The sequence below is a fragment of the Brienomyrus brachyistius genome, chromosome 9 (genome assembly GCF_023856365.1).
Source record: "Brienomyrus brachyistius isolate T26 chromosome 9, BBRACH_0.4, whole genome shotgun sequence".
Taxonomy (NCBI): domain Eukaryota; kingdom Metazoa; phylum Chordata; class Actinopteri; order Osteoglossiformes; family Mormyridae; genus Brienomyrus; species Brienomyrus brachyistius.
In genome coordinates this window covers 29,366,954-29,605,655 of record NC_064541.1, presented here as the reverse complement: position 1 = coordinate 29,605,655, position 238,702 = coordinate 29,366,954, and the positions used below count along the sequence as shown (strand labels likewise).

The following is a 238,702-nucleotide window of genomic DNA, read 5'->3' as shown; positions in this document are numbered from 1 at the left end:
TTATCTGATAATCCCCTGGGTTAAACATGAATTGTAGGACTGGGACACGCCCTGGAGACGTGGTGTTTACTGCAAAAAAAAACAATCTTTTGTCTCCGTAATCCACGCGCTGCATTTGCTATCGTTCAGGTGTTAAAATGTTTTAATACATTTTTAAAATGGCTATAATGTTTGAAGGGCGACAAGACGGAGCTCTGGAGGATTCTCTAATTTAAAGTTCTATTATAAAATTATTTCCTCCACTAGATGGTACCATAGTACCGTACGGATGCCAGTGGTGTGATCGATGAAAAACCGTAGTCTGCATTTGTGTCTACCGGTGAGATCCAACCACAGAACCAAACTGCCAAAACTATAATAATACGTTTTACATAAAATGACTTTGGCCCCGTCAACAGGATCCAACAATTGTGTAATTACTGTCTATTTTAAACGTCCTCTCATAAATTACTCAGAAATTGATAACGTTTGTCCCGTGCTTTGTAGCACTGGAATTGTAGTTTAGGCTTATATATAGACTACAAAACACTACAAAACAAGTAATAGCATCTTGATGTGTATGTTCTCATGCTAAATCTTCTGCTCTGCTATTTGCATTCCGAAATAAGTTGTAATACACAGAAATCGCAATTGGATATGCTGGTTATGGAACATGCATGGATAATCAACTACAAATTGGACTTGTGTAGCAAGGGGAAACACGTTGGAAACCGGTTTCACTTACGGAACTCCAAAATCTGAGTTTGAGAAAGATGGTTTGCAGTCATTGGCACAACCTGTCCCTGGAATTAGGCCCGTTATTTGACCAGCTAAGCCCTAAAAATGCGGCAGATTTTACCCTGCTGATGAAGGCAAATCGCTGGCATATCGGAATACAGTTATCTTCGTGTTTATGTCGCAGTAAAGCAGACAGCGGTGCAGCTTTATGCTTAGATCCGTCATCTTCCGACAGTTGAAGGTTTCACACGCATCTCACTGTCACCTCCATCGATTTAAAATGCATTAAACTGATTTCATTGCCTCTTTTATCGTGTTAATACACCGCTAAGATAGGACTCCCTGCCGTGCGCCAGAAAAATTGAAGTCGTGTCAGATTAGTTAAACAGATCTGTCCTAACGGATTACCGTACATGTCAACACAGTTGCATTGAATTGGCTTTTCACACTAGTGAAATTTCTTTATATAGACCAATGTATAACAAAAATTCCCCCAAACCCTGTACTGGATAAGCGATTGAAAGTCTAACGGCTTCCAATAGTTTTTCCCATAAGATTGTTTTCCTGTACACTGCACTGCCGAGTGCTGAAAGGTATGAAAGCGCTGGAATTTTTGTATGACTTGGCTGGGGATCGAACCCACAACCCTTCCTGTCCCCGAACCTACCATGAAGGTATCAGGCTTCAGCCACAACATATAAAACGCGGCAGTTGAGATGCCATTTAGTTTTGCCGATCGTTCTTTTGAATTACAGCTGCACAAACAGCAGCAAACCCAGGGCTAAACAACCGGGCGCCTGCCGCTCTGGCTTTGTTATTTCTCCTTAACACCGGAGGCTCAGTTCTTAGTTCATCCCGACCGCCTGATCCCTAGAGTCAGTTATTGGATTAATCATTTCGCAAATCGACCCAAATCCGCACTGTTTTTCGGTTCCTGGGGTAGATAGTGTTTCAGAGAGCGCTGCATCGCGTGTAAACTAGCTTTGATTATCTCCTAGTTGTGCTCGCTTTTGTCAATGTACGCCCCCATCTTGCAAAGTGTCTTGACTTTTTATAATTTGCATATTCATACATTTCATACTTCCTCAGCTTTAATGAATACATGGAAGTATTCAACCATAGCACAGGAGCCTCCAAGGCAGAAGCGAATTCTCCACCTGTCTATTTACGGTTTAGATAAAATGTTATGTTCGTTCTCCTATTATTTGATGTACATGCCACAGTCATTTAAATATTTTAAATCCTAATCATAATATGAAATGGTTCCATGAAACTGGCATTTACTGACTTTGAATCACATTTTGCAATACAAACATTATAATTCATATTCTATTCTCTATTACATAAGTGAAATATCCGTCCTGTGTGCGCGCGTGTGTACATCTGTAACACGGAGACGCGCGCAATAAAATGTGACGTAATTAAAGTCTTAGTGGCTTTCCCCTTTAAGGACCTGGGTCTGCAAGCATAAATTTACGTTTGAGATGGTGGGGGGCCTAATGATTTCGGAGCTTGTTCAAGGCGCTCACGCGGAGTACTGAATTAAAAAATATATATCCAGACATACAAATGAGATTTTTTTTTCTTTCCATGCAGAAAACCCAAAATAAGTGAATCTGTCTCACAGATAAATAATATCACGATGAAATAGCAAGACTCAAATATCTATTATCATTTTAATGTAATCAGAAAATATATTTTAATGACATTTATTAAAGTGTTTACGCCATTTTCCAAAACATTAATTTTATCTAACAACCAGCACTAACATTAAAGGCCCCTTCTGTGAGAAAGCAAATAAAATATTTGTCCAGCTGTAAAGGCATAATGAAATACTACAGTAAAATACAAAATAACATCAACATTTGCAATAATGTAGAATTCAAAACCAGCTCCTGTTTTCATGGTGTTGCCTTCCGAACCGCACGTTTCTTGTTTCTTGGACTGGAACACATTTTTCCCTTCTCCATTCCCTCCATAATTATGAGGGAAGGTAACCCCCGAGTTCAGCGACACGTGCTGTCTAACACAGCCGGGGGGGAGGAGGGGTATCGCGCCTCCCGTACTGCGCAGAGGGTGTGCGGGGGCGCGCGTCAGGAAAGCGCTCCGGGCGCGAGCCGCACGTTCCCCGTCCGCTGATTATCGATGGTCGTCGCGCGAGGAACCGTAGATCTCAGAGCGCGAGGCAGTTTCTAACGCTCGCGGCGCTTTAACGTCACCGTTACCCGCGTGCTCTGCTCGAGAGCAAAAAGAACAAAGCTCTTTGTGATATATATCTATGAGAATATACATCTAAGATATAAATCTATTTCATTTTTGCTTCTTGTAGGTCAGGAATGAGGACGTTATCGGAGGTGGTGCTTTTTATGGCTGTAAAAAGAAGACCTTCCCGTAAAATACATGTTTTTATCTAGATGTTGCCTATTGTGTTTTAAAATGGAACTTTCGTTGAAAAAAACACAGGCAAGGTAAATAACTATGTTGATACACGGAAGGTGATCAAATCTCCGCAAGAGATATTTTTAGTCCTGTTCAGTTTAAATAATACCAGAGGGTGTGTACAGACCGGCCGGTGTTGTGGACTAGCATACAGATCAGGTCAGAAAAGATATTTAACAACTTAATGCAGGTTTAAGGTCCAGTATATCATGTTCACGGAAAGATTCCATTTATACTGCTGGATCCACTCTGAAGTGGTGCAGGTGCGGATTACAGGAACCACATCCTCACTGTACCTTATCGCAAGTTAACCTTTTTGAGTAGCCCGCTGGTTATGATAAATTGCGCTAGTGATAACAGTAATCTGCCCTTGAAAATGTCGTTTCCATGATGGAAGAGGGATCTTATGCCTTATGAAACACCTCTAATTATGCTCTGAGAGTTGTCAGCCACATTTGTTTTGCAAGGCAAGCTGGAATTCAGAACGTAACTATGAACAGCGTGGGAATGTAGTGAGCAGATTAGCTGGGTGTTGATGGATCTAATGTATGTTTATTAACTGTAAAAGGGCACACGACCTTTAAATAAATAAGCAAATGTGGCGAGCTTCTGAATGACACGTGTGCATATAAACAGCCAAAGTAAATTTCAGACTAAAAAATAGATTCTGCCTCTACAGTAAATGCACACAGATTGGACATGGCAGTTTTTTCTTGGTTGTTCTGGGTGTCTTAATACCGAAATGATTTGTGTTTTTACCCAAATGCAAATTTCAAGAATCACATGAAGATGCATAAGGTTTTATTAAGTTTTAAAGAAGATTCCAGAAGTTGAAACCATAATCTTGCCTTTGATCTCTGAATGGTTTACACTGAATTACTTGTAATTCAGACAGGTATGTTATCGCTGATTATCACACCCGACATCACTTTTACAGCAATACACTGGAGCCCACATCTACTGCCTATCATGGAGCTGTACAAACATTCCTTTGGAAGAATTTCCTGCTGTTTTGTGCAATTATGTATGCAATGTATTTAATTAGATACCCTGGTCCCTGAATGTGAGATATTTTTTTAGCATTATGGTCTATAAAGCAAACTTCTGAAAAGGCAGATTCAGTATCTTCAAAGCATCCAAGGTCATCAGAATCTTCTGAGCATATATATATTCAAACATCGATGTTTCTTCTACACATATTCAGAATCAAAAACAGTTTAGTCAATGTCCTATGATATTCAGCCAGAATCATAAGATAAAAGTGAATCATGTAAACACAACAAATACTGAGGGTCCACAAACACAGTGGTTACCATAATTAATCACAGTAGAAGTGATTTGCCAGTAATTATGTTAAGGACCTCCACCATGGACCTAATGCACAATTAGTGTTTTAAGGTGACATTGAGATTTACCTATTTATTTTGTCTGCATCTTTATCATGTCTTCTCTCCTTAACACATGTTGACCTGCATGGACTGAGCTCTGTCGGGAACACACCTCTGTCCTTCAGATATCTCTGGTATCATCTGAGAAGGTTGCAGCCGTAGAACATTGTGCTGTTTGCAACGGGACTGCAAAGCTCTAAAAAAATGCATTTTTGTTTGAGCAAAAACGAGTCCCCTGGTTTGTCACTATAATACCACCAGCACCCCTTATTTGGAACAGCAGTGTGGCCCCTGAAAAACTGGAGCTTCCAGAAGCTTCTAGGCAAGTGCAGGCAAGTGGAATATGAAGATCCACTGATGGCGTCTCTTTCTTTCTTTCTTTCTTTCCTTCTTTCTTTCTTTCTTTCTTTCTTTCTTTCTTTTTCTTTCTTTCTTTTTCTGCCTCATTCACCAAAAGGAGATTACATGGAGCTTCAAAAATAATATACATATGAAATTCAGTTTTCACACAGATTCAATTAAATCTAATTGAGGCACAATGTAATTCATACTAGAGAAGGCTCATAGCTGACATTTAATAAAACGTTGATTTTATTCTGTTTTTATTTTAACACATGGAAATGTCTTTACCTTAATAGCCAAATGATTAATTATCTTGGTAGTTGACAACAGATCATATAAACATTAACAGACATAGGGTTCATTTGTTATTTGCTTTGTAATACCTGGTTTAAAATTAATTATTTAAATGCACACTATTCATAACTTTGAGTAAATGCCTTTAATTAGAAATACCTTCCATTAGCATATATGCAGACTTTTTTTCGGGGTGTTCAATAACAACACATCTGTATTCTGGTCATTCCATGATCACTATCATTTCCATGTGCAGAGAGCAAATCGATCATTTCTTGGAGACCCTAGGCAAGATGCCTATCTGAAGGTTTGAGTAGGGAGTTGTTTGATGACTAGCCTCATGAAAAGATAAGCAGGTCAGATAGACCACACGGCGCAGGAAATCATTGTGTAGTGAAGCTAGCTGAAGTAAACAACAAGCACAGGTGAATTAAGACATGCCACAAAAGGAATCCCATAATTCTTCGCGCCTGACTTTGTGTGGTTGCAAAGACATATGCCAGGACATGTTAACAAAGGAATTAAGTGTGAAATAAGAGTACAACATATTGAAAAGCACAATTACAATTTATGTGTCTATATATTCTATCCAGTTCTATCCTTGTAATCGGAAACTATAGCAATAAAATGCGGATATGTACAATTACATTAAGATAGGGCTAATGCATGACAAACAGTGCATTATACATTTTAGACACAGCTGTGGAACACCTGAAACAGAACAGAGACCACTTCACATGTAGATAAAATGTTTGTACCTAAACACATAATTTTTATGTTTACAAGCCAAAAGCGCATTGATTAGTATATATTAGTACTTTCTCCCACTAATTAAAAATTTTGCTTAGATTCCATTTATTTTAAATTATGTTCTGTGTCCTGAATTTTAAGTTCTGTTAGTTAGAATTAAAGATTATAATCGTGCATTGATTTACTACGGTGATTCTCCAGGCTGGCACTGCGTGTGTAGGAAATTAATCAACACCCTTATGACCAATCCGATTTGCGAATTCAACAGCGTCCTGGTATAAAACAAACGAGCTGTTCTGAAGCATTCGTTATATGACACTGGTTACATAACCTGCACAGATTTTGCGCCTGTGAATCCCAGCTCCCCCATGTCGGAGCAGCCCAGGTGGAACCTAATGCTACATAACCTTGCCGTTTTTCATCTCGAGCCAATCCTGTTCGGCGGATTCAATGAGACCTAGAAAATCCGGAGGGTGAGGTGGTTTCAAACACTCCTCCTATGCGGTACTGCGGAATGAACATCTGCTACAATGCGACCATCCGATTCCATCTACCCAGATGTCACCCCATTCCCGCCCACCCCCATCTCGACCACGCAGGTTTCTGCACTACCCGGACATTACAGCACCCGTCAGCAAGCTCCCTGGCAGTGCCAGTCCTCGTTCTGCTTTTCTGGGACGATTCCGAGAGTCAGCTATCTGTCAGAAAGGCGACTGGTGTGAAGAGACCCCTGATCTCAGGGGCCAGGAGCAGAAGGCAGGCGTGCGAATCGCCCCCGAGAGCCACAACTCGCACGGCAATAGCTCGAACTTTCCAATATCGCATGAGGTTAAGATAATCCCTCCCTCTGCATGTGATCCTAGAGGGATTCTTTATCACCTTGTTTCCATTTAAAAGCGAATAATTGGATTTTTGTTGATGGCACACTTTTAACATTATAAATTAAAATTCACAGGGCAGGTAAATGCCACATGGGAGCATGAACAGAATAAATGATGGTGTTTATTTTGACCCTGTCCTGTACTACATTTACATTTCGTGTTTGTGAATTCCCATTTAATTAGAAGTTCATGCCTGAAAAAGCTGCTTTAGGACGAGTCCTTGGTTTGAGACGTGGGGGTTTTGAAGCTTTGTGCACATAGTGCATGACGGTTTCTCCGCTTCACGTCTCGCATGGGTTTCCTCTGGATTCCGAGACGTTAGTCTGACTGGGTGTCCCAGTCGCCCGTTGTGTGTCCTGTAGTAGATATGCACCCAGTCCCTAGAGTCCCCTCTCCTCATACCCTCTACTGACTGGGACAGTAATGCTCCAAGGTGGGTACCTAAAAGATGGATACATGGTATTTACCTGGTTTCTACTACATATGGCTCTGTTTCCTTTACCTGTCTTGGTGAGATCTCAGTGGCGGTTGCTGGTCTGACGGAGTTCCCATCAGACTAGTGGCAAAGCAGTGGCCATGTGACCTGTGAGGTGTGTCTCTTAATCATGGAGGGGTCTGGGGTTTGTTTAGAACCTTCACCCTTCTATCTCCATGGTAGGCACCACTATGTTTCATACTTTGTGATTTCTTATTTATTTTGCTGGGAAAAGACAGTGATTTACTGCAGCAGTTGTATGCTTTTCCCTACAAAAAGGAGCTGCTGCACCTTCAGCATCACTTGGGTCAGGTGGTGCTGTTAAACTGGCATGCAGACTGTTCCCTGGCCCATACCAGACAGCAAGGGCTCTACTAAGCTATTCGCATGACTGGACGCCCAACCCATTCCTCGCTGTCAACGAGCTTAGCTAGTATCCTGTTAAAGGTTTAAATCTTCACAATGAGCTGCATTAAGGTGCTGATTGTGGAAATCGCCCTCGAGCTCATTAAAAACATTAAAGTAACATTGTAGGAACATTTTGCCCGGTTCTCTAGCAAAGCCCCCCCCGCCACTGATTAGGGGCTTATTAAGCATCTGCTCCATGCCCTGAGAAGCTCCTCTTGCTCTGGTGTTCATCTATCTTTGGGACTATTTAATGCTGCAAAACTGAATGATTCAGCACCTCATCTATTATGTGGCTGGCTGGGCTGCTGGGTGTTAGTGGCTAATCCCGTTCACCCCACCCCCACCCACCCGTTCCCTCTCTTCCGCCCATTCTGGCCCCCAAACACTCCCAATCATCTAATTCACAACCACTCGGTCCAGACAAGGTAACGAATGAGGGCCATTAAGCTCGCCGATTAGCCGAGCTGCTTGCCGGAGACAGTCCCTTTTGTGTGGCGAAAGGGGGGGGGGGCGGCTGTCTTGCGGAGGCACGCTCTCACCAGACGCACACAGGGCTGTGATCCCTGCCTACCGTGTCACTGCTTTTTCTCCCGGGTTCGGTGAGGGCCCTCGTGCCATGACCCACATGCTGAGCGGCCCCCACAGTCTGAGGAACACTGGGGGGGGGGGGGGTGGGGGGGCGCTCCTGTCTGCACGGCCGCCGTTTAATCCCCTGGGTCATCGTCTGCAGCTTCCCCTCAGCCAGCCTTTGCTAATCAAGGCCAATCGGACATGGATGGATTTTATTACCGCCAGGATTTTATAAGTGCAACTAGCCCTTTAAATGCAGGGCAGGTGTTGCTCCTCCAGCCTGGGGAGGGGCTGTGGAGGTGAGCGTGCCCTCTCAGTCCTGTGAAGTGACAACAGGTGCAGGCCGTGCTGGCAGAGCATGGAGGCTGGAGAAGGACCCCCCCGTCCCCCGATCACGCAGAGCAGCCTGCATGCCCACCCCTCTGCAGCTCCACAGACAGAATGAGGACAGCGGTTCATCACCCTGCCTCTCAATGCCCCCCCACCCCCATTTCATGTATAAAAAGCAGGATGTCGAATGAACATTTCATTTTCCCACCAGTACAATGCATCTCCATCTTCTGCTTTCTAAATCCATGTTAATTCAAATGCATATATTAATATGTTTAAATTTGTGTGTATGTATATAAAACAATGGCTACTGAAAGGCAAAACAACATGAAAGTGCTTCCTGAAAAGAAAATCACCCTATTTTATTTTGTCTGCTTCACACAGTTAACAGCTATAAACAGTTCACTGGTTCCTGAACCTGACCCTGAATCAGTTTTTAAAACATTGTTCCCAGAATGCACTACGTTTGTTTTTGTAAGGAAAACCGAAAAAAGCCCCATGCACAGACTGCTGCTGCTCAGGGTGCCAGCTGCCAGCCCGGTATAAGCACCCCCCCCCCCTCCCCCCCCAGGACGGGAAGGTGAGCAGTGGATGCGGGCCTTTTTAAACAGTGCCTGACATCAAAGGACAGCATGCAGTAGGTCTGGGGGATTTAAATGTGAAAATTGCTCTTCACGCTCAGTCTGTTTATGCTCTGCTCTGCTTGTTGGGTTTCGCGAAGGCGTGTTTTACCGATGGACACGTGACAGATCTGTCGGCTGCCACTGTGTCTGTTTTTTTTGTCTGTCTGCAGTCTAGACCCAGATCTGAGGGAAGCTAGTTTACTTCCGTAGTGAAATTTTACCCAGTGCTGGTTATGACTTTCAGTTTCTTCGCTTCGTTGCAGTAGGCGATCTGCTCGGTCCCCCGGAGATTAGCATGGCAGCAGTCCCACTGCCCCTCTGCAGCCTCCCTGATGTAGTCCCATGAACGTGGCACATTCCATCACACATTCCAGTCACCACACAAACAAAAATGTTCTTTAATCCATTTAACTGAAATAGCTGTTCTGTGAGTTACTGTATGCCCGGAACAATGCAGAACTCAAATATGTATGCTTAATGCAATGTTATTTATATCCTTATAATATTTATGCTAAGATATATGAGCAGACCCGGCTGTACAGGGATGCGTAAATGTGCACTGCACCCTGACATTAATAATGTGTCCCCCAGGTGGAAGCCAATCAGTCCATGATTGCCACATGGTTGTGGGGACCATGGCCCCATCACTAATGTTAGATGCACCCCTAGTGATTGTGTTCTGCACCTGACGCTATTTCTGTGCTATTAATATGCTTCGTTTTACTGGATTTGTCTGCAGTAAGGAAATATGCAGGTCCTCACAGCCCGAAGAGATGTAAGCTTTGCATCCCATGATATTAGTGCTCTGCAGAGCTGCGTGCTCGACCTGCCCTCGAAGAGGTCCGGCTGAATCAAATGATAAAGTGAAAAAGGAATGGAAGTGATAGTGGGGTACACAGTGCTATTGTTGGGGGGGGGGGGGAGTTATCTACTGCCCCCGCTTCAGCTGTGCTGCAGCAATGAGAGCCCCGCGCCTTTGTGAGCGACGATAAGGACCTTTAATTTGCCTTGCCCGCTCAGCTCTGATAATGCCTTGCCTCTGCATTCAGCAGTGCTGAGCTTTTGTGTGCGAGAAGATCTCACCCTGACCAGCAGAGGCTTTGCTGGCCATTACCTACAGCGGGGGTCACTGGCTCGAGGTATTAGACTTAAAGCGGATTCTCATTATGCCCCCCCCCTCCCCCCCCAAAGCATGAGATGATCCCACAGCGGCTGCTGTTATCCAAAGGCCTCCAGGATGTAATTCCGAGCTTTAACTGCACCGGATACATTTGCTCCCCTTCGTTGCTGAAAAAGGCTCTTACACCCTAAAAGAAAAGCAAAAACAAAAGTCTTATTTGATTCAGAGGGAAAAGAGTGTCATATGCTGGGGACATCCTGCAGGGGGCGTGACAGAGCAGGGTGGCAACAAAATGAGTGTCAGCATTTACCTACATCTGTTTGTCAATCGTTTAAAAATTATGTAGTTAGTTAGCAGGGCACTGTGAGGGACTCAGTGTGTAATTCTGTGGTTAGGTGAACGGGGGACTCCAAATTTCCCACAATCCCATGCAGGTTGTCCCATGCCCTGAGCTTCTGGGCTCCCCTTGACTGGATAAGTGGTTATGGAAGATAGGTGGATACCTAAGTTATCTATGTTTAGCCGGGACATGGCCAAACCTTGTGCAATGGAGTGGCCAGACTAGACCCAGTGATTTTACTGGGGTGGCAATGGGGTAATATTTTGCCAACCATGTCCTTCTCAATATGCTATGGCGACCGGGAGTGCGAGTACTTGTACTTTCTGATGATCGTGAGCATGATCCATTAATCATCTGCCAATGAAACTGCAGGCACACCACTGATTGGCAGGTTGACCAGCCCTGGTTCACAGAATAAAAATGCTCCATATTTCATTTTTATGATCACATATATATTGGGGGGGGGGGCATGAACAGCCCTGGACACCCCTTTGATCCATCCACTGATGTTTACCATCTAAATTCAAAGCACACACATATAACCCCATATAACACTGGTGAATGGCCGCAGCCCCCATTGGCACCATTAAACCAGATGCCACAGAAACTGGTTTTGTTGTTCCGTCGTATCCCCGCAAAGGCCATTATGAGACAAGGTAACGCCAGTGCGGCTTGAGAAACTAATGTATTTATACCAAATGAAATTGCATAGATTTCCCTCATTTAATATCAGTGTCTAACTGTACATATGTTTAGCAGATGTTTTTTTCCCCAAGCAAATGAGGGTGGGGTGACCTCACCTGAGGGTTCACCAGTGACATCACACTATGGGGTTTGAAACAATGACCTTCTGATCACACCTGCAGAATCACATACCACTACCAGTATCCACCCATGGTGGTTCAGCCAGGCAGTATAACCTTGTTTTAGTTTGCTAATGCATCATTAGAAGAAAGACGGTCAAATACACAGGAAGCCTCTTTTAGCTCTGGAATGCACAGCATAAGACCCTCTGAAGAGATTAACAAATCAATCCAAAGCAACATAGTAATAAAAAAAACATACTTTGTATTCCGCTACATTTGTAATTACACTTAACAACAAAAAGTTATTATATAATGTATTTCATGCATTATATCTCAGACTGATTATGAAATATGCTGGTTAGAAAACCATATATTTAATAAAGATTACCATTAAAGTCATTCGAAATGGAGCTTTATTGAAAATTAATAACTTGTGCAGGCTTCTGGTGGGAAATAGATTGATGGAGGCCGGAGAGAAGGGTGACAATACAACATTATCCCTGACTCTGCTGAAAAGGTAGAAGTGAAGTGTGAGAGTTTTGTTTTTTGGGAATAAAATATGGGCGGAAGGTGGGAAGGGGATAGGGAAGGTGGGGGCAGGGGTGAGGGGGAGAAAAAGAAGAAGGGATTTTAGTCAGTCAGCGGAGTGGGGGAAGGGGGGGGCCAAACCTGCTCTGTCTGCATGGTCGGGCAGTTGGGATTATCAGATGACGGTCTGGTTTCTTTAATTAATTCTGAATAGCTTTCCCTCTTCGACGGGAAGAGGAGAGTGCTGTGTGTGTGTGTGTGTGTGTGTGTGTGGATTAGGTTTATATTACATTTTGGGCACCATTTTTCAGGTCCCCACAAAGATCTGTGAAATCAATCAAAAAACTAAAAATCTTGTATTTTGTTTGGTTACTTATGGTTAAGGTTAGGGCCAGGTAGGGGTTAAGGTTGTCATGTTGGCATTAGAGTTTTCCCCATAGATATGAATGGAGAGTCCCCACAAAGATATAATTACAAACTGGTGTGTGTGTGTACGCATTAAAAAAATTAAGAGGGATTCTGCCTATAGTCAACTCCAAATAGCACAACCTCCATGAGGTTCACGATCTAATAGGAACGGCGTTTGTGGTGAGCCGTCACACTGGTCCTGGTGCTGTTCCTGCTGGCATAGAGCCACTTAATCTCCTCCTACGGACTCCTAAGAGAGAAATGGCTAATCATTCTGCTGGGAGAACCACACGCCATGAAAGCAAGCCAGTCCATTTCTGCTCTGTTCCGAGAGACGGAAAGGTCTCTCATGCTCAGCATGTGCCTGTTCACGCCTGCGTTTCCATACTGCCATTCTTACAACCTAAGACTGGTCCCGATGAAGCATTACACAATGACCTCCATAGCAGGGTTCCAGCGCCTCATTGCCAAAGAGTTATATCCTGTTGGGTGGGATCTTTTTGGACTACAGAGGTGGGTAATTCAGTTCCAGAGAGTAAATGTCCAGACCAAGATTTTGTTTCAACCAATCAGTTGAGTACTCTGTGACTGTGAGTTTTCATACAAGGAAAGTATTATAACGTTCATTCATCCTATGAAGAAATAGAAACTGTAAGCTTTATTAAAGGATTCTTATGACATAATACCATCACACTTTTTACAGAGATATTTTATTGAACATTAAATTATAAGATGCATTCGAATGTGTGACCACACCTGAACTTCATATGGCTGAATCTGTTTTCATTAAGTGATTCTGTAGTTAGGGTTCCGATGATTAAGAGCATATCCCTGGAAGCAATAACACAGAGGTAACACGATCGGGAAAAAAAATCCATGCACGTATTCGTGACAATGAAAGAGAGAATTTGATTGGTGCAAAAACACCTTGAGAAATTATTTGGCCGTAAAAATTATCTTTCAGTTGTAAAAGGCATTGGTGGTAGCAGGCTTTACTCCCCGAGGCAGTGTTTGGGTGGTGGGGTAGTTACAGGGGACACTAGTTTCTCTTCCTATACGGAATTGAGGGAGAGATCCTGATTGGCTGGTGCCATGTCAGTAGTCGAGTAAGTTTCTTACTTTAAAGATAATACAGACTACCATGGTGCGCAGGTGGGTTTGTGGGGGATTAAGATAAAAAATTCCCATGGAATCCTCATTGTCCACAGCAGCACAGTAAGTCGGTGGGTGCTGGCTGGCGCACTTGATGATGTGGGAGGTCCCTGTACTGTCCTTTGCGTGCCGTCCAGTGTCACCCCGTGTCAATCTGACTCCTGTACCCTCTGTTCTTTTCTCGTCAGACTCGCACACGAGAACGCAAACCTGAGCGCGCCTGTGGCGGCGTGACCGGCTGAGGCTGGCCGCTGTCCTCGGCACGCTCTCTCTACGCAGACGAGCCCCCAGACGGCGACGGGCCGCGACCACAATTCGCATTCGGGGCACTGCGAGCTCCCCTCTGCTGTCCAGCCCTCCTGGCGTGCGCAGGTGGTCGTGTGGTTCATCGAGAGCTGGGGAGGCTGGCAATTGCTCTTTGTTGATGAAGCAGTGAGATCCGGGGGGGGGGGGGGGGAGGTGTTGTATTATCTGGCAGCAATTACTTTGTGGGGAGAATTGTCCCACCCCGATCCCATCTTTTTTTTCCCCAAAAACGCTTATTTCACAGGGTTTAACGAAATACTTTCACTCCGTTTATTGCACTGCAATTCACATCAAGCCATTGGACTTTCCTGTGTGTTTGAGCAGACGTATGAGCGCCAAAACCCACCTGCTCGCTCACTGACTCACCATCCTTAATCAATGCCATGGCTTAGCCAAGAGAAACTTTTTGTCCCCAGGTTTGGAGAATGATGGCATGAAAAAATGGCCCGCCCCCCTCAAGCAGTGACATCATGGTCATGTGACAGGGGCTGTCCCTGCTGTGCCTGACAGTTCAAGCCTGTTTTTTTTTTTCCTGTTTCCTACTGATGAGCTGCAGCCAGTGAGCACTAATCAGATGTGACATTGTCACGTGGCTTGTCATGATTCATGGTGGCACTTAAGACCCCAGACCTGTGGGTTTTCACAGCAAGCTCCCTGCGCCCCTTTCCCCATGGATTACAATCGCTCGCGACGTGGCGTTTCTGCTGCCTTGGGGGAGGAGGCACGCAGGAAGCACAGGTGGGGGGTCTATTCTGGTGGCCACAAACCATGGGACGCACAGCACCAATTCAGCGTGGGGTCCATGGTTATTTGAAGGTGAATGGGAATCCCCTTTATGCTCTGGCCAGGGGTCAGAGACCTCAGGGTTACGCCAATAGGCTCCACTTGGCAATGGTTACACTGCAATTGGGGTATCTGACACTCCGAAGCTGTTTCTGTATTCTGTTTCAGTGTGGAGCAGGGGAGGGTGGTGAGCTGTGGGCGGGGGGGGGGTGTAGGGGCTGCAGCGACAGGGAGCAGCTCAGCAGCTGCCAGGGATGACTGTCAGAGCGGCGAACAGCCCGGCTCAAGGGGAGTGAGTGATGGGCGGGATGTGGCAGGCTGATGCCGTGTTTACATAAGTCTGCATGTGGCATCGCTAACTTCCATGCCTGCAGCCCCCTCCCCAAACACACATGACATCAATATTCTCCGACCCACCACTATTGTGTCAGCACCCGCTCCATCACATCATGTGTTCCTTTCTTATCTCCACCTCTGTCCCTCAGACTCCCATGTCCAGAGCTCTCCTGTCCCCCAGACTCCCATGTCCAGAGCTCTCCTGTCCTCCTGGCTTCCTAGTCCCCCCCCCCCCCCGGTCCCCTGTCCCCCCCCCCCTCCCCCCCCCGGTCTACTGGTATGTATGTCAGCAAGTCACATCCAGCAACATTTCATTTTATGTCTGGTCTCCTTTGTGGTTTTCATGATATTTTCTAGAATTAGGAAAAAACTTCTGAGTCTTAGACATTAACATCTAACGTGTTCACTCACACGCCCAAAAATGATGGACATAGCCACACATGGGGGGGGGGGGGGGGGGGGGTAGAAAAAGCCAGCAAGTTTTAGCTGAAAAGTTTAGGAAGTGCGAGATATCAGGAGAATTCCTGCCACGACGGGTCCTTCAAGGTAATCGGCAGAGGGCAAAACTCCTCGAGGCTTCATTTGTTATTATAACAAGTTCATCGGCTGAGTTTTCTCTCAAGGTCGGCCTTCATTATTTTTTCAGTCATAACAACAAAGGGGATGATTACAGATCCGGGCTTTGACTGTACGGCCCAGACAGATAAGCTCCATGGCCACCCCACTCTGATATTAGCATTAGCGCTATCAACTGATACGGGTGATTAAGAAACACTAAAATATGGGGCAGAATTGTTCAAATCCCTGGAAACTAGGTGCTCTTGTATCTCTGCGTGCCAAATTATACACTCTTTGATTGTTGACTAGTTGTCTTCAGGCTTGCATCAAGTTTTAAAATCAAGCCCATTCTGTGTGAGTATGGAGTTTGCAAATTCCCCCATGCTTGCGTATGTGTATGTGTGCGTGTGTGTTAAAGGTCCACACATTGACTGGTGTTCAGGGTGAAGTGTGCCTTAATTACTACGATACCTTGGAAAGACACAGTCCTACCCTGACCTCAATCGAACATAAAGTTATTGATAATTGATGGGTGGATGGAGTAAATATGTACAGACGTAATGAAGGTAAAGGGTTGCAAAGAAAAAACCTAAGGCTCCCCCAGTGCAAATCTCACATGCTCACTATCCTACAGCAGAAGTATTCTGTTAAACATATTGTTAAAATCTCTTCCAGGTTCTAAGAAAAAGTATCCCAATGTGCATTTCACATGGCATCTTCTAAATTAATTGCATGCTTTAAATAATTCCTGACTAAACTGGTGTGAAAAAGTACTAAATAATGTGGTGAGTGAGTCCTCTATGAGTATGGGGGGCATTCCTGCATGTGACTGATGGAAACCTCTATGGCTGCTCTGAAGTTCACCGATGAACAAGCAGCTGGAAAGGGTTCGGGGACGATGTCCAGGGTGTGCTGTTAATCTGCACGTCCGGCTCTGGGAGTGGATGGGTACAGTACGGGTTGATGTTTCGGGCATGTGATAGTTTGGTGGCAGTGGGAGGATTGTGAAGAGTTCAGTGTTGAGTAGGGGCTCTGTACATATCAGGTTCAGTGTCTGCAGTGACTCTGCAGACACTGTCTGTGGTGTTGGGTCCCGCAAATGATAGTGTTCTGGCTGTGGAAAGGTTGGGAAATGGTGTTGTTCTGGGTGCGGAAATGAGATTAGAACATTGTGTACAGGGTGTGGTCCTGCATGCTGACAGACATATTTACACACAGGGTTTAAATACAGATGGAGCCCTGCGGAGTCCAGCCCTGCCCCCTTATGTCCAAATTGCACCTCGTCGGAGGGCACCTCCACCTTTTTGTTCGTTAGCCATTTTTCCGCAATATCCCAAAATTCAGTAAATGATTCAAAGTGGGTGATTTAGCAAAAGGTCAGTGCGTTAAAATCAAGTCTTTTTCATCAGCTTTAATGGCAATTTTCATTAGCTTGTTTGATCAGAGATTCTTTTCTGGAGTAGAAATTTTTACACAATGCCTTGATTTTTTTTGTTCCATGTTTTTTGTCTTTTGACTCATTTAGTTTACCGTACTGCTGCCAAAACTTCACTTTAGTTAGTCACTGCTTGGGGGAAGACGTGGGCAAGAAGCAATCCGTGAATAACTTACTATTTTAATGTCTGAATATGTGAGTAAGCAAAAATATTACTTGTAGTGATAAGCCATCTTGGTGCATTTACGTTGCAAAAATTCAAGTACTGTTTAACCACGTGACATGTACAATACTTATATCAAAGTAGCTTTGTCAAATTTTTTTTTGTTTATTTTGTATTGCTTTAAAGTGGTAACACAACATGTCGACAAATGAGCATACTGCATCTTTAAATTTGTGATCATAAATGCATATAACTGACAAACTAAGATAAAGAGCGGTTTATTCACCACCACCCCCACCCCGTAATTGACGGGGCTACCCCTCCTCTCTGATTCTAATTTAACCCCTGCTTACACACCTATTTATATTGCTGACATGATGGATGCTGTTTTCCTGCACGTTATTGTCTTCCTAGATCGCTCCTAATTCCGACAAACAACGGGTGTTGCAGAATGAGGATTTAGTCTATTTTTTTCTGCTGACGTGTTGCTGTTCTTCATAAAGGGAAAGGTGACGTAGATATCCTGGGAAATATTATTGGGTCACAATTAAGGATATGCAGATTAATACTGAATGCTTCATTTTGAGAATCAAGTCTAACGTTAAAATATCGATTTAAATTTTTTTACCCTGGTCATTTAATTGTTTGCGTTATTATAGGAAGCAGGACGCGAACTCCTTCCAGACAGGTAGAGAGGAGAGAGGGGAAGACTTTCAGGGGATTCGACACTAGTGACTAGGAAAACGTAATAGTCAGTTTGACGGAATGTACCCTCCCCCTCCCCCCCACCATCCGGTCAGCATATTTAATCGTCAGCAACTGCCCCCCACCGGTTTTAACCGTCAGGGTTTTACCAGCAATGAATATTGGGACCGGTATCTGCCAGACCAATCTTGGTATTGGATCGAATCGGGACGGTAAGAAAATCAGTGGTATCTTCCATTCTAGTAAAAATGTTGCTTTACCCTCTCTCTCGACTTCCAGCAACCCATGTGTTCAAATTGACCAAATTTCTTTTATCGTCTTTGTCTTAAAGTCCCAGGCAAAATTTCAGCTCCTACTTCTGTTGTCAGATTTCCTTACACAAAATCACTAATCACATTTGCAATAAAAACACAGTAATATTTAATAAGTTGTTTATCTGTCAGCACTTGACCAATTTATGTATCTAGAGCAGAGAACCTTTATATGTGAAATATTAATAAAACCGCCGCCTGGAACAAAAACAACTGACGCTGGAACGTCGGTTTACGGTTTTGTTCGAAATTACCACGAGGGGGCGCCCCACACCTGCTTTTAATCTGCTCTGTACGCAGGACTGGGGGGGAATATAAGGCTGGGAAAAAAATGCCCCTGTCGAAGTGTTTATCCTGACGTCAGTGTGCAGGGATCGCAGCGCTCCAGTCTCACTCTCGGAGTCGTTCAGCAGCCTTTTAGCAGGATTTCGGGGATCGATGGGCTGGAGTTCGCCACTTGCGCACTAGTTTCGCCGGAGTGACTGTTATGATTTCTGCTCATAATCCCAACTGGACTAAAACAATGAACACCTGTGTTTTTCTCGTGATCCTGGCCGCGCAGATCTACGCCGATGGCATGGAAGGGCCAACAGGTAAAGCCAGTGTTTTCTGGCGGAGTAACAATGCGCATCTAACTCGCAAAGTTATCTGTTTAAGTTTAGGTACATATGAGAGCTGTTTTTAATCGGTGATCAATTTCGTGTCCCGGGGGAGTGTCTTTTGCCTTTACTACTGAGAACTTTTGTAATTTATTTTCTTTTCGGGATCTTATAAATCTGTTATTGAGCTTTCTCCTTTTCTCATTAGGATCGTTAAACTGGTAGTTTCTGTACGTTACTCTGCATTTTTGGAAATTAGACGGCACCCTGATCATGTGTAGTTATTTGTTGGTACATTAAATAGCATTTTGCTGCGTCGTTGTTAAATATGCATGGAGAGGTTGTGCAATTGGGTTTGAGCGAGAGAAAAATAACGACGGGAATAAATGTTCGATGGACTGATGGGAAACCGACCCGACTCGCCGTTCCCATTTTCACCATAGGCAGTCTTTATAGTAGACATGGTTAAAATCACGAACATAAGATGTTTTCTTGTTTAGTGCTCACCTGAACTGCAGGCGATCCAGATCCATGCACTCCACAAGCACAGCGTATTCGCCTTTCTTTGGACATTTCTGAACTGTTATTCAGTGATATAATTTCGTAAAGTTACGCATTTATGCTAGGTGATATTGTGCCTTTGGCCTGTTAAAATATTTCCGTGTTTTTTTTTATAAGGAAGTCAGACTGGCTATTTTGACAGTGGACGTTGTGTATATTATTTATGTTACTTTTGGCTGTGCGTATATTTGAGGTGACGGTATTTCTCACTGTGTCTCACAGCCGTAAGTTTTTGATGCACTTGTTAGTCTATTAAATGCTCATTCGCCCTCGCTGTTCTCTGCTGGCATGTAAAGCAGGTGAATGCCGTGATGGCAGTTGTGAGCAGAGCGTCCGCGTAGCTCGGCTGCATGCTTGGGGGACGGGATCGTTGTGGGCTGTTTGATTTCCCTTCCAACGTGATCATATTGACCCTGTGAAGCAGACGGGACCTAGACACTGGCCGTGATCACTTGAGCGAAATTTCTTCAGGGAACATTTGGAAAAGTTTTTCTGCTCCGATGGACAAGAAAATCGTAGCTTCTAATTTGTTACGGGTATTTTTGAATAATTTTATAATGGATCTATAATAATAGGCTGGTAATAATAATAATAATAATAATAGTAATAATAATAATAATAATAACTAAATGTTGCATTTAGACAAATTTATATTAATGTCCACTTTTGTGCGTCTTTGTGGGTTCTGTTTAAACAACATGACTTGTCATTCGTTCAGATATTACGGCGACGTGTGCTTTGGTATACGTGGTGAAACTCTATAGTAATGCATAATCTGGGCACGCAAAGTAACATCCGTCAGTATTTGAAAATTGCTTTGGAGATTTAAGCGACCCACTGTGTTCCACCTTGCCATTGGTGAATATATATATATATATATATATATATATATATATATATATATATATATATACACACACACACACACACACACACACACACATACATACACGTGTGTGTGTATAGAAGAGAATGATGCAATGATGCAGCACCATCAAGGATATTAATGATCATTTTCGATAACTGAAAAACACGGGTTACATCTAATTATAACGTGACTTTAGTGGTATACTGAGGATCTGAACTATTCCAATATACTACTAGAGGCAATATATTATTTGAGTTCATTATGTAAACTGACCCATTGTGACTCTTCTAAGATTATATTCACACAATATGATCCAACACTCCGCATGCTTTTTGTTTAATTCATCGGTACAGCGTGTCGCTATTCTAAGCGAACTTCGCGACTCATTCATTTTTCTGCTCCAGTTTCTTTGGCAGCGTGACTATTTCCAAACGCGATCGCCGACTTTAAATATGAGCCGTATAATTTGCGAACCGTGTCTTGTTATTTATGAGCGACGTTACGGGCTGATGGTGTGAGATCACCGCTGTGTGGAAGGTAGCGGACCTGGAGCGCCGCAGCCGTCGGCGGTAAATGCGTGTGCCAGAGCTACTGTAATCTTCACAGGCTCGACTTGACAAAACCTGTTTTCGGCCCTATCTAGAAGTTACCGATTTTAAGTTAACGAAATAGGTTGCATTTAGTGGCCTGTAAGCCTGTTAACCTGTTGCTGTAACTGCTTAATTTGATCGCGTCCATTCTGCGTTTGTTTTTACACGGATGTTATTCCTGACTTTTTGATCGACTGATTTTGTTATTTTTCACCGAAGCCGTTTCCGCTTTATGACTACAGCCTCCTGACTGGTTGGTATTAGTTTGTTCGAGCCACGCTGTAGGACATGTTTTGAATTACGCCTTGGAAAATAAAGCAGGCTGCCCCGGTCTCTGTGATTTCATAGCGCCACATTACATCCGAATCTCTCCGCCGGCGGCTTTGCTGTTTTCCCACGGAAAAGAGATTATCTGCCCAGACCGCACCCCACCAGAAGCCATCTTCAGAAACAGTGTTTTAATGAAACCGTTTTCTCTATCTCCAAGGAAGGCGCTAAAAAAAACGCCACATCTGTTCGTTTTGGACGTGCTACCCGAATCCCTTTATAGTTGTTTCGCAATTTCAGCTGTTATGCTCAGCTGTAAACTTCAAATCCCGGCCTTTCATTACATTAGATGCGCTTAAAGGTTATAATGCCTCGCCAGCGACTTGAAAGATGCATCTGCATCGATACAAAATGTCTTTTTTTGTATTTAGTCCTTTAGAAAATATCAATAAACGTGTAAAAACGAACCGTGTGGGAGGTGTACTGCATAGTTTATATTACCAGTGTTATTATGTTTACTGAAGGTACTCGGAGTACGAGTGAAAAACGCCGCCGTCTGTTCTGGGCGAACGTGTACCATAAAATTGTGAGCTGAAATGCTTTACTTAATAAAACCGAACATTATAAAAAGCGGCTGTGAAACAGATTGTAACTTATTTAGTGAGTCAAGTAATGAATTCGCCTAGAACCAGAGCCATGTCTTGGTGCTTTTTTAATCCATGGCATACCTGCAATTCCTGGCATAATTCTCCCTGGAGAAAGGACATTTTTAACCTTTGATAGAAAAACCGCACAGTTATTCATAAGAAATAATGGTATGCGCGCAGCTGCCCGACGCGGGAACGCGGGCTTATAGAGCGAGGCAGAAATAGAACGGGCACACCACACGCGAGCGCTGCCTCGAGATCGCCAGGCGCGCGAGGAGCGGGAAAACTCCCCCGGAGTTCATCTGCTGGAGAGTACGGCGCGTGGCGCGCCTTGCCAGCCGTACACACGCGCTCAAGCTTGCACCCTCATAGCCCGCCTGTAATGCATATATTTTACTTGGCAGCGCAAGCACATCTCGGCTAATATAGATTTCTTAGATAAGAGTGTTGACGCACAGGAAAAACATGTTTAACTCATTCACAAGTCAGTATAGCTAAGGAGTGCACTGAATAAGAATGGAGTTACGGTGTCCTGTAATGAAATGACATAGAAATTCTTTATGGTTTATGGACTGCATTAGCAAAAACATATTTTGAACTCTTTTAGTAAATTACAGCTTTTATTAACATGTATGGGCTTTATATATTTTAACAGCAGAGATACTTCATTTGCTTCCTGTAGGGTGAAGAACTGAAATTCAGAGTCCTCTTGTGTCTGTATAACAAATTCTGCAGGCCGCGGACAGGTGTGTGCTGAAGTCTCGTGTTCATGAATAGGGATGCAGAGACTACGTCAGTGAGCCCTTCTCTGTCAAGTAGTAAAACAGAGCAGAGATGAAGCTGAATCATACAATTTGAAGAATTATTAATCCTTATGAAGATAATTAAAGATTAATTGGAACGGCACAGCTGAAGAAAATTGCCTGATTATCCCGACTGGGTTGCCACTTCATGTAGCATTGGTACGCTAAGTGACACTGAATATGGGTATTTTATCGTTAATAATAAACGTTAGTGAGCGCTTTTCAAAAATATTATTATGGGAATTATTCATAATAGATTTGTGGAGTCCCACTGTATCCGTGTGTGAGTTAGCAGGCCTAGCTGTCCTGGCCCAAGCTGAAGTGAAAGCACCTTTGCTACTGATGTGTTTGAACATGTCTGCGGGGGAGGCTGGGACCTTATAGCTGTTCGCGTTTCATTGATGGACTTTCAACGGCCCGTTTCATCGCTGCCATCACGCCCACGCTCTTTTTCCAGGAGTTTAACCTCATCGCTGTCATTAGATGTCTTGGCCAGCTGCCCCCCCAACCTATCTGATAGCACCAGACATGGAACGTGGTCGAAGGGGCCAAGGGGTGCAGGGCTAGTGATGGAATCTGCGGACAGCCAAACACCAGTCTGTTCTCCGCAACAGATGTGTAGTGGTTATGGTGGGATCGAAGGGTCATTGGCAGGGACTCTGCATCCTGGGTAGATGCACAGCGACTCTCATTTAAATTTTCTCTGAGCCTTTGCCTCACCTATAGCCTCGTCATCCCTAACAAGGCGGCTGCCTCCTCTATATTGCCTAGCATATCTGTCACCTGGCAGAGAGGCACCCAGCAATGCCAGGTGTCGTCTATGAAGGGGTGAGGACGTTTTATTTTGTCACTTCCCTTCCACGTGTTTTGGGTCAGTCTCCGCTGCGTGACGGGACCTCATGAAGGGGCACAGGGTTTAGAGGTCAAGGGGTGAAGTGGGATCAGCAGCAGGAGAGGAAATGCTCCTGGCTTTGATGAGCGAGGGAAAGTCTGAGCTGAAAGGGTGCGGATCGAGCTGGGTCTGTGTTTTCACTCAGTGCTGTTTTGTTTTGTTGTGTCAGATCTTTGTGGCTGTTAAGGTTTGGTCTCCAGGGTACGAGATCACATGGGGTAGGCAGCAGGTGAAAAGGGCAAAGTGGTGTTGTGTGTCACAGGAGATGTTTTCTTTGTAAACACCCCAGGCTGTTTGCCTTCTCATGGGGGGAGGGGCATGAAAACAGTGGAGTGCCCTCGGTTGATTTCCTTGTATCCTACCAGTTAGGTAAAAGCCCCCACTTGTCCCAGTACTCCTCTCATCTCTTTTACTTTTGGTGGAGTTGAAAGGAAGGCCTGGTCCTGCTTGTGCAGATGAAAAGGGGGAGATGAAGAAAAGGGAGGGTTTTTTTGGTGAAAGATCAATATTATGACAGTGGATTGTCAGGGAAGGGTGGGGGGGCCTTTGAGCATGGCAGTTCCGTGGTTGGAGGGGGCGTTACTTCTCCCTGGGGAGGGGTGACAGAGATCTCTGACTCATGAGCCAAGATCGGGCTCTGCCCCATCCCCCCACCCTCTCTTCTCCCCCCACCCTGTCAGATGTGTGTTTCTGGGTGTGTGGGGAGCTGTGGCTCACCAGCGCCCCCTGTTTGCAGACCATGGTAAATCAGGGTTATTGAAGTGCTTTGTTATGATCGCCATCCGCTGCCAGCTGTACCCCGCTCTGCCAGAAGCCGCTGAATCATTGTGGGCCTGTACCCGGTGTGTTGCCTTTTGCTCTCCTCTTTACTGCTTTCATTTCAGCTGATTGTGAATTTTGGCTGAAAGGACTCAGTTTTGGAATTTACTAGGTATGGAAATATTTAGGATACATAGAATTAAAAAAAAATTTCTTAGCCTAAAGCTGTACCACTTCAGATTTAATTTACTTCAGAAATTCAGTTTTATTTAATTATCTGCGTGGGAAGTGTATCTGTAGGCAGAGGGAACCGGCTTCTTTCGCAAGGTCATCCATTCCAGTAGGAGGCGCTGTGAGGAGAGGTGGCTGGCAGCTTGCCAGCTGGAGCTGTTACTTTGGAGTATCCGCTGGAGTCTAGCTGCGGCCTGCTCGCGAACTCTGAGTGTGCTGTTGCATCAGAACAGTTCAATCGTAATGGGGGGGGGGGGGGGGTCACCTGTGCGGTCGTGCCAGGCATCCTGTGCCCTTTTCCCTGGTTTGGTTTGTTTGGTGCCTAGCAGTTTGCTTCGGGAGATTGGCCAACACCCTGCTGGGTCAGAGAGGCAGATTGAAGGGTGAGAAAGGGGCCGGGGCGATGATTTAATGTCACCAGCAGGAGCTTTTATTGTTGTTCAGGTGAGTTTAACAACAATAAGAGCAGCAGACATACACCCTGAAGGAGCGGACGCATTAAATGCGCCTTGCACAGACCAGCATGGAAACTCGGGTTTCATATTGCATGAAAGAAAAAATAATGCAAGCGTCTTCCTGCCAAAAACTGTAATTTCAGTGATTTAACTCATCCTTTGATCATGTTTGTTATGAACGGTCCTGGTTAGCTATCATGTTTTTTAACGTTCCAGTACCTCCAGTGCTCTCAGGAATCTCGGAACGTCCTCGTACTCTCGGATGCCACAATCTGTACCTGACCTCGTGATCACCCTTGTGCTGCTTTTCATTCTGATGAGGCTTGCGTCTTCCTCGCCGAAAGTGTTCACATTCACCTTCGCACGTGTAAGGGAGCTGCTCCACAGAGCCTCCAGCTGGTGTGGATGACCTTGCAATGAGGGCTCTTTTCTTAAGTGTTCTTTCCTTCTGGGTCAGTCTACCTAGTTATCCAATCAAATGTCTTCAAATCCACCCCCCTCTAAAAGATCCACATTGTGTCTCCATCCCCCTTTCAAAAAACAAACATTGTGTCTGACTAAGAGTTCATTGTATCTGTGATGCAAATATGCAGTGGACTCTCTGAACGTGAAATAACACCTTTTTTTGTTGGTACCAAAACCTTGGCAGACTTCACTTTCGAGCTGCTAATGCGGGGCGTCTTGCTGGACATTTGGTTACAGCTGAAATGGCGTCTTTGTGTGAAACGTTAATCTGAATGAAGACCCCCAACCGAATATAATAAAAATTCAGTGGGTTGTTTTTGAACTTGGGGTGTGAAGTACCTTAAGTTACGGCTGGGAGTTAGGACTTGCGCCTAGCATTTCGGCTGAGGACATTTGTCAACTCTTAGCACATCATAAAAAGGTAATTGGGGTGGGGGGGGGGGGGGTTGTACATTAAATAGCTTACACTAGACCAGAGTCTTTTAATATGTTTCGGTAATGCTCAGTGGTTGAGTTTGATTAGTTGTACAAAAGAGGTTCTGAAACTTCTCTCTTGAACCTGTGAATGTAGTGAGTGGCTCTGAGGGTTAGAATGGAAGGTCGTTGGTTCAAATCCTGTGGCTGGCAGAGTGACATCACTGCTGGGCCCTTGAGCCCTTAACCCCAATTGTTACAGTGACTGACTGCCCCGGCTTTCTCAGAAATTCATGTTACTTTGGACAAAAGCAACTACTAAATAAATTAATTTAAAATGTTGTGCGTAGAGGGTGTTTTTGTGTCAGTCTGGCCTTGGACATGTCCCAGTTCCTGTAGATATGCTCACTCATGTTTGTGACTGAGTTCAGAATTCACAGCATGGGGGGTGTGTGCAGGTGTGTGTGCGCGTATCTGTGTGTGCGCCTGTTTTCCTCTGCTCCTTTGCTTAGCCCCTGGTCATATCTGTTAGTGAAGGTGACCTCACATGGGAGGTTGTGAAAAGCAGGGGGTGTTTAGGGACCTTCAGGAAGAGGCAAATAGATCATTTGCAGCACATTTGCAAGTGCATTGCTGAACACACAAGACGTATGTCCCTGTGAGGATGGTATAACCCTGTGAGGTTAGTATATCCCTGTGATTATGGTATGTCCCTGTGAGGATGGTATATGCCTGTGATTATGGTATCTCCCTGTGAGGGTGTTGTATCCCTGTTAGGATGGTATATTACTGTGAAGTTGGTAGATCACTGTGAAGATGGTGTATCCTTGTTAGGGTGGTACATTACTGTGAGGTTGGTATATCTCTGTGAAGATGGTGTATCCCTGTTAGGATGGTATATTACTGTGAAGTTGCTATATCCTTGTGAGGATGGTGTATCCCTGTAAGGTTGGTATATTCCTGTGAGGGTGGTGTATACCTGTATGGTTGGTGTCTACCTGTGAGGATAGTGTATCCCTGTAAGGTTGGTGTCTCCCTGTGAGGATGGTGTATCCCTGTAAGGTTGGTATATTCCTGTGAGGGTGGTGTATACCTGTGAGGTTGGTGTCTCCCTGTGAGGATGGTGTATCCCTGTGAGGTTTCTCAGCTGACGATTACTGATCACAGGTGGTTTAACATCCATTTTAAACGTGGAGTATGAAACACACAGCTGGTGTGTCATTAACACAGCTATGGACATACTGACCCTCCCTGATGCTCAGCTGCAGTTTACAGATGCATTCTCTCACCTTTGTGACTGATTGTCTTCTAAGGTCCCTCGGTGAGCCCTACCCAGCTCTGGTCTTTATGTTGATGGTTCCATAATTTCCTCTGACTCCTGTCTTCGGTGAGACATGCACTTCGGAAATCGCTGGGGGGGGGGCTAGTGAGAAATCCGGAGGAGGCGGAGCAGGTGCCTTAGGGACACCGTTATGGTGGTATGGTTTTTATTGCACTGTGCACAGGGGGCTCGTGACAATAAGCCCGGGTGACGGGACAAGCTTGCAAGATACCTGTCCGGGAGGGTGGGTCCTGTATGCCATATATGAGCATTTACATACTCTCTGTCTCCCCCTGCTGGAGAACACAATCACTACTATTCTCAGATGATTACTGCCATGCAAGAGTCTGGAATTTCAGTGTGACATAAATTTTGACATGACCTAGTTTTATGTAATCAAGTTTGTGATCTATGATTTATACACGTATCACTGTTTTCCCCACAATTTATTTTTTAAAATGAAATGTAATTTGAGAATCCCTCTGGAAAATCGACTCTGAAGTTGTGCCCTCTGGAATATTTCCAGTGCGCCGGAGCGCAGACCCTCTGACCGCCTCATTATTAGCTCATTGGAAACAAAGTATTATGACCCTGCCGGAGGTCAGCTGGGGGTCGTCATCATTATCTCACTGCCTTCCAGACGTTTCTCAGCCATGGACGTTATGATGGGCGCTTCAAGCATCCTTGTCTGACTGAATGCACTTCCTCATCAGCGGCGACATCCCCCCATCCTTCAGCAGGCCGCGAATGCAGTCTGTCTGATTAAGGTCACTTTCTCTTGACCCCACCCTCTAGATAACTGAACGAGTTGTCTTCGCATGACGTGCCACGTGGGCGTGGCATAGAGTTCGCCGCCCTGCGGTCCAGCCGCGGCCCTCGTGTCTTCTTAGCAAATAAGCACGGAAAACAGAAATCCTTCAGGCATGGTTAAGGCGTTCATTCACCTTCATTAGATCTCCACGCGCAGCTGACAGTCTGGAGGTGTTCCGAGTGGCTTTTCAAGTCGCCCGCTTTGCTGAGTTAATTACAGCTTCCAGTTTTTTTCCCCGTTTGATTAATTGGGGCTGTCGAGAGGTGCTCTGAAGCCCGCGGGGGTTGGGCTCCCTCACCCACATCCTGTTTCCTACCCCTGAAGGCAAAGTTGTCTCCTGCTCTCTGCTCCTCCTCCTCCTCCTCCTCCTCCTCAGTGTGTTGGAGATGGTGGCTGTTTTTGTGCTCCTCCCTTTCCTGTTTTAGCTCCTCCTCTTCTTGTCCTCCCTTTTTTGAGATTCCTTTGTTACTCGTGTGTCCTTTTCTCCCCTTCACCCCTTTCTTGCCCGTTTTCCCTCTCCTGCGATCTCTCACTTTCCTCACCTCTTCCCATTCACATTCCCTGAAACTGAACCGGGCGCCATATGCTTTTAGGATGGGGGGCTTAATCAGGTAACACCCACAGTTGTGACAGAATAGAGCATCTCTCTTGAATAGACGCTCCTCTCCTGGACACTGCAGCCTTAAGATCCTGTCCCCCTGGGCACCGTCTCCAGTCGTTGAGAGTGGAAGCAGTGTTTTTTGACAACCGTCACTTAGAGGTTTATTGAGCGTGGTCAGTCTGGAAATACGATTTGTGGTACGGAAGCTCAGCTTTTTTCATTGCCAGAGTCCTGGAAATTTTGTGAAATGTCAATGCTATTAATATTGGCTTCATTAATATTAAATTAGTAATATGAAGATAAATAAATATGCATGATTTGGCCTGGAAAGCTGTTATTCACAGCGACGCAGATGGTTGCAATGAATCTGTTCAGATGGCCAGAGAGAAACTGCAATTGTTTTGGAGGGGGTTGGCCTGGGGGAGCTGCTGATTACAGTTTCAAGAGCCATCAGAAGTACATCATCAATGGACGCCCCCCCCCCCCCCACAAATCTATACCCTTTTCTTACTCCTTCTGGGACTGTTCAATGTTATCTTCCCCTCTTAAGAAACACCTCCTCCTAGTTTACCCGTTCTGGCAGTTTGATTGCAAGTAACATGGGGGCCCCGCAGTGGCATTTCTGTAGCTAAAGATGAGGCTGGGTGCTGTCTCTGGATGAGCGGCTCTCATTGGTCACTCAATCTGTCAGTTCAAGGTGAGGCTGGGTGCTGTCTCTGTATGAGCGGCTCTCATTGGTCACTCACTCTGTCAGTTCAAGGTGAGGCTGGGTGCTGTCTCTGTATGAGTGGCTCTCATTGGTCACTCAATCTGTCGGTTCAAGGTGAGGCTGGGTGCTGTCTCTGTATGAGTGGCTCTCATTGGTCACTCAATCTGTCGGTTTAAGGTGAGGCTGGGTGCTGTCTCTGTATGAGCGGCTCTCATTGGTCACTCACTGTGTCAGTTCAAGGTGAGGCTGGCTGCTGTCTCTGTATGAGCAGCTCTCATTGGCCGCTCATTCATTCAGTGTTAAACCCACTTTGCGACTCATACAGGAACTCATCCATCCTTAAGTCTGTGTGCATAACTGATCATATTTCTTTCATATTTCAAATTAATCTGTTCATCTTGGAAATATGTCATGTACAAATTCAAAGCACAAAAAAATCTCATTTTGAATATCATCAGATATCATTTTGGATGGAAATAATCCACAATGCCTGCATCATTCACCATTCCTTTAGAGCAGAAGATATATACGTAGGAAGCTCAAGTAGTGAAATGACGCAATACGAGCTTCGATGGCAGTTGTGATGGACTTTGTCACCCTGAAGTGCAGAGTCCTGTTTCTTCTGGGACGCTTCTAGACTGAACGTCAAGCCAAATTCTTTTTAAGTCAAAGTACCTTTGAACAGCTGGCCCAGTCACTTAAAAAAAGAGTCACACTAGCAGAAGGACAGGTTACCAGTTTCTTTGTTCGTATTTGTTTTCTCTTTTGTTGTATTCGAAAAAGGTGATACTGGGTCATTGTGCGGTTAGAAAGGCATCTTGCCTACTGAATCTTTTTTGTCTGATACAGCCTGTACAAGACAATGCAGTTAGCTGCATTGTTCCTGATAAAAGGTGATCTCCCTTAGAAGGACGTAGCGTTGTGTTAAAAGCTGACTGAGCTGGATGGGGAGAGCGAGACTTCAGAGAGAGACATAGCTGAACTGAGAATTCCCCTAAGGAAGCTCTCTGTCTGCGTTGGGCTGTTAACTGGACCTTGTGTCTCTGCAGGGCGGGGTTTACTCTCGATGGGATGGAATTGTCATGGAGCAAAAGTCTTGGTTGGAAGGGGGCGGGGTTAGGGTGTTATTGGGGCGGGGTTAGGGTGGCATTGGGGCGGGGTTAGTGGTGGTGTTAGGTGGAATGAAAGACTTGCTGTCTCTCAGAGGGGGGAGCTATTGGTGCCTGTCACTGTCACCATGACGGCGCAGCCCCACGCGGTGGTGCTCTGGAATGGTGATCAGAATGTTGATCCCTGCTGCTGTGTTGCTGGTTCGAGGCCCACCCTCGGTTGAATAGTCACGTGTCTGTGGACCCATGAGCAAAGCCCTTATCCCCCAGCTCCAGAGGGGCTGTATGCTGGCTGACCCTGTGCTCTCACCCCCCCAAGCTTGGCATTTTAGGCAAGCATTCCAAAATACCTGTGCTTGTGCAAATGCAAAGGATCACATCATGATGACTTAAAGCGATTTCCTTTGAAGGATGCGGCCACCTTTAAACCGCGGCTCGGCTCAGACTGGGAGACACCAGCAGCAGGATCGGTGTCTGTAGTCGCTGCCCTGCCTGGTCAGGCTCCCATGTCCTTCCAACTGCCACCACCTGGTGACCCTCACTTGCTTTAATTTGCTTAATTTGTATTTACTTAATTGGTGGTCTGTAACATTTCATGGTCCCCCCCCCCCAACAGAACTGGAGCCTAAGGTTTGGATCCTTGGGGACGCACTAGCAGACACACATTGACACACTTGCGCGTGCACACGCACTCGCTCGCACACGCACACACACGCACTCGCTCGTGCACACACACGCGCACTCGCTCGCAGACACACAGCCGGAAACACGCCGGGCAGAAGAAGGTAATTAATCAACCCGTTGGTTCGGTAAATGAGCTGAGGTAGAACAGAAAAGCTCACCGATGCCCCGGGCCGTTTGGGAAAGAGCAGCGGGTGGGGGGGGGGTCTTTAAGAATTGCGGTCCCCAGCTTCCTGCAGTAAGAGGATTAGAGAGGAAGCCCCAACATTTTGGCCCAAAGCTCATAGAATCCCTCCCCCTCCAGTGATTATTCATGGCGTGTCCTTGTGCAGGTCAGGTCAGGTCTCTCTGCCCGTGGGATACATTGTCTGAAAGCAAGAATCACTGGTACAGTGACCTGGGTGCCAGAGGGATGCCCATCCCTGTTTAGGGCCGTATAAGTATGGGCAATAACGACGTGGTTAGTGTGCGGGCCCTACAGCGTGGGTGGGAAAAGCAGACCATACAAAGTCGGCCATCTTCCTGCTGGCGCCAGTGCTGTACAGTGTCACAAAGGAAGAAATTTGCTCATTTGTCTATTCAAACCAAAGTATACTTTTGAACACACACCTGTTGTCATGGGGGGGCGGATGGTGGCTGCTCGCTCTGTCACTGGTGCCGGGCCCATTAAGCATTGGGGATTAGTTCCGGTGCAGTGCATTTTCCAGAGGACTCAGACAGGCGTGGGGTCGTGGGCACTGGCGCAGTGTGGAATCGGAGCCTGCATTTGCTTTTCTCATTATTCTGGCAGTGCAGGGGGAGAGAGAAAGGGACCGAGCCCCCCATTCCCATTGTTACAGCAGCAAGCTCCCAGCGCGGAGACACCGGGGCAATTAGCGGCCCTCCAGGGGCCCCAAGGAGCCGCTCGGAACGGAGATGAGCTCTGTGTGGGATGTGGGGGGCAAGGGAGAGGCATCTGGGGGTGGGGGTCTCCCCTGGAGAGAGAAGCGTCCTGTAATCAGGAGCCAGATTTAAGGGCAGGTAATGACAAGGTGTCTGTGCTGCAGGTGAATCTCCGGTCTGTCCTCCTTTGTAATTATCTCCTCTTCGATGAAGAGCGTGGCCCCAGGGGACTGCATGCGTTGGCGAGTGCACACACACGCACCCACACAGACACAGACACAGACACACAGAGCTGTCTCACTGCTGCAGTGTGAGGGCATGGCATTACGTCAGAGTAACCGCTCCACTCACCTTCATATTTCATACACACGAAAATCGGTAGGTGTCAATACCGTAAAGAAGGGTTTTTACCAGCCAGTGTCACATGTCTGCAGACACCCCTCATGTTACATTTCAAGATTCTCGCTAGTAGCTTTTGATAAATTGAGGCTCCGTCGTGTGAAAAATCTTCGCTACTGCATTTATTTTTAAATTTAAGAAAAAAATGGGATGAAAATAAATGGCTAAAAAATGTTCCGGTGCTCTGCTCCAGTGTGTACCCTCGCTAAAAAAGCACTGCAAGAAAGACTTGTGTTATTAATTTCTCATTTCAGGGAGGGCAGCGCTGGTTAGCATGTTAGTATCTCCTACAGCACACATACGTACCTTCAGATTCATATGTACCTTCCTGTGCCTGGTGACGGACTTGCATCCCAACCCTAAAGGTGAAGTTTGTTCAGGGGTATCGTCTAACCGACGACTTAACAGGCGATTTAACAGGCAATTTAACAGACAATTTAATAGGCGATTTAGCATGTTCAGTAAGCTGCCCCAACGTTCAAAGGGCACGCCAGTGTCAAAGTGCCGCGATCAGTGTTTTGGCGAAGGTGATCAGTGTTTTGGCGAAGGTGATCAGTGTTTTTGCGAAGGTGATCAGTGTTTTCGCAAAGGTGATCAGTGTTTTCGCAAAGGTGATCAGTGTTTTGGCGAAGGTGATCAGTGTTTTTGGTGAAGGTGATCAGTATTTTGGCGAAGGTGATCAGTGTTTTGGCGAAGGTGATCAGTGTTTTGGCGAAGGTGATCAGTGTTTTTGTGAAGGTGATCAGTATTTTGGCGAAGGTGATCAGTGTTTTCGCGAAGATGATCAGTGTTTTTGCGAAGGTGATCAGTGTTTTTGCGACTCGCGGTGCTGGCAGACAGGTTTCTGGTGCTGGTGTCGCCGTGTGTGGATGGGGATGGGGGAAGGCGCAGTCAAGGCTGGGCAGCCAATCGTCACGCAGCGGTTTCTAAGGCTGCGCGTGACTCAGGGATCAGCTGCTGGTGCCGAGCTGGAGGATCTGGCTTCTGTTAAAACGGTGATCAGCTATCAGCAGTTGCCAGGGAAACGCTGATGCTGGTTTTGGAGGCGATGGTCAAGGATCTGCGTGCAGGACGTTTGCTCACCGGGAAAAAGCTCTCTGAGGCTTTATGGGGCCCTAAAGTTTCTGTGTGGAGATTGTATTTGTTTTTCCAGCCTTTGGTGAATGCTGGTGGTCTCATTTTGAAATTCCATATTTTACCGAAAACTAGAGAATGCAGCTCTGGCTCTGCAGCCGGTGCCAAGTGGCAGCTGACTGCAGCTCTTGTGCTTAGATGGGAGATCTGCTGGCAGTCACTGAGCGCTGACGTCAGAGGTGTTAGCGTCCCCTCATCCCAGAAAGGGATTTACAGCCGTCAGTACGCTAATTGAGAGAGGGACTCGCTTCAACTGGGCACACTGGGCAGCCAGTATAAATGTCTCCCAGGCAGTGCTGGGCGATGTGGCCAAGCTCGTTGTCCCTTTAAAATGGCGACTCCAGCCCAGGGTGAGGTGCTCATCCTTAGAGTTCGGTTTGTGGGCCGTGGCGGTGCCGCAGGAGCCGCTCGAGCAGAGGCGGAGCGTTTGTGGAGCGTTCTGGAAACATTGTGACGATGTTTGCTCATTGCGGAACTCTTGGTGCAAACCTGCGCTCTCCCAAGGTTAAATAAGTGGAACTCTTCTCAGCCATAGCTGCTTATACTTTGTAATTACCTGTAATACCTGCCTAGTTAATTATTGCCCTTCAGGATGAAAGTCCCGTCTTCAGACAAAGGTGAAAAGACGAAAGGGCGTTTTGCTGAGACACGTGGCTTTCGCTGACAAAAGTTGCCGACTCGCTAGATCAGCTCCAAGTCAGCAGCAATCCACAAGTTGGGCCCCCCCCCTTGCCCCCCATCCACAGCCTCACCTGCAGTATTCCTTTAAAGAAGGAAGAATTCTAAATACTTGCTTTGGGGGTGCTGTCCTAGGAGGCCTGTGAATGTGGCATCTGTGTATGTGTGTGTGTGTGTCAGTCTGTTTGTGTGTGTGTGTGTGTGTATGTGTGTGTCTCCTCTTCATGAAGATGGTCTGATGTTCACTTCCTCTCTTTCCACAGCAGGCCACTTACCTCCCTTCCTTTCTCAGCCTCATACCATATCCTTCACTCTCCTCTTCACTGCCTTGTTAACTATGTGCATTTCTCTCTCTCTCTCTCTCTCTCTCTCTCTCTCTCACACACACACACACACACACTCTTTCGGTCTCTCTCACCTTCTGCACACTGATTTCATCCCTGACTTTCAGGTCGAGGAGCCTTTGTGTGACTTTGAAACCATCTTTAGCAAGAACAGAGCAGAACTCATCAACGCTGAAGCTGAGGACTGACTCTGGTCCATAGGGCTCCAGTAACTGAGATGTGTGTGTGTGTGTGTGTGTGTGTGTGTGTGTCTTTCTCCCTGTCAGATAAGGGAAGTAAGGACACACAATTATACATGGCTGTGATCTCATGGGTGTGCAAATGTGTGTGCGTGTGTCTTTACTCTAACAGCCGCTGGGGAGGGAAATTTGTGTATTTGAATATGACAGTTTGCCTGTCCATGACGGAGCACTGAGTGTGTATGTGTGTGCGTGTGCGTGTGTGTATGGGTGTGTGTACTGGGGGGCTTTGGCTGTGGGAATGGCTGATTGTGTGCTGGAGGGACTCCAGCGAACAGTCATGTCCTACAACCCTGTACTGACCAGGGAATCTGTCTTAAATGTAAACCTTATGTCGGTCTGGTTTTCATATACAATGCTTAAATCATAGCGGCAGTCTGTCCTGCCTGCGTTTTAGTGACGATAAACAGTGTTTGAGGCACTCTGTGTCCTGTTTACCCCATGAAACGTCCTTAATTGTGAGCCGGTCCACTTTGTTGATCGGCCATGATGAAAACCTTGTTTTTCATTCCAGTGACGAGTGATGCCTTGGGCGTTTGTCTGGACTGTTAGTACTGGGTCACCTCCTGGCTATTCACCGCATCGCTCACTGCGGTAGTCGGGCCCTTCCTGATAGGAGCAGTTGCTGCTGGGGGCCGAGCGCCACACGAGCGGATGAGGTCACAAGCTTTGTTTTTCACCCTGTTCCCTGGCAGTTGTGGTCGCCTGTCATGTATGGTGTGTTTAGTTAATTGATATGAATGACACGCATTCTGTGACGAGGACGTTAGCAGCCATGCGGGACATCTGCCTACAAACTGGGTCACAGACAGAGAAAATACTGGTGGAGATGGGGAGGGCTATCTGAATGGGGGGGTGTGTAAACAATACTGCCCCTCCCCCCAATGTCCTTGTTCATCCCCCCCTCCCCCCCCCAGCCTCATGCCGGTGCGCACCCTGCTGTGACACCCGCTGACGGCCACATGTTTGTTTGGCAGGCAGAGAGAAGTCGATAATGCATTTGGTCCCGGGATGCAGATACAAACCAGACCCCTGAAAACCTCCCCACCCAAAATGAGGCTTGAGCACTACCTCACCCCCCTCCCATCCAGTCCGACGCTCCTTGTGGAGCGTCACCCTAATCTGTTATGGCACGGGTCTGGTTTGCCAAAGGAGACGGAAGTCAGAAACCGTTGGGTGACATGCCGTAAAACCGTGCTCCCTGGCTGTGGTTTGCCGCGCTGTAAGTGAACCGAGCCAGAGGTTATTCAGCTGGTCAGGTAATGCACGTGTTACATAAATCATTATAAATGAGCTTGGGGGCCCGGTTCTCTTGTTCCTCCTGTTCTCCCTCTCTCATTACCTTGGGGGATAACCCCTCGTTTACGTCAGTCACTACAAACGGAGCGAGTCTGAAATATACCCCTGCCTCGGATTTCACTGGCACGACCCCACTGCCTCTTAATTGCCTCTCCTTCGTTGGCCTACAGGAGATGGTTGTGTTCCTACTTACCCAATTTACCACGCCAATTACCCTGGCAACAGCCCCCGGGAGTGCCCCTCCTGTTGCGCCGAGTGCATTAATGTGCAGGGGGTGGGGCTAAGCTTGCGCGCTGGTCCTGGGGGCTGCGATGCTCATCAATCAGGCTGCAGTGAACAAGGCTTCTCAATGCTACCTCTGAGGCTATCCCTGCCTTACTGCCGTTTAGCTAATGCCATGATAATTACTTTAATCATTTTGGAACTGAGAGAAAAGTGTGTGTGTATGATGTGCATTTACGATGCATCTGTCCTCTGTCTCTCCCTTTCCCAAACTCACAGACCCGCTCTGCTCCAGCCTCACAGCGGTACAGCATGCAGTTGCAACACAGGGGGTTTCTGCCAGCCGGGAAGATGAGCTGGGTGCTGATTGGCTGCCAGAAGCAGCCAATTAAATTACAGAGTTAGGATCAGCAAGCTTGTAGCCCTTCCTTTATCCCTGTACGCCTCTCGCTTTTTCTCTCCTTCCTATGTATTTTAAATGAACCGTGTGACCGTTGCCCCTTGTGGAGTCTGCCGTCAGTTTTGCCCCCTATGGAGGGCATTTACAAAGCCGATTAAGAGTCGGACATTTTAATCATGGGTCATGTCAGCAGGCCCGCTGGAGCCCTAGCCAGAGAAAGCGGCAGCAGTCGGCTGCTTGATTTGCGGTGCTGGGCCAATCAGAGCAGAGTTTTGCCGCGCTCTGGTCCTCTGCTCTCACTGCAGGGAGACTTTTCCTTTTTCCACTAATTCCCAGCTAAAAATTCCTTGCTTGACCCACAGTATACCCAGCTCGCTCTGCTCCCTTACATACCTCTCTAGTTCTCACACGAAATGCTTCGTGTTTATGGGGAACCTGCTTATCTTAGACCTGAGATCTATTTTGGTAGGTTGACATTGGGGGGGGGGGTTGTTTCCTGTAGCTATACCTAGAGTTACCGATGTTCCTCCTCCTTGTGTCGTACTAAACGGAGATTAGGAAGAGGGCTGCCGTGGAATCGGGGGGCTTTTGGGGGTGGGGGGGGGGGGGGGAGTGGCGCCGGCGCCAGCATGAAACCTGCCAAGTGAGACGACAGTGTCGCTTCTAATTGGATAATAAAATGTAGAAACAAATAGGTCACTTGCTGTCTGCCAGGCGCCCTGTGTGAATTACAAACTCGTCAGATGTGACTGACGCGTGCCGAGTGCGCAGTTGGATTTAGCTGCACTGGTACGCAGCCAAAAGGCTGATGCAAGGAATTAGCATGTTGGATGTCCATCAGGAGTAGGAAGCTGGTGCATCGATGTGATGGAATGCGTCACCGGGGGTCTCTTATCCCTGGGCTAGAGCTCCAGCAGGAAGTTCAGAGGTTGGATGGGTTTAAGGAGAACCTGGGAAGCTAACCAGCAGTTGGAGGGTGCAGCTCACATCTACACGCCCTTGCTATTGAGAGCTCAGGCCTCATTCGATCGGATGCATTGTGGTCGAATGCATGGTCCCAGTTCCTCAAATCATCGAATCAGGAGCTAGAGCCATTCCCACTCTGAACACGCGGTGCTGTTGCACGCATATCGTCACCTCCTTCATTTTTTGGAGGTGACCTCTCACTGCCGCCTAATCAGTGCTGATTGGTGGCTTCCATGTGGCCGGATAGGCAAATTCCGGATGCTGTACCATTGGCATAAATCATCCTCTTAAACGGCACATTAAGTATTAATCATTTTCAGCCGTGCCGCTGTCATCCGCCACACGGGGCGCCGGTGCACAAAGTTTGATTAATGGGAGAGGAACTCCAAGGGGCCACGCGGTGCCCTCTTGCCCTAGTTGTTGGGGAGGGGGGCAGCTCCATCAGGGGTTGTAACACTGACCCCTGTGAGGTAGCCAGATGGATCGTTTAGTAGCATGAATAATTAGCTCCGCTCGCCAGGCTCTCCGTTCTTGCCTCGTCCTCCAGATTACAAGGTTCTTCACGAAGCACCATTGTCCATGGCTCCAGTGAAATCCTCACTGCTGCTGGATCTGCCACTGGCTCCATCCTCGATGGCTGTCATCAACTCTTGCCGCTGGCGACAGGTGTTTGCCTATGCGGAAATCACACTGCTGGTCCGGTGCAGGCGCTTGGCTCGCTTTACTACCGCGGATGATCTCCGTCTCCCTGGGTGATGCCATAATCGTTTGAGATTTGCTGTCTCTTACTGCTTATTGATGAGTCAGATTTTAATAGCCTGCCATTGATCTGCCTTCTGTCTCATGAATGCAAGTGCTGCTAAGGTCTCAGCATATCTGTGCGTACGTGAGCCTTTCCTGGGCCAGCTGTGACCATCTGCGCGTTGCTACTCCCGAAGCGCACTTAAGCTCCTTCCTTTACGAGAGGCTGGTCCTTAAGGGTACATCTCTGAGGAAGGTCCCTTCTTTATAAGGAGCTCAAAGGTGGGCCAGACATGGAGCATTGATCATGACAGCCGGAAAGGGAAAACAGCATCTTTACTTAGGATAACGAGCACCTAAGGACTACCATTTGAGGGAATGAACGTGTGTGAATCCCACCCCTGCCCCCACGCCCCTACTTCAGACGGAGACCTGATTCTGGACGGCGGGAGTCCTGTCCCGGCATCTCTGTGAAGTCTGTCTTTATGGAGGCCTGCAATGCCCCAGCCGCCTCGTGGGAGCACCTCTCTCTTTGAGAGAGTTCCGTCTTTCCCCAGCTGAGGTGCGATCACCAGCCAGGACAGGGGCTCATGCATTAATGGATTTCCGTCTCGTGCTTCCTTGTGAACCCAGCAGTGTGAGATTTAAATTAGCCTCCTGTCAGGTTTTCATTGATGCACCTGAGCTTCACTTTCCCTGGTCGCTTACCAGGCTTTGTGCTGCTCTTGGTGGGTGGGCAGAGTTGGTAATGGATGGAGGTGGAGGAGTTCATGGGGTGGGGGGCACCACCACACAAGGACTGTGTCCTCCTTTCTTTCCTTTTTCTTCCTTAAAGTGTCTTTTTCAAGCCCGGATCTTTAACTTAAGGGAGGAGCCTTTTGCAAAACTTACCTCTTCATTGGCACCAGACTGCAGGCGCAAATTCAAAATAACTTTGATTAGATTGTGAGCTTTCTGTTCTGCATCGGACTCCGTGTTTGGTGCAGGGTGACCTCAGTTTGAGTTCATTCACCTCATAGGTGAGATGTGAAGGTTTGCGAACTTCATTACCCATCACCATCTGTTGCTTGGTGGGGCCAAGATTAGAGCAAAAAAGACATTCTTTAGGGTGAAAGGTTGGGGTAAAGTGACACCTCCTCAGCCCATACGAATCTCCTGTAAGATGACGCGTTGTACCTATGGGGGCTGAGAGCTCCCCTTGAACCAACGCAATAAAACAGGCGCCGCTAATTGACTCTACTGTTTTACTCTTTTCCTCAGGGAGGTGGGGGCGTCCCGCATGGGGCTTCATTTGGGAAGGGGTGTGGTTCTTTAAGCGATTCCAGAACCATTGTCAGTTTAGGGATTCCCCAAGGGATATAGCTGGACCGATGCCTCCCCTCTCAGGGTAGGATGGGGGGGGTTGGCCAGTGCGTCCCTCTCATAAGGTGCCTTTCAGCCACTCTAAAATCATGGTGCCAGTGTTTAAGGGGAAAAAATACTTCCAGGCTTGGACCAGATGCCGCCATTTACTCCACTGCACCTTTCATCTCCACAGCGAGTGGTCAATCAGACCGCCCCCCTCACCCTGACCAGACATCCAATCAGCTTTTTCATCCATCGCCGCTTTTATGACCCTTTTTGCCCTGGTTCTGTGACTGAGCCTTAGAGGCCCTAGGATTGGCTGCTGGGTCCTTCTCCTAATTGTGCCACGTCTTTGTGCGACTTCTGTCAGGCAGTATAGCTTTAGTATGACTGTAAATATGAAGAATACATTCATGTGACAGTGTCTGTGTGTCTGAGGCAGCCCTCGCTATGGTTGTACGTGATTGGTTAAAAGCGGGTGGTGGGAGGGGCAAAGGAATTTGACTAGCACATTCATTCTTGTCATCTGTATCTTATTACCGCTGTTGTTACCGCTGCGTTGTTTGTTTCATGGCCCCCAGACCCTTGCCCACTCCCCGCTGCTTGATCCCGTTCCCCGCCGGGACCCTTTCCAAAGACTCAGTGCTCATGTCGCTTTCTTGTGTTTTTCTCTAGTGTCTTTCCCTTCTCTCCCTCCCCTCAGATGACCCCCATCCTCAGATCCCACCTCCTCCTTTATACCCAAATACCCATATAAACTTTCTGCCCCCACCATCCCCCATTTCCCCTCAGGACTCACAGACCTTCTGTATCATTCATCTTTTTTTCCCATCCTGAACACGGACAGATGGTGGACATGGATGCATGAACTGTGAAACTCCATCTTGGACAGTGTGTGTTTCTGAAGGATCTGCTCTGCTTTATCTAGTTAATGTCTGTTTATGGGCGTTTATGAACGAACCCATTAGACTCTGGGCTTCTGGCTACCTGTAAGCACAGTCAGCTTTCAGAATCATGTGACATGGGGCTGGGGGCGGGGTCTTTACTTGGGGCGTGATTGAATAGTCTGGGTGAATCGGGTTATTATGCTAGGGCGTTGCCTAGGTTACCAGGACAGAGCACAGTAATTTACGCGTTTTAACAACAAAAACATGGTCCGTCTCCCCGAAAGAGGCCACACCCCCTCCCCCATGCGGCAGACGTGTACAGACATCGGTTTGCCCATGTGCAGTCGCCGCACCGCTGCCCATTTCTGCCACGTGCAGATCGGCGCATTAATTATCCCTGCACTCGTTTCACGGCCTTGTGAGGAAGAAGCCATAATTAGCCCTGCATCTCATCGTTTTATTTCAGAACAGCGCCTCACACTGGTTCATTCTGCTCCCCCCCAATGTTTCTGAAGGATTCCGTATGTTCTGTTGGTGTCTGTGCTGGTTCACTTCTGCAGTTCGGCGAATCGGTGTGATGGCATGCCGTCCTGTGCGGGGCGTCCTCTGCCTGCTGGGTCAGTGTGACCCCGAACTGCGCGAGTGGCCCGAGAAGGTGTACGGCATTCGGCGTGTGGCCTAAAGTGACACTACTGCTATAAGCTGTTACTGAAGAACATCTCAGGTTAAGTGTGTAAGTCAGAGGGGAGACTGCAGCCCTCCGCTGTGGGTTCAGCGGCGAGATCGCATGGCTGCTCTCGAGACGCTCTGAAGTGCTCTCCGCGAGACTCCGAACAGGCGGCGTGGCCCCCGCTTTTACTTTGTTGTACCTTATCGAACTACGTAAATACAGTTTTTGTCTCTTATTTGGAGGCGGAATAAGTTAGTTAACCACCTCCCATGGTGACGAGCTCTGTGTGGGAGACAGGGCCATAGAGATAAGTGCTTGTGACAGGTCTCATTGTCTTATCCGCCACTCCCCCATCCCACTTTGAGCGTCGCTCGGTGTGTGTGTGTGTGTGTGTGTGGGGGGGGGGGGTGTTGCCACCGACGGTTTGTCATGGGAATGGGATGTTCTCCATCTTACCGTTCTGACGAGAAAGCCACGAAGCAGCATGATCGTTCGGGCTCCTTGCTGCTGTTTGAGGAAGCGTTTTGCCCGTAAGCGTGATTTTTTTTGGGAGGCGGGTGTGGGGGTAGGAAGGGGTGAGCATGTCAGACTCGCTTCCTGACGCGCACATGCCCAGACGTGCCCTGCTGGGCCCCCCTGTTGCAGACCGTCTACGCTGGAATGACAGCCGGCAGCCGGGACACCTGGTACCCATGGAGGAGGCGATGAAAAAGCTCGCGTCCGCTGTCTGATGTTTGTTTACCCCTGATATGTTTGCCCCTCCCCAGACGAGGCTGCACTCCCTCTTATCTTCTCTGGAAGATGACTCGTCTTAGGGCTGCCCTCTGTTGTTTGTCACCCCCCACCTCCCCCTATCATCCCCTCATCCGGGGCGGCACGTCCGACATGGTGCTGGAACGTGCCCCGGCAGGTAGCCTCCCGACTACTACTCCCTCTGGTGTCGAGTTCCCGCATGGGCGGGAATGACATCACCCCCTTACACCATGCTCTCGTTCTACTAAGCCTTCTGTTTTCTGAGGCCTTCCCAAGGAAGCCGAACATGTGGTTCTGCTCCTGGCTGCTCATTGGTGCAGTAAAGAGGGTGAGACCACAAGGGGCCAGTCGGACGGCCTCTGACATGCGCCGTTTGCCTGAAGGTCGAATGGCTTCAGTGTTGTGCCCGAAATCTGCATTGTTCAGAGGCACTCGGGTTGACTTTCCTCATGCCATCATATCTTAAGCCAAGAACCCTCAGACTATAAAATTATCTCTTACGATTATCTATGTACATATCTAGTATCTATCTATGAGTTTAAATGAGCTCTGTATAATTATACCCAGAGTAAGAGTTGATATATGTAAGATAATTTCAACCAGTAATTAAACTTGTGTAATTTAAAGATAAAATCAGTTTCATTTTTTTCTGCGTTACGGGTAATAAAATAGTGAAAAATATTAAAAATGGTGAATTACTGTGGAAAAGTATGAGAAAATAATAATCCAGTTAATTCACTGCCAGTGATGTCATCTCATGGGGACAGTGGTTGGACATGATGTTTCAGTTTTCTTCCCGTAGCTGAGACTGTCCAGGCCAGTCTGCGCAGACGGCACATCACGCTCGTAGCCAGTCTGCGCAGACGGCACATCACGCTCGTAGCCAGTCATCATGCTGAGCCGCCTTTATCCGAAGATGTGATTTACAAAACAGAGTGTGAAGTTTTAAAATTATATATATAGTGTATATTTAACTTAGGTGCTATTTATATTGAGCTGCATCACTTTGTAGTTGGGCCAGTTATGTGTGAAAATTCCTTATTTAACTTGTGTGTTTTTGCAGTGAAATTGAAATTGTGTAGGTGATGCATGTGTGATGGCAAGGCAACATTAAAATAAACCATTTAATTGCTTTCATAATTGTATGCAGGCTTCAGCTCTGGGAAATTAACCTTTCAGTTTTGGGGAATAACCTCTAAGAAAGGTTCAAGAAGAAGAAAATGTTTTTCTCCTGTGCTGGAAGGATTTGCACACAGGAACCTGCTGAGCCTGACAAGAGCATTTTGGGGAAGGCTGGCTGGATGCTTTGTGAGGTTACTCTGGTTCTGGAGCAAGGGGGGGGGGCTCGCTGGGGGCTGTAAGGGGTGTGGCCTCGCTGCGGGCTGTAAGGGGGAGGGCCTCACTGGGGGCTGTAAGGGTGGAACCTTGCTGAGGGCTGTAAGGGGGAGGGCCTCACTGGGGGCTGTAAGGGGTGTGGCCTCGCTGAGGGCTGTAAGGGGGAGGGCCTCACTGGGGGCTGTAAGGGGTGTGGCCTCGCTGAGGGCTGTAAGGGGGAGGGCCTCACTGGGGGCTGTAAGGGGTGTGGCCTCGCTGAGGGCTGTAAGGGGTGTGGCCTCGCTGGGGGCTGTAAGGGGTGTGGCCTCGCTGCGGGCTGTAAGGGGGAGGGCCTCACTGGGGGCTGTAAGGGGTGTGGCCTCGCTGAGGGCTGTAAGGGGGAGGGCCTCACTGGGGGCTGTAAGGGTGGAACCTTGCTGAGGGCTGTAAGGGGGAGGGCCTCACTGGGGGCTGTAAGGGGCGGGGTTTGCTCAGGGCTGGAAGGGAGGGGCCTCACAGGAGGCTGTAAGGAGCGGGGCCTCCTGTGGATGGCACAGGGGGGCTGGAGGGGGAGGGCTTGCTCGATGTCAGACCAGGGATGTCGATTCTCCTCATTGACCTGCCAACAACAATTTGACAATCGAAGGAGCTTCTGTTCTGCCTGGCTCCTGGCGTCTTGGTGAGGAAGCATTTCTTTGTTTGTTGGGAGGGGCCATGGTGAGATCCAGCACCTGAAACCACCCCTGGTCCTGGGGAGGTGTGTGGTAGCCCTCTGTGTGCCACCCCTGAACCACCCCAGACTTAGGACGGGGGCATTATTAAGGGCGTACATCACCAGGCCCACTGGTGATACATAGAGCATATATAGTCACCGCAGCCCACATACTTTCAGGCTATTTTTGTTTTGGAACAATTACGCAGTCCTGAGCAAACCTCACACGGAAACACTTTCATTTCCTGTGTTTACTTCTGACAGAATTTATTATTATTTTTTTTTGGTGTTTCTGCTTCAGAAACACTTCTTTTTAACACCCCCCGGGGGCAGCTTTACAGAAGAGTGACGTGGGGGGCGGGGTTTAGCGGCAACACGTTTGCAGGATCCATTCGACTGACACTACAAAACTCCAATCTGTCAGTTGTGTTTAACTGTATGGTACAGATGTGACGCCTTGTAGTTGGAGGAGTCACCAGACACTCGGTGATGCGGATGCTGTCATCGGACGCTGTTGGGGGCTGACTGCTCTCTGCCTCCCACCCTGTACCCTGCTGGGGCTACGGAAACGTGCTGCTGATTCAAGTGATAACTTCTAATTACCGAGAAGTCCCGGAAATAACGGTTCAGACGTATGCTGCTCCTCTGAAGTGTCTGCTTGTGTGCATGTTTTCCTGAACGTGTGTCTCTGTGAATAAACTATTGTTATGTTTTACCAATAGCAATTGGTTTACATTTTGACTCTTTGGTCCAAAATGACAGATGAGGACAGGGCCGCACTTTACGTGTGCTCTCTGGAATTTGAACTCACAATCTTTGTGCTGTTAGAGCGATTCACTGCTTGTTGAATATGGCTGATACTGATACATTCCATCCACTGCTGTAGGTGCTCCACCCTGACGCACATTGCCTCGTTTGTGTGACTGGCTTGCTGCCTTATGTGCCTGGGGTTGGTGGGGCGGGGGGGGGGGGGGGGGGGGGACTTGAAAGCTGCCAGGAGCCGAGCTTGTTAAAAAGTCTATTATTGACGTCTTAATTAGAATGATTTCGTATGGGGAAGACATTTCGGCAAGTAATCAATGCGCGTGCTGTGTCTCACGGACAGATGTACAGATTTTCCACAGCCTCCATTAGTCGGCAACAGACGTTTCTCATACGCCAACATGGCTACCCCCACTGCTCAGGCCTTGCATAATTTTTTTTGTGTCATCATTTTGGGTTGACGCACACCCGCATGAGCCCTTGTCTCCTCAGAAGGTTTGCAGTAGTTTCTTGCACAGGATTGGCTCTGGCTGGAACCTGACCGGTCCTCCTGCTCTAGGCTCTGCCCCCTGCTGCCTGCCCGTCCGTCCGTGTGGCACTGTGACGCGCACACAAGCACGCCGCTCGCTCTCCTCTCCCCCACCCCTCCTGCGGCACTCGCATGCTCGGCCTGCTAACTCTGGGCCTGCCGTTGCATGTCAGAGCTGCAGCTCACCCGCAGACGTCAGTTGGAGGATGGCGGGTTGCGACGGATGCGAGCTTAATGGCCCGGCGCCCCCATGTGGGTGCAGGTCGGTACCCTCCCCACTCCAGTGGAGCCCATTCCCTCACACCTACTTCTGAGTACGACAGAATTAGCAATTCCGAGTTCCCTTCTGACGCCAGCGCAGTCGCTTCTCACCCACAAGTGAGTGCCATTGAGGGAGCTCTCCCTCAGGAGTATTTATGCTAAGAGGGACGGCACAAGTGAGGGGAAGCTGTGCAAAGTGGCCCTTTTGCCCCCAATTAAAGCAGCGGACGGCATGCTCGTTGAGCACCTGTCATCTCTAAAGACTCGTTTTGGTGGGAAGGCCCGCCCCCCCCCCCTTCTTTGTCGCCCTGATGATTGGATGGGGGATTGGAGGGGCCTTGTCTTGTCCTTTCCTTTGTCAGACAATTGGACCTGGGGGGGAGGGGGGCTGAGTAATTGAGACTGCAGGGGTCACAGTAGAGTAGGTGAAAATGACACAACAGGTCCGGTCTCTACACAGAGAGAACAAAAAAACGTGGGTGTAACGAGATTGGGGAGTGAGGCAGACAGCCCTCTAATGAACAGGAACAAGTAAAGCCGTTTTCTTGCAAATATAATAAAAATGTAAAAAGAAATAACATTTTATTTTCTACCTGTAAATTTTTGGATTTTGAGTACTGTCACAGCCATAATTCTCATGCTGTTTACAACCAGTCAGGGACACTATTCTGGAATCTTTAGAATTTATTTAAAATCTTTAGTAAAGCCTTAATTTGTATGCATAATAATGAATATCGATACATGTGGTATCACCCTATATCCCGTTTTGTAAATATACACTATACTGCCAAACGTACTGTGAGACCCCTCTAAATCATTGAATTCAGGTGTTCCAATCACTTCCATAGCCACAGGTATATAAAATCAAGCACCTAGCCACGCAGACTGCTTCTGCAAACATTTGGGAAAGAATGGGTCACTCTCAGGAGCTCAGTGAATTCAAGCGTGGTACCATGACAGGATGCCACCTGTGCAATAAGTCCATTTGTGAAATTTGCCTGCTACTAAATATTCCACAGTGAACTGGTAGTGGTATTATAACAAAGTGGAAGCGATTGGCAACAACAGCAACTCAGCCACGAAGTGGTAGGTCACGTAAAATCACAGAGCGGGGACAACGCATGCTGAGGCACACAGTGTGCAGAAGTCGCCAACTGTCTGCAGAGTCAAAAGCTACAGACCTCCATACTTCGTGTGGTCTTCAGATTAGCTCAAGAACTGTGCGTAGAGAACTTCATGGAATGGGTTTCCATGGCCGAGCAGCTGCATCCAAGCCTTACATCACCAAGTGCAATGCAGTGGTGTCGAGCACGCCATCACTGGACTGTAGAGCAGGTGTTCTCTGGAGTGATGAATCATGCTTCTCTGTCTGGCAAATCGATGGACAAGTCTGGGTTTGCCAGTTGCCAGGAGAACGGCACTTGCCTGACTGCATTGCACTAAGTGTAAAGTTTGGTGGATTATGGTGTGGGGTTGATTTTCAGGAGTTTGGCTTGGCTTCTTAGTTCCAGTGAAAGGAACCATTAATGCTGCAGCATTCAAAGCCATTTTGGACAATTTCATGCTCCCAGCTTTGTGGGAACAGTTTGGGGATGGTCCCTTCCTGTTCCAACATGACTGTGCACCAGTGCACAAAGCAAGGTCCATAAGGACATGGATGAGCGAGTCTGGACTGGAGGAACTTGACTGGCCTGCACAGAGCCTTGACCTCAACCCCATCAAAAACTTTTGGGATGATTTAGAGCGGAGCCAGGTCTTCTCGTCCAACATCAGTGCCTGACCTGACAAATGCTCTCCTGGAAGAATGGTCAAAAATGCCCATAAACACACCCTTAAACCTTGTGGAGAGTAAGATAACTCCATATTACAGCCTATGTATTAATAACGGGATGTCATTAAAGTGCATGTGTGTGTAAAAACAGGTGTCTCAATACTGTTGGCAATATAGTTTATTGTTAGGAATGTCAATTTTGTGGTCCTTACTGAGGCCTGCTAGTGGGCCATTCCTTTCACTCCCTTTGAAGATGGGATACCAGGCGAGGTTGGGGAGTACCCTAGATGGGATACCTGTCCCTGTAAGAGTCAGAGTCTGGGGAGTACTCTAGATGGGATAACTGTCCGTGTCAGGGCGAGAGGCTGGGGAGTACCCTAGATGGGATACCTGTCCCTGTAAGAGTCAGAGTCTGGGGAGTACCCTAGATGGGATAACTGTCCGTGTCAGGGCGAGAGGCTGGGGAGTACCCTAGATGGGATACCTGTCCCTGTAAGAGTCAGTCTGGGAGTACCCTAGATGGGATACCTGTCCCTGTAAGAGTCAGAGTCTGGGGAGTACCCTAGATGGGATAACTGTCCCTGTCAGGGCGAGAGGCTGGGGAGTACCCTAGATGGGATACCTGTCCCTGTCAGGGCGAGAAGCTGGGGAGTACCCTAGATGGGATAACTGTCCCTGTAAGAGTCAGAGGCTGGGGAGTACCCTAGATGGGATTCCTGTCCCTGTCAGGGTGAGAGGCTAGGGAGTACCCTAGATGGGATACCTGTCCCTGTAAGAGTCAGAGTCTGGGGAGTACCCTAGATGGGATAACTGTCCCTGTCAGGGCGAGAGGCTGGGGAGTACCCTAGATGGGATACCTGTCCCTGTCAGGGCGAGAAGCTGGGGAGTACCCTAGATGGGATAACTGTCCGTGTCAGGGCGAGAGGCTGGGGAGTACCCTAGATGGGATACCTGTCCCTGTAAGAGTCAGAGGCTGGGGAGTACCCTAGATGGGATACCTGTCCCTGTCAGGGCGAGAGGCTGGGGAGTACCCTAAATGAGATACCTGTTCCTGTAATAGTCAGATGTTGAGGAGTACCCTAGATGGGATACCTGTCCCTGTCAGGGCGAGACGCTGGGCAGTACCCTAAATGGGATACCTGTCCCTGTAATAGTCAGAGGTTGGGGAGTACCCTAGATGGGATACCTGTCCCTGTCAGGGCGAGACGCTGGGGAGTACCCTAGATGGGATACCTGTCCCTGACAGGATATACACGATGGATAATGCTGTGATTCCGCTACTTCTTCTACTCCTAGATGTATATGTGTATTTCAGTGGTTTTATCACAGTCTGTAATACTTTGAAGTCTAACCAAGCTGTTCCCACATTCTGTAACTGTAAAATGCTTTAGCTAAAATCCATATTGTCATGAGAAAAACTTTAGCATTAAAGTCTTAATGTGAGTAAGACCCTCCCCCATCTGCTGCACAGAGGCAGCGAAGCAGGCCTGCCTCTCGCTGAACACGTTTGACATGCTGCTGTCCGGGGGGCTTTGGGGTTTTATCTTCACGTTGCTGCCCCCCCCCCCCCCACCCCACCGTGTGGAGGAAGCTTCTCGGATCCCTGTGCTGTATTAATCAAAAGCAGAGAAGCATGCCTCCAGTTATTTTTTTAATAAAAGTTTTATTTTTTTTCCGAGGGAAGAGAGAGTGATATATTCAGCACAAACTGTGAACTAATATCAGCGTGACTTTCATCTCATAATGTCGGGGTGTTGTAACGTCTGCAAAAGTTGGGAGGGTGCGATGTGCACCCCACACCAGCCGCACACACACATACACACGTCGAGTAGACCAGTCCTTATGGGGCCCGCTAATTCACTTCTATGGGAAAAATGCTAATGCTGACTATGACAACCTTAGTAGCAGGCACCCTGCCCTAATCATAACCATAAGTAAGTACATGAGTACATGAGTTTTTGCATTTTTAGCTTTTTCATGGCAGTCACTGATTTTTTATAAAATAGAGTTTTCCCTTATGGGGACCAGGAAATCGGTCCCCATAAGGGAAAAAAAACTGATATTTATCACATTATGGGGACATTGTGTCCCCATAAGGATAGGTATACCTGCTCTCTCTCTCTCACACACACACACACACACACACACACACACACATACATACTCATGTATGATGTTCTTATTAGCATAAGGCAGGGGTGAGGATGCACAGACAGAGCGTTGGATAGAGAGAGAGAAAGGGAGTGAGGGAGGAATTGGTTAATGTCCTTGTTCTCAGAGCAGGTAAGCAGAAACATTGTAGGAGAGCTAGCTCCTCCCAGGTGATCTTTGCTGGGGGGGCTCAGACTGGACTGGCATATTCTAGTATCTCCCAGTTGTTCACCAGGGAGGAAGTCTTTACATATCAGAGGACTTGCTCTTGTAATTTCAGTGTGAGACTTATTGTCGAATGGATCGATTGTCTTTATGTTCATCTTTCTTTGTGCAGCAGATTGGTATTACAGCTTTGATGCTGAACACTAGGGAAAAACACTGTATTTTGTAATTGCACAGTAGGCCCTGAAGCTGACGGTGAGGACCGCTGCATTGTCTGGAGATTCTTCCTTCCACATTTCGTGTCAGTGATGCCCTCCGGCTAAGCCGGTGACATTGGACTACAGCTGCCCGTTAAAACGGGGGTCACCTTCATCACCTAATGCTTACACTGTCAGTCACCTAGAGAGTGAGTAGTGGCATTTATAAAGATGGCTCCATGGCCCTTCGGAGGGTAGTTAGGGGGACACTGTGGGCCACTGTCTCTCATACCACAGAGGCCAGTCTGGAATGGCACACAGCGCCCCTGTGGATTATTGCCTCTAGTTCTATGGATTCTCTTCTACTCTTTTTGATATGTACAGATGTTTTTTTTATGACATCAACAGGGAGGCCCTCCTTCAGATAGAGGGCGCTGTGTCTCCAGGTAGGGGTTTCTCTCGCTACCATTAAGTCTTGGTTTTCCGCTTCCTGTGTGGTTACTATAGGAACTCAGTGGGACACCATCACAAGCTTGTTAGCTGGTTGCTGCAGCCGATGACGTCTCTCTAACCAAAGCACAATGACTTAGGCCTGCATACCAAAAGGTGAACCTGGACTAGGAACCAGAATCAGCCATGACTGTACATTGATGTGAAATATGGTTTGATGCCATCTTAATGCAGTCATTCCTGTTTTTTGAACTGCTATCTAATTTTGCCCTTGAAATCTCATATTTCGGTTGGTTTGTTATTTTATTGATTATTTTTATCGCACGGCAATGTTTCTGTATCATTCTTCAAATCCAGGGAGGCGAAGAAGACCAACAGAGTCACTTAATACTTTGCAGGGATGAAACTGTCCATCGCAGGGTAATGTCTGTAAGTTGGTAATATCTTCATTAGAAATGCAAAATGCTTGTAAGGTCTGAAGGTCAATCATCTGGTAAGAACTAAAAGGTAGGGTGGAGTACTTTAGATCTTGATTTTGGTTTTTTGTGTATTCAGATGGTCTCACTGATTCTGAATTGGTGGTCAGCAAAGTCCACCTGAAGGAAACACTTCTCATATAATTCATTGTAGCCCGGCTGATATATTTATGCTTTATTATTCATTTATAAGCCTGGCCTGGCAGAGCCACACCCCCCAGTGCCCATGCTAATAATCTGATTGGTCAACCTGCCAGCTTGGTTACACTCCCACTTATCGATTGGTCACTTGACTAGTGTTCAACTTTGCTTCTTTTCCTATCACCTAGCCAGAAGCAGCCAGGGATAAAAACATTTTAAAAACTGTTCTTAGCAAATTAGCTTAATTGTAGGGAATATCTCTGGCTTGAGAGCCTTCCCCTGTCACTCACTGTCACCCTGATCATGACAGCCCCCCAAGGCTGACAGGTGACGCCCCCACCCAAAGGCCGTCCTGCTGCCTGTCTGCCGCACGGCCCCAGAATCTGGCAGCCACCAAGAAGCGCTGTGCCCGGTAGTTGCCTGCTGCTTTGGGGAATGTCCCTCTAATAGGAGGCGTATGGACCGGCTGGGTGGCCACCTGCTCATTTTGGCTCCTGTCTCCATGCCGGACGCTAACCTTCACGTCGCGGTGGGAATACCGGCTCTGTCACGCCGCGACCCCCCAACCCTGCCTCACGCCGACTCGCTCATTGCTCCTCTCATTCCCTTTGAAAATACCCCATTTCAGACAGGAAGTGCTCTTCTCCACTCCCAGGCAGACGTCTTACGGTGCATTGTGGGCCGCGGTGAGGCGAACCAAAGGTTCCTTGCTCCAGGCAGCTCTTATCCCAAGGTGGCCTGTGAGCCGGAATGCAGAGGAGAGGAAAAGCAGACATACCACGTCTCTGCCGGACCGCAGCTCGGGCGCCTGGCCTGCTTCCCGCCTAACAGTCTGGAACGTTCCGGAGAAAGCTTCCCACCCACATTATTCTTCTACTCCATCATCACATACTTAGTCTCGCTGTCTTCCTGCTGCATCCTGATCGTCCCCAAACGGTGGGAATCCCCTGCTCTCGGTGTCGCCTGTGTCCATTTCGTTATGAAATTGGCAGCCATCGTACTTGAAACATGAGCCCCCTCAGCCATACCCGGGCTCATTTTGACGGACACAGCGCTTTTTGTCATTTCAGAAAAGGTTGTGGGGGGGGCGTATGGCGTCGGCTGAGCTGGCTGGAGACGGGGGGGGGGGTCATTATGAAATGTAAAGGAAAGCGACATGGCGGAAGAGAGAGACTGAGCATTGGTAGTGGAGGAGAGAGATGGAGAGGGGGATGAAATTAGGAGGAGAGAATGGGGTTGAGACTGTGGGGGAGTGGGATAAGAGGAGGAACTAGTAAAGATGGGGAGGTCTGAGCAGTGAGATCTGAGGGGGGGGAGTCTTGCATTCCTGGCTACACACCTGCCTGCCCTCCTCAGCCTGTTGTTTTGGGGCTCTGGGTCCCACACCAGCTGCCCCCCCCCCCCCCCCCCCCCCCCCCGCATACACACACACTTAACTGTGCTGGAGCAGCCTGGCAATAATAAGTGTGAAACGTCCACATGTGGGGCTGTCATAACCAAATCTAGGGAAGGACACTGTATAAAAGGGTGCATGAGAGAGCCTGCGGGTGGGGGGGCGGGGGGGGTTTGGCCTGTCCTGGTTCAGGTCTCACAGATAAGGAACCATTTGAATCCTGGCACTCGGTGCTGATGCTAGGATATTGATGGGCTGCAGGCTCAGGCCAGACAGCTGCTGGAAGCGTCCGGAAGGTTTGGACTGTGTATGTGAGTCCTCGTGCCAATGTTTGTGTATGTAAAGATGGCCAGAAAGATGTTAGAGGCTAGTTGTGCATTTCTGCATTACCATCCCTGATCCCCAGCCCATCCTGCCCCCCCTTATCCTGGCCACCCTGATCTCACCCATCCAGATCCTGGCCTTTTTGATCCCACCCACCCGGATCCAAGCCACTCTGATTCCACCCACCTGGATCCCGGCTACCTGGATCCCGGCCACAAGCCACTCTGATTCCACCCACCTGGATCCCGGCTACCTGGATCCCGGCCACAAGCCACTCTGATCCCACCCATCCAGATCCTGGCCTTTTTGATCCCACCCACCCGGATCCAAGCCACTCTGATCCCACCCACCCGGATCCAAGCCACTCTGATCCCACCCACCCGGATCCCGGCTACCTGGATCCCGGCCACAAGCCACTCTGATCCCACCCACCTGGATCCCGGCCACAAGCCACTCTGATCCCACCCACCTGGATCCCGGCCACTTTGATCCCACCCACCTGGATCCCGGCTACTCTGATCCCATCCACCTGGATCCCGGCTACTCTGATCCCATCCACCTGGATCCCGGCCACTCTGATCCCACCGACCTGGATCCCGGCTACTCTGATCCCATCCACCTGGATCCCGGCCACTCTGATCCCACCCACCTGGATCCCGGCTACTCTGATCCCACCGACCTGGATCCCGGCTACTCTGATCCCATCCACCTGGATCCCGGCCACTCTGATCCCACCCACCTGGATCCCGGCCACTCTGATCCCACCCACCTGGATCCCGGCTACTCTGATCCCATCCACCTGGATCCCGGCCACTCTGATCCCACCGACCTGGATCCCGGCTACTCTGATCCCATCCACCTGGATCCCGGCTACTCTGATCCCATCCACCTGGATCCCGGCCATTCTGATCCCATCCACCTGGATCCCGGCCACCAACCTCATAGCCGCCTGTTGAACGTAGGGTGGGGTGCTGCAGGTGAAATTTATCAGAATGACGAAACATTGATTTTTATTCTGTGGTAAACGAAACATTGATCTGCAGGCCAGATTTAATAATGACATAAAAACTTGTCGCAGGCCGTATAGATCTCACGGGCAGGTACTGTGACACCTCTTCTAAGCAAAGTTGCCACCCATTCTGTATTTAACAAGATCGCCCGTATCGTAAAATAAAATGCTGCGTCCTGTTTTGAACTGATGTGGAACACGGTTTTCGGGCCACTTGATCGGCCACCCTCCCTCTCCTCTCATTTCCTTCCACGTCCCTCCCCACGTTGCGCCGCCCAGTTCTGCTCCACGCCGGCTCACCCCAATAAGAGACACTTTGTTTACGAATCGCTTCGCCGCTGCCAAATTCCCACGCCGCGGTGTTCCATGTGCCGTCTCTTCAGACACATTCTCACACTCCAGAAAACTGGAAAAGATGCTCATCTGCGGGTTTTCAGGGAAAGGCTCTGCAGAACGGCCTGCCACTCAGTTGATGCCTCACTCTTCCACCCTAGCTTGGAAGCACTGATAAGAGCCATCAGGGAGTGGAATACTGCTGAATGTTGATGGATTAATTTATCACTGAGCTAAAGCTCACAGGCAGGTTAAAGTTCTTCATCCTTCAGTTCTATGTTAGATTATAAACGCTGCTCATTGGCATAAAATGTAACATTAATATAAGCTAAATGCCAAAATTTGACCCTTATTAACTTGTTACACAACAGACATCCCTGTATGCAATGTCATTTCTGAGAGCCTAACATGGGTAATAGCTCTCAAAAGTAATATACAAATAATGCTGTGTGATCCTTCAGGAACCATAGGTGTTTGACTGTCTGTCAGTCATTTACTCAGGCCAATCAATAAAAAACACAACTCACCACCTGAAGGTCCCGGCAGCTGGAAATGTATAAATTTATTAATCCCCTCGCTTCTCAGCTGCTGGTGGAGTCCTTATTTTTTTCTGTGATGCATCATTGACGAGTGGAAAGAAGGTTAGATCTGAGTGTGCCATTGTGTCTTAGTTCTGTGTGTCTGGGTGGTAAACATGATTATCCTCCCATTGATACGTCTCAGCCAGGACCTTCACCCCATTCAGGTGTCCTCATTCGATTGTTCCGTTGGCAATTTGTTTTGCCGTTGAAACGCACTAAAAAGAATCTGGGGAGCATGAAAGAGCCCCTCTGGACAGCTTGTGCAGGGACAGGGATAGTGCTCGGGGAGAGTTGATAAGCAGGAAGAATTTAGTTACAGCGTCAAACGGTCCCAGCGGACTTGGCCAGGGGTCCGGAGGAATGGTTATTCTTGGTCACGGCCGGGCCATTTGGGAAAGTCAGCCACGTGTGTGTTTTGTGTAGGTGGCCTGAAGCAATGGCTTCCTTCATTGGAATGGGCCGCTCCTCTCTGGGCCTGCATTGTGCACTACCCACGGGCTGCTGACAGGCAATGAATAGGGCTGCTTCTCTGTGCGGGAGGCTGGCTTTTGGCGGGACGCTGCCTGACCGTGCTGTGATTTATGCCCCGCACCCCCCGGCCGTGCACTCTGGCTCAGTTCCGCTCTGTGGGGTCTGCCCTACCTGCACCGGGCCGTGAGCGAAGGCCAGCGGGCTCCGGCCGTGCGAACCGCCCGCCGCCCCCAGGAGTGGTGGGAGGCGGAGCTGTGCCACCTGCCATGGGCCACCTGCGGCGAGCGGGGGCAGCAGGTGGCGAGGCTGGGGCGGGCAGCCAGCCGGGCGCAGTGCCAAGCGGCATTTAGTCACTGGCTCCTTCATCCATGCACTTGGTATTCCGTGCCGCTCGGCGCTCTGGTTCCTGCCCGCATGAACACTGCCGGCCTCGGGATCCTCCCTGCGTCGCCTCCGGTGCAGGAGGATGGCACTTCAGACCCTTAGTTAGCATCAGTTCTATCCAGTTTATTTTTATATATAGCACCTTTCACAACAGAGTCGCCCAAAGGCACTTTACCTGGGGTGTGTTGTAATACATTATGTATTGTAAATATGAGCATGGCATTAGCTGTCAGTCATAAAATGCAGCAGTAGACTTACTCACAGCCACACACTATGGGAAATTTAGGAAGACCATAGTTGCTTATTATATTCATGAAGAATCATGCAGTAGTGACAGTGTTATCGGCACCCCCCCTGTGCCTCTCATTATCTCTGAATCATAATTGGGTAATGATGCAGGTTGGCTTCCTGTTAGCTGCAGCACAACTAACTGGCTGGGACACGCTTACATCTCCAGCTAGGTCTCAGCCAATTTCACAGACAGTGTGTTTCTGCATGATTCATTACTCATCACTGTTTTGCCCCCTAAATCTGGTATTTCTGCGCACATTAATATATTTTAAAGTTTTCAAATCTTTAGCGTTTTCAATTTCTTTGCTGCAACATTTTTCAGATCTGTGCAGTCAGAATGTTCCGGGTTTATGACCACTTCTCAGTGCTCTGGGACCAAATCGAAGCTGCAGCTTTGAATTTTAAAGTATGCGTTTCTAGTAAATGTTAAAGTAACGTCCATATCATGGTGGCATGTATATCATACAAGGCTCTGGCATAACATGGTAGCATATGTAGCTTACAGAGGGGTAGCATAAAAATGTAGCAAATGTAGCATGCATAGCTGTAGCTTAGCATAATGTGTGTCACAGGGAGCCAAAAACTGTCTTTTATTAATTCTGGCTCATACACACTTTGGCTGCTGGAACCAGAGGATGGCAGCTAGTAGGGGGGCTGCTGAATGTTTGCTAGAGTTGTAATTTTCTGACACAAAACAGTTCAGATAGCCGGCAACGGCTGCGGGCGGATGGTGAATCGAGGTGCGCCCAGCGGGGCCCTTTCCTTTGCCCCACGTGTCCTTCATGGTTTGTAGCACTGCTTTTGTTTTTGGTTTCACGTTCCCTCTGGGGGGGTGACGTGCGGCACTGCCGGAGGGGGCCACTGGGGCCTTTGGAGGTGTGAGGCCTGCAAACGAAAGCGCCACATTCTTCGGCACAGAGCATGCGTGGAACGCAGGGGCGGAAACCCCGTAACTGTAAGTCTGTCCCTGTCTCCGCCCACTAAGGGGCGGTGCCAGAAGCAGGGGCTTGTGGTCCGTGGACAACACTGGCTGGTGTTTTCCCTCATTTTTATCGTTGATCTTGTTCATCGTAGCGTCTTTTTTTTTTATCTCACTCATTGCTCTTTTACAATGTAATTGCTCAAATTATCTTAGGAAGCCGACTTGATTTCTCTCTTTTAGTGTAATTCATCCTTCCTGCGGCAGTGGTATTTTAATGAAGCAGGCGTCTTATACCGTGTGATGGTAATCTCAGCATGTAAGTTCAGAAGACCAGTCATGCACCAGTTTGCTTTCCGCTGGTTATTACAGCAGCATTCTACTTGCCGTCCAGCCAACTTCTGCGCTGAGTTGAGTGGGGGCTCAGTTGAAAACACCCACCCAGGCCCATGGCAATCCAGAACCTCTTGCCTACTGTCCTCCCAGTAATTGAGACAGAGTGAGTTTTATGTGTGTGTGTGTGTGTGTGTGGGGGGGGGGGGGGGTTACTGATGGCCAGGGTGCTGATTCCTAACCATTTATAGTATTGATGGGTTACCGAGACACACAACCTCCCCCCCCCCACCCCCGTTATCATTAATACACAGCCCTGTCAGGTTCTGATGCATGGTACGAGTCTGTAGGAAATGCAAATCAGCACACCAGTGTCACCAAAGAAAGATGCTATCATGCTCCCGAGCATCCAAATGCATCCAAATCCAAAATCTATGCACCGCATTGGCTCTCTCTCTCTCTCTCTCTCTCTCTCTCTCTCTCAGGGGACAGAGAACAGCAGAACAGGTGGACAAGGCAGTGCTTATGTTAGTGAGCTGGTTTATTTAGCCTAGCAGAGCCAGCTAGCTGCTAGCGAGGCTACAGCCAAGCAGATGGCTGAACGAGCCCCATAAATCAGCACGCCAAGCCTGCGTCTTCATGGCGTCTCCCACATGCCCCGGTGCCACTTTCTCTTGTTAATTTCTCAGTGTGGGCCTGCTGCTTTGGCCTACCTCTCCTGTAAGGTGGGGAGCCCCCTTTAAGCAGGGGCTGCTGGCTTCTTGGGGTTTATTCTCCAGCGGGGACTCGCATCAGAGGGGCTGCGAGAGAGGAGCTTCACCCGCATCCCTTTCCAGCAGTGGCTTCCCGCTCCCCTATCCTTATCCTTATCCTCCCACCGACTTAATCCTCTAAATAGCCCAGGCTCTGCAGCTCTCTCTCTCTCTCTCTCTCTCTTTCTCCCTCCCTCACTCGCTTTCTCCATTCCCGCTTATTTCGGAGCGGCGAAATGGACGGCGAAGGCTGCTGGAGCGCAGTCTCTGTTAAACTGCGCAAGATGCAGTGCGGCATGTGGGCGGGCATGCAGCTGAAGACAGCCTCCCACCCCCCGGGGGCCGAGACCCCAGACGTCACGCCCCAGTCACTCCAGGTGCTCATTCACTAATGGCACTGACCAGAACCAGCAAACGGCATGTTTGTCTTTGGACATGTGTGTTGTTGGACCTTGTACATAGTAACCCGTGATGAGTCAGTGAAACATAAGGGGACTGGGTCAGCATCATTCAGTAATTAGGTTTCGTAAAAGTTGATATTTTTCTGTTTTTTTATTGCATAGTTTTCAAGGTACTTTGTAGGGCTGGGTCGTGGTAATGTTTGTAAATGGAGCTGAGTTTTTTAATGACAGTTCAACCATCAAAGAAAATGAATGTTTTTCGGTTTGATTCCCATCCCTGTCTTTTGTCTGTATGGGATTTCACCAGCTCCTTCCTCCCAAAAACCCCTTCCTCCTCTTTCCTGCTTTCCTCCCAAGAACCTGCAGCTGGTCTCTAAATTTCCCATCATGAATGATTGTGTATGAGTCTGTGATGGGCTGGCATCCCGTCCAGGGTGTCTCCAGCCTTGTGCCCTGTGATGGACTGACATGCCGTCCAGTGTGTCCCCTGCCTTGTGCCCTGTTATGGACCGGCATCCCATCCAGGGTGTCCCCCGCCTTGTGCCCTGTTATGGACCGGCATCCCGTCCAGGGTGTCCCCCGCCTCATTTCCCATTCTTTGAGAGACAGGCTTCAGGTGTATCGTAACTTTGCTTTGGATTAAGGTGGTCATGGAAGATGGATGATGGATGGATGAAATCTGACCTCACCTGGTGGTTATCATCTGACAAAAGCCCTCAACTTGACATGCTAACAGGGTGTTAGCATGTCAGGAGTGAGCCCCACAGTGTCACAGGAAGATTAATTGGCAATTTCATTCACTTTGAATAAAAGACCAACCTCCTAAGCAATTTAATTAATGCAGCTGCCCATTATGTGATGGGTTCATCGCATCTCTAAACAGAAGCTATTGCATGCTACCTGTCTAGCTGCTCATTAAGTCTTTGCATACATGCATCCGTTAGAGCTCTGAGGAAGCTCAACTGATGCTTAATTAGCCTGTCGCTCGGGTAAAAGTTGAAAGCAAGTCTGAGTAATTGAAGAACAAAGCCGGAGATTAATATTTCATCAGGGAATTCTGTGTACCGATCAATAAGATGTGGCGTTCACCTGATGTGTGTTATTGTCCTGCATTAATTGTGTATGCAGTATAGCTAAACATGAGCCTGTAAAGAGCTTGTGTGTAAATGCAGTGTAGTTAAGTGTGTAAAAAGCGTGTATATACAGTAAAGTGTGTAAAGAGTGAGTGTCTATTTATATTATAGCTAAGTGTGTATAGAGTGTTTTTCTCACAAAGGCGTCTCCCCAGGTTGCTAACATCCAATTAGCCAGCAAGGCGGGAAGGGGGGGGGCACCACAGAGGGGCAAGAGGGGAGGTCAGGGTGGTGGTGGTGGTGGGGGGGGGTGTAAATTGCAGGGCTTATTTTGAGGAGTCCAGCCAGGCAGGGTGGCCATTGCCGTGATGGGAAGCAGACATCAAAGTGGGACACACTTTAAAGGTCCCCAGCAAGCCATCAGCAACCCGGAGGTGTGAAACAAACTGTTACGCTCCTGCCTTTAATGTCAGGACTCAGTCATCTGGGAGTGTTTGCCAGTTTGAGGTTTATTTCTTTCCCTGGTTTTTAATATGCCAAGCACTCTGTTGGCTTCAAGACGTTATTTTGGTTGCTGTGAAGTTAAACCAAAAAATTTGTCTCTCTCTATGATCTGGTCTTTTTTTTAAGAGAACTATTCCACATATATGGTTTGATGGCCCTACAGTGTCAGGGCTTTTGGCCAGGATGACTCGCTTTTATTTGGTTTGGAAGAAACTTCTGACATGCTGGGGGAAAAAATGCAGCCCAGGACCAGCCATGTACATATAACATTTCAGTCAGTCTAGTGAAGTGTGCCTGCAGATAGCGGCTCTGCTGATAGCAGAACCAGGCGATAATCGCCCCCCCCCCCGGGCTGAAGACGAAGCAGCAGTCAGTGGAATCCTCCAGGATGCCCCCCCCTCCCCACTCTCAGAGGTCGCAGTGCCCCCTTCTCCCACGGATGTCTGCCTCGTGTATTAGGAAAATTTCCAACTTAAACCGCAGGGAATGAAATACGGGCTGCTTGGATGCTGGTGGGGGGTGTTCTTTGAAGGAAAAACAGACTGTGATGGCCCAGACGGAGCGTCCCACCCTGGAGAGGGAGTAAGAGGCCCCTCGCAGAAGGAACTGCAGTAGCAGTGCGATTAGGGGAATACTTTTTGAGCAGGATTATTAAAATGCAAAACAAATGGGCCCAACACATTCAGCAGCCAAAATGAAGGAGCCTCGCATTGGTTTTAACCCCGGCAGACGGCGTGGCTCTGTGTTTAATGGCTGGCTTCTGTGCTGCTGCATTAGAACGTAATTACCTGGGGGAGAGAGGTCTGGGAGTGCACCAGCAGGGGGTAGTCTGAGCGAAATGGGGGGGGGGGGGGGGGAGGTATGGCCAGAACAGCGTCGACATGATTCACTGCAAACGTCTAGTGGCTCCCTGGAAGTGTTACATTGTCTGCAGCCAGGCACTGGCTGATCCTTCAGTACCTTTGTGCCTTTGCGAAACATCAGCCATGAGAGTTTGCTGCTGTAGCTGGATGTGATGCAGTGATGGGCTCTACATCCATTCCTGGGTGTGATGCAGTGATGGGGTCTCCATCAATTTCTGGATATGATGCAGTGATGGAATCTCCATCCATTTATGGGTGTGATGCAGTGATGGCGTCTCCATCAATTCCTGTGTATGATGCAGTGATGGAATCTCCATCCATTTATGGGTGTGATGCAGTGATGGCATCTCCATCCATTTATGGGTGTGATGCAGTGATAGCGTCTCCATCAGTTCCTGGGTTTGATGCAGTGATGGAATCTCCATCCATTTATGGGTATGATGCAGTGATGGAATCTCCATCCATTTATGGGTTTGATGCAGTGATGGAATCTCCATCCATTTATGGGTATGATGCAGTGATGGCATCTTCATACATTTATGGGTGTGATGCAGTGATGGCATCTCCATCCATTTCTCTGCTTACTAGAAGCAGATTCCCAAAGCAGGAATATCACCCACTCTCCTAGGGTATGTGGTACTGCCTTCTACACCGGTTCTGCTGGCAGATTTTCTGTATCAGCTTTACTGGTAAATACTTCTGTATTGTTTCTGCTGCCGAACAGTTTGCTCACTGTCTGTCAGGAAATGTAACTTCAGGAGATGTTGGTTGTTGGATAGTAAGAAATTGAAAAACAAGAGAAACTGAGTGGAGTTGGGCATAAAAAAAAGCTAATATCAGGTGAATCAGGAGGTTCTGTCAATAAAATTGGTTCACTGAAAGCCTGGACCTCCCTCACTCATTGTAGAGCAGCTTTAGCTTGCAGCTTGGTTGTGGCTACAGATACGAACAGCACAATAACAGACGTGGACACAGGTGACTTAAGTCACAATGGCTTTCCAGTCCCCCTAAACCACGTCTTATCACACCACTCTGTTTACCATCAGAATTTTCTCATCTCTAAATCCATTAAAACCTTCCCTGTTAATTTGACCCAATGCCACCCAGTGGAATTTACCTTTCAACGTCAGCTTTTTAAATTCAAAGTATTGGTACAATCAGACCGGGCTGACACTGCTGGCCTCTGTAAACCATGTGTGTGTGTGTATGTATGTGTGTGTGAGTAAGAGTGAGTTTACCTTAACTTATGGGGACACACAAAGTCCCCACAACGTAATGGATACCCATTTTTTTCCCTTATGGCGACCAGTTTCAATTTAATAAAAATTTGTGACTGCAATGAAAAAACAAAAAATGCAAAAACTCTTGTATTTTGCTTGGTTACTTATGGTTATGGTTAGGGCTGGGTGGGGGTCAAGGTTGTCATAGTTAGCATGTTTCTCATAGAAATGAATGAGTCTCCGTAAAGATATGTTTACCCGACATGTGTGTGTCTGTATGTGTGTGTGTATGTGTGCCTGTGTGTGTGTGTGTGTGTGTGTGTGTGTGTGTGTGTGTTGAGTTTGCAGGCCTGGAGGATGCAGAAACAGAATGGCCTGCTGCCTCGGTCACTGTGACCGCTGCCTGAAGGTCAGTGCTGTAGTTAGTGCATCGCCCTGCTCCCGGTCGCTGCCAGTGGCCTGGGTGCCTTTCAGATAACGGCGCTCGTAATTCCCCCTTCTGCCAGCTAACGGGCAACGGCCAAAAACCCAACAATGGCAATAAACTGCTTATTAAACAGTATTCGTGAAAATCAGCTTTGGACCTGCTGGGTCTGACAGGATCTCGTATAACGTACTGCTTATTACGGCTATAAACGATGTGACCTCTGAGAGGACTGCCGACGTGCCGTAAAATGCCGGGGGGTGCATGTTTGTTCGGGGTTTTTGGAGTGTTCAGTATGTTTTCTCTGGTGTTAGAATGTGAATTTGGTTTTCGTTTGTGGTTGTATGGACAGTTTCTTTTTAGTTTGCATTTAATGTGTTTGTATTCAGATATTTGAGTGTGTTAGTGATGCACCTGTAGAAAATGAAAGATTAATCTGCGGGCCAGATGTACTTAGAGATCTCGTCTACGTGGGAAATGAGCTGACAAAGTCCCTCGTCTTCCACTACAGAACATGGCTGATCCTACAAGGCAATCATCTCCTTATTTCAGTAGTTGTGTCTTTGGCTCTGGTGCTGATAACTTTGAATATTGATAGTGTAGATATGACGACATGGGCAGCCGCACAGGGCAACGTCTTGCCTGGGGTGGCATGTGGCCCCTGCACAAAAAGAATTTGGTTGTGACGTTTGCGCGAATTGTGTTCTGGTGACCTCATTTGTAAGTCACCGTGTGGGTCAGTGAACCCTGTTGGACTGGGCACCCTGATTCCTGCTTGTACAGTACTAATGCAATTAGTAAAATCAATAAAAAATGTATAATTTTTCATTTGTTTAGTTCCAAATTTTTTCGTAAAACTGACTGCAGAATGATTTTTTTTCCTCTTGGCTGGGGAGGCAGAAAGGGTGGCGGTGGGGGGGGGGGGGGTTGCTGAAGACAGGATTTGCACAGGGTGCCATCCAAGCTAGAACCACCAATATCTGTGGTGGATGCCGATGCCACCGCATTGTGGTTCCCGGGTGACGCTCTTCCTCCCCCCTCAGCGGCTGGCTGCACCTTTGAGGAGGACTCGGACCCAGGCCTCTGTGAGTACAGCCAGGGCGAGGAGGACGACTTCGACTGGCAGCTCATCCGGACCTACAGCTTGCCGTACGCCACCTCTGATCTGCTGAGCGGTGAGTGTGCCCCCCCACCCCTTTAATCTACATGCCCTGCTGTTTAAGCCCATGAATATCCGACGCAGCGCGTGGCGCTGCTGGCAGAGGGCGCTCCTGAGCTCCCGCTGAGAACAGCACGGTCACGCCTTGATGAAACGTCAGGGTGAATTTGACAATGCTGCCGAGGTCTTATGGGTAGTGTGCAGGGTTCCGGAAGAGCGACTTCTCCGCCATTATCCTGATGTCGACCCTTTGCCAAAAGTGTTTATGAAGTTCTGCTCTCGTGTCTGTTCAGCGCGTAGACAGTAGCTGTGACTGCATGCATCTGTGCCTCTGCGTTCCCAGGTGGACGGGTGGAGGCTGGAATGTGGTTCATGTGAGGTTTAAAGGTCAAGACTGCAGGGTGGGGGGATTGGTGGGGGGGACGGGGGGGGGGGGGGGGGTCTGTCTTCTTGTCAGCAGCCCGTCCAGCCAGGTGGCACGTCAGGAGAGGGCCAGCTTCTACAGCCCACCCTGGGAGTGAGTTCCCTCCCCCTACTTTTGGGTGTAATTAAAATCCGCCCTCACCTTGGGTGCCATGTCGTCCGCTCTCGAGGGCAATCAGACATGATAGAGGGGCGGGGAAATGACAGGGGTGGGGGGGGCAGGATGATGTGTGGCCGGCCTTGAAGAACGTCTTTGAAGTTTTACTTGTTTGCAACGCCACTAATAAGCTCCCACAGACACGGCTACGGCGGCTAGATACTGCATAGTGAAACAAAGGCAGTAGGTCAGTCTCCCCCGATACTTGTGCCTGAGTCAGAAAGCAGAAAGCCAGCGACCCCCGTTAGCCACAGCGTGACGTCAGCTGTGTTTGAACTCTGAGCTACAGGGGGTCGAGATTTTGCCTCAACTGCAGGACTGTCTGAATAGTAAGCTTTGCGACCTTAGATATAGCTCCCATTGTACCCATATCTACAAGTGTACACTTAGATGCAGGTTATAGTATGCTGGTCTCGGTGTATTCTTGGTTACTTAAATGTAAAATTAGCTACAGGTCTCTCTGTACATTATCACAGGGCTACAGGTCCTGGTTTATCCTCAGCTCCTGGTCTCAGTGTGTTACGGTCTACAAGACCCAATGTACCCTTAGCTACAGGTCCTGGTTTATCTTTAGCTCCCGGTCTCAGTGTGTTACGGTCTACAAGACCCAATGTACCCTTAGCTACAGGTCCTGGTTTATCCTCAGCTCCCGGTCTCAGTGTGTTACGGTCTACAAGACCCAATGTACCCTTAGCTACAGGTCCTGGTTTATCTTTAGCTCCCGGTCTCAGTGTGTTACGGTCTACAAGACCCAATGTACCCTTAGCTACAGGTCCTGGTTTATCTTTAGCTCCCGGTCTCAGTGTGTTACGGTCTACAAGACCCAATGTACCCTTAGCTACAGGTCCTGTTTTTACCCAGGTGTCAGGCTCAGTGTATTAAGGGCTACAGGGTCTGGTTGAACCATTAACCATTATCCGTTATCACATGCCCGGTGAGAATGGCCCCGGCTCCGGATTAGTGGGTTTTCCCAGATAACGTTATTAGTCAGCACGCTCAGGCTTTTTCTTACATCTCTGCGAACATGTGGCTGGGGGAGAGAGGTAGAGAGAATCAGGCGGGGGGGACGATAAGCCGTAATGAAGCCGAAGGCCTGGCAGCATGTGTCCGGGGTCTTTCCCGGGCAGCCAGCGGTGCTCCCTGATCCGCGTGAGCCGGATGCGTAAGCGACCAGGCTGCAGCGTGTGGGCAGCGTTTGAGACGGCTGCTTCAAACCCGGCAGAGCGAATCCAGCCCCAGCGGCTGACAGGAGAGCTCGCGCCCACCTCCCCACCCAACAAACGGATCGCCTGCCGCCACTTCGCCAGTTTCACGGTTGACTGCGGCATCACGCTCCGCTTGCCAACGGGCAGCCAATTAGAGGGCAGGACGTCAGCGTTGCTGGTTTTGTCTCCCTGTCAGATGTATGACATCATTTCGCCTACAGGCTGTCAAATAGCATTTGTTGTGATGGAGCAGCCCCCCCCCCATACACACACAAACTCACAAGCACACCCACTCCGGCGAATGACTTCACCGCATACAGTGCACTTTACTTCCCGTAAATCTGGGCAGAATTTCGGCCTGTTTACACCTGTTAAGGCCGGCAGGAGAGCAAGCAGAGGTAAGAAGTGCAGTTGCGTTTTTTTTGCCGAACCCCTTTTGATAGCTGTCTTCTTGACACCAAATCCACCACTAAACTAGTGAAGTTTTTAACATCCCGGTCCCAAGTGCCCCTTAAACACACCACTTCTTAAAAATACTTTTATATACCAGACGGTGTTCACTGTGACGTCACGCTTTGATGGGGGAGAAAAATTGCTTTTCCATAAATATCTCTTGTCAGTATCTGTTGTCAGGACATAAGGTGGCATGGTGGCTAAGGGCATGAACCTGTAGTGAATGCTGCCATTTCCAGGATACAGTATGGGCTGAAAATGGTTGGATTAAAACGTGTAGCTACCTCAATAGGTTCCTGCGTGTCACTTAAAATAGGCACATCAGATATGTAACCATGTGAAAGGTAACAGCTGGCCCCTCGGGAGTGCAAAATTGCATTTGCCTGCTCTTCCCCTGTGCTCAGCAGATTATCTTGCCACATACTCCAGGCGCCTGTCAGCCGGGGGACATCGGCTCTGACAGACAGTGCCGACACACCGCCGCTCTCAGCGCCGTGAATAGGAGGCGCCGTTCCGGAGAACCTACATCTCTGTGTATGGATACATGGGGCACCGCGGCTCAGCGGATAGCGAGGGAGCATCACACCCCTGTAGCTGCCTGTATCACCCCTGGCTCTCCGTGTGGAGTTTGTATGTTCTCGGGCAGCTTTGCATTTACATTTACGCTTACTGATTTAGCAGTTGCTTTTGCGGAAAGCAATGTGCAAGTGCGGTAGATAATACATCACAAGCCGACAGCTGTCATGGAGCCAGCTTAGGTATATATAACAGTGATCAGTAACAGTAGCTAGAGTGTTACTTTGTGAAACACTGCAAGAGCCCAACAGAACAGCTGTTCAAATCAAAAGCGCCATACGGACTAGGTGCCGATGAGACAAGTACGAAATGCAGGAGCGTGCGGTTCTTTGCCTGAGAGGCCGCAGACCAAGGGTGGCAGGCAAAGGCAGAGCAGGGCAGCGGTCTGATGACTTATTTGAGGTTTTCCCAGAAAATATCAACTCTGGGGAGTTTATTGAAGGTTGAGAGGGACTCTGCCGACTGGATTCGGACACATACACCTTTGAGGAAATACGGCAGGTTATTTCCTTGTGGCAGGGTTGCGGTCCTTAGGCCAGAGACTGGCACTTCCCATTTTCCCGCAATGACCGGTTCTGTGTGTGAGTGGGAGCCTTGTGATGTGTCCTGCCTCATCCCCTGTGCCACCTGATGCAGGATAATCAATTACGAAAGTTGGATGAACATAATATTGACATAAATCAATGCATAAAAAAGTCTATCATGTAATGAGAGGACAGCACATGCTCCCTGACTGATAGTTTGATTTAAAATCTCGCTATCATTACCTTTGCTGTTCATAAAAACAAAAACCGTGCATCTTATAAACGAGTTACTTTCAGAGAAGTAAATGAATGTTGTTACACTTCTGCACCTTCCTTACCGTGATTACAGGCAGTGCCGACTTTGGAATGTCGACATGTATATGTGGGGTGGCACTAAGGCGATAATGGGAGGATGGAATGATAGCGGTACCATTTACAGGCATGGGAGTTCTGTATTGGCACTGAACATCACCCCCCCCCATTTACACACATCCCACGGGTGTTTTGTTTTCTCATCCCCAGTATCTGATGGAAGCCAGCAAGGTATATTGTGGGAGTCTGTTCAAAGATAATGACTGAAAGTCTGGGGAAGAATTTTTGTGCAGGTTCCTTCCTGCAGGTTAGACATCTCTAAATTGGCTACAGGTTGTCATTCTGTGCCCTGCGATGGACCGGCATCCCGTCCAGGGTGTCCCCTGCCCTGTTCCCTGTGATGGACCGGCATCCCGTCCAGTGTTTCCCTTGTCTCATACCCTATGACTCTTCTGGGATAAGCGGTTATGTAAGATGGATGGATATTTATGGATGTGATCTGTGATCTTTTTGCCGGCTGTTGTCAGAGGATGGAGTTATGTTCACGGTTAGCTGACAGCCCTCCCCAGGCGGGGGCCCCCCTTTCCTCGGGGCTTGGCGATTCCGAGAGGAATGCTACGTAGGAGATCTCTTCTTGCGGGGAGGCTGGTGAACAAAACGCCATTGTGTGACCAGGCATTCGCTGACGACTTCTAGGAGTAATCAGCTGTTGTTTTCACAGAGCGCGATGTCCATCCCGGACGCTTCCGAGGCGACAATGGCGTCTTTGAGCTGAGAGTGCTGACTTTGCCGCTCGCTTCCGCGGAGACGCCGACCCGGACTCCCCCTTCCACTGCGAGCTTCGCGGCTTCGTCGTGGCAGCAGGGAAACAGCCAGGATGCGCTACAAAGCTTCTAAGCTTCTTCTGAGGTTTTAAATGAGCTTTCTTTCAACTTTAAAGGCATTCTTTTGAGGAAAGGTGTCATAGCATGGCGCGCCTGACACAGCTGCCGCTGGTGATAACGTGAGATGGCTGCTTGCTGGCAAATGAAAGGCGTGTGGATTACGGCGCCCCCTGGGGCCCCCTGAGACATGCGACACCGCCGATCGCTACCAGGATGCGTGAGACACAGTGGGAGTCTCGAGGACCCCGCCACTGCCGCCCAGGGTACCAGGCACGGCATTGATCACGGGGGGAGCGCTATACGCGTTTCAGCGGCACAGCCGAGGTTTTTGAAAGCCGCTTCCTCACACCGGCGCAATAAACAACCGCACTCCTTCTCAAACGGTGCGGCAGATGGGGGGGGAATCCCTACTCTGCGATAAGTGGCTCTATCTGCAGACGCTAATGTGTCACGTCAGTAATTTGCGGCCAGCCGCAGTCGAGTGTCTTAAATTAACGCGAGTGTCTTGCACTCGGCACTGCTTGCGATAGTCAGGGACGTGCAGGACGGGTCCTGGGGGGCCGTGGGAGGGGCACACATCCAGAACAGCAGGAATAGATCGGAAAATGACTCCAAGACTTTGGTTAAAGAAAACAGGTCACCGGGGCAATGCGGGCGGTCCAAGGGCACGCCCAATCGGCCTCATCTCCTCGCTATGATAACGCCGTCGTCTGCTCCGGAGGTGTAGCGAGGCTGGACAAGCCTGAATGCCGGGAGTTTGGTGAATATGCAGGACCCTGTGTGTAAAAGGGTCTGTGTCCTGGGACGGAAGTGGGACAGCCAAGCAGGTGTGCAGCAGCCCAAACCGGAATGTGAAATGTGGTCCGCAAATGCGGACGGATTGCCTGCAGGATATGCAGCCTGCATGAACGATGTAACGGGAATATCACCTACACCTTAGAGTCCTGATGGATAATGAAAATGTTTTATACTGTACGGACTGTCTGAGGTGCTCTGCTCATTGCGTTAGACGCTAGTTAAGCCGCGTTAGCTTAGACCAAAGGAGACAGGAGACTGGCGTGGTTATGGTTTAATGAGAAAAGAATCTAAAATAAAAATATAAATACAGATTTAAGGTATATATTAAGGTGTATGTATTATGTATGTGTTTATATATAGATATATGTATGTATACATATGTAGATATATGGGTATTGATCTCCTTTCGGAGATCAATATACACTCCTATACACTGTATAAGTATAATAGCTATAAGAGAGAATGCATAGGTATATAGTTGTTCATGAACTTCCAAAAGGTGCTCATCATCACCTTGCTTGTCATGAATATTTAGAACTGTAATGTAATTAATTTTGGACACATTAACATTCTCACGCACCTATTAAAAGGGTCCTGTGAAGGCAGCTTATAAAAAGCCTGAATCTCATCAGAAGTCTTATAATCTCAAAACTTATAATCAGTGAACTTCCCTCTTTTACTCGCAGCAGTGACAATGAAATGCTCATTATAATTTAAAGTGTAAATCACCACGTCACGGAAGTGACAGTGTGATGTGAATTACACTTTTTGTATTCGTCAGTTAAATAAAATTTCAATGCCGGTCAGGGTAAGATCCCTCCCCAGTCATGAGTTCGCTGGACGGCATGTTACTGTGTTTTATTTAAGTAAAAAGCACAATCGCGCACACAGTGGCTGTTGCTCTCGTTTGTGCTGCTTCTAACTTAGGAATTGCGTTCTCTTCTTCTCACCCAGTTCCATATCATGTCATTTTGATCTTTTATTCCAGAGAAGAATAATATCTGGGCTTTAATTAGGAGTCCAGTGGGTTGGAAATCTCATAAATGCATTCCGGTTTGAAAGAATAGCATGATTTGTATCCAAGGACAAGACAGCCATTGAGATCACCGTGGTAACGCTGCAGCTATTGCGCCCTTATGCCTTCCACGGCGTGCTTTCCCACAATCCATTTCCTTTTCATCTTCGCTTCTGAAACATGAGCTTGAAATCTCGCCCGTGAGTTTCTGGCTTGGCCTGCATTGGCCCCCATTGGCCCCATTGGCCGGTGACAATAGCATGCCGGCCCGTGGTAAAGTCAGCCAGCCTGTTGGGGGCAGTGATCTCGGAAGCTGCATAAGCGAACGTGTCAGGTGGCCCTTCAGGTGAACGGGGACGCTTTTGGAGTAAATGATGAGCACCGAGCACCGGTGGCGGAGGAGGGGCAGGGGGGGGGGGCACCCAGGGTCATATGTCACACCTCCATGACCCCACCAGGCACCTGCATCAGGCACCTGTCTTAGCAGGCATTAAATGGGGACAGAGCGTGCCAACACTAACCCCCCCGTTCTGTTGTGAATGGCTCTGTCCGCGGTACCACTGTGCTAATGCCCCCCCCCCCCCCCCCCCCCCCCGCCCAAGTGACTCTGTAATTAATGTCATTGGGCTCCTTCTGTGAGTCCGGAAGCACGTTAACAAGGTGACCGAAGTGTGAAAAGCACTCCTCTGTACTGGGCTAAGGTCCTCAGAGATGCTGAGTACCCAGGACCAGAAGCTGGGGGGTCTTAACCCCTCCCCCATGGCTAAACTCCCTTTTCACAGAGATGGAGAGACTTCCTGTTAGCAAATTAATCCCCCTCCTTGGAACCCAAGGAGAAGACGAAAGTGTGACTTTCTAGGACGTTGTCAGCTAATGTGGGTCACCCAGGTGGGGTGGAGAGAGAGGGGGGGGGGGGGGGGCTCCCACCTGAGGGAGATAGTAAGCTGCAGAAGGGCATGGAGGAGCTGAGCCACGTTCTCCTGCATGCTCCTCGGACAGCCCTGCTGCCCGGGGGGAGGGGGAGGGGTGGGACACACTCACTGAGCTGAACATCCCCAGGGGGGTGTTCAGTGATTGGGGTTTGTGTAAGGTATCAAAGACCCCCCAGAACTCTTCCCAGGTGAGATCAGGGCCAAAAATAACCTTCAAATTTACAGGGGAATGTGACTTAGTGTGTGTAAATATTTATGAGTCTGTAGGAGTCACTTATTTAATAATAATAATTATTATTTAAATGGATTAGCAGTGATTGTCTATGGAGTACAACGATGAACTACTCTGGGGCTGAGGGCTGGGGGGGCGAGGCTGAGGCATGCCGTGAGAGACTGGGGGTGTGGTCGGGGAGAAGGACTGGGGGTGTGGCCAGAGGACAGGGTGAGGGATTGGGGGTGTGGCCAGAGGACAGGGTGAGGGACTGGGGGTGTGATTGGTGAGACGGTATGGAGGTGTGGCCAGAGGACAGGGTGAGGGACTGGGGGTGTGATTGGTGAGACGGTATGGAGGTGTGGCCAGAGGACAGGGTGAGGGACTGGGTGTGTGATTGGTGAGACGGTATGGAGGTGTGGCCAGAGGACAGGGTGAGGGACTGGGGGTGTGATTGGTGAGACGGTATGGAGGTGTGGCCAGAGGACAGGGTGAGGGACTGGGTGTGTGATTGGTGAGACGGTATGGAGGTGTGGCCAGATGACAGGGTGAGGGACTGGGTGTGTGATTGGTGAGACGGTATGGAGGTGTGGCCAGAGGACAGGGTGAGGGACTGGGTGTGTGATTGGTGAGACGGTATGGAGGTGTGGCCAGATGACAGGGTGAGGGACTGGGTGTGTGATTGGTGAGACGGTATGGAGGTGTGGCCAGATGACAGGGTGAGGGACTGGGTGTGTGATTGGTGAGACGGTATGGAGGTGTGGCCAGATGACAGGGTGAGGGACTGGGTGTGTGATTGGTGAGACGGTATGGAGGTGTGGCCAGAGGACAGGGTGAGGGACTGGGTGTGTGATTGGTGAGACGGTATGGAGGTGTGGCCAGAGGACAGGGTGAGGGACTGGGTGTGTGATTGGTGAGACGGTATGGAGGTGTGGCCAGAGGACAGGGTGAGGGACTGGGGGTGTGATTGCAGGGTTTTTTGACAGCTTCAGTCAGCCCCCCCCCCCCCCCCCCCCCATGTCTGTCATGGTCCCCCGGCCCACACGCACGACAGAATATGGCAGTGGGGGGGAAGATGGGACAGACAATCGAAACATGAGCAGTGTGCTTGTGTGCCTTGTCCACGTTCCTATTCAGATCATCGCTGTCTGGACGCTGCAGAAACTCCGGCGTGAGGAAGGTATTGGCTGATGCCCTCTAATTTGTTTTGAAACTACGCCTCATTATTTTAAGCTAAGTCCCTCTTGGGGACCCTTTAAATCGATTGATTTTCATTTTCTGCTGGGTACGTGCCGTACATTATTCATTTGTATTGCAGATATCCATATTTTCGGCAAGTAGTGCTCTTTATCTTCCCCGCGGAAAGCCCTTTATTCTGGTCCTTCAGTTTGAGTATAGTGGCCTCTCCATCCATCCATCCATCCATCCATCCATCCATCCATCATGGCCCAAATTCCAAGTACAGGGTTTCCTTGGCTGTAGAGTATGATGGCTGAATCCCTCTTACAATTATCTGTTTACACACACACACACACACACACACACACACATACACTCCCTTTTTGCAGGCAGACTGGCCACCTGTGGTCTATGTCCTTCAGCCTTGGGTCATAAGGACTTATTTCTCTGGGAGCATCACCTCCAGGTTTGTGTTCCTGAGCTTCCAGAGCTGGGAAATGTGAGGACGCACGACGGAGGAGGCAGAAATGGAAACGCCGCCTATCCGCTGTTAGCCACAGCTGGCCAGCGGGTGGCGTCGTCTCCCGCCTCACCACAGCGGCAGAGCTCTCCCTGAATTTATTTAACAGCGAGATTGTCACGATCGTTCATTTATTTCCCAGCCGTTAAAATAATATTGGATTAAGATACAGGATATAATTGAGTTGGCATTCAGATGGGACATCATTCACAGGCTGTGCAGTGTTCCAGAAGGGTCTAGGGGATATGCGGGCGGGGGGCGTGCCGCCTTGCTCAGGTGCAATCTGTTCCTGTCCCCATTACCATAATAACCTGTGTCGCACGCGCTTGACTGTCGCGGTAATTGATATGTCGGTGCTGAGGCTGGGACGAGCCGTTTGCATATAATCGCCGTGACCGATGTGATGCTAAAACTTGGCATAAAACCAGACAGACGTTTCAGTCATATCCGGTAAACAGCGAGCTGCGTTCGGTTGCCACAGTGATGGCAATGACACCCCTGTCCCCAGAGGACTGGTTGGTTTATTCCATCACGGCTGGCAGTCTGTCCTTCGATGGGTGATGGGGACAATGGCCATTGAGAGCTTTTAAAGGAACCTAAAAGTGATGGGGCTCGAACCTAAAAGTGATGGGGCTCGAACCTACTCGGTTCTCCTCTGATCCCTTCAATGCTGTCAGAGCTCTGAAAAGGTCACCTGCTCCCAACTGGCCTGGGGGTTAACTGGCAGGCTGGGAATGGGGTGATTCTGTGCTCACAGGAGCAGTGAGGGTGTCATCGGCGTGCGTGGAGCCCAGCTCTTTGGGGGGGAAGCAGGCATCAGGAGACTGCAAAAACCCCGCCCTCGGCTGCTGCATCTGACCACGGGGCCACGGGCAGCTGGTAATGAGCCAAGCCTCCCTGTCACACCTTATTATTCTCCATTAATACTTACAGCGAGCCTGTTTCTGTTAAAATGAGATTTTATGATGGTCTGCAGGGAATGGATGTGTGCTGTGGGAGCTTAACAGCACTGGAGTTTAAAAAAGGACCAGAGATACGGGGAGAAATAAAATGAGGAGACCGTGAACTCGCTGGTGATGGTGCACTGCTGCGCGTCTCCTGCCGAGGCCAGCTGATGGCATTACGTTGTATACAGCGCCTGGGGAGGCTGGATTACGGTGTGGATAGTGGTAAGGGTGGTGTAGGATGGAGGTGAGGAGCACGATAAGGAGGATGGAGAGGATGGCGGTGAGGAGGGTAGTGAGGATGGAGGTGGTGAGGATGATGAGGGTGGTGGTGAGGATGGAGGTGAGGAGGATGATGAGGGTGGTGGTGAGGATGGAGGTGAGGAGGATGAGGATGTAGGTGAGGGTGGTGAAGATGGAGGTGAGGGTGGTGGCGAGCAGGGTGGTGAGGATGGAGGTGAGGGTGGTGAGGATGGAGGTGAGGGTGGTGGTGAGTAGGTTGGTGAGGAGGGCAATCAGGAGGCTGGTTAGGATGGCAGTGAGGAGGGTGATGACAATGGAGGTGAGGAGGGTGATAAGAATGGAGGTGAGGAGGGTGACGAGGATGGAGATGAGGAGGGTGTGGATGGAGGTGAGGGTGGTGGTAGGCAGGGTGGTGAGGAGGGTGAAGATGGAGGTGAGGAGAGTGGTGAGGGATCGTGAGGATGGCGCATTTATGTGAAAAGGGGGAAGAGTGGACGGAAATAGTGTGAAAGAGAAGAGACTGACAGAATATGTTTAAATATAAATATGCAAAGTGAATATATTGATAATAATCCAGACAAATAATCGTATGACCCTGACCATGAACAAATGGGGAGAAGATGGACAGACAATGATGTGATTATAAATAATATTATTATGCATCATGAGAGAGCTTCAATACGTCGTACATGGAGGTGCAGTCACTGGCCCTGATTCTGTGTGTGAGTGGGTCAGGGTGGGGGGGAATTGGATGTCATGCGGGTGACATGCATGTTCTCCCTATGTTTGTTTCCTCAGGGTTACCCAACCTCCAGAGAAATGCAGTTAGATGAACAGGGTGTGTCCAGCGTGTCCCTATGATTCATGTGCCTCACACTCATTTTTATCAGGGCATCATATAGCATGCATTTACACGTTATCCATCCATCCATCCATCCATCCGTCCGTCCATCCATACCTGCTTGTTCTATGCTGGGTTGCGGGGGGGGGGGGGGGTCTGGAGCTTATCCTGGGAGCTATGGGCAGAACAACCCAAGATGGGGAGCCAACCCATCACAGAGCACACATCAATCACACACACATTCACACCTCCGGACAGTTTGGTACCTTCTATTTACCTTAGTATGTTTTTGGACAGTGGGGGGAAACCAGAGAATTTTGAGGCCAGGGCAGAGCCTCGAACTCTGAGGCAACAGTGCCTCCCCCGCTGCGTGTTACACATCACACATGTTACCACCGATGTTACGGTGTATGCTCTTGCTTTAGCTAATTTAGAGGAATTTAATTTAATTGCACAGCACCTGGCCAAAAGCACGCTGTATTTTTAGGCCGGCTGTCACCTCTGCTGACTCGCCCGCTACCCGCTCACTTGCTCTCGGCCCCTCCCGCCGTTTGGGGTGCCAGCTGGGAGAGGAAGGAACAGAAGGGGGGGAGGAGGAGGAAAAGTTTGTGTGCAGCAAGAATCACAGCATGATGCGGAGATGCTGCTCACAGGCCGGTAATGAGGCTGATCTTGCGTGACCTGAAGATCAGTCAGAGAGCCTCCCGCGTCCGTCTGACTGCATTCTGAGGGGCAAATCAAAGTTAACTTTTTTTTTTTTTTAGATAGCCAGCGGCGATGGAAGGTAGATCAAAACCCAAATCACCTGGAGTGAATCTTCTGAGGAAGGTGTTTGATAACGTGGATAAAGGGGTGGGGTCAGCGAGCCCGTGGACACAGGGAGAGTGCATGGTGTGAGAGGCTCCCTACCACACCACCCAGGAAGATGCAGAGGTGTATTTGTCGGGGGGGTTTGGTTCGGATGTAGCCATAGGGTGTAGGATGTATGCTGGCAGGAACAGCCGGGGTGTGGAGTTGTGAAGCCCAGGCTGTGTTTGATTCACCTCTCCTGTGATCCCTGTATCTGTGTTGATCAATATAAGCACTTAACGCCGCACTGCTGACACCCTGGAACAGCGAGTCCGTCTCTGCGGTTCCCGCCCAGCCCACCCGCTCGCCGGATACCTTGGGGAGGTACATTTAATCCCATCCTCAGACTTGTGCGACCTTGGCGGTGGAGGTACAGCTGCACTTGCTCCGGCTCAAACCGTCGTATCCTTCTCGCCATTCCCGACGTTCCTGTTCTCCGGGGAGCGAGATGTGCCCCCACCCCCATCCCTCTCGCAGAGCTGTTAAGCTACACAGCACTTTGCCTTACTGCGTCTTTGTGGCCACGTGTGTTTATATGCATTTGATGCCCCCCCCCCTTCTCCCCACAGACCCCCCAGGATGCTTGTTACCTCGCTGGAGGCTCTTCCCCCCCCATAATTTAACCGGCCGCAGAGATAGTGATAGACGTAGCTCCCAGAGAATTCCAGCCCCTATTATAGATCATCAAACCTGCTGTGGAATCACAGGAACTTGGCCGGTTTTGTCCCAGTGTGTCCTGCTCCTGGGCCTGTTTTATTTGGGTATGAGTCCCTACTGGGGCGTAAATATTGGGAATGAGCGTCCGGGGGCTCTGGCTTATTTTAGTTGCGTTCTTTGCTTTTTGCAACATGTTTTCTCTTCAGCTTCAGTCCTCCTGAGCCTCCCCCCCCCCCCCCCCCCCACTCCCAGTCGAAGCTCAGTACTGATACAGGCATACCTGGCAGGGTGTGCTTTCGGGCAGTGGGCCACTGTGTCGATGGCGCCAAGGCGGTGGCCCCCGGTCTGCGCGCCCCCACCTCATCACTCATGCCAGTGTTTCACTCAGTACGTTTACATGCACAGCTAAGTCGAGCTATAGCCATATAACTATAACCATAGCTGCACTGTGTCATTTAATCAGACTGCTGTCCTTGTCCCAGTATACATGCATGAGAGGGGAGTCAATTTATCAACTGAAGTATGTTTGTCTCTGGCACTATAAATGGCGATGTGGCTCCTTTCGGCTTGTTAGTACTGAGCTTTTTCTGCTTGATCTATTAAAAAAATTATGAAATTAATAATAGTTGGTGTGTGGACAAATGAACTGACATAAGCGTTAATTGTGATCTGGTCGGAAGAACAGACACAAGAAGATCTGGATAGTATAACAAGAAATAACGTATTTTGTATAATATACTATGACAGAACGGAATTGGAAAATTTTCAAATATTGCAGTGTGATTTTGTTATAAGAAATATTAGGGTATTTGTGAAACAAAAAAGGAGTTCATCATAAGTTTCTCACGAACTCGTCTAGGAGCGATTTAAACAGCAAGGATGAAAGTGATTTTGATTGTCTTTGAGAAAGCATACAGCGCTCATGCAGAAGTAGAGGTAAACTTTGAACTGATTTTTACGATTCATCCGGATTTTTTGTGTCGTGTGAAATGACGTCACGTGCCGCGGCTTGAATGGTGCATTCGATTATTTCTCTCCAAGTTGGAACGTCACGAAACGTCACAAAAAAAGTTTCCGTCGGAAACACGGCCCTTTCATGACGTTGATGTCAGACAGAATGGCGCGTTCGTTTTTCTCTCGGAACTCGGAAATTCCGAGTTGAATGACATCATGTCCGACAATCTCCCGTTCCAGCTACCACATCTCGGAACAAACGTGGCTGCCTCCATGAACACGCTGCTGTGTGTTGTTGCTTTATATTTTAGCAGATTTGGCATAAGACCAGACAGACCAGAGATAATTTTTTTCCGAGAGACAAACAAACATGAAACACAAACTAGTCAAACGACATTAAAAGCTTTATAAAATATTTTAGTACATTCATGGCGATGTTCTTTTTTCAAGAGGCAAAAAAATTGCAATTACATTTACAATTATTAATGCATTTAACAAAATAAACATTTTTAAAGATTTATAAGATAGAATTACTGTTGAGTGTGTAAGCCATCATGTTGAAATTACGTCAGAGGGGCAACTAGGACAAGAAAATTCTGGCGTGTTTCCGACAGGAAGTGACGTTTTTCGTGACGTTTCGGGACGTTTTCATCCGAGTTCCGACTTGGAGAGAAATAATCGAATGCACCAGAATTTTCTTGTCCAGGGCATGGCTGCATTTCACAAAGAAGGGCGACCATTGTGCAGCGTGCAACCAATGCGAAGCCGTCGTCACCTCTAAGGGTGGTAACACTAGTAATATGCTTAAGCATTTCAGCTGTCAACACAGCATCACATGTAAAGATTGCCATGTTTTTGCCACTCCGTTTGCAAGTTCCGTCGTCTCCATAGTTGCGGGTAACTTTAACTACGGTGCCTTAACCTACAGGCACGTTTTCTGAAACAAACGAATTATGTACGTTTGTTTCATCCATTTTAGAAGATGACATGTAGGGTGGCAACGATACCTCCTCTGAGGCAGCAATCGCGTCATGCCCGGAAAAATGAAACACCGCACTGACGCCTGCTTTCCAGGCAGCGAAGTGTAATGAGGGGAGGGTGAACGAGTGCCAGCGGACTGTGACAAAGTTCGTGGTGAAAAGTTTGCATCCTCTCACCACAGCAGATCAAAAAGCTCTTCTGTAGGTACTGGTAGTGAAATGCTTTCATTAGTTTAGTATGTCAGTACATTGTAAAGCAGATGTGTAATATTAAACTAGGGTTTTGTCCACTTTAGGAGCATTAGTAATGATGGCCTGGTTTTGTGGTAATGTGCCTTTGTGCTTGTTACTACACTGTTATAACTAATGTTTTTAATTTACTGTTTATCTTTCATATCACACTACAGCTAATAAAATAGCTGCTTTTGGTGCTGAAGCTGCACAGGACGACTTAAAATGTAGCTAATCAGGTCTAATTACCTGTCCACAAAATTATAGTCAGTGATAAATTAATATTCGATTATTTTACAGTGATTAGGAATTGATAAGGGAATCGATACAGAACCGGATCGATAAGAAGAATCGATGATGGCACCGACATCAATAATTTCTTAATGACTCCCATCCCTGGTCAGCACCAGTACCAGTTTTTACGGCAGCGGAAAACCAATACCTTGAAGTACCATACTTTTGGTACCTTCTTGAAGTACCAAAAGTACGGTACCTGGTGTGGTGGAAAAGCATTGTGAAGCATGCAGTTTGAGTCCGATTGAATGTATATATGCTGGACTAAACCAAATCCCAATCGAATTATCTGGGTGTCTTAGTCTGACTCTGAGAAATTTGATTTAATTTTATTTCAGTCGGACTAACATGTTTACATGTTTTAGTTGGACTAACACAATAATTTGATTTTCTTAGTGTGCATGTAAACATAGTGCCTGATGGAGTGTGAAATTACCACTCCCCCTCCACTTATTCCTGTTGATTAGTGCCCCCACCTCTTCCCAGCCCCCCTACAAGATTCCCTTTGGTTTTTTTGTTTAAAGGAAAACCAATCACACTGATCTCACCACACTGAGATCATGGGGCTGGGATGCATTTTCAGAAAATGTTTTTTACCACTGGGCTCTGAACCACCGTTGGAGTACTGTCAGGTGTCGCTGGAAGGATTTGTCGATATAGATTGCGGCGCCCGTCTCCGTGATCCGGGCAAAGGCGGCCCGGCAGAGTGGGGCCCGTGTCTGTGATCCGGGCGAAGGCGGCCCGGCAGAGTGGCGCCCGTGTCTGTGATCCGGGCGAAGGCGGCCCGACAGAGTGGCGCCCGTGTCTGTGATCCGGGCGAAGGCGGCCCGGCAGAGTGGGGCCCGTGTCTGTGATCCGGGCGAAGGCGGCCCGGCAGAATGGCGCCCGTGTCTGTGATCCGGGCGAAGGCGGCCAGGCAGAGTGGCGCCCGTGTCTGTGATCCGGGCGAAGGCGGCCCGGCAGAGTGGCGCCCGTGTCTGTGATCCGGGCGACGGCGACCCGACAGAGTGGCGCCCGTGTCCGTGATCCGGGCGACGGCGGCCCGGCAGAGTGGCGCCCGTGTCCGTGATCCGGGCGAAGGCGGCCCGGCAGAGTGGGGCCCGTGTCCGTGATCCGGGCGACGGCGACCCGACAGAGTGGCGCCCGTGTCCGTGATCCGGGCGACGGCGACCCGGCAGAGTGGGGCCCGTGTCCGTGATCCGGGCGACGGCGGCCCGGCAGAGTGGCGCCCGTGTCCGTGATCCGGGCGACGGCGACCCGACAGAGTGGCGCCCGTGTCCGTGATCCGGGCGACGGCGGCCCGACAGAGTGGCGCCCGTGTCTGTGATCCAGGTGATGGTGGCACAGCGCTTCAAAGGGCCATCAGTAGGGTGTAAAAATATATATACAACATGTGGAAGGCAGTGCTACCTGGATAGCGAGGGAACGGTGTCTACTCTGGTCAAACATGGATCTCACGTGGATCTAGTGTTGATCTCATGAGTATCCCACAGGGCATGTCTCACTCAGATTTTGCATGGATCTTGTGCAGATCTGACGCAGATCTCGCAGGATTCTCACCCAGATCTTACAGGAATCTCACCAGTCCTAAGGCTTTCCTAATGCTACCGCCCTCCTTCCTCACCTCCTGCCCCAGCCTTCCGGTGTGCAGCCGCTGTCCTTTTGCAGTGCACTGCTCCTGTGGGTGGGGAGAGCCAGGCACAGGAGGAATTCGTATGCTTGAAGAAAGCGCCCTCATCAGGTGGTAAAGGATCAACATATGGGGGCAAACTTGATGTTCTGAATAAGAAGTAGTTTAGGATTAAATATTATCGTGGTTAAATGTAGATCTCGCCTCAAATCAGATTGATTTCTGACTTCAGATAATTTTTGGTGTTTATTTTATGTATGGAATTCTGTGAATTACACTAAACATATGAGATACTTTGTATAGCCCTTTGGCGGCTCTGTGGGTTCACATCTCAGGGCTTAAGCCTTTGATCCTGCTGGTTTTTTTTTTTTTTTGCGGGGGGGGGGGGTCACCCGTTTTCCTCCTGTTCCACAAAAACACACAGGTGGCTGAATTGGTGCCTCAGAATCCAGACCCTCAGTCATCCAGTACTGCATCAGTGACATGAAATGCTTTGATAGATTGATCGTTGTCCTGGAAAAAAGTGACATTCAGGTCCATTCCTGAGCTGTGAGGAAGAGACGTTGCCTGTCTCTTCGCGTCTGTCACGGAGAAGCATCAGGCTCTCTGCCTTTGACCAACGGCCTTTGGGGTGCAGACTGACGCATCTTTTAGAAAAAAGGCACATGAACAGACCTGATGCGTGGCAAGTTTATATATTTCAGTCATCTCAGTCTTAAATGTTCCCTTTCTACTTGTTAAAATCTTTTTGCAAATAATGTACCACCCAGCTGTTATCCTTCCATAACTGTGGAAGGGGCACAGTGGGGCCCTGACTGACAGCCAGGGGCGACGGACAGGCTGTAGGTGTCGGAACAGAAGCTGTGTCGCGATGCCGCTCTTCACAAGACCCGTGGAGCCCCCTGTCTGGGCAACAAGGGGCCCACCATTCAGGCATCCCTCTCTGGAAGACCCACGGGGCCCCCAGCCTGACAGACGAGGGGCCCACCACTCAGGCATCCCTCTGTGGAAGACCCACGGGGCCCCCAGCCTGACAGACGAGGGGCCCACCACTCAGGCATCCCTCTGTGGAAGACCCACGGGGCCCCCAGCCTGACAGACGAGGGGCCCACCACTCAGGCATACTTCTCTGCTAGACCCTCGGAGCCCCCAGCTTGACGGATGAGGGATCCATCACTCAGGCATCCCTCTGTGGAAGACCCACGGGGCCCCCAGCCTGACGGACGAGGGATCCATCACTCAGGCATCCCTCTGTGGAAGACCCACGGGGCCCCCAGCCTGACGGATGAGGGGCCCACCACTTAGGCATCCCTCTCTGGAAGACCCACAGGGCCCCCAGCCTGATAGACGAGGGGCCCACCACTTACGCCTCTCTCTCCGCCTGCCCTCGCTTTCCCAGCACTAAACAAAGGGTTGCCATGAGAAGGCTCGCAGCTCAGCGATTAGCACTCGACTGCAACTGAAAGTGCGTGTGTGTGTGTGTGTGTGTGTGTGTGTGTGTGTGTGTGACTGCGCCGGAGAAGGCCTTCTAAAGAAATAATGAAGAAATAAATATCTATGCATCTGTCATTACATGCAGCGTCACTGAGCCTTTTTCCTAAGGATGCCATTATATGCTCACTGGCTACTTCATACCTGTTCAGTTACTTGTTGAAGCAAATATCTAATCAGCCAATCATATGTCAGCAGCTCAATATATAAAATTATGTGCATACAGGTCACAAGCTTCAGTTAATGTTCACAACGAACACCAGAATGGGGAGAGAAAGGGGACTTAAGTGACTTTCAGTGTGGCATGATTGTTGGTGCCAGATGGGCTGGTATGAGTATTTCAGAAACTGCTGATCTACTGGGATTTTCACGCACAACCATCTCTCCAGGGTTTACAGAAAATGGGCTGAAAAAGAAAAAAACATCCACTGAGTTCAAAATGCCTTACTAATGGCACGGTCAGAGAAGAACACCCAGCTTCACGCTGATAGAAAGGCAATAGGAACTGCACATCCTCTGCTATGCTCCAGGCTTCTTCTTTTACTTCTGGGTTAAAGTTTGGGGGGGGGGGGATCCTATGGAACATGCACAGAGTTCCTAGGCCAGTTTGAGTCCGTTCGAACGTCTCCATGCAGGAGTAATGCTCCATTCGATAATCTCGGCGAAGTCGAAAATTCCGAGGTTCGTCACATCCGACCAGTCTCCTGTTCAAGCTACACATCCTGGGACAAACATGGCTGCCTCCACGGACACGCTTTTGCTGTTGGTCTCCGAACACAAAAAGCTCATGGAAAGTCAAATTAAAAGGTTTATAAACTAGTTTCAAAACGATATTCTTTTTTTTCGACAGGCAAACAAATCACAAACAAACAGAATTCACTAACAAGTCTGGTAAAAATATGGATATTGCATGCTAGGATACTGTTTATACTCATGATAGGGTATTTTCTAAATAGACCACGTGCAATTACATTTCTAACTATTACGCTATTGACTGTGTAAGCCGCCATGTTGAAATGGCGACATGGGAGTCTCCTACAACAACATTCTGTTCAATATCGTCATGGGCGTGTTTCCGACAGGAAGTGACATTTTCAAGGACAGTGAGTTGCTTCATCCAGGCAGAGGAAGAGCTAGAGGTTTTAGGTCTAGCTGGACCTGCCAATCATGCATGTACCACCCAGCCCTCATCTTTCCTTTGGTTCTCCACACACACTTACGTATCATGTGCCTCTGGTTCTCCACACACACTTACGTATCATGTGCCTCTTGTTCTCCACACACCCTTACGTAGCATGTGCCTCTGGTTCTCCACACACCCTTACGTATCATGTGCCTCTGGTTCTCCACATACACTTACGTATCATGTGCCTCTGGTTCTCCACACACCCTTACGTATCATGTGCCTCTGGTTCTCCACATACACTTACGTATCATGTGCCTCTTGTTCTCCACACACCCTTACGTAGCATGTGCCTCTTGTTCTCCACACACACTTACGTATCATGTGCCTCTGGTTCTCCACACACACTTACGTATCATGTTCCTCTGGTTCTCCACACACACTTACGTATCATGTGCCTCTGGTTCTCCACACACCCTTACGTATCATGTGCCTCTTGTTCTCCACACACCCTTACGTATCATGTGCCTCTGGTTCTCCACACGCACTGCCGTATCATGTGCCTCTAGTTCTCCACACACCCTTACGTAGCTGTGCATGGAATTCACGCTACACTGACGCAAGATGCAGTATCACTAGAAATCTGTAGTATAGCCACCTTTTGTTGCAGTACCATGTGTTTATATACAGTACAGTACAGTATTAAAGTAGCATCTGATTTTTTTTTGAATGAGCGACTAGAAGAATATTTTCAGAGGCAAGAGAAAAAAGTTCCATGTACCAAGTACAGTGTACAGAATGCAATGAAATTCTTACTTGAATGTCTCTCCATGAACAAAAGAGTTTCAGATTTCAGTACAAAAAAATACTACATAGTGCTGGTTTGAGGTGCAATATTAGTATCGACATTGCAAGTCATGCACATGCTATTCTTACATCATGGAATGAGAGGGCCGGGGGGGGGGGGGTTATATAACATTTATATTCTGTCATAAGAAACAAAACTTTGCAGGCTTTGCGATTTAAATGTTTTTATCCTTTCCAGATTACCTAGATTATGTTAAGAAAATGAGATGGAAGAGAGCACTGATCACTGTGTGACTGTCTGTCGGCCTGGTGCATTAGCATGAAACCCGGAGCAAATTCTGTTTGTCCACATTCTGCAGACAAGTGCACTACTGCGACCAGCAGGGGGAGTGACCCTAAAGTGGGATCAGGGGTTGCTGAATAGAACGGGCGGGGGGGGCTTCCTGCTAAAGCCGACACTCCTGGGGGGGCCGAAGGCCGCTCTCTGCAGGCTCTGGAGATGTTTCAGGTGCCCACATCTTCGACCCGCCCCTCGCCCCTGTTTTGCTCCGCCAGGCCATTCAGTGCCTCCTTTGACTTCATAAGCATATAATCTTTCATACAAGGCAAAGACTCTTTTGCCCGTTTGGAAATTCCATGCCTGCTATTAGCAGGATTTATCTCGTGCTGATATGAATAAATCGAAAGACTACTGAGAGGCTTATTCAGATCTTTGTCACCTTTTTTGTGTCTCTTTGTCCTGATCTAAACTGGATCCAAGCGTACTTTTCCCTGGTGACTTTTGAAAATCCGTGTGGGTATTAAGTCAGGCCCCAGGGGTCGAGCCGCTGAAGTGTTTGCCTGCTGCCGTGGCGTCTCCGTTCCGTAGCTTTGGGAGACTCGCACGCCGAGCCTTTAATTCCGCCGCTTGCTGGCCCGGTTCCTTGCCGAGCTCCCTTCAGCGTGCTGTGTTCTCTTTGAAGCATGCCTCTGAAGCTGAGCACAGCAGGTGGGGCGGGGCTCAGCCTTTGCTGTGCAGCCCCAGTGTGGTTCCACGCAAGTCGAGCTCGGCTCCGAGCGACGTGCCGCTATAGTAGGCAGCCCCGTGCTCTAGCTCCTCCCTCCCGCCTCACCAGCTCCATTCCCGCTCTCTCCGTGCCATTCTCCAGTTTCCCGTGTTGGCCTCCTCTGTGTACTTATTTGCCGTGACGGCCTGTCATCCCTTCCAGGGTGTCTCCCGCATCGTGCTCTTCCTGGGATCAGGTCCAGCCTCCTTAATACCCAAACACTTAGGTTTAATTGCTTCCCTGCAGCACCGTAACACAGACAGCAGACATCAGTGTAAACACACCAGACCTGGAGTCACCCGTTCAGTATCTGCTCACAGGATTTCTGAGAGCTTTGCTCTCCATTTACTGGCCTTTGCCTACTCTGCACGGTCCTCTAAACCAGTGTTTCTCAGCCCGGTTCTCTGGGACCCCCACATAGTCCACGTTTTTGCTCCCTCTCAGCTCGCAGCCAAACAGGAGGATTGAATACCTGGTACAAGTGTCCTGGGAGCTGAGAAGAAGGAAAAATATGGTGTCCCCACGGACGGGTTGAGAATCACTGCTCTAAACCTTTTTATGCTCTGCGTATTTGTGATTTGTAATTCACTATATAATTTAAGAATGATCCATTTTGTTTTCTTTGGTAATTGTAACTAAAGTAGAACTTCGTAGAACTCTCATCAGGGGTGTTGTTCAATCCAGGGTGTCCCCTGGTGCTTACCCTCTGTTCTCTGTCATCAGATATATCATGGAAGGTGCGTGGATCAACTATAAAGGAGCAGACGTTTGAAATAGTGCAAGTTTTTTCATGTTACTGGGTTTGTTATCCACTGGTAAGCCTCTGCTGTACGTCCACATGTTCGCTCCGGGGTGAGGATTTCGCTTCTCCCTGTTAATGGCGGATGCTGAACATGGAGTTTTTTTTTCAAACCACGTTTGAAAATTCACTGGCATGTGAGAGTCGAGCGAGTTGCAGGGCCCTGCCCCCCCCCGCCCGCTGGGCCTCCCCGCCCGGCCTCCCCCACCCCTCATTGTCGGCTGACAGCCGTCGCTTCTTCTTAAATGCGGAGATGTGGCGGGGGGGGGGGGGGGGGCAAAGGCAGAGGTGCTAGAGAGATTGGCTCTGCTGAACTGAAATGCCTTTCTTTCTGTTACCTGCCCTTCGTCTCGCCACGGCAACAAGCACTGTGGCCAGGATCGCCCGATCGGCAGTGTGGGTGCAGTTAAAGAGATGCCCGGGTTACATCGGGATACATGGGCAGGACAGAGCGAGACATCATGGGGGGCGCGGGGGGGTTTCTCCACATCCCACTGAGTGCTCGCGTGTCGGGGTGGGGGTGGTCAGAGAATATCAGAGTAAACAGATCGTGTAGCTCTGACAAAAGCGGTGATGTGGTTAGGGTGAGCAGTGCGGTGCTTAGGGGCTGCTTACCGTGGGCGTGCTCCCGTGGTCACATGATCATGCTGACGAGGCTGCACGCAGATGTATAATTAATCAGCGAAAAACAGAGCAAACTCTGTGAACCAAGTCTAGCCGGGGGGCAGACAGGGGTTTAGCATGCTGCTAACAGTTCTGAATGAGGCTTTGCAGGGGTTTAGCATGCTGCTAGCGGTGCTGAATGAGGCTTTGCAATGGTTTACCATGCTGCTAGCGGTGCTGAGTTAGACTTTGCAGGGGTTTAGCATGCTGCTAGCGGTGCTGAATGTGGCTTTGCAATGGTTTACCATGCTGCTAGCGGTGCTGAATAAGGCTTTGCAGGGGTTTACCATGCTGCTAGCGGTGCTGAATGAGACTTTGCAGGGGTTTACCATGCTGCTAGCGGTGCTGAATGAGACTTTGCAGGGGTTTAGCATGCTGCTAGCGGTGCGGAATGAGACTTTGCAGAGGTTTAGCATGCATGCTCCTAGTGGTGATAAATGAGTCTTTGCAGTGGTTTAGCATGCTACTGGCAGTGCTGAATGAGACAGTGGTGTATGCAGTGTGTGGATGCGGAGACTCTCCCTCCCTAGATTCTCGTCATTGGTTATAGATGCCGGGCCGTTTCGCCATCCCAGCACATCCGCCTTCATAGGGCCAGCTTGGCATGCTCTGCCTCAGGGTGCATTAACTAGAGGTTCACCTGTAGAGGTTACCCATGTGTCCCTGTTGCCGGAGAACCGCCACAGAACCAAGGCTGCAGTAGGATCACTTTCGGAACCTTGGGGGCACTGTCATGTGGCATCTGGGGGTTGCTGCAGCATCCTCCTCCTCTGCAGTGCTCCTTGGGGGGGTGGGGGAGTGGTGGCTGTCAGCTGACCAGTCTCACAGCAGATGCTCGATTCAGACAGTACTAACCGGACATATGGGCCCCCTGTGTCTCATGGTTCTGCTTCACTGGCAGCTCTGTGAGATATTCATAGGGGTCTGGAAGGCTGAGGAGGGGCTCCGACTTCACTGCCACCCAAGGCGGCTCTCCCTGCCCTGGATGGTCGCCATCGCTTCCAGCAGCACCGTCATCTACCCTCTGTTTCTCGGCAGATATCCCTGGGCTCGCGCCGCAGAAAAGCCAAAATCCCAAACCTTGCTCAGCAAGCTCACAGTTATTTCCCCTTCATTCCAGAGCCATGTTCTGCTGAAGGTTAAGCTTTAGGTGGGCCCAAGGCCTGGAGGATCTGAAGAGGGCGGAGGGGGTTAAGGGTCTAAAATACCTGAAGAATCTAAGGTCTGAGTAACTTGAACCTCCTGCTGGAACACACAGGACAACCATTTCACATTTAACTGTGTTACCTGAATCTTTTATAAAACGAAGAGCAAAAAGCCATGTTGGTATACAACCAAAAAAAAAAACAAATATACAAAAACCTCGTAGAAGCAGCTACAAAGAACTTTTCTTGCCATGTCCTTTGAGCACCAGTGCAGGACTGGAGTCCTCGGAGATGACGAAGGTGGAGGTGACGGTGATTTCATTCTGGAGGATGCCGTTCCAATTAGGCCGGAACCTCCCAAGAGAGGGATTAGCCTGCCCACCCATGTGCTGAACAATTACTAGATATAATTTTTTGCATCCTCTTACATTAAAGTTTCACAGACTAGTACAGTAACTAAACTATCTAGCAGGGATAATATCCCCCTTTTAATCACGTCTGTAAATGGGGGACTGGTTTGTGTCTTTCGATGCCTCTGTTCATTTGTAATTGTTCTTGATTGAATGACTTTTTACTGTGATTCATTAGCGTTGATTTTAAGTTCCATTGACGTCTGCCTAAAGCTCTACAATTAAATTCCTGCAACACCGAGTGAGAATGGTGACCCCAGGGATTACTAATGTCTTAAAAATGTTCGCTGTGGCAATTATGTCTAAAATAAATGTTTGAGGACAAATGAAGATTGGATGTTGGTTTTTTTGCCGTTCTTGGTCCCTCCAATCTGCTCTCACTATCCGGAAGGCTCAGCTTCCATTGGGCTAATATAATCAGTCTTGGATATTGGATTTGTTTTTAAAATTCTGCATCCCAAACCTCTCCCTGAGCCTTCTGCAGCCATTGAGGTGAACTGTCTTCTCCAAAGTAGCCAGGCTCAGTGGGAAGGTGGCTATGATTGGTGGCCTGATACACATGTGGGACAGCATTGCTGACTCCATCCAATCGGTCACCTGGCTCATTTTCCACATTTGCATATGGTAGGTGAATCATTATTAATGTGCTGTTGGAGTCACACATTTAAATAAGCCTTTTAGGCTTCTTTACTTGTTAGTTTTCCGCGGGTCTTACATTCATCAGTTTTGTCAGCCGGTTCCTGGCTGCACGACATAAATCAAATTAAATCGTGTTTGGTACAGCACAGTTTTACAACCGCACTGTCAGTAGGTGCCATAAAAGCCGTTTTCCAAGGGGGTTATGAAAGGAGCCGTTAAACGCGCTTCCTGACGCACTGCAGGCTGATGTAGCCGCCTTCCGGTGACGTATCTGCCAGAAGCTGCATGGCTCATGCCGGCGTCTACGTACTGCGATGGGAAAAACCGGGTCCAAGAAATGCCAGGGGGTTCCGGAAAAGGTGAACAAGAACGGTGCTGCTTTCTGCAAACGTTTCACCTACTTAGTCCTGCTGTGGGCTGCAGTATCATAGGAGTTATTTTGTTCAAGCTGATAGGCAAGTTTTAAAAAAAGGCCATATCATGCTCCACAATCCCTCCCCCGGTTCGTGTCCCTGTGCCTCATCTGATTATTCTCCCAGAATCCCCCTGGCAGTCTCAGCTGCAGACTGCTCTGTGGGTTTACCCCGCTGTGAGGCTATGGAATGGATCTCAGTTTCTCCTTAAATCCTAAAAATAGAGTATTCAAGTAATCATACAAATGGCCGACGGCACTCGCAGGTGCCCCAGATCTGACAGATATCCTCTAGGGTGAAGGTGAGCTGTTGGCTTTGGTCTGCTGCTGTGCATTTCGGTAGCGTGTAGAGGGAGGTGGCCAGCGGGAGCATAAAAGCCCCACCTCCCTGATGGGAAGTGAGAGGAAGGGGAGCTTATTTTGGCTCCACACTTGCAGATTGCTCATAACTCGCCTAGCTACCCCCCTGGGGGCCTGAGGGCGACTGGAGGTTACCCTCAGAGTTTGCCTGAAGAAAAACGAGCCCATAGAGGAGCAAGACGAAAGGGGTCCCCTCGTCGCAGAGGGGGAGTCCCCGCCCTTTGCTGGCCAGCAGCAAGAAAGGACCCTCAAGGCAGCAGATTCCCCTTCTCATCTCTGATGCTCCATACATTTACGTGTGCCCCCCCCCCCCCCACCCCGATCTGGATGCTGAGAGGAGGGAGAGGCTGACGGCTAACCTGGGGCTCAGCAGCACAGCTGCACCTGGTCTCCTGATCAGTGCAGATCCACAGCTACGTGCATGAAGGCCATGGCTTCCCTGACTCAGCAGTACGACGCATCCTCCTCATATCATATCTTCATATCAATAGGGGCTGCAGTTCGGGTTCAGTAAGATACGCAAATTGTAGGACATGCTGTAGCCTCGCAGCTCCAGGACCTGAAACTTCCTTACTTTTGGGGAGACTTCTTCAGGTGCCCATTTGGATAACCTCAGTTTTATAAAAATCTGTGAATGCAGTCAAAAAAATAAAAATGCCAAAAGTCTTGTATTTTGGTTGGTTCCTTATGGTTAAGGTTAGGGCTGGGTGTCGTGATTGGAATTAGGGTTTTTCCCATAGAAATAAATGGACGGTCCCCATTTAGATAGGAAGAAACTTGGTGTGTGTGTGTGTGTGTTTGTGTGTGTGTGTCTTTGTGTGCCCTGCAAGTGGCATCCTCTCGTATCGTATTTCCGCAATTGGCTCCTGGCTGACCTCAGTCCAGTACTGGATAAGCTGGATGGATGGATAGATATTTTGCACAAGAATGGAAAACAAAGCAGCTTGATTGTAAATAAATTATGGGCAGTGTTTCTTTGTCCTCAGTGAGCAACATGTTATTATGGGCAAAATGTATCAAATACACACTGTCCCGAAGAATAATCACGTCCATAAGTGACTATCATGTGAAGGCAGGCATTGTTACTATTCATGAATAAAAATTAGTCCAGTGAGCTGGGTAGGCGCTGGGGTGTACACTGTAACAAATGACTGTGAAGAATTGTACCCGCAGTCAGCCTGTCCCACTTTCCGGCTCCCCCTTCCAGAAGGAAGTTGTCCCCACAGGCCACAAGCCTGCCGAGTGCTCTTTTAAGCCAGTGAGTACATAGTGCCCCTAGCAGGTATTTTGCAGTATCACAATTATAACGATTGAGTTTTTATTGCTTTAAGGAACCCCCCCACCCAGCATACACTTCCATCTACAGCTGGGGGGTGGGGGGCAAACCAAACTTCTGCCTCTGTCTTCTCAGAGAGGAGAAAGGAATGGTGAAGCTTGATAGAGGTTGGGGTAAATCGTGGTCCTGGGTGGGGGGAGCGGGTAATGAAAGCAGGAAGGGTAGCAAGGACTGGAGGATCGTGTGACATTTTGGAGAACACGATGTAAGCATTGTTATTGGCGGTGTTGTGACCCCTGTATGGAGAAAAGGATGGAGAGCCTGTGAGTGCTGTGCCTGTGACTAAAGACCAGGCCTGGATGAAGCAGCAGGGGTGTGTAATGGGGGGGGGGGGGGTGCCCTGTCGGGCCTCGCTGTGCCCCAGCAGCCTGGTGCTGCCGTATCTGACGTGGCCATATCTGCCGGACTTGGCGCTGCTCCGATACCAGCCAATTCACACCGTTCCTGTCGGACTTGCAGCCCCACATTCGCTCGGCGCCCAGCCCTTTGATCTGTCGTTAGAGTGGCTTTTAGCCCTGTGCTGCCCGTCAAGCTGAGCCCTCGACTCGCCGTGTGAAAGCCCCAGCCAGGCGGAGACTTTGAAAGAGTCGCCTTGAAGGTGGCGGAGATCTCCCAGCGAGGATCCCGGCCTCTGCGTGTGTGCAGGTGGGAGTGGGGGGCTGTTGAAATTTAAGATCTAATCCCTGGCCCGTGTAAAACTGACCTTGCCGAATGAGAAATGTTATAGAGCATTCTTATTATTCGTCATTTCAGCAGAAAATATGATCTTTTTATTCTTGAAGAAGGATAGCAGTATATTTCTTATGAGTGGGAGTGCCCCCCCCCCTTCCAGGAGATACATTTGAGGAGCTACAGATAAAATGGGAGGGAGAACAAGAGGCCCCCCCCCGGCTGACGTGAACAGCCTGTGATTCCACTCGAACCGAAGGCAGCTCTGCATGTCTAGTGGACCTTTGGAGAGAAACCTCAGCGGCACGAGGAAGGAGACGCATCAAAGCCGTGTGACGTGGGAGGCAGATAATGGGCTTCTTGTCGTCCTGTTAAAAGAGACAATGAAATAAATGAAACAGTTTATCTCTGGCTTGTGTGGTGATTCTTCTGCTATTTGGAAATAGTCCCTCCGATATCAAAAAGACTCACCCAAAGATGTTAAATAAAACAGAGGCATCACAGATGAAGGTGTTTGTGACCCCTCTTGTCTTTACCTGTTTGCCTCTTTCGCGGTGCATCAGTGATAGCATCTCCCAGGTCCAGGACGCAGGCTCCGGTCTTAGCGTGCTTTGTGTGACTTATTAAATCCACGTTTGGTCCTAATCTCATTGTGCATGGCATTGTGTCCTTGGAGCCAGGGTCGTGGTTGGGGAAGGGGGTGGTTGGATGTGGCATTATCAGATTTTTGGAGATCATTGGCAATATTTCTGGACTAGAATGTTTCAGTACAGACGTGTTTTTTGTTATGGGGACCGTGAATGAATGCAGGAGTAGCGGAACAGAGCGAAGCAGGAGATCATGCAGGAAATCATGCAGGAGATCGTAATTACAAATATCTCATTAACATGGATCTGTCAATGCATCCCTCACCGCCCCATCTTCTTGTCACCCAGGCACCTGCTCAGGGCGTGTGACCCCCCCCCCCTCCCCCCCCGCCAGCCAGGCCTATCTGTCACCAGGCTTGATGTTCTGTCAGGTCTTGCAGAGGCTGTCTGGATGCATGCTGGTGGTAATTCCATCACCAGCGCTGGCGGAGCCCACCCCCGGATCCCGCGGTTAAACACTCCCAGAACGCCTCCCCCCCCCAACCCCCACCCCCACCATGAGAGAGCGTGCTGCTTTCTGCAGGCTTATTGCCTGATATCCGCGTGTGGCATCACCCACGCTGTAATTCAGCACCAATTTACCTCGATGGGAGGCAGTTTAGTTGAGAAGAGCAAGGTCAGTGTCATTACGCTGGGAATGGACCAGGAACTTCAGTTTTCACACGTGACGCTGGGTTCCCTCCAGGCCAGGTTATGCAATAAAACAACAAGAAGTAAAGACCTACTTTATGGATATGATGCACGTTTTTTTGCATTGACAGTTGAATATTTATAGAAGTGGCTAAATTTAGCATGTTTTGTTGCTTTTCGTTTTTGTTCCGCCGCTGTACATATGGCGATCCGCCATATGGGCAATGTTGATTTGCGAGTAGCAAGCGAGGCCAGCAACTGCGTCAGAATTTGTCTATGGAGTATGGAAACACAGACAGTGGAAAAAACTGAATTTATTTTGAAGATCAGCAGATTCAGGGACCAGCCAAAGCTTATTTTTATGTCTTTTCAAGTGAAATTCATGATGAATTTCAAAGCGGGCGAAGTGCTGTCTGTCCGCTGTAACGTCTTCTGACGAACTGCTCTGATCTGGTGGCTGTAGAGCCTCTCGGTTCTTCTGGGCCACTTAAAAATATTGTGTTCACAACTATCAGCGGTCAAGTTGTGCTTCTCCCGGCTATTAAATAGAAGACAGCAGTCATTACGATGAGTTTTGTTGCAGAAAAACACATAATCCTTTCTTCCCTGAAGGTAATCGTGAGCAGACTGCAGAAGCTTTATCCACTGATGACTAATGTGTGTTTCTCACATCGCTATACATGGTATGAAAAGTTCGCTCACCCCACCTCCACCACCATCTCTCTCTGTGTGCAAAAAATATGCTGTGCGCAGGACTGTAAGCTACCCCTCCACCCCCCCAAAACAGACGGCCCGTCGGTGGAGTACGGGCCCAGTGCCACCAGTGAGATCTTCCTCGTTCCCTGCCCCCGCCCACCACATCCCAAAATATCCCACTCCCACCAAGGGCTGTCCAACACCTCTCCACTGGGAGACAGGGAAAGAGGAGGTTGCTTTTCTTCCTTTCCTCTGCCCCTGGTGATATTTACCATGTGAGATGGGGGTGGAATGCCCTGGCACCTCCCATCACTGGGCACATGCCCGTCTTGAGCCCTTTTAGCATGTGGAGCTTCTGCCATGTCAGCTGATCTCCTTCTCAGCAAATCGTGGAGACAAAGCAGACAACAGATAAAGAGCATCACAGCGTTCAGCTAGAGGGTGGCCTCCGCACTTTGGGACTGATGGAGACAATCCCAGGTCTGATCCTCCTGTCGATATCTTATGGACGTCACTCAGCGCAGCATCCACAGGTACCCCACAGTAAGGGTTGGATGACGAGGTCAAACAGCAGGTTACTAACGTCAATGCTGACTGGGGCCGTCAACGAAATATCCATTGTAATAACAAGCAAAGATACATAAATCCATCTATCCCACAATGCAGCCATATTCTCACTGGTCAGGGTTGCAGGGGCCCCATGGTCTATTTCAGGCAGACTAGGACATAAAAATGGGTTACATCCAGGACTGCATACCCATCCATCATACGTAACTGTTTATCCTGTACAGGGTGGCTGGAAGCCATTACCAGGAAGCTCACAGCAAGAGGCAGGGGAACACCTCGTTTCGGATATCGGTGCACCACAGAGCTCCCTAAATCATACACTCTGGGAAGTGTAGCGACAGCGGGTCACCAGTTATGACTGTCATAGGAAGCCCTTGTATACATACGGAGAACATGCAGAGGTTAAGGGCACCATGAGACCGGAGCACTTAATGTTTCGGGGTATAAGTTCAGATCCCAGCTCTCAGCTTGTCTGGGCCACTCTGCTCACTGGGGGTGTCTGGGGGTGTCTGGGGGTGTGTCCGGTGCAGGGCTGATTGCCGAAGGCTTTCAATCAGCCATCGATTTATTCAAAGAATGCTTTCCCAGAAATCTGACCGTGAAGTATTTCTCAGTCGTACGGGATTTTATTTTGTGGGGCCGTGCTGGAGCATTAAGGAATGAGCACCCTCCGTTTCACCCAACGTTTTATTAATGCTTAAAGCAGGAGATGTAAGGTGGAGCAAATGACAGGAATGTATAAAGAGAGCTTTCGGGCATTCAAGGAAACATAGCAGCACGGAGACCATCTCTGCTTGCAGATTGGCATGATTTGTGATGCAGAAAGAGGAGTGAAATGTTTTTGTGCTAAACTGAGGTGATGATGTAGCCATTTTCGATGGAGCAGTTGAAGTGAATATTATGGAAACCCAGGCTGTTCTAGGGAACATTGGGGACAGGGTGCTTTTAGAAGAGGGGAAGGAGAGGTGAGATTGGGGGCGGGACAATCTAGTGCTATGTGTGGGGTCTGAACACAGAGCGGGTCATGCTGACACCCTTCTGGAGGGGGGGCCTGGGTGCCATCACTGACGAGATGCTGGTGTCTAATTCGAGCCGAAGCAAGTTGTTGTTTTAAGGACTTGCGCAATGTCTGCTGTGTGTTACCAAATATGGAATCCACATGTTATGTAATGTGTTTTGCTGTTTGAGGGAGGGTCAGCGTTGCATTTCCAGCCAACGCTGACCATACTCTGATTGGCCGATAAAACCATGATGTCATTGTGTGCAGGCTCCATTTAATCTGAAGTCTGAGCAGGACCCTTTCACAGGAATGCTTTCACTGAGAATTAGATGTGTTGTGTTCATTACAGGTTAGTGTGGTGACTCACTGGCGAGTGGGTTGTTATGTGTGCGCGTGTGAGTTTGCATGTAATCTCTGTGTGGGTTTCCGTCGAGTATTCCAGTTTATAGTCACAGTCCAAAGATGTGAGTTTGATGTCTCAAAATTGTGTTAGTCTGTGATCTGTGTTTGACTGACATCTCATCCTGAGCACTTGTCTTCTCCACTTTGTCCCCTGTGGTGGACTAGCATCTCGTCCAGGGTGTCCCCTGCCTTGTCCCCTGTGATGGACTGGCATCCCGTCCAGGGTGTCCCCTGCCTTGTCCCCTGTGATGGACTGGCATCCCGTCCAGGGTGTCCCCTGCCTTGTCCCCTGTGATGGACTGACATCCCATCCAGGGTGTCCCCCTGGTTATGGATGAGGGAAAGATGGTTATTACAAATGGCATCACAGTAGTAATAGATGTAATAAATAGAAGTAACTGCACCAGCAGTGTCTAACTGATATAAGGGGATCACATCCTGGAATTAGGCCGAATGAGAATTGACCCTAGAGTTGGGTGAGCGGTCGTTTATATCCGGATGTGGACTGGATATGCAGCATTTTAATTGCTGTTTGCCAGATCAAAGCCAGCCTTTTGTTCTGGAAGCACAGCTCTAGTGAGGCCTGTTCTCTGTGTTTCTCAGGTTGCCTGTCATTGCCCCCTGTTCTCTGGCCTCCTGGACTAATCCCTTCTGCTCTAACTTTCCTCCTAACTCTGTTAAAGTCCAAAACTGCATTTAATATATTTAGCAGGCTCTTCTATCCAAATTGAAATGCTTTATTTTTGAGAAAGTAAGGTCCCTAGAGCAATTGCTCTAGGGCCTTGCTCAAGGGCCCAGTGGTTTAAATCCTGATCCTGGGATTTGATCCGGCGATCTTCTGATCGCAGGCACTAACCTTCAGAGCTGCAGACCACTAGTGAGATCTCCAGCCAGATCCCCTGCACCTCTACTTTCTGCATGCTCTGACAGAAAATTAAGCTTATTGCGCCATGTTTGGTGGCCTGAGGATGTCACATCACCAGATCTCCCTCCTCCCCTCCAACACAGACTGGTCCTGAGGCGGTGCTTCTCAGTCTCACTGTCCTGGGCCCTGAAGGTCAGGGGGCCATCTGGGGGCCTTGGCAGGTGGCTCGAGTCTAGCGTTCCTCAAGGCTGACGCCTCGGCCTGATTGCCATGTCAGCATGATTAATGCCAGGAAGCCGGCCGGCTCCGTCACACGTTACCTATCGTCCCCGTCTTCTTTAACCTGCCCCAGTGTCCTCACTGCCCTTGCCTGTCACACACCCCAGTGGCATCATAAACAAAAACAGCAGGGGCGGCCCTCTGTGTGCTCCCAGAGGAGGGCTCTGGAGGGCTGTCTAATGAGAGTTCCTGGAGGTTTGGTGGCAGAACGAACCTTTTAGGAGATGGAGGAGATGGGCAGCTGGGCGCTTGTGCGTAGCACGGATTCAGCTGCTCATTTTGTGGAGGTTTAGCTCGGATCCCTGAGGAATGTCCTGTGAGAAGAATCCGCTGCGTAGAGCAGCCGGCGGTTTTTCTGCAGCGGAGCAGCCGTGAGCGACGGACCCCGTTACCGCCTGTCAGCTGCTTAATGCCTCTTCCCGCTCTTCGCCTTTGGGCTGCAGCAGGCAGCTTTTCACAGAACTGGGTGCCATTTCTGAGAGACAGTAAAACCACGCCGGTTAACAAAACGAGAAAATGATTTTCTTTCTGGAGATTACCAGTGCAGGCTGGTACAGCCCGGGGCTTTGTGATAGCAGCTAATTGTTAATTATTACCAGAAGCTGTGCATAGCTTGCAACTTAAATGCATGGAAATAGTACAGTTTTTTGCTGTTCCTATTTCAGTGGCTGCAGCTGTTGTATGTACCCCTTTAAAAGTGCTCTGATGCCTTTTCTCTTCCTCCCCCCTCAGGTTCCTACATGATCGTGAACTGCTCCCAGCATGCCGCGGGGCAGCGGGCGCACCTCCTGCTGCAGACGCTCAGTGAGAATGACACTCACTGCGTCCAGTTCAGCTACTTCCTGTACAGCCGCGATGGGCACAGCCCAGGGGCGCTGAGGGCGTACGTGCGGGTCAACGGCGGGCCTCTGGGCAGCCCCGTCTGGAATGCATCTGGCTCACATGGGCGCCAGTGGCACCAGGTGGAGATGGCTGTCAGCACCTTCTGGCCCAACGAGTACCAGGTGAGGCTGCCACTGGACACCCCGCCTGAAGAAGGCTCCCATGCGCGACACAGTACCCCTGTGAGGTGCAGCTGAAAGGGACAAGGCCAGTCACAGGATATGACATCACTTGGCTACATGGAGGCGTCTTCCTGTCTGGTGGTTCAGGGACTTGCCCTGTGGCCTCACACCTCCAGGTTTATAGGTTTGAATCCCGACGAGTGTTCTTGCCTCTCTGTTTGTATGAGTTTTCTCACAAACTCTCGTGACCTCACAAAGCACAAAAACATGGTTTCTCTGAGTGCGCTAAAATGTGATGGACTGGCATCTCATCCACCGTGTCGCCTGTTGTATGCTTCTTTAGATGGGTTCCAGGCTCACCACCACCCTCTACTGGATAGACATGGTCAGTCCTCACTTCATGAAGCCCTTAGTTATGGTCATCCTAGACGCTATCTCCAGTGCTTGTGGTGGTCACTGAGTTCTATGCTGGTACAGAAGCTCTGTAGATGGTGCAGTGAAGCTTGTACCACTGTGTGAGGATCCCCCTCCCCACCAGGCATGGTGAGTGCCTGCAAAGGTGCTGCATCAGTGGAGCATATCATGGGGGCCTCCCATCGAGTGACGAGGCTGGTCGGTGTTAATTACGCCCTTGTGATCTGTTTAATTACCTTCGATTCTCTTGCGGATCTGGGACAGGTTAACGTCAACGGGGTGGGACCCAGTGAGACCTCGGAGAGAGTTGCGTTACCCGAACTATTCTGTTCCCCGTGGATTTTTGCCCTACCACATGGAACAGTCTGTGAGCTTCTCACAAAAGGCCCGTATGGATCGATCGCTGCCTGATTCCCTCAACTTTGTGAGCCTGTCTGTGTGCCAGCAAGGAAGGGCCGTCCTGCCCTGTCCATAAATTCAATTTTTCAGTGCTGTGCATTGAGTGGAACTGTCACAGCACAATTAAGCTGAGTGGAGGAGTGGTTTATCGAAAATCTCCCCGGCTTAATTAACTGCCACATAGCAGCAAGAGATGTGACCTTCATATGTAAACGATGGAGGCCCGGAATTGGGAACCTGCAACATTGCGGCGTTTGTGTCCCGCACAGTGGCACTATGATGCTTTGAGGTTACATGCATCCAAACATTATTGATCGGCATGTAATACAGATCTCTCTCCCTCTCTCTCTGTCCTCTGTCTCTCTCTCCCTCCCTCTCTCTCTCCCTCTCTCTCTGTCCTCTGTCTCTCTCTCCCTCCCTCTCTCCCTCCCTCTCTCTCTCTTTCTATCTCTCTCTGTCTTTCTCCCTCTCTCTCTCCCTCTCTTTCTTTCTCTTTGTCTCCCCATCCCTCTCTCTCTCCTTCTCTTTCTCTCTGCCTCTCTATCTCTTTCTCTTTCTCTCTCTCTCTCTCTCTCTCTCTCTCTCGCAGACGCATCCACTATCAGAGCTGCAAACCTGAAAATTGATTAGTGGGAGGTGTGGTGGGGTACGATGGGGGGGTGTCCTTGTTAACACGCCCTTCTTTTGCCCTCATTCTCTTTGCCTAAAACTGTTAATGAAGAAAAAAACAGCTGTAATGGAATGGGGGGGGGGGGGGGGGGGGGGGGGGCTGGGAGGGGACGGGCACTGCAATCAGGCAGCGGCAGTTCTGTCCAGTACGCCACTGGCATCACGGAGCCTGGGCTTCTGTAGTCTTCCCCACTTCAATAAATCAGAATCTGAGTAATGAGATTAGAGCGCTCTGGATCGATGCGGCCCGCCTCCGTGTGCCCTCTGCCTCCACCCCCCCGAAGCAGCCCTCCCCCCGAAGCCGCGGCCCAGATCAGATTCCTCGTTGCCGCCCTGTTCTGGTGCGACTCACGCGGTTACCGTGATTTACTCTGCCAGTTGCCTCGCGGTGACATCAGAGCCGTCATGGCGTGAGAGAGGTGATCTGTAAACACCAGGGACGGGGTTACAGTGCGGGCGACGGTACATGCAGCACACACACCAAACTGCATATTTTGGAGGGAAGTTGGGTGATGAAGTGTTTACAGCGTCCAAGCATCTCTGCCAGTGTCTCTCCTGCTCCTTGCGAGGTTCCTGTATATGAAATTGCAGTGTTTCTGATGTTCTGATGTACTGGTGTGACCTCTCCATGATTTGGAGAGACAGGCGTATCCCATCGAGTCCCACGGACTCACTGGACATGGTTTCAGCTATTATGTTATTTACATGACTTGATGCTGCATATGCCCCCCCAATAAAAACATGAATTCAGTAAATATATTGTTAGGGCCTAATGAGAGGGGAGGGCGCCTGCGATCTATGACTGGCCCAATGCAGATAGTGCTGGTTCTTGCTCCCCACCTTACCAAATTGCCAGTCTTTTATTTCCATGCAGGCCAAAGGTGGACTCAGTGTACTGGTCGCCCCCCGGGGGACAGCTGTCCAATGGGGTGGAGAGGAGGGAGGACCCAGTATTAGCTGCCCCTGAGAATGCCTGCTCCCTCTTCCTTGTCATCTCTTGTCCTACTCATCAGCCTTCTGTCTTTCCCCAGTGTGAGGAAGCAGGCTCACCTCTCCTTCCTCCTGGTCCCGGTCCAGCACCGTCCTCACACCATGTTTATGGTGGATGGTGTCATGGGGGGGGGGGGCACGGTTTTGAGTATAAAGAGCGTGTAGGGGCGAGCCCCCTCCCTGAATAGCCCGCCATCTTGCTAACCCCATCACCTTCCCCAAGCGGAGCATGCTCTGCCCACGTCCCTTTCCCTGACTCCAGCATAGTGAATGTAACGGGGCCTGCGTCTGTTACCTCGACCCCGGGACAGTGAGTGTAACGGAGCCCATGTCCATTTCCCTGGCATGGTGAGTGTAATGGGGCCCGCGTCTGTTACCCCGAGCCCGGGACCTGTAGTAGCAGTCCGACTCAGGATGCCCTGGGAGAGCAGACTTTTTGGTCTGTCTTTCTTTTTTCAGGGCACTGACTACAGGATCAGTAAGCGTAAAAGCAGGTCCTTTGATTATGATAAATAATCTATAAGTAGAAACAAACGGAGATAAAATGATGATTGTAAAAGCTGCGGGCTCTGTAGCCACGTGTAGTGACAGTGGACCAGAAGTGGGTTAGCAGAAGACCTCTGAAGAAGCCCTCTCCTCCCCGTTCTCAGTGCAGAGATTCTTAAGGTGCCCCCTTGCCCCCAAACACACACAGTCCTCATTAGCCTCCTTAATTACTTATCCGGCACTGGATTGGGCTCATTTCCCATTAGAGTGTGTCAACAGTAGGAAGCAGGATTTCCTGCAGCACTTGCGGGGGGGCTCCAGAGGGGCTGCAGACTCAGATACCGTGTCACATGGTGCTTCCCCGTCACACAGGTCAGGGGCTGCCCTTCATCCCACACAGCGTCTCCCAGTCTGTGCTGTTCCTCGCTGCACGTGAGCAGGCCGCATGCTCTACGACAGGGAAATCAGGGAAATGAATGGTTAACTGCCAGACAAAACTCGGTCGGTTTAAGGCCTTGCTGGAAATGAATCTTTTCTAGCTTCGGATCATGAATGGCTTATAATGCCAATCACCTCCCATGTCGTATGAACACTGTGGTGAGAGATGAGGTAAACTTGAGAGTTCCTGAGATAACTTAATGAGCTTGGGGACAACGTGTGTAATTATACACAAATTATTTATGTATTACTTTCTTAGTGTTTTATACCTTATGGTTTGTTCCCTGCGGCCTCCAGCTGAATGCTCATCATCTTTTATTTACCGTTGGATGTTAACGCCGGACGCTAATTGCATGTTTCTTGTACGTCAGGAAACACCAAGTAGCTGCTTCCGTGCGGAGATGGCTGCTCCCCACCTCGTCCTCGTCACCGTGACACCCAAGCTCATAGCTTTCTCACTCACGTGTGGGAAGAACGGGGAGGGAAGGGGGGGGGGGGGGAGAGAATTAAAATGGAAGACAAAGATCACCTTGAACCTCTGATATTTTATTTGAAACCTCTCCTGTCTGCCATGTTTTCCAGCCGTTATTGGTGTAGGTGTCGGCTTTGGGGAGGGGGGCAGGGGGGCTTGTTATCAAATATTAAAGATGTTATCCAGGCCGCCAGGCCTGACAGCGAGCGGCAGGCCTGACACTCTTTCTCTCTCTCTCTCTCTCTCTCTCTCTCTCTCTCTTTCGCTCCATCTCCCTTTTCCTTATGTTTCCATTTCCTCACTTAAGCTAACAGGAAAGAAAATCAGCACCTCCCTGTGGGGTGTTTTCGGCGTGTGCCAGCACAGGGTTAGATAAAGATGCAGCGACTGCGTCTCCAGCCCCACGCAGCACCTCCCGCTCTGCCTGCTCCCTGGCTCCCCCTAGCAGCCAGTGTGCGTTTCACTTATAGCTCTGGAGATTAATGAAGAGGGCTCGAGTACACAGCAGTTGGTGGTCAGGAAGGAGTTGCTTGGAGCACTCCCTTCAGATGCGGCCTGTGACGATAGCATGCTACCGCATGGCTGCGAGTCGTTTGGTGCATAAGCTGCGCCTGTGCATTAAAGTGTGGTCAGGTCTCAGCTTGGGTAATGAAGAGCTTTGCTGGACAGAGGGGGTTCCTGTTCTTGTTTTGTGGGTAGCTGCAGTGAGCAACAAGGCAATATGAACTTGGGCAAAACAGACCCCAGAGGCGGGGGTACTGGTGCTGTGTGGGGGAGTCTTCGTACAGCCACATGGAGGAATGCTGCATTCGTCCAAACAGCTCTGTAGAAAATCAGGGTGGAGATGAGACCTGCATTTCAGTGACTCTCGCTGGCTCTCCTGCCAGTGGGTGACTCGCTGTCCTACCCCATTCCACCATGAGCAGATATGTCCTTCCCCGCAATTCCTGCTGGACTCTGTTTTCCGACAGATGTCAGAAACCTGGGAGTGTTTAAAGCCTCATTATCTAGCTCTGATGCCGTATAAGAGAGAACATGTACCTCTGGCCTGAGAACAGCGCAGCTTTGCCAAGGTGTGGTTCTCATCCGAGAAGGTGGGGGGGGCTTTTTAAAATGTCTGCCAGTAAAGGTTTGGACTTGCTACGTAAATGACACCCCTGTGGAAATTTTCTTTGGGACATCGATCTTCTTCAAAACCCTGAAGATGTGGGTGTTTTCAGCCAGTTTCAGTTACACCCTGCAGTCATAATGGCCAAGATGTTAAAAAAAATAAAACACAAAATGAACAGCAGTATCCACAGTCGTGGTCCAGTTCAGTCAGGACAAATGATTTGCTTATCTTTCCTGATGTGACCTGTGAGCAGCTGTGTTGGTTGTCTTTGTTGTATCGCCATGTACTTCAGGTCCCCGTGGAAAAATAGACCGCCGGTTTGTTTGGGTTTCCTCTTTACTGCCTCGGTTGAATCGCTTTCCGGAAATGGCATATGAGGACAGGAGTGTGTTGGGCAGTGGGGTTAGAGGGGGTAGAAGTGAGCTGGGTGGAGGCAAGTGCAGATGTTATCGCGGGCATGCAGATCACGCACCCGACTGGCGTGTGCAGTGAGCTGTGTTTGCCGGGCAGCGCAGACGGAGCCAGCAGGGCTGGGAGGGCAATTTTCAGTTCATGTAACAGGGAGAAAGAAAGAGTACGGCCCCTGAGTTTAATCCCCCCGACTCGGGTTCTGCGCTGTGCTGGTTACCGGGAACCGGAACCATCGGAGATTAGGATTTTGGAAGGAGCCTGCGGGCTGCAGGGTTGGGGGGAAGGGGGTGTTAGTTCACGCCTTGTGCAAACAAACCCCAAGCTGTAGCTCAGCTCACTGCTGACACGTCTGGCCAGCCGAGCCTGGTGCTTCTTGGCTTATCCCATGATGGGCCCCTCGCTGCTCTGGGTCTGGTGGACCCCAGGTCAGCACCATGCCACATGCCACAGACGGTCAGCTGACTTCTCTGATCTACCTGGGATGGAGGGGGGGGGTGTCTAATCCTTCCATCCCCGCCTGATCCAGGGAAGCTGTTACTTTATGCCTGTCGAAGGCAGTGCCCCATAAACATCTGCCAAAACAGAGGAAAACAACAAGGTCTGGATGTTTCCGTTTACGTAGGGAGGAGAATCTATTACGACACTGACAGCCATTATAATGTAATAATGCCTCTCATCACTGCTCTTGTGTTTTGCTTGCTGACTGATTAAAGTGAGTATGATTCCAAGTCAGTATTTGCTAAATTTCAGTTTCTTTTCTGGCGAGAAACTGCAGCGATCGAGCCGTCTTCCAGACCGCCTATCCAGAGCAGGGTTGTGGTAGGCCTGGAGCCTGTCCCAGGAAGCAGGCCGCACCAAACAAATCAATGCATTATGGGTAATTTAACTGTGGGAAGAGCCGGGACTGCCCAAAGGAATCCTCCACACACAAAGGCAGAAGAAGCCATCTCCAAACAGCCAGCCGGGTATAAAATCGAACCACAACCACAGTAATAAAAAAGACATGGCATTTATTTCACATGTGCTTTTGTCTAGAGTGACTTACAGGTGAGGAAATTGTGAGATCTGACAGTCTCCCGGGGGTGGCTGGGGCTAAGGGCTACATTCAAGTGCCTTTCGGTAAAATGGTTCCTCGGTCAGCCACGGGATTTGACCTAATGACCTTTAAAAAATGGGCACAGATTCCGAACCCACTGAGCTGCACACCAGCGCCATTCCACCAAAAAAAAGACACAAGAATGCTATTGAAAAAGAGAATCTGCGTGGGTCTTTCTGCATACCTGCCCCCCCGTCAGCTGTTATTCTCTTATTGTGACTGGAGCAGGCCTGATAACAGGCGGCAGGCAGATGGGGGTAGCTTCTCCCATCGTGTTGGATTGCAGGGTAGTGTCCTGCTTTGGTGGCCAGGGACGCGTCCACGCGCACTGGGGACAGCAGGAATACCTGCAGTAAAAGGCCTGAACAACAGAGGGACTGACGTGGCCCTCACATCCCAGCTGTACTGATGAGGCCATTATCCCTGTAGAACCCCAGGGGGGGTGAAAAATGGTTATCTAGCAGAAGCTGGTGCGAAGTTTCCCAGACCGAAAGGTGGAGTCTTTTGTTGGCTGTCAGTTCCCCCCCCCCCCCGCCCCCCGCCCCTCCACAGCTGAACAATGGGAGCTCCTGATTCATCCGCCCATCCCAACCAGTTCCAGTCCCTGCCAGTGACAGTGTCACCGCTTAGACTGCCCATTGTTGTCGTGGGAACACTGCGTGTCAGCCGGCATCTGTCATTGGGGCAGAGTCGGCCTTTGCTGCACGGGAGCGCTTTCCCCTGTGGGGGGTAATGTTGTTATGTTGTGTGATTGCTTTGTGGATGTTGTTACCGCTTATAAGAATTAAATGCCCCCCGGGGCAGGTACAGTCACCCACCCCGGCCTCACAGCAGCCCTGATTGAATAAGTGCCTGTTGAAAATGGATAGATGGGCTTTATTCTGCAGGAAAAGGTCCTTTTCCTACCTAAGCTATTTATACAGCCGGGTAACAGTTGGGTTAAGTAACCTCTGTGCCAAGGCACTGCAGCGTTTTCCTACCTAAGATGGAAACCGCTCTAGCTCTCTCGTCCCGTTTCATGGACATTCCTTGCCAGGGTCTTAGGGCTGAAGGCCCACAGAGACCATAATCCTCGGCAGAGGAGCCCAATCGGGTTGCCTTTTCACGACGCCAGAGCTGCGGTCTGTTGATGGAGAGCGATATTCCCACTGGCTGGATCTCTCACCTCCACCCAGAGGTGGACATTTCAGGTAGAGAAAGTAAAGATCCAGACCATGATTTTGTTTCAACCGACCAATTGAGTATGAAGAGTCACAGTCACAACTGGTCGGTTGAAACAAAATCTTGGTCTGGATTTTTACTTTCTGGACCTGAATTATCCATCTCTACTTAACACAGCTTGGTTTAAGGTATGGTTCTTTACCCTGAAATAAAGCATTCTTAGTCCCTGCTCCTGAAGGTGAGGTACTGAAGGGTGTAAGGGAGCACTCCAAAGGACGGGGGGGGGGGCTGGGGGGTGGGGCAGACGTGCGCACATGCAGCTGAGCTATGTGCAGCCTGGGGAGAGTGAGGCAGCAGCGCCCCCTGCTGAGGCTGGGAAAGTCACCTACAGGAAAATGACCTGCCTGGTCGGTGCTGTGCCTTCAAAACTGTAAGTCAGGCTCATTGTCTGATGGACTCGGATACTTGCCACAAGGGATTATTTCTAACCTGCCTGGTAACTCCAGCTGAATCCACTTCCTTGTTTTTCACAGGTGCTGTTTGAGGCAACGGTCTCCAAGGAGCGACAGGGCTATATCGGCATGGATGACATCCTGCTCCTGAACTACCCCTGCTGTACGTACCCTTTAACCTTCACTGTCCAAAACAACATGTAGTGCTAAAGGGTCAAGCTCAGTGCTGATTGGCTGAAGGCTTAAACGCCGCCCCCTCACTCCAGACTTCTCGCTTTCTGGACTGTTGCAGCTGTTGGGGCGAAGCGCACAGCAGTGCCCTGTAGCTGTGTTCTGGGGCCACTGGACCTTCACGATCTTCTTTACCTCGCCAGGCCCCTACTTACAGTACTAGTTGCCATGGAGCCAATTATCTGCCATTAACTGCGAGGCAAAGCTGGCAAAAGTCATGGCAAAACTGCCTCTTAACTCAGCAGCATTCCATCAGGGAAGACAGGCTGCCTCCAGAGTGGCTGTCCTCTTGGGGAGCAGCTGCTGTACCCATGACAGATTCAGAGTTTCAGCTGTATGTGTGTCTTGGTGTGTGTGTGAAAGTGTCATGGGGGTGTGTCAGGAATGCATGCTGGCCTGTCATTGGTCATGGTATCAGATGGCACAAACCAGGACGAGTGTAACAGCTGCGTAGTATTGATCACATGATCCCGGACAAGAAGGGACTAATTACACCGCAGTCAATGACTCATCTACCTTAATGAGATCATTTGCCTCGCTGTCGAGCTCTGGCCCCGGATGCTCCCCAGACTCTTACCCAAAACGACTTCACGCACACGCAGACAGCTGCTTATTCTCCATAAGTCAGGACCTCCAATCAGATCGTCCGCCTTGCTGATGAGGCGTATTCATGTTAGTATTCTGAGGTGCTGATGTCGAGATGCTATCCTCTGTCATTCTGTGTTTGAAGAGATCACACACCCCCCCCCCCCTTCCCGATCGCGTGTCTCCCAAGGCTGCCCCTCGGACGATCCATCAGCGGGAATCTTTTTCTTTTCCAAACTTGTAATTGAAACAGTGGGGAGCTGTAGAAATGACATAACTGCGAGGCTATAAGGATATTACCAAGAATTACTGAGAATGGCGATGAGCAAACAAGCCGTTGATTCACCCGGAAAAATAGCTGATTTGCAAAAGCGGTTTAGGTTTAGGGGTTAATTTGATGCTGTGAGAAATGTTTGTCTATTTAAAGATATACAAATTGAATGAACTGACAGACTGGGAAGGCGTCATAGAAACCGGAGATTTATTTAGCAGGAGTTAATTTAGAGCAGAGTCTGTTTGTGTGAATCATTTTTGCAAAACATATCTGTTTACTTTAATAAATGAAGTAGACCAAGTCCTTTCATATATTAACACTCTCTGATGATACGTCTGATTTAAACAGGTTTATTGGGCTGTGCCACTACCAATGGGGTATGCAGTCATTTGCAAGGCCCCTCCCATGTGTCACCCAGGAACCCTGTCATCAGCTGTCATCAGTCCCGACACCACAGATGGTCCAGCTGGAACTTCAGAACCATATTGTGCCTATTAAATAATAACATCATTATAAAGCTCAGACCACTGTCAGGATCTGTCTCTGCCAGTCCCGTCATGTTCTCATTTGGCCAGCAGATGTCGCTGGCCATCCCATCTGTTCCTATGGTTTTCAAGCCGACTTTGTCAAGTATTCACACCTGTTTCCCCTTTGTGGTTCACGTTTGATTCCTAGTGTTTAGTTGTAATGACCCGCAGCTGTCCCTTGTCACACCCTTGCTATCAGTGTATATATGTGCCTGCCCTTGCCCTGTTCCTTTGTTGGTCGAAGTAGATATTAGTGCTCTGCCTTTGTTCCCACTTCTTGGCAAATTGTACCGCTCTTCTCAGTCACTGTTTGTCCTGCCTTTTCCCGTGTTTAGTTCAGTCCTGTTCCCTTTTAAGTTGGACTCCCTGCCTCCTATTCTGACCCCTCACAGTCATTGTAGTCATCAACTAGTGTGCCTTTCAGTCTTTAAATGAAGTCCTCTTTGGTTATTCTCAGGCTAATTTGGATTGTCACTCCTCTTGTCTCCAGTCTTGACAAACACACCCCTTAGACTGATAGTTTTAGCAGTTTACGAATAGTCTGTCCCACAAAAAAAAGTATGAAAAAAACGGTCTGCAGCTCTGGGTCCCAGCAAGATTCCCAAGCAGCCTTGACCTTTCTCTTGTTTCCTCCCGAGCTCCTAATCTCTCTACCAAACTAGCATTGCAATCAAATGAAATATTTATTGTCGTACAAGTGCCTTGGGATAAAGTTTGACATATTTAAATGATACTTTATTCTGCGAAAAAGGGATCCCATTTATCGTCAACATTACTATGTATGCGTGGGGGTGTATATTTGTTCATTTTATTTGGTTATTCCATATTGAAGTACGGCCACAGCTAAGTACCTCAGTGTTGAGAGGCCATTACTCCTGTGGCTTTGCACATGGAAGGGAACTGATTTTTTGCTTCACATAGCAAGAAATCACCGGTTTTGAAAACAGGCCCCTTCCCATGTGACTCCCATCTTACAATACAGGAAGTCCCACCCTTCATGTCTGTCAATCTCCAGTCATGATTGGTACATCAGAACTCATCCTGATTGGCTAGCACATAGATGGCCAGCATGATGTACTCGCCTAAAATGCACTGCTTAGTCTACGGAAATATCTTCTTTTGAGCTGGTTCTGCTGTTGCCACTATCTGGGCAGAAAGCAAAAATATTATTAGGAAGGGACAGCTGTCACAAGCATGTGACAAAGGGATTAGTTGCTGGACCAGAGGGTAATTGAGCATAATCCTTTTCAGGGCAAGGATTGGACCTTCAAACATTAAGGAGGAATCCAGAGAAAATGTCAACAAAACTGCAGGAAAAGACAGACATCAGTTTTCTGGTGCGGGGTACTGGAGGACAGATGAATAAGACCACACCATTTCTCACACACAGACCCTGAAAAAATGGTCCCCACAATGTTAAAATAACAGGATTTTATCAGATTGTGGGGACACAGTGTAATATATACATAACCCACACACACCGAATAAGAGGCAAGTAACCGAATTACTGAAAGCATGATAATTGTATTCATCTGGCTCTCTATTCCAAAGCACTTTCACTTGAAATATTTATGACAATAAATGACAATAAATACAAGCATCAGAGCGTCAGCATAACATTTCAGATGCAGACAAGTCAACACGATTTGACCTAAATGGATCAATTGTTGACTTCACCCACTGCTACCCCAACATTCATCCAAGTGAAACTGCAGAAAAGTTGCGGCATTCAGGAATTATGAGTGGCGTCCATGGCAACACTCTCTGACAGAGCTGCTTTATAAGGGCGGAAAATGGAGAGAAACAGCTGGTTTTCAAAGGGCCTGTCGGGGAGCGGCCCTTCCGCATTTCTATTCCCAGTGGCCCCGCAGATGACTGCACAATGCATAAAACATCCCACACTGTGCCAATTTCACACCTGTGTTGATTCGGAGTGGATCGAGGTTCCGTCCTGTGTGCGCTGCCCCCTTAAAAGCCAGTCAAACAGACTTCATTAAAGTGAAAGTCGAGTGCCTCTCACCGTTGCAGGCCTGTCTGACTATATTTCAGCGCCTCGTTTGTATATTTGTTCTGGCCGCAGCACTAAAAAGTAAGAGTTCATCTGGATCGTTGAAAGTGAGCTGTGAACATTGCTGCTTAAAAAGGCTGAAGTCTGGAGCTTCCTGAGGATGCGAGGCTGCGCTTCCTGTCGCAGGTCGCTCTGTGGAGCCCCAATTAGGCCTTATGAGGCGATTCTGTAGTCGCACTGTACATAGCTCAGTGCAGTTCGTTTTTTTACCGTAACCTATCGCTGTTACAGTTACATTATGAAAAGTGAAATTTATCTTTCCATTTCACTGTTATTCATCTTCACTTACATGGTAGTGTACGCGCATTAAGTCCCGCATTATTTACGCTGAATTTGAGGCAATTATTAATGAACGTCGTGCCATTCCTTGTGGAAAAACGACCTCGCTGTCACTCTTCTGCAGTCTGTCTCTCTCACAAACACATCCTAACTTTCTGGAAAGAAACACAACGCGCATAAAATAGCAAATAAAAGATCTTCTCCTTAAGAGCCATACAAGTAAATATAGGAGATTTACTGAATCTCTGCTTGGTTATAAATGGGAGTTTCTGCCAGCACTATTTATGAAGTAAATGATTCTGACTTCTTGGTAAATGAGTAACTTAATTTATGGCGTTTTCCAAATAAAGGCCAGCTCTGGCTCCGTACTCATTCTTACGATGTACCAGCAAACACAGTAGGGTGAGAATTGAGACTGACACAACCGCTATGTACCGTTATCAGCCTTGCTATTTGGTAGTATGCTGTTAACTAAGCAAGCTAGGTGCAGAATGCACAATTAAACAAGATAACCTTTATGAAACTTAATTGACAGGAGGCGATTAAATTCCATTTTACATAGCCTTTTATTGATTAGCTGGTTATGATACAAGGTCTTCGCTGAGTTAAGTTCACATAAAACGCCGTACCGTGATTCTCCGCTCACCAATCCCTGTTTGTCTCTTTACTTGCGGGTCTGGAAGTGAGCGTCTGCCTACCAGAATGGGAGTTGAGAATAAACTCTTTTAACGGAGAATATGGGTTCTAGGAAGAAAATAAAAAACTTTAAATTATTCAATGAGATGTATTAATGTGCCAGGAATTATGTGTGATATTATTGAGGGTAACGATCCCCCCCATTCCCCCCAAATCTATGCCTATGGCAAAGCATGGCTATAATGTCATTTGCAAACTGCCACAATATTGCAGAGACATCTCCCCCGATTACTGACTCAACATTCCGCCGATGTCTGTGCGGTGTATTTCAACGGCAACATGATGTTAATGAGATCTATACGTGATGTTTAACTTATGCTTATTTTTCCAGATTAGGCTATATAACCCACAATAAGGTTATACTATATGTATTTATATATTATAGGGTGGATTTATTCTGTTTACTTTGAATGTAGGCATACTGTCTAAAACCATTAACCAAACAAAAAGTTAAAAGTTATCTATTTATTATTTAAAATGCTGACAGCATAACATGAGAAGTCAAGCAACAATAGGGCTAACAGTTATGCTGAAACAATTAAAGCAAAATTATTGGGAAAAAATATGCTTACCAAAAGACACGAAGCATGTGTAATAATTTAGATATTGTTAATGATCATTTACGCGATCATTTAATGACATTCCAATCTTTAAACCAGCGTCCTGGCAACATATGTGTGCTGACTGTGTATGTATGCAATAACAAGACAATTGAAGTAATGTAAAAGTTGCCTTAGCTAGTAACTAATTACTTTTATATGCAGAAATTAGTGAATTTCTTTTGAGTTAAGTAACTAGTAACTAATTACTAATTTTCAGTAACTTGTACAATGCTGGTGTCATGTGACAGTGATGCCCCTGTACCCACAGACAAGGCACCCCATTTCTCGCGCCTGGGGGACGTGGAGGTCAACGCCGGGCAGAACGCCACCTTCCAGTGCGTGGCGTCGGGACGGGCCTCGGAGTCGGAGAAGTTCCTGCTGGAGGTAGGTGGGGTCCCGGAGGGTGGCGGCTGGGGCATTGTGGGATTGGCGGGGAGTGCGGTGACATTGACTGACAGCTTCTCTAATTTACGGTGTTGGGGTGTTACCTCTTTATCTCTACACGCTTTGTAAGACGGCCATACTAAGGCATCAGCACTTTGAACGATGCTTGTTACTGCACATCAGTCTTTGGCGATTAAAAAGAGAAGCACTTCACCGTTTTCGGCTTTCTGACGTTAATAAGCTATTTCGTATGTAAGATGATGTGCTGTGTTGTTTGAATCTCAGCAGTTGTTTCAGATGTCCCAGTGGTTGAATTGCTCTGGAAATTAAACCGCTAAGAACTTGGCAGATTTCAATTCCCTGGATTTTGATCATCAGGTTTTTACTGGCGAGTTTTCATGGGGCGTTTTTCATGGGACGCGCATCTAAACACCTGCTTCCCACAGCAAAATGGCCGCTGCGATGCCTGCAGGTTCCCTCTCTTTGATTAGCCAATTGGGTGGGAGGAGTAGCCTCTGCCTAGGGGGCACCATCCCGCTTCTTGCAGCACCCGCAGCATGTCCCTAGCAGCTGCATGTGATTTATACTGAGGATGTACCACCCCCCCGCCAAGCCAGGCGGGAATTAAATCAAACAAATGGTCACGTCACCTTTCAGAGGCAAGCATGCAGCCAGGCTGTCCGAGGCCCTTGGCACCTCTGACCCTGGGAGCTTCTCCCCTGTGAGACAGGACTCCTGTATAATGTTATGCTCTTACTTACTTGTCCTGAGAGTTCATTGTAGCCATATCTTGTTTTATTCAGCTTTATTGTATGCGTTGGTCATATGGGGCTGCACCAGCCTTCATCCAAACATATTATTTGCCCCAACAGGCTGTTGCAAAAAAATTATTGAAAATAGAAAGACATCCATTTTGTCTCCTGCTATACAAATCTCTTATGCTGGCGTGGGAAAGAGGAAGCGGTAAAGGGAAAAGGGGAAGATTGGCCTGATACCCCCTTTTTACCTTTTCTCTTTCCCCTTTTGCCTTATCCCCTTCTCCGTTTCCTCTTTTCCATTTTCCCTCTTTTCCATTTCTCTTTCCCCTTTTCTTTTCTTCTTTTTCCTTTCCCCTTTCCCTCCTTCCACTTTCCCCTTTCCTTCTGTACCCTTTCCTTTTTTGCTTTCCCCTGTCCCTTTTTCCTTTTCCCTTTCCTCTTTTCCCCTTTTCCTTTCCCCTTTCTCCCTTCCCTATTCCCTTTCTCGTTTCCTATTCCCCCCTTTCCCCTGTCCCTTTTTCCTTTTCCCTTTCCTCTTTTCCCCTTTCTCCCTTCCCTATTCCCTTTCTCGTTTCCTATTCCCCCCTTTCCCCTGTCCCTTTTTCCTTTTCCCTTTCCTCTTTTCCCCTTTTCATTTCCCATTTCCCCCAAGTAAACATAAAAATGGCATCTAAATTAATACAAAACGACAAAATAATAAAGGGTATGTGTTTCTCTGTAATGGGGGGTGGGTGCCAGGCCCCCATGCACCAACATTTGGTCACTGACATCACGGCTATCTGTGGTGCCATGGTTCTAATTAGTGTGACAATTGAAAGAAATTAATCTGAAAAAATGTTGCCGAGTGACGATACTGAGATAAAATTTTAACAAACCAAGATACAGTATTCAAATTAATCAGTGAGATTATCATCAAGCCCAATTATGCTGTGATATAATTGTAATAATTATGCCATAATAAAATAGCACCCGGAAATTACTGAGATATGGAATATATTTACAGCCCATATATGTATTAGAATATGTGTCACTGTGTACTGTTACAATGCATAGTTTATATCTTATTTTTGATGAGAAGATCGGATCCATGTTCAGAGTTGCCCGTCTTCGATGGTTAAGGACAGTCCATAATCACAGTAGATCCAGAAATTCAGGGTCAGAACCAGGAGAACCTGAGAGACAGGAATCCAAGAGCAGAGATGATAGGGTACAAACAAGGTTCTGAACGGTACGGTGAAGAGAAACAGGCCCAGCAGTTGGCACATAAGGAGAACCAGAGCTGAATTGGTGATGGTGACGATCACGCAGCATCTCACCGAAGTTCAGAGGAGGGGTGACTAATTGGGAATAAGTGCTTGGGTGAGTTGAGGTGAGCGTAGTGGAGGTCCTGTGTGGGATTCCACATACATCTCCCCATAGCTGCTAATATGTGAAGGCTGAGTAAGGTGTGTTTTACTCTGTGTCCGGGTCAAAGCAAAGTGTGTAACTGCATAAATGGTGTCATCTGACTTGGAAGCATTTTTCCTGATGGAGCTATGACTGAGATCTTTCTGGAAAATGTCCCTGTGCCCCCCCCACAGCCTCCTGTGAGGCTTGTTGCGATTGTGGATGCATGTGACTCGGTTCCACACTCTGGCTGCGATGCTGTTTCTGTCGCGGATGTGTGAAGCACGCCAAGGTGGAGAAACATCTCACGGACCTCGCCGCCGGCCCACCTGCAGTGTGACACGGAGGCGGCGTGTAGTTACCGTGTTACTACCTCTCCGTTTGTCTTTTCCCCTCCTCTTCCCTCACCTCCTGCTGTTCTCCTACTCCTTTACCTCCTCCGAAGAGCCTTAGAGCCTGCGGTTCAGAATGACTCCCTCTGCTTGTGAAGACCCGGTATCGCCCAGCAGAGTTCAAACTCCGCAGTGGCAAGACGTCCACTGGGAATAGGGCTGCTTACGACAGGGACAGTGGGGACACGTGTGGACAGGGACAGTGGGGACACAGTCTATGTTGACAGCTTTTCCAGCCTGGGGGCCTCTGCTCAGCCAGCACTGGGGGGTTGATCCCTTTTCCCTAATGGCCACTTGACCGATTAGCTTATTTTTGTCACACCCACCCCCGCAGCGGCATAATGGAGACCTGACTCCTGCTTCTTCGGTGAAACACCTGAGCCACCGGCGTTTCGTGGCCTCCTTCCAGCTGGACGCCGTGCGGCACGCGGATCAGGACCTGTACCGCTGCGTCACGCAGGCCGCCCGCGGGGCCGGCGTCTCCAACTTCGCGGAGCTCATTGTCAAAGGTGAGGCTGGTGCCGCCGACTCCTCAGGGGAAGAGGAACCTCCTTCACGAGTGCTGGTCACCAGCCCCAGACATCGCGCGCGGCTGGGAGGGCGGCGGCCGCTCACAGCACACACACCCAGAGCGATGACAGTTTTTACTTATTACATACCTACATCCCACAAAAAGCCAGGGATGGCATGCAAACTCTACAAACCCCAGCCCTGGAGGTGTGAGGATATAGTGCTACCCACAGAGCCATTGTATTGCCTAATTAAGACATATGACGCCTAATTAGGGATCATAGGCTACTGACTGCTGAGCAGTGCGGAAGTGTGATTTGGTCTAATGACTCATCGTTCACTCTTTTCCCAGTTAGCTTAAGGCTACGTGCATGGCTGCAGTGTATGAGGGAGCTCTACTTGCCGGCATCTATCAGTTTCCCGCAAAACATCCTCAGGATGGCAGGGGCTCCGCTTGACTTCGTTCTTATGGGATGCGGACTGGGGAGACAACGCAGACAGGGTGTGGCCACCGTCACTGAACTCATCCAGCGTTCATACGTGTGTAGAAGTGTAGGGTTTATCTGTCCATTTTCCAACCACTTATGCTGCATAGGGTCATGGCTGGACCTGGAAACTGTCCCAGGCAGCATATGGCACAAGGCAGGGGGCACCGTGAAGGGGATCCCAGTCCATCACATGACATTCTCACAAACTATGGGCCAGGTAGTGGCTGACCAGAACGGGGATTATCAGACTGCCGTCGGCCTTTAACGAGCTAAATCCATGAATAGAGTATAGAGTTGGTACGGAGTTGTACATTTGTTGAAAAAGCAAAGCTAGTTAGCAAAGTGTAAAATAGACAAATCAGTCTGTGGGAATTGCCCGAGGTATATGCCAGTGTTACTGGCTAGATTTCGGGCAGAATGTCATATTCTCCTAAGGAACCCTGATAACTGTAGGCTTCCTGAGAGAGACTCTGGGTCAATGTGACTCTGGTTGGACAAGTACTTTTTGCAAATGGGTGGATGGATGATTGATTAATTTCAATGATTTTGATAATTGAGCTTTGATGGTAAAAGAGCATAACTCGGTGGATTCGGCGAGCCTCAGACCCTTCCCCAGGAGAAAGGAGCTCGGGATCTATACTTTAGTTTACTCAGTCTACATTCATTTGGATAGGAACAGGTTTTGTGCGATAATCCCAGGACAATATCGAAATAAACTAATCATGCGGAGATGTTCCCCATCTGTCTCCTGGGATAATCACACCATTCTAGTCGAGGTCTGCAACATGTTTAATTCCATGGCAACGGAGCTAATCCCCAGCTTCAAAAAACATGTCGGTGGCACATTCCCCAGCCTGTAGGGGGGCCGGGGGCTGTCAATCACAAGAGGGTAGGAAACCCGAAGCTGCCAGAACAGAATCCAAAAACCTCAGAGAGCTTCGTGATCGGTATCCATGGCGACCACACTGGGAAACATCACTTTGTGGATTGCGTTAAGTTTCACCACTGCCTGATGAGAGTGAGGCGAGTCAGCGGCCAGGTGGGAGCTGGACAGACCCTACTTACAATGTCACGTTTAATCTCACATGGCCCCCCTATCGAAAGGCGCTAACATTTCCATAATACTCCTTTAGGCTGTGCTAAAGTAATCTCCTGAGATAGCAGGACTAGGATTCACTGTGTCCTCGGCTACAGGTCTGCATGTGCTAAGCAGCACAGTCACTGTCTTAGCTTGTCCGTGTTAGCTGTGTTTCCCCTTCCAAACACATTACTGATAACTTGCAGAGGCACAATGAGCCACCAGCAGCGCCTCCGCCAACCCTGTTAGCCACAGGGCCATATCCCTCGGGGACATGCTGTCTATGGCCTGTTACCAAACTTTCCACTTTACCTTTTTACTTTTTCCTCTTCCCCTTTTCCCTTTTCTCTCACCCTTTTCTCTTTCCCATTTTCCTTTCCTCTTTATCCTATTCCCTTTCCACCTTTCATTTCCCCCTTTTCCCTTTCCTCTTCCCCCTTTCTCTTTCCCTTTTCCCTTTCCTCTTTATCCTATTCCCTTTCCACCTTTCATTTCCCCCTTTTCCCTTTCCTCTTTATCCTATTCCCTTTCCACCTTTCATTTACCCCTTTCCTCTTCCCCCTTTCCATTTTTCCTTTCCCCTTTTCCTTCCACCTTTTCCCTGCATTCCTTCTCCCTTTTTGTCCTCTTCAGCTTCCCTTATTAAAGTGAGACTAATTGGCTCTTTAACTGGCATGAGTTTATTTCACAAAGTGCCATTCTCCCCCCGGACTGTCGATCAGGCCTTCACCTTTTCCTTGTTAGGTGACTCGAAGGTGTACCCTTTTCTCCCATACCCATAACCCCCGGCACCCGACGCCCTGCCCCAGTCAGGTTTATTCCCCCCCCCCCCAGACAGAGTTTGTTTGCTCTTTGCCTTTGTTCACATCAGCACGCTGTCATGTCTCCCCCATCCCGCTCCACTACCGCAGCCCCACAGTGACCCTAATAATATCAGCCGTTCGCGCCCCCCCCACCTACAGTACCACGTTCTGTAGTTCTGTGTGCCAGCAGTCGTTGCAGATGCCACTGGGAGACAGACCTGAGCTCCATGATTAAGGTGAAGGTCACCCCCCTTCTGGGGGGGGTGGGGGGGGGGGGACGGTGAGGCATGTCTGGCAGCAAACAAAGGACACAGCAAACAAGCAGCCTTCAGATGAAAGTCACTGCTCCCCCCAAGACAGATGGTGCCCCCCCCCATAGATACATTCTCACAATACCTTTAAAAGTGAGGAATTGCCACAGATCCGAATACTTTAAAGAGTTTCTTATCTGTCTTGATTTAATTAAATTGTGTTATCTAGCTAATAGTATTAATACATCTCTTGAATCAGAGCAAGATAGCAAGAAAAAATAGTGAAAAGTTTGTTCTTAACTCTTTGGCCTTAGTAAGTATAATTTGTGGTTTCGTGTTCTTTTTTTGTTTGTTTTCTTGTGAAGCATCGATTTTGAGCTGTATCAAGATTATAAAGCTCTTGGTGTGTTTGCCTAATTATACAGTACATGTTTACAGAAGCTGCTGTGGTGAGTTTCTTAGTGATAGGTGTTAATCAAGGGTGATTTCTGTGACCCTGAATGTTTGAGGTCAAGGAAAATCTCCAGAGTTCTTAAGATAAACAAAATCATAAAAATCATCCTGAGGTTTGGCCTGTTAGGATTTCAAGGATACAGAAAAAGGTTAACGGGTCATTTTGGGTGATCTTTGCTAGCACAAACATTCACAGTGCATTGTTGTGGGTACTTACCTTGATTACCCTGTATTTTGCAGTATAATATAGGCAGACCCCGGATTAAGAACATCTGACTTAAGGGCAGCTTGAGTTTAAGGACAGACTACCATAAAACCTGTTATATAAAAAAAATCTAAGTTTTATAGTTAAATACAATGGTTTGTAATAAGAAACGAATGCACTACTTTGTGATGCTTGTAAAAACATTGTACGGTTCTATGGCTTAAGGCACAGTTCAGTATCGTAAATAGCTACTGTTTTATTATTACATTATTATTACTAACTTGAAGACAGACTTAGGGAGTGGATCTCGTTCATAACATGGATACCCCCTGTACTGACTCAGTGCCCCTCTTCCCCCCCCCCCCCCCGAAGTACCCCCCCTCCCCCATCGCACCACCCCAGCTGCTGAGAGCCGGCTCCACCTACCTGATCATCCAGCTGAACACCAACTCAATCCTGGGCGATGGGCCCATCATCCGGCGGGAGATCGAGTACCGCGCCAGCCAGTCGCCCTGGTCCGAGGTGCATGGCGTCAACATGGTCACCTACAAGCTGTGGCACCTGGACCCGGACACAGAGTACCACATCAGTGTGCTGCTGACCCGGCCTGGCGACGGGGGCACCGGGCCCCCAGGGCCCCCCCTCATCAGCCGGACCAAGTGCGCAGGTAAGACCCTGAATTCTGTCTCCCCGTTGACAGGTCTAGGTGCTTATTGAGGGATAATGAGTAGCACTAAGGCCTAGAGTCTCCAAGGTTTTGGGTTTGGCTGTATGACACTCGCCTTGTGTTTCTGTGGGTATTTCCCTCCAGTCTAAACATGTGCAGATGGAAGTGGTGTCTCTAAGATTGCTGTGTACCCTGAGATGGACTGACATTACATCCAGGGTGTCCCCTGCCTTGTGTTCTGTGAAAGACTGGCATCGTGTCCCGGATGTCCCCTGCCTTGTGTTCTGTGATAGACTGGCATCGTGTCCCGGATGTCCCCTGCCTTGTGTTCTGTGATAGACTGGCATCGTGTCCCGGATGTCCCCTGCCTTGTGTTCTGTGATAGACTGGCATCGTGTCCCGGATGTCCCCTGCCTTGTGTTCTGTGATAGACTGGCATCGTGTCCCGGATGTCCCCTGCCTTGTGTTCTGTGATAGACTGGCATCGTGTCCCGGATGTCCCCTGCCTTGTGTTCTGTGATAGACTGGCATCGTGTCCCGGATGTCCCCTGCCTTGTGTTCTGTGATAGACTGGCATCGTGTCCCGGATGTCCCCTGCCTTGTGTTCTGTGATAGACTGGCATCGTGTCCCGGATGTCCCCTGCCTTGTGCCTTGTGATGTTTTATGTCAGATAGTATTTTATAAACGTGTTTTGACCCTATAGTAGCTTTTAATTATAACGTAAGAAGGATCTAGCGTTGTCGAAAGTGAGGTGCTAATTACTGAATTCTTTTACACCTGGTGTAGGGTTTTGGAGTTTTTTTACGAGCTTGGTAAAGCTCTTTTGCATGACAAATGTGTGCTGATAACAGCCATTCTCTCTGCACGCCACGGAATTGTGAATGCCCTTTTGACCATAGTGTCATGGCACTACAGTGATGCCAGCTGATGGCATGGAGCTGCGCGCTTGGAGACAGCCCCTGCCCGCCCCCCAGGCCCCCTTTGCTGGAGTCTAGGTTGTTTTTTCCGCTGCATGAAATCCTATTTCAGAAGCGACAAAGATTTGTGCAAAAAACACAACAACAAAAAAGGATTTCAGAAATCGGCAGAAAGATGCGTCTGTACATGAGCCCTGTGAATCGTTAAATTCTTCTCAGAATCCCTTTTTCCCATCTTAACGACAACCTCTTGGTTTAAAAGTGTGTGGCGTGCAGCATGCACCAAGCTAGGAGCCACAAGTCAGAGACTTGTGTTTCCGATGCCCAGCGAATAAAGGTTTTACTGGAAGTAAGCGAGGGAACGGATCCCTATGACAGGAGAATGGGAGATTGAAGGGGGGCTGTGAGGGTTTGCTGAGCTGGGGCAGGGGAATGGACAACACAAAGGACAACTTTAGGGTTTTGGGGGGGGGGGGGGGAGCTGGTCGTGACAACAACAGACTGGGACACAAGGATCCATTTCCTTCATTACAATCGCAACTGCTGGCTTGGATTCAGAGAGAGAGAGAGAGAGAGCCTGTGAGGCAGCTTGTTATTGTCGACTTGCTCTCTGTCTGCTGCATCAGGCAGGTGAGTTTCTGACTAGACAGGGGATAAAAATCACTCAGAATCTGGAAATTCGCAGTGGGGGTCTTGTGAGCATCTCATGTGACCCCGGTAGGCAGAGGTATCTGACTGTTCTGTATCCATAGCGACCGTCCTGCCTTCCTAATGTACCCAGAACATCACCCCACCCACCTCCAAAAGCCTCAGATTGCCTGTCTGCTGGTCTTTCTGCCTGCCGCAGCCGTGTAGCAGTCCGAGGGGGTACCCTCGCTGAGATGGGGGGTTGGGGCATTCAGATTGAAACACTAGTCTTCAGCACCTCTGATAGCAGCACAAGCACAGGAAATCGTAGCTTCTTGGAGGATGATCTGGGTAAATATCAGAGTCGGTTTGGCTGAAAGCTTCAGCATCATTGTTTGCTGGATGGAGATGTGATTTAGATGTAGTACAAGAGAATAACATGATAGGGGAATTAAGCCTGTTATCTGTCACACACCTGTGCAGCTGTGATGTGCCACAGCTCTCGGGGTGAGATGTGAGTTTGCAGTCGCCGAGTGCATTTCCGGCCCATACTGCCAGCTATCCCACACGACGGGTCTGTCGCTGTTGAATTTCCCAAAAGTCTGGGCATGGCAACTCTCTGAAAGGGGAGCTCAGCATTGCTTTCAGAGTGATCGATCAGGCCAGAGAGGGCCTCGTCAAGTTCGAAGCCTCTGTATCGACTGACCTGTCCAGGAGGGGGTCCCTGTCTACTGGCAGTCCACCATGGTCATGGCTGCCGTGGATAGAGGAGGAAGATGCAGTGGTGCTTGAGTTTAGGGGACGGAGGCCTGACTGGTAGTAACTTTTTGGCTGGTGAACTGTGTTTCCAGGAGGTTTGTAACCTTTACTTTCATGCCTGCAAGTGATTAGAATAAGACAGCAGTCATGCAGGGCACCCTACCCACCAGGGGATTGAGACGCTGCAGACTGAAGTTGGTTCCACTTCCTGAAAGTTTGCACAAACAAGTAATTCTTCGACATGTTGTGTTTTGGCTCCTGTAACCCCCCCCCCCCCCCCTTCCCCCTCCCCCGATCTTCTAAACTGCCAGGACTGGACATAAAATGAACCCGTCAGATTGTGGACAGGGATCAGGTGTTGCATCCTGAATTGTTCCAGTCCAATTCTCTTCTGCACACTTGGGGAAAATTATAGATCTCTTTTGATAAATGTACCGGTCAGGCAACAAAGCGATGCCACTCTGTGGGGCTCATGAAACCAGCGCGGATAAATAACTTCTCACTCTGCAGACGGCCTTTATTGTAAGTGAATTTGCAGGTAGGGAGCAGTAGGTGCGGTTGTGAGTCACTGTCTTCACGCCTCAGGTCCATCTTCCAATGTCCTTTGGACTCTTGGACTTTCGATTATTCCAGTAGTCAACCCCGCCATGGAGATATCCCCCCCCCCCGGTATTACCAACCGCGTTTGTGGGTGAGGGGCATTAAGTATTTGCTGACTCCATTTAGTCAGTGTCTCTCAAAAAAGCAATCACAGCTTGTCCATATTATAAGGACATACAGACGAAGACCCCTCCCATTGGAAGTGCTGAATGGACACTGCTTTGTCCCCGCCTCCACCTCGGGTGATTGGCCGTCGCGTGAGCAGTACAGGAATCCACGGCTAAAGTGCTAATGGGTTGCAGGCCATTACTAAGAGTGCATGAGTGATCTATCTGTCTCAAATCAATCGATACATTTCTGACGGGCTAACATGTAATGATATTAAAAAGCCTCATTTTCTTCACATTATCGACTATGCATAAGAGGCTAGTTGAGTTGGATCGAAGTGATTTTCTTTTGCCCTATCACTGCAGGAAGATAACGTTGGGTGAATGGAGCGGCGTGAGTCAGAGCGATTGCCAGTGGTGATTTTCAGGTAGCTTTGCCATAGACATGGGATGTGCTTCGAGAATCATTAGGATTGAGGTGGGAAAGACAGCTGGTAAAATATTTAAGCTTTATTAAACTTTTATTCAAACATGAGGGCAGAGACAGAGTGAGGGATGGTGGAAGGAGAAAAAAAATCTATTTTAGTGCAAATGTGGGGCTTTAATTACAGTCAGCACCGCCCTCCCCACCCTCCGGACAGGAAGGATGATTTGACATAAGCAGAGCTTGTGGGGAGTAGGATCTGAGGGTGTTCGAATGTCCTCTTCCCTACTCCTGCGTTGAGGTGCTGAGCAGTTGGACAGCGGCGGAGAGCAGAGAGCGATGAGGGCCCGGTGGGGGCCAGGTGGAGCCCCGACAGGCACTGGGACGTGAGTTTCGTGGCGTGCGGCTGACAGGCGGCCAGTGCGCCCGCGAGGCGACGTTTCAATTATCGACGGCCAGTGCTACTTTGAGCGAGTCGCCGTGGAGACCAGCTGGCGGGCTGGGAATTGAGTCTCACCGCGACTTGACCGGAGCCAGTGCTGTGGAGACGAAATACCTCACAGAGGTGGCACCTTCGCCCATAGGGGTTCATTTTCACTGCATTTTACGGCACACTTCATCCTGTCTGTGTGAGTAACGTACTGTGGAATTTCGGATCGTGTTCCAGACGGGGGAAACATCTCCCCCCTCGTCATTGTCACCCAGGAAAGAGGCATGGCTGGAGATGGATGTCGAAACGACGGAGGCGTTTAGACGCCATGCCCAGATGCTTCCGTCTGCAGGCGTTTCCATTCAGCAGGACTCAGGAGCATTGCAATACAGGGTGCTTCTGTTTGGACACAGTGCTGCTCCTGACGGCATCTCATACGGCCCTGGTTTCCGGCCTCATCAATCATGTGGTGTGCCACTATGGGGGGGAGGCAGCAAGGGACAGGCACACACACACATGGCCTGGCATGGATGGTGGGGGCACAGAGGGGTGAATGACAGAGATAACAGCCAGCTTGGAAAAGATGAAACCAACTGCTCCCCTCCCCCCCCCAAAGCACTCTCCACAAAAAGGACACAGAACTGCTGTTCATTCGTAGTGCTGCTCTGACATTTGGAGTGCGCTCTCTGATGGGTTTGTGCTCACGTCCTGTCTTAGATCAGGACCTCCATTAAGGCGCGATCTGCAGGGCTCTGCATGTATTTTTAGCCCTCTCCATCTCATCCTGCATGCGTGCCCTTTTTCCATGTCCACTCGAGGCCGCTCCTCTTTATTTCTCAGTTCCCGTGCGGCGTTTCATCACGAATCTCCCCGAGCACAGCCTCGCGGCAATGGAGAGCTCCGCTCTTTATCACGACCAAAGTGACGGCACGCAGACAAAGAAAAGAAGAAGATGGAAGTTGCGGAAGCCTTTGGTATTGATTGCTTGGCGGCCTATCTGCTTTTCCTGCTGATGTGTTGTACGTTTGCCGCAGAGGGAGTGATAACAGAACACATGGGGGAGAGGCGCCGTTTAAGGGAAGTGTTCGGGACGGGATTCCACCGTGTGAGTGAGCGTGTTTGCCCGAGGCTGTCTTAGTGCAGGATTTTCAGGGTCCCTAAACCAAATGCATCTCTCTGTGGCTGCTTTTTTATGCTTGGAGCTTGGTGGTGCCACTGAGAAAAGGACTGTTGCTCCTTGATCTGCTCTGCTTCCTTTGTCCGAGTGAGACGCCCTCTGAGTGTAACAGCTGGATGAATTTAGCCGCCAGGTCTTGACCTTGCGCTGCAATCGGAGCCGCTCAGGCTCCATGGATCCACTGTCACTCTGTACAGGCTGGGGACATTAATCAGAAACTCCTAATAAAAGAACAAAGTGATACAGTACATTATGGATGAATATAGTTTGACAAAAGTGCATTGATTGCTTTAATAATGGACCATAACAAATCTCTCTATTGGTAACATGTTGTCTCCTTGAAGATCTCCTTGAAGAACCTCACAGCAAACCATGGTGACACCGGGTGACATTCTTTAACGCTTGCCAGCCAGTGACCCGAAATAATAGATTAGGTCTAAAAATAGGCGGCCTGTCAGTGACCCTGTGATGGTAATAATGATCAAAGCCAAACCCCCTTGAAATAGAATGTTTTCATCTGGAATTGACCCTAGGAGCTAGACGAGTGGGCGACTCGGTTAGCTCTCTGACACCATGACGGAGAAGCTGCACCCGTAGTCTGTCCAATTAATTACTGTAATTGGCATCATTTCTTGCTTCTAGGGCAGTTGAATGTGACACCAGCCTGACTGGACTAAATGCCCTGGCCTCATGCGACCCATTCAGCTCTGCCTGCAGGTCTCTTTATCACCCCCTAGTGGTTGTTTTGTTCAAGGTCATGCACTATATCACATATGTTCCCCTAGCGATTTGTTTGCTGAGCTGGGTGGGAGTTGAAGCGCATGCCGGCTGTCGTTTCTGTTACTGCCATCTTGCTGCCTCTGAAGCTCGCTAAGAGCTCACGCTAACCGCCAACTGACATCCACTGCTGGAGGGCCTGACCACCCTCCTAACCTGCCAAATTCCTGCTCCCTAAATCCCCCTTTCCACGAGAACTGTCAGTGTATATGTGGGCCTGGAAATTGTGGCATGAATCTCATATTTGCATCGTGAGAACATCGTCGCATCGGAGGAAATATGAGCGACAGAGCTGTAATCTCCCTCTCCGTCTCCCCCTCTTCCTCACTCTTTTCTCCTCCCTCTCACCCTCTCTTTCTCCCTTCACCCTCCCCCTCTTTCAGAGCCGATGCGCCCCTTGCGGAGCCTGACCGCCACCGAGATACAGGCCCGTCAGCTGTCGCTGCAATGGGAGACACTAGCCTACAATCTAACCCGCTGCCACACCTACTCGGTGTCCCTGTGCTACCGCTACTCGATGGCGGCGGGGAGCGGCGGGGGTGGCGGGGGCCACAACGCCACAGTGCGCGAATGCCTCGCTGTGGAGCACAACGTGTCGCGCTTCACGCTGCGTGACCTGCCGCCGTACCGCGCCGTGCACGTGCGCCTCACGCTCTCCAATCCTGAGGGGAAGAAGGAGGGTCGCGAGGTCACCTTCCAGACCGAGGAGGACAGTGAGTAACATGCCGGTGTCCCGCCCCCTGACATATCACCCGCCCCTTAGAGGAAGCCCAGCCCCTTGATAAACGATAAATCCTTTATTTACCATTTGCACAAGTATGAGTACAGGTACATTGGAATGCTTCTCTTTGCCTACCCCATCTTGCTCTAAATAGCTTGGTCACAGTGTAGGGACAGCCAATGTACAGCAGCCCAGGAGCAGGGGGCTCACGGACATGTGACTGTTCACCCGAGGCTGGGACTCTAACTCTTCCGATTACAAACACAGAGACTTATGCCACTGAGTCACTCTCTTTAAAAAGTTCAACTATCAATAACCATGTTTGGGATAGACCGCAGGCTACGAAACTGCCACTGAGCAAAGCTCGTTCCCGGACCCCCGTCATCTTCATGCGACCGTGTTCCATAACAGTCATTTAAATGCACGCATGAGGCATATTTAGGCTGGATTTTCATCTGGCACCTGCTGGCTTGAATACTCTACCCAAGCGGTAATGACTTAGAGAGACAGGGACCTGCACGGTGTGCAGGGTGCTTAAGCTGAAGCACCTGCGTTAATGTCAAGCCAGAGGAATGGCTTATGAGTCGTTAACTGATAACGCCACGTAATTTCTGCAGCTGACAGCGTCGGCTACGAAACGACACAACGTGCGAGGCTTTTATCGTCCGGGACTCCCCGAGAAGACAAAGATTTTCTAAAATCACTGTTTTTTTTTTAAGCCCGGAGATAGTTTAGCTGTTGGGGTCCACAGCGTGACCCCGATCGTGACAGAGTAAATACTAATACTGCGGTATCCCGTACATGCAAGCTCAGCACAGCCCCCGGTGAGAGCGCTACGAGGCTTCATCCAAGCCGTAGCTGGGGCACCTCCAGAGGGTCCGCGGCATCAGCGGAACTGGCTGACGACTGCAGAATTAGTCATGCCGCTATCGGGAAACGGCGGAAGCAGAGGCAGAAGAAGGAGTGTGGAAAATGCTTGTTTTTCCAAAATGCTTGTATTCACATTAATCGTCAAATACGAACCGCAGACGTGGGATAATTGATTCCCAGATGGTCTTGCCCGTGGCCCTATCATGGAAATATAAACAAACGTGTCGACTTTAAAAAAGAAGAGGAGAAGCCAGGGATGTTCACTGCTACCCACCGATCAGCAGCTCTCCCTCAGCTGCCATCGCGAAAACCTTAAGAGAGGTAAACGAATGGCTGCTGTCTCTGTGGAGGAACAGGAATAGAAGCCCCCGTGGTGAGGAGAGACTGGTTCTCTGTGCGTTTAGCTGGGCTTGACAGCTCCTCACACTCTACACTAGTTTTAATGGACCCAGCCCTTGGCTGCTACAGTAGCTCTTTGGTGGTTTATCAGCTCTTCTGGACTGTAACCCTCTGGTGATTTTATCAAGATGGTTGAGCTCAGGTTGAGTCAAGCTAGCAGCAGATCACCACAGATCTCCCCAACCGTGCTGACCCTTCCTGAGCATGCTTGCAGTGACTTGGGATTTCATGGCACCTGGGAACTCCATCACCTGATCTCCCCCCAGCCCCGCTGTCCTCATAACATGCCCCCTCCCCACCTCATGCTGGAAGGCATCCATCACCCTCGTCTCCACACCTCCATTGCCTTGACAGATAATACCCCTGGGAAGATTAATGCCCCCCTAAGCCTCTGGTTTCACGTTGCACAGCCCTACGCAGGCCCCCTTACTGATGAAAGGCCAGCCAGGTGCGAGGAAAATGATAAACTGCGTCTCTGGTCATTTCACAAAAAGAATAAAATGGCCAGGATGTGCTAATCAAATCTCATTCATGTCTTTCCCGTGAAAACAATAAGATAGAGGCAAAACGTCACCTTTAATGGAGCACTAGAACGATTAGGCCCTGACTTTTCTATGTCTTTTTTAACACAGTAGGTCTTCACAATCCTTTATTCCTAAGTCACACTTAATTTTGGAATAAAGGTTAAGTTCCCACTTCTGTAGCTAGATCTCTAGCTCCAGGTGCCTGGTGTTGAAAGAACATCAAATCAGAGACACACGGGGGGCTGGAACTGTGACCCCGCCGCTCCTGGGGGGGTCCCTCTCCTGCTGTCTCGAATGACCTGCTCCGACTTCCAGCCAAATGGGCCCCTCCCTCCAAGATGAGTCTGCGCTTAACAACCAAAGCACTGAGGAGAAGCGACACTCTCTCACCCTGCCTCTTTTTCCCCTTAACCTCAGTAAACCTCAGTAGTTTCTCACTCTTTGGCCCCATCTGCGCACTCTTCTCTGTAAACACACGGGTGGGCACCCCCCCACGAGGGTCATATGCTGTCAGCCCCTCCCTCATGGCAAGCCTCTGCCCTCACCTGTCTGTTTTTCTCCTCTGTCACAGTTCCTGGCGGCATTGCCCCAGAGTCGCTGACCTTCACCCCCCTGGAAGACATGATTTTCCTGAAGTGGGAGGAGCCTGTGGAGCCTAATGGACTCATCACCCAATACGAAGTGAGTCCCCAGGGCAGAAACGCTCAGTAACTCACTCACAGGCTCTGGCTGTCACCTGAACACATTACTGTGTGCCATAAAGCTAGAACAAACAGGTCGGTCTGCTTGGCATCTCAGGCTGCCTAAAGATCACGTTCGATCGCTCACTTCTCAGCCAAGAAGCTAACTGCCCCCCAGGGGACAGGGTAATTTTAAAAGTGTGTTTCCCACATTGCATAGGTGCGCGAGGTCGGGAGGGTGGGGGTGGGGGGTGTGATGAGAATCATTTGAGCTCTCTGTGGTGATGTGCCTTGAGGGGTCCAATCAGGGTTGCCAAATCTCACACATCTGGCGTGACGTGTTTTCAGACTCTCACGCTCATGCGAAAAGTCTTACGGCAAATCTATATTATTCCATTACGAATCTATAGATAGTTACATCGCAAGCATTGGGGTAGTTTTCAAAACCTACAGACTGATTACAAGGTGAAACTACGTACATGTAAATGCATGTGCAGATTTGTCTCCAGTTGAACATCTCACGCCAGCCAGCTACCTAAAGTTGGGAGCACTGTGCACCACGCTGCCCCCCACCCTCCGCTCTCCTTAGAGGACCTTGGGTCTCCCTCGGCACCCACCTCTCCGGCAGTGGGATGCCATTAAGTGGGATCTGTGGATTGACATGTAAAGTGGCAACTGAGCCGGATTCTCTCAGTGTAACTTGCTGATCTCCCCCCGAGTGGAGAGGGAGGAGCTTCACGTAGGCACTGAGAAATCCTTTCATTTCTGCTAGATTAAAGCATTGACTGCTTCGCGATGATCGACCGCGAGTCTTTGGTCCCTTGTGCTTCTTCTGGTTGCCATTATCTATCAGCTCTTTTTTTTTTTAGCTCCTTTGTAGAAGCAATTTAACGGATTCTGTGAAGAGACGAATCTTCATGTTATCGCAAACATCCAGGCCTCATGCTCTCGACTTAATGCATAGGTGTGCGGTCGGCCTCAGCTGCAGGCTTCAAGCTCCCCTGGAGTCCCCTCCCACCCCTGCCTCTTCAGCAAACGTTAAAGGGGGATTTCCCATAATACACCGGGAGTGGCCTGCTGCAAGTCTGGAGTGACAAACAATTTTGATGTAAAAACCGTAACGTTTAAACGTATTCTTAGATAAGATAATCTATCAATTAGTCATTTAAAATACAGACATTACATTGTGCATCGTAAACAAAAATCAAAGTGAATTAAGGTAATTTTTCTTGTAGCTGATTGTTAGAAGCTGATTGTTAGACTTACTAGAATGCTGGGATTATCACTCTGAGAAATCAGTGAATTCTGGCCAGAATGATGTTTACACTCAAGAAATGGAGATTTCCACGAGCAGCGACGCTTTCCCTAGGCTGTTGTCTAAGCGTTTGGCTGTAAGAGATGCAAACTAACAGTGACTCGAAACGAAATACAGGCAATTACAACTGTATCAAAGCAAAAAGAGCAGCAGTCGTCATGCCTGAAAATGGCATGTCACTCTGACAAGACTGAGCACCAGCCTCCCAGCTCCATAAAACCTAATGATCTTCCTTCAAAAGATCTGGTGATTGTGAACACAATGTCTGAACTTGACCCCGGTTAGATTTTCAGGTTGTGTATTCTAATGGTTCGGCTTCTAATAAATTATTAAAGGGAAGATAAATTGGACCACAGTAATTAGCAAAGCATTAGTGAAGGAATTGTCAAAGGCTGTTACATACAGTCCTACTGGAAACGGCGATTTAGTCTGTCTGATTACGCTATTCTCAGGCGTCGGTTGCTGTAAGCACTCACAGTTCAGAGTCTGTGCACACCTCACAGCTCCTCATGAATTTATCAAAGAAGAGCTTCTGTATATCTTAGATACTTCAAAAAGGCGCCGGATTACACTTCCTGCTACGGTATAATGATTATATTCAAGTCACGTGGGACGAGAGTTTACAGAATCATTTAATGGGTGTATTTGGATAATATCTGCCTGTGGTTCATGTTTGCATCCAAGGGTTAGCAAGTCATCTGGAAGCTTCTCACACCCTGGCAGTAAACCAGATCCTCTAACTAATGATATTTCCTGAAATGGGGCCAGATGTCAAGGAATTAGTTGAATCTCTTTTGGGCAGGACTGCCCCAAATAACCTACAATTGTGCCCAAAGGGAATAGATGAAACAAGCTGTGCAAAAAAATGAATATACAATTATGGCAGCTCCAGACTATTTGTGAGTGTCATTCAGTCCATTACATTATATGAAAGCAAGACCTATTACAGTAAAAAAAAAAAACAAATAAATTAACTGGATCACGTATCCAGCAAGATTCTTCTGAAGTCTTCCATGAATAAAAGCTTCAAATAAGGAAGTCAAAGCAGGATTATGCAAATAACCTCAGTGATAATGAATATCTGAAGAAAAAGTACTAAAGACTGTAGACTACAAAAGCAATTCAGGTCAAATTCCTGAGGAACATTGTAATTAATGGCATTGAGGAGGTGGTGGATAGAGCTTTGGAAAGAATTTGCTCTCTCAGAGTCATCTGGTACCGAGGCTGAGAGATCCACAAATAGAGGCGATCGCCACTAACCAGCCGCAGACACACATACGGTAAATATCTTTGTGAGTCACACCAAAACTTCCAGGAACATTAAGGTAAGCAGAGGGAGGAGGAAAGAAAAACACTCAAGACTGTATTGCAAGGGAGCCCTGAAGAGGATGAAACTTTGTGAAAGTTTTCTTCGGAATCAGAATGTGGAATCAGCGCTGAGGAGAATTCTGGTCATATTCAGGTGTTTGTGGAACCACCTTGACCAGAGAGAGAGAGAGAGAGAGAGAGAGAGAGTAGATACCTGCCACCGTGCTGTGAGTGAGACAGCCACCCCACACACACAAAAATAAACAGTTGGGTCATTCTTGTATTCATTTTGTGACACCTGCTGTACGTAATGGTGCATGGTCGTTGTCGTGAAAGTGTACTCTGTGTTTTAATTTGGCTGTGTGGGGAGGACTTCCAGGGTTGAGAGATGGTTTCCTGCCTCTGACTCTCTTTGTGTGGAATATTTTTCAGGGTGGACTTATGTCTCTAGGGCAGTGTTTCCCATTCCGGTCCTGGGAGAACCACGATCAGTCCATGTTTGTGCTCCATCTGAGCTGCCAGACGGCCCAAAAATGTGGACTGTCTGTGGGTCCCCGAGGACAGGATTGGGATCACTGCTCTAGACGCCTGTAGTATGTGAGCACATACAGTGCCATTGGTGGCCATTGTGGCCAGCTTGTCCACCACCTTCTGCTTTGTACTTCCTGCATAGACACTGGGCTTCACATTCACCATTGGATAAGCAGTATGGAAAACAGAGGGATTGATATTTCTTGTGTTTGCCTGTGTTTCCATCTAAATTTTCTTTTTTATTGAGCAGATGGATACAGATCTGCACATTATCTTTCGTCAGCTGGGGTGGCTAGCAGTAAATTCACAGCCGTAGAAACAGTGTTATTGAGCTTAGTGTGTCTGTGATTGCTAGCGACTGACTGTCAGGGTCGCTCTCTTCGCTGTGCAGATCAGCTATCAGAGCATCGAGTCATCAGACCCCGGGATCAACGTGCCTGGCCCACGGCGGACCGTGTCCAAGCTGCGCAACGAGACCTACCACATGTTCTCCAACCTGCACCCGGGCACCACCTACCTGATCTCCGTGCGTGCCCGCACCTCCAAAGGCTTTGGCCAGACTGCCCTCACTGAGATTACCACCAACATCTCCGGTGAGCGTGACTCCGTGGCCTTACCCAGGGGGGGGGCTGTGGGCGCTGGGGGTGGTGGCGGCACTTGTGGCAGTCATGCGGAAGAGGTGGGAAAACGTTCAGTCAGGCAGATGCACAAAAACAAGGAGGCAGCGAGACTAATGAAGCTAGAACACATTGCTGATCACCCAGAGCAGAACGCAGGGTGTGTGAGGAACACTGTTCTCCTGCCTTATCTGCCAGCATCTCTGAAAAGTAACCCTTCTATGTGAAGGGAACCTATGTGAGTCTTCTGTTTCCACTGACATGAGTATATTTAGGGAACCAGGCACAGGAACTTCTGATAGCGGATTTTTCATTAAATAAACCCTGTTCGTGTCTCAGTACCAGGAGTGCACTGAATTGGACGAGGGCTCCTTAATTACGGACCTGGGGATTCAGGCTGCGGGATGTTGAACAGAATTTCCAAGAGTGACGGTTCTCTGCCGGAACACAAAGCGTTTTCCAGCTTCTAACAGAGTGACGTTACTGGGACATGAAGGTCTGACTGATGGATATCTCGGGCTTTTACCCTTTTTTACGGCCGGTGGGTGTGCGACACGTGCTTGATCGGTGTGTAATGCCGCCAAGACAGGCCTGGAATGACAAAACGGGAAAACCTGGTCCAGTTATGAGTCACGCCGTCTCCTTCCTAAACCGTGCGAGACGTGCCGGCCGTGTAAATCCGTCCCGATGTAAGTTTGCCTTTGCAGCGAAGCCGCGATACGCGAGTTGCTTAGTTAAACCGTGAAGGTGAGTATGAAGTGTCCTTAATTTAATGATAAATGGCTTTGACATTAGAGAAGGCAATTACTGTCCAAATATGCTTTAAAGGGACATTATATGGACAAAAATAAAATGTGAAAATCTTAAGCTGAAAATGGAAGCCCCGAGGTGGACTTTAGTCCGGAATAGCAGTGCGATTCTGCAGGGTGTACCACTAAATATCTTTTTTACCTGTATTCCTTCGCTTCAATGGAATAAGCCACCCCAGAAGTCTAATCTTGCAGGAGTTTCCATCTTCCCAACAGTTTATTCTTTCAGGACTGAACCAAGACTGCACGGTTAACAAGGCAGATCTGTAATTGGAGGGTGACTGCTTTTGCGGCTGGTCTGTTTTTCTGTGACGTTTCGGTCAGTTTCTCCCCAGCGCATCCGTGTTCATCTTCCCGCACAACCGATCACCAGTGTCCTCGATTGTAATCCTTCCTCCACCGGCCTCCATTCTACGTGCCCCTCCCCCAATAATCACTTTTCACCACCCTCAGGCCTGCAGTAAACGAAAAGTCATTTCCAAAAAGCCCGTAGGTTTTTTTTCCCCCCTGAATGTTTGATCATACCTCAAGCATCCCTGAGTCATTACAGCCCTTGGTGTAAGACGTGCCTCATAGCGGAAAGCTCTTTAATCCTGGCTGTTGCTGAGGCAATGCTGCCCTGTTACCGGCAGTCCGCCTCTGCTGTGCATGAAAGTCCATTTCCGGCCAGCATTCTGCCAGACCCCCCCCTCTACCCTCCCACGGCGCTCCCACCCCCCCCCCCCCCCCCCCCCCACCAGTGACTGACAGGGCCGGGTTGCTCGAAGCGATGCCCTCAGTTTCAGCTCCCGCTGTTCGACCGCAGAACCGTCATAAATCCAGAATCCGGGTTGCCATGGCGCTTCCCGCAGAGGCTGCGCAGTTCATTAGACGGTTATGCTTTTTTTCAGCTGCGGGCACCTGATCCTGACAGCTACAGGGTGCCCAGCGTACGCAGGGACCTGGTAAACACCTGGCAGCTTCCGGTGCCGCCTGGGCTGCTGTCACCGTGTGCCCACCGATCTCCGGGGTGCGGGCAGCGCTGTCACCCCCGAGCTGGGCGACAGTCAGTCGGGCCACAGGAAAGGGGGCCAGCAGGCGCAGGGAGGCCGCAGAGTATTAACGCTGGGGAGTAGACCGAGTGTACGCATCTTCTGTTTCGGTGTCTCCTGCAAGAATCGTTGAACAGGGATCCTGACAGGCATCTCCTGGATCATGGTCAGAGAACGTGAAGCGGGACAAAGGCTCGCTCGCCCCCCTTATTCCATGTCACTGCTCTTCCCTTGGTGGCACCAATGCTGCCGTGGTATACAGAGGTTGCTAGCTTAGGCGCTGGAGGCTGCAGGAACTGACTGGCGGCACGGTTGAGTGCGTTGATCATCTCTCATTTCTGCTGTCCTGTCAGCTGAATTCCGAAGCCTTGGATTAACGTCTTAATTATTGATTCCTTTGGATTGGCTTCCTCTCACTAATTGTCTACCGATATTAAACAGTAATCAGGGTAGCTCTGCCTTATTGCTCTGTGTTGCTCACTGGTGATCTGCGTGACTCGCCCCACAATCCCTTTACAGTGGACCAGTCGCACCCGCTCGCTTTTAATTGCATTCTGGGCCAGTACCTGCAGGAAGCCTGAAGGAATAAAGAACGTCGGGATATTAAAGGGAAGTGCGCAGTTATTTAAAGGGGATGTCTAGCATGCGATTTTTATGTGGCAGTGGAGGGCATATGAGAGCGTCTGCCTGTCCCTGCAGCTCCGGCCTTTGATTACGGGGACATGCCCTCCCCTCTGAGCGAAACGGAGAATACCATCACCGTGCTGCTACGCCCCGCCCAGGCCAGGGGAGCCCCCGTCAGGTGAGGCCAGCAGGTTGTTCGAATCCCAGTTTCTTTCCTGATAAAGTCATTTTACTGAGCCTTACTATCACTTTCCTTGTGGTAACATTATTATCAACTTTGTCACATTTTATTAGTGAAAAAACATCTCTCAGAACATGAAGATAACTGCCAGTATTTCATGTAGACCTTGATAAGGAAACTCCATAATGAATAACTGCTGGTGTGTGATTACAGACATTTCTGGAATTAATGCCTCTGAAAAGTCACATCTCAAGGTTGTGAAATAGGAAAAAAACAACTTGGCTGACATTCAAACTTCAGTCAAGATACTGATTTAATTTCTCTGTTTCTTGTGCTTGGATCAAGGTATGTTGCTGCCTGTGTCTGACGCGATTCCCCCTAGTGGTGCACTGTGGATAGTGCGCCTGGCTCAGAAGTCAAACCTGCAGGTGCAAGTGTCCATCCTCCACTTCTCTGTGCATCTGCTCCATCCACAGCACGTACCAGGTGGTGGTGGAGGAGGACAGCACCCGGAAGGTGAAGCGGGAGCTGGGGCCACAAGATTGCTTCCCGATAGCCACGTCCCACAGCGAGGCGCAGGCCAAGGGGGCTCCGCATTACTACACGGCTGAGCTAGCGCCCAGCAGCCTCCCCGAGGCCACGCCCTTCACCGTGGGGGACAACCACACCTACAATGGCTACTGGAACACTCCCCTCGACCCAAGAAAGACCTACCTGATCTACTTCCAGGCCATGAGCAATTTCAGAGGAGTAAGTAGCTGCTGGTAGGAAAGTGTGAGGCTGAACATAGATCAGCAAGAGCAGTTTGTGATTTGTATAAAATGGCTTGACACAAAACACTGCGAAATGTCAGCTAATACACATCAGCCACTTCAGGATAAAGAAAAACAGAATAATTTTGACTTCCAGTTAATAAAACCCAACAAATATTTGAAACACAGTAAATTATCATCCATCCGTCCATTCTCCATTTCCATACCTGCTTATACTACACAGGGATCAAATTGTAATAAATATTTAATATGGAAAGCAAATTATAATAAAGCCCAGTGCTGCGTTCCTGCACCTGCATTTTGACGTTGCAGGGCACACATCAGAGTTCAGGAAATAATTACCACAGATCATTTTAAAGCGATGCGGTTTCAGAAAGCGTGGTGCGCATTCCAGGCTTTTGTTTAATCTGCTGTGGACAGAGGGGCGTCTTTCATGCTGTTGACCTCCAAGAGCTCCTTCGAGAGAATGGCCGCCGTTAAAGGAGTGCCGGTCGCCGGCGTGCTCCACTATGTGGGCAGCACTGTGTACTGGAGCCGTAGCCAGGACTAGATAATTGGTTGTGTTGATAACAGGATGGAGGCGTAGGGCGAAGAGAAGCGGGAGCGTCATGTGCCTTTCCGAGAGAGTTCTCAGCTGCAGAGTGTGTACTGGTGGGTGGCTGGAGTGTTACTGTTCGACCTCAGATGCATTTGCTGAGAGGCCTTGCCTTCTAGTACCTATAGGCAGCTGCTGGAAGCTTTGGACCAATCGGGAGAGTGCGGCGAGGCAAGAGCTCCTCCCCCCTCTGCCAATCCCACAGATGCAGGGGCGTGGCAGGGCAGCTGTACAAACAGCAGAGTTAACACAGCGGCTAGCTGGCATCCCAGTGACCCCCGTAATCGCCTCCGGAGCAGCTGGTGGGCACGAAGCACACGTACTGAGGGAACTTGATTTGGCACTGGTGCAGCAGGCCGCATAAATCAACAGTACACAAATGCCTGGTGGCGTGGGGGGGTATAGCTGCTGAAGATCTGTGGAATATATAGTTTGAGTCAAGGCTCTGCACTCTGAAAAGGCTGCGGGGGCCAGGTGTTCACTGTCACTGGAAACACAGGAGAGATCGCTTCTCGAAAACAGGCGGGAAAACTCGGCTGTTAAAGGCCTGGTCGAGTGGCACGTCATCTTGGTCCTGGAACATGTTCGATCCTCCTGGGGGCTTCAACCGAATGAGCCTTTCTGTCTCACGGCATCAGGCTGCTTGCAGAGCCCGGTCATTCTGCTTGGATCTGGGGTCAGAAGTGAAGCGGAAAGTGCATTTAATGCGACGCTGCATATTTCATTTTGTGCATGAGGCTGACTTTCTCTCCACGCGGCTTTAGCTGATATGTTGCCCGCTCACTAACGCGCTATGATACTGTTGAGGCTTGGAGCTCCTGTTGGCTGCTTGTTGGCTCCTTGGTGGCATTTGAGACAAAGCTGCATTACTGGTTTGCTTCATCCCTAGCGCCCGATTGTCATTGACCTCAGTAACTCAGCCGCTTGGCCCTGGGATGTCTATGAGGGTATCTCCGCTCCTGTGGTACATAGTCCAAAGTGGTTGTCACCTCAGCAGCCAAAAACACATTTTTTAACACCATGCTGCTTCGCAAGAGGCATCTAGTGAAAACTGGACACTCTAGATGCCCAGTTGTGTTGACTTTAGCTATATGCTCTATAGCTCACTGTGTAGCTACATGACCATTTATAACTTTAAGCTTCCAGCTTCCAGCTGCAAACTCTCGCTTGTTGATGATGAAACAAGGAGCTGTTAACCAGTGTGGATGCAAAATGCTTTTTGAGTAATTAGTCCCCGATTTTTGTGTTTTTGTTTTGTTTCGCTAAGATTTACCAGGTTCACCTCATCTGGAAGGAAAGCAGTCAGTATTGTTTCTGTTGTCAGCGTAGACGTACCGCACTACACACAGAGTTCCTTCTCTCTCGGTTTCTGTGGCTCTCTCTCACTGTCTCTCTCTTTTTTTTTTTTTTACATAAAAAGCACATAAATACGACTGGGGAATCATGCATGCATTCAGATTCTCTGACAGTGTGTTCTTGAAAAACCAGACTCAGTGTCGCAGTCCGTAAAGTAGCTGCAGACGTCTGTCCACATGCTGCCGTTTCTGGGCAGAGGGTGGGGTTTGCCGTCCTGGTGCCCTACTCCACTGGAGGCCCCCCCCCGGCTTGGAGCTGGAGGCCAGTTAATTAACTCCACTTCCTGCCACTTCTGGGCCTTGGTGCCCGAGTCGCGGACAGCAGCGGTGATCTGTCATGATTCGGCTCCCGTGCTGACTTGTCGTATACTGCGAGTGCCTCTCTAGCTGGGCGTTTCATTTATTTATTTATTTATTTATTTATTTACCCTTTTCAGCTGCTCACACGGGGAGTTTGTAATTCATCCGCTAAACACAGAGTAGCTGACAGGCCTTGCATACGAGGGCTCGCATGCGTAGGCTGGTGGGTTGGATTCACGGATGCAAGTCAGTGTCTCCGTTATTTGCTCTTTTGAAGCGCTACAAAAGCTGATCATTAGGCCCCTCCCCTTTTATTTGTCTCTTTGTGCTCACTGGGTAAGTCAGGGGTGATTGACATCTATCAGATCCAATGACAAAGTCAGCATTCTCATTTATGTACATATTAGTAACCCCATAAGTCTTTCTTCAGGTGGGATGGTGAACCGGGCCACATGAGATGGAGGACGGCAGGAAGCAATGGGGGATTTTATTGGGGCCGGGTAGTGATGGATTTTACTTAACTGTGGGGGACGTTAAAGCAGAAGGCAGCCGCTTGGATGTCGGCAGGCGGCGTCAGAGCGTGGAAGAGCTGCAGCGGGGTATGGGGACAAGTTTAGGGCGTGTCTGCAGGTCGTGGGATGAGCGGAAATAAAAATCCCATGGAATTACAATTAAAAACCAGATGAAATGAGCTGCTGCTGCCTGACTTTGACGCATATAAAGTCAAACACAGCAGGACTATATAGATGTAATGCTGGTCAGGTGGTTCGCCTGGGCTTCTGGGAAAATCACGAGCTTTTCGGTAGCCGAAGAAAAAGTCTCCCAGGCAAAGCTGGCTTGCCACTTAGAAATAAGGCAAATTGCTGCATTTTCAAAAATGTGCTTTTCTCGTCTGGGGGTAGCAGATATGTGCATGTCACAGAATTAGTGTGTCTGAAAGGGCTGAAGGGTATTCCTGCGAGGGGGATGCATAAAAGCTTCCGCCTCAGTCTCTCTCTTTGTATGAGAACGTGCCGACAGTGATTGGTGTGAAGCTGCGTCTCTGTGTTGTGGCCTGTGCCTCTCGAACACCATTAAATCACACCTGACTGCTGTTTTTCTTCCCTCTTTCAGGAAACGAGGATAAACTGCGTCCGCATCGCCCGCAAAGGTAACTCGGCGCCTCCGTTACGTAATATGTTTGTGTCAATGCCATGTTTTTTGAGCTGCCTACACCCCCCAAAGCACTCTGGGCCACGTTGAGCCGCCCTCGTTGAAAAGACATATAGAGGCACTGCCGGCTCTCGCCAAATTGATGCCCGGTTCCCTGACAGAAGATCAGCCCCCCCCCAGTGTAATTGGGTAAATAAGTCCTGGTGCAATCAGTCAAAACCCCCATGTGTATGATGAGTGTTCTAGCACAAAATAGCTTCTGTACGTCAACCAGGTCTAAATGAACTACTCCCTCTGCAAGCACAGTTAATGGCTGTGGAATCTCCCAGATGAAAGGTTCTGTTTAAATGTAATCCATTATCATCATTATTGTTATTATTCTTATTGTACCTGAACTGCCAAGCGGCCATCTTAATTACTGGGGTTGACTTCAGGGCTGCGGAGCCCCAGGCCCCCCGGGGCCAGAGGTCACACTGAGTCATGGTTGACTCAGCTTTTACGTTTTTTCGCCTTCGGATGTGAGTCACACATTTCCTGGACACTGCGAGGGGGCACTCAGGCTGTGTCTGACCTGGGGGAGCATTGAGGTATTCCCTTTGGTCACTGACGCTGAGATGGGGAGCACCTTGGGGGATGGGAGGGGGGCACTTTTATCATGTTCTGCCTTTGGATGTGGTAGACGGATGAAGTAAGGTAATGGAGTTGTGAAAAGAGCGTCTTGGGGGAGTAGAGGGAACAGAATGCCCCCCCCCCCACCCAGCACCAACAAAAACCAGCTGAGGCGACACCTGCGGCCCCCCCATCTGAGGCAGGGCCTCCTCCTTTTTTTCCTCACTGCTGCACAGAAGTTTCACGGAAACATGAAAAAGGACTCGTAAACTGAATTTAAGTCTGGGTGACATCAAAGGGCCCGGTCATGCCGCCCTGTGACGTGGCAGGGGGGGAAGCTCCTTTGTGTGATATGGCCCCCCCTCCACACCCCCATATTAGTCATGGCCCTAAATAGAGGCCCTCATGGGAGCTGCCATGCAAGCGGTGGAGGTGTCGCATGGTGGATATTTCCCCCAAGGCAATATGGGTAAGGAGCAGGGTTTGTGTGCTGGATGGAAAAATGTTCATATTACACTGCAGTGCCCCTTACTGACCCTCTTCCCTGGGACTCTGCTTAATTAGTGCCAAACCTGTAGATGGAGATCGTCATCCGCTCTTTGCCCTGTCAGTCAGACTGAATTGAAGGATTCCTGCTCTGTAATTTTCTTCACAAAACGACGGGTTCCAGCAGTCCTGCAGGGTGCTTTAATCGACCCGAGCACTTGCCGTAATTGTGCCGCACGTGTAGCTTTTGAACTCCTTTTTGGTCGTTTCCTTTCATGGGCTGCGTTGGCCGTCGAGGGTTAATGTGGCTCTAATGAGTACCGCGGCAAGAACCTGATTGTTGGTGGCAGATGGAGGCTTGTTTTCGTTTTTCTGAAGTGACATATTAATTAAGAATCTCCTGGCAGCACCACAATAAGAGCGGAATCCCATTCACTTTCTGAAGGCCAGTTTAGTTATTGGGCAGTCAGCAGGTGGACAGATTCGTTAGGAAGATAATTTGAAGTTTGTGTCAGACATAATCGAAATTCAGAAGATTAGCGTGACATCAGAGGTGTAATGAAAAAGAGATCGGGAAAGTAGCTCACCTGAATGGGTATAGGCAGCGTATAACAGCCAAAATCAACATCCATCCACTTTCCTTGACTGCCTATCAAGTACAGGGTTATGACGAGCCTGGAATCTCTCCCAGGAAGCCCAGGGAATGAGGCACGGGCCACCCTACATGTTGTATATTTACAAACAAACTATTCGGTGAAAGCATTTCCCATGAGGATGGTCAGTGGCACATGTGTTTCGGCCATGAAAGACAGGGTAACACCTTCGAAGAAAGGTCCACACATCACAAAGAGGGATCTTTAGAATGGAGTGTTTTCTGTCTATTTGGATCCCCTGCAGAGGAACATTTATGACAATAATGAAAAAGCAGTATATTAGATGAAATGAGGCTGTTCTAGTGATTGGTTGAGTCCAGTAAATTGCCCTCCAGTATCCTGCTTGTGTTGACAGTCTGGGTCAACGGTTTGGATAGTTTCTAGTTTGCCCAGGATAAATTGTTAGGATGCCACCAAATCCCAGCATGGCAAGTGGTTGTGCTGATTGATAAAGCCCCCCCCCGCCCGCAGACTGCCAACGGGACATATTTGTCAGCCAGCAGTTGGAGAAACATAAGAACAAAGTTACCTGTGTTCCAGGACCCTCCGCCTTTTGCCATATGATGCACTGGGACAGACTCCAGGCCGCCCCCCTTCCCAAATCTGACCAGGATAAGTGGGTGGATTTTTAAAATACATTACGCTCCCACAGCCTTAACAACACGTTTTGTGATAATATGCCGCATTACAGAAACTGTGCTCAGAGTCTGCGCTGGCTCATGTCAAACCCAGGTGGCGCTCTGGGACGGCAGTAGCGCCCGACTCTCACTGCAGCCTTTCTGCTGTTTTGAGTTTACTAATGTGCAGATCAGGCCCACAGTCTAACAGGACGTGACCTCATCAGGTCAAATGTGGTCACATGGGGCAGCAACGGCAAATGGGAGCAGAGCACTTTGGGAGAATTACCCTTTGAAGCCGTAATACTGAGCTGATCTGCTACAGGCAGCTGATCCTGGCCCGTCTGGGGCGTCCTGGGGGCCGTGCGTACCCCTTGGCTCGCTTGTTTTTGGGACTGACGTTGAAAAAAGCCACTCCTTTGCCGACTACTCTAGGACACAGCTGGACCTCGGGGAAGCAGACCACCGCCATCGTGTAGAATAAGCAGATATGCCATCCTGTTTGCCACTATGACACATTGACGTGGTTATTTTAATTCTGCGGCCATTTTTGGCTGTTGACCATTACAGCAGTAGCTGCTCAATCACCAGGCACTGTAGCCAGCTGAGAATCACTCAGAATTCCCGCCGGGATTAAGAGACGTGAAGTATAACATCACACTCTCTCTTTCTTCTTAGAAATGTTCTCACCTTTTTGTCAGAGTTTTAAATAGAATTTCACTCAGAAGGCATCCATGACCCAACTAATTCTTTAATGTTTTACTCTGTTTTGAGGTTAATTTAAAATACATGCAAATTGGATTACTTTTCCACTCATTTTAAGTAGCTGTAATTTTTAAACATAAGTGTTTATGCATTTCTAGAACTGCGAAGTCTCGTTGCTAAAACAGCGGGTCAGATCAGTTACGCTTCTGTGAGCCCCAATGAACTGCTCATGAAACTTTGAAATTAAATTGTTAGGAGGCAAAAAGAGAGAAAAAAATGACATAGAGTGACTGTCAGACATTCCTAAGGGCACAATTAAGCCACAACCCAGACAGTAACCAAGACTGGCTCACCCAACTTAGCTGCCCAGAAGTGAAGGTCGGTTGCCAGTAAAGTCGCAAGAGACTCACCACCCAGACCGAGTGGCATCGTTATCGGCCGAAAAAGGTTCAACAATGATGTCTTGAAATGGGATCAGCCGTCCCTTCAACCCAACATCGATCTTTTTGGAGACTTGTGAGATGAAGGATATTCCTTGCAAATGTCAACATTAAGTCATGCCTGGAGTATGCCAAAAGTCTTGTGACAGACCCCCAGGCCTTTGGGAGTAATGTTCTGTGGTATATCCATCCATCCATCCATCCATTTTCCAAACCGCTTATCCTACAGGGTCGCAAGGGCTCCGGAGCCTATCCTGGAAGCAATGGGCACGAGGCAGGGAACAACCCAGAATGGGGGACCAGCCCATCACAGGGCACACTCACACACCATTCACTCTCACACGCACACCTACAGGCAATTTAGCAACTCCAACTAGCCTCGGCATGTTTTTGGACTGTGGGGGGAAACCGGAGTACCCAGAGGAAACCCCACGACGACATGGGGAGAACATGCAAACTCCACACACATGTGACCCAGAGGTGTGAGGCAACAGTGCTAACCACTGCACCACCATACCGGTATACTGAGCCTGAATTTAAATGCCATATTTGGTGCAAGTAAAAAACACCCCCGGTACCGAGGTAAAGACCATGTGTGATGTCAAGCATGGGGGTGGCAGCATTATGCTTTAGAGTGGATTTTTATTGAACTCATTTGCAACACCGACAGGATGGATGGATGAAAATACAGGGGAGTCCTGGACAAGGACGTGCTTTAGTTAGTGGGAGATCAGCATTGAGCAAAAACACAGAATTAACAGTACAGAGGAACAGCTTTGAAGGCCGGAGTTCTGTAACGGCTCAGCCGAAGGCCGGAGTTCTGTAACGGCTCAGCCGAAGGCCGGAGTTCTGTAACGGCTCAGCCGAAAGCCGGACTCCGGGTCGGGATGAGAAACTTGCTGTTCACCATCTCTAACAGAACGGAAGCCAATTTGCTTGAAGAAATGAGCAGAAATTCCAAATTCTTAATGTGCAAAGTTCATACACTCTTACCCACAGCACTGTAATTGCTGCCAAAGGCTTATCTCTAAAATGTTAACTTGGGGGGGAGTGGGGGCTGATTACATTTGAATGTAAAAATATTTTTTGAAACGTGAACGTGCTGGATTTGCTTTAATGAACAGGGGCAAAAATGTAATTTCCTTGCATTCAGAGTTTAAGGTGTGACTAACAAAACGTGATGAAAGTCAAGGGCTTTGCAAAGGCACTGTGTGTGTGTGTGTGTGTGTGTGGATTAGGTTTATATTACATTGTGGGGACCATTTTTTCATTTTTCAGGTCCCCACAAAGATCTGTGAATGCAATCAAAAAACTAAAAATATCAAAAGTCTCGTATTTTGTTTGGTTACTTATGGTTAACATTAGGGCTGCGTAGGGGTTACGGGCGTCATGTTGGGATTAGAATTTTCCCCAGAGAAATGAGTGGACAGTCCCCACAAAGATATAATTACTAAGCTGTGTGTGTATGTATGCGTGGGTAGGTGCACCTTGGGAAAAATGTAATTACATATTGGTTGTCAAGGGGTACAAGGCGTGCATCATTTTATGCCGAGAACGGCTGAAATGAAGCGTGCAGTGAAGCAGGGCAGTGTGAATAGAGTCTCTACCGTTTTTGCCAGATGGGTAATCAAGAAAGGAGCTGCCTGCTGCAGGGAACGTGAACTCAACTGAAATCATGAACTCATGACCTTAAGCAGCGTGATGATCTGCCCATTCATTGGTTCCTTCTGGTAGATAATGTACCCTGTCCCCAAACCCACATATCCACATCACATCCGTCTCCAGCCTTTGCTTCTGAAACAGGCCCATCATAATTCTGTTGTTTCAGATGTCCTCTAACCCCAAGACTGCTTCTCTGCTTCCATTTTCTTTTGCAGTAGTGCAGCTAGAAATAAAAAGCTTCAAACAATGAGGCTGCGCATCTACCCTCCCTCCTTTTTCCAGTACTGGCAATGTCAGGGTGATTTCGAGTGACACATATCACTTTGGAAGGACCCCCCCCCCCCACACACACACACACCACATTCCCCTGTCGTTGTCTTTCTCTTTTGTGTGGAAGAGGCAGAGATTGATGTGATCTCTCCTCAGATTTTGTCACCACAGCTGGGAGTTATTGTGGTGACGTGCTTTCCTAAGCCGCCATCGCCTGTGTTTTGATGACAATGACAAACTTTCCAATGCCGCCATCGCCTGTGTTGTGATTAGAATGACGAGATTTCTGATGCCACCGTCACCTGTGCTGTGATGAGAATGACAAGCTTTCTGTTTGCGCCATTGCCTGTGCTGTAATGAGAATGACAAGCTTTCCAATGTCGAGCTTTCCAATATCGCCATCGCCTGTGCTGTGATAAGAATGACAAGCTTTCTGATGCCGTCGTCACATGTCCTGTGATGAGAATGTCGAGCTTTCCAATACCATCATCGCCTGTGCTGTGATGAGAATGACAAGCTTTCTGATGCTGTCATCGCCTAGGCTGTGATGACAATGACGAACTTTCCAATACCACCATCGCCTGTGCTCTGATGAGAATGACGAACTTTCCACTGCGTTTCCTGCTTTCTGCACCCATTTGCCCCCGATCTCCTGTCTGTCCGTCTGTCTGTCTTTTTCCCTTTTTGTTATCCCGGCTCTCCTCATTTCTCCTGCATTTCCTTTACATCACGCAGCAGCTTGTAAGGACCACAAAAAGGCCCTGGAGGTGTCCCAGCACTCGGAGGAGATGGGACTGATCCTGGGGGTGTGTGCTGGTGGGCTGGTGGTCCTCATCTTGCTCCTGGGGGCCATCATTATCATCATCAAGAAGGGGTAAGTTAGGGAGCTTCTTACCACTTTTCCGTGTTTGCAAAGCAGTCTGTCCAGTGGGAAAGTTTGCTCCTGTTTAAGTAAACATCAGATATCCCAAGCGTCATGAAGGCCCTCTTATCAGTCCTAAACAATCAGCCATATTCACCCAAATACATATTTGCATGGAGTATTTGACGCATAAAAGTTTGATTTGTATGTCCTGCTACACTATTCAAGAATGGTGTCAGTCTTTGGCCTTATTGGATGATATTAGTAGACTGTAGTGTTCCTTTAGCCAATTTTCAGGCAATTGTTTTGTTTTTAATCATATAGAAACTGATATAGCTGTAAACGTAGTTCTTTTACAGGGGTTCTTGGTAGAAATGTTTTAATTATGGTGAAATACCTTTTTTGGGATTTTTTTGTAGAACACAATGGCACCGATTTGAACTCTGCTAGAGGGCCAAAGTAGAGTGTAATCCGAAAATCTTATCTGAGTGTGAAATATTTAATTAAGAGGGATGCAATTCAATTACTCCCTTAATTACATGTGGGTAGCAATGGTGTTGACTGTAGATTAGCCGGTAATTGGGGAGGAAAAGGTGGGCTTTCCGAAATGATTAGCTTCTCTGTCCTCTGGGCTCCACAAGCTCTTGATTGCAAGAGGATGGGGGGTGTGTGGATTGGTTACCCCCATATTAAAATCTGTGGGTTATCTGTCCTGTCGGTTTAATCCACGCAAGTCCCATTGGGCTTTTCATCCTCTTTGGAGTTTCTCAGAGGTCAGCGGATATGGAGGAAACCGTAACAGCCTTAAAGAGGGGTGAAGTCCTGGCTCATGGGAGTTTTACTTACACGGACATTTCTGAGGGCAGAAGGGAAAATGATTGTAGAGAGATAGCCAATCAGATTATAGAGGAGGTGGATCCAAGCAACCAGAGGAAGCTGGACCAACCAATCAGATGTCTTGGTGCCATATCCTGCGTAAATAAAACTACCACAAGCATCATAATGTAGTAGGAGCTCATTCTGTGGATAGTGAATTACTGACACCGGCGTTTTCTGACTTTAACAGTGTGTTTACTGAAGAACATAAAAGTTGAAGCCCAGTTTGCGCGGTTTGACATTAGGAGTGATTGCAGGATGCTTACTGAGGACAGAAGCAGCTTTAGAAGCCTCATTCTGACACAGTTGCATGTATTCGGTCCTGCGTCCCAGCTTAACATAGATACCGAATGACATTTTAATTACAAAGCAGATGGCCTCTGCCGGGACACTCGCGGAGACGTGCACCTTGTTCACACGTTACGCTGCGACTCCTGCACGTGACTGGATTCAATTACAGACGTGGTTTGCTTTCCTGAGTGTAAAAAAAAAACAGGACCAGTCTCAATCCGTAATTATCTGCCTAATATCATGCATTTCTGTTGCAATGGAGGCAAGATGTGAACCATTAACTGTTAAACTGTATTTTAACTCTGATTCCACTCAATGGCCTGGTCAATCGGTGCACCTCCCGGCTAATGCAAACAGCCTGCTCTCACAAACAGTGAATTGTACGGCTGCACCTGAATATATTCAGTAGGAAATCATTAGTGTAAGTGTTACAGTGGCTAAGATGCTTGGTTTAAGTGGTGTTGATCGTGGTGAGATGATTGGTGCCGAATGGCAGTTCCAGCATCTCAAAGCCTCTCCTAGGATTTTCACCCGCTAGAGTTTCAAGAATGGTGCGATGAAGGAGAACATCCATCCAATGGCATCTCTTTGGTTAAAGACAACCCGTTACTGGGAGAGGTCAGAGGAGAATGGACAGATTCGTCACAGTTAACAGGAAGGGCTCAAGTAGAAACATGACATCTCAGTACAGCAGTGTTCTTCAGATCGGCTTTTCCGAATACAGAAATCAGTGAGTCGTGAAGCGGTTCTGAAAGCCATAGTGGCTCAGTGTACCTTATAAAGTGACCGCAGAGTATATTTTCAGCTTAAACTACAATGAAATCTGAGCTGCACAGTAATCAACACAAAACAGGTGAGCAAGTTACAGGTGAGCATGCTTTTTAGATCTAGCATTAGAAGTTTAAAGTGCTCGGGGTATAAGCTCGATTAGGCTGCTAAGCTACCATGACATTGACTGCCAACTGGATAATTGCTAAATTTACCCTGGCGGAATGCCACATGGTGTTCTGATTAAAGAGTAACAAGCTAACAAGTTTAATTAGGCTGCTTAGACCACTTTCTGGCCACTCACTGGCCGTGCCTCTGTCTGCTGGGATGTCGAGAGCATGGCTGATTGTGAGGTTGCATCTGCTGGTAAGCCGGTGGTCTGTCCTCATGAGCAGATACAAGGGCCGAGGTTAGACATCCATTCACTCTCAGACTAATGACATGTTCCAGGGCCCTGGTTCATGTCTGGGCCCCTGAATCATTTAGGGTTTCCACCCCAATGATGGAATCCCCGCCACAACCCAAGAAGCCCTATGTACCTTCTTCCTTTTCTTATTCCTGTTGTTCTATCTCTTTCTCCTCGTCCTCATGCTCCTCAGAAGGGACTACTATACCTACTCTTACTACCCGTAAGTGACAGCCCCCCCCCCACCTCTCCTTCACCCCATATGCCTCGTGCTTGTCGTGGTTGTTTTTCCGAGCTTGTTAGCAGTTGCATTCATTCTTCAATCTTTCCCTTCTATCAGTCCCTCTTTCTCCTCCATTCTACTCTTATCCCTTCCTCTCTTCCTTATATTACTCACTTCTTCTCTTGGTCTCTCCTACGCGCTTCCGCCCGCATTCTCCAAACGGCAACTTTAGGAGGAAGCCCGTGAACATCAACAAGACGCCCATCACCTACAGGCAGGAGAAGACGCACATGATGGGCTCCATGGAAAGGAGCTTCACCGACCAAAGCACGCTGCAGGAGGATGAGAGGATGGCACTCTCCTTCATGGACGCCCACAATTGCAGCACCCGCAGTAAGCAGGCGATGCCTCCTCTGTGATTACACCCCCGGCCAAGTCCTGCCCCCAGCTTATCCTGCTGTATCTTACATTTGCAGGACATGCATAGTTAATAAAAGAACATCTTTCGAGAAAATACCTCAGACCATGAAGCACTAAGAGTAAACCTGTGAAATATTATGCACATTGCATTTATTTCCACAGTAGTTGAACTCATTCGGAAGCTTCTCATGGTTCCATATGGCACATCTCTGGTGTCTTTGGAGCATAAAAAGATCTCTCTTCATTTGTCTCCTTCCCCAGGTGATCCACGTAGTTCAGTAAACGAATCCAGCAGCTTGCTTGGAGGGTCTCCACGGAGACCATGTGGACGCAAAGGCTCCCCCTACCACACGGGGCAGCTGCACCCGGCCGTGCGCGTGGCCGACCTGCTCCAGCACATCAACCAGATGAAAACTGCAGAGGGGTATGGGTTCAAGCAGGAGTATGAGGTGAGGGCGCTATGGGAACAGGGAAAGGCTGCCCCCATGCTAGAAATCTTCCCCCATATTGGTCAAAACTTCATCAGGTTATCACCCAGTCTGTGGACAGAAAGACCATTAGAGAGGAAAAACGAACTGTCCTGAATAGGCATGTCTCATATAGATTTATGTAAACGAACAACAATATCTTCTTGTCAGTGGAGGTCAGCTTTGGTGGACAAGAGCAGAGAAATAGATGCAAGGTTGTTTAGGATTGGATAGGAGAGAAGTAGTTTATCCATACCAGCAGCCTGCGGCCAGATGATTGATCCTCTATGATGATGTTTGCACAGCATGAAAGGAGATTTTACTTTGAGTTCCGGCTCTAAATAAAGCTACAGCGGCTTCCTGGTTGAGCAGTTGGTCCAGAGCTTGTCCTCTGGAAGAGTGACTCATCTTCATGGGGCTCAGGTAATCTGCTTGGCCTAGCGGAAGATATCAAAGGTGCCGCTTTTTCCCAGGCAGTGACCTGGAGTGACTGGGAGTCTGTTTACCGCCCGCTCCGGCCTCACCACAAACCTGAGCCGCCTCGACTTTGAGTCTTCTACAGCCGCAGCTCGTTTTATAGGAGACATCATCCGGGTTATTTTTTTGGCATTTTTATAGTAGCAGGGCCTAGAGTTTAGGTGTTTGTTACCAGACTTAGATTCTGAGGAGGCAAGCATGACAGAAAAAGACACTGTGAGAAAATACATGAAGAGCCAGAGGCTGCAGAAGGACGTGGCTGAATACCAAGAAGAGTAGCACACGTACCTCTTGTCCTTCTTTGGAGAGGACGTACCAGTGATGAACAGAAGATTCATGCCGACCATAATTATATTACTCATGCTACACCTGCAATTATCTACATTGCTAATGCAACCTTGAAGCCCAACTAAGGTTTTGATTTTGATGCGTGATTTATCTCTTAGCCATGAAAGGTATAATTGTCTACATAACCTCTCTATGCCACAGACTACATTGTTTTTAAAAGAGGAGCAGGGCGAGGGGAGCCAGAAATTCTTCTAGATTGTGACCTCTGAGAGATGCTGGACATCTCAACAAAGTTGTAATAGCAACCATGAAGATCTTTGAGATTAGATAGCTTGCGTGCTTCAAAGACAGGACACAGTTGTTCTAGATTTTTTTTTTTAAGGAGCATTTATTTATTGTCACGTCCGCAACTAATGTCGGGTTACCATGGCAACCTCTTGTTTTAGTCGACTCTCAGCCCTCAGACATTTCTCCTTTGTGGAATACTTATCTTTGAAAAATTGGCTTACATTGGACTTCTTCTTCTGTCAGCTATGTTTTTTTTTAAGAAGCAGGACTTCTATCCCCAATTTTTTCGCTAGTAGATGGTTCTCCCCCCCGGAATTCAGCTGCACTTGTACACTCATTAAGCTGTTCCCATTGGGAAAAACGAACGGCTCACAAAATCAATATACAGGTCTCTGTATTCATTTCTCTCCTTCTCTATTGCTCTCCCTTATATTTTCCAAGATTGTCCCTTGCCTGTAGGAATGAACAAGACAGAAATAGCAGGGGCGTCCAGCATCGAGCTTTATAACTGCTTCCCGGTGGATCACGGGGGTGCCCATTGATCCGGATGCTGGATTGTGGGTATGACCTCCGTGCAGGTCGGCTCTCCATTCCACAGACATGTTGTCGGAGCCTAAAGCAGCAGAACTCAAGGGCATGATGCAAACATTTGTAATCTCCCATGGAAGGGCCTTAAGGCCTTGTTTTACCAGATTTGAATAAAACACTCATAGTGAATTTTAGCAGAGCAAGGATTTTAAGTGGGGGAAAAGGAATCTGAATAGAAAGGACAGGAAGTGGCTCCTTTGAAGATGGGTATATAAAATACAATTATCCTCTCACCCTGAAAAACAGAGTGGGAGGGAGAACATTCTGTTCTTTCCTTATACATCTTATATCAATGGACGTGACGCAGCTAAAAACTCGCTGAAAAGCCAAGCGGCACTGAATCAGAAGTCTGTGATGTTTTTAGGCACAGTGCCAGAGACGTCCCCCTTCCTTCACCATCCAAAACACATTACTTTCCTATTTTTCAGAGTTTCTTTACCTTTTGGTAACACTTAAAGCAGTCATCATAATGCCTTATAGATACCTTCGTAATGCATTATAATGCATTCATAAAGTATTATTAACGTGACTATTACTATTTATAAAAATGAATAACACATTATAGCCATGTTTATTATGCATTATGAAGGATCTATGAAGCCCTCATCTATAATGTACTACTGTTTAGATACCTTCATAATGCATTATGTATTGTATGTATCATTCAGCGGGTTTAATAAGAATGTTTTATCTGCTTATTATCCATATACTTACTTTACACGCAGCCCTGCATTTGTGTGCTGCCAGACAAACTGGTACTTTTATAAATTAGCGAGCTGGCTTGCAGTGTAGCTAATTACAGAGGCGAATCGGATCAGTTGTCGCCACAGCAGACTTTCCACGGTCTGGACGGGAATTACGTTGCGCTAAAAGCCGCAAGCCGCTAATGGCCGCCTTCTGCTATAGTGCCACAGCGGCTTGTGCCAGGAGAAGCCTGACATCATTTATATCTGCCTCGGGCTAGCAGCTTAGCATCGAGGCTTTAGCATTTAGGATGAAGGTTAAACGTGAACGGACCCTGCATGCTAACATCCCTCTGTCTGTCATCTTTTTTGCACCTGACATTGCTATCGGTTTGATGCCGCTGTTCATTAGCCCTTTGGACACGCATGCTGAGGGGCTTCAGTGATTCTGCAGCAGTGTCTCAGCTAGCAGTTACCACCCTTGTCAGAAGTGTTGTTTGTGATCACGCTCCCTTCGCTCCTGCCATCCTGTTTGCATACCTTCACTCAGAGACACCGATTTCCATTCGCACTCTGGCCTTGAATTATCCGCCCATGGAATTCCTGCCCCCTGGAGTCTTAGCTCCTCATTCCAGTGCCAGTGGTCGGTAATCCAGCTGTCCTCCTGACAGGCCCGCACTGCTGTAATACGGCAGACTCAACAGCCATTTGTGGCTGGCTGGTGCTTCCAGGCCACTGCATCATGGCTTGGGGGGGGGGGGGGGTGCCAGAGAGTGGGAAAGCCCATGTGACCGATACCCTGGGGAGTAGAGGGGGCTGATGTACTGTAGTAAGAGGTGGGAGCACTCAGGACCTCCAGTATGGAAAACAATGTGCATTACCAGTACACATAATAATATGTACCAGTACAAACGTTATTTGCTTTGTGTTAATGAAAATGTAGACAAATTATGAAAATATTTTGTTATGTCAGGAGATAGAGAATGTAACATTCACTTTCTGTTACAGATCAAATGAATAAGAGTATGGGAGACATTTTGTTGTATATGGATGTAACATTTGCTCTGTTACATTAAAATAGAGTAGTATATTTTGCGTTATGCCGAGAGAGAGAGTGATCTACCATTGAGTTTACAGGTAAATTAAGATTATGGGATTCTAGAAAATATTTCATATTGCGGAGGTAAGAGAGTGATGTGACATTCAGGTTTTATTGCAGAGTAACTGAGTGCTGTTACAATGCCACGGCCATTTTGCAATATGCTGCAGAGTGCAGTGTTACGTAACATCCCTTTGTGTTTCAGCAGTGATATTGATGCAGGGTATCTGTAAAGAGCCGTTAGTGCCTGGAAGTTTCTGGAAAGCCAATCTGCATGTCATTGTCAGCAAGCGGCATATAACAGATGTTGATATAATAAAACCCAGCCCTCCGTGAGGAGGATCCATCATGGGGGGGATGCAGGCGGCCCTGGCCGGTGTGGGCAGTCTCCTCTCGTGGGCCCTGGCCGGCGGTCCGAGGATTCTTGGGACCCTCTGGGACCTTCTAGGTGAATTAGGGGGGTTGGATTTGGGCCGGGTCGCTGCGGTGGACAGCAATCCGTCCTGCCGTGGGGTGGGCTCCCAGTTGCCGGGGCCCTTCGGCCCTGGATCCGCTTGCCTCGGTGGGGGGGTCGTGGGCGGGACGGGGGGGCTTGCTACCCATCCCCCCTCTGTGGGCCTCCTTGTACGGGAGTTGGCACCCCCTTAGTCCCTCGGGACTTGTGGACCCTCATGCCGTGGGGGCGGCGCGGGGGCCTCGCCTGCCTGCCTTCGCCTCGGGGGGGGGGGGGGGGGGGGGCACTGTCACGCCCCCTGACGGCATCAAGAGGTTGAGCGATCACTATCATTATTATGACTTTTTAAAGTAACTTATAGATATAGGAATTGAAATATACACGTATACTGTATGTGTATGATCACATGAGTGTATGTTACATATACAATATCTATTTGAAACATTATTACTATTATTATTATTGTTGTTATTATTGTTATAATTTTTTATTGTTGTCATCATTAGCCTGCTATTGCTGTTTTGTTGTTTGATGTCCTTGTAATGAATGTCATGTGTGTTATGGTTGTCTGTACTCTGTATTCCCCTACACTTTGTTTTCTCCATCCCACCTTTATTATTATAATTTTTTTTCTCTCCCCATGGTCATTAATGCCTGTTATTGTTATAATTGTTGTTTCTGTGTCCCCCCCCTTTTTTAGTATTATTATTATTATTTATTTTATTTATCTATTTATTCATTTTCTTGTATAATCACGGTAGTAGGGTGGGTGAGTTGGGAGAGGCCACCTAGGAATTGAATATCTTTACACTGTAACTTAAATTTAAAATAAAGTTGTCCTCTGAAGGAGGGGGGGGCAGGAAAAAATAATAATAATACAAGAATAAAACCCAGAAATCTGAAAAATGATGCATTCAGTTGATTGGTAGATTCACTGTTTGCACCATGAAATGCCAACTTGGCCTAACGGGAATGAATGAAAACCACCTGTCTTAGTTTAACGTACGGTGACGATATGGCTTGTATAATAGTTACTGGGCTGCTAATTGAGTGATGAAAAATTAGCCTTTGCATCTTACCTTTGGTTGAATTAATGCTGTCAATCAGCAGCTGAATCTACCCAATGGGAACCCACAGTTCACGATAGTCCCACCCATGGTCTGAATTACAGGGGAGCTAATGGGGACTTGACTCTGCTTAAAAGGACACGAGCTCCCCTGAAAGCCCCCCCTGAGACATTTAGGGTGAGCTCTATAAAAATGTCCACTTTTGTTCTATAGGTTTATTTTCAGTACTTTAAGATTCCTGGGGGAAAAAAAACAACATTATAAATATGTCAATGCTGTGTGTTTATTCGCTCATTACGTTCCATTTTCCGAACATCTGTCTCCACTAATTAACACAATTCTGTCTTGTATGAAATGTTACTGATGGTATTAACTGGCTGCAGTAGTAATAGTAGAATGTTTTTTTGCAGTAACCCTTTTATTGACCGAGCTGCTGCACTTTTATATGTATTGCCTTGCATGAAACATGGGACGTCGTGGTGCAGACAGGAAAATAGGGCTTCCCTGACAGCCACTGTGTAATTATAACCCTGGTCCCACCCTCTGCAGTTTTCAAAGTCTCGTTTAAGTGCTGCTATGTAGGCAGAGTGCACGTCACCTACCTGTCCGCTGTGTTTGCTAATGTACAGTAGCTATAAACCTGGCTATTTCTGAGTGGGAGAGCGCAGCAGCTGCTCTGGTCCGGACACACAAGCAATGTGACGCGGGCCTGGGGGGGACCGAATAGGGTTTTTTATTGGGGTTTTTACTTAAAAGAGGGAGAGGAATGAAAGCAAAAGTAAGCGTTGTGGGTCCCGGACAGGAAACAAGACAGATGTGGGGTCTTGGGAAGGAAGACAGCCAACATGATTCAGCAAGGTCTAAGCTTGCGATATCTTGCGTTTTGTTTGTACCTTTGGTGTATGACTCTGCTAGTCAGGACTGTGTGCCTGAGATTGGAAGGTTGCCAGTTCATATCCCATGCATTGGGCCCATAAGCAAGGACCTTAACTCCGCATGCTCTGACTCGGCTTTCTCTATTGTATGTCACTTTAAATAAATGCGTCTGCTAAATGAGTGTAAGTGAAAATAAATAAACAGAATAAAGCATGTATGTGACACATTTCGTCCATAATGTAGCTGCAAATGTTAAAGAGAGAATTTCAGATCGAATAGATAAAGCCAAATGTGCCGTAATATAGAAGCTGCCAGTCTGTGTGGGTATAGATGGTCTGTGCGGGCAGGCAAGAAGGTGCTAGATCCAAGATTGGCTGTGGCACACATCCGAGACAAGTGCCACACATTGTCTTCCGGGAGGAGAGACTGTGATGACACGAGGGTTAGAAGGTGGGAAGGTGCATCATGTGACAGAAGGAGGGGGGCAATGCCTGTGGTGATGTAATGGCTAGGAGCTGGGATGGGTGGTGAGCTGTTCCATAAATGGTTGTTTTTTTTTATCCTCAAAGGTACAATTTGGTCCAAATTTTTTTCTGACAGTGTGACTCTACAGATGACCTGACCACTGAAGTACTGTTGAATCGAGTTTGGACTTTCTCAAACATTTCTCAAGGAACTTTTCTTGTTGCCCTTGATTCTCAGAGTTTCTTTGAAGGATGGGATGTCACTAAGAAGAAGGACAAGACCAAGGGAAGACATGACAGCCTCATGGGTTGTAAGTGAGCACTTTAAACACAGGGGACTAACGTAGTTCACATTTATAAGACTATAGTTCTTTGTTGGATGTTTTCATAACCTACCCTCAAGAGTCAACTGCATTCATGCAGTCAGTCAATATTCCTGCTACATAATTACATCCCCAATCCACATTATTGGTATTAAACAAACCTAAGGAGCAGCTAAGATGGTATAGTGTATAGGAGATGGTATATACAGACGCTCCTCTACTTAGGAATGAGATACGTTCCAAACGGCCGTTCGTAACTTGAAATGTTCGTAAGTCGTTATTGAACATCATTTTAAGGGTATATGCAAGTACTGAACTAAGAACTAGGATGCTGGGAATACGCACGATACGCTGCTGCACGGTGGGAGTAGCGGCCAGAAGTCGTACAAGGCGGAATTGGTGCGCAGAAAGAAAAAAAAATATGTTGCGGACAGGAAACGGGAGCCCAAGGAACATTTATAGTCCTCTTCGTTCGTATGTCTGAAAGTTAGTAAGTTGAACGTCCGTAAGTAGAGGAGTGTCTGTACTTGTGTGTCTGTGCCACACATCGAATGTCCCCTTGGTTCCCTTCAGACGACCGCCATCGAGTCAAGCTCCATCCACTGCTGGGGGATTCCAACTCTGACTACATCAACGCCAACTACATTGACGTGAGTCCTGCCCTTTTTTTTGTCTCCGTCAGGTAATCCCTGTGGTTAGCTGCATTGATCCCCATGGCTGTAACACCATGTTTCCTGGATCCGTCTGCAGAAGTGGACATTTCAGGTCCAAAAAATAAGAAAAAAGATATTTTTTTCTACCAATCAGTTGAGTACTCTGTGACTGTGACTCTTGATACTCAACTGGTTGGTTGAAACAAAATCTTGGTCTGGATTTCGCTTTCTGCAACTGAATTGTCCACTGCTGCATATCTGTTCCAGATTTAAACCTGCTCCCCCCAGCATAGCCAGATGTGGCCACAGGTGTAGCCCTTGTGAGCTACAGTGATGCCCCTTTTTCTCAATCCCATTTTGTGATAATGCAGGGGTGGGTTGAAAAGTGTATTTAATCTATGTGAAAAGCAAGCATCAACCCCACTAGACGTTTCGAAGGACTGCTTGTCTAAGCTTAGCCGTAGATCACTATTGTCCAGATGTGGGTGGAGAGGTGAGCTGACACAGGAAGTGGTTTGATGTTACATCATGGGCTTGGCCAATGGGCTCTCCTTAGATCGAGTACCTTATTGAGGGACCAAACTGGCAGGGTGCCAGGTGTTTGTCCCAGAAAGTGTGAAGTGAACAACAATAGCTGACAGGATTTGCAAAGTGAAGTGGCATTTAGTGTTGGTGTTACAATAAGGTCTTTACAGTATATTGCATCAGTAAATGTAGTTAAATCTAGTTTAACATATGTACTGCATGTAACTCTGGGTGGGTGAAGACCCTTCAGTGATTATAACAGTTGGCTACCTAGCCACCTGCTTCGCTCTAAAGGGGCCAGCTGGCTCCTCCCCCTCCCAAAAAGGAAGCTTTAAAAATAACATCTGTGAATCTCTCTCTGGAGAAACATCCAGATCCGCCTAAAATCAGGAAAAAAAAAAGATCAACGTAAGATCCTGTGACTCATGGGGCCTGTTGGCGAACGATTCTGTGATCCCTCCTTGTCATAGAGCAGCCATGCACCCACTGGATCTGAATGCTGATGGGCTCATTTGCTCTACACTTAGGGTGGGACTGTCTGTACACTCCACCAGTGAGCCCTGCTCCCTGTATAAGGAGCTTATCTGTATTAATATGCATTTGCCTAGCCGACGTCTTCATGCAAAGTTGACTAACAGCTTTTCAACGTATGAACACAGTTGCTCATTCTGCAGAAACAATTTAAATATCTCACTCAAGGGTACAACAGCTGTTCCGCCCTGGGGTTTTCGACTGGTGGTCAGAATCAAAGCTTTTTAACCCACATTTTTGGAGACACCAGATTGCTAAAAAACCATGCAGCGGGGCTGAGATGTGGGGAAAGCCCTCTTGGGGTCTATTAACATTCATTAGCATTCAGTGTCACTTCAGTTTGTATTTTGTGAATATTTGTTGCTAATAGGATTGAATCAGCTGTGAGGAAATGCTTCAAAACTAACTGCGCTGGAGTCTTTGTAGAGTGGGGGGGGGGGTGACCATGTTCTACATCAGTGCTTCCACGTAACACCACCGAAAGGTGGTCTTTTTGACATGAGAACCAACATCGTTACCCAGGGCTCCCATTACTTTAGCGTTAGCACCAGCAGACTTCATCCAGGGCACACTGCTAGCTTAACTGGGGATACTTGTGAGAGGTTCTCCCTCATAGAATGGGGCAGGAATTGAAAAAAACAAAACCTTGTCAGGATGGTTGGACACATGATGACCTGTTTGGTTTCCCTTCCCATTTTCTGGGACGCTGGGCAGTCAGTCAGATAGCCAGTCCCCCTTAACAACCAGAGATTAACCAAGGGTTTCTTAAACATTGTGTTAATGTAAAGTTAGTCAGTTCTTAATCACCAAAGAGCAGATCACTCAGCTGTGTCTCTGAAGAGGAGGCTTTGATCGCCATCAAATACAAACACGCATTTCCATTACATTCATCCGTGCGGAAGATGTTTTCATGCAGAACAACTTGGCATGGCCATTAAGGCGAAGGAGCTCACGGTCTTGACATCAAAAGATGCCGTACATAAGTGGTTTATCACAGATACCAAAGTATGCTGGAGAGAGCCGCACTCTTGCTTTGAGATGCACTTCTAAGGATGTCTTTGGGCCTCTTGCTGTCCCTTCCCTGTTGTGGAGCTTTGCTGCACTAACATTGTTTATCTGTGCAGGTTGCCCATGGCACGCCTGTGACCTCTGACTCCTCGATTCCTCTTTGGTGCTCTTGTTAATTAGCCTCTGTCTCTTCTCTCCTCCTCCCACCCTGTCCCTCCCTTCTCGGCTTATTGGACCCTGTAGATTCGGATAAACAGGGAAGTAAGTACTTCGTTGCTGTATCTTCTGTCTGCTACCTTCCCGTTCTCCTATCTGAGCTGCCCGCGTCCCTCCAACGCCTGGAGCTGATCCTGTGGGTCCTGGGGGAGGTTGTGTTTTGTTGGCAGTGCAACCACAGTTAGGGCTGGCACAAAGTGAGCTCTTGGTTTTGCCAGGGAACTATGTGAGATGAGAGCAATTGGATTCCAAGAATTCCTGGAATTTTCTGATGTGGTCACCTGGAATCTCCAGATCTTCAGTTCTTTTCTGTAATTTAATGTGCCTTGTGATGATATAACTTCACAATTACAGTTTGAGTGATGGCCATAAACTGTTCCTGAGTTATTTTGGGTTACTGCACCATCCCTGGTGGCCAAGTCATGTGACGTCCTCCTAAGGCTTACTTTGTGCCAGCTGTCTAACTGTCAAGGAGCCCTGTAGAATGGAGGTCGAGTGACAATTCTAGAGCAACACAGTTGAACACTAGTAGTTCTAGAAGACACAAGATGATCTCAGTTGGTGAACCTGCTGTTTTGTCGATCTACTTTAGGTAAATTGTTTGCAAGTGCAGGAGGTTGTGCACCATAGACCATGTCTGCTTCTTAGGTCACCATTTAGATCCATCCCTGCTTCTTCTCCAGTTTTCTCCATTTAGAGTGTTAGTCAGCTTCACAGCGTGGTTGTCCTTGCGATGAGTCAGAGCCATGGTCATGTTCAGCCCTGTGTAGCTATAGGAGCAAGGCGGGGCGGGGCTAAAACACGCCAAGCAGCTGCCATTCATTTCCATTCCACTCATCCATGGGGGCGAGGGGGGGGGGGGGCTCTGTGTGATGGATGAGAGATGTTAACCTGAGGACGAGCGTAAATGACTCTGAGATCAATTTCTCCTCCTTCGGTTTTCACTGTGAATGTGGTTGTGTTGGGATGGTTTGTGTCAGAGGATCATAAGGTGGTGAGAAGATAACCCTGTTCCCCCTTTATACTGACCTAAGAACCGAAAAACTTAACAAGTCCAAAGTGATATCCATCCATCCATCCATCCATCTTTCAACTGCTTGTTTGGTCAAAGTCACAGGGGAAAAAAATATTTTAAAATGGCAAAAAAAAAAGTTACAGGCAGCTTTTGTCAGCTTTAGTATGCAGGTTCACGCACCTGTGGGCAGAAAATTTAATTATTTGAAAAGCACAGTAATTACACCCGTCCTTCTGTAAAGAACCGCTTCCTGTCATCAAAGCCGGTCCGCTCTTTCAAGAAGGACCTTTCATGGCTAGTGCGCTTGAAGTGGTGTCGTGTGGACGCCTCGGTACGAGGTACGAGGGACCCTGGCGGCTTTTTCAAGCCTGTACCCCGACCGCCGGATATCAGGGCTGCTCTCCTGCTTCGCTCAAGTAGCACGTTTTGGCCAGTTTTCCTGATTTTACTCATTAATTTAGTCAAGGAAAGGAAGCCGTTGATGCTGGGTATTGTATCTGTGGGGACAATTATCCATGAAGCCTTTTCCAGAAACCACTAATCCAGCCTGGGTCATGGGGTGGATCGTCGGGGCCTTATATTTATCCTCAATGCTGAAAGATGTCCTACCGTAAGGACGGTGCGTCCCCATACCTTATTGTCATTAACTTCAGCCCAGTTAATCAGTGTGTTTCGTAACATTTTAACAGGTTTATCCACATTAGTGATTCCCGACATTAGTGGTGAAAATTTGCATTCTGGGATTTTCCTGTTACGTGGATGGCAGGCAGTGGTTCGTTTTCCTGTTTTCTGGCCTCCGCCTCCCTTCCCATGGGAAGCCAGAGGAGGTTTCACAGGTCTGGGGGTAGCATTCAGTGCGTCTCTGGCTTAGTGCTGAAATCGCGTAGCTGGCCAGACACAACAGGCTCGCATTCAAAGGCCGCAATCAGCGGATATTCAGCGGAAGACATATGTTGGTGAAGACTGCTAATGAATGGCTGGGAAATGTAATGCATAACATCTTATCATGGTGCTGAGAAGAACTGTTCCATTTCATTGCACTGCACATGGAAGGAGCGTGTCTGGAGGTGCTTGAGCAGTGATATGGTGGGTCAGGGTGGTGGGGCAGGTGGGGGGCAACCTGAAGGATCCTGGTACTGAAACTGTCCCTTTTCCTTCCAGGGTTACCATCGATCCAACCACTTCATCGCCACTCAGGGTGAGTGTTTAAGGCTCCTCTTGAAGACCGTGTGTGTGTCTTAGTGCCTGAGATGTTTGTCTGCCTGGAAGTGTGAGCGTGCGAACCTGTGAGCACGCTTGTGGAGGTCTGTATATGCATGTGTTCTTCAGCAGCTTGGAATGTGTCTGTGAGTCTGTGACAGTGTAGCTACGTATGTGTGGCTGCGTTTAGGAGCTTATGAATGTGTGTCAGACATCAGCGTACTAGGAACTGTGAGGTGTTGTGGGAAGGTGCCTGTGTATATGTGTGTGTATGTGTGCGTGGATGTCTGGGTTTTTATCAGTGTGTGTCTGTAATTATGCCTGATTGCCTATAGGAGTTAGTGTGTGTGTGTGTGTATGTGTATCTGAGTGTAGATTATGTTTACATTACATTGTGGGGACCAAATGTAATAAAAACCTGTTATTTTGATGTTGTGCGAACCATTTTTCCACAAAGTTCTGTGAATGCAATCAAAAAGACTAAAAATGTCGTTTGGTTGCTTATGGTTAGGGCTGAGTAGGGGTTAAGGTCATCATGTTGGGATTAGAGTTTTCCCCATAGAAAGGAATGGAGATTCCCCACAAAGCTATAATTACAAACCAGCGTCTGTGTGTGTGTCTGTCTGTGCGTGTGTGTGTCTGTCTGTGCGTGTGTGCGTGCCTGTAATGATTCCAGATTGTGTTTAGGTGTATGTATGTATGTTTGTATGTTTGTTCATTCCATCCTTTTTGGTGAGGGACCCGCCCTGCCTGCTCTTGGCTTCAAACCCCTCCCACTCCCATCCCGTTTGTACTCCATGTAATTCCCCTGCTGCTGCTCCTCTGTCTTCCCCCTGTTTCCACATCTATCCAGCCTAAAATGCACATACACACACACTCTCACTCACACACACACACTCACACACTCTCTCTCTAACAGAAACACACACACACTCTCTCTCTCTCACAGACACACACACACAGACACTCTCTCTCAGACACACACACTCTCTCACAGACACACACACACTCTCTCTCTCGCTCTCTCTCACTCACACACACACACACACTCTCACAGACACACACACTCTCTCTCACAGACACACACTCCCTCTGTCACACACACACACACACTCTCTCTCTCTCACACACACATACACACTCACACACAAACACACAGTATCTCTCTCACACACAAACACACACTCTGTCTCTCTCACACACACACACACACGTGACAACAGACAAACTCTTATTCCTCCTTCCTTTGAGGCTGGTGGGTCTCAGTAGTTAATTATCGGATAAACAAATGCAGCCCTTCCTTAATGAAACAGTGCAGCAATGCGCAGGCGCTGGCGGCCGCAGCCACAGAAGCCAATGCAAATCAGGGTCCTTAAATTAATGCGACGAAGTGCCAGACACAAGACTAATTGGACTTTGGGATGGGGGGGGGGGGGGACTGCATTGGGAGGAGGAGTCCCATCATGACACAAGTCCCATGGCGCGGCCATGGAGACCCTACGGACCCCAGCCAGTGTGAAAGAAAACAGAAGGAGGTCCAGAATGACTCCCCAGAGTCAGTGCTTACCCCCTCCCCAGAGTCAGTGCTTACCCCCCTCCCAGAGTCAGAGCTTACCCCCCTCCCCAGAGTCAGTGCTTACCCCCCTCCCAGAGTCAGTGCTTACCCCTCTCCCCAGAGTCAGTGCTTACCCCCCCAGAGTCAATGCTTACCCCCCTCCCCAGAGTCAGTGCTTACCCCCCTCCCAGAGTCAGTGCTTACTCCCCTCCCCAGAGTCAGTGCTTACCCCCTCCCCAGAGTCAGTGCTTACTCCCCTCCCCAGAGTCAGTGCTTACCCCCTCCCCAGAGTCAGTGCTTACCCCCCTCTCAGAGTCAGTGCTTACCCCCTTCCCCAGAGTCAGTGCTTACCCCCCTCCCCAGAGTCAGTGCTTACCCCCCTCCCAGAATCAGTCCTTCCCCCCGTAGCCCATCTCCCGAAGTGCTCAGAGGCCAAAGGAAAGCCACAAAAGTTCTGCTTTTGAATCTTCACGCAGTTGTAACAAAGACTCAGAAAAGACCTGACAGCTTAAAACAGATCGTCCCTGCTCACTGTAATGGGAGCGAGCAGATGGCCGCAGTCTTTGCCTCTGCGTAATTGTACTACGGACGCTTTGTATTCCTGGTCTGAGACTTGTTTTCTTGCCCCTCATTATGAGTATCGGCCCGGCGCCGTTATTGATCACCCAGCTAATGAATAGCATTAGCATCGTATCAGCCCAGCAGTTTAGCGAGTTAGCGTGGGCGTCCTGAGGGCGGCACTTGACAGCGGTGGGTGACAACGGCCCAGAAGTACAGAGGCAAAAGTTTATGAACTGCATGTTACTTGCAGTATGGGGTGGTGACTAAGCAGCCGCATACCTCAGGGACGTGGGTTTTATTCCTACACCCAGGTCTGTGTGCTGCTTGTTTGTTCTCTCTGGGTTTCAGTCCTGAATATGCAGGTAAGTCAGTGTAGACTAGCACTCCATCTAGTTTATTTCCTGGCACAGGTTCTGCCTGGATTACAGTGATTCATTTAGCAGACACGTGTATCCAGAGTGCATACAGTTGGTAAAGCAGGGTCAGCCTGTCTCTCCAGCTGCTGGGGTTAAGGACCATTGGTGAAATCACCTTACTAACTCTGGGATTTGGAGCCAGACGCCAGGATCACATGCAGAGCATCTTAACCCATGGAGCCACACGCCAGCTCGCTGACCAGTGGTGTCATTCTCAGCCCTGTTTAAACCATGTGGTGTTTGCAGTGATGACATCATGGTCTGTGTGGGTCTTCTCACCACCCCCCCGTCCCCCTACTTCAGGGCCCAAGCAGGACACGGTCTATGACTTCTGGCGGATGGTGTGGCAGGAGAACTGCTTCAGCATCGTCATGATCACCAAGCTGGTGGAGGTGGGCCGGGTAGGTGGTGTCCGCCAGAACCCTCCCGGGATCCCACGGCTGTGGGATTTGCAGCCTCGAACCCTCATCACTGCTACTTGGTGCTGAATTGCTGATTTTCTGCTGTCATGCGATGCGTCCTCGTATATAACTGGACGTCTGGACGGTCATTTCAGCCACGGGGGAACAAATTGGTTCCCTTTGTCTTGCTCAGAGATCAAGTTTGTGTCAGACATACTTTTATATGGAATTAAACTGACAGTGCTGTAAGTATGGAATTTGATTTTGGTGTCTTCCAAGTCTGAATAAGTATGGAAAGAAAGTATAGAAATATTGGTCTACTATGGAACAAATAGCCTTACCATGAAGTCTAAAAAAATCTAAATATCTAAATATACTTATTAATGCTTTTGATAAAAATCACCGATTTGTGAGCTGGCTGTCAGCACCAGAATATGCACAGGGTGTACACTGGAGCAACGTTCCTATGCAAAGAAGGGGGCGGTGTATCTATGGGATGTACGCTTGATTAATCCCCAGCAAGAAATATCAGTGCGGGCTACTTTGCAATTTACTGCGCTCACAATGGGGAAATGCACATTTTCACCTGCTTGGCTTGTCGCTCCCAAATATTATAACCGGTTGGCTCAACATGGGTGAAAAAATGTTTATAAGGTTCAATAGGCGTTAACTTTTTGCTGTAATTGTCTGACTTTAGTGGGAGAAGATGTGCAAACTTTTAATTAGCCATTTTGCAGGAAATTGGTTTTGAAGCCGTCGCTTTTGTAGGCCCTGCTTAGGTCTGGTAAACACTGGCAGGGCTGTCAGATAAGTTTCAGCCTGGCAGAGACAGACAGAGGAGCGTTTATTGTAAGATGCACTGGGGATTAAACCACGCTGCCTGGAATGCCTGCTAGCGTTTTATTAAATGTGCCCATTGCTTTCAGCAACTGCCATAAATGTTTAAATAGGAAAACAGGGCGCAGCTGCGGAAGGCAGCCAGAGAAGAGTCATTTTAGTCCAGGTGTTGAAAACGCTAGTTTCCGATTCCCTGGGTGCCTTATGCAGCGATGAGAGCTGCCTGTTCTTTTAGCAAGCAGTTCACACCTGGAACAGCAGGTGAGGTCTGTTCCTGCCCAGATAATTGGAGCAATTAAATAATCAATTATGAGATCAGGTCCTGTGCAGTTCATGCGGCTCCATCGCTGGCACCGGGTGACACTCATTGTAACTGCAAATGTAATTGTGAGTGTAATTGCTGATATAACTGTAGGCATGTGTCATTGTGGCAGGTGAAATGCTGTAAGTACTGGCCGGACGACAGCGACATGTATGGCGACATCAAGATCACACTGCTGAAGACGGAGACGCTGGCGGAGTACACCGTCCGCACCTTCGCCCTAGAACGGGTGAGCTGCCACTCAAACGCACCTTCTGACAGCGTGTTAGCGGGCCTGGGCTGCCCAGTCCTCCCGAGGGCCCTGGTTCTCTCTGTAGAACGTACCTGAGATGTTTAGGTGGTGTTTTCTGGGAGACTTCCTGGCCCACGGTGCCAGCTGTGACCAATTTGCGAATCTTTCAGGCTGTTTTGCGTACATCATGTTCATAAGCAGCAAGAGTCTTTGTGATGAAGGGAGATCAGCATTGGGGAAGTTACTCAAAAAAGTAAGACATTAAAGACAGAGGTGGAAAATTCAGGTCCAGGGAGTACAGTGCAGGGTTTTGTTTTAACCTGGTCTGGATTTGTACTCTCTGGCCCTGAATTTTCCACCTCTGTCCGTGATGGATTACTGATGTGGGACAATTTCCCTTCATTTTTGTACCACAAAGGCATGTTACCCACTGCACCAGCAGTCTTCCACAGGTTTGTAGTCAAGTTCATTAAGATTCCTCTATAATCCCCAGTACCCCCCCACCCCACCCTTGGCTGCAGTAGCCCCTGCCCCCTCCCCACTGAACCCCAGATCATTCTGGTACTAAATGAGGATTCGCATTCTAAGAAAAGCTCTTAGGCTCGATTGAAGCTAAAGACCCAAATTGTGGCTAAACCCGGAATGCTTCATACTCTCCCAGAGAGCAGTAAAGGGAACCTGGTTTCTCCTAACAGGACTGACTCCGGACTGATAATGAGTGAAGAGAGTAAGACAAATTGCAGATTCATGATGGTTATTGCGACTATGGCAGTATTGACTCTAGGTAATGAATATGGTCACACAGGAAATGATTGACTCCAGATTGTAATGGATGTGCTGTATATGACTGAACTCACTCCAGACTGAAAATGAATGAAGAGAGTAGGGCGAACTACAGATTCATAATGGATATTATGACTATAGCAGTATTGACTCCAGATAATGAATATGGTCAATGGGAAATAATTGACTCCAAATTGATAATGCATGTGGTATATTTGGTAGGACTGACTCCAGGTCTATCCATCCAAACCACTTGTCCTATTCAGGGTTGACGGAGGTTGAGAGCCTATCCCTGGGGCTACGGGTGCAAGGCAGGGAACAACCTATCACAGGGCACGTACGCTCACTATTTACACACACATTCACACCTACGGGCAATTTGGTAACTCCGATTAACCTCAGCATGTTTTTATACTGTGGGGGGGGGAAACCCCACGACGACACAAGGACAACATACCAACTCCACACATATGGAACCCTGGTCCTAGAGGTGTGAGGCTCCAGTGCTAACCACTGCACCACCATGCTGCCCCATATATATATATATATATATATATATATATATATAGGATATGTTACATATATATAATGGGTGTAGTATATAAAACATGTCTCTGTAGAGAGACTCTAGATTCATAATGAATGTGGTATATATAACAGAGATAACTCCAGACTGGTGATGAATAAAGTGAACAGAAAAGGACTGAGATCAGTAGTGATATGTTTTTGGAAAAGACCTGACTCCAGCTTGCCTTTGCAGAGGGGTTACTCAGCGAAGCACGAGGTTCGCCAATTCCACTTCACCTCATGGCCGGAGCACGGCGTCCCCTACCACGCCACCGGCCTGCTCGCATTCATCCGCCGCGTCAAGAGCTCCACACCACCTGACGCTGGGCCCATCGTGGTGCACTGCAGGTATGCCCCTCCCACTCCAACATCACTTCCTGCTGCCAAAGGCTGTCCATACATCACTTCCTGCTTGTTAGAGCCCAACAGACATCAGTTTTGCTTAATCCCACTTCGCCAGGCAAGGACTTGAGCAAAGCAGGGGGGAGCAAATTCTTGCACAAACGACGCATAAAGTCTGAATTGTATTAATGTAACATATGTATAACTTTCTGGATAAATCATATGGGCAGAATGCATGACTCACAGTCACAAGAATAAAAATGTGTTATTAGCACTCAAAGCAGCTGATCACAAGATAACAACAAAAGATACAAACATCCTAATTTTTCTCAGTGGGAGCTTATGTTACTTTAACGATCTTTTATTTTATTTTATCTGATGTTTGATTTGATGTTTTTCTCCCATGCATGTTTAGACTTTACACGTCAGTACAACTTTTAACATATTTATTATTTGTAAAGACACAATGAGAATGGAGACATTTGTGAACTGAGCTAGAAAACTATTTAAGAATTAATGTTCGGTTAACACCATGTTCTTTGCTCCCACTGGGTGGCGCTGTGCTCTCACCTGTCTTCCAGCATGGGGGCAGGCCGCACGGGCTGTTACATTGTTCTGGATGTGATGCTGGACATGGCGGAGTGCGAGGGCGTGGTTGACATCTACAACTGTGTCAAGACACTCTGCTCCCGGCGCATCAACATGATCCAGACAGAGGTAAGGCAGGGTGAGGCGAGGCAGGGCCATGTCAGGTGGGCCGAGCTATCCGGTCGGCGTCTTCCGGATCAAGCCCCAGGTAGCCTCCTCTGCTGAGCTACAGGCCGGCTAGCCGTGACCTCCTTGAGCTCCTTGAGCCACTGGTCCCTCCCTCATACTACGACCTGCTTGCTTTTTATGTAGATTCGCGAAGATGATGCGGGATGCAAATCCGGCTCCGTGTGGAGACATGTTGCAGTTTGGCCCTAACTTATACAGCGTCCTGCCGCTTACATATTTATACCTCATTATGCAAATCCACCATTTGTTTATCCATGCATTATGCTAGGAATTACTTACGGGAAATAACTTTAATTAAATCTATATAGTGTGCGTTTATTTATATACAATGGCTTTGCTGAGTGCGCTTCAGACGTGTGCACAGATAATGAGCTGATGTTTAATTCCGATCACGGCAGAGTAGGGAAGCATGTTGGCCACTGCCCCCCATCCGCTTCTCAGTGTCTTGCCTGCGACTCCCTCCATGCACTTTCGTATTCATTTTCAAATGACTTTAATGGATTACCGCTCTTAGTCTTATGCTGACACAACAAGCAGTTTAACTTAAAAGGAACACATAGGCAAAAATGGCCGAAAATGTAAAATTAATACAAAACTGTGTGGATGCAAAACAACTGTCAGAATAATTGTTGCGTATTAATGGAGGTTAACGAGGGTACATGTGCACACACACACAGACACACACACACACACATGCACACGGGCACATAAAAGATGGACAATATATACAGTGTTTACGTTTTTTGCGTTGCAGCTTTAATTAGTATCTGTGGAAGTAGCCTGAGTTTTTTTTCTCTTCCGAATGTGTTTTTTAGTTTTCCTGGGTGCTGCACCCTTAAGGTGCTGGGCTGCGTTTTACACTGGTTCTGTGTCCGTGTTGCTGCTCCCAGCGTCTCCCCCCGCGGGGCACCCATGCCGTCCGTGACGGGAGCGTCCCCACAGCCCACATCGCTAACGCAGCCAACTGCGCTGCTGACTCTTCTGCTTTTCTGATTCGCCCTTTATGATGAAGAGGTTTGCTTTTGTTTTTTTATCTTTCACGATAACTGGATTTAGGCTCGATTTCCTTGCCGTCCCTCGTCTCGTAGGAGCAGTACGTCTTCATCCACGACGCCATCTTGGAGGCCTGCCTCTGTGGCGAGACGGCCATCCCTGTCAGCGACTTCGCACTGACCTACAAGGAGATGCTGAGAGTGGACTCCCAGAGCAACTCCTCCCAGCTCCGCGAGGAATTCCAGGTGGGAGCAGCGGTGCCGGTCCATGCAGGGGCCCCTTGTGTGTGTGGGGGGCCCCAATGTGTGTGGCGATCCCTTGTGTGTGTGTGTGTGTGTGATTGTGCGCGTGTGTGTGTGGCTACCCCTTGTGTGTGTGTGTGTCGTGGCCCCTTGTGTGTGTGTGGGGGGTCTCCTGTGTATGTGGGGGCCCCTTGTGTGTGTGTGGGGGCTCCTGTGTGTGTGTGTGTGGGGGGGCTTGCTGCAATTTTGCCGTGCAGCTTTAAAAATGCAAGAATGTAACTGACCTACATGGGTGACTGCGATCCTGAAGGAGGGGGGTGGGAATTTGTGATTAACGCATGTGGGGAAGGAGTGAAATAAGGCAGGGATGGAAATGGAAAGATAAAAGGAGAAATGCTGAATAAGGCATTACAGAAAGAAAAGAAACTAAAAAGAGAATAAGAGAAGGAGACAATCCGTAAAAACGAGAAGCGACCCAAGGGCAGGGCGTCTGAAGGCAAACTCACCTCTGCTGACTGTCTGACCGGAGCAGACGGCTGCAATGTGGGTGTCTGTGTCTGTATGTGCCTGCAAATGTCCCCACAATGTGATAAAAGCCTGTTATTTTGACATTGTGGGGACATTTTTTTGGTCCCCACAGGGGGAAATTAATTTTTTAAAAATCAGACTGCAATTAAAAAAACTAAAAATGTGTGATTGGCACTCAAAACACAAAAGTCAAGTATTTTGTTTGGTCACTTATGGTTAAGGTTAGAGTTAGAGTCGTTAGAGGTTTAGGTTGCTGTTGTTGGGATTAGGGTTTTGTGCATAGAAATGTGTGTGGTCCCCACAAAGATATGAATACAGGTCTGTGTGTGTGTGTGTGAGAGAGAGAGAGAGATTAGTTTGGTTGCACTTCCACTTACATTATTGGATCGAGGCCCCAACATTTCTCAGGCAGGAAGGGAAGAGAACCGCTATTCAGCTGATTAGCTCTTGATTAACGTGTGGGTTGGGGTACAGCTGTCTGTGCGTGCGTGTGGGCGAATTGGTGTGTCACACGGCCTCCTCCCACAATTCACAGTATGACCGTCCGCTCTTCTGGAAGCATACGGGTTGGGGGTGGCCGTCAGTTCGGGGAGCCACCAAACCTGCTCCCCGGATCCGTCTCCAAGGCACTGCGGCCTTCATGCCCTGCGATTTATTACTTAGGCCGCGAAGCCTCACGTCCCTTTTTCATATTACACACCCAGTGCTGTTTTCCTGTTTCTTTCGGGTTGAGACGTTCTGTTGATCCTTTGATCCACCGTTATGTGAACATTTCAGCCCAATAAAAGCATCGCGTTCCACTTATGCTGTGTATAAAGCACCTCCCCCTTTGCGAATGCCGTACGGGGGAATCCGCCCCTCCCAACACCGTGATCTCTGTGGAACATTAATAGTCCAAATATCCTTTAATATAGTGTAGACTAATTGGCGGAAAATCAAAATATCCATCCCAGAGAAAAGGTGACTGGCTCTCATTTGAATTGCATTTGGATCAGTGTATAACCTGCTTATTCATAATGCAGCGATATGACCTGATTTTGTTATTTTTGTGCATTAAATTTGTCCGTGATTCATGGCTGGAATTAGAAGCTGCTCAGAACTGCCCCCACCTGTCAGTCCGTGTGGGTCTGTGTGGGGGTTGGAGCCGCAGGATCCTCCCCCCCCCCCCCCCCCCCCATGGCATCCTCACTCCCGTATCTCCCTGCTTTCGCCTTGTTTTTCTGCGTCGTCTTTGTCTTTCCGCTGCTGGTTCTCCACATTTCTCTTCCTCGTATTGTATTTCTCTCTCTGCTCTCCTCTACTTTCCACCTGTTATATTTGGTCTCTTCCTCTCCTTTGTTTTCACTTCATCCCTATTCGTTTGTTTTTTCTTTGTTCTCGTCAAATAAAATCCCCTCTTTCCTCTCCAGTGCTTTCTCTCCTCTCTCCTCTCCTTCTCTCTCAGGGCTTCCTGTCATACACTCTGCTCCTCCTGGTCCTTCTCTCCTTCCTCTCTTCCTCTCCTGTCGCCTCCTATGCCCTTCCTTCTTCCCTCTGCCCGTGACCCTCTGAAATCTCATCGCTCATTTTGTCTTGACTCTCCCACTCACTGCCCCCCCCCACCCCACCCCCCCACATGGCAGACGCTGAACTCGGTGACGCCTCACCTGGACGTGGAGGAGTGCAGCATCGCGTTGTTGCCACGTAACCGCGAGAAGAACCGCAGCATGGATGTGTTGCCACCGGACCGCGCCCTGCCCTTCCTCGTCACCACTGAGGGCGAGAGTAACAACTACATCAACGCCGTGCTCATGGACAGCTTTCACCAGCCTGCTGCCTTCATCGTCACACCGCACCCGCTGCCCGGCACCACCGCTGACTTCTGGAGGCTGGTCGTCGATTACGGCTGCAGCTCTGTGGTCATGATCAACCAGCTGAACCAGTCCAACTCAGCCTGGGTCAGTGTTTTGGTAAAATGACATCTTCAAAACATCCTATAATATGTGTGGGCCCTGTGATGGACTGACATCCCGTCCAGGGTGTCCCCCGCCTTGTGCCCTGTGATGGACTGGCATCCCGTCCAGGGTGTCACCCGCCTTGTGCCCTGTGATGGACTGGCATCCCGTCCAGGGTGTCCCCCGCCTTGTGCCCTGTGATGGACTGGCATCCCGTCCAGGGTGTCCCCTGCCTTGTGCCCTGTGATCGGCTGGCATCCCGTCCAGGGTGTCCCCTGCCTTGTGCCCTGTGATCGGCTGGCATCCCGTCCAGGGTGTCCCCTGCCTTGTGCCCTGTGATCGGCTGGCATCCCATCCAGGGTGTCCCCTGCACCCTTTTGCTGGATAAACAGTTATAGAAATGCATGGATGTATATAAAAGTTCAACTTTCTCTCAGCCCAGCCAGGCCCCTGTCTGCAGTATCCGCTTGTAGCCCTTTCTACCACCTGCCACCTGTTTGGTTATTTTCTGTGTTTTTGTGCCGATGCTATACATGCAGGCTGCCTTTCGCTCCGCCCACCCAGTCTGTACCACCCCTGCTTCACAGATCCTCTGTTTTTGCTCCGCCTCTCTCCGTTCTGCAGCCTGTGCTGTGATGTTTTATTTCCCCGAGTCCCTGCTCCTGCCCTCGTTCAGCCTCTCGTCCTCCGGCTTCCCTCCTTCCGCGGCCTTCCTCCCTCTGACTATCCTGGGTAGACAGAAGCGGAGCTGCTTCAATGGCATGAGCTCGCCGTCCTGCTCGGCCCTTTTGTTGCCGCGGTCACACAGACGCAGACAGCGGCCCGCTGCGTATCCATATTCCCATTACAGTACAGGCAAATCAGCCCATCAAACATCTGCAAACACTAATCAGTGTACTTCCCTCGCGCTCCTGCTGAGTACATTTCCTCCATCTGCTGTCTGTTTCTGCCCCCTCCTTCATTTCCTTTTGAGTGGGATTGCCGTCGTTCCCTCTCCGCAGCCTGTCTGCATGTGTATTAATATTTATTTCTTCCCGTGGTCCTGTCGCCATGTTAATAACAGCACATCGGTGGATGCGCAAGTCGTGCGCCATTACTCCCCCCGCCGCCCTGTCTCTGGCCCCCATCTCCGCCTCGCTCCCTTCCTTTTAGCGCCCTTGCTGCCTGTTAATACTCCCACCACGTGCTCGAGTTCCTTAAGGTTAGCGCGGGTCTGCCGATAGCCGTGAGCCACGAGCCTGTGTCTCTGCACTGCTTATTCGTCTGGGTATTGCAGTGCTGGACGATGATCGCCTTCAACGCGCTCGAGTGTAAATGGGTCCATTTTAATGGGGGTTTTGGGGGCCCGGTCTAGCCCGGCATGGCGCGGTTTCTTGCTCCATAGCACTGTAGCCTTGTCAGATGTTTGGGGTTCGAGTCTTGCTTCAGCTTGATTTTGGTTTCCCTCTTCAGCTCGTTTGGTGACTCTATGGGCCACCATGGTGGTGCAGTGGTTAGTGCAGTGAGTGCAGTGGTTAGCACTCACCTCTGGGACTTGGGTTGGAGTCTCCATGTGTGTGGACTTTGCATGTTCTCCCCGTGTCCTTGTGGAGTTTCCTCCAGGTACTCTGGTTTCCCCCCACGGTTCAAAAACATTCGGGTTCATTGGCATTACCAAGTTCCCCATGCATGTCAATGGCATGTTAGTGGATTTGCTTTGCACCCACTAGGATAAGCAATTACAGAAGACTGATAGATAGGTGACTCTCTATCCCACCTAGTGTTTGTCTTTTGGTGGATCCAGGTCCGACGCCCCGCTCCCCAAAATGGAAAAGAAATTAAAACAGGCCACTAGGTGTTTTTATTAATTGGATCTTGGCCAGATATTTGTCGTTCCTATGTGGCCTCACCCTGTTTTATTTCTGTCCTATATTGCTGATTCCGACCCCCAGCCATGTGTCCAGTACTGGCCCGAGCCCGGTGCACAGCAGTACGGACCCATGCAGGTGGAGTTCCTGTCCAGGTCTGCTGATGAAGACGTCGTCACGCGCCTCTTCCGGGTCCAGAATGTCACACGGGTACGGATCAGCATCCTTTGTTTGGACTTTCAGATCTTGAAATTATTGAATGACCTTGCATTAAAAAAAACTAACATCAGAATTCAATAATAAATCTGTGGTTTACCGTCTACAGCCCCTCTAACTAAGTTGTCTGCACGCTTAGTAAAGCACGCTGCTCTAAGTAGCCCAGGTTACACAGAGCCTTAAGCCACACAAGTGTCTTTAAAGCTTGTATTTAAAGATGCTATGAATGCTTCCCACCCACAGCCAACACACACATGCACACACAGAAACCCAGAAAAGTAATTCAGAACTTTCCACTGATGCTTGGGGAGTATCTGAGCCCTCTGTACGTCATGATGATCATCCCTTTGTTCGAGCTCGACATTTTCCTGATTTTTGTGCCACCCCCAGAACACTGAACTCACAAAACACCTTCAGGACAAAACGGAACAAATGCTTTCTGATATCATGAGTATAAAAAAATACATTAGCTTACTCACAGTGACTCCATGGCTTCTTTCATGGCTTTTTGTTTTTATTTTTTAATATTATAGCGCGTGGTTTTTTGCCTCTAGTGTTTTTACCGGGCCTTTCAGCTTAATGGATGCCATATCCTCCGTGCGATTTTCCTCTCCTGACGCTTTCAAGAATGTTTCCCTGCTCAGTGTATTTGTAAAACGTCATACGGTTTTAATGGTGCCCACCGTGTGTGGGGTGTCTGGCGGAACCCAAATGATGAGGAGGATTTTGTGTCTAGCGTGTGCGTGTGTGTGTTTACCACATGATTGGATATCAGTTTGTGGAAAACAACAGTCCTTTTTATGTGTGTCTGTGTCTTGAGGCAGTATGTGTCTTAGAAGAGGTGTGTGCTTCTCTCTACGTTTGTCCCCCGTGTGTGTCTCCGCTGTTTTGATTGCCACTTTGTCACGGTAGCATCCGCATGCCTGTGTGTGTGCGTGTGTGTGTGCGTGTGTGTGTGTGTCTCAGTCCTCCATCCCGATGCTGACAGCCCCTGCACAGGAGGGCACCGTCTTAAAGCCACCTCCAGTTATGACACCTGTCAGGATTTGCTCCACGCCGCCTCACCCTGGGAGCCCTTCCAAAAATACCAGGCAGCGGGAACGCAGTGTAGGTCGGTGCATTAAAGCGCGTTAAATCAGCAGGACAAACGCTGGAGCGCGCGAGACAGAAATGCGGGACGGAGACACAGGGGCTCACTCCTGGAGCTGCTGGCAGCCGGAGCGGGCAGCTGGAGAAACAGCTGGCGATTTCGCCTTCAGCTCCCTCCCCTGGTGCTGCCTGAGTCACTAACACCCCCCCCCCCCACACACACACACACATAGCCCCTCACCTCCTCAGGTGCTCAATACACAGCTGTAGCTGGCTATGGAAAGGCTGGCCGGATCAGAACCCCTGAGCTCGCTGTTGCAGGTGTTAATCCTGACTGGGGGTTTACCTAGCTCAGGCCTGCCTGCGACGCATGTAGTTGTGCTTGCAGTTGGGCTCCCGCGTAAGGTCTGACCCCCTTTCCCACCCCCTCCCCCAGCTCCAGGAGGGTCAGCTGCTGGTGCGGCAGTTCCAGTTCCTGCGATGGTCGGCGTACCGCGACGTTCCTGACTCCAAGAAGGCCTTTCTGGAGCTGCTGGGCCACGTGGCCGAGTGGCAACGGGAGAGCGGGGAGGGCCGCACCGTCGTGCACTGCCTGTGAGTCTGCACCCCCTGCAGTCACCGCCGCACACACATAGACAAACCCCCGCAAGCGCAGTGTCACATCATGACAGCAGGCATTGCCATCTTAACTGCTGTCCTATTGGCTACCGCTACGTTCCCATGAACCCTGCTCCCCAGCACTGCCTCACTGCCATAACCGAGGCTGCAGTGGACGGCTCCTGCAGGACCGCAGGACCAGTGACCCCCCCTCACCGCTGCTGTAGCCGCTCACGATCAATGGCTTTCATTTGTCAAGGCGGTTTTCCCGGGCTCTGACCTTTGACGTTGCTCGGCCAGAAGAAATCAGTCTCCAGATCTTTTCCTGCTGACAGCTCTTAGACTTGCCCCTCCCATCGCTTGTTCCGCGCTCCTTAATGACGAATCTGCCCAGTGCTCTCTGCACCCGCCAGTGTCTTCTTTGAGGCTGACATGCCTGCGGGCACCCACACCATCTACAGGGTGTAGACACTGTCACTGTGCACAGTGATGTAGAGATGAAATTCCATCCAGTCACTGGGACACATTTACAGATTTTTATATACTTTATGTACATGTATTATTGTGTATTAATATGAAGCCATAACATAAATCCATGAATGATATGCACCCACACAACCCACACAGCCATGGGGAAGACATGCAACTTTCACAAGCACAGAGGGCCTCAACCTAATACCCTGGAGGTGTATTGTACGGCTATGCCCACTGAAGCACTGTGCTGCCCACAATCATATAAATCTTTTGCCCCCCATCCTGGGTTGTTCCCTGCCTCGTGCCCATTGCTTCCGGGATAGGCTCCGAACCGCCCGCGACCCAGTAGGATAAGCGGTTTGGAAAATGGATTGATGGATGGATAATGCAGCCTTGGTAAGGTCTTGCATTGAGGTATATTGACCTGTCTGTGACAGCAATGGCGGTGGCCGCAGTGGAACTTTCTGCGCCTGCACCATGATCCTGGAGATGATCGAGTCCCAGAACATGGTGGACGTCTTCTATGCCGTAAAGACACTGCGGAACTCGAAGCCCAACATGGTGGAGTCCCTGGTGAGTAGGTCTCGATGTCCTATTGCTGGGGTCATTTCATGGATACAGTTCCTTGTTGGAGTTACAACCTCAATGCACGCATCTGTAAATTACAGAAGCAATCTTGATGAATGCCATCCTACAATTTAAATCATGGTTCTGAATAGTTTTTTATGTCATGTAATTCTAGCCACTGTATACTGTTAAAGCATCCCTCAAATGATAATAATTGAATGAATGAATTATGTAATTAACTATGTAATTATGTCACCCAGTTTTTCCCAACCTGGTCCTTGGGCACCCCCCCAACAGTCCATATTTTTGCTTCCTTCCAGCTCCTTGCCAGACAGTCCGTGTTTTTGCTCCCTCCCAGCTCTTGGTAGAGAGCAAGAACTTAGAGGACCGGATTGGGAAGCAGTGATGTAACCGATTCATTCTTGCATTTGTCTTTCCTCAGGACCAGTACAGGTTCTGCTATGACCTGGCACTGGAGTACCTGGACTGCACGGAGGTGAGATAGCAGCACAGTGTGACTCCACCTCCTCGCCCCGGACTGGAACCTCCAGCTCAGCCACCATCTCTGTGTGGTCGCCACAAGCTCGTTTCCCTTATATGCGTCCTCTTCACTTTGGATTAACAGGCCTTACCTGGAATTGATGGTGTGGAGAACAGAGCAATGTCAAAGATGGGGGAAGAATCTTGCCTTTAACCTTAATGTGTGATTGCTGATTTGTTTTCTGGTCTGTTTTTGCTTAAGGGATGTGGGGGGGGGGGGTCTCAGGCTGTTCTGTGTTGAGCATCCGTGCCAAGTTCTAAGCAACAGAATGAGCGAATCCCTCTGTTTGAGACGACCGCTCGCTTCCTGTGACTCTCTGGGCGGTTCCCGGGTCATGTGAGCCACATGCCAGCTGTGCTAAGCCCGGGGTTCACTGTGGTTCGATCTCCTTGGACCATCTGGCCGTGTTATGCTGCTAAGGACGCATAAAGCCGGCGGCTGCAGTGAGGATCGTCCCGCGTACCATCGATGTTATGAATTACGGCGGGGGAAAAAAAACACCTTTTCAGCGGAGTTCTCGACATTCCAAGTGCTTGTGTCGTGTTTTTTGGATTTCCTTTCTTCGTGACGTTCGTGGAGTAGACTCACTGGTTTTTCCATCTGGGATCAGCACGGACTGGACTCTAAGCGACTCTTAAAAAATTGGGGGGGGCGGAGGGGGGGGCAGAGGGGTTTCTATCTAATGGTGCCAACCCCAAAATGTGAGAAGGGCCACAGAGAATTCTCCTGCTATTTTTATGTTAGGCTTTGCCCTGTATATGTGTATATAGCTATCTGAGTTTGTAGATGTTCTCGTCTGCAAAGTCCTATCTCCTATGTGTGTGTGTGTAAAGCGGGGACTAATATTACCAGTGTGCCGGCATGCCAGTGTTCTTCAGTGTAAAAGTGCAGTGTCTGACGATATGTCCCTGGGTTCCGAAAAGGGGCCTGTGGCCTTCGGGATGAATGCAATGCAAAGGGCTCTCTGCTGAGGTCTGTTGCAGCTCTGAGTGTGCATACATCTGCAGCTCTGAGTGTGCATACATCTGCAGCTCTGAGTATGCATACATCTGCAGCTCTGAGTGTGCATACATCTGCAGCTCTGAGTGTGCATACATCTGCAGCTCTGAGTATGCATACATCTGCAGCTCTGAGTGTGCATACATCTGCAGCTCTGAGTGTGCATACATCTGCAGCTCTGAGTGTGCATACATCTGCAGCTCTGAGTGTGCATACATCTGCAGCTCTGAGTGTGCATACATCTGCAGCTCTGAGTATGCATACATCTGCAGCTCTGAGTATGCATACATCTGCAGCTCTGAGTGTGCATACATCTGCAGCTCTGAGTATGCATACATCTGCAGCTCTGAGTGTGCATACAGCTGCAGCTCTGAGTGTGCATACATCTGCAGCTCTGAGTGTGCATACATCTGCAGCTCTGAGTATGCATACATCTGCAGCTCTGAGTGTGCATACAGCTGCAGCTCTGAGTATGCATACATCTGCAGCTCTGAGTGTGCATACATCTGCAGCTCTGAGTATGCATACATCTGCAGCTCTGAGTATGCATACATCTGCAGCTCTGAGTGTGCATACAGCTGCAGCTCTGAGTATGCATACATCTGCAGCTCTGAGTATGCATACATCTGCAGCTCTGAGTGTGCATACATCTGCAGCTCTGAGTATGCATACATCTGCAGCTCTGAGTGTGCGTACAGCTGCAGTTCTGTATATACATGCAGTTGCAGTTCTGAGTGTACATACATCTGCGACTCTGAATGAGCATACATCTTCAATTCTGAGTATGCATACATCTTTAGTTCTGAGTATGCATACATCTTTAGTTCTGAGTATGCATACATCTTTAGTTCTGAGTGTGCTTACATCTTTAGTTCTGAGTATGCTTACATCTTTAGTTCTGAGTATGCTTACATCTTTAGTTCTGAGTATGCATACATCTGCGGCTCTGAATGTGCATACACCTGCGGCTCTGAGTATGTATACTGTGCCCCCACCAGCCGCAGATGTCTCTTTGTACCCACACTCCTCTAGTGTGTTGGTTTTATTGTTTTTTTTTTCCTTGACATAATGTCCAGTACATGTAATTATTGAACCCCCCCCCCCCCCCCCCAATCCCCAAAGTTGATTCCCCTCGCATCCTCATAACACCCCACCCCCAAATATTTTTCTGAAGTAAATGGCGATGTGTAAGAAAGCACAGGTGGCCAGTCATGGAAATGGGGGGGGGGGGGGGGGCACCCTGCCCAAAACCCACCATCTCTCCACTCCATTCTGATCCTCCTTCCCCTGACAAAAATGACCATCGCTTGATTCCACCTGCTTCATCTTTGACTCCAGTTCAGCCCTGATATCTTTGAGGAAGAGTCCATGTCAGTCACATGAGGGTGTAAACCGGTTCCATGAAGGACAGCCACGACGTGTGCGAGGCGGCCGGACGCGTGGCTGTCCCAGCGGGTGGGGGGAGCTCTCCCGGGGTGGCAGCCACGGCCAGCACTGATAGCCGGTATAAAAACCAGCACCCCATTCGTTCAGGCACATTGGCGGAGTGTGGATCAGGTCGTGGTCAAAAGATAAAGCAAGGACACATCAGTAAGTTCTAGCCTGTGGGTGATCATGGCTTTATATGAAAATGTGAGATAGCTGATGATGTAAAAGTCATTTGGGCTTACGTGAAAGGTCACATCACATGGTAAACTGTTCTTTGGACCCTTCTTTAGAACCCTAGGGTGTCACCCAGAAGTGCCTGGACTCTGACGTTGAAGGTAAAGTGTATTTGTACATATAGGTGTATATTTGTGTAATATTTTTGTGAATAGAATACTACCTAACGGCCAGTGTTAAGACTTTATGATACACAACCGGAGAATGTGCCATGGGCTTTCCATCCAGTAGGATCATTTGCACATCTGCAGCCAGCTGTGGGCGACTCTTGACAAGCCATTCCAAAGCCCACGCAGATCCAGACCTCCCCCCAAACTCACCCTGCAACAGAGAAACACCCAAAATGTCCTGCCTTTCACTAATCAGCCTTTTAATCACTCCAAAGATTTCGTTCCACATTTTCATTCACTTCTGGGTGTTATTGATAATCCGTAACGCGCGTGTTTCAAAGCAACTGGATCTCCGTGGACACCGATGTACTTTATCATTCCAAAGTCTCGCTGTGATCGTAGAGATCTGCGCAGGATCATCTCTTTCTCATATGGGTTTCTCTGTTATACTAAACCAATGGAACAAGACTACTGTGTAACAAAGTATTTGTGAGGCTGGGTGTTATGCATCGTTAACTTAAAGACCTAGCAGGTACTGAGGTGCAGGTGTAACAATATGTGTATTTTTGGGTGGGTGGGACTGAAGCGGGTTTGTTCTTAAAACTAAGAAGCAACAATAAATAATTTAAAATGTTCCAGAAAGGCGTTTGTACCATTTGTATCATCTGTGTTTTGGGACCAAATAAAACTAGACCAGTGGTGGAAAAGTATGGGTGGGAGTATCCGTCACAAGTTATTGTTTAAGCAGGCTGGGGCTGCTTATCGTGTAGTGTTGGCAGTGTGAGACCTTCTTAAAGTAAGTGGTAACTCTGCTGCGGAGGCTTCCAGAGAAAACATGGTGTGAGGACATCACAAGGTCCTGTCCCTGGCGAGGGTAAGATCAAAGCACACTTTTTGAAACACCTGGATGTTTGTATAATAATGAATATCATGGAGTCACGTGTTGGGTTCTGACCAATCGGGTAACTGGAAAGGCATAGCCACAATAACCATGTGATGACATGTGCGATACCCTCTCTCCAGTTCTTCAGCCCCCTGCCCCTCTAAAGCTGCTCAGAGGCAGGTGTACATGCAGGAAGATGTTTGTGATACTAGCTGGGTAGAGACCTGTCTCCAGTAGACCTGAACATACAGTTTTGTGCATCAGCGAGCAGCTGGAACAAGGGTGGAGGGAAGAGTAATTCATGTGAAACAGGTTCCAGGGAGAGTCGGGGTCCTTCGCGGTCCTGGTGTCGTCTGCTAGTGCCGTGGCCTGTGCCGCTGGGGGCTCCACGGAGGAGAATTCCTGCTGGAGCTCCTCACCCCTTCGTAATGTTCTTGTAAAACAGCCCCGCTCTTGCCACTGATTTACACAGCGATCCCACACCACGTTAATAATTCAAAGCCGCCGTGATGTGATCCTGTGATTACAAAGAGAGACTGGCCTCATAAATTATGAAGCAAGATGTGCCTCGGTCTGAGGTCCGGTGGACCGCAGCCTCCGTGATTCTCCCTCTGGACCCACTAAAGTCGTTCTGGTAAGGCTCAGGAAAGCACTGCGCTGCCGCACTCCGATTGACCGCAACAGGCCTGTTATACATATGCTAAGATACTCAGTAATGTAACTATAGACATGCTGTAACTGCAGAGGGAGAATTCATTTCTGAGTCAATAGATTCCAAGCATTCGACTTATTAGAAGTTACACTAATTGAAAGCCTGGCTTGAAATAACCCCGCAGCCCTCTGTCTCTTTGTGAAGACAGTGAGAACAGAGCCGACACAAAGCCACTTCAATTAGCGATTTACTGAGGCGTTCTACCAAACGTCATCAGTGTGTATGCCTATACGGGAGCTGCGTCGCTCTCGTACCATGTAGATACATTTACTGCTTGCTCGTCCCATTGTGTTCCAGTGTCTCCTCTTTCCGCTTTGCTCTATGCAGGGGAAGACAATGAGTTTCCATTACATTTATTTATTCAGTAGGTACTTTTGTTCGAAATGATGTACAAGTGAAGGAGACAATTTCGCACGCTAATTAGTTTCCCACATTAATTAAGTGGAATGTTCCGTTTAGATTGCCCGAACCGCTTTCAGTTTTTAAAAACCCTGAATGGTCATTAAAGGTGGTATGAACTCCTGTTGTCTTGTGTATGTACAGCTCGTGCCTGCACCATATATATCTTTAGACACATCTTACGGATAGGATGATTCCAATTTTGTTAGAAACTTAGATAAACTTCCTGATATGGGCCAAATTAGAAGTTCATTGCTTATTTTATATATACTTTTTAATTTGGAGGTGTAATGAGGATCTTATCATTTAATTACCAGCTATAGCAGGAGAAGCTTTATTTTTTGATATCTGATTGCATAATTTCTTTTTTGCTGCAGCAATCGTTTCTTTGTCACCCAACATCTTATTAATGTCTCAGTGTCCATGTCCGCCCCAGACTGGTCTGGCAGGAAAGAGCCTGACTCATAGCCTCCGCCAGCTTGTCCGTACCCCCTGCTGCCTCTCGGCAAGAGCCGATATACTTAGATCGCCGGCTGCCTTCTCTCTCTATCTCTCTCTCTGTCGTCATCTTTCTGCAGCTTCAGTCCCCACTCTTCATTATTTACCAAACATTATTAGCGAAACAACACAGGCGAATACAATGTGCAAACAGAAGGGTGCTGTTCGTCTCTCCGTTGCACCGAATGTCCACCCAACCATCTAAGCACAGCTGTTTGTTTACCGGTATGATCCAGCCAAAGATAAAAACAAACAAACTGCCAAAGAAGAGAATGTCCACGGCCTCCACTGATTGGTTGGGCTGTCCCACCGTCTGCACATGTCTGGTCGCAGAAACTGGGAGATGTGGCTTCTGATGTTGGGTATTCTCTGTGGATATTTCCCATTGTCCATTGTGAGACACATGTGCTGTATCTCCACATTCAAGGGTAAATGCTACCCATTGTTTGTCAGACAAAACTGGCCTTTGTTTGGCATACAATGCTAGATGTTTGGGGAGCAACTCGGAGCGTGCCAGTTGCTCAGAATAAGGGAGATGCAGACATCCATCATGCAGGCCGGGAAACATGATTTCTATCCTGTTTGAACAGAGATTCAAACCATTCCTCAGGACATCCAAAAGCAGGGTTTACATTCAAGTGTTTTTCAGTGGCAAAAATCTACCCAACTCGTGAGCTCAAAGGATAACGAGCTTTGATGTGAGGGTCGGACTCAGTTCAGCATATTATTGGTTTCCCTGGCATAACATTCCGGTTCACAAACCGAGCGTATCCATCACTCCTGTCGGAACAGAAAGTGAGCCGTTTAGAGATATAGTACAGTGAAATTCAAAACGAAGTAATCTATGCTGGCATTTCACAGTGAGAGAAATTCATTTGTATCCCTAATTTTGTTCAGCAGATTTGCACTTGTTTATTTAATTTTCAGTTGGGTGACAAGACCTTACATGCAGACCAATGGCTAAAGAAGACAAGGAAAGCTGGACTGAAGCCCAGTCTGCAAATAGAGGCGGATTTGCATACCAATGAAACACTAGGTCTTTGGAGATGAAGGACCCCCCCGCCCGCGGCCTTTCTTACCCCCACCCCCTCCCCCTGGCATTCTTGCATTCCATTTCTTTACCATTATATAAAGAGATGTGCTTGCTAATTAACTAATTAAATCCCTAATTATTCTTTTTTTAACAAAGACCGCTCAGGGAGAGCATGCACTGCCGAATGGTCCCCTGGAGAATTGGCTGCCAAAATGGGCTATTTTGGTGTCTGTGTTTCGGAGGTGCTTCAGAGCCCGAGCGTGCAGTGGAGCGCGGATGTCAGTCACACTTCCTGCCTTGTGCAGACAGCAGGTCCGAGTCGAAGCCGCAGGATGACACTGCGTCTGCCACTCACTGCGTGCGTGTTCATAGTGCATAGGGAATGAGCAAGACCGGATGTGGATGTGATTTATTAGCCTTTATGTGCACAGCCATTCATTAGTGACTGCATGTGTGTGATCTAGGTGTGGATGCAATACACCGATGGCTGCACATTTCAGTGTAACGATGTAACACATTAGTAACACCATGCATGCATCAGTCTGTGTTAGTGACCATATATATATATATATATACTGTATATATCCATGTATGTTAGTGACTGTATATATCAGTGTGAGTTAATGACCATGTGTATATCAGTGTGTGTGTGCGTTAGTGACAGTGTGTATATGTCAGTGTGAATGTGTTAGTGACCATGTGTATATCAATGCTCATGTGTTAGTGACAGTGTGTATATGTCATATGTAACAGTGCATATATCAGTGCGAATGGGTTTGTGACAGTGTGTATATGTCAGGATGATTATGTTAGTGACCATGTGTATATCAATGCGTATGTGTTAGTGGCAATGTGCATATATCAGTGTGAATGTGTTAGTGACAGCATGTATAAGTTAGTGTGTCTTAGAAACAGTGTGTATATCTCAGTGTGAGTATGTTAATGACAGCATGCAAATATCAGTGAGAAAGTGTTAGTAACAGCATGTATAAGTTAGTGTGTCTTAGTAACAGTGTGTATATCTCAGTGTGAGTATGTTAATGACAGCATGCAAATATCAGCGAGAATGTGTTACAGCATGTATAAATTAGTGTCTTAGAAACAGCATGTATATCTCTGTGAGTATGTTAATGCATATTAATGTTGGAGGCTTCCCAGTCTTCCCAGTCACTGGAACACCATGGGCCAATCCCCCTCACCCACGTGCCCTCTGGTCTAGAGGTGTGTTTCTTGGGTGTTCTCCACCTTTACCTTACGCGCACGTAACAGTGAGTATGTTAGTGACAGCGTGTATATATCATCATGAATGTGTTAGTGACAGCGTGTATATCTCAGTGTGAATGTGTTAGTGACAGCGTGTATATATCATCGTGAATGTGTTAGTGACAGCGTATATATCTCAGTGTGAATGTGTTAGTGACAGCGTGTGCATATCTCATCGTGAATGTGTTAGTGACAGCGTGTATATCTCAGTGTGAATGTGTTAGTGACAGCGTGTATATATCAGTGTGAATGTGTTAGTGACAGCGTGTATATATCAGTGTGAATGTGTTAGTTACAGCGTGTATATCTCAGTGTGAATGTGTTAGTGACAGGGTGTATATATCAGTGTGAATGTGTTAGTGACAGCGTGTATATATCAGTGTGAATGTGTTAGTGACGGCGTGCATATATCAGTGTGAATGTGTTAGTGACAGTGTGTATATATCAGTGTGAATGTGTTAGTGACTGTGTGTATATCTCAGTGTGAATGTGTTAGTGACAGTGTGTATATCTCATTGTGAATGTGTTAGTGACAGCGTGTATATATCAGTGTGAATGTGTTAGTGACAGCGTGTATATATCAGTGTGAATGTGTTAGTGACAGTGTGTATATATCAGTGTGAATGTGTTACTGACAGCGTGTATATCTCAGTGTGAAGGTGTTAGTGACAGCATGTATATATCACTGTGAATGTGTTAGTGACAGCGTGTATATATCAGTGTGAATGTGTTAGTGACAGTGTGTATATATCAGTGTGAATGTGTTAGTGACTGTGTGTATATCTCAGTGTGAATGTGTTAGTGACAGTGTGTATATCTCATTGTGAATGTGTTAGTGACAGCGTGTATATATCAGCGTGAATGTTAGTGACAGCGTGTATATCTCAGTGTGAATGTGTTAGTGACAGTGTGTATATCTCAGTGTGAATGTGTTAGTGACAGCATGTATAAATTATACATACAATTGCAACATACAATTTATAAAGCATGGACAGACAGCCCAGGAGGTATTGTGGTTAAGGTCCTTGCTAAGGGGCCCAGTGGTGACATCATACTGCTGCCCATAGGATCTAAACCAAGAACCTTCCAATCACAGGATGCTAAGCCTCTGAGCCACACATCACATGCAGTTTGTTTGTGGCACTGGGTGGATGCTATAAAATGAATATACTTTATGCATATTAAGGAATGTTTGTATTTAATAATAGTGTGATTGTGAACAGCATTATCGTTAATGTCTGTTAACCTGACGGGCCAATGGCAGTCCAAGCAACATCTGCTATCTTGTTTGCCTTTTTCCTCTAGTCCTCAAAGCCCCCACCCTTAGAAAGCCAGGGAACAGTTGGAGGCTTCCCAGTCGCTGGAACACCACGGGCCAATCCCCCTCACCCACGTGCCCTCTGGTCTGGAGGTGTGTTTCTTGGGTGTTCTCCACCTTTATCTTACTCAGCGCAGCCATGCAGGTTGAGCTGCGATGTTTCCCCAGGTAGGCGGTGATGCCTCCCAGTACAGACAGACAGCCAGGAGCAGACACTGTCCTGCTCCTTATCGCCCTCCCCCACTGCCCCGTCGGGGCAAAGGGAGACCCGCACAGCCAGCACCGGCCCCAGTATCCATGCAAACACTCACATTCACGCCTGTTATCTACTGGGTCCAGCCCTTAATTGACTCTGCCTCGGCCTGGTTCGTGTGCAGATCCGCTGGCCCGGTTCGCCTGTTGCACATGGACGAGCAGAATTTAATGCCTCTGTCATAAAACCCCAATTTGCATAACAGAGGCAGAGACGGGCTTACAAACTGGCACAATTGCTGGGTGCTGCCATCCAAACAAATTAAGGGCTTTTGATAAGCAGGGACGTTTTAAACCAGTTCTCTGCTTCCTGTTTGGACTGCCGCACTAACATCTGCTGGACAATAAACTGCTCCGGTGCGTCAACCACAAAATCATTCCCATACTGGTATAGATTGAATCAAGTTTTATTGTCGTTCGAGTTATATTCTTTTAAATGAGAAAATAAAACATAGCATTCAGAAAACAATTCTCCCTGAACATTTGTCAGTTTTATTGCATGAATTTCCTTGTTTGCCAGGGTGAGTGTGAGACAGATACCTCCTAACTATTGTACATTATAATAATTCTTGATATTAAATTAATGGCTTCAGTGAATCAATGCTTGTCATTGTTCTGCTACTGTACATACATCACTTTGAGGGCAAAATAAAGACGACATATAGTCAGTTAGCCCAGGAGCCGTGAAATAAGGCAGGGGATCCCCCTGAGGACTCCTGTGATTTTTGACGAGTTCGATATACTTAATACATGCCCCCTCACACGCTGCTTTAATTCCCACGCTGCCACAGAAGCTTGTATCACCAACCTCAGAAGATGTTCCTGTTTTGCGTATCGACTCATTCTCTCAGCAATTTGGCTGCACAGACGTTCCTGCCATAACGTGGCAGATGTCTCGCCATAAAAGCTCACACTAGGCAAAATCGTGCAGTGAAAATAACAAGACTTCTGGTGAAAAGGGGGCTTTGGGGTAGACCACTGAAACCCTAACCACACTATTGACCATTACCTTCAAAACACTTTGTACAAGATTTAGCTTTTCTTTGAGTATTAAAGCTTTTCTTCTTTTCATATATCTATTTACACCTCATATTTTACCGACACTCCTTCCAGTAGCGACTGTTCACTCATATATACATAAATCGAAGAGACTGAAACTGAAGAGAACAAAAATTATTAGGGTGTATAAAAAAAAATATCTCTCTTTCTCAGATGCTACAACATGATTTGCAAACAGAGACATAAAAGATATAATTAAGTCTCTGATTGTATATGATTTAGAACATACATGAACAAGTACTGTAACAGCATACACTTTTTTATTATTCTGCACTGTAAGAGCTATCTTAGACTCCAGGTTACTGAAGTTAATGAAGTTGAATAAGATCGTATTTCAGTAATATGCAGTAAAAGTGATGTGACGGCTGTATCGATTTGGGACAGCTTAGGGTTTTTAGCAGATTTCCTTCTAAATTTGAGCTGGATTGGGGTTTTTGAATCGATACAGCTGTAATACAGACACTTTCCGAGTGAGTTTTTTGTTACGCATTTCCAAAACAACCAATGTGAGTGAAATGATCTGAGTATTAAGTGTCTTCCTCCTCAGACCCATGTTGTGCTAAGCTACGCAAAACTAGCACGTCGCGGATGGAATCGCATATAAGCCAATAAGAGATCTGTGTTGTGCTGACATCTTTCTCCTTTTTAGCAACTGCTAAATATATGCCGTACATGTGTCAGCATTCCTGGGTGGCACTGACGTCGAAGTGGTACACTGCTAGTGGCAAATAAGAGCCGACGTTGGTAGGGACTGGATGCTTAATTCGCTCTTCTGGAGGACAAAAATGTTTGTGAAAATGAATTACTGACTTGGGAACTCTCCTGTGATCTGATTTACACTGATCTCTGTGGATTGGTGCCAAGTGTTTACCAAGTGGCACTATGAAATACAATTGCCCATTGCGCAGACAGACAAAAACCATAAAGACTGGAATACACTGTAACTGTTTCTCATAAGTGCAATCATACTTCTCAGGGGATAATCACGTCAACGATGATACATCTGTACGCCAAATTCAAAAGACTTTCATGAAAGTCATTTCTGCACGTTAAGAAAAGCCGTAAAACTAACACATTTTGATAAATGATATTTAAAGTAGATGTAATTATGTAAATATTCCTAGTCGCCATAACTATCCCAAGACAGCCTTCTGACAGACTAAAGCCTGCCAAATAAATCCTGTTTCACCTTAGTGTATTTTCTCGGCGTGGAGGAAAATTACTGCGGAATGTCAACACCATTGTTATATGTAAATTATTTGTTCGGCTACAGACAAATATAGTAGGTTGCAGTCTATTTTCACAGCTGTGGACTTGGGTGCTGCAACCAGAGGTTGATTCTGTTCAGATGCTGTGGGCTCATGGCTAAACTGCAGTAAAGTTTGCATAAACATGTCTGTTGTGTTTGGCACTTTAGTTCCTGCGGCCCGAATGTTAATCAATTTAGAGATCAGCACTGCTTATGCATCCAATGTGGGATTATGCTATTGTTGGTAGAGACTAAATAACATTATGGCCATTGTATCAATTATATGATGTGGACAGAAGGTTCTTGAAGCAACAATTGTAAAGGACTTTCACTGATAGGAGGACCTGAACCCTAGTGATCGTCCTACTTCAGAGCCTCTGTGCTCTGCGTATCCTGAGTGACCCCCCCCCCTGAGTGTGATGTCACAGTGGAAGCTACAGCAATGCTCCTGTGGGGGGAGATGGAGGAAGGCCCCTGGAGGACATGATGGGAGCACCTTGCCCGTCCCCTGTCCTTCCTCTATCGCAAACTGCCTCTGTCTCTCACAGAGAAGGACGAACCCCCTGTTCTCTATGGGACCCAACCAGCCTCTCCGACTTCTGTCCATGGACGGTGGGTGGTCTTTTTGTTTGTGGGACTCCTGATCTAAATGCCATGTGGCGAGTCGGGTCAGGAGGGGCTTTGCAGCCTGACACCTGAGCTTTAGAGCTTGTCCTTCTTGTCTCTATGCTGGTGCCTTCAGCCAGGAGATCATTTCCTGCACTCTGATACATTCGGCAAGCAGTCAGCATGAAAGTGATACAGTCTTTTATTGTTTCTCAGTCTGAGCCGACTGAGGCTGACAAAGACCAAACTACGAAATCCTTAATATGACCAGACTGTTATTTATGGAAATAAGGAGTGAGGTCAGTACCCCACAGTATCCAAAAATCATCTTGGGGCGGGACCTTCACCTTTGCTGGCTGCTTGCATTAAATCATCAAATCAACCAATCATATTTGGTTGGCCTGGCATCACTGGCATCAGGGACTCCGCTTGCGTGGTATTGAAAGGCCTGGTGTGGGGATGGTGACCCAGCCTGATGAGGGGCCACTGGCATCAGGGATTCCGCCTGCGTGGTATTGAAAGGCCTGGTGTGGGGCTGGTGACCCAGCCTGATGAGGGGCCACTGGCATCAGGGACTCCGCTTGCGTGGTATTGAAAGGCCTGGTGCGGGGCTGGGGACATGAAAATGAACTCTTTAATATTTGATTTTACAGGTTATGCTAAACGGTTGTCTGTAACGGGAAACCCCTCTGTAAATGCCTTCAGAGATCATCAGACTGTAATAATTCATGTGTATTTTCTTGTACCTCCTCCCTGCCTTTCACTGCCCCCTCTTTCTACAGAGTGAAACCGGGAGAGGAAGGTCAGCTCTGAAAAAGGCAACAAATGCAGCTAATGAGTAGAAAATAACAAGTTTGATCTCTCACTCTTCCCACCTCACAGCCCCTGTGATCTCCTCCCTCTGTCACTGTCTCGTTCCGGTTGAACCTCTTTGTTTCTCGCATCATTCATGCTAGTTAAAGCCGCCTCACGTGGTGAGTAGCTGCATGTCACAATGCTAACACTTACCATTGTATGTCTCTGCCAACAAGGTCTTTCGTCCTGTCGACAAGACGTAAAAAATGAAGTCGGTAATTATTTGTTTCTGTACATGCCTATGCATGCCTGGATGCATTTAAGAAGGATGGAAAAATGACACATGCTGATGAGGCTTTATCAGAAATATTCATTAAATTCATCTGAATTTAACTGGGAACAGTTTCAAATGTCATTTTAATTAGATTTATGCGAGAGAAAAAAAACGGATCCTCTTGGCGAATTTCCAGAAGATTCCGGAGAGAGAGGCCGAATGTAGCACATTCAGACATGAAGAACACCTCGTCAACATTCAGAGGAAGGACGCTCTGATCCAGTGGGTCTTCTTATGTACCCTCAGAGGACTCGGCCCAACTGCTGTTCCAGTTATCTCTCATGTAACGTAAATTAACACCGCCGCAAAAAACCAATGGGGTGAGCGGTTTAACACATTCAAAGTTGTTTCCTTGTTCTCTGTGTGCAGGGAAAAGAAATTTGCGACACATCTGAAGACATGAATCGGTATCAAAAGACTACATCTGGAAGACACTAAGCATCCAATTACTGAGAGGAAAAAAATAACTAGTCTGCGAAGAAAGGGGGAAATCACTCCATCTATCTATTTTGAAACAGGAGCTTGTTTGATGCACCCACAACCATGTTCATAAGAGAAGGTAATCTTCTCTTTGCTCTGGCTCAGAATTCTCTAGTGATTCACAGCACAAAGACCTAGTTTTATTCATCACAGGGACCGTTCCAAAATCCTAGAGTTCGATGAGTTGTAGAGATATGTCACAGGAGGACTCCATTCTTTTCCTGTAATTATATCCTTTGTCTGAGCTTTCCGAGGAAGAAGATAAAAAGAAATTGAAGGAAAGATTTATAATCAGGAATGTGTTATTCAGTCTTTCATCTGTCACCATGGAACCATGCATTTTGCTTTCAAAGAGAGGCGGCCATATTAGTTTTCCGCTCCATTTTGATGTACTCCCCGCCAGCTGGTGCACTGTTTGCCTGATTAGCCTGCCCAAACACTGCTCTAACTTACCGTTAATTCACTGCTGTTCCGGGAACTTAATCTCTCTCTCTTTATGGTTCTCTTATGTAAGTTAGAACAGCAAATCTGGTTCCCCGTGCCTTCTGAGACACCAAGCTGATGATGCATTGTCTGCCTCTTCTGCGGCAGCGTAGAGTTTTGCACCAGCTGAATCAGTAAATCATTATCCAGTGTTACAGTGCCAGAGCATCAAGGGTGTGGGGAAGATGTGATATATGACTGTATTCTTAGTCTGTGACCGTGGAAACCACACTGACTTCTGGATATTCCTCAGTCAGTTACCTGCAGCCATTGTGGACAGACAATCTGTGTTTTTCAAAGCACAGTGATGAATTTGGTATTTTGGGAAAATGTCCCAAAAAACGGTAAACAGACTATGAACAGCGGAGACGCTACCTCTGAAGCATAAAATTTAAGGCTTGAGTTACTAACTTTAGTTGCCTCTGGCTGGTAAGTATGGGCTTATTCCTTTATATAGCCCTATTATGTCTTATTTTATGGAAATAATGGGGTAGTACTACAATCTCAAACTGCTACAGGTAAATATCCATCAGTGTAATGAAACAGTATCTACCAAAGATCTTTGTAACTAAATTTGAGCTCCGTTAAATCTGTGCTTATGCTTGAATTTTAACTACAGAGGAAGAACCAATGTTTAACTTTTTGTTTAAGATGCCCAATGGATGTTGTATCTACAGGTGAGCTGACCCAGTGACCTTCTGCCTATGTGCAATGTTGAAAATGCCGCAAATGAACCGATCAGTTGGACAGTTGGTGTGGTCATGATATTGACTTCCTTATTCCTGGAACGAAAAGCCAATCCTCAATAAACTCACTCTAATCGAATCAAATCTCTGACCTTCAAGTGAAGAGGGATCCAGCAGTAAGCGTCTCCATGGAAGCAGAGATGCATCACCTACAAAGTCCTCTGGAGCGGCTTCGGGGGGAAATGAGTTGATCACATACCGTACGCACGTCGCTCTTCATTCCAGCAGTCACTCAGGTTCAATGCAGCGAGCAAAGCCTCACAAGAAAGGCATTTAAGAATTAATCAATGGTGTAAATATATGAATCAATATTTAATTTGATGTTTCACAAGTGGCCACTTGAGTGGCTCTCAAGCTCATACTGAGTTGTCTTCAGGAATATTCTCCTACCTTAGTCTGATATTTCCGATGTTGTATCTATGCCATGGTTGAAAATTGCTTACCATGCTTATATGAAAACCAGTGTAAAACTCACTCAGTGCTGAGCAGCTAAGTCTCCCCCCCCCAACCCCAACCCCAATCTGCAACATGTGTGAGATCAAAATGCATCTTTGCAGCTGAACATCTGCTCTGCCAAACCTCATTAATGGTGTGTGATCGGTCAGGCTCCCACGTGACACATTTACCGAAAACCCGGAAGATGACAGCACACACTCAGAGAGACACACACAAACACACACTCAGTTCACAGGACATCAGGACCCTGACAAATTGTGTTTGCAAAAGCGTGAGCCGTTTATCAACTGCTTCATGCAGAGAAGGGCTGTTAATCAAGGTTTATAAGTAAACGTTGCTCACAGGTAACAATACCTTGAAACTATTCACATTACACACTGGGCACGAATCTGACAGTCACAGCTTTTCCATGAGAAGAGGGCACAGAAGGTCAGTAATATAAGTCTCCGAGCATCAATATGTCTTAATCACAGATGTTTCATTTTATGTATTTTGTGACATACAGGTCAGTGCAAAGAGTAAGTATATTAGCCAATGAAAAGCACTCACACAGGTTTGTTATTAGGAAATGGAAGATTTATATGAGGTACAATACATGCCTGATTAATATAACACAAGCAGAGATGAAATACAGATAATAGAATATAATTCATACATTTACATATTTAAAGGACCGACTAACCAATAAATACAGGAAAAGAAAGAATGAGTCTGGAAAGGGTGGTGTGTAATTTAGGAAAGCGTGCCATTGGTGCATATGTCTGTGACATCATAAATTCATCATACATTTTCCATAATCACTGGATACAGCATCACAGTGAGCCTGGAGTAAATCCTGAGAAAGACAGGAAACCAAGCACGAGAGACGCAGGTGAAAAACACTCGGGGTACCAGCACACACAGGGCTGGGAATCAAACCCACAGCCATACACCCTGTTTCCACCAACACGGGGCCAGAACCGGTGCCCGGCTTTTTCCCAATGTGGAACCGGCATGAGGCTTCACTAATGGCTGAGCCACCACATCACCACAGGGGAGGTAAACAGGCTGTTAAAACTGGCTATCAGATGCCATCGCAGCTCAGACAGTGGGCTCAATTTTAGAGGGTGTTGGCTTCTTTGCATTTATGTTTGTTGTTGTGAAGCAGGTAGTAGGAGCTCACGGGATGAGCGGATTCTGCTGCTCAGGTTATGTAACATCACAATTTGGGTGATTTAGGGAAAGAATTTATTTATTTTTAAATAAGATGAAAGGTTTTAGTATTTGAATAGAATGATATGACAAGCTCCAATTTTCTGTGCATAATTCTAAGGCACTCTTTTTTTGCAATATATCTTGGAAGAGTGATGGCAGAGGACGGCAGAAGCTGCTGTAATTATGCAGCTGCTTTTTCTGGAAACGAGCTAGTGGGGGGGTGGTGGTGGGGGGGGGGGGGCTGCACACTGCCGCCTTATTCTAGGCTGACTAACGGCTTCTGCTTTGTTGTCGTCCTTATGTGCACACGCTTGGAATTTCCTTCTGCGTCTGTGGCCAGAGACAGCAGCGTTCTCCTTCAGCTGCGATGCTCCAAGGAGAAGACAGATGTATTGATAAACCTGAAGGGTTTCGCCTGGGTTTGGCACACTTTTCATTAGCAGGAGTGAACGGGGCCGCCGCCCTGCTGACCGTCCTCATGAGCAGATGCAGATTTTTAGCTGGATCAGCTGTCACTTCTGCTGCATGCTGGTTGGACGTGTGACTGCGAATCACGCCAAGCGCTGACCGTCCGAACGGCATCTGTTTAATAGGCATCACACAGCATTACAGGCAGACGCTACGGTTGTAATTGCCAGAGAAATTATGGCTCTATTCAACATCGGCTATGTCACTATCCTATTAAAGAGGACCGAGGAACAATTATGGAGGAAGAGAGTGACGTTTACCTCCTTTAGTGCCTTTTACTGTAAATTAAATTAGTGAATTAAATTAATGTTCCAGCCATAGGAGCCATATCTCCTAGACGACTGCCTTAGCACCGGCGATGAAAGCTGATGGAACCATGAAGACGGGGCGGATCAACCTGCCATCCGCGGGGCCCAGATGGGCCGTCAAACTGAAGCTAGCCTGAAAATAAAATTCGGTAGATCACTGCTGTGATCAGTGGCGCCCCCATCTGTACGCCAAATATGCACACTGCATACCCTAGCAGTACCACGAGACAGGCAGCGCTTCTTAAATGCAACTTTGAGCTTGTTTTTCTGTAAAATCGCTGCAGGACAATGGCAAACTCGACCCTTGGGTATCTTAGACCCCACAAAAACCATAAAACCCTTTCGACTTTATTCTCCAATTATTTCGGGTTTAAATCACTAAATATTTCTATAGTAAGCCATAAGCAAAATATTTTACTCTCAAAATCCATCTGCCAATTATTTTATTTTTATCAATGCCTTGAAAGACAATCATAGAACTAAAAGTAGAAAGTGTGTTTATAATTCATCCCTCTAATATTAATAAAGACAAAATGATGCACAACTTGCTTTATATACCTGCATTTTGTTTTAACTGACCAGCCTGCATATTGCACATTTTGTTTGACTGTGGACCCATCAGCTCATGCAACACAGGAGTGCGTACCATGAGCAAGAATTTTACGGGTGCCCCAGGCTGTGACTGTGCAGCGGAAGAGGCAGGGCTAGGAGGAGCAAAGGCAGGGCAATGGCAGGGTTAGGCAAGGTGTAGACGAGGTGGGGCGAGGCAGGGTATAGATGAGGCAAGGCAAGGTGAAGCAAAGGCAGGGCAACGGCAGAGCGAGGTGGGGTTCTGGCTAGGCAGAGGCAGGAAAAAGGCTGGGCGAGGCGGAGCATAGGCAGGGCAATGGCAGGGCGAGGTGGGGTTATGGCGAGGCAGAGGCGGGACAAAGGCAGGGCGAGGCGGGGCACAGGCAGGGCAACGGCAGGGCGAGGCGGGGTTATGGCGAGGCAGAGGCGGGAAAAAGGCAGGACGAGGCAGGGCGAGGCGGAGCACAGGCAGGGCAACAGCAGGGCGAGGCGGGGTTATGGCGAGGCAGAGGCGGGACAAAGGCAGGGTGAGGCGGGGTTATGGCGAGGCAGAGGCGGGTAAAAGGCAGGACGAGGCAGGGCGAGGCGGAGCACAGGCAGGGCAACGGCAGGGCGAGGCGGGGTTATGGCGAGGCAGAGGCGGGACAAAGGCAGGACGAGGCAGGGTGAGGCGGAGCACAGGCAGGGCAACAGCAGGGCGAGGCGGGGTTCTGGCGAGACAGAGGCAGGAAAAAGGCAGGACGAGGCTGGGCGAGGCGGAGCACAGGCAGGGCAACGGCAGGGCAAGGCGGGGTTATGGCGAGGCAGAGGCGGGACAAAGGCAGGACGAGGCAGGGCGAGGCGGAGACAGGCAGGGCAATGGCAGGGCAAGGCGTGGTTCTGGCGAGGCAGAGGCGGGACAAAGGCAGGGCGAGGCGGAGCACAGGCAGGGCAACGGCAGGGCGAGGCGGGGTTCTGGCGAGACAGAGGCAGGAAAAAGGCAGGATGAGGCTGGGCGAGGCGGAGCACAGGCAGGGCAACGGCAGGGCGAGGCGGGGTTCTGGCAAGGCAGAGGCAGGAAAAAGGCAAGACGAGGCAGGGCGAGGCGGAGCACAGGCAGGGCAACGGCAGGGCGAGGCGGGGTTCTGGTGAGACAGAGGCAGGAAAAAGGCAGGACGAGGCTGGGCGAGGCGGAGCACAAGCAGGGCAACGGCAGGGCGAGGCGGGGTTATGGCGAGGCAGAGGCAGGAAAAAGGCAAGACGAGGCAGGGCGAGGCGGAGCACAGGCAGGGCAACGGCAGGGTGAGGCGGGGTTCTGGTGAGACAGAGGCAGGAAAAAGGCAGGACGAGGCTGGGCGAGGCGGAGCACAGGCAGGGCAACGGCAGGGCGAGGCGGGGTTATGGCGAGGCAGAGGCGGGACAAAGGCAGGATGAGGCAGGGCTTTTATCCTGTCCAGTCTTCATGGACCATTGAATACAGAATATCCCCACGTTCCCATTCCTACCTACAGCTACCCAGCATTCAGTTTCTGATGGTTCATGGGCAGCACATTCAAAGGTGACACCCCCGGTAACAGCACGTGCTCACAGTCACCCGTGACATCGGCCTGTTCTGGTACCCCACATGTGCATGATCCCACTCTAATAAGAAACCTCCTCCTCTTTAGTACCTCCAGTACCCACCCCCTCCACCACCCCCTACCCCCCGCCAAGGCCTTTCCTAATTATCACCTCAGCTTGACTTTGCCGACACTGACAGGAAGTGGGCCCCTGCCTTACCAGGCATTTGGGAGTGCAACAGGACTGCGAGGACGGCGGAAGCGGTAAAAACCTCGGACATTGTAGAAAACAACGGTTGGCGATTATCTCCCACATTTCAGTCTGGGTTACTTTTTATGGCTAGGCCACAGCACTTTATTGCTGTTTATCAGAGGTGCTAAAGTGTCTCTCAGAAATGGTCTATTGCCTGCACCTCCCCTCTGTTCACAGGGCAGGGAATCTAATTCCGATTCTGCCCACAGTAAATCTGTTTCTGTCAGCCCTGCTGCTCAGAGCTCTCAAAAACCCTCCCATCATTTCCACACGTTTCATCCTGAGCTAAGGCAGCTATAATGTGACTCACTGAATTCACCGCACTTCATAAATTCGGCTGTTGCGCCTCCTCTGTCTCACTCGCATCACGCTGAGCCTCAGAGTGGGAACACGACACCCCGAGAAACGACCTAGCTAGCACCCCAGTCTTTGGTGCTTGATCACCATGGGCGGAACATCTTTGACACCTGACAGGTGACCACTCAAATCTATCCCTGGGATGGCGTAAAAGCCGAACGTCAGCATGACCACTGCTAGTCTGGCCTTCGTTGGTCAGTGGAGCTCCTGCATGTCGAAGCTAAGCCAGGTGAAGACCATGCAAGCCCTCCATGCTACTGTGTAATTTAGGCCTTTATAGTATTAAATGAACAGGAGCAGGTTTGCAGGAGTTCCAGAACACTGTTGGGCCAATCAGAAGGCCTGATTCAATCATTTTGGCCATTTGTGTTCTTGATCACCTAGAACATCATAATCTGGGACTTTTGTTCAGTGCCACCTGCTTGTTCCTTTGGACCTTCTTATTCTTGTACCAATTTTGGCTCCCTCCTCCCACACTCCGACAGAATCACAGGGCTCATAATGAGGTTGGGCTTCGAGATACAGGTAGCTTTGTGGCCGAAGGTCAGCGGTAGAGGTTTCCCACCCGACCCCCATTAACCCCTCGCAATGTCCCGGGTGGCAGCAGACATGGCAGTGGCCTCTCATTTTGTGCTGCAGACCTGTACTGCACCTCATCCCACAAGGAATTGGTAAGTGGAGGATCTGACCTGAGAGGAATCCCATCAGTCTGAACACTATACAGTGTGGAAAAAAAAGCCAGAATAAGAATATAGACTTTTCCCTTGTTAGCTGTTTCATATCCCATAAATTGCTGTTCAAAGAGAAAAATGTACAGTACAGTCAACCTCTTGGTTCTAACAGTAAACCGCTATTGTTGCGTCCATTCACAGAACCGCTTATCACGGGGAGTCTATCTAGGGCGTGAGAACCAGCAGATCCTGCAGAAATCACTGGCCTGGATGTGTGAGTGCTGTCCACAGACCCACCCTGCTGACCACATAAAATATAATACACGAAGACATATTTTAAATATTTCTACTAATTAGGTGACCCAGCTCCCCGTACTGGTTAATGTTCTCTCTCCCACAAGCCTTTTTTTACTGAATAATGCTGTGCCCTTGACTGACCCCAGACTCCGAACAGGATAAGATGCAAGGATTTCTTGAGTGAGGCTTAAACAATCATGTTCAGTGGTGGCGTTACATCATGTTGCTGCTGGCCTGCTAATAGGGAGTAAGGCGCCAGCAGGAACTCCTGAGCAGGAATGTCTGCCGCGGTCTCTCTCTCTCTCTCTCTCTCTCTCTCTCTCTCTCTCTCTCAGCCTTCCTTCACTCTGACTACTCTCATACTCACATAACTCTGCACATTGACTGTAAGGATGCCGGTGTGTTCGCTGTGGAGGAATTATACTCCAGGCCATTCATTTGTAGAAGAGAGGGAAACGGGACACTTTGGGGGACATCAATGGGGGATGACCCCCCCCCCCCCCATTTTCATTGGGTCTCGGTGATGTCAGTCACAGAACGTGGATCGCACTATTCACAGATTCACGTATGTGATGCAGCTATAATATTATAGTAGGCATCAGAACTGCATGAATACACAAGAACATTAGGCATAATGATTGAATAATTTAAGAAAATGTTATGTTTTCTATTATGTGCTCTTTAAAAACAATAAAATTGCGAGACAGCTTTCATTTTCCCTCCCTGGATGCTCCCCACCCCCCAAAATACTGCTCCCCATCTGTGCCGCCCCCCCACACCCCTCCTCTGAAGGTAATGGAGCCGCCACTGGACACTCGTTGCTGTTCAGTGTAGCCTGGAATCTGTTCCCTGCGAAAAAAGGCTAAATGCATCGGCTTTTTAAATAATAAACCGTTACGCAGAAAGCCACATACAATGGCTAATAGGCTAATGAGCCTGACCTCAGATGGGAAGTGACTGAAACACAGGTGCAGCCACCAATTAGCCACCCACATGCTCAAACAATTAGCTATTAACCAATTAAACTGAGAATAATGTAATTGATATTAAGATACGGTTCATGCATGAATTGCAATTGAATAATGAATTTTAGGGCTTCTACCAGCAAGCTGCATGCCAAACAATTTAATGAAACCCAGCTGGTACCACTGCACTTGTTAAGTTTGCTGTTGATACAACAAGTGATTTTTCACAGCAGTTATTTGTGCTTGTTGAGTTTTTTTCTCTCTCTTTATGTTGTGTGCAATTTAACATATACAGGATGCTCTAAGCCTGTATCTTTGCGGGGCTGCTTCTCACATCAGTATTGTGGTTCAAAGCAATTAGCCTCATAAATCCATGCTGTAGTGTCTGAAATCTGTGGTGATATGTCTCCAGTGTGGGTCCACAACTTAATCTTTGTGTCCTAGAGAATCAAAATGTTATATTAGGTATAGCAACAGATAAGCAGTGCCTATGAATGTCTTAAACTTAACATATGTTGTTTCCTGAATTGTTTCCCATAACACAATAATGGGCAGGTTTTATTTTTCTTGTCATTGCGGCTTAGATTGAACCATTTCTTCATTTGAATTGTATATATGTTGTGCCACAATGACTTCCATTAAAATGTTAGTAAAGTTGATTAAGTTGGTTGTGGATAAGAGATATAATTTTAAGCCACCTATTCATAATATTTACCATCCTTAGAAAGACTGGGTTATTTGAGGGTACAAAGTGTAATGTTATAGTTTACCACTGAGTTCATTTTTATTGCAGGTGCTTTCAGATATAGTGTAAGAGATTCAGTAATAAGTTGTATTACTGTCGCAACAATATATCAAATTGGAATACAGTATCCTTAATATGGAAAAATGGAAGCAGGTTTTCACTAGTATTTTAGTGTTTAACCTGAAAATCTTATATTTCTGACAAAGAGGTGGAATGGATTAATTATTAATCTGCTGAAGTGCTAGTATCCTCATCAGGATTCTGACAGGTTTAGGTGAACATCTCCACCATATCCACCAGAACTGTATGATAAAACTAACAAAAAATAATTACACGATTTTGGTGCAATTACAATAATTAAGTGCATTGTTCTAAATCCAGACGATAGCAATCAAAGTGAGTGAAGTGGAAATGTGCAGAATGGGGGAATAAAATGGGCTGCAGAGGAAGAGAAACTGCTGGGTGAAGACAGGGGGGGCAACTGGAGAACAACATAACAAGGGTAAACTTAGAGTGCTGGGGAGACGATGGGTACATTTCCTGAGGATTATCATGCTGAACCATTCAGCGGCTTGGCAGAGGTATTTCATAGGCTTTCAGTTTTAAGAGAATACAAGAGCTATCAGACTAACTAACATTGCTGGGTTACTTACAACAGTAAAGGAAAACCTATCTTACAACATTACAGGGATGTAGGTGTAGTCATGTGAGTATTTTCTTGAAAACTCCACAATCAGAGGACCAATGAGAGAATGCAAATGGCACATGTACAGAACATTACAGAACTGTACAGAACCAGGGAGAGCATGCAGACTCCACATGTACAGAACCAGGGAGAGCATGCAAGTTCAACTTGTACAGAACCAGGGAGAGCATGTAAACTCCACATGTACAGAACCAGGGAGAGCATGAAAACTCCACATGTACAGAACCAGGGAGAGCATGCAAACTCCACATGTACAGAACCAGGGAGAGTATGCAAACTGCCCATGTACAGAACCAGTGATAGCACACACCTTCACGTGTACAGAACCAGTGAGAGCACACACCTTCACATGTACAGAACCAGTGAGAGCACACATCTTCACATGTACAGAACCAGTGAGAGCACACACCTTCACATGTACAGAACCAGTGAGAGCACACATTTACATGTACAGAACCAGTGAGAGCACACACCTTCACGTGTACAGAACCAGTGAGAGCACACATTTACGTGTACAGAACCAGTGAGAGCACACACCTTCACGTGTACAGAACCAGTGAGAGCACACACCTTCACGTGTACAGAACCAGTGAGAGCACACACCTTCACGTGTACAGAACCAGTGAGAGCACACATTTACGTGTACAGAACCAGTGAGAGCACACACCTTCACGTGTACAGAACCAGTGAGAGCACACACCTTCACGTGTACAGAACCAGTGAGAGCACACACCTTCACGTGTACAGAACCAGTGAGAGCACACACCTTCACGTGTACAGAACCAGTGAGAGCACACACCTTCACGTGTACAGAACCAGTGAGAGCACACACCTTTACGTGTACAGAACCAGTGAGAGCACACACCTTCACGTGTACAGAACCAGTGAGAGCACACACCTTCACGTGTACAGAACCCGAGACATCAGGCAAACTCCACCTGTACAGCTCACATCCCTGAAGGCGTGAGGCCACGGTGCTGCCCCCTGAGCCTCTGCAGTAGTTCAGCTTGTGGAAAGGGCAGTAAATCCACTCAAACCAGTACTGATACTGAAGGGCCCTGAAGTATTTTGCCCCAAATGCAATAAAGCAGGAAGGATCATCAGTAGCCATGGAAATAAAGATCACATGGAAAGTTTCTTTTTTTAAATACAAGCATTTTCACATGTTAATTTCGTTAGCTATTGTATGTCTGCCAACAGAGCATATTATTGTAATAGACCATGGTGATGTGTTTTTAAACACAGAAATTCGATAGGAATAATGTTAACATTGCATACAGTAACATAAACATAACATCAAAGGAGGAATATCGGTAAAATAAATAAAAATTAAGTTTAACTGTACTGAACCATACCTCCATAATAACTGTAAGTGCTAAACTTTTCCAATTAGTCCTGACTTCAGTCTGCATTTGGCTCTAATTGGTGCTACACAGAGATCTATAACGACAGACCGTTGGATCCACATCATTACCTCATCAAACCAACTCTACACTCCATACTGACATCAAAAGCACGTCTGGTGCTGATATGACTAATGCCATCAGACTGAGATTTTATGATTACTTTATGACTGTTTCAGGTGAATAGACACTGCAGACCAGACCGCAGTGCTGTCCAGGAATATCAAAGCTACATTTGCGAATATTGCAAATGCTTTTTTTAAGCGAAGCCAATCGATGAATATAATTTTATAGACGGAAAAGCTGAGACATAGGAGAGAAAAACAAAAATAGTGGATACTGGAGTGCTGCTCGCTGATGACCTATTATGACGCTGCATTGAGTGACGCACTTTGATGGGGGTGAATAAGAAAATAACTGGAACAATGGTCTTTTTCATAAAAGAATCAATTGCACCTTTTGTGTTTATACACATTGTGAAATAACATTGAACTGCGTGTGCCTAGATTGTGCCGAATTGTTGAATTGAGAGCCGACTCAGCAATGGTTGAGATGATTGAAATCTACCAGCTGGACAATTTTAATGTAGACAAACACCTTGGCAACGTAAAGAATGCATGACTGTATCATTTCTGTGGTGCCAGAAAGTGGTGCTCAGCATGATGTATAGGAATTATGTCAAGGAAATTGATCGCGACGATGTTACCTAACTGCAACTCACAGTGATGGGACTAGTGTAAATATTGCCTTGCTGATGGGCAAAGCAGCAATTTGCCTACTGTGCCATATGAACATTCCTAAATTGGAATCGATAGCAGAAGTCCTATAGAACAAAGTGCGAGTGGATATTCAGATTTAGCTCACTCTTCCAGCACACTGCATCTGAAGTGTATATCGAAGTCATCAAAGAACTCCCACATTTTCAGGCTAAACAGAGTCCCCGCCATCAGAGCACTGCCAAAGCCTACACACCACAGATACCTCAGAAGCAGGATCAACTAGACATCTCAACGCGTGGTCTGAAGGCAGACATTTTCTTCAGCTGCGAGGTGCAGATTAATGCACTCGAATTCCTTGAGAGACAGCAGCGAAAACTTTCCGGTTTCATCACTCTCTGCTGATGACCCCGAAGTGAGAAGGGACTTCATTGTTAGCCGTGCGGCCGTAAAGCGAGAGGAGAGTTCCACAAGCTAGCTGCAGAAATCCGAGAGTTTTAAAAAGACAAATACCCTGGATTCTGATATTAATAAGACTTCGAAGAGTACGAAAGTTCAGACTATAGCCTGTGGGTTTGACCCTGTCTGCAACAATTCTGAAAATTTACTAGAAAATAGATGCACTATTTTAAAGCAATGCTAGGATATGTTCCAGGTAGATAAGACAATTTCATGGTTCTGTCAAATAACATGCATACGTACTGTACAAGAGATGTGGCAAAACTGGTTGACAACCATTAAAATCTCAGGTGCGTCATTTCCGTTTTGTCCTTGTTTAACAGTAGCCTCACCACATACACACAAATAACTCAGTCTGAAGTAAAGCCAACATGGAAATATTTAACAAAAAGGAAGCAATTAAGGGAGGCTTCTGGCTTTTAATACGATTACTATTCCTACATACACATGAAAACATGAAAATTGAATAAGTTTGAATTTGTTTTTCTGTTCTGGGTAGGTGAGAGGACCCCAAAAGGAAACAAATTGCATTTGACTGCTTTAAAGTAACCCTTTGTTAATAAGCATATTGTCAATGTAAACCAATGGACTAATGTGGACCTATAAATTGCTTAATTAATGGTCAGGTGACTAACACCCCCCCACAGGCTTGCTATGGTATGTGCTGACTTCGATAGGTCAGTGGGAAAAATATAAAAAGCCTTAGTTAGTGTTTTGTAAGAGAATGGAGATTACTGTACAGGTCTAAGGAAAGCTTTTTGGTTTCTTTTGGCATGCATAGTCTTCATATTATCTGTATCTTCTGAATTTGGATGTTTTTGAAATTTTCTCCCCTCTGCCACGTAGACTAAATAAATCACTGTATGTGTTAATGCTGTCTGCCGTAATCTTTTTAATACCACTGCCTACCTCTAGTGACACACACCCACCCACATCTCCCACACGTAAATTTGGGGGCGTGACAAGGGGAAATGACTCAGACTTTTTCCGGTGTGTCTGTGAGGAGAACTTTGTGGCACAGGGGTGGGAAGAAGGAATGGGGGGAGAGGAAAGTGAGAAATGAAAGCTGTAGCAGGAGAGAGAGGAAAACAGAGCAGGATGCTGGTCTTTGGAAGGGCTTCGGCAGGTTCGTGATCAGCTGTCAGGTCTGGGGGGCGTGGCCTGGGGATGGGGGCATGGCCTGGGGGTGGGGGCGTGGCCTGGGGATGGGGGCATGGCCTGGGGGTGGGGGCGTGGCCTGGGGATGGGGGCATGGCCTGGGGGTGGGGGCGTGGCCTGGGGATGGGGGCATGGCCTGGGGGTGGGGGCGTGGCCTGGGGATGGGGGCATGGCCTGGGGGTAGGGGCGTGGCCTGGGGATGGGGGCATGGCCTGGGGGTGGGGGCGTGGCCTGGGGATGGGGGCATGGCCTGGGGGTGGGGGCGTGGCCTGGGGATGGGGTGTGGTCTGGAGCTGAGGGAAAAATAAAAACCCAATATTATATCCATCCATCCATCCATTTTCCAAACCGCTTATCCTATTGGGTCGCGGGGGGTCCGGAGCCTATCCCGGAAGCAATGGGCACGAGGCAGGGAACAACCCAGGATGGGGGGCCAGCCCATCGCAGGGCACACTCATACACCATTCACGCACACATTCACACCTACGGGCAATTTAGCAAGTCCAATCAGCCTCAGCATGTTTTTGGACTGTGGGGGGAAACCGGAGTACCCGGAGGAAACCCCACGACGACATGGGGAGAACATGCAAACTCCGCACACGTGTAACCCAGGCGGAGACTCGAACCCGGGTCCCAGAGGTGTGAGGCAACAGTGCTAACCACTGCACCACCATGCCACCCCCCAATATTATATATAATACTTTATTATCCAGATAGATTTGGCTTGTTGGTTGCTCACTTTGTTAAACACACCAAATAATAAATATAAAAGTTATATACAGGAACATAAGACAAGTAGTTTGAGAATATACAGTATATATAAACTAAAGTATTGGGACACCTGGCCATTACACCTACAGGAAGTTTTTATGACATCCCATCCAAATCCATAGGCAGCAATATTGAGCTGGTCCCCCCTTAGCAGCTATAACAGCTGTTGCTCTTCTGGGGAGGCTTTCCACAAGATTTTGGAGTGTGTATGTAGGAATTATTCCCCATTTATGCAGATGAACATTTGTGGGGTCAGGCACTGATATTGGACGTGAAGGCCTGGCTCACAATCTCCATTCTAGGTCATCTCAATGGTGTTAGATGGGGTTGAGGTCAGGGCTCTGTGCGGGCCAGTCAAGTTCTTCCACAGAAAACTCACCCAACCATGTCTTTATGGACATTTTTTTGTGCATTGAGGCACAGTCATGCTAGAACAGAAGAGGGCTTTCCCCAAGGTGTTCCACACAGTTGGAAGTATAGATTTGTCCAAAATGTCTTGGTAAGCTGAAGCATTAAGAGTTCAGCTTCACTAACAAGCTTATGCCAACCCCGGAAAAGCAGCCCCATACCATGATCCCTCCTCCATCAAACTTCACAGCTGGCACAATGCAGTCAGGCAGGTAACGTTCTCCTGGCATGTGCCAAACCCAGACTCATTCCTCAGACTGCCAGATAGAGAAGCGAGATTCGTCACTCCACAGAACACGTTTCCACTGCTCCAGAGTCCAGTGGCGGCGTGCTTTACACCACTCCATCTGACGCTTGGCATTGCTCTTGGTGGTGTGAGACTTGCATGCAGCTGCTCGGCTATGGAAGCCCATTCCATGAAGCTCCCAGCATACAGTTTTGTGCTGGGATTAATGCCAGAGGAAGTCTGGAACTCGGTAGTCACTGAGTCATCAGAGTATTGGCAACCTTTATGCACTATGCACCTGGCAATCCCACTCTGTTACTATATGTGATCTGCCACTTAGTGGCTGAGTTTCTGTTGTTCTAAAACACTTCCACTTTGCAATAATACACTGTCGTTGACTGTGGAATATGTAGCAGGGAAGAAATTTCATGAACTGACTTATTATAAAGGTGGCATCCTATGACAGCATCCATCCATTTTCTGAAACCGCTTATCCTATTCAGGGTCACAGGGGGCCTGGAGCCTATCCTGGAGGCTACGGGTGCAAGGCAGGAAATAACCCAGGAAGGGGTGCCAACCCATCAAAAGCAAACTCACACATGCACAAGTCTGGGCAGTTTGACAAGTCCAATGAACCTCAGCATGTTTTTGGACTGTGGGGAGGGGGGGGGAACCGGAACACCTGGAGGAAACCCCACGGTGATGCAGGAAGAACATGCAAACTCCACACAGGGAACTCAAACTGAGTTTGTTCCACCGGTGTGAAGCGACAGTACTAACCACCCCCCTGTGACAGTTCCACGCTTGAGTTGACTGACCTCTTCAGACCCATTCTTTCACAAATGTTTCTAAACCTGACTGCATGGCTAGGTGCTTGATTTTATATACCTGTTGCATTGGGTCTGAATGAAACACCCGAATTCAATGATTAAGAGGTGTGTCCCAATACGTCTAGTATAGGTACCTATATATAGTATAGGTAGATGTAGCAATGATCTAAAACCTAAATAAAAAGGTTTAAAAGGTGACTTACACTGCAAATATATTTTCATCACAACCATTTCAACAGATACTCCAGCTCACTAATGCAAATAACCTGCTCCTACAAAAACCAAATCGTGGGACTACAGCTACATACATGCAGCATGTAGGCAGTATCCACAGGTTCAGTTACAGTTAGATCACCCCTTACAATGGCTAAGATACATCAGCTAAGTGATTTTAAATGCGGTGGGAATTATTTGTGCCTGGCATGGCGGTTATAACAACTCAGAAAGAGCCACCATCCTGGAATTTTCATGCACTACAGTGTCTAGAGGTTGCAGTGCATAGTGGAATAAATAAAAACAGCCTTTCGGGGGCATTTTGGCGGCTGAAAACGCCTCGTTATTCAGAGAGGTCAAAGGGGAATAGCCAGACTCGTTGAAGCTAACAGGAAGGCCACGAGAGCAGAGATAACAGCTGAGTACGGCAACGGTGTGCAGAAAGGCTTCTCTGAATGCCAAACTCATCTGAAATAGGTTCTGTAGCCAAAACTGGGGATCATGCCTGGGGTACCTAACAAAATCACCACTAAATGTGTACTACCAGTGCGGGGTCTTCATTAAAAACAGTTAAAATAAAAGAGCACAGTACAATTTATTGTTTCACTCAGTTTCACTTTCTAGGTGCACATCTGTGAATAATACATACATATTTTTATTGCAAACAGCAGCTTGGTTCTCCTTTGTTTCTATTGAATGAAGGGCTTCTTCCTTGCTTCATGGGATTTCAGTCCTGCTTCTGGGAGCCTGATACCAACTGTCCTAGCAGTGCACTTCACACCTGCAGATAATGTTCCCCATCCCTTTTGAAGGTCACTGGAAATCATCCTCCAGTTTATGAGGCACTGTGACATATGGTGACATCATCTCTGCCATTGGAGAGTCACTTTTGCCTTCTGGCTGGTCTCTGGTTGTTCCCAGTGTCTCCTGCTTTACCTTTTTTTCTTGTGCACTGCTGTCTTCGAAATATTGAGCCTGGAAGCTACTTGCTGTATAGCCTTCTGTCAGCAGAATCAGGATTAAACCAGAATTTTAAAATGCAGATTTAAAAAGAAAAAAAAAACACAAAGTGATTTCTTAATTTTTTCCAGAGCTGTACATTTCAAAGATTAATGTCTAGGCCCCAGAAATTGGATGGACTTGATAGGAGACACTGTAGAGGATGAAGCTATTATAGTACATAATATAGTAAGTAATAGGGTCTAGGTGAAGTGAATGCAGTGAAGGGTTTGCCCTGGATGTGCAGGTGCCCCAGCCTGCCTGAGCCCTGCACAGCTTATGCTAGTATGAAACAAATCAACAGACAAACTAATGTTAAGCATAGAAAATGAAATTATAAAGTCAGAGAGAATGAACTTAAGCTTTGTGAGAAGGTGACTGTAAATACAGTAGGAATGGATGATGACACGATGCACCTTTACAGGCTGCTTGAATACATTACATTGGGTTAGTCATAGCAAGATTAGGCAAAGCTTCATTAGAAGGGCTGCACCGTGGACAGTCAGTAATTAATGGGCTCCAGGGCTTTGGTAGAAGAAACAATACCAGATAATACAGATTACGCAGGCGTGGAAGGAGAACTGCGGGTAAATTGCAGTGAATCACAGAACTATGTGAGGTTTATAAGGAGCTGAATCACAGCAAAGCACGGAACTGTGTGAGGTTTATTCATCCAGCCATTTTCCAAACCGCTTATCCTATTGGGTCGAGGGGGGTCCGGAGTCTATCCCGGAAGCAATGGGCAGGAGGCAGGGAACAACCCAGGATGGGGGGCCAGCCCATAGCAGGGCACACTCACACACCAGTCACTCACACAAGCACACCTATGGGCAATTTAGCAAGTCCAATTAGCCTCAGCATGTTTTTGGAATGTGGGGGGAAACCCCACAACGATATGGGGAGAACATGCAAACTCCACACACATGTGACCCAGGCGGAGAGTCGAACCTGGGACCCAGAGATGTAAGGTAACAGTGCTAACCACTGCACCACCATGCCGTCCCCTGTGTGAGGTTTATGAGGAGCTAAATGACAGTAAATCACAGAACTGTGTGAGGTTTATGAGGAACTAAATGACAGTAAATCAGAACTGTGTGGGGTTTATAAGGAGCTAAATGAAAGTTAGTCACAGAACTGTGTGAGGTTTATAAGGAGCTGAATGACAGTAAATCACAGTACTGTGTGAAGTTTATAAGGAGCTAAATTACAGTAAATCACAGTACTGTGTGAGGTTTATAAGGAGCTGAATGACAGTAAATCACAGTACTGTGTGAAGTTTATAAGGAGCTAAATTACAGTAAATCACAGTACTGTGTGAGGTTTATAAGGAGCTGAATGACAGTAAATCACAGTACTGTGTAAAGTTTATAAGGAGCTGAATGACAGTAAATCACAGTACTGTGTGAGGTTTATAAGGAGCTAAATTACAGCACGGAACTTTTGACAGCTGAGACATCTGTGAGTGGCTTTAACATTTTCTCTTGTGAACTCAGCTTTGGAATGAGGTGCAAAGATCTCTTGATGATTAAGCATTCCGACAACACTGTGTGAAGTAGCGGTTACTTGGTAAATGGGAATATAATGACCAATTGCACCTGACAGCTCAGACAACAACCTACTACCACTAAAAGCACAATCAGCTACAGAAGCTGAAAATCATACTATAGACATTTTTTTTTCAAATCAATAAAAACACCATTAAAATAAGGTGTAGGCAGAAACAATATCAGGTTTAAATGCATCTAAAACTACTTATGTGCTGTACAACTATATTTCCAGCGTAAGAGAAATGACTGTCTTTTTTCCAAATAAAGATAATAAAGACTGACATTGACCTGGCCTTTAAAAATCTCTGTTTTGATCCAGCCCCCTCCCTCTCCAAGAGGATGGAGACGAGAATGACTGTCCCAGATCCATTCTTGCCTCCCCCTAACAGATTTCTGCATTGAATTTCAGTGCTGAGCTCCCATAATCCTCTGGGATTTTCCTGGTTATCCTGAGATTACACATGAAAGAGTGAGGGGCCGTCCTGTTTGCCAGTTGTTGGATGCAGACAGTGTGTCTCTGAGGGCCTCTGAGAGCTTCCCTTTGTCTGCCTGTGTGTCTCTGTGTGTGGCGAAGGCCTATATGATCATACGAGTGTAAAAGTCTTCTTCTTTAAACTTCCATTCTTTGGTTTTGGTGATAACTCAGTGTAATTTTCGAAATGTTTGAATATCAGAAGTGAAACTCTTCTAGGATGTACTTTGAAATGCGTGAAATGTTCTGTATTGCTTTTGGAGCACGTTACCTGCGTATTATCGTCAGCCATCAGTGGTGTCATTCTTAATGGACCTGACAGCATCCTTCAGACATGCGGCAGTCCGAGGGTGCCCCTGAAGCCTCTTGTCTTGATGATTCACAGCAGGTGAAGACTGTAGCAATGCAGGGAGTCAAGTCCATCAGCTGCGAATTAGGTCACGCTGTCATCTTTCCATTGTAACCAGAGTTCCATATTTAACATGAATTAGAGGCTGTTGTCAAACGTACTCATTCTCAAGATCAAAGTCACCAACAGATGGAAATCCCTTAACAAGACTAATTATACTTTATGCCTTTGGGACACTGAGAAACCCTGCCCATATGAGAGGATCTCCCCAGAATGCTCTAGAATGGCGAAGTGGCTGGATGTTATGGTTTAAAGTTTAATTACTGAATTAACATTTTTTTTCAAAGACAAATTACCAGGTTTATCCATTTATATAGCTGCACTGCTAACAGTCCAGGTTAAATGAGCCATTAATTTCAGCAGCTCTCCTGGGACTTAAACCAGCATTGCTCCCACTATGAAGGCTATTAGTTTTTCTATGAGGAGTCACACTGCAATTCGAACATATGGAAATGTGCTGGATGCATTTGTTGGTGTAATACGTAGTTGTTTTTCTTTCGTTTACAAAGTAGATGTCACACAAATTTGGGGTTGCATTGTAGCCTCCCCCCTCCAGGGTTGGGGCTACATATCTCAGCTCTGATGCATGTGGAGTTTTCATGTTCTCAGCTTTCATTCAGGTACTCCAGTTTCCTTTTGTGATAACGGTAACCATCTTTACTTGGTATTGGATAATACACTACAATACATACTAGTGTGGTGAGTTTGATCCACTGATGACCAACTCACTGACTCTGTCACCTAGTTTTCTGAATCTCCTGTATATTGAGATTGTTGAATTGGGCCAATGTGTGAATCTGACCAGGTGAAAGTAGCATGATCAATAAATGCTACTAATCATGTCCTCTCCAGATCATATTGCCATTCAATGGCCTGAAAGACAGCGAAATCTCTTTTCCTCAAGCAGAATTTGTTCAGCCAAATATAATTACTGTGAGGAACAGCTAATCGGGGAGGTTCCTCAATTCTGGTCCTGCAGAACCGAAGTCAAATTCAGTTTGCAGATTTCCCTGCTTAAACACATCTTAATCAGCTAATAACCAGGTTTAGTAGGTGGATCTGAGCAGGGATCTGCAAAATGTATTGCAAACTGGCACTTCAAGATGGAACTGGGGAACCCTGTAAGATGGAATTCCTCTCATTCTTATATTTGAGTGATGATAGTTCCCTCACCTGTGTTGGTATGGAGGTTGAATGATCTGAAGAGGTTAAGATGCCCTAAAGCAGGAGGTTACTCAACAGTTCATCAAAGCTTTGTTTGTGGGCATCAGTCAACTCCCATGATGTATCTTTCAGGTGCAGCTGATAAAACTGAGGGCTTCGCAATAAACTCGTCCTACCAACCAACTATTCCAAAAAATATTTGGAGTTCCTTCAGGTTTTGTGGGTTGGGGTAATCCTGGATGATCCTTATCTGGGGGATCAGTTATGACACCTTCTCCAGACATGATTTAAATCAGGAATTTGTGAGAAGGCTGCATAAAGATGAATTTCTTCAGGTTCAGGAAAAGATTAACACCATGAAGTTTGTCAAATATTTCTTGGCAGTCCAGCATATATCTTTCTTGGAAGGTAAATAAACAATATTGTCAAAGACAGCGGCACTTTCGTAGTCCAGCTAACAACATCTCCATCCATTTTTAGAACATGACTGAGGCCTTCAAGACAACATGACGTTAAATTTGAATGTAGTCAATTCTCTCTGCCTTGGTTCCAAAGTTATCTGATAACATGCTGATTGTAGAATATGGATGCTGAAAACGGTGGCTCCCTTGAAGGATTCCAAAACCTCATGGATGAATGACATGTGATATGTGTGATACTGTGTGTTGTTGTTCAGGGGATTCCATACCAAACCTCTGAGATCTGTTAGGTTTTGAGACTAAGATGACTGGCAAAATATATGCATTTGATTTATTTGATATCACGCTGCAGCAGGGGACAGTGTTAATGAGGTTTGACCTCTGAAAAAGCCCCCCCCCCAGTAAATCAAAATTCTACACACCTTTTACAATGTGAATGTTAGGGATCAGAGGGCTGCTTTGTGCTTGTATTACTTTCAGTAGCAAAAGAGCCATTTTCTAACTGAGAAGTATTCCTTGACACTTTGTGTAGGCTCTGTGCAGCTGACGTAAAGCCTGGTAGAGGGGTCCACTTGACTTTGTGCTATCCGAGTGCGGGGGGGGGGGGGGGGGGGGGGGGAGTGGTAGAGTGGGGAGTTTTGAAACGAGCAAGCAGTGTCATGAGTGGGCCGACCGTTAACGAGCCTGGAGAGGCTCCACTTGCTTTAGCACAAATGTTAACCTCCTCCCAGGGTGCGGAGAGGAGGTGTGTGGATGAGCCCATCTCAGGTCATTCACACACACTAGCCTGAGATACCTGTAGTTTTCACTCCATCAGCCCTGGAACCATTCACCATCACCCTGAAAGTGATAACACTACTACTGGAAGGAAAATGGGGTACACTGGTAATGTGACAATGCAGAAGAACCACAGCTCCGTAACTGAACAATATCAAATGAATAAACAGAAATCATGCAAAGAGTAAGTCAATGTACTTAACACATTTACAGTCCCCTGGTTTCTAAAACAGGAGATTAGACTCAGAACATACTGCTGCTGTTTTTCATAATGCACGCCTGTTTCAGCTGGTGGCAGGGGTCATTGTCACCATAGACTACTGGGGGACGATTGGCACTTAGCCTTAGAGGGACGATGGTTCCTCATTTCCAAAAAGCCATAGTTCCCCTGTGGAATTGAAAATCAACTTCTCCAATTATCCAAGCAACCCTTGGTTGGACTCCTTGCATCAGACTCTAGACCTCGCAGGTGGTGAGCAAAGTTCTTCTCCTTTATGCAGAAATCTAGCACAGGGCTCCAGTAACACTCAGGATTTCCAAGTCCTGAATGGTGACAAAATACCTAGAATCCAAACTCAAATATACAGCAAACATAATTCTCCACCTCTGTTGCTCTAACTTGGTATCATGGAATTCAACTTTCACCTAACATCCACTCAATTTGCTCAATTCTCAAAAATGCTATTTTCCCAATAGGCTTCTACCGCTAAGCTTTTATTATGGATACGTGATTAATTTTGCTTATGCATCGAACTCTACCACATAACACATTGCAACTACATTCTACATGTACAACATTCTGTATGCTACCTTAAGCTTAGCCAGTTGGGGCACTTTCGAATCCCCCCCTTTGCTGCCCATCTCTCCAAGGACACACAATATTCAAAACAACATCTTCATGCCTAAGGCCTGGGACATAAACCCACTATGCCACCCTTCTCTGGCCTACAAATATTTGATTTTCTTTCTAAATCCCACTTTAACACATTGGTGTTTCTCAATACCAAGAACACAAAGATTGTACTTGTGTTCTTGACAAGAATGCTCTTGCTAACTCGCCTCCTATCATAGGGTTGTTCTTGATGCTACCGATGGATCCTTGGCAGAGCAAGAACATTCAGGGAGTTTTACCATCCTCTGTACTTCTGTTCTTGAGTATTGAAAGTACACTTTGGCAATGGAAGATGACATGAAATGGGTACATTTTCAGGCAACTGTTTGTGATGCTTCTAAAGTTAGATTAATTCTGCGATTCTACATACTGTAGCCACATGATTATAATCACTTCTTACAAGGAGCTCAGCTGTAATTTCTCATGTTATTGAGCTCCGTCATCTAGTTGGTTGCAGTTTTGTGTTTTAAATTTGAAGGAAGTGCAATGAAGGTAAAACAAGTTCAATGGCAATGAATTCAGACAGGCTTACAAAGACTTCATGTGAATGAATCGGACCTTAAGTTATAATGAAGCTGTTTTTAAATTATGTATTTCAATGTTTAAAATTCTCCATCCTCCTAAGCAGAAAAGGATTATTAAATAAAAATGTGAAGTGAATAAGTCATACGTAAATGTAAATTAAAAAACAAGAAGTTCTTAATGCATTAAATGTTGCATATACAGCATGCACATTTTATGCCATTTTCTCTGTCACATTCATGCTTATACTGTATAACCCTAAGGGCCTAATTTGAAGGCTTAAAACTCAAAAGTGTAAATTATTCAGCAGCACTGAATTAAGGACAGCCACCCTTTCATGTATCACTCTGCATTGAGTACCATAAAACTGTACATCTCTTTTTTAGGTCTGTTATCATTTACAATATTTTTAAGAATGTAAATGGGAATCACATGGCACACGATTCTCAAATGTGATTCTCTTAGGGTGATGCAACGGATAGCATGAAGTCTCCCTTAGCAGAATGAGAGTTGTCAGGGGCAACAAAATTTACCGTTTTTTTAGCCCTTTGAAAACAGAGGTGACTTTATATACACCCTGCTAATAATAATTAGCAAACAATGTAGCAATCCAGACACCTCCAAGTGTAGTACTGTCACGTGTCAAAAATTACAGAGGCAGGAGCAGGCGTAAGGGCAAACAATAAGGGGTTTATTAAGGAAACTTCAACAGGGCTAACAGTGGAAATCACAGGCAACATCAATAACCAGACTGGGGAGCTCAACCCTGGGATGCTCTCTTATACATGACTAACAAGAGGCAGCTGGAGTGAGTCACACGAAGGCTGAAACAAGAGGCAATACAAATTAGTAACAGGTGCAGCTTGTTAGCGCAACACTAGGGAGAGAACGAGAGGGGCAGGGATGCAGGCCGTAACAGTACATAAGATTTTTATGGTAAATGGACTGCATTTATATAGCGCTTTTCTACAACTACGAGTACTCAAAGTGCTTTACATTTCATGCCTAACATTCACCCACACTGGTGGCAGAGGCTGCCATGCAAGGTGCCAACCGGTTCAGTGTCTGGCTCAAGGACACTTTGATGGGGTCAGGAGGAACCAGGGCTCGAACCTGCAACCCTCCAGTTGCCGAACGAGAGCACTACCTCCTGTGCCACCATCTTCCCCTATTAATTTGATATTGATTTAAAATGAAAGGTGACATATCTGCAAAGACTCAGTTCTTACTGTTATGTTATTCAGTTTAGTTCATGGGTTGCAACCACAAAGAAATCTCTTACAAAACTACATTTTGTTGTTTATTGCAATAATGTATTTATGGTTCAAACACGGTTTAACCTTCACGTAGCTATTCTACCCAGTACCCACAGGAACCATATGTCCTTTTCAGCAAGAGCTTTAAATTGTGAATTATGATTAATCAGTTTCAGTTAGATGTAGGGTTGCAAAATTCCAGGAATTTTCAAAGTTGTAAATTATTGGGAATTAACTGGAATAACTGCAAATTTACAAAATTACAGGTTAGCCTATACCACAGAACTTAATTCTAGTTGAAAAAAAAACTTGAAAAATCTTGACAGCACCAACAGTGATAATTGTGTAACCAAGTGCTTGTCAGTAATTATACATTCTTAAAAACATCTGTATCAAAATGCACTACTTATAAATCATATTCCATGTTGTGTTTGTATTCCTCACCATATCTGACAGCACACGGAGTTCCACAAAGTTCAATATTTATAAAATTCCCCATCCTAATGTCCCATGGAAAGTTTCTGGAAAATTTCTGGAAACTTTCTACCCCTTTGCAACCCCAATGAGATGTAGGTAGAAAAGTGATCTTCTGCGAAAATCTCCCACAAACAATGCATTTACCCCTGCCAGGCCTTCTGGTTGAACCCGCAGCTGCTCCAGGTCACCCGAGGCTGAAGGGAAGCTGGCTGGCATGGTGGAGGATTAACGTCGTTTCAGGGTTCGTCAGCAGCAGTCCTCCTGAGTCTACTTACACAAACATGCTGCTGCCATGACCGGACAAGGAGAGCATCCCACTTCAGGAACTCCAAGCTAAACTTCCCGCCGTAGTCCGTGAAACGGGTGGAGGGTCGGAAAATCGACAAACAAAGGCAACAAAATCCAAATCCGTCGGACAAACACGGGCCAAGTCGAAAAGGGCGATACAGGGTAAATGAGAGAATCTAAACCGCAAGATGAAATGCAGTGAAACAAGCAAATAGTCATGTATGAGAACCCGACTATGAAAATAAACACACCCGCTTAGTCAGACACTTAATACTCCACAATACCATTAACTGATACACCAGGTGCATTTAATCCCTGCTAATTAACCAGGTTGATGAGCTGCAGACTGAGAACCAGTTAGCACTGGCTGAATGGCATTGTGCTTGATGTAGGAGTGACACCTACATTGTTCATGTGAACTTTTATGGCGACCACGCATATACTTATATAAAGGGCCCGCTAAAAATTACCTTCGAAGCTTCATTCTTTGTTCAGACTCTCAGAAGCAGAGAGCCTGACTCATTACATTCGGAAAAAAATCTACAAAGAACTATGAAAATTTGATCAGTGTGTCTGGGGTGTAATATGGTTTTATTGTCCCAATGAAACATAGCTTTAATTACCGTATTTGAAGGTTTCCACTGCTCATACAACTTTAAATGGTTTATGATCTCTGGCCACTCGTGCATTCAGCCCCAGAGAGTAACAGGACATGAGTGACGGTTTTTATTATGTAATTAATATTCTAATGGAAATAGACCGGGAGAAGTTGGGTCAGGAAAAAGAATAACGAATGGAAGCAATTAGAAAATACAACAAACATTTAGTGGTGGAAGTTATGGGGTCGATCACATCATTATATTTTTATTATATTTTCCTTTAAGAATAATGACATCCACGTTATGTTTAAATGTCAGGTTCAAATGTAGACGGAATGATGCAGAATTTTTTTATTAAATACAGTTTAATGAGGGGAATGCCAATGAGCGGGAGTCACACAGGATGGGGGGGGGGGGGGATTCACTGGATTCCTTCACTGGAGCCAGCGCCCAGCACAGCTTCCCCTGCTTATGGGTGTCACCATCGGGTTGGTCGGGGTAGAGGTGCAGATAGTGAAATTAAGATAAAATTAGCAATGGATACTGACAGACAGATTGATATGTGTAGAATTATTAAATAATAATAATAATAATAATTAATAATAAGGTAACTGAAAATTGCTTGCATTTACTTTTCCATAACCACTTACCTAGTACAGGATCTCAAGGGGCCTGGAGCCAATCCCAGGAAGCACAGGACAGGGGACACCCTGGATGGGATGCCGGTCCATCGCAGGGCATGAGGCAGGGGACACCCTGGATGGGATACCGGTCCATCACAGGGCATGAGGCAGGGGACACGCTGGACAGGATGCCGGTCCATCGCAGAGCATGAGGCGGGGGACCCCCTGGACGGGATATCGGTCCATCGCAGGGCACGAAGCGGGGGACACCCTGGATGGGATGCCGGTCCATCGCAGAGCACGAGGCGGGGGACACCCTGGATGGGATGCCGGTCCATCGCAGGGCACAAGGCGGGGGACACCCTGGATGGGATGCCGATCCATCGCAGGGCACGAGGCGGGGGACACCCTGGATGGGATGCCGGTCCATCGCAGGGCACAAGGCGGGGGACACCCTGGATGGGATGCCGGTCCATCGCAGGGCACAAGCGGGGGACACCCTGGATGGGATGCCGATCCATCGCAGGGCACGAAGCAGCCCTTTTTCAGGATCCTGCCCTGTTTATTCACCAGCTCCCTTTTAGAAGAAGTCTGGATCCTCTCATGCATTCCATGCTTAATACTGGCAGCCTTGACCATGACTAATCTCCCCAAGAAAGTACCATGAAACGTACAATGATGGTGAAGAATATAATATGCATGGTTATACGTTGTTCCATAGAGACAGAATAGGCAAGAAGGGAGGTGGTGTTGTAATCTACATAAAAGAAAATTTGCAGACAAGGGAGCTCACTAATAAAAATTGAGGTACAGAAGCTGTATGGATAAAACTAGATGCTAAAAACTCAAATGGCCTAATTGTCGGTGTTTGTTATAGACACCTAATGTAGCTGCAGAGGAAAGCAGAATTTTATATGTCGATATCAGGATTATGAGTAATAAAAATTATGTGGTGTTTATGGGTGATTTTAATTTACCTGGGATTCAATGGGACACAGTCTCTGGCTCTTCTGTAAATGAACTTGAGATGGTGGAATTAGTACAGGATTGTTTTTTTACTCAGTTTAATACCCCTACCAGGGGAGAAGCCCTTCTTGATCTTGTTTTCTCTAATAACCAGGATAGGATTGGAAAATTAGAGGTTTTAGAACCATTGGACGGTAGTGATCATAACGTGGTTAAATTCGAGGTTAATTTTAGTGTCCGAAGAGCAAAGTCCAAAACAAAAGTATACAGTGTTAGGAAGGCTAACTTTAATGGTATGAGACTGAAACTAGAAACTGTAAACTGGATGGAGTTAAATGGCAAAATGGTTGAAGATGCATGGGGATTTTTTTAAAAACACATTGTTGGAAGTGCAAGAGGACTTCATACCTGTTTCCAGCAAAACTAAATCTAGGAAACTACAACCAAAGTGGTTTATTACGGAAATGAAGAATAAAGTCAGTAGGAAAAGGGCTCTCTTCCACAAATGAAAATTAACTAATGATTTAAAAACTAAGCAGGAGTATCTAAGCCTACAGGTTGAGTTAAAAAAACACATTAGACTCTGAGAGGAATGTCGAAAGAAAAATAGCACTGGAGGCTAAGGGTGACAATAAAAGTTTCTTCCAAACTACAAAAGAGCTCTAAAAGTTGAATGACTAATTTGCAGGATAGCAAGGGCCTTATAATTGAGAATGAAATTGATATAGTAAATGAGTTTAATGATTATTTTACACTGGTATTCACAGTAGAGAACATGAGTAACTTACCACCATTTAGTACGAATACAGGGTCGTCTTTGACCAATATATGTATAACTGAGGCTGATGTGGTACTAAGCCTAGCTAAGCTCAAAATAAATAAATTGCAGGGCCCTGATGGCATCTTACCTATAGTTTTAAAAGAGATGAGGGATATTATTAGCCAACCTTTAACTTTAATATTCCAGAAATCGTTATCTGTGGGTGTGGTACCTTCTGATTGGAAGCATGCTAATATAACACCCGTATTCAAAAAAGGGGATAGAAGTAATCCAGCAAACTATAGGCTAATCAGTTTAACTTGCATAACTGGAAAAATAATGGAAGCTATAATCCCAGTGAAAATGGTAGATTACCTGGATGCAAATAACATTCTGAGGGATAGCCAACATGGATTTATGAGAGGTAGATCCTGTTTAAGGAATATACTTGAGTTCTTTGAGGAAGCTACAAGAGAAATTGATCACAAAAAGGCCTACAATGTGATCTACTTAGATTTCCAGAAGGTCATTCATGTTGTCCCCCACAAACGGCTCTTGCTTAAGCTCAAAGCTGCAGGGATTTGAGGAATTGAGGCAGCTTGGATCAAAAACTGGATAACTGACAGGGAGCAGTGAGTAGTTATTAAAGGCACAAAATCATTGTGGACCTGCGTTCATAGTGGGGTACCACAGGGCTCAATTTTAGGACCACTATTATTCCTAATTTACATTAATGATATTGACACCGGGGGCGGCATAGTGGTGCAGTGGTTAGCACTGTTGCCTCACACCTCTGGGATCCGGGTTCGAGCCTACGCCTGGGTCACATGTGTGTGGAGTTTGCATGTTCTCTCCATGTCGTCGTGGGGTTTCCTCCGGGTACTCCGGTTTCCCCCCACAGTCCAAAAACATGCTGAGGCTGATTGGAGTTGCCCGTAGGTGTGCATGTGTGAGTGCATGGTGTGTGAGTGTGTGCCCTGCGATGGTCTGGCCCCCCATCCTGGGTTGTTCCCTGCCTCGTGCCCATTGCTTCCGGGATAGGCTCCGGACCCCCCCGCGACCCAGTAGGATAAATGGTTTGGAAAATGGATGGATGGATATTGACACCAATACATACTGTAAACTGGTTAACTTTGCAGAAAACATCAAGGTGGGTGGTGTAGCAGATACTGATCTAGCAGCGGAGAGGATACAAAGGGATCTGGATTTAATTAGCGACTGGGCTGATACCTGGCAGATGAAATTTAACATAGATAAATATAAGATAATCCATGCAGGGAGCAGAAATATAAAGTACAGATATTTTATGGGCTCCACTGAAATAAAGGTAGCTGATTACGAGAAAGACCTCGGTGTGTATGTTGATGCTTCCATGTCCCACTCTTGCTGGTGGGGGGAAGCAATAAAAAAGGCCAGTAGGATGTTGGGTTACGTCTCTAGGTGTGTGGAGTTTAAGTCAAGGGAGGTGACGCTACAATTATATAATTTTGTGGTAATACCCCACCTAGAATATTGTGTACAGGGTTGGTCACCATACCTTACGATGGACATTGCTACCTTGAAAAAGGTGCAACGTAGGGCGACGAGAATGATTCCTGGTCATAAAGGAATGTCTTATGAGGAGAGGTTAAGTGGAGCTGAATCTGTTTAACATTGAGCAAAGGAGACTAAGGGGGGACATAATCCAGGTATATAAGATTCTAACTGGTCTGAATACTGGTCAGCCAAATGGCTACTTTAATATTAGTTTAAATGCTAGAACTTGTGGCCATAAGTGGAAATTGGTGAGAGAACATTTTAAAATAAATCTGAGGAAGCGCTTCTTTACACAGCGTGTAGTTAGAGTATGGAATAGTATTCCTGCTAGTGTAGCGCAAGCTAAAACCCTGGGTTCCTTTAAACCAGAGCTAGATAAGATTTTAACAACTCTGAGCTATTTGTTAAGTTCTCCCCAAATGAGCTTGATGGGCCGAATGGCCTCCTCTCGTTTGTAAATTTCTTATGTTCTTATGCAGAGCAGCCAGATTCACTCATGTGAACATTTCTTCAGACGCTCAGAAGCCAAGTCCGCCTGTGTATTTATCATCAGCTTGTAATCTTGTTGGGTACAAACATGTTTGTAATGTGCTCTTTGGCTCACTTATATGTTGCTTTGGACAAACGCATCAGCCAAATATAATAAATGTAAATGAAAATGTTCTTCTCATCTTGAGTGAAAACTCTGACTTGGTGTCCCGGGTAGCACTCTGTGGAAATGGGAACACTCTGCAAATGGCCGGCATCCACATTATGATGTCGAAATGAAAAAGTACTCAGGAGCTGTTATTATATTACGTAAATTACATGGCAAACAAATGTTCGGACATGGGCATCTTTGCTAGAGTACCCTTCATAGGTTCATTTGGAGCAGCCGTGCCAGCCAGAGCTGGTATGTGATTGGCTGTGTCAGGGTCCCACATGACCACTTTAGAATAAGCCTAATTTAAACTGGATAAAATCCTCTAATAGGCACTTTTACAGCTTTTCTCATGGTGGGTGGGGGGGCGTTCTTATAGTGGTGGGGGGGGGGGGGGGCTCCCATTAACCATTTCTTGCATGGAAGTCTGGGAAATAATCGCTTTAATGAAGCAGCTTTACTATTCGACTGATTAATCTTCTTACGGCATCAGTGTGTGGTCCTGCTACGAAGAATGGCTTTTTCAGGTCGCCCCCGGTGGATTCCCTCCATCCCGCAGTGCCTGCTTTCCTCAAAATCCACTCTAAAGAGCTACAGTTTTTTATTGTGACTTTCCCTCAATCAAGGAGCTAAAAAAATGTCACTGGCACACATAGCTTTGCCAAAGGACGCTGACATTGAAGATCAGACATTGAAGTTTTTCACTTGCAACTATTTGCAGGATGAAAAGTTTACTTACTAACAGGTGAGAAGCTATGGGTGGGTTGGGCCTTGATACCTGGGCCCACAAATTCAGTTTAATGAAAATGATTTTTTATAGTAGATTTTTTTAAATAAAATTTTCACTAATTACATTGAATGTGAATTGTTTTATCTTGGGAGTTAATAATAATAACAATAATAATAACAATAATAATATTCAGAACTTCCCCTCATGTCTAATTAACTGATGTTACATTAACTCTATAATTCTACGTGAGTTTTGCACTGCTTGTCACCATATTGTACATATCTAAGCTTGTTTCAGAAAACGAGCGGTAATGAGCTTCACGCAAGGTCACCCATCAGCCAATTTCTGTGTCTGCCACTGCTTGGTAGAGAGAATCCAACACGGCTGACTAGACGGAGTACAGCTTTACAAGTGACGAGTGTGTGTTAGTGCACCTCGGCTGACCATTAAGTAATATCTTTGAAAATCTCTCTCCAGCCCTGGCAGTGACAGTCCTTTGACACTCCCTGCCACTTCCCACACTCGTTTACCCCAATTAATGTCTGGCCACAAGCTCCCAATGATCCCAGTTTAACCCAGTGACCAGCAAGGCCCTGTACATTCGTCAGCTGAGTGCTTGGGCTGCGTGATGGATGTGTGAGTGTGTGTAGCCGAAATATCTTTTCATTAATAAGCTTTTCTCACTTAGCTCATGAAGCTGTCAACTAAAATGATTCAGCAGGGCTGCTGGTGGTGGGGTGGGTGGTCGCTGGGGATGGCAAACCATTTTTTACAAGATGCTTACAGTATGTGTAATTCCTCATGTAGAGGACTGTCATCACTGCCATATGGATGATAAGTCATAGATATTAACTCTGCTACCAAACTGTGGAAAATCAGGTGATCGCCGGACTGGACCACTAGATGTCCTTGATGAAGGTGCTTTTAAGGACAGTTGACTTAAAAATGTGTTGGTCGCTAATTGCATATCACTTGTCGCACATATGCAAATCATTTATTTTAAACGGTCGGGGTGATCGATGCGCTAATGTAATTTAATGGTTACACGAGGCTGAAACAAACTGGCATCTAGTTTCACCAATTCAATCACCGTGTTCAGATTATGCCAGTCCTCTTTGTTCTCATCAAATACCTAAACACTCAATTTTACATTCACTTGACTAGGTAATGTGTCTCCAACATGCCTTACAATTTCAATTAATTTGTATAGACAGGTGTTTTACTGAAACAATTCAGGTTAAGTACCTTGCTCAAGGGCCACTACAGAAGAGGCTTCCGGCACCATTATTGACTCAAATCAATGATATCCGAGCTAAGAACCCAAGCCCACATGATTATCCCATGAACAGGAGGTTGTAATGACAACCAGGTTGGCATTAGAACAAATTGTAACCCACATATATTTCAGTAGTCATCTAGATATTAATATATTTTGCATATATGTTGCCCTTTTGTTGCATATTAGTGTACATATTTGTCTTTAATGAAGATTCTGTACAAACAAAAAACCAACAGTTGAATTCGTCATGCAGCCCAAAGGCTCATTTAGTTTCGGCTAATTAGCATGTGTAAACTGCCCATAGAACAGTTGCGGCGAGCCAATAGGGGGCGCTAGGGTGCCAACTTCCCTGGTGGAAAGTGTTTTTTGATTTTAATAACGAATAATTACTTATTTTAGCGTGTGCGTATAAATCATTATGATTGGGGAAATTAGCTTCATTTTCACCCCTCTCTCTCAGTTGCTCTTTTGGGGCACTAGAGAAATCGCCCAGTCAGTGCAGCAGAGCAACCAATTGCTGATACAAGACATGTCCATAGCAAGATAAATTTAGCCAACCAGCGTCCACGAATCTTATGCCTAAAGGGCGATTAATCTATAGTACAGAACAGAGTTCGGGCCAGTGCATGGCCAAACCTGGCGTTTTCCGGGGGCGCACTGGGGGGCTGCAATAGTATTGTGCATCTTTGTGCAACCATATTCAAACGACTGCACGCGGTGAGGCGAAATAAAGTTATATCAAATGTTATATAAAAGCAATATTAAAAAACTAAATAAAAACGATATGAATAGAAAATGGATATTATTAGATATGACCGACCCACATTGAAAGGCGAATGACTGTGAGCCGCCCGCTGTCCGTTAAGAGGATATCGCTATTTACTTGTTTTTCAAACATCGTGGGTAACACTAAAGCAAATGAAATGTAAATTGCTGATCGATTTATTTTACCCCAGCTTTCATTTAGCTGAAGGGACTGTCTAGGTAATTTCTTTGCGCTTTCCTCTCTTGATGTCCGTGATGCTGACAGACTGCTGTATAACGATTTCGTTGCTGGTGCCGAGGTAATATTGCGTCTGTCATACAAAGTGGCTTGAAAGGATAAGAATGGCCTTTGGGATATGTGTCCAGGCAGAACTTTTAGAAGATTAAGAAATTTTGCGAGTCCCGTAATGATAATTTTCATTATTTATTAATCTGTTGAATTTTAATGCTAATGAAATAATTACTGACTATTTCACAGAATACTGGTATCCTGCGGTTTGTGTTTAATTGTATGGGGATAGTTACTGAAACTGACTGAATCTGGTGCAAACAGCCCCACCCAGAATATTTTTCACTAGCTGCCACTGCCATAGAGTATGCCAGGAGGCCCATGTCAGACTCTCCCATCTCAGTGCTGCCGCCCTGCTGGAGGTATGGAGGTATCTCCTCAGAGGTGCTCTCCATCAGCTTACGTTTGCTATTTTCGTTCATGTCCAACGAGCACCGTAAAAGTACTGGATGTGCCACATTGGGTCTTTAAGCCCCCATCCCTTAGTATGGCTTTTCCCTTTGCTGGAGGCCTGCTGTGTGGTTGCGCTTCCCCAGCACTGAAAAAAAGCCCTGAAGTTTAGCATACTTTACAGTAGAACGAATTCGTGTTCAGACACGGAGCAAGAAGTATTCATTTCTGACTCAAGCATTTCAAAGTAATTTTTCTTTATGAAAATTTTTTTTCTCCATCTTTTGGAAATCTGTTACTGTATCTTCCAGACATTCCTCCATTTAATAGCTGACACAAAACCTTCATGAAACTGGCAACATTGAAAGGCTCAGATAGAATCGCGCCAGCACGGATCCCTTCATTAGGAGAAGCCGCTGATAGGACAGGGAAAGACCGCGCCACTCGGAGAGAAGGTGCACTCACCCACATCCTTCTGTGAATTGCCATTTTGGATGAGGGAGACGTATGACATATCAGCTAAAAACCATAACCTTTCTATTCATCCTACAACCCAGACGATCCAATCCATTTTCCTTGTGGGCTACTTTTTAAAATCACTTTGATAAAACAGGCTTAATGCAGAAGAATTATGAAAATGGTTTTCCCACACCTGTGAAAAAAAACTAAATGTTTTATGTAGAGTGACTTGTATTCAGCCTGTGTCGTTGTCTCCCACACAAAGGGATGCAAACTGCAGATGATTTTGTTGAACTTGAGCGCAGGGGCCAGCAGCTAACTGGAAGGGGGGGTGGTGGTGGGGGGTGGTGGGGGTGCACTCAGTGACCTGTGGACAGCGAACCTGCTTCCATCTCTTCCAGGCTTTGGAATGAGACATTACGGATGATGCTAAACTCTGATTCGCTTGTGCTGCCCTGTAATTGTAGCTTTCTGAAGAAATTATACCCCCCCCCCCCATTTCTTGATCACAGGACCCAAAGTTTTTTTATTTAAACATTTGTATTCCCTCGCAATTGTTTTTGCATTTCCTCTCAATCCTGCTTCGTGACCTATAAATGCAGGACACTCACTGGCTGCTGGCAGTGCATTCCAGCGCATCCAACAGTAATGGAAAACTTTATTGATTTTTACTTGGCACTTGCTCTTAGACAGATACAGGGGCATTGAAAGCGGGGGGGGGGGACATGTACCGCCCAGTGTTTAATTCAGATTAATTCATCCACCCAATTAATATCCTAGTAATTATTGAGTTGTGTCCCACACACTCACACTGTCCTTTATCTCTGGATGCAGTGTTTGCACTTTCATACTCGGACTTCAAAGTGCACAACTCATGAAGAGATCTCCGCCCCCCCATGTATCTTCTGCCCTGACAGCTGCCTTAATTTCCCACAACACTCGCACAAAAATTATCCTGCCCCAATCAGATCTGATTTTAAAGATCCCATCCATCCATCCATCCATCCATCCATCCATCCATCCATCCATTCATCCATCCATCCATCCATCCATCCATCCATTTTTGAACCAGCAGTTCTGTGTTTAGGTGGTAGCCTCCTCCTTATTCTCCACAGTTTTCACAAAGGCTCTCCAGTTATGTTGCCTTGGTGTTGCGCTTATTTTTTTTATTGCCGAAAACAGCATGATGTAGCTCCGGATCTGTACAAGCGGGACAGGGTGGTGGGAGGCGGGGCTATGACGCGTTATGTCCCCTCCAATATTTAATTTGAACCTTTGCATTAAAAATTTTAATTGTGCCGCCCCACCTCAGTACTGTCTCTCCTATGCTGTTGCACAGATAGAGGATTAATCCTGTCATGTGTTTATGATGTGGCTTCCTGCGATGTTGTTGCAGTGCAGCAGAGTCTCAGTCCTGGCTTTGGCGAGGAAACACAAAGCCAACTGCAAAGCAAAGCAAAAGTTTTACGAGGGAATGCAGAATTCTTTCTAAATAATACTTTCCAGCCCCTGTCCCTTTAGGGTCCCATTTAAATGTGTCAAAAAAGTTGGTAAGATATTGGAAGACTTTTTAATATATATTTTTGATCTGGGCCATATTTTCAGAAATGGATAAAAGGATGAAAAACGACATGTTTATCAGAATCACAATCATAAAACTATTATCATCCCTGAGGAAATTGCTTATGATTACCACCCATCTATCCATAACCACTGGCACAGAACGCGATGCCAGTCCATCACAGAGCAAGAGGCCGGCCACACCCAGCACGCGATGCCAGTCCTTCACAGGGCACGAGGCCGGCCACACCCAGCACCCGATGCCAGTCCTTCACAGGGCACGAGGCCGGCCACACCCAGCACCCGATGCCAGTCCTTCACAGGGCACGAGGCCGGCCACACCCAGCACCCGATGCCAGTCCTTCACAGGGCACGAGGCCGGCCACACCCAGCACATGATGCCAGTCCATCACAGGGCACGAGGCCGGCCACACCCAGCACGTGATGCCAGGTTATTAGTATATAATATTCATGTGAAATATTCAGATCTTTTAAAGGTAATTTTTTTTCCTTCCACCCACCATCCTCTTAGATGTCAGTCAAACCCTTCAAGTGCATCATTAATTTTTCCAGACTGAGGTAACAATGCCCCACATCAGCTTTTGGGAGGAACTGGGGCAGGATGAGGAGCATCAAACAAAAATAAAGGCCAGAAGAAAGAAGGGGGAAAAAGCTGAGGAAGTCAAGAAAGCGACACTTTCGTAAATGCCAGAGAGAGAGAGAAACCATTTAAGGATTTTGCTTGCGATCGGCGCAGCTGCTTTGCTCAGTGGAGACCGTGGAGATAGATTGACTCTTTCATTGATGGCCTCAGCCAGATTTTGAAGGTCAGGCTGGTATTGTGATGGACAGAGGCGCAGTACGGAGCACTTTAGCTGCTGGGAAGAATCATAGTGGAGCAGTTGTGACTGAATACGTGATATTGGATTCGCAGAGATTGGTTGTTAGCGCTGTAGATCTGTGCTTGTATGTGTTCTGTGGGGGTCGTGAAACTGAAATGGCCGATTCACATCCAAGGCTGTGCTCCGGGCTTACTTACGCGAAGCTGCTCCTTGTCCATCTCATACGGGTTCTTTAGGGCGAGGCCCAGGCCGTTTCCTGCAGCTGCACGAGTCCCTGTGACATAGATGGGGGGAGTCCTCAGCACTTGGGCACCCTCCGCTGTGAACCCTGGCCGGTCGGAGCCAGAATGAACACCGGGGTGCCTGTGATTATTTTCGCCGCTGCTGTGGGAGGTCATTGACCATGGGGCCGTCAGTGTTGGGGTGGGAAGCAGCATCAGGAAGCCCAGTTAATATCAGGTCTTCTCCCCACTTGGCTCAGACCCATGTTCCTCTCCTCTAAGCCATTTTGATGGATGTGGAATGTTAGTGTGTGGTGATCTGCACTTGTGCCCCTGTGGTTATGGGTTCGATTCCTGCCCCCTGGCTCTGCTTATGCATAATTTTCTCCCCATGTAGGGGTGGAAGGATGTCCCTCACACTCCCTGGACCTGACCGCCGCTTTGCAGTGCCTGAGTTGGGAGCTGCTGTCTCACCTGGAGATACAGGATGCTGGTCTGATGGCCACACCACATTCCATCCTGTCCACCAGTAGTCCCTTGTTCATGCCTGTTTGTGATTTATCCTCGTTGCTTGTTAAAAAAAAAATAAAATAAACAAAATTCTCATTTCCAATGCCTTCATGTCCTTTAATCATTCAGGGTGACCTTCTCTGGCTTTATTTATTTATGTTTTTTACTGAGTGTCTTGTCACAGAAGGCTAAGAGCATGATTTTCAGGAAGGAGGCCAAGGAACAGTAAAGTTAATTTGCCAGGGTGGTAAAATTTGAAAATTTGCGTGTGACCTTGCACAAGGATAGAGATCAAGTAATCCTTGTAGAGTAAATGCTGTAAAAATTGCAAATTGTATTAACAGAAGAATAGATATTACAATATAAAGACAATGTTGTGGAAAATGGGCCCCGATTAACCATATGGGTCTTTGGGCACCACGTCCTCAGGGGGACCAAGCAGATCAACCCCCCCATAAGCTCCCCCGGGTCCTATTCATGGAACAAGTTAATGCTATTTAATATCTATGTCATTTGTAATTATATTTAATATCATAATATGTTCATTGTTCTTATAATATGACACTCACTGAGAAACCTAGGTGACGTATTCCATATTAGATGCATTTCTGATTTTCGTGAGCATTTATTTCTGACATGACATCATGTGTGCTGTTTGCTTAATACTCTTAATCTGGCCCTAGTAGAAAATGTACATTTTTGTAGGGTTTTTTTCATCTTTCCATTTGATTTTAGATTTAGCGGTTTGGTTGCTGCAGTGGAGGAAAAATTGTGCTGATGGTTATATATTATTTTCTGGCTTGATTTCTGCTGTAAGAAATTGCACATTTGAGGCATAGTTAAAGTGTCAGACACTGGGTGGAGATGGGGAAAATGCGAAGACCTGCAAACATCTGACACCAGAACATAATTTTTTGGGGGCTTTTTATGAAAGGAAGGTCTGAAGAAATTCTCTCTCGAAACATGGCTGAAAGTTACTCCTCGGGTTCCAGAACTCGGGGTGCTGCGGTCGGGCCCATCATTCACGTCTCCCTCTCAGCCACGGAAGATGCAGTCGACAGATGATGGTATCATTCTGTGCTCGGGGTCTGAACTGCTTATGATTTTCAGACGCCACGTTTCCAACCTGCCCTGTCTTCTGTAGAACACTAGGTTTGTGCTTTATGCTAATTTATGCTAATAACACCGCTGGTCCTTCCACACCATTCATTGTGGTGGCATTCTGCAAGGCAGCCAGAGGGTCTAAAACAATATCGAAGGTGATTCTGTTTTATTTATCGCTGTAATATAGATCAAAGCACCTTCTCGGTTTCGCCAGGAGCAGACCGGCCGCCCTCTAAAAAAGATCTTAACGATGTTGACATGGAGGATACAGACACGCGTGACCATTAGAATGAAGCAGCGCTTTGCCCTCAGTGCAAAATTACTCAGGATTTCCGCAACGCATGGTGGCCGGGAATTAAATTAGGGCTCGTTAAAATCTGTTCGAGCTTTGCCAGGTGAACCTGGGAGCTCCAAGTGAAATGTGTAAATGACTGTGAGATGGAGCTGTTACCTGCTAACTGAGCTTCTCATCATGTAAGAGCGGCGCATTCAGGCTCGGGCGGCGCACAAAGGCTCTCTGTAGGCACGACGACGTGGTCTGGTGCATCCGTCTCGTGGTATGATGGCGGATGTCTTACGCGAGCAGAGGAAAGCCGCTGAGAGGCCCGGCAGGTTAATAGGATATCCTGCTGGAACGTCGCTCTGTAATTCCGATGTGAGAGGCAGGATTCAGGCAAACTGCGATTGCTGGCATCAAAGGCCCGTTCCTCGCCCCGCATCTTCAGAGACGGCCTCGCATGAAAGTCTCGCAATTTTAACATTGCCTGAAAAAATGCCATGATTTCTATATTAGCATGCAATAAAATTTTGAATGATACATTTAACATGGGTCGTATATACAGTATATGTTTGTGTGCATGTGTTGTGGCGATAATCCTGAATGCTTCCTTCAGCCAATCTGGCGCCCCTGAGCCCCTTTTATGGTGGTAATCAGCGCCTTTTAAGCTTTTACAGTATTGTGGCTTTTAAATGGCTCCTGCATTACCAAGTACTGAAGCAGGTGTAATAGACGGTGTCTGTACACGGACGTATCTCGGGTGTGATTCTGCGTAGCACATGATTGGGTCACCATACTTACATTCCCTGCAGCCCCCTCCCCCCAGCGGTATGTCCACGATCTGTGACCAACACTCATTCCTCAGCAGAAAGCCCTTGAGGACCCCCATGGGAGCCCTAGTATTTACAATCCCCCCGACTCCTATGACAGACAGCACTGTTCAGAATGGAGAAATATGTAAAGCTATTTAAAGACACGATTTGTGCGTTGCCGTGTTAACCTCCTCCCCCCCCCCCCCCCCCCGCGTGTCGGCGTGCTGAGTGTGGGTGTCAACCTGTCAGCACGTTTTAGCGGCTGCCCTGTCTCCAAGGGGCCGTGCACGGTCACCCATTCTGTCAGCCTTCTTTAGTCATGGCCTCCGTATCTGCATGCGAGCGACAGCTGAACCACGAAGGGGGGGGTACCTTACCTTCATATACGTATTTGGGGGAGTGTCACTCAAGTGCGTGACTGCTGTACGTAAGACGGCAGTAATGCGACATGGTGTGAATCCGGCCTGCGATACATCTCTGGAAGCTGGAGGGTACCGTCGTAGCATGAATGAATATGAAAGGTGCAGGCGAGTTTACGCCTACAGGGGGCAGTGGGGAGCACAGGAAGACACACCACGGGCTAACCACTCCTAACTAATTAACCAAAAATTCAGCAGTCATTCTAGGCTGCATGTTTCATTCAATATGCTAATAAACATCTGCACCCTAGTAGAAGAATCCCAGTTGTGGGTTTCACACTCCTTCATTTCAACTATAATAATTAGCATCTAATATTTGCCCCCCCCCCGCCCCCCCCAAATGTTCCTGTAACAGCCCAGAGCTGTCTTAATTTGTATATCCATAATTTCAACGTTGAATCTTAAGTGTAAATTAAGTGAATCAGCTGAACACTGATAGCTTAAGGCTTCAGACCGAATTAAATTAATTTTGACAAATAAATGGCAATTTAGCAAATCTTAATAGCACATCTTTATTTGTGTGAAAGCTCATGTTTCGCTTCTGTCATTTTGATCTTCGGAATCATTTCCAGAGAAGAGGCAAGGACACTGGCGGCAATATGAATCCGGAGCCCCGCGTCCCCCAGGAAGACGCGGCTTTACTCTGTGCCACATCGTTAGCTAACATTTGCTGGCTGTTTCCTGCAGACTCTCTTTGCCACCAGCGTTTCACTGGGTGGGAGGGACGTTCTTCTCTGAATGCTCTCTGTCTTTTGGGGGCTGCCGATACGGACATAGCTATGGACAATGGTGGTAAAAAGCCTCGAGTTGGGGTAGTGGGTAGGGGGTAGAGGAGGGTGTGGAGTTCGCAGATGTGATTGAGGGCCAGCTGTCATCACTATAAATGTGCAGTGGGCTTGATGAGGTGGAGCGAAGAGACAGGCCCATATTGTTCTCTTGTTAAAGGCATGTTTGTTTGTGTGGTGCAGTGAACAAGCAGCAACGGAGCGGAATTCCTCATGGCTCCTGTGGGGTTGCTTACACTGCCCTCTGCAGGTAACATGCCCACTGGCGTGCTGCTGTTACAGCAGGCAAAGCTCGACCTGCCAGGATGGAGACGGATTGCTCTATTTATGGCCCATAAGATGCGAGCAAAGGACAGGAGGTGTGTAGCGATAAGCGGAAAACCACACCCCTGTGAATTAGCAGCTTTTCCGGACTGAAATTCGTCAAGAGTTTAAGGGGGGATCTCAGACGGAGTAATGTGAGAGAGAGCTTGGTGACATCTTCAGAGGCTCCATGATGGTTTGCCCAAGCTGGGAGGTGCGTCGCCGTGGCAGCCCTCTCTCACGTGTCTGCCGGGCCTCAGCTCAAAGCACGGGGGGGCTGGTAGCGATTGAGCCGCATGAACTGGCTCGTGGCAAAAGAAGTTAAGGCAGGCAGCAACACGCTTGCTTTTGATTTCATTTTACGCTCTTATATGTGGCGGAGTATGATACTCGTCTAAATCGCAGCCTCGTCTTTCGCACTTAATTTGTTCCTATTTGTTCATCCCCCTGCGCCACCCACAGCGACTCACACATTCTTGTGTTGTCGCTTCCAGTAATAATAATTTGGCCCGAAAAGGAGCTTATTTTGCCCTTTCCGCCGCCGTGCCCCACGCTGCGGACTGGAGGACGCCCCCTGCTGCTTCACATTTTGAATTTCGCAGCTGTACTCTTGCTCTCTGCTCTGAGCTTTCAGGAACCCAGAGTGTTCTAATTGTATTATTATGGCTCTTATTATTGCTGTTATGTCTTATTATTTTATTCCAAACTAAGCACTGGCACGTACCTCGAGCATGATGGTGGCAGGGCATGGCACACGACACTTACAGAGCACGTTCTAGTGAGTGGCTCTGTCTTCTCTAATTGGGGAAATTCACGCATATGTCCTTCAACACTGCCAATGATAGGGTGTCCCTGCTCTCCTTCCTGCCATCCACACCTGACCGTCATGCCCAGCCCCTGCAGATGTATGGTTATCCCTGTAGCATAGAGTCACCGCTAAGACTGAGAGGCCTGTGCCGCCTACGGAAGGGAGGGGGGGGGTCACTTTTTGCAGTGTCTTAAGGAATGTGGCAGTCCTCGTGTGGATCGTGGAGCGCCCATTCTTCCCGACAGCTCTCACGGTCCGTCGGCTAGGCTGGAATTCGCCTCTGTTGGCTGCTCCGGAATATTCCGCGATTTCATTTCAAGCCGGCTCCCTTTGCCCCTGAAGCGGCCTGACACCGAACACCCCGCGCTCACACCCGCCCCCATGCACGACAGTGAATCTCGCTTTCACTTCCACAGGAAGGTGCGGGGTCTGGCCAGCCCCCCACTGCGTGAGGGAGCCGCCTGCACGCCATTCATTTCCAAAGCTCATCGTGCCTTTGGTTTTGGGTACAAAACACAGTTTTCTGTTTTTGAAAATGAGCAGCCCTGCGCCGTCTCCCTCGGGGCCTGGGGCACGTCGCCTCCACCTCAACCCAGAGAAACCAGCCAGTGAACAGGCGCACACCCAGAAAGGTGCTGTTGGCCGACTCTTTGTTCTTCAGGGAGCACTTAGCATAAACAGATTTAGCTCACGGGGAGTACAGCGAATTGAGCCTTTTCAGTCTCCGAGCTACAATAGCCTTCATAAACATCACCAAGTCCTCCATCTGAAATAGACCAGCTTTGCCCAATCCTGTCCTCTCCCCTAACCCCCCTTCACGTCTGCCATTTTCAGTTCTGGGGCCGACCAGCCCGCAAACACATGCATGCACGCACATGCCCGAAATCTTCACTTCACAGACTCTCCCATGCATGCGATGCCAAGAGAATGCGGTCGTACAACAGCGGATTCTGTCTTATTCCGGAATTACTCTAAATGCAAATGTGAGTCTTTCATATCCCTTGTCAGTAGTGGGGGGGGGGGGTGGTGTTGAGCTGCATTATTATCACCTCTGGCAGTGTGGGCTGCAGTGAAAAAAAAACCCACTGTAAAGAACATAATCCAGGTATATGAATACTAAGCTCTAGTGGACGGAAGCCGGAAAAAAGGCCTTTTCAGAAACAGATGATTAAAGATGAGAATCACCCTGTGAACATCCATTGTAGCCACCAAATGTGATCTTTGGATGAACGCCTAAAGTTAACTTAAAAAAAAAAATTAAATTAAATTTTAAATAAAAAAATAAATACTGCATCTGGCTCTGCCTTCGGCGACATCTTGTAGCCGGCTCTCTATTAATAATTCATTTGCACACTCCTTACAGAGATAATATCACACCTGGCTCTCTTTGCCACTGATTTAACCCAAAAAAGTAGACAGCTGGTGGTGAAACAGTTAAGGCTCAGATCCGGGATGGATGTGGCTCAGAATGCTGCTGTACCCTCGCAATGAGTGGTAGGTAAATATAAGACAGAGATATAAGAATAATCAATGATTATATGACTGTATGAATATATGAATAAATAAAGTGTAATATTCCGCTCCCGGTAATCGCATCTGCCTGGTAACTAAACATTATGTTGATATTTAATATTGATTTATTATATAGTCCAACATGTGATTTAATCCAGAGTGACTAAAGCCTGGAAGTGCATGAGTGGATTTTGAATGACTGTATTTTGGGTGCAGCATAAGGGTTCAGGGTTTACGGGGGTCAGATCTTCCCTGCAGCCTCTGTCGTTTCCCTGTGTTCTGCTGTGATTCCTCTCAGTCCAACGAGACTCAGGTAGGTACATCTGTGAAGTATCCGGGGTGAGTGCATGTCCTGCAGCGGACAGCAGCCCATCTGGGCCACGTGCCTTGTGATCCTGCTCTGGATAATGGTTTTGGAGAACAGATTTATCATACCACCTGAGTAAATAACCTGCTCATTTTATAATATCTGCAGCTTTTGAATTCTACAGTTCTCCGGGCAAGACTGCGAAGTAAATATTCATTTTGTTGCATGTAATCTTTTCACCAGACTCAGTAATTTGTTATATGGAAACCTAGAGCCATATTGAATTTCAGAGTTGTCCTGCATGGTTATGCCAACCTTTCACTTTATGTGGATGCATGTGTGTATATATACTCTGTCCTGGGGAGCTGAGACAATAGATGGATTGGCTCCTTCAGCCTGGTGCAAAGGTCAGTGCACTTTTGCCTGCTATATGCAGCAGGGTTTGTCTGACGTTGGTTTGAGCTCATGGTATGCTGAAAGGTCTGGGCCTGTATCTCCTCAGGTTCTCTCCTACTTTGCGCTACGCGTTTCACGTGGGACAGATGTGTGGCAAATCCAGACTCTGGTGTCCGATATGGATGGTGTCTGGTATGAATGGCACCGGGTACCAATGGCTGTCTCCTCTGCCCTGTCATTAATCTGCATGACTCGGCCACACTAATCCTATCCTGTTCCTGCCTCGATTGCTCTGTTATCCTTGCAGAATGGCTACCCTGGTTATTAGCTGGAACACGCTTCTCGTTCACGACGATAATCGCGCAGAATTACGGGGAAATGAACAAAATGCAAACAGATGAGTGCGAATTTAAAATTCTGCCGCAGATATGAAGCCTGGGCCCGCCAGGTCACAGTGAGAGCAGGATAAGAAGAGAAAAAAATGGCGGTGTGTGGGAGGGACGGCGAGGGAGACGGGCAGGTGTGCGTGCTCTCCGAGGCGGCGGTGCGGAGGTGAGCCCCAGGTGGTAGCGGGCTGCTGCAGATCCGGAGGTAAACTGCAGGGAAAATTATATGCAAATAGCTCATTGGGAGGAATAAATGGCATATTTTCAGGCTTCCTCTGATACGAATCACCATCTGACTGCCTTCTTTTGTCGTTGGTAAATCGCATTACAGTTTGGCACCTCTATTGGTGAAAGGGAGATCTTTGTGTTTTTTTTTTTTATTTTTTATTTTTGTTTTTCTGCTAGAGTCGGGAAGGGAATTATTCTGACAGCCTGAAGTGATCTGAAGGATCTTCTTCGAAACACTGTCCCTATTCAAGCATGCCCCCCCCCCGTCCACCGGGAACCCCACAATCTAAACAGGGAAGCAGTATGACCATTTTTAGGGGCTGTCATGGCTGTCCGTGTCACTGTGTGTGTGCAGCGGTAATTGCTGAAAGGTACAGCAGCAGGTCCTATCCAGAGATTAGACACACGTGTCCAAAGCCTTAACCAGCTGGGACATCTACATCTAACGATTTTTTGTTTATCCGAAACGCTCGTTTGTCAGCATTTGTCCTTTATACCCAGCGGCCGACGCGCTTCATTAACCTGATAAGGAGATAATGAATATCTGATCTTCTGCCAGTCTTCGCATGCAGCCTGTATCACTGGCTAAGTGTTTTATTACAAAGTATGAGTATGAGCTCGCAGTCAGGGGGCTTCCGGGCCCTTCTGAAGCGCGCTGTTCAAAGGGGCTCTGCTTTGGCAAAGAGTGGGTTCGCTGTGAAAAACACACCCTTTGTTTGTTGTCTGTCTCTCTGAGAGGGTCTTTCTCTGGCGAGCAGCACCGGCAGAGCTCCTTATATTGTCTTAGAGCCCGATTTGTAATTAAATCCTCCTTGATGATTTAATTTTAGGTAAAGGTTTCTGCAGATGTGATCTGAGCATCATCCTTTCTGGCTGCGATCGCCACCCTGAGACGCTCCTGTAGACCTCCTGTAGACCTCCTGTAGACCTCCTGTAGACCTCCTGTAGACCTCTGGTTATGCCTGAAAAACCCGCCGTGTCATACCGACTGTTCAGACTCCGGGTTAAACCCAAAATCCTATCTGTGTTCCTTCATGTATGTGGTGGTTCTGCAAAGGTGACCTTTTGGGTAAAACCTTCTAAACTGCTACGACAGCTGCCTTACCCTGGCACAGTGTTCTCCCCGAAAGTCCCTCCACTGTGTCTATACTAATCTGACACTAAAACACAGGAAAGGGAATCTTATTTTTAAACAAACACCCAGTTGTTTTATGACTAACGTGAACCGGCAGGCTGATGAGTGTCTCTTTGAGCTCTCAGTTGGCCTTTTCCCCAGAATAATTTCTATTATTGTCTTTGTATCATTCATTGCTTCTCTGGCGAAGTCTTGTCAGTTTTAAAGAGATATTCTGCTCTGTATAAATGTGGGTCTATCCCTGGTCTTTGTTACGATTTGCATATGCAAGACACAGTAGTAGAGAATGTTCATTGGGCTGCTTTCATGCCGGAGTATTGACGTAGTTAATATCTTAAAAGGATGGTTATTTTTGCTGTGCATTAAGCTCAAACTTTGAAACTCCAAGGTTTATTTTCCAGAGCTTTATGAGGGGGGAGGGGGTGGTAGGGCCCTGAACGTCTTTTAAGGAGTCAGAAGACTTTGTTACTGAATTATGACCTTCATTAAATTATTCGGATATGCGGTAAATGAAAATCCAGCAAGGCCTGTGAGCATCAGGAACTCCGCTTTTGCTCCAGTATGCGAGGTGTAATGGAAACCAGTAGAGCCTGCGGATTGACTCGGTTTTCCAGAGGGACGGTTCTGCCCAGACTGCTTTTCTCCTGGTGTGTAATCGTGACGGATGCTCCTGCCAGGGTGGATCAGCGGCCTGCCATCTTGCTGGCGTGGAATCCCATCCTTGCTCCAGCAGAGCCTTAGACACTATCGCCGGCTGGCTGTCATGCAGCGGGACACGCGTGCGATGCTCTATGCAAATGAGCCTGATTGTCCTTGGAGTTCCCTTTGGATTATTCTGGGGTTTGATGGGATGACGTCCATCTTCCAGCTGCTTATCCGGGAGGGGAGCGGTGGGGGGGGGATGCCAGTCTATTGTGAATGCACACACTCTTGCGCACACACACACACACACGCACACAGACACACACACGCACACAGACACACACACGCACACACACACCTAGCCATTCCTATGTAAATGGGGCCCTTCCATTAATTTCTATTCCATTCTATTAAAGCCCTAATCCCATCACAACGCCCTTAACCCCTAACCCAGCCCTAAGCTTAACCATAACAAACCACAGATTTTTATAAAACTGAAGTTATCCAAATGGCAACATGAAACAATGTCCTCAAAAGTTTGGAAGTTTCAGGTTTTACCATGTTACCCAAATGTGTTCTACGCACACACACACACACACACACACACACACACACACACACACACACACACACACACACACACACACACACACACACGGACCTAGGAGCGGGATTTGAACCCCCAGCCTTGCAGTGTTATCCACTGAGTCACTGTAATGCCTCTTAATAATGCACGTATCTTATTACCAGTGCTGAATACTTATACTGTAATTAATGCATTAAAATAGTATCCTTCTATGCATGTAGTAATTATTAAATGATGTATATTCTGTTTTATATGCACTGGTCTGAAAAATTGAATGTTGTACCTATTTTGGAGATGAGGTCATGCTGAGATCTATTTGGCTGACATGCGGCTTCACCATGACGCACCCTCGGCACGCACTCATGCATGCGGCAGCAGCATCCCTGTCGGCTGGGAGGCCAGGTCAGGGCGGTTCCAACCCCCCCCCCCCCCCCCCCACACACACCCCGCCAGGCTCTCTGTGAAGTGAGGGGGGTTTAGGCTCTCCATCCTAGCTCTCTAGCCAACCCCCCTCACATCAGAGTCAGTAGTACATCCCCTCCTACCCCCCCCACCCCTCGTGCCGCAGTGTTATCCAATAGCTCATCATTAGGAATTACTTGAAATAAGTGATTGGCCGCAAAGATGTAATTTAAATCCATTAGCATGGCTTGTCACATGATGCGCCATGCCTATCAAAAAAAAAAAAAGCATAAATAATTAAGCGCAAATTAAAAAACAGGCTGAAGGTTTGCCAGTCATTTCCTATCGGCTAGATAAGTTTACCTAGACCGGCTGAGTATGTCCAATTACATCTGTGATTAAAATCTTTGGACAGCTGCTTTTATTCAGAAAGCATTTTGATGATAAGTAAAAAAATGTTTCTTTCAGCACATTTTCAGATTTTATGCCAGGTTTGGACTATTATAAGAAGCTGGACTGGGCCTGTGCCCTTAGAGCTTAAGGCTGATTCTGAATGACAGCAGCTGACAGACTCTCAGTACCACCACATGTGGCTGTCATGGCTGCCCAAAGCAGAAAAATGGAAAATCTGAACTTGCTATTAGTCTGATGTCTGTCATGTTTTTAAGCAGGCGAGCAACTTTCTGTGATGTGTGCCTGCACCCTGCTTTAAAAGAGTCTGATATGTGCTTTTAAGTAATTATTAAATTATAGCAAATTTCATTCGGAAATTCTGTGCGAAGGAATTCGAGGCTAAACAAGAACTGCCTTCGGTTCTGGTAGCAAGACTTGTTGCACTTTAAGGACACACTGTAAAACGTGAAATAATACATATCCGTCAAAGAGGCCCATTGTATTTTGTGTTGTCATGAAAGTTGAAAAACGGGTGATTGCTTCTGTCTTTCTGTCAATCCTCTCTGTGGGGCGGGAGATGAGGGTCCCCAGAATGCTCTGTCCCTTGGCCATCATCCAGCTGGGCGGGGACTCTTCCGGCAAAAGTGCTCCAGTGATCCAAATTAATTCCCTGTCTAATCTCTGGTTTTAATCCTGACCACTGATACCATCGAACAGCCCTCCGCAAACACAGCTAATGAGATCTTCTCAGCCAGATGATTTCTTTAATTGGCTGATAAACCGAGATCTGTGTCTCCCCCTATATTTATTTATATACGCAGCCTGCTGAGGTTGCAGTGCTCGGATTGAGGGAGATCTGATAACGGCACATTGGCTGCAGTAAGTGTCATTATCCGTCTATGTGTGCATTTCTATCCTCAAACTGGGAACATTGCAGACCGGCAAAAAATATATATATATTTAAAAGCTGAATTTTTCACTAAGCATTCTACTGCTGAATATGTTGGATGCGTCAATATACTGTATAATTCTAGTGTACGGCTGTGTTGTGTTTTACGTAGTACTTCACCAAACCGTGCATGATGGTGTAAATTAATATCAGGGACCGTAAGCAGAAGCAGTGGAGGGCCGGGTGCGCTGAGAGTGGCACGGTTCTGTCCCAGCACTCGTCTGCCTCGCCCGCCCATCAGCCCGACACCTGCGAGGTGCCGGCTGCCAGCTTTGGCATTTCCGCCGCTTGCCCGGCCGCCTCTCGGCTCTCCAATGAGAGGAAAGAGAGTTTTGGTGGGAACATCGATCGCCTGGCACGGCAAGCTAGCACACGCTCTCTGGGGAAGGCGACATCGGCGCTGCTTCTCAGCCATTAGCGGGCAGCTAACTGGGCGATCATCCCGAAATTTAGCCCTTTGTCCTCAGGGGGCACGTTTGGCGGCCAGGCGGGAATCGGCAGCCCATTACCAGCCCCCGTTTCTCTGTGGGGCTGCGCTGATTACATAGTGAATTAGATTGGCAGCTGCCTCTGTTTCCAATGACTACAAATGGCACCCAGCGCGGCGCGGATCCGGGCCTGCCATTCTCTGACCTCGGAGGCGCGAGCCACACAGGCTGTCATCCGGGAAAGAGAAGGACATTGCTCTTTGTTTCTCTTAAATGATCAAAGGCATACATGTGTTACACAAAGCCCCTGTTGTTCACTAATTTCGCTTGTCAGTAGTTCCGCAAACGGTGACCAGTCACTTTAGTGCCATACATAAGTGTGCCAACCAGACCCCCCACCCGCCCACCGCAAGGCGTAATTGAATGTGTCAGTACCCTCCCATATCTCTCCCCATTAGGCTGTCCGTTCCTCCTATTACCTCTGGTGCTACCAGCCCTCGAAGACACAGAGAGCCAGCCGGAAGTAACGAGGGCGAGGATCCGTCAGGCTGATATGCTCACTTCTGGCGGTTCAGGGCCAAGCGAGATGATATTGTCCTTCCCACGCCTGTCAGCTTAGCATGTGCACTTTTAATAACGGCTTGAAATTTCCGGTGACAAAACATTACATGCTCCAAATTTGCTCTGTTCTGTCATGGTTTAAGCTGCACAGAAATTCATCGTCAAGTTGTACAGAATTTCAGGAAAGTTTCTTTAGTTCATTATTTCTTTGTGAAAATATGAAGCATCACGATGATTTTTCCACCATGCAAGACTCATCAAATTGCTGAAAGAAGACATGCATAAGTTGCTCTGGTAATAATTAACAGTACTATAATTAAGACACAGGTTCAAATGGGTCTTACTTTGACTCTATATGCTAACATATACTGAGAAACTGTGCAGCTGTGAACAGTCGCTGTAACAAGTGATTTGCGAGTCTCGTCTAAGGCTGCCTTTTCAATTTACAAACCGTTTTGCATTTTCTGCGTGGTCATAGATAACATAGCGTTTGGGGACCCATCAAAATTTGGGGATTTTGGAATATTTTCACACAATTAT

At 47.7% G+C, this 238,702-nt stretch overlaps 1 protein-coding gene across 2 annotated transcripts; it reads left to right on the top strand.

Moving 5' to 3' along the window:
* Nucleotides 1-18,503: 18,503 nt before the first annotated feature.
* On the top strand, nt 18,504-176,076 carry ptprub (protein tyrosine phosphatase receptor type Ub). Of its 2 annotated transcripts, none has more exons than XM_049025265.1 (31): nt 18,504-18,761; nt 63,157-63,288; nt 96,803-97,074; nt 105,255-105,336; nt 110,704-110,819; nt 113,690-113,864; nt 117,487-117,810; nt 124,013-124,342; nt 126,715-126,824; nt 130,369-130,570; nt 133,134-133,236; nt 133,716-133,989; nt 137,376-137,412; nt 143,592-143,730; nt 146,253-146,282; nt 146,518-146,675; nt 146,964-147,151; nt 153,692-153,764; nt 154,350-154,426; nt 156,737-156,754; nt 158,886-158,922; nt 161,760-161,857; nt 163,129-163,245; nt 164,792-164,946; nt 165,522-165,657; nt 166,806-166,955; nt 169,103-169,417; nt 171,346-171,471; nt 173,003-173,160; nt 174,075-174,210; nt 174,647-176,076. In XM_049025265.1, the coding sequence occupies exons 1-31, from the start codon at nt 18,656-18,658 to the stop codon at nt 174,707-174,709; spliced, it is 4,437 nt and encodes a 1,478-aa protein (XP_048881222.1). In that variant the 5' UTR covers nt 18,504-18,655; the 3' UTR covers nt 174,710-176,076. The 2 variants fall into 2 exon arrangements, with proteins under 2 accessions (XP_048881222.1, XP_048881223.1); XM_049025266.1 differs by having other exon boundaries at nt 146,515-146,675.
* Nucleotides 176,077-238,702: the final 62,626 nt, after the last annotated feature.

Excerpts from the sequence above, each read along its gene's own strand:
- ptprub (XM_049025266.1), top strand. The coding sequence starts at position 18,656 with ATGATTTCTGCTCATAATCCCAACTGGACTAAAACAATGAACACCTGT. Across the intron at positions 117,811-124,012 it reads CAGCCGGACCAAGTGCGCAG|AGCCGATGCGCCCCTTGCGG; the intron begins GTAAGACCCTGA and ends CCCCTCTTTCAG. Across the intron at positions 147,152-153,691 it reads GGTTCAAGCAGGAGTATGAG|AGTTTCTTTGAAGGATGGGA; the intron begins GTGAGGGCGCTA and ends CTTGATTCTCAG.